Source organism: Phyllobates terribilis, unplaced genomic scaffold, assembly GCF_046119375.1.
Source record: "Phyllobates terribilis strain yellow unplaced genomic scaffold, ASM4611937v1 Scaffold_2__4_contigs__length_985480577, whole genome shotgun sequence".
Classification (NCBI taxonomy): Eukaryota; Metazoa; Chordata; class Amphibia; order Anura; family Dendrobatidae; genus Phyllobates; species Phyllobates terribilis.
The window spans coordinates 638,072,729-638,361,086 of NW_027362762.1; the positions used below are offsets into that span (position 1 = coordinate 638,072,729).

A 288,358-nucleotide genomic window follows, 5' to 3' on the forward strand; every position below is an offset into this window, starting at 1 on the left:
AAGGGGTTAAACTCTGACTAGAGTCAGAAAGTGTTGTGCTTCAGAAGCATCCTGCAACTAGAAGGGTTAACACAGTCACAGGAGACAGGGAGTGTTTTTAGCAGAACCCCAGGGGGATTGTGGGGAACTTGTTTACTGTCTGGCTGGAGCCGTAGAGAAAGGTGATGGGTGTGTGATCTGTATCTCACAAAAGGCAAGTGAACAGAATTCAGGTCAGAAGGGAAGCTAAACACAGGTCAGAAAGACTCCCTGAACTAACAGTGCAGAGTATTATCGGGCAGAAAGATAAGGACTGGAAGGAATCGTGTCACAGGGATCATCTCCCTCATCAAACCCTCCCCTTCTCCTTCTCCATGCAGGATAAAGAATGCTGTGTTCTAGTGAGTCATTGTGACAGAAAAGCCTGCTGTTTATGCATGGAAGTGTGTTGCCAAGAGATCTAATCTGTGCTGAGTTATGCTACTGAAGAGACTGACGTTACTGTGCCTGCTTTATGAGACTGTACTGTAATGAAGATTGTTGCTGTAATATCCCTGAATTGCACTGGCCGAGCTTCAGATTAAATTCCATTGTTATCACTAGAAGTCCCAGAGAGGGGTCATTTAACATTTCTACCTTTGGAACCCAGAGACGGGTCGAATGACCTGAAGGATTTTAGCTAACATCCTATAATCACCGTCTTTTGTTCTGTAATTAAGGCCATTACTGTCGCACCACAGGAGGTTGTTGTTTTCCATTGAGTTTAGCCATTTAGTTTCTAGTTAGTTCTATTCAGTTTATTGTATTTGATAATATAAAGACTATACATATTGTATTTAGTTTAGTTTTATTTGAGCAAAAAAGCACTGAAACAATGAATCATTTTTTAGATATTTTAAATAGAGAATTAGAAATTTTAGAGCAAAGTACAGCTGTGAGTAATGGCCAGAAGCATTTGTGTCTAAAGGCCCCGTCACACTAAGCGATGCAGCAGCGATCCCGACAACGATACGACCTGTCAGGGATCGTTGCTGCATCGCTAATACATCGCTGGTGAGCTGTCAAACAGGCAGGCTCACCAGCGATATCGTGGAAAGAATCGTTCCACGATGTCCTGCTCCCGTTACCAGCCTGCTGCTTAAGCAGGAGCAGGCTGGTAACTATGGTAAATATCGGGTTACTAAGTGCGCGTGTGCCCCTAGTAACCCGCTGTTTACCATGGATACCACTCTGCTACGGTGCGCTGGAGCCTCCGCTCACTGTAGCAGAGTGGTATCCATGGTAAACAGCGGGTTACTAAGTGCGCGCGTGCCCCTAGTAACCCGATATTTACCATGGTTACCAGCCAGATCGTTGGTCCCGCTGGTCACACACAGCGATGTGTGCTGGCCAGCGGGAGGCCAATGACCAAAAAATGGTCCAGGACACTTTGCAACGATCAGCGACCTCACAGCAGGGGCCTGATCGCTGCAAAGTGTCACACATAGCGACATCGCTGGTGAGGTCGCTGGTGAGTCACCAAAACCGTGACACAGCAGCGATCTCGCTAGCGATATCGCTTAGTGTGACGGGGCCTTAAGGCCTCAAGCACACTAGCGAAAAAAAATCACGCAAAATGCAATGTGATTTTTTTTCTGTGATTTGCCAATGTATTTCAATGGCACCAAGTACACCTGCGATTTTTTTCGTGCGAAAAAATCCCAGAGGAGTGATCTATATGACCAATGGGACAGATCGCAAAAAAATCGCAAGTAGCTGCGATTTTTTTGCGATTTTTTTTTCCGCACCCATTGACTTGAATGGGCTGCGATTTTTTTCGTGCGATTTTTTTTCACACGAAATTCACACAAGAGGACTGAAATTTCAGTGTGAAAAATATACAAAAGAACAACTGTTATTTGTTTCCATGCTTTTTATTTTTTTTTTATTTTTATTTTCAATAAAGGGTTATTTCACACCAACATCAAACAATAGTCACATTTTCAAGATGAGCAGTGTATAAGCGGCATGGCCAAACAAATGTGACAAGACAGTGAACAAGAAAACAATATCATCAAATTATACAACAGGGAAGGATGTTGGCAGAGGAGAAGTGGGAAAAGGGGAGGGGGGGGAGGGTAAAGACAAATACATGGGGGTAGGGGAGTAAAGGAGCACGCATCAAAGGATGCTTTTTATTTTTGTTATAAAAATAAAAAAAATACAATAAATAAAACAATTCCACACATATTTACAATAGGCTGCGGTGGGGGGCTGCGTGTGTGTGTGTGAGTGGCATGTCCTTCTTGTGTGACTAGCATTTCAGCACTCACTCAGCAGTCTGTCTGCACTGTCGGAACATACCTGGCACTGCCTGGGTATGTCCCTGGTACATTTGCCACACGTGTATTTGTAGCAGTCAACACATCTCTCAGTTGCAAAATTGATCGTGCATCGATGGTTGACCTGACACTTCGCCCTTTTGCCAGGGCTGGGTGTGGAAGGTTGTTGCCGAAGGAGTTTCTCCTTGCGTGCCTTCTTTTCAGTCACATGAGAGCCACTTAACTTTTTTGCAAGCTCAACCAGGAAGTCCACCCGTCTCTCCTGCACCCCAGTGCATGCCTGATAAAGAACATGAGCATTCAGTGCTGCCATGTCAATCATGTTGTAGAACACGGTGACTGGCCATCTCCGTGTTCCTGCACGCACGCTGTACTCCCGCACCATTTGGTCCATTACATCCACACCGCACTTTGTGTGGTTGTATTGTGTGACCGTGTTTGGCTTTCTTTTGTTAGTATCCTCAGTCTCAACCATGCTGTGCATGCTGCTGAGAATGTAGACGGCCTTCTTTCGTTTGGGTGCATACACTGTCAGTGTGGCACCAGTGGTTGAAACACCTGAGTGGTGAATTCAGTGCGGTCCATCTGTCTAGCGGATTGAGGAATTTCCCGGCGACTCTTGTCGACTGTGCCGAGGATAGTGGTTTTCCGGCTAAGCAGTCGTTGTGCAAGTGACAATGGTGTAAAGAAATTGTCTGTGGTTACAGTTCTGCCCTTGTCCATGAATGGTTCCATCAGCCTCATCACAACAGTTTCGGACAGTCTCTCCCCGCTGGGACGACTGGGGTCCTTGCCAAGATATGGGAGGACATTACAGATGTACTTTGATTTCAAGTCGCAAGCCACCCAAAACTTGATGCCAAACTTGTCTGGTTTTGTTGCAATGTATTGCAGAAAACAGCAGCGAGTCTTTGACGGGAAAAGCTGTTCATCAATAGTGATGTGTCGGCCAGGGTTGTAGGATGCGATGCTGTTGGTGACAAACGATCTCCACACATCAGAGATTGCAGCAAACTTATCGGTCTCCACTCGCTTACTGCGTGTGAACATGTCATCAAAGCGTAGGTGTTGCATGATGTCTTGGAAGCGGTTTCGGGTCATAGTTGCAATGATCCTTGGGTTTGCCAGGTTTGCTGACCAGCTGTCATGTAGTGATGGAACCTTGGTCACCCCCCGCAAGATAATGATTGAAATAAATGCCATTAGTTCCGGGAGACCCATGAACCAATCCACCTGTTCCGTGTGACGTGCATGTTGAGTAGTCCATTCTTGAATGCTACGAAGCATGTCAAGAGTGATAAAACAGAGGAAGCTCTGAAGGCGACTCCGGACACTTCGTCTGGCCTTAGCACTTGGCTCTCCATCTGTAGGGTACGGTTCTATTGGGGTGAAATGGAGACGTTTCCCCACTTCTACTTCATGCCACACTGTGCCATCTTTTGCGGTCTCTGTCGGCTCACTCGCCAACCGAGCTCTCTTTTTTGGTAGAGGAGGAGTCTCCTAATCTGCAAGATAAATAATTTCAAATTAACATTTTGTTTTGGTTCTAAATAAAAAAGATAGTCAGGAAATAAAAATAGGTAATTTGAAAAATCTAACCTGAAGACAGCTCAGAGTCTGAATCAGGTTGAAGGACTATGTCTTCTCCATCTGAGTCAGAAGGGTTGGTGTTGCTCAAGATCAGTTCCAATGCCTGTTGAATGGTGTGCCTTCTCTGCATTTTGTTTCTTGGGAACAAAATAGGTGAAGCAGTCACCTATTTATCCCCCACAGCACAAAAGGCTGCATGCAAATTTGCTAAGGTGTTAGCAACCTTATGCATATCCCCTGCACAACAATGCAGCTGGGGGGTGGGCAGACACACTCAGGAGCAGCCTACATTCTTTTGTTTACACTCTCTTACAAGACCTTTGTTGAGGTGGATTAACACAACACAATTGCCCCCTGCCGATTCCTCAGGCAATGGCAACATTTACAAATGAAAGGATGATAATTGGAGCCATCAGAGTTGTCAGTTTGGACTAAGGGTCATTTGACCCTCTTTCGGGACTTCAGGGGGGAGCTCGAAATTTCTGGGACTTCTAGTGTTAAACTGTTGAAAAAAGACTCTTGTCAGATGTGTCTGGTCAGCAACTGAATCTATCGTGTGCCTGAGAGAAGCTGCAGCCTATGGTCGCCCTGACTAACAGTTCCCTCAGGATTCCAACGAATTCATGAAACCAGTCTCGCCCTATCTGAACCTAGCGGCGTGCATGTAACACGGACCCTGAAACAACACAGCCCCAACCCCGACATCCGATGCATCAACCTCCACAATAAAGGATTGGGAAACATCGGGTTGACTGAGTATAGGTGCAGTGGCAAAATGATTCTTTAAGGAAGAAAAAGCCTGGAGGGAAGCATCCGACCATTTGGAAAAATCAGACCCCTTCTTAGTCACGTCAGTAAGGGGTTTCACAATAACAGAGTAATTTTGGATGAATTTCCAGTAAAAATAAGTAAAGCCCAGAAAATGTTGTAGAGCCTTCAGGTTCTTGGGACGTTCCCAGTCAAGGACTGCACGGATCTTCTCCGGATCCATCCGAAAACTCGAAGATGACAACAAGTACCCCAAAAACTGCACCTCTTGAACAGCAAAAACACATTTTTCCAGTTTGGCATAAAGTTAATGACGTGCCCCCAGGGCCGTGGGGTACTCGGCAGCCGGGCCCCTGAGCATGCCGGTAGGGGAGTATCACGGTGGCTGGCCCGGTCCGTGACCCAGGGCGGTCAGTGCAAAAGAGGGGTACTTTTATATGGGGTTTTTGGGATTGTTCGTGACGCCACTTGTGGATTGCGGCCAAGAGGAGCTGCCGCTGCGGAGCCCTTCTTGCGGCCTACGATCCCTCTGTATTCTGACAGATGCGGGGCGTGCGGGTACCTTCCTGCACTCGCGGTACCCCCTAGGATCCCTTCAACAGAACGGAGCCTACTCCCTGCTCCCCTCCTGGGCCTCTGACACTAGGCCCTAGTTGTGGAGCAGAGCTCCTACTGAGACTCTGCTCCCTGTCTTCCTTCACCACTGATTGAACTGCCACCCTAAGATGGCTTCCCTATTTATACTCCTACCAAAGTGCTCCCCCTAACTACTTCCTCCACCCACACCCACTACTGGTTCCCCCTACCTTTGGGTTCCCCCCCACTCTAACCAGGGACAGGGCTCAGCAGGAAAACACATTGCATCTTGCCCTTCCAGCCGGCCTGGAGCAGTGTAGTGTTGGATGCAGGTGTTGGGGTTCCGGGCAGCACTCCCTCCTTACCTGAGAGAAGGAGACACCACACCTCTGGGTGAGGTGCAGTACCTCTGTGGCGACTGAACCCTCAGGGGTGCCACACCTGGAGAAAGGACAGGTGGTTAAAGACATTGAAGTGGCTGCACTTTTTGAGGAGGCTAATATTTTTTTCCCTGCAACAAGGCACGCACTCTTCATTTTAAGTGCTTTCCTGTCCACCACAGCTACTGTTGAACGATCTTTCAGTACCCTTCGAAGGGTAAAGACCTGGCTCAGAAGTACAATGGGAGAGGACAGACTGACTGGATTGTGTTTGATGAGCGTCCATCGGAAATTCTTCAAGGAAAATCAGTACTGGATTGAAACTAAACTTTTGAACAAGTTTTCTTCAAACCCAAGAAAAATGATATTAGTATAAGACATGTAATTTGAATAAAAATCAATTTTTTTTGCAAGCAAATAATTGTAATAACTAATAAAGCACTTCTATAATTACTAGTGTTGAGCGAGCACTAAAATGCTCGGGTGCTCGAAGCTCGGGCCGAGCTCGCCGTGATACTCGGGTGCTCGACCCGAGCAACGAGCCCAATGTTAGTCTATGGGAGACTCGAGCATTTTTGCGGTGGCACCCCCGGCAGTCTTTTAAAAGCCTAACAAGTGCCCAAAACGATAGTGACAGTGCTCAAATGACATGGGGACAGCATGGGGATCGCCCCAGGAAGCATTTCTGACCCCCAGGTCACTGCTGTCAACAACGTGGTCAGGGGTATTAAGCCACTTTTACAGGCTCACAATAAAACGTTCAAAAACGAAAGTGAAACTTTTTTCCTGTGAAATATGTTAAGGAACATCCTTTCCAGGGTAAAGACTTGTGTATAAGTTAAAATAAATGACCAAAAACAAAAATACTCCTCCACACCTTCGGCTATGTTCACAAGTAGCATTTTTAATGCGTTTTTGCACTTTTGTATTGCTTTCAACTATGACAAATGCATTCACCGTGAAATGTCATTTTAACATTTTACAACCTTATCTGGCCATGTGCTGTGTGACTCATGCATAAAGTGCTGAAAAGACAAGGGAACAGCATGGGGAAGACCCCTGGAAGCATCTCTGACTCCCAGGTCACTGTATAAAAGTGTGCCCATCATAAGTGATCCTTACCGCATCAGAAGATGCAGACTTGCAACTATCCCCATGCAAGTTCTAGTCCCAGGGCAGTGTTCAATTGTACCTCCCCCATTCCTTGCAATACAAGCTCAAGTATGCAGCCTGCCACCCACCCACCCCCAGGCTTCAATACCATACTGCTTGCTTGCTTGAACTTGAAATTGGGCCTGTGTTGGCGGCCTGGAATCCATACTCAGTCCCCAGCTGCCCGGCGGCCGGGTGTCCATACTCGGTCCCCAGCCGCCCCGCTGCCGGGTGTCCACACACGGTCCCCAGCCGCCTGGGGGCAGCCGGGTGTCCATAAACAGTCCCCAGCCGCCCCTATTTCTCCTTGGAACATCCCCCCACACACTTTTCTTAGCCCGGCCTGCTTTAGGCAGCATTGGACGAGCCCATCAGAGAACCAGACTCCTCCGGTGGGCCCTGACTTCTCCATCGGTGGAGTTGAGAGTGCCAAGGTGAGGAGCATGATGATGATGACAGAAGTTAGCATCTGCTATGTTTTCTTTTAATGCAAGTGTAAGTGTGCAGCCTGCCACCCACCCACCCCCAGACTGCAATTCCATACTGCTAGCTTGCACTTGAAATGGGGCTTTTTAGTTTGGAGGAGGCCGAAGCTGGCCACTATCTCATGGCTGCTTCGGCAGCGAGGTATCCATACTCAGTCCCCAGCCGCCCATATTTGTCCTGGTGTGCCTTATACATAAGATTAAGCGCGTATACCAAAACATTACCTGTGCCCTCCCCAGTGCATTTAGTGGGAAGGAGAGCCTATTCCGCTGTAGTGTGTGCATGCCAAACCCCTGTTCATGGTACATGCGAAGATGCCTCCAACCTTGCACCTGTCATTGCAGACTTGCAACTATCCCAATTCAAGTCCTTGTTCCAGGGCAGTGTTCAATTGTACCTCTCCCATTCCTTGCAATGCAAGCGCAAGTATGCAGCCTGCCACCCACCCACCCCCAGGCTGCAATACCATACTGCTTGCTTGCACTTTAAATTGGGCCTTTTAGGCATGTGGAGGCGGAATCTGGCCACCACGCCATGGCTGTGTCGGCGGCCTGGTATCCATACTCAGTCCCCAGCCGCCTGGTGGCCGGGTGTCCCCGCTTGCTCCCCAGCCTCCAGGGGGTGGCCAGGTGTCCATACTCGGTCCCCAGCCACCCCTATTTGTCCCGGTAACCTTTCCCACACTTTTCTTAGCCTGGCCTGCTTTAGGGCAGCATTGGCCGAGCCCACCGGACTATCAGACTCCTCCGGTGGGCCCTGGCTTCTCCATCAGGGGAGTTGAGAGTGCCAATGTGAGGAGCATGATGAGGATGATAGAAGTTAGCATCTGCTTTGTTTTGTTGTAATGCAAGCGCATGTATGTAGTAGCGGCTAGGCCTGAGGTGGTCAGCGTTTTGGCGCATATCCTACCTCCTCCGAGGATTGCTGGATGTTTTCCTGCTACTATCCAAGTTCTATGACTCCCGTTAAAACAAAGCTTCAGGTGATAAATGATGGATGAGGTAGTGGCAAAGGAGAAAGAGCAGGAGGAACAGGGACCATTCACATCAATATCAGGCCAGTCAACCAGATATGTCTTGTAGGATATGTTTCTGTAACAAAAGGAGCGGTTCGGCTACACAGTTGCCCCTTGGAAATGACATGGAGGTCAGAGGGCGTTAACTGAACCTTTTTTTCCATTTATAGCAACTGGGTCTCCCGTGCACTGTTGGCCTAAGCAGTGAATGGAAGGCTTTCCAAAAATTATGAGGAACTGCAATGCCCCTTACAAGAGCCATGTGTGGCACCCCAGGGATCTGGTCACCACAGTAAGAGAGATATTACGTCGGAGAGCAAGTGGGAGGTTTCCTGGTCAGGATCCCTTAAACATGCAACATCCTCCTGCCCCAATCCTGGGAGGGGAGAATTCTGCCCTTATAAACTGGATCTGGGGCGGGGTTGAGTGAGTCAGAGAACAGTCAGAGTCAGAGTGAGAGCAAGGGAAAGTAACAGCAAGGAGCTCTGTAGGAGCTAGGAGCTCAAGACCAGGGGCTGGAAGCTGAGCAGAGCTCGCCCTGGCAGAAGACAATAGGAACCGGACACAGGAGTCCGAAGCTGTGAGGACTTATATATCCAGCAGCAGAAACCAGCTGGCAGGGGATTTCAGGTCCTCTGGCCATAGAAGCCCAGAGGCTCAGTCACAAGCAAGGGACCAGCACCGCCGTCATGGAGCGGAGGCTAACAGAAGGCCCCAAGTCACCAGCCATACGGGTGAGCACTACACGGTACACTCAGGGACGTGGGCTACTTCTACCCGCTTACAGCAAGGTAGCCAGGAAGAGTGCAGACAGACGGGGAGGCCTACAACTCCACCTGGCCAGGGGAACTCCTGCTTGCTCACAGACTGACCAGGCCTCTTATGCTAGCCAGTACTCCCGGGAGGGTCTACCTTATAATCATCAGTAAAGACCCTGAACTGCACTGCAAAGACTCTGAGTCATTCCTGCTGCGCTCGTGCACCATCACCCCCATCATCCACACTCACTGCCCGGAGGCTATACTCCTCCCGAGGGGAGTTATCCCATTCTATGCTGCGCACACAACACCAGCCTCAGCGGTCTGCCTCGCAGCGGTGGTACTCCCTGACCGCAATCCACGGGTGGCGCAGTCGGACAATTAACCTCAAAACCTAAGAAAGACTGCCACTGGTTTGACCAGCCTAAGCCACGGGACCGGGTCACCTCCACGGAGACTACAGACCCCAGAGACCCGGCACCGGGTATCCCACACACGTGTACACACGGCCCAGGGGGCGCGTCACATGCAGTACAGCATATTACAAACATAAGTCCCATTATTGGGGAGTGGGTGTCCCATGGTATTTGCTTATGCTTTCCCAGCAAAACCTGCCAAAAATTAGGACGGAGCAACTTGCAATGCCCCTTACAAGAGCCATGCAGTACAGCATATTACAAACATAAGTCCCATTATTGGGGAGTGGGTGTCCCATAGTATTTGCTTATGCTTTCCAAGAAAAAGCTGCCAAAAATTAGGACGGAGCAACTTGCAATTCCCCTTACAAAAGCCATGCAGTACAGCATATTACAAACATAAGTCCCATTATTGGGGAGTGGGTGTCCCATAGTATTTGCTTATGCTTTCCCAGCAAAAGCTGCCAAAAATTAGGACGGAGCAACTTGCAATGCCCCTTACAAGAGCCATGCAGTACAGCATATTACAAACATAAGTCCCATTATTGGGGAGTGGGTGTCCCATAGTATTTGCTTATGCTTTCCCAGCAAAAGCTGCCAAAAATTAGGACGGAGCAACTTGCAATGCCCCTTACAAGAGCCATGCAGTACAGCATATTACAAACATAAGTCCCATTATTGGCGAGTGGGTGTCCCATAGTATTTGCTTATGCTTTCCCAGCAAAAGCTGCCAAAAATTAGGACTGAGCAACTTGCAATGCCCCTTACAAGAGCCATGCAGTACAGCATATTACAAACATAAGTCCTATTATTGGGGAGTGGGTGTCCCATAGTATTTGCTTATGCTTTCCCAGCAAAAGCTGCCAAAAATTAGGACGGAGCAACTTGCAATGCCCCTTACAAGAGCCATGCAGTACAGCATATTACAAACATAAGTCCCATTATTGGGGAGTGGGTGTCCCATAGTATTTGCTTATGCCTTGCAAGCAAAAGCTGCCAAAAATAAGGACGGAGGAACTTGCAATGCTGGCTCCCTGGTGGTATAGTGGTAGTGGAGGCTGAGGATAAGGAGAAGAAGATTAAACAGCCGAAACGGGGAAGCGTATACCCATGTGTGGGTGTGAAGCGGTGCATGTGAATACACCTCCCGAAATAACACAGTGGATTTGACTTTATGTTACTCTGCTGTCATTTGGTGGTGATGAGAAGTCTGGCCCAATCCAGCCCTTGTTCATTTTGATAAGGGTCAGCTTGTCAGCATTGTCAGTTGACAGGCGAGTGCCCTTATCAGTTATAATTCCCCCAGCGGCACTAAAAACACGCTCCGATAACACGCTAGCGGCAGGGCAGGCCAGGACCTCCAAGGCGTACAGAGCGAGTTCATTCCAAGTGTCCAGCTTGGATACCCAATAATTAAAAGGCACAGAGGAATCAAGGAGGACCCTGGTATGATCGGCAAGGTACTCCCTCACCATCTTTTGAAACTTTCCACTCCTTGTGAGAGCACCCCGCGCCTCAGGGCCTGTAAGCTGGGCGGGTGTCAGAAAACTGTCCCAGAACGTTGACAGTGTTCCCCTGCCTCTGCTGGATTGGAGTTGCATCTCTCTCGCCTGTACGCCTTGGTTGGGCAACGAACTGTGACCTCTGCCGATAGCGTGTTTAGATGGGAATTTTTTTAAGAGTTCTGCAGCAAGGGCCTTCTGGTATTGCCCCATTTTTGTAGACCTCTCCACCTCAGGAATAAGAGAGTGAAAGTTCTCCTTGTAGCGGGGGTCTACAAGTGTCACCAACCAGTAATGACTGTCACCCAACATTTTGACAACGCGATGGTCACGGTTAAGGCAGCGTAACATAAAGTCAGCCATGCGTGCCAGACTGGTAGCGGGCAAGATTTCCGTGTCCTCACCAAGATGACGACTGACCATGCTCTCCTCCTCCTCCTCCTCTTCCTCCTCCCCCCTGTCCTCAGGCCACCCACGCTGAACCGACGGTATGACACTTGTACAGGTACTACCGTCTACAACGCATGATAGCAGCTCCTGTTCTTCCTCCTCCTCCTCCTCCTCTCCCTCATTGTCCCCCAATGCACGTTGGGATGAGATGAGGCTGGGCTGTGTGTAATCGCCCGCTACGGCTTCTTGATCCATCTCATCATACTCTGGCTGCAATGCCTCCTCTTTAATTCTCTGCAGAGAGGGTTGCAAAAGACAGACAAGTGGGATGCTGACACTAATGATGGCGTCATCGCCACTCACCATCTTGGTGGCCTCCTCAAAGTTTGTCAGGATGGTACATATGTCAGACATCCAGGTCCACTCCTGAGGTCTTATGTGTGGAGTCTGACCTGAATATCGACGGCCTTGTTGCAGCTGGTACTCCACAACTGCTCTCTTCTGCTCACAAATCCTTTGCAACATGTGGAGGGTAGAGTTCCAACGTGTGGGGACATCACACACCAGTCGGTGTGCCGGAAGCTGCAAACGCTGCTGCAACACAGCAAGGGCGGCGGAAGCTGTAGCCGACTTGCGAAAATAAGCTGACAGGCGGAGTACTTTCACGAGCAGATCTGGCAACTCGGGATACGATTTAAGAAACCGCTGAACCACGAGGTTAAGCACATGAGCCAGGCATGGTACGTGTGTGATCTCACCTCGCCTCAGAGCCGCCACCAGGTTACGGCCATTGTCACACACGACCATGCCGGGATGTAGGTTCAGCGGTCTCAGCCACAGATCTGCCTGCTCTTTCACAGCTGTCCACAACTCACAAGCAGTGTGAGGTTTATCACCTAAGCTTATGAGTTTCAGCACAGCCTGTTGCCGCTTGGCGGAGGCAGTACTGCAATGCTTCCAGCTTGTAACTGATGTGGTGATATCTGAGATGGAGGCTGAACATGAGGAGGAGGAGGAGGAGGATGCGCAGGAGCTGTACACTGTGGGGGCAACTCTGACTGACATAGGGCCCGCAATCCTCGGTGTGGGGAGGATGTGTTCCGTCCCAAGGTCCGACTGGGTCCCGGCTTCCACTATGTTTACCCAGTGTGCCGTCAGAGAGATGTACCGTCCCTGGCCACAAGCACTTGTCCACGTGTCCGTTGTCAGGTGGACTCTCCCAGTAACTGCGTTGTTGAGGGCACGGCAGATGCTTTGGGACACGCGCTTGTGTAGTGCGGGGATGGCACACCAGGCAAAATAGTGTCGGCTGGGGACCGAGTACCGAGGGACGGCCACCGCCATAAGATTGCGGAAGGATTCCATCTCCACCAGCCTAAAAGGCAGCATTTCCAATGCAAGCAGTCGTGAAATGTGCGAATTTAGGACTGTGGCCTGTGGGGCGTTAGCTGCGAATTTCCGCTTTCGTTCAAAGGTCTGGGATATGGACAATTGAACGCTGCGGTGGGACGTGGACGTGGACTTTGATGCTGTTTCTTGAGAAACTGCTATAACAAGTGAAGACTGAGAGGAGGGGGCATCTTTACATGCAGTATGGACAGGGGATTGCCTTGCACACACAACAGGGGGTTCTATTGCACGCACAACAGTGGAAGAAGCAGTGGTGACACCCGCTGACACTGGTCGTGGACCCTGGGTTTCGCCCCACAAAGTCGGGTGCTTTGCTGCCATGTGCCTGATCATGCTGGTGGTGGTCAGGCTGGTAGTTTTGTCACCCCTGCTGATGCTGGCATGGCAGGTGGAACATATGGCCTTTTTGGGGTTATCAGCAGAGTCTTTAAAAAAATTCCAGACTCTGGAAGACCTACCGCATGTACTGGCAATGTCCCTCGTGTTGGTGTTACGGGGAACGGTTGCCTGCCTTCTGTCTGCGGCCACCACACTGCTTCTTCCTGCCTGTTGGGGTACTCTGCCGCCCTTCCCCTGTGTGCTGCTGGCCTCACTCTGCATGTCCTCCTTCCACGTTGGGTCAGTTACTAGTTCATCCACCACCTCCTCCTCTTCCACTTGCGCACCACGATCCTCCTCCTCACTTCCTGGCAATTATGTCTCGTCATCGTCCACCTCTTGTGACAGATTGCCAACGTCGACTTCCTGTGGCCGTGGCTGTTCAAATATTTGGGCATCGCAACATGGGATCTCCTCTTCCACCACTTCAAGCGTATCAGGCGAGGGGCCCAAATATGGAAATGGACCAGTGAACAGCTCTTCAGAGTGTCCAAGTGTGGGATCACTTGCTGTCTGACGATACTCGACATGGTGGGAGGAAGGAGCATCAGGGTGAGGAGGAGTATACGGTCGAGACTCACGGCTACTAAGAGTTGACCGTGTGGAAGACAGACCGGAGGTGGTGGTGCCCAGGTAACTGGAAGTATTATCTGCTATCCAATTAATAACCTGTTCACACTGATCAGTTCTCAATACTGGTGTTGTTCTGTGTTTCCCTAGTAATTCGGTCAAGAAGTGGGAGCGAGAAGATGTGGCTGTTGGTTGTGGCACATTTTCACCTTGGCCACGGCCCCGTCCTCTGCACGAACCATCACCAGAACGTCCACTTCCACGTCCCTTGCCACGCGCCTTGCCCATTGTAAATGAAGTAAAATAGCTTACACTTGCACTATCAATGGAAAAAGGGTAATAAAGAGTAGATTAGAACCGTGGAAGAGGAAAACCACAGTTATTGTTTACTGGGGTATACCACACTTTTTTAAATAGAGATATTTGCAGCTGAACAGTGAGCGACACACTCAAACTGCTTTTTTTTAGATACCAAAGGCCCAAAACTGGATAGTACAGCGATTTGACCCGTGGAACTGCAAAACCACACTGGGATGTCGGGCCTACACAAGACTATTTTCAACAGATATATTTTTGTGTCACAACAGTCAGGAGACACTACTGTTTTTCTTTACGGAAAAAACTACCAAAAGCTGAATAATAGAGATTTTTTACTGTGGGATGGCAAAACCACAGTTATTGTTTACTGGGGTATACCACACTTTTTTAAATAGAGATATTTGCGGCTGAACAGTGAGCGACACACTCAAACTGCTTTTTTTTTAGATACCAAAGGCCCAAAACTGGATAGTACAGCGATTTGACCCGTGGAACTGCGAAACCACACTGGGATGTTGGGCCTACACAAGACTATTTTCAACAGATATATTTTTGTGTCACAACAGTCAGGAGACACTACTGTTTTTCTTTACGGAAAAAAAACTACCAAAACCTGAATAATAGAGATTTTTTACCGTGGGATGGCAAAACCACAGTTATTGTTTACTGGGGTATGCCACACTTTTTTAAATAGAGATATTTGCGGCTGAACAGTGAGCGACACACTCAAACTGCTTTTTTTTAGATACCAAAGGCCCAAAACTGGATAGTACAGCGGTTTGACCCGTGGAACTGCAAAACCACACTGGAATGTCGGGCCTACACAAGACTATTTTCAACAGATATATTTTTGTGTCACAACAGTCAGGAGACACTACTGTTTTTCTTTACGGAAAAAACTACCAAAAGCTGAATAATAGAGATTTTTTACTGTGGGATGGCAAAACCACAGTTATTGTTTACTGGGGTATACCACACTTTTTTAAATAGAGATATTTGCGGCTGAACAGTGAGCGACACACTCAAACTGCTTTTTTTTTAGATACCAAAGGCCCAAAACTGGATAGTACAGCGATTTGACCCGTGGAACTGCGAAACCACACTGGGATGTTGGGCCTACACAAGACTATTTTCAACAGATATATTTTTGTGTCACAACAGTCAGGAGACACTACTGTTTTTCTTTACGGAAAAAAAACTACCAAAACCTGAATAATAGAGATTTTTTACCGTGGGATGGCAAAACCACAGTTATTGTTTACTGGGGTATGCCACACTTTTTTAAATAGAGATATTTGCGGCTGAACAGTGAGCGACACACTCAAACTGCTTTTTTTTTTAGATACCAAAGGCCCAAAACTGGATAGTACAGCGATTTGACCCGTGGAACTGCGAAACCACACTGGGATGTCGGGCCTACACAAGACTATTTTCAACAGATATATTTTTGTGTCACAACAGTCAGGAGACACTACTGTTTTTCTTTACGGAAAAAACTACCAAAAGCTGAATAATAGAGATTTTTTACCGTGGGATGGCAAAACCACAGTTATTGTTTACTGGGGTATACCACACTTTTTTAAATAGAGATATTTGCGGCTGAACAGTGAGCGACACACTCAAACTGTTTTTTTTTTAGATACAAATGGCCCAAAATGGATAATACAGAGGTTTGAACCGTGGAAGTGCAAAACAACACTTCTGTTTCTCTAGCCTACACCAGACTATTTTCAACAGTTATATTTGTGTCTGAAAAATCAGAGACACGCTTTTTTTTGGGGGGGGGGGACACACCAAAAGGTTAATAAGACGGGTATTTGTACAGTGTGAAGGAGGAAAAAAAAAGGAGGATTTAGATGAAAAAAAAAGGATTTTTCCTGGCCCCCGACACCTGGTGCTAAGTCCAGCAATTTCAGCAACAGGAGCACACAGGACTGTAATGCAGCGTTTGCTGGTATAACCACTGTGTCTCCTATACAGCCTGCCTGCCTGGTAACTGGGATGGATATTAGTCCTGAAAAGGACTGTTTGTTTGTTCTGGCAGCCTTTACAGACCCTACACTAACTATTTTGCAGTTTATATCTCTCCCTAAAAAAGCAGCGCTGTCCCTACACTGTCTAATCCGGAGCGACTGTGTCCAAGATGGCGGCGCCCCGTTTTAAATACTCGAGGTGACGCTGTGCGGCCAGCCAATCAATGTAATGCCCACAAACAACATGGCTGCGGCATTACAGTAACTGGCTGGCCATCCCTGCATGTTCATTGGCTCTGTAAAGAGCGCCAAACATGCAGGGGGAAGACCCGAGCTCCTGCCCGAGTAACCCGGAAATGCTGAACGACCATGGCTTGCCCCCCCCAGTTTTGATCCTGGGTACGCCCATGCTCTCACTGGTGATAAAATGACAGTGTTCAGCGGCCAAAACCACGTCCAGCTGAGCCAAACCTCGCCCACCCACAGATTTCATTGGCTGGTTGCAAGTAGGCTGGGTTTTGGCCGCAGGTGGGCAGGATTTCGGCTGCCTTAATTTCATCTTAAGGCTATGTGCCCATGATGCAGAAATGCTCAGGATTTTTCCTGAGCGTTTCTGCTTCTCCCCTGGCAGAAAAAACGCATGCGGATTGTACATGCGGATAGTACATGCGTTTTTCCTGCCAGGGACATGCGAAAGTGAAGCGTTCTTCACATGTATTTCCGCATACGGGTTGTCAAGCGCTTTCCACGTGATTTTAGTATCACTTGGAAAGTGCTTGACAACTGGTCACACTATATAAATCCATGCAAACAGCATGGATTTATATAGTGTGGCCCAAGAGAATGGTAAAAAATACAAAAATGAATATATACTTACCTTCCGATGGCCCCTGGTTTCCTGCTTCACTCCGTTCTCCCTTGCTGGCAGCGGTAACTGAAGGACCTGCCAACGTCAGCGTCGCGTGACCCGTCACATGACTATGACGTCAGCGCAGGTCCTTCAGTGCATCGCGATCTGCCGGCATGAGAGGAGGAGCGCACCGCGGGCCGTCAGAAGGTAAGTATATATTTATTTTTTATTTTATTCTTTTTTTTACAGGTACTATGGTACCCGGGTCCGGAGGAGAGTTTCCTCTCCTCTAGACCTGGGTACCATCCGCACATTGAACGCATGGAATGCGCATCTATATATGCAGTGATGCGTAATCCATGCGATCTAATGCAAGTCAATGGCGGCGAAAACGCAGTACTTCTGCAAAATAATTGGTAGTGCTGCGTATTTTTCCGCAATGATAATCCGCAGCGGAAATTTCTGCAGCATGTGCACAGCACATGCGGATTATCATTGGGGAGCATGGCAGGCCTTCTACCATGCGTTTTTTAAGCATTTCTGCAGTGTTTTAGCCGCTGCGGAAACGCTTAAAAAACGCATCGTGGGCACACAGCCTAAATGTGTGTTCACCTACGTTGAACACATATTCAATAGAGAACCATTTAGGATCCAAAAGAGCAGACTCTTTTTGGTGAGCGGAGCCAAGTGATCCAGATCACCAAAAAGAGCAGGACTGCCCATTACTAGTTGCAATATTGTTACAATACAGCAGAGCTGTGAGAACTGCAGCTGCTAACATGATTGTTGAGAGACAGTTCAGTTCTACTGTGTTCGGTATATGTCTCACACTGGTGACTTCCCCTTTTATTTATGACAAGCTCTGGAAGCAGAGTCTCATGTAGATCAGTGTCCGGCCCATAGTCCAACAGCTCATTTACATATAAGAAAAACCTGGATTTCTCTGGAATAAGACATCAGGTCACAGATATCAAGGTATAATTTTATTCAGCTCCCTTTGACCTACATGAATAGATGGTTTAGGAGGGTTGATCTTACTGACAGATCCCCTTTAAGGTATTTGAGGTACTGTTATTTATGTAGTTTTTTGAGCCAAAGCCAGAAGATCTACTCTTTTATCTGCTGCAGATCTGGCAACTCTGTGAATACTGAGCTCTGTATAACCCTGCCCACACCACTGATTGATACATTTTTATATACACTGTGCATAGGCAGAAAGCAGCCAATCAGTGATGGTGATGGGATTATACAAAGCTCATGAATATGGAGGACTACATTCTATCAGCTTTACTCAGCATCGGACTGGGGCACCGGGACACCGGAGAATTCTCCAGAGGGCCCGGATCCTCGGCGGGCCCCCAAGCATGACGCACGGGGGTCCACTGGTTAACATGGCCGCTGATGCACCTGCACCGGGGCCCAGAGGTGCAGGGGGGGCCTTGCAGTGCGGCTGATAATGAGGGCAATCTGGCGTGCTTCTCAGACCCCCAGGCTCTGGGGGGCCCATGGTCAGATTAACCTCATCGTGTTCGGCGGAAGTGGGGGAGATATGGCATGGCAATAATGATGGAGGAAGTGGGGGGAGATATGACATGGCAATGATGATGGAGGAGGTGGGGGAGATATGGCAATGATGATGGAGGAGGTGGGGGAGATATGGCAAGGATGATGGAGGAGGTGGGGGGAGATATGGCAATGATGATGGAGGAGGTGGGGGGAGATATGGAAATGTTGGAGGAGGTGGGGGGAGATATGACATGGCAATGATGATGGAGAAGGTGGGGGAGATATGGCAATGATGGAGGAGGTGTGGAAGATATTGCAATGATGGAGAGGGTGGGGGGAGATATGACAATGATGATGGAGGAGGTGGAGGAAATATGGCAAAGATGATGGAGGAGGTGGGGGGAGATATGGTAATGATGATGGAGGAGGTGGGGGGAGATATGGCAATGATGGAGGATTTGGGGGAGATATGACAATGATGGAGGAGGGGGAGAGCGATGATGGAGGAGGTGGGAGAGATATGACAATGATGGGGAAGGTGGGGGACAGCAATGATGGGGATGGAAGAGAGCAATGATGGGGATGGGGGAAAGCAATGATGGAGGAGGTGGGAGAGAGCAATGATGGGGATGAGGGAGAGCAATGATTTAGGTGGGGGAGAGCAATGATGGGGAATTATTTGGACGCTATATTCTGTTAATATCTGGTCTGGTAACGGTGTGGTGGTATTTCTCCCTGGTATGTGGTATTATTCGGTCACAATGTGGTTGTAATATGTGGTCTGGTCATGGTGTGGTGGTATTTCTCCCTTGTATGTGGTATTATTCGGTCACTATGTGGTAGTAGTATGTGGTCTGGTCACGGGTGTCACTGTATTTCTCCCTTGTATGTGGTATTATACGGTCCCTATGTGGTGCTAATATGTGGTCTGGTCACGGTGTAGCATTATTTCTCTCTTGTATGTGGTACTATTGGTGTTGGTATAGTGCATTGTGTTGTGTATGGTGGTCATTTGTTCTCTCTGATATTAATTAGGAGAAGATTCTTTATTTCCATTAGTGATTAAATACTAGGAACAAGATGCACTTACAGGGGTTCTCTGGGGAAGACAAGTAATCATCTCTCCACAAGATAAGTGATAAATTATTGATTAGTGAGGGGTCTGACTGCTGGGTCCTGCACCGATTGGTAGAATGTGGAGTTTTTCTCCCCATTAGACTGGAGCTCATGTGCAACTTGACCACTGATCAATTCATTCCCTCAGTGGTGCTTCTTGTTTTTTTTCTGGAAGCCGATAGAGAATGAATGGAGCTGCGGTCAGACATCCCATCTGTGACTGCATTTTAAAATGGGGATAAGTGTCCTGTCAGGGATAAAACTTCCCCATTCTTCCGCTAGCTGCGTTTTCCAATGTTCAGACCCAAACGATCAATAAGTGATCACCTATCCTGTGGAGCCCATGGATCGGTGATAACTTGCTTTATCCAAAGAACCCCTTTAATGCATACTATCGTAATTGTTCATCCCAGTTATAGCGGTGCACAGTAGATGTGCAGGAGCTGCCTGTGATTTACAGTCGACGTTCCACTATAACAGGGGTAACGGCTATCAGGTATTTGCATATTGTTGTAGGGTGGGCCCCTAGGATCAATTCCTCCTGTGGGCCCTACACACCCCAGTCCGACACTGACTTTACTAGTGCTCTAGAGATTTTCTCCTGCTGATAAAACAGTGATTTTATCAAAACTGCAGCAAGCAGCCCAGTAAGTGACACATTGCTGGAATCAGAATCTCCGTCTCTACAGTATACTGTTCTCAGATTACATATCAAAGACCTGGTAACAGATTCCCTTTAAATCCGATCCTGGTGTTTGCTAGAAACCTTTGCCCCGGTTTTGGTGTGACCTTTAGAACTTGGGCAGTATAGGGGACTGGCTGTGAAACCCCTCATTCTTTATCTAGGGATGTGATGCCGCTGGTCCATATTACCCAGCTGACTCCTAGGACAATAGGACCAGACCGCAGGGTGTGAATGAAGCACAGATCTGGATGAGACCCCTCTACTGCAGGGATCACCATTCAACAATCATTACTTTTTTATCAAACTGGAGAGAAAAAACCCTCAGCCTGAATGATTTTCTGCCGCTGCCATCTGGGTCATTGATGGTCCCAATGGGACCATGAGTTTTGCATATTGGGGGGCCGGGACTGACCAATCCGGACTCGGATGCAGGAGGACGTGGCAGGAATAAGAATTAGGAGAAGAAAAGAGAGGGAGGGGACAGGGAAGGAGCACGCGTGTCTCTGTACTACTGCAGACAGAGTTGCAGATACCCGGGCGAGCACAGGGCAGAGGACCGGCAACTCCAGCAGCAGGTAACCAGCGGCCGGCGGGGGATGTCCGCAGAGCCCGGCTATGGGGGGCCACACTGCAGAGCTGGGTGTGCTGGGGCTATGCGGTCAGCCCTCCCCTCTGACAGCTCCGCTACACTCCGACTTCTGCTGTGCACAGATTCTGCAGCATCAGCGCTCCACCTGCCCTTCCCCCATCTGTCCAATCAACGCCGCTCTACTAGTGCAGCTTGCTACCAGGATGGCACCGTCATAGGGAACTTCATTCCGGGGGATGCCACAGCCCGGCAGGAGAAAAGCCGCAGCGCGACAAACTTATGCGGTATGCGACGTTTGGACGAAGGGGAATAATAGCTGTGTGTTTCCTAGCGTTGGCTGAGGAGGATGCGGCTTCTACTGGCATCAGCTGCGGGCTTGTCTGGGGAGCTGTCCATGGTGCTGGCGGTGTGAACAGCGGGCTGCAGGGCAAAGGAGGGACGCCGGGGCAGGAGGGGTCCCGGGGCAGGAGGGGTCCCGGGTAGGAGGGGTCCCGGGGCAGGAGGGGTCCCGGGGCAGGGGGGTCCCGGGGCAGGAGGGGTCCCGGGTAGGAGGGGTCCCGGGGCAGGAGGGGCCCCATGGCTGCAGCCACCTCACTCACAAGTCTAGGGGTGACTTTGCGGCTCAGCAGTAACTTGCCTGATTGGCTGCGGCGCTCCTGTACAGGGCTGTGGGAGATGCATCGCTCAGCAGTGGTCCTGCATAGGTGGGATACTGCGGGAGAGTCGTGCATCAGCCCCACACATCACACAAGGGACGATCATGCCGAAATGCTGCAGACGATCGTTCCTCGTGTGACAGAGATGATGGACACTGCAGGTATTCCTCAGATCTGTGGAGCAGATATCTCAGATAGCTTCTCTGATGACTGAGGATGGATGAGGGGACCACACTGATTACTGTGTTCTGCTGGATTTCCACACTATAAACCTCGCTGTGAACGATGAATGTATTTATTTAAATGTGTCATCAGATAAATGACCCAGACACCTGCTGTCTGCGCTCCGCACCACAGAATGGACAATAAATACATCATAAAGCCTAAATATGCTGCATCGCTGCCACTGCACGGCCTTGCCCCGCAGTCCATGCCCCACAGTCCTTGCCCCACAGTCCATGCCCCGCAGTCCTTGCCCTGCAGTCCATACCCCGCAGTCCTTGCCCCGCAGTCCATACCCCACAGTCCTTGCCCCGCAGTGCTTGCCCTGCAGTCCATACCCTGCAGTCCTTGGCCCGCAGTCCATACCCTGCAGTCCTTGCCCCGCAGTCCATACCCTGCAGTCCTTGCCCCGCAGTCCATGCCCCTCAGTCCTTGCCCCACAGTCCATACCCTGCAGTCCTTGCCCCGCAGTCCATACCCTGCAGTCCTTGCCCCGCAGTCCATGCCCCGCAGTCCTTGCCCCACAGTCCATGCCCCGCAGTCCATGCCAATCTCTATGCTCTCAAAGCTGGCTCAGCAGTTCTTTTTTACCCCTTCCACACCCCAGGCTTAATGTAGCTTGTCAAAAACATGCAGCCAATAAAATGGTTTTCCGAAAGTTGATCTTAGACTCTGATGAAAGTCAGTGGGTCCGTCAGTCTCTGTTGGGATCTGTCATACCCACTGGCTGCCACAGACAGAAGAGGGCCCCTGTGGAAGAGCAGTATATGGGCACTCTGCAGTCCAGTAGACCATCAGAATACGCAATTCCACCTGGAGGTAGACCTGGGCCCCCTTAACTACTGGGGAAGAGCAGTATATGGACGCTCAGCAGTCCAATCATCATAATGCACAATTCCACCTGGAGGCCCCAATGGTATGTCCACCCCTGTGTCGTATCACAAATCTGTAAATGGAAGCCACGATGCAGATGTGAAAAGATCTTAAAGTAATTATAATTGCTTCTTAAGGCTAAAATATGCACATGTCAGGGGTGGGGGCAGGATTTCCAGAAGGTGGGGGAGGGGTTCTGACAGGGATTGCCTTGTGAGTGCTGGCTGTAGCCTAGCCGCTGCAGTTCACATGTCTGCAGTTATTGCTTATTTCTATTATTACCATTCCTGTCACACATGAAATACTCTGCCAATCCCCCTTCCACCGTGAGGGAACCCTAAAGAATCCTTACATTGATTACTACAGCAAAGCGTCTTGATGCAGCGCTCAGCCAAGCATTGTTGTTCTTACTCGTTTTTCAAAGCAATTCATTCTATTTTAGACTGCTTAGTCAAGCATCTTTAAGCCGATAAAGAAAGTTTAGCATCTATGCTGCAAAATGGTTTTACTGAGCCCCTGACCAGGTTATGAGGAACAGCAGAACCCCTGGATGGAAACCCTGCCCTATGGCTGCATCCACTGTTCATGCTAGATTGTGACACAGCTGCAAAATGTATGGAGGATAGTTGCAGTTCTGGTAGAATTTGGACCGGCACCCTTTATTTCTGTTGCTTATAAAGTGCAAGTATAAGGAAACAGCGTTACCACTAAGCTAGAGGGGTGTGTGTTTGTGTGCGTGCGAGTGTGTGTGCATGTGCTCATGTGGTTGTGTGTGCATGCATGTGTCTATGTTTGTGTGCATATGGGTGTGCGCGGGCATGTGTGTTCATGTGACTGTGTTTTCATGTGTACATATGTGCGTGTGCATACGTGTGTGTATGTGTGTGGGTGTATATGTTTGCTCGTGCCTGTGTGCATGCGTGTGTTCGTGTGAATGTGTGTGCATGAATGTGTGTGTATGTCTGCGCTTATTTGCATGCACATGTATATGTTTGCACGTGTGTGTGCGTGTGCATGCATGTGTGTGTACGCGTGCGTATGTGTGTTCATGTGATTGTGTGTGTGTGGTTAGGTGTAGAGTTACACCTTTCTGTATTGAGATGTCCTCATTAGGGCACGTGTGTCATGTTAGGAAATACTACATCAGAAAAACATCATTAGGCCCTTAGTACAGAATGGTCAAGAAACTTTAAAGGGTATTATCAAGTTGTCTCTTGAGCAGCTCAGAGCTGTATAGTCTACTTACAGTCTCCTTATGTCTGGCAGGAAGGGCTGTCCTTGAGTGACAGTTTTTGGAGAGTAGTAGAACTGTAGTATTAGCAGAACCTTAAGGCTGTGTGCCCACGATGCGTTTTTTAAGCGTTTACCCAGATGCAATTTAGCTGCAGAAACGCTTAAAAAACGCATCCCCAATGATAATCCGCATGTGCTGTGCACATGCTGCGGAAATTTCCGCTGCGGATTATCATTGCTGAAAAATCTGCAGCACTACCAATTATTTTGCGGAAGCGTGGCGTTTTCGCCGCCATTGACTTGCATTGGAACGCATGCAATCCGCACCACTGGATCTGTAAATGCGGATTACATGCGTTTCAATGTTCAGATGGTACCCGGGTCTGGAGAAGAGGAGACTCTCCTCCAGACCGGGGTACCATAGAACCTGTAAAAAAAAGAATAAAATAAAAAATAAACAATATACTTACTTTCTGATGGCCCCCGGTGTCCTTGTCTTGGCTTGCCGGCAGCTCGCGGTGGACTCAAGGACCTGCCATGACGTCATTTAGTCATGTGATGATGGGTCACGCGACCGCTGACGTCAGCAGGTCCTTTAGTGTACCGCGAGCTGCCGGCAAGCCAGGACGGAGCGAATAAAGACTGCGGGGGCCATCAGAAGGTAAGTATATATTTATTTTTTAACATTCTTTCAGTCACATGCCGGTTGCATGGATTTATATAGTGTGACCAAGTTGACAAGCACTTTCCAAGTGATGCTAAAATCGCTTGGAGAAGCGCTTGACAACCCGCATGCGGAAATGCAAGTGAAGAACGCTTCACATCCACTTGTTCCTGGCAGGAAAAACGCATGTACAATCCACATATACAATCCGCATGTACAACCCGCATGTACAATCCGCATGCGTTTTTTCTGCCAGGGAGATGCAGAAATGCTCAGGAAAAAATCCGGAGCATTTCTGCATCGTGGGCACATAGCCTTAACCTCAGCACAAGCTCTGCTGTAGCACATTCAGCTATCGGGTTTCTTCTGGTGTGTACACTGCTATCACTGTACTTACATATAGAGATAACAAGGCAGATAACAAGGCATTTAAACAAGCACACAGCTCTGGACAGTGAGAGCCATGGATCAGGAGTACAGCAGCTGATGGTAGGGACTGGTGATTTTGCAAGATTTTTATCAGCAGCTTGTCAGGATCAGAGAGGCAGGGGGAAGGAGGTGAGCAGCTAGTGACTATACAAATCAATGGGCTGGAGAGAGCTGACTGGGATGTTAGGAATTAACCCCTTACCTGGAATATGGGTGCTGTGTATCTCTTCCACTATCAAACCAGCTTGACACTATGAAAAATAAAAGCTCCCATTTCAGGAGAAAGCAGATAGAAAAAGCAAGTCAATTACAAATTTACTTATTGTCATGCTGTTTAACGAAAGCAATTAAATAACTTGAGAATATCCATTAAAGAATGAAAGAAACAAAAATTGACCAGCACAACCTACGGTAACTAAATGAAGTGTGAAGTTGCAAGCTGCTCTGACTGCATATGCAAAACAAAGAATACAGCAGCATACTTTGTTCTAAGATGTATGCAAATATTGAATATGGAATACTAAACTGCATCACTGCTATATACAATGCACATATAAAATGAAGGTATTTAGTGCATAAATTGGTTTTTGTTCAACAGACTTTATTGCATGTGTATGGTCTTAAAGGGAATCTATCACTTATTATCTTTTGCCATATTACAGGATAGTAAAACATATTCTTTTTGTCTAATCTGTTTTCATTATCTGATTATATATTCTTATACCCACAGAAAAACAACATGAAGTCCTATTGTCCCGTAAAGTGAATAAACTTTATTAGATGTGTTAATTTTGAAAAACTCTAAGGCTGTGTTCATATGTTAAGCTTTTGCAGAGTTTTTTCTTGCACCAAAAAACAGATTGGTGACAGGAAAAACGTTGCATACAATGTAGTGTGTAAATTAGAACTGAATTGTTTTGTACAGAGTTAGGGTCGTCCATCAGACATACACCCTTGACGAATAGCTGTGTTATGTCGTCCATAGGATCCCATTATAAAAAAAGCCATACCGCACAGTATACATTTCTATGGAATAGTATAGTCTACTGCACTATTCTATACCATAAATACCCGTGTGTCCAATAGACAATCTTTTAGCTTCGTCAGGTAGACAGAGACATATGGATACGCTTAGTTTATACAGCAGGAGCTTTTGCCGTCATAAGTGAAGATCCATAACATGATGGTAACAGGACCTTACTTGCTATACAGGCTATTATGAATATGGAAATTCCACATATCGGTGTATTTTTATTGTTTAGTTTTATTTATTTAATTTTTTTTTTATGGAGTTTATGGGATGTTATGTCTGAAGCCAATGCAGTAACAGTAACAGTGGGTAACATCAAGGAAGCTACACTGCAACGGAAGGCGAGTATATATTGTTTCATATTTTTAATGCTTAAAGGGAATCTATCAGTAGAATCAACCCTCCCAAACGTCTATGTTGCCATCTTTTATTTAAGAGAAATCCACATTTTTCTTAATATGTAAATGAGCTGTTAAGATCTATAGGCCGGACAGAGATCTCTCTGACAATCTGCCTCCAAAGCTTAATTTAAATGAAAGGAGGCATTACCAGTGTGAGACATGTAGATCAGGAGAGCAGACTGTCAGTCATTACATGTCTCACACTGGTAGCGCCCCCTTTCATTTATAATAAGCTCTGAAGTCAGATTCTCATGCAGATCATTGTTCGGCCCATAGCCTGGAACAGCTCATTTACTTATTAAGAAAAATGTGAATTTCTCTGGAATAAGACATCAAATCGCTAATACTGAAGTATCATTTTATTCATCTTCCTATGACCTACATGCCCATATAGACGGCTTAGGAGGGCTGATGCTACTGACTGAGTCCCTTTAACTTGGACTCATTTTTAAAAAATACTTATCACTAGGAATCACTGTGTAATCTGTTACTGTCCCCAAATAAATATAAAAATGACTACTACTAATGGTGAGGAGCAAGCGACCCAATTCTTCAGCTCTTCAGCCAAACTTCTGGGTTATTGGAATCGAGTAACCAGTATAGATAAGCACAACACAAAAAAAAGACTAGACTATTCCATCCAGAAGAATGCAATAAAAAGAAAGTAAGCAATAAGTATATCCTTTATTATATATGGAAGGCATTGGGTGATGGACGCCATTGAACAGCATCTGTCATAGACATCTGTTTAAGTATGGCCGTGTAAACCCAGCCTTACAGGTAGGTTTTCATGGTGTTTCCAATAAATAGATATATGGATGACAGATGTGTTAAACAAAAGCCTGACAATGGCATCCATCAACCATACCCTATAATGGCATGGCACCGGTTTAATAGATACGTGATGAAATAGAGCATAGTATTTCTATTAATCAGATCCCAAATTACTCTATGGGTGATGGACGCTGCAGTGAGACATCATTCACAGTCACAGTCTAAGGTATATATATAGGGAGCTTTTCCAGGTGTATATAGTAAGCAAATGGCAAAACCTCAGGGCGAACCCAGCCTTTAAATATGTCATAAAGTAAATTAATAAAACCGCCATGTGGAGAGCTAGCGTTATATAAATATACAATCCTAAAATACCACTGTACCTTTCCCAAATTATAGTCATAAATGATGTACAGTGTATTCATACAGTGTCTTGCGAAAGTATTCACCTCCTTGGTTTTTTAACTAGTTTTTTACATTACAATCCGTGTTTAAATATTTGATGTAATCCGATTTGTGTGTGATATATCAGCACTAGTTTAAGTTGGTGAAGTGAAGTGAGAACAATATAGGCCTAAATTACATGTATGGAATCAAATAACTAAAAATTGGCATTCAAATAACTAAAAATTCACCCCTTTTGCTATGAAGCCCCTAAAAAATTCTGGTGCAAACAGTTCCATTCATAACCAAACAACACCTTGAAGACCAAGGAGATCTCCAAACAAGACAGGGGCAAAGTTGTTGAGAAGCACAAGTCCGGGTTGTGCAATAAAAAAATATCCCAATCTCTGATGATCACCATCAAATCCATTGCATCAAATGGAAAGAACATGGTACCACAACAAACCTGCCAAAAAAGCACCAGCAAAACTCTCAGCCTGGGCAAGGAGGGCATAAATCAGATGGGCAGCACAGAGACCAAAGGTAACCCTGAAGGAGCTGCAGAGTTCCAAGCATAGACTGGAGTGTCTGTCCATATTACCACAATAAGCCGTACACTCTATAGAGGTGGCCTTTATGGAATAGTGGGCAGAAAAATGCCTTTACTTACACACAAAAATTGTAAGGCTCGTTTTGAATTTGCCAAAAGACATGTGGGAGACTCCCCAAATGTATGGAGGAAGGTGCTGTGGTCAGATGAGACTAAAATTGAGCTTTTTGGACACCAAGTCAAATGATATGTCTGGTGGCAAACCAACACAGTTCATCACCCCAAGAACAACATCCCCACAGTGAAACATGGTGGTGGCAACATCATTCTGTCGGGATGTTTTTTGGCAGCAAGGATAGGGAAAATGGTCTGAGTCGAGGGGAAGATGAATGGTGCGAAATGCAGGGAAAGCAAAACCTGTTTCAGTCTGTCAGAGATTTGAAACTGGGACGGAGGTTCACCTTCTAACAAGACAGTGACCCAAAGCATACTGCGAAAGCAACACTCGAGTGGTTTAAGGGGAAATGTGTAAATGTTTTTGAGTGGCCTAGTCACAGCCCTGACCTTAACCCAATTGAGAATCTGTGGTCAGATTTGAAGATTGCTGTTCATCAGAGGAAACTATCTAACTTGAAGGAGCTTGAGCAGTTTTGCTTTGAGGAATGTAAAAAAAAAACAGTGGCCAGATGTGGAAAGCTCATAGAGACTTATCCAAAGCAACTTTCAGCTGTAATTGCTGCAAAAGGAGGCTCTACAAAGTACTGACTTTAGGGGGGTGAAAAGTTATGCACACTGAAGTTTTCAGTTATTTTGTCCAATTTGTTGTTTGTTTCACAAAAAAAGCTAACAAATGTTCACAGTTGTAGGTAAACATATTCTTTACATGAACTGATGCAAAGGCTCAAAAAAACCCCTGTGAAATTCCAGGCTGTGAGGTAGAAAAACAAGAAAAATGCCAAGGGGGTGAATACTTTCGCAAGCCACTGTACGCCAAAGTACACCTGCTATTAGTATTAAATCACTGTGGATTTACAAATACTGCTATAAAGTCGCAATATAACCACTAGTGAATATCTCAGTATACCCTTACCATACTTACGCTGTATGCAGGCAGAAAAAATGACATTATATGCATCCATTAAATATATTCAGATCTTTTCCTGCTGCATATGTTTAATGGAAGCTGTAAAAGGAATTGTTTTTCATAATCATAAATGGATAAAATTGCAAAGTGCTTTTAAAAGAAAACAGCTTTGCAATTTACCTCTTATTAAAAATCATTTTTGTTCTCAAGAACAGATAGATTTTTAATTTTATAGTTTATTGCTCGTTACCTAGTTTACTGGCCACTTTTGCGGTCTATAAGGTTAAGGGTGTCTGCTTTCCTAGGCAAAGCTTGTGCACTTGCAAGCTGTTTGCTGTATAGCTTGTAAACGCTGCTCTGGCAAAACTGTCTCTGCCTGCAGCATGGGAGAGCAGACAGTTCACACAGTTCGGATCAGCCATTTTCAGGACTGAATTGCAATAATGAGACAAACCCTTTAAAGAGAAAGCTTTACTACATTTTACATGTTAAGCTGTCCACATCATGGAATAGTAGTTGCAGAGCTGAATATAATGTAATTCTTCTCTGGGGGTGTTTACTTTTTCTCCTTTGTGACGTTGCTCAATTATAAGCAGGAGGGAAAAAAAGTAAATGCTCCCAGGGAAGGTCAGAGCATGCTTTCTCTGTACCATATGGTCACACACATCTACATGCCAGCGATTGCCGTGAAGGATGAGGAGGGCAGAACTGTTTGTCATTACAAACACCTGCATCTATCCCACGCATCAGGGACGCATCCCCTTTACAGGGGCATAACTAGGGCATAACTAGAGTCCTATAGGTCCGAGGCAACTTTTGGACCTGAACAGGCAACCACCTGCTTGTTGCTTGTATGCATGGGTCACTGTAGCTCTGCTAAGGTCTATAAAGCTATATCTTGCCTCTCCCTCAAGAAAAAAAGTTAATGTAGACAACACGGTCATACAAATAATACTATTATTTCTGCTTGCTGTGAGTAATCTACAGTGCCAGTGCAGAGAGCGGACGATCATGTGACTGCAAGTATGCAATTTGCATATATCTTCTGGCCACATTCCGACTAGACATGTCTGGCCTTGCTCAATACACATGCATCAATGCCTCGAGTGAGGTTGCGCATGTCTAGTCGACATGTGACCACATTTATGCAAGTTGCATACTTGCAGTCACGTGCCTGCTGCTCCCGTTAATACTGTTGATATTGTTTGGACTTTAGCATACCTCAACACTGGACAAGCCCTTTAGAATGCCTCCAGTGTGCTGCATAAAACAAAGAAATAGCATTCTTACATCCTGGATTGTCATCACTCCTCCGCTCACTACTGTGTTCCCTGGTGATCTAGTGATGTTATTTACTTCATATGGGTGCTGCAGTCTATCAGCGACAGAAGAGTTCCATCAAAGATGCAGCTTGATGGGACTGTCTCCTTAAATACAGTAGATATAAAAAAGTCTACACACCACTGTTAAAATGTCAATTTTTTATGTAAAAAAATCATACAAAGAACAATTATTTCAGGACTTTTTCCACCTTTAATGTCCACTTATAATCTGTATAATTCAATTGAAAAACAAATTGAAATATTTTCTGCTGGAAAAGAAAAAGAACTAAAATAACGTAATTGCATAAGTATGCACACCCTTAAACTAATACTTTGTTAAATTGTCCTTTGAATTTATGACAGCATGCAGTTTTTTTGGGTAGGAGTCTCTGCATGGCACATCTAGAACTGGCAATCTTTGCCCACTCTTCCTATCAGTAGCGCTCCAAATCTGTCAAATTTCGAGGGCATCTCCTGTGTAGAGTGCCCCCTTCAGGTCAACCCACAGATCCCTACCCTCACCCACTGTATCTTCACCCATTCCTTGTAGACTGTGAGCCCTTGCGGGCAGGGTCCTCGCTCCTCCTATAGCAGTCGCCATCACATTTTGTTCAAGAATATTGTAATTGTTTTTATTATTGTAATACCCCTTTTCACATGTAAAGCTCCATGGATTACATGGCGCTATAATAATAAATAATAATAATAATTTTCAGTTAAATTTAGGTCTGGGCTTTAGCTTAGCCATTCCAAAACTTTCATCTTCTTCTGGCAAAGCCATTCTTTTGTTGATTTGTAGGTATGCTTAGGGTTGTTGTGCTGAAAGGTGAAATTCCTCTTCATTCTCAGCATTTTAGTAGAGGCCCAAAGGCTTTATTGCAAAACTGACTATGATTTGGAACTGTTCATAATTCCCTCCATCTTGACTAACGCCCCAGTTCTGCAAGCCAATAAACCGCCCCAAAGCACAATGCTGCCTCCAATATGCTTCACTGTTGGTATCATGTTCTTTTGGTGGTCTGCAGTGTTGGCTTTGCGCCAAACATACCTTTTGGAATTAGGGCCAAAAGTTTAGCTTTGGTTCTGAAATGATTCTTCTTGGTATGATTTTTTTTACATGACAAACATTGTCATTTTAACAGGTGTATAGACTTTTTACATATACTGTACATCCTGTTCTATCATATGTTTTAGCTTGTACACTTATTTTTCTCATTGTTGTTGTAGGTCATGGTCATTGCTGCACCGACTTAGATATTGCGATTTTATCAGCTGACATTCTTGCTGCCTGTGACTTATTGTTTAGAGCTTTTACATGTCCTGTATTTATTACAAAGATCCTGGTTTTGTCTTTTTTCCTTTAAGAATAATTGTTCCAGTTCCCCTGTATGAATTTTCTTTTGATACAAAATACCATAGATCTCAGATTAGCCGATATTCTCTAGCTAACCAGTATGCTCCACTTCTTACTTTTACTATTTAGATAATTGAGACACTTTTTCACCTATCTTGGCCATCTGACTAGGGAGAGATCCACCAGGATGCCATTTATCTTCTGTCTGCCCCTTTTGCTTTACACTGCTTTTTGAACTTTTTCTCCAATGTCTCCTGATCAGAGTTGACCTCCATAATAACCTGGATGCTATTTATCATGTGTACAACCTTTTTACCTGGTCCTACATACCTTGACTTCTATGTCCTTTCCCTGATGTACTTTGTTTATAACTTATTTTATGAATTGTAAGATATATTTTTTACTTGTTGGTAAAAGTACATCTTATCCTATATATGAGATATAATTGAGTGTTATTATTTCTCCTGGTTTACAAGGTGTGCCATGTATTTTATGCGTTTTTGAGGTCTGAAGGGATCATGTATGGAACCTCAATTGTTTTGTGTTTCAGTGGTTAGGAGAATTTATCATGGTGGTCTAGGCTAGATGCTGCAGAAAAGAAAGGAGGATGTGTACAATCAGAAAATATGTCACCTGTAAGTCACTGGAGGATCTCTAACCTCTTTTGACTGTTGTTGTAAATCCTTGTATTTTTTTTTAGAGATATCAGTCCTGGAGGGCTTTATTTGGAAGTCTGTGCTTTGATGTTCTTCTATTATTCCTCCTGGGAATGTATAAAGAAATTCATAGTTTTTTGTAATGGAACTTACTGATGTTAAGGCCAAGTATACACGTTCTGTATTTGGTCAGTATTTTACATCAGTATTTGTAAGCCAAAACCAGGAGAGAACAGTCGTAGGAAAAGTATGATAGAAACGAGTGCACCACTCCTGGTTTTGGCTTACAAATGCTGATGTAAAATACTGACCAAATACTGAATGTGTGAATGTGGTCTAAGGGTGCTTTCACACTGCGTTCTGGCACCGTTTGTTGGTCCCGTCGGGGACTGCATCTTGGTGTACACGCCCGAAAACGATGCATGGCAGAGGACACGTTCGATCTGTCCGTATCATTACAGTCTATAGCCCCGTCGGTGCATACGCCCAAATCCCATTTTGTGGACGGCTCCGGATCGTACCCTTTTTCAGTGTATTAGGATCCTAATGAACCAGGGACTGAAAACTGCAGGCATTCGAGTGCTGTTTCACTGAAGAGTAGTTGTGCTGCTGGTTCTTCTTGTGTACATAGGGCACCACTATTTTTCTGTAATAATGGTGCGATGTTGAACATGTGGATGCAGCTTGACTGCATATAAAGATGGGGGACTACAGCATCATAGTATGCAGAAGTCTTCTCTAATCCTTTCTAAAAATGTGATCATATTAAAGGGGTTATGCAGGGCTTTTAATATTTTTGCGTATGGGGTTAAGAAGTTACTAGCAGGAAGGTAGTAGCTAACTACTTTCTTGTTCTGCAAGGGGATGATCTCTGATGGCTCAGCCGGAGATTCTCCTGCTTAATTTCATCCCTTGTCAACAGAGCAGCACCTTCTCTTTTGCTTTGCTCTGTCAACAGTACATCACTGCAGACGTATTGCTGATTGACAGCCAGTTCCCTGCAGTTAGGCAGTGGGGAGCTGTCTATTAGTCAGCATGACATCAACAGTGATTCCCCATCAACAGAGCAGAGCAGAAGAGAAGACGCTGCTCTGTCGACATGACGTCTGTGGAAGTCGCAGAATCGGCAGCAGGAGATATCCATGACTGCTATGAGCCGGCAGAGCTCAGCGCCAAGCTGAATAGGTGTGTAGTTAGCAACTTAGTTCTTAGCCCCATACGCAAAAATATTAAAACTGTCAGAAGACACCATTAACGCCCTCCTTCTTAGTTCTGACTGTAGCTCCTGCCATGCTTGCACAATTATTCACTGGTTTATCTTTAACCTTTTCTTCACATGCTCAACAAACAATCATACTATAATTATTTTGTAAACCTCCTTATTTTTCCTTTTTCCATTTATCCAAATTTAGTGTTTACATCTTTTCTTTCTTCATGGGTATAAATTGCTGATAATGCCAATAAAAATAGTAACTCTGCCCTAGCTTTATTGTCTGCTCACATTATCTAATAGATCTATATTGTAGGAAGGGTGGCAGAGAAATCTAAGATGTAACTGTCATTTCACGTGAAGCAGAATATCAGTCTATTGTCCTCTCCATAGAATTTTATGAGCAGTATCTGTCATCTCATACCTTAAGGCTATGTGCCCACGATGCAGAAATGCTCCCGATTTTTTCCTGAGCATTTCTGCATCTCCCTGGCGGGTTGTCAAGCGCTTTCCAAGCGATTTTAGCATCACTTGGAAAGTGCTTGACAACTTGGTCACACTATATAAATCCATGCAAGCGGCATGGATTTATATAGTGTGACCTTAAAGAATGGTAAAAAATAAAAAAATAAATCTATACTTACCTTCTGATGGCCCCCGGAGTCTTTATTCGCTCCGTCCTAGCTTGCCGGCAGCTCGCGGTACACTACACTGAAGGACCTGCCTTCACATGACTAAATGACGTCAACGCAGGTCCTTCAGTCCACCGCGAGCTGCCGGCAAGCGAAGACAAGCACACCGGGGGCCATCAGAAGGTAAATATAATATTTATTTTTTATTTTATTCTTTTTTTTACAGGTTCTATGGTACCCGCGTCCGGAGGAGAGTCTCCTGTCCTCCACACCCGGGTACCATCCGCACATTGAAACACATGATATCCGCTTGTGCAGATCCAGTGATGCGTAATCCAAGCGTTCCAATGCAAGTCAATGGCGGCGAAAACGCTGCGTTTTTTTCCGCAATGATAATACGCAGCGGAAATTTCCGCAGCATGTGCACAGCACATGCGGATTATCATTGGGGAACATGGCAGGCCTTCTACCATGCGTTTTTTAAGCGTTTCTGCAGCGGAATTGCCGCTGCAAAAACGCTTAAAAAACGCATCGTGGGCACACAGCCTAATGGGGTTTTCTGGACAAAATAAAGATTTGCCCAGGGTATGGTATATGTAAATAATAACAAACTCAACCATACTCACCTTTCCACGAGCTGCAGCCTGTTATCGACCTTGATGGTCAGCTGATGTTAATAGCCCATCATCAAAAGTTTTATCATGAAGAGCTGCAAGCAAGCACTGAAACAGCGAACTATTGGTGAGCTTCTGTCATTCAAGGTGTGAGAAAGACTAAGTGCAACACAAAGGGAAGGGGAAAAGGGATCCCAGACTCTAGGGAAAGGGGGGAGTGGAGACCTCCTAGGCTCATCTGATATCACCCTGTCTCCACTAATGTCCCTATATTGCTTCCTCACAAATCGCTGCACGCGAACCTAAACCCTGTATTTCTCTAGCGCTTGGCCCTGGATAGGGAAGGGGGGATGAGCAATAGTCGATCCCCACTAACAGCTAAAGACAACAAGGGAGACAAACATGGAGGAAAGTAGCTTAGCTTTAGCTGACTTCAGAGAGATAACTCCAAGCGTCTTCCTAGCACCACAGAGGAAGATAGCAGTCTGAGAGCTCCAAGCATTCACAAGGAAACATGTGAGTATCACCGGCACCTTCCCTCTGCAAAGTGAAACTATTTAAACACCCAGTCCAGGGTGTCAATTAGCAGGAAGGAGGTAGCTGCTGGGTCCTAGAGTGAAATAGCTAAGAAGGTGTGTGTAATGCCAAACGAAGAGATCTTCTGCAACCAACTGCTGGGCGACTGTCTGTCACATCTGACACACCCGTGACAGTACCCCCCCTCTACGAGTGGCCTCCAGACACTAAGGACCAGGTTTCTCAGGATAAGTGGTGTGAAATAAGTGAACCAACCTGGGAGCATTCACCTCTGAAGCTGAAACCCACATCCTCTCCTCTGAACCATTACCTTTCCAGTGCACCAAGTATTGTAGAGAACGATGTTGGAGACAAGAATCTACAATCCTTGAAATCTAAAACTCCAGATTACCATCAACCATTACTGGGGGCGGCAGTAGAGGTGAGGGCTCAAGAGGTTCCACATACTTCTTGAGTAAGGACCCGTGGAAAACATTATGGACCTTAAGGGCCTGAGGAGGCTCAAGACGGAACGCTGCTGGGTTAATGACGGCGGTTATTTTATAGGGACCAAAAAACCTAGGTCCCAGCTTCCAAGAAGGAACTTTCAATCTTATATTCCTGGTAGACAACCACACAAAGTCATTCACATTCAGGTCCGGACCTGGCAAGCGTTTTCTGTCAGCCATACATTTATACCTGTCTCCCATGATCTTAAATTACTCAGAACCCCTGCCACACCGAGGAGAGCAACGAAGCAAAACGTTCCTCCTCAGAAACTCCCGAAGCTCCTCTCCCACTAAAGTTACCAAACTGTGGATGGTAACCGTATGCACCAAAGAACGGTGACCTGCCAGTGGATTCTTGACTATGATTATTAATGGTAAATTCTGCCAGAGGTAAGTACGATGCCTAATCCTCCTGATTTTCGGAGACGAAACACCTGACGTAGGTCTCCAAATTCTGATTGATGCGCTCTGTCTTTCCTTTCGACTGAGGGTGGAAGACAGAGAAAAGGACAGCTGCATCCCCAGTTGAGAACAGAATGCCTTCCAGAACTTGGAAACAAACTGAGTCCCCTGATCTGACACCACATCGGAGGGAACCCCGTGAAGCATCATTATCTCACTTATGAACACCTGAGCAGGTGTCTTGGCATTTGGAAGTGCAGGTAATGCGACGAAGTGAACCATTTTACTGAACCGATCTACAACCACCAAAATCACCGTTTTGCCTGCAGAACCCGGTAGGTCAGTAATAAAATCCATGTACAATCCATGTAAAATCCATAGTAAAATCCATGCTAGGAATAGGTAGTGGAAGAAGAGTACCCGACGGGCTGGTATGCAAAACCTTAGAAAGCGCACAAATACAACAAGCAGATACGTCTGATTGTGAAGAAATACTACAAGCAGATACATGTGAGGAATGCCTAAGAAACAGGCATTCCTCACATGTATTAAAGCTGTCAAACAGTCGCAAATTATGCGGACGGCATGACTCAAACATAACAGCCGAGCACGCTGAATATGCTCAGAAAACATCCAAGCATGCTCGTAAATCTCGAGTAACGCGCATGCTTGCTCATCACTAGTAGAGACTGTTGCAAGGGAAATATCTAAACTGTTTTCATGGCAGTAATCTCCCCGGCTTGCCAATCTACCAACGGATTATGTTTCACCAGCCAGGGAAGACCCAAGACAATTGGGGTGGGAAGACTGTCCAGGACATAGCAGGGATTATTTCACAATGAACCGACCCCACCCTCAGTTTTACATTATGTACAATCTGAGTAAATGCTTTCTGTGCAAGTGGCGCCGAGTCGATGGCGAAGATGGAAATAGGCTTAGCTAAAGTAAAGCAAGCAAGACCATGGGTTTTCACAAACTCAGCATCAATCATGCTGACTCTGGCACCACTGTCAACAAACACAGAAATTTTCTCGGTTTTGCTCATTAGCACCACCTCTGCTGTCAGGACAAACCGGGAACTGCAGGTTGGTGACAAATGCACCCCTTGCTTATCCAACTCCAGACTGCCAAGAGTTAATCGAATCTCCTTTTGTTCAGGAATTGAAGGACTGGTCCCAATAAAATGTCCCTTTTTCCCACAAAAAAAATATGCCTTTTTTCTTGCGACTCTCCGGGGAAATGTATGATGTAAAGGCACCCCCTAACTGCATGGGTTCCTCTACCTCCCCCAATATTGGTTCACCGCCAGACCGCTCTCCTGACAGAGGTACATAACCCAGCCAAGAAGGCCCCACAAGAAGGTGGTCTCACTCGTCTATCCTGAAGGTGTCTATCAAGACATATGGCCAACGACATGGCAGCCTCCAAGGATTGAGGGGTTTCATATACTGCCAAGGCATCTTTCAATCTTTCAGGAAGGCCCTCACAAAATTGGCTTCTAAGGGCTGAGTCATTCCATTTAGAATCCGTTGCCCATGTATGGAATTCAGAACTGTACGTCTCCACTGACCGATTCCCCTGCTGAAGGTGATGTAGCCTAGACTCAGTCAAAGCGACTCAGTCAGGGTCATCATAGATGAGGGCCAGAGCCCCGAAAAACCCCTCTACAGACTGGAGACAAACCAAATCCTGCGATAAAGAAAACGCCAAGGATTGAGGATCTCCCTGCAGTAGAGAGATCACAATTCCTACTCGTTGCTCTTCACTTCCGGAAGAGTAAGGGCGAAGTTTAAAATACAGTTTGCAGGCCTCCTTGAATACAAAAAACTTGTCCCTACCTTGTGAAAACCTGTCCGGGAGGGCAATCTTGGGTTCAGACTGGACAGGCCTACCTGCAGAGACCCCCACATTAGCGACCTGTAGCCGCTGATGCTGTTGCTGAACCTCACAGCGGAGGTCATTCATCTCCAGAGATGCGAGCTCTGCAACTGAACCCATACCAAGGCAAAAGGAAAAAAAAAAACACGCCCGAAAAAAAGGATAGGGAAGGGGGGATGGGCAGTAGTCGATCCCCACTAACAACTAAAGACAACAAGGGAGACATAAACAGGGGGAAAGTAGCTTAGTTTTAGCCGACTTCAGAGAGATAACACCAAGCGTCCTCCTAGCACCACAGAGGAAGATAGCAGTCTGAGAGCTCCAAGCATTCACATGGAAACATGTGAGTATCACCAGCACCTTCTTGCTGCAAAGTGAAACTATTTAAACTCCCAGGCCAGGGTGTCAATTAGCAGGAAGGAGGTAGCCGCTGGGTCCTAGAGTGAAACAGCTAAGAAGGTGTCGAATGCCAAACGAAGGGATCTTCTGCAACCAACTGCAGGGCGACTGTCTGTCACATCTGACACACCCGTGACAGCTTCTGGTTTGTTTGTTATCTCTGGTAATGTTTAAATGCTTCATATTCATCTGATCTCTTTAAAGGTAATCTATCAGTAGGATCAACCCTCCTAATGCCACTATATGAGCATGTAGGTCATAGGAAGCTGTATAAAATTACACCTTGATATCTGCGAACCGATGTCCAGAGAAATCCAGGTTTTTCTTCTATGTAAATGAGCTGTTCAGGACTATGGGCTGGACACTGATCTACATAAGACTCCACCTCCAGAGCTTATTTTATATAAAAGGGCAAGTTACCAGTTTGATATGTAATGGTCGCTTTCTGCTCTCCTGATCTCACTGCAGAGCTGTGTGTGATTATACCTGACAAATCTGCAGGCTCCTCTCAGCTTCAGCTTTCAGGCAACCAGCATTGCGATATTGTTGCTGCTAACGTCTTTGTAAGGAGAAAAAGTTCAGTTCTACTGTACTCAGTTACATGTCTCACACTGGTGTCTATTTATCATGTGTGTGTTTTCAGTGTTTTTACTGATATTATACTAGCATATTTATTTTGTGCTTTTGCTCATATGTTTTTTTTTTTTTTGCTGTCCTATGTTCTGTATGAAAAAACCCCAGACATGACTTACTTTGGTCCAATTTGTTTACCAAATTCATCTATTCAAGTGAATGGGTTCACAAAAAACATCTTGCATCAATGTGCTGTCTGTTTTTCATTAGCTTATTGTTAAAAGAAGCTTAGAAACTTTCATCACATTTAGCATGCAAAGGAAAAAAATGATATACGGAGGGTCAATACGAACTTGTATAATCATCCTCAAGCAAATTTTGGCTTTGAAGTGTAGTTAAAAAATATGTAATGTTTTCCATTGAAATCCTATTGCTTGGGTTCTAAAAAGTGGGAAGATATGGTTACATATGCAAAATTTGGGTTTATGAAAATTTTTTCAAATTCAATTACTGATTCTTACGTTTTCGTATGCCCTGATTTAAAAAAAACACTTCTATTTTCAGCCATCACTAATGGATTTTGCAAAACCGCGCGTGAAATTACGTACAAGCGAGATGAACAAGAAAAATCTTTTTTTGTAGCCAAAAATATACACAATATTATATATAAAAATGTATTGAACATTCATTCTGCAACTTTATTGGAAATTAATTATAGCGCCTTTTCTCTTCAAAGTTTCTCCTGATGCCTTTTCTCTTATAGAAGGGCCTACGGATCTTCATGTTCACGTTCCATCTACCTTCGTATGGTCGTTCCATCTCCTTGATATCCTGATGAAATCTTTCTCCTTGCTTTTTCCTGACATCAAGATTTTTAGGAAAGTAGTCCAAATGGGAATGTAAAAAATGTATCTACACATTCATTAGACAACCCAAGACTTTGAAATGTGTCAGCATGTTCTCCATGATGGACTTAAATTTTGGATTTCTGTTGTTACCTAAAAATTTCTTCAGAACTTGTTTAAAAGAATCCCAAGCCCTTTTCTCAACAGCTTTAATTTTTGTTTCAAACACGTCGTTCTTAATGAGTTTCCGAATATCCGGACCCACAAAAATTCCTTCCTTCAGTTTTCTTTCGGACAGTCCCTGAAACTTGATACACAGGTACTTAAAAGTCTCTCCTTTTGGTAGAGCTTTCACAAACTGCTTCATCAGTCCATGCTTAATGTGGAGTGGTGGCAGGAGAACTTCAGTGGGATCAACTAAACTTTCCGCAACTATGGTTTTGAGTCCAGGTTGCAAAGATGATCTCACTGGCCAACTTTTTTGGCTCTACTGATGAGTCCTATCTCGGCTGTCCCATTCACACAAAAAGCATGGGTACTTTGTGTATCCTCCTTGTTGCCCAAGGAGCAAAGAGAGAACTTTCAGATCACCACATATTGACCATCCTTGATCCTCATAGTTAAGTTCTTTGAAAATAAAGTGTAAATTCTCATAGCTTTCCATCAAGTGCACAGAATGCCCTAGAGGCACTAAAGCATACTTGCTGCCATTGTGCAGTAGCACAGCTTTCATACTTTTTTTTGGATAAATCAATAAAAAGTCTTACACATTGTACTGAATGTAAATTTTTTCCCTCAGCCCAAAAACATCACTGCAATACACTAGAGCACCGTCTTGTGAAAAGTATGGAAGGAATTCCTATTCTCTGCTTCTGTACCATAAAAACAGGTACCAGGAGCTAACAGGTTCTTTTCCTTTAGTCTAGAGCCTAAAAGTCCTGTAAAATGTTTAGGAAGGAAGGAAGGTCCAAGACCCTGGCTAAATCATTTAAATTGAGCTCTGAAAAAAGCTGTGGCTCGTTGGGACTAGTGTGAAAGTCTTCATCAGAATCCTGCTCTTCATAGTCTTAATCAGGTGTATCTTCAAGTTTCTCCAGAGGTGAAGGGAAAGGTATTCCTGGACTGTGAGGCACAGGGCAAAATGCTGACGGGAGGTTCAGGTATATAATTTCCTTTTTATTTTTAAGGTTGAATCCCTCCCCATTGCGCATACAAAAGTAGAAGTCATCACTATGATTTTGCGGTTCCCTCCAGATCATAGGCACGCCAAAATTAAAGCTTCTCTTTCTTCCCTTTAGACCAGTGTCGCAGTTCTTCTACACAAACAGAATACAGTACGCATAAAACACTTTTCTAATGAAGTCCTTAATTTCCTTTGTTGTTTCTTCACTACAAAGCAAATGTAGCAAAAGTTGTTGGGTGAATTACGACACCCCCTTGTAGCCATTTCATTCATGTTGTTAAAAGCAGAATATTAATACACCACAAGCACTAAATACTGAAATGAATCGTGGTGAGCATACCACCACACTCTAAAACTGTATGAACTCTATGAACGCTAAAAGAAGATCTGCCTTTGCTCCCCATAGCAACCAATCACAATGCTGCTTTCAACCCTTCCCAAGTACCCCATTTTGGAAATTACACCCCTCAAGAAACTTATTTGGGGGTGTGGTGAGCAACCACAGGTGCTTCACAGAATTTTTTAACGTTGAGCCTTCAGAATGAAAAAAATACGTTTTTCCTCCAAAATTTTCAGTTTCAGAAGGGTAACAGGAGTAAATGAACCAAACAGTTTGTTGTGCAATTTCTCCTGAGTACACCGATACCCCATATGTGATGGAGAACTACAGTTTGGGCACACAGCAGGGCTTGGAAGGAAGGGGCACCATTTGACTTTTTGTGTTCAAAATTGGCTGGAATAGATAGCAAATACCATGTCGTGTTTGCAGAGCCCCTGATGTGCCTAAACAGTGGAAACCCCACAAGTGACCCCATTTTGCAAAATACACCCTTCAAGGAACTTATCTTGAGGCGTGGTGAGCCCCTTGAACCAAAAGATGCTTCACAGAATTTTATAACGTTGAAAATGAAAAACTACATTTTTCTCACAAAAACGACACCAAATTTTTCATTTTTGCAAGGGTAACAGAAGAAAATGGATCATAAAATTTGTTGTAGAATTTCTACTGAGTACACCGATACCCCATATGTGGTGGAAAACTATAACAGGGCTCAGAAGGGAAGGAGCACTATTTGACTTTTGGAGTGCAAAATTGGCTGGAATAGATAGCAAATGCAATGTCGCCTTTGCAGAGTCCCTGTTGTGCCTAAACAGTGGAAAACCCCCATTTTGTAAACTACACCTCTTGAAGAATTCACCTATGAGGGTATTGAGAATTTTTAACCTTCAGGTGATTCACAGAATTGTATAACATTAGGCTGAGTAAATGGAAAAATTTTTCCACTAAAATGTTCATGTAGCCCCAAGTTTTTAATTTTTAAAAAGCATAAAGGAGAAAATAAACTGTACAATTTGTTACGCAATTTCTCGTGAGTGCACCAGTACCCCATATGTGGTGGAAAACTACTGTTTGGGCACAGTGCAAAGCTCAGAAGGGAAGAAGAGTCATATTGGAGTTCAGATTTTGCTGAAATGGTTTGAGGGTGGCATGTCATTGGCAGTGCACCCGAGGTGCCAGAACGCCTCCATAAGTTACCCCATTTTACAAACTACACTAGGGGTGCAATGAGCATGTGAGACCACATATGCCTTACAGAATTTTATAACATTGGGCGGTGAAGTAAGAATAGTTAAATTTTTACCACTAACATGTTGCTTTAGCCCCAAATTTTTAATTTTTATAAGGGCTATAGGAAAAAATTGACCTCACAGTTTGTTGTATAATTTCTGCTGAGTGCGTCAATGCCATACGTGTAATTGGGATATACTTTTCAGGCACAGTGCAAAGATCAGAAGGGAGGGAGCGCCATATTATATTGCAGATTTTACTGTTATGATTTGAGGGTGCTGTGACCCAATAGAAGAGCCCCTGAGTTGCCAGAACAGCAAACCTTTTCATAAGTGACCCCATTTTACAAACTATACCTCTCATTCAATTCATCTAAGGGTGCAGTGATCATATTGAAACCATGAGTGTCTCACAGAATTTTATACCATTGGGCAGTGAAGAAAAAATAATTAAATTTTTACCACAAAAATTTAGTTTTAGCCCCAAATTTTTCATGCGTAAAAATGGCACCAAAATTTGTCCCACAATTTCTGCTGAATGTGGCAATATCCCATATGTGGCTGCACAGTAATGCATAGCCACACAGCGAGGGAAGGAGTGCTATTTGACCCTAGAAGAAATTTTCCTATAATAGATTGCGGACTCCATGCACAAAGCCCTTAAGTGCCAGAAAAAGCATGATCCCCTTTCAAGTGACCACATTTTGGAAATTACACCCCTCTAGGAATTTATCTACAGGTGTAGTGACAACGTTGACTCCGTGGGTGTTTTCCAGAAACAAGCAGCAGTGGATGTTGCAAGTGAAAATTGGAAATCTGGCAGCGTAGTGCCCAGTAAAATTGAAGTGCCCAGTACATTGTTGTGCCCCTACATTCTGCCCAACTCGTGCTTCTCAAGACATGCACCCATAAATTAAGCGGGCTCTCATCGCTACAGAAATGCCGAACATGTGGACGCTAAATGTGGTTTAGGATTGAGGCTCAGAAGGGAGGGAGACATTTGGATTCGGGTGCACAGAATTTGCTGTATTTTTTTGGGGGGGGGGGGGGAGCAATTTTGCTTTTCCAGAGCCTTTGTACTACCAGTAATGTGGAAACCCCCTTATATTTCCTTTAACAGATGACGTACCTAAGTGGAGACTTGTTTTTTTTTTGTGAATCGAGCTAAAGTTTTTATTGGGCCATAAAATTTTGGATCACATTTATCCTCTGCTCAGAAAACTACCTGTGTGGTTTAGGCAAACTGTGGGGCTCAGAAGGGAGAGAGCAATTTGGATTTGGCAGAGCAGAATTCATTGGATTTCTTTTGGGGGCAAGGAGCCATGGCGCTTTTCCAGAGCCTTTGTGCTACCAGTAATGTGGAAGCCCCCTATACTGTATTTCCATAGACAGATGACGGACCTGAGTGGGAAATTGCTTTTGTGGATTGAGTTGAAGCTTTTATTAGGAACATTTTTACATAACATTTTGGATCGCATTCATCCTGTTCTCTACGCTGAGCACTTTCATTGGGGTTTCCATCTAAATCTCTGAATGACGTGATTCAGATGAAACCCCCGAGGGATCCATTCACTATAATGAGGCAGCAGAGTTACTCTGGACTCTGTCTGGCCTCTATTCAGTGGAGTCCTTCTTTTCAGAGGTAATTAATAGAAATATGAGGGCACCACCCAATTATAGCGATCAACCTAGCGCATACTTGTACAATATTACCAAAAAAAAGAAAAAAGTATGCAAAAGCTATTGGATCATCTTGTTAAGATAATAATTTCATTCAATACAAATGACACACAAAACAAATGCGACCGTTCACAAGATGATTAAAAACAATTAAAAAGGCCAGTACTGCCCAAACATATATATACAATGGTGGAAGACCATAATAAGGCTAGCACCTATCCTCATTTGCCCAAAAAAAGATTAATATACAAAGCATTTAGAGTCCAGACTACTCACCATATACCAATGTCTAGATATAGCATATACTGGTGCTTCTCACAAAATTAGAATATCATCAAAAAGTTAATTTATTTTAGTTCTTCAATTCAAAAAGTGAAACTCTATATTATATAGAGTCATTACAAACAGAGTGATCTATTTCAACTGTTTATTTCTGTTAATGTTGATGATTATGGCTTACAGCCAATGGAAACACAATAGTCATTACCTCTGTAAATTAGAATAATTAACAAAAAACACCTGCAAAGGCTTCCGAAACATTTAAAAGGTCCCTTAGTCTGTTTCAGTAGGCTCCACAATCATGGGGAAGACTGCTGACTTGACAAATGTCCAGAAGGAAGTCATTGACACACTCCACAAGGGTTCTTATTTCCATGAGAACACCATTGACACCCCATGATCAAATCATGGATAGACCAATGAGCAACGGAAATGATACTCCATAACTAAACTTTGAAAGAAGCACTCCCATCTGTATATTTTTTTATTAAGTGTGTTTATATATGCATGCAATATAGTGTGAGCGTATTAATATACTCACCCACTGCCACTCTCTAAAGGAACCCAAACCGTTCGTCTCTTCTTCTCAGTGATGGCACTCTTCTGCTCCAGACACTTACACTCCACATACTGTACTTTTGCATAGACCAGCAGCATATGTTCTGTATGTCATATATCTGGAAGGGTTTAAAAACCTACACTTTCAGGCAACAGTTTCAATTTTACCTATGAAGAACTTGTTTGGGTTTGTTTTAGGCCATGTTCACACGTTCAGTATTTGGTTAGTATTTTACATCAGTATTTGTAAGCCAAAACCAGGAGTGGGTGATAAATACAGAAGTGGTGACGTGTTTCTATTATACTTTTCCTCTGATTGTTCCTCAGCTGGTTTTGTTTCACAAATACTGAGATAAAATACTGACCAAATAGAGAAGGTGGCCATACTCTGTTTGGCAACGAGTCCTTCTTTATCCAACTTTGTTGCATTCTTCAGAATTTATCTGTTTTTTACATGGTTTGTTTTTTCCTATAGCTATACAGTGTTATCTTCATTGCTTTTATGTTTTAGTTTGATTACATTCTTTTTAACCCCTTCACGACCTTTGATGTATAGGTAAATCCATAGCTCCCAACCGTCCCGTTTTCGGCGGGACTGTCCCACTTTGAGGGCTCAGTCCCGTGTCCCCTCACGGTTCAGCTGTTCTCCCGGCTTCTATACATTCTGGCTGTGGAGGGTGGTGGGGGATTGCGGCGGTGGAGCAGCGGGCACAGGCAGTAGTCGGCTGCTGGAGCTACCACGTGGGCCCGCTGCTAAAGAAAATGAATATACACTATGCTCCATGCCCATGGGAGTGGAGAGGAGTGAATATTCATTCTCCTTAATAGCGCACACTGTCAATCGTAGCCGCCGGCTTCCTGTAGCGGCTCAGCGATCCTATGTGCCTATTATTAGAGAGTATGTATATTCACTCCTCCCACTCCCATGGGCATGGAGAAGAGTGAATATTCATTCTCTTTAGTAGCGGGCACACATGATCGCTGAGGTGCAGCAGGAGCTGCGGCAGTGCTGACAGTGTGCGCTATTAAGGAGAATGACTATTCAGTCCTCCACGCCTGGATTATGGGCGTGGAGAGAGGAGTGAAATTCACCGCAGCTCACATCAGTGTCTGAGGGCGCATGGCAGTGATGTCTTGCGCTTCTCAGATGCTGAGGTGAGCTGCTGCTGGCAGAACAGGACGCAGCGCTGGAGCAGAGGGAAGGAAGGTGAGTATGAGTGTTTATTTTTTTCATGTGTGCAGTGATGGGGAGGGTCATGTGTACCAGGATAGAAATATTTTATGTTCCGGTGCTTCATATTGCACTATAGTAGGTTACAGTTCAGGAGTTTCATTTGTGGGTGCAATTGCACGGAACATTCTTATATACCTTTGTAGTATGCTGACCTTTCCTTTTGTTTCAATGGTATACCAGGATAGGGGGGCCATGCATATCAGGATTGGGGATGAGGTGGCCATGCATATCAGTTTTGGGGATGAGGTGGCCATGCATATCAGGATTGGTGATGAGGGGGCCATGCATATCAGAACTGGGTATGAAGGGGCCATGCATACCAGGATTGGGGATATGAGGGCCATGCATACCAGGATTGGGATGAGGGGGCCATGCATACCAGGATTGGGGTGATGGGGGCATGCATACCAGGATTGGGATGAGGAGGCAATGCATACCAGGATTGGGGATGAGGGGGCCATGCATACCAGGATTGGGGATGAGGGTGTTACTCCGGTACGGAGGAGAAGGGCTTTCTCACGGCGTCCGATCAGGCCCTTTCCTGCTGGTCAGTATTTGTCAGCATTTAGGTTCCGTTCTAGGGATTCTAAGTGTGGTTTCTGCGTTTCTGCTCATATACCGATAGCCAAGCCCTTTGCGGTCATGTGCCGCTAAACCACGCCCCCTGCTGTCTGGTACAGCGTGGTTTGTTGTCCTGGGGGGCTGAGACTGTCTCTAGTGTATTTAACCTGGGGTGAGGTCTCTGGCAGTAAATGCAGTGTGTGTGAGTCGTTGTCAAGGGTTCCTGCTGTGTGCTCCATAGTCATCCTAGCCATCAATTAGGGCTAAGGGGAAGGCTGTGAGCAGCACGCTCTACCGTGTCGGTTCACCGGTTGGTGTCCACGCCACGGAGGCGTCCTCGCTACCGATCCAGCATTCCAGGTCTCCGCCATTGTACAGTCATGGCCAAAAGTTTTGAGAATGACACCAAAATTATATTTTCACATGATCTGCTGGCCTCTGGTTTTTATTAGTGTTTGTCTGATGTTTATATCACATACAGAAATATAATTGCAATCATATTATGAGTACCAATAGGTTATATTGACAGTTAGAATGAGTTAATGCAGCAAGTCAATATTTGCAGTGTTGCCCCTTCTTCTTCAAGACCTCTGTAATTCTCCCTGGCATGCTCTCAATCAACTTTTAGACCAAATCCTGACTGATAGCAGTCCATTCTTGCATAATCAATGCTTGCATTTTGCCAGAATTTGTTGGTTTTTGTTTGTCCACCCGTCTCTTGATGATTGACCACAAGTTCTCAATGGGATTAAGATCTGGGGAGTTTCCAGGCCATGGCCCCAAAATCTCTATGTTTTGTTCCATGAGCCATTTAGTTATCACCTTTGCTTTATGGCAAGGTGCTCCATCATGCTGGAAAAGGCATTGTTGGGCGCCAAACTGCTCTTGGACGGTTGGGAGAAGTTGCTCTTGGAGGACATTCTGGTACCATTCTTTATTCATGGCTGTGTTTTTAGGCAAGACTGTGAGTGAGCCGATTCCCTTGGCTGAGAAGCAACTCCACACATGAATGGTTTCAGGATGCTTTACAGTTGGCATGAGACAAGACTGGTGGTAGCGCTCACCTCTTCTTCTCCGAATAAGCTGTTTTCCAGATGTCCCAAACAATCAAAAAGGGGATTCATCAGAGAAAATGACTTTGCCCCAGTCCTCAGCAGTCCACTTCCTGTACCTTTTGCAGAATATCTGTCGGTCCCTGATGTTTTTTCTGGAGAGAAGTGGCTTCTTTGCTGCCCTCCTTGAAACCAGCCCTTGCTCAAAGAGTCTCCGCATCACAGTGGGTGCAGAAGCACTCACACCAGCCTGCTGCCATTCCTGAGCAAGCTCGGCACTGCTGGTAGTCCAATCCCGCAGCTGAAACAGTTTAAAGATACGGTCCTGGCGCTTGCTGGTCTTTCTTGGGCGCCCTGGAGCCTTTTTGACAATAATGGAAGCTCTCTCCTTGAAGTTCTTGATGATGCGATAGATTGTTGACTGAGGTGCAATCTTTGTAGCTGCGATACTCTTATCTGTTAGGCCATTTTTGTGCAGTGCAATGATGGCTGCACGTGTTTCTTTAGAGATAACCATGGTTAACTGAAGAGAAACAATGATACGAAGAACCAGCCTCCTTTTAAAGTGTCCAGTGATGTCATTCTTACTTAATCATGACTGATTGATCGCCAGCCCTGTCCTCATCAACACCCACACCTGTGTTAATGGATCAATCACTAAAACGATGTTAGCTGCTCCTTTTAAGGCAGGACTGCAATGATGTTGAAATGTGTTTTGGGGGTTAAAGTTCATTTTCTGGGCAAATATTGACTTTGCAAGTACAGTAATTGCTGTTAAGCTGATCACTCTTTGACATTCAGGAGTATATGCAAATTGCCATTACAAAAAATGAAGCAGTAAACTTTGGAAAAATTACTATTTGTCTCATTCTCAATACTTTTGGCCATGACTGTATATGTGGTCACACTGCCGCTTTTACACCCATGTGTTGGGTGCTGCAGAGATCCTCTTCCTCGTTAGGAACTTAGGTTCCAGACCTTTCCTGGCCTGCAGCTATGTGCAGCTCTATACGCCGCCATCTAGTGCTCGGGCGTTTCATGCTGCCAAATCCTTCCTGCTTTGCACAGCGGTGTCTTGCAGTGCAGAAGTTTTTTAGTTTTGTTTCTGGAGTGTTTCTAACTCCCAGCATTGTACCTTGTTTAGTTACTACTTGTGTGTGCACTTAACACACTAGTTCATTTCTTTCTCTGTGCTTAGCCGAACATTCCTCTGAGACTCAGCTGCTGCAGCTCCTCTGCAGTCCGGTGGACCCCGACGTGTCCTTTAAGTTTTATTTTATTTTATTAAAGGACACGCCAGCATAACAGAGGGGGCCATGTATACCAGGATTGGGGATGAGGGGGCCATGCATACCAGGATTGGGGATGAGGGGGCCATGCATACCAGGATGGGGATGAGGGGGCCATACTTACCAGGATTGTGACATGTGAACATGGCACAGACACAAAAAAGCAAGATGTCGTATAGTAAAGCTACGTAAAGATGTGAAAGTTCTGGCACCTCCGACTGTGAATGAAGGAACAAAAATAATGCACAGGTCCCAACTAGAGATGAGCAGGACGCACAGATGACATTGCGCTGCCCTGGGTGATCAAAAGCCACCGGGGACACCGAAACATTAGAGATGCACAGCCTCCTGTCCAGCCGCCAGGTAACACTGACCTGGACGCTGGACCAGAGACCTGTGAATCCATCTGCTCAACTGTAGTCCCAACTGTCACGGATACAGCAGACAGTCCTGGATTTGGGTCTGCACCCTGCAGTCTCGGCGTCTGCTTAATGCCCCTCATTACCAGCGCCCCTCTGACAACTCCTCCTTCCAGGGGAGAGAGAAATGGTAAATGGGCGTGGATTGGGGTGTGGCCAGCGACGGAGCCAAAATTTGCTGCATAATATATCCCTCTTTCTCTTCTTCAAAAGTTGGGAGGTATGGGTAAATCAAAGGTCGTGTCCCCGCTGAGACCACATCTTTCCTTGCACTTGATGGCTGATTTAATCATGGTAAAATCAATGGTGCCATTCAAAAGTACAACTTGCCCTGTAAACAACAAGCCCTGATACGGCAGCATTGACAGAAAAATAAAAAAGTTATGGCTCTGGGAAGAAGGGGAGGAAAAAACTAAAGCGCAAAAGCAGAAAATCGCAAGATCATGAAGGGGTTATTCATTATCCCTTTACATTATTATTTACTGCCTGTTTCTAATTATTTTTAATAAAGTGTAAATCTGAACAATGAAAATCAAAGATGTTTAGAAAACAAATACGTTAGTAAGGTTAAGGTGCTCTCTTTAAAATTGTTTCCTTCCTGAAGAGTAGTGGCTTTTGTAACTATTCAACAAAAATCCCCTAAGGTTATTATTATGTTAAAATCGCAGGTTTGTAGGCGTCTCTCGTCCAGCATCTTTGTATTTATGCTTGGCCTCGTTATTAAGCCAAAAAGGCCCAACTTATCTTGGGCCCTGCACCACTTGCAAAATGTATCTATTTTTGTTGCAACAATAGGTTCCAGCATGGGATTCACATATTTTGTTTTTTTAATTTATATCTGGGCATTTCTGAAGTGTCCCCTAAATGGCTACCTCATTGTGATTTGATGCCTCATCTGTTTGCCGTTATATTTAGTGTCTTATTGCAAATCCCCATGAGTATTTTAATATTATTTTTCCCTCCATGTATTTTTACTAACATACAGGTGAATCTCACTAAATTAGAATATCATCCAAAAGTTAATTTATTTCAGTTCTTCAATACAAAAAGTGAAACTCATATATTATATAGAGTCATTACAGAGTGATCTATTTCAAGTGTTTATTTCTGTTAATGTTTATGGCTTACAGCCAATGAAAACACAAAAGTCATCATCTCAGTAAATTAGAATACTTTATAACAACAGCTTGAAAATTGTTTTTAAAATCCGAAATGTTGGCCTACTGAAAGTATGTTCAGTAAATGCACTGAATACTTGGTCGGGATCCTTTTGCATCAATTACTGCATCAATGTGGCGTGCCATGGAGGCGATCAGCCTGTGGCCCTGCTGAGGTGTTCTGGAAGCCCAGGTTGCTTTGATAGCAGCCTTCAGCTTGACAGCATTGCTGGGTCTGGGGTCTCTCATCTTCCTCTTGACAATACCCCATAGATTCTCTATGGGGTTAAGGTCAGGCGAGTTTGCTGGCCAATCAAGCACAGTGATACTGTTGGTTTTAAACCAGGTATTGGTACTTTTGGCAGTGTGGGCAGGTGCCAAGTCCTGCTGGAGAATGAAATTTCCATCTCCAAACAACTTGTCGGCAGAGGGAAGCATGAAGTGCTCTAAAATTTCATGGTAGACGGCGCTGACTTTGGTCTTCATAAAACACAGTGGACCTACACCAGCAGATGACATGGCTCCCCAAACCATCACTGATTGTGGAAACGTCACACTAGACCTCAAACAGCTTGGATTGTGGCCTCTCCACTCTTCCTCCAGACTCTGGGAAATGAAAATTGGAACTCTGGGACCTTGTGGAGTGTGTCAATGACAGCTTTCTGGACATCTGTCAGCAGTCTTCCCCATGATTGTGGAGCCTACTGAAACAGACTAAGGGACCTTTTTAAACGCTTAAGAAGCCTTTGCAGCTGTTTTTTGTTAATTATATTAATTTATTGAGATAATGACTTTTGTGTTTTCATTGGCTGTAAGACATAATCATCAACATTAACAGAAATAAACACTTGAAATAGATCAATCTGTTTGTAATGACTCTATATAATATATGAGTTTCACTTTTTGTATTGAAGAACGGAAATAAATTAACTTTTTGATGATATTATAATTTAGTGAGATGCACCTATATTTCTCTCACATACAGTACAGACCAAAAGTTTGGACACACCTTCTCATTTAAAGATTTTTCTGTATTTTCATGACTATGAAAATTGTACATTCACACTGAAGGCATCAAAACTATGAATTAACACATGTGGAATTATATACTTAACAAAAAAGTGTGAAACAACTGAAAATATGTCTTATATTCTAGGTTCTTCAAAGTAGCCACCTTTTGCTTTGATGGCTGCTTTGCACACTCTTGGCATTCTCTTGATGAGCTTCAAGAGGTAGTCACCAGAAATGGTTTTCACTTCACATGTGTGCCCTGTCAGGTTTAATAAGTGGGATTTCTTGCCTTATAAATGGGGTTGGGACCATCAGTTGTGTTGTGCAGAAGTCAGGTGGATACACAGCTGATAGTCCTACTGAATAGACCGTTAGAATTTGTATTATGGCAAGAAAAAAGCAGCTAAGTAAAGAAAAACGAGTGGCCATCATTACTTTGAGAAATGAAGGTCAGTCAGTCCGAAAAATTGGACAAACTTTGAAAGTGTCCCCAAGTGCAGTTGCAAAAACCATCAAGCGAACAAAGAAACTGGCTCACATGAGGACCGCCCCAGGAAAGGAAGACCAAGAGTCACCTCTGCTTCTGAAGATAAGTTTATCCGAGTCACCAGCCTCAGAAATCGCAGGTTAACAGCAGCTCAGATTAGAGACCAGGTCAATGCCGCACAGAGTTCTAGCAGCAGACACATCTCTACAACAACTGTTAAGAGGAGACTGTGCAGCAGGCCTTCATGGTAAAATAGGTGCTAGGAAACCACTGCTAAGGACAGGCAACAAGCAGAAGGGACTTGTTTGGGCTAAAGAACACAAGGAATAGACATTAGACCAGTGGAAATCTGTGCTTTGGTCTGATGAGTCCAAATTTGAGATCTTTGGTTCCAACCACCATGTCTTTGTGTGACACAGAAAAGGTGAACGTATGGACTCTACATGCCTGGTTCCCACCGTGAAGCATGGAGAAGGAGGTGTGATGGTATGGGGGTGCTTTGCTGGTGACACTGTTGGGGATTTATTCAAAATTGAAGGCATACTGAACCAGCATGTGTTAGAACTCTCCTGTTAGTTTTTTTCTATTATGCTGGTCACATGACCGTTTTTGCCTATTTAATCCTGCTCCGCCCTTCTGGCCTTGCTGGACTTCATTGTAATTTCTACTCTTAAGCTAGCCAGGTGCTTTGTTACCTTTCTCAGTCAGTTTAGCTAGGTCTTTTGACCTCTATGTTCTATGTTGTTTGTTTGTCTTTTACTGCTACAATTTCTGCTAGGAGGTGTCATAGTTACATAGTTACATAGTTTATAAGGCCGAAAAAAGACAAGCGTCCATCCAGTTCAGCCTATTTCTTGTGCACTGCAGCTATTCCGCAGCGTTGATCCAGGGGAAGGCAAAAAAAACCCATGTGGTATAGGCCAATTTACATAATTGAGGAAAAATTCACTTCCCGACACCAATCTGGCAGTCAGATTAAATCCCTGGATTAATTAACTATCACTAAGCATAAGATGTAATTTTATTGTTCTCAAGAAAGGCGTCCAGGCCTCTCTTGAACTCATTAAGTGAGTTGGACATCACCACTTCCTCTCCCAGAGAGTTCCAGAGTCTCACGGCTCTGACCGTAAAGAATCCCCTTCTATGCTGGTGCAGGAACCTCCTTTCCTCCAGACGTATAGTGTGCCCCCTCGTCTTTGTCACCATCCTTGATATAAACAGGTCATGGGAGAGATCTCTGTACTGCCCCCTGATGTATTTATACATGTTTATGAGGTCTCCCCTAAGCCTTCTCTTTTCCAACGTAAATAGGCCTAATTTTGACAACCTCTCTGGGTATTCTAGTCCCTCCATTCCCTTTATTACCTTAGTCGCCCTCCTTTGTACCCTCTCTAGCTCCAATATGTCTTTCCTGAGCACCGGAGCCCAGAACTGTGCACAATATTCTATGTGCGGCCTTACCAGCGCTTTATACAGAGGAAGAACAATGTTCTCATCATATGCCCCTATTCCTCTTCTGATGCATGCCATGACTCTATTTGCCTTCGCAGCTGCTGCCTGACACTGGGCACTCCAATTTAATTTGCTATTAACCAAGACGCCCAGGTCCTTCTCCATGTCAGATTTCCCCAACGGTTTCCCATTTAATATGTATGGGTGACTGCTGTTTTTCTTTCCCATGTGCATGACCTTACATTTATCGGCATTGAACCCCATTTGCCATTTTTTGGCCCAACTCCCCAATTTATCTAAATCCTCCTGTAGCAGTGCCCTATCCTCATCTGTATTAACTACTTTACAAAGTTTAGTATCATCTGCAAATATTGCTATTTTACTATGCAACCCTTCCACTAGATCATTAATAAATATATTAAATAATATAGGGCCCAAGACAGACCCTTGAGGCACCCCGCTAGTAACCCTGACACACCCTGAGCTTACACCATTGATAACCACCCTCTGCTTTCTATCACTCAGCCAGCTATTTACCCACTTGCACACATTATCCCCCAGACCAAGCATTCTCATTTTATATACCAACCTTTTGTGTGGCACAGTATCAAACGCTTTGGAGAAGTCAAGGTATACAACATCCACTGACTCTCCCCGGTCCAGCTGTGAGCTCACCTCCTCGTAGAAGGCCATCAGGTTTGTTTGGCAGGAGCGATCCCTCATGAATCCATGTTGATATGGAGTTAGACAGTTATTATCATTAAGATATAAAAAAGACATAGACAAACTGGAGCAAGTTCAGAGAAGAGCGACCAGAATGGTGACTGGTCTGCAAACCATGTCCTATGAGGAACGGTTGCAGGATTTGGGAATGTTTAGCTTGCAAAAAAGAAGACTGAGAGGAGACTTAATAGCTGTCTACAAATATGTCAAGGGCTGTCACATTGTAGAAGGATCATCTTTATTCTCATTTGCACAAGGAAAGACTAGAAGCAATGGGATGAAACTAAATGGGAGGAGACACAGATTAGATATTAGAAAAAACTTTTTGACAGTTAGGGTGATTAATGAGTGGAACAGGCTGCCACGAGAGGTGGTGAGTTCCCCTTCAATGGACGTCTTCAAACAGAGGCTGGACAGACATCTGTCTGAGATGATTTAGTGAATCCTGCTTTGAGCAGGGGGTTGGACCAGATGACCCAGGAGGTCCCTTCCAACTCTACCATTCTATGATTCTATGATTCTATGATTCTATGAAGATATTCTACAATAGCATCTCTAAGAAATCCTTCAAACAATTTACCCACAACAGACGTTAATCTGACTGGTCTATAGTTCCCAGGGTCACTTTTAGACCCCTTTTTGAATATTGGTACCACATTTGCTTGGCGCCAGTCTAGTGGGACCGTCCCTGTCCATAAAGAGAGCTTGAATATAAGATACAGCGGTCTGTCTATCACATTACTTAATTCTTTTAGTACCCGGGGGTGTATGCCATCTGGGCCTGGTGACTTGTCTATTTTGATATTATTTAGGCGTTTCTGAACTTCCTCCTGGGTTAGGTGGGTGATATTTAGCGGAGGGTTTACTTTATCACTCTGCATTTCCTCCGATAAATTGTTTTCTTTTGTGAAAACAGTGGAGAAGAAGCTATTGAGTAGGTTTGCTTTACCCTCATCACCCTCTATGATTTTACCCAAGTTATTTTTCAATGGGCCAACTCCATCAGTTTTAATCCTTTTACTGTTTATATAGTTAAAGAACAGTTTGGGATTCATTTACTTTCCTTGGCAATTAGTCTCTCTGTCTCCTCTTTTGCTATTCTTATTTGTTTCTTACAGATTTTGTTTTTTTCCCTATTAGATATTAGCGCTTCCTCGCTGCCTTCTTGTTTAAGTTTACCGAAAGCCCTTTTTTTGTTTTTTATTGCCCTCTTGACTTCCTTATTTAGCCACATTGGCTTCCTCCTATTCCTAGCCCTTTTATTCCCATAAGGTATGTACCTTCTACAGTGACTATCTAGGACTGTTTTGAAAATTTCCCATTTTCTATCCGTGCTCCTATTACTAAAGATAATATCCCAGTCTATAAGGTGAAGGGCATCTCTTAGCTGATCAAACTTTGCCCTCCTGAAGTTCAGTGTTTTTGTGACTCCCTTGCTGGGCACCCTACTGAAGCACATGTGGAATTGTATAATGTTGTGGTCACTATTTCCCAGGTGCCCCCCGACCTGCACCTCAGTTATTCTGTCTGGCCTGTTAGTTAATATTAAGTCTAAAAGGGCCGTCCCTCTAGTTGGTTCCTGCACAAGTTGTGACAAATAATTGTCTTTGATAATTGACAGAAACCTGTTTCCTTTCTGAGATCTACAGCTTTCGGTTTCCCAGTCTATATCGGGTAGTTGAAGTCCCCCATAATAATCACCTCGTTATTTTTTGCTACTTCGTCTATTTGTCTCATTAATAGACTTTCCGTGGCTTCTGCTATATTTGGTGGTTTATAACAGACTCCTATGATAATTTTATTATTGTTTTTTGCCCCATGTATCTCCACCCATAAGGACTCGACCTCCTCATTTCCCTCCCATACATCCTCCCGTATTGTAGGCTTTAGACACGTCTTTACATATAGACAGACTCCACCCCCTTTCCGATTTCTTCGATCCCTTCTAAACAGACTGTAACCCTGCAAGTTAACTGCCCAGTCATAGCTTTCATCTAACCATGTCTCGGTTATTCCCACTATGTCATAGTTACCTGTAGATATTTCTGCTTCCAGTTCATCCATCTTGTTTGTCAGGCTTCTGGCATTTGCTAGCACGCAGTTTACACGATTTTGTTTTGTTCCAATCTTCTCCCTGTGGATTGTATTAGAAATTTTCTTACCTCCCTTCCAAGTATCTTGTCTTGGACCTTCTTTGTCGCACTTCATATCTTTCATTAGTATGTTCTCTGGTTGCATGTCCATTAGTATGTTCTCTGGTTGCGTGTCCATCTTTCTCCCAGTCCCTAGTTCTTGTAGGGATTCCTCCCTCACATCTATAGGTCTTCGTTCAGACTAGCTGAGGACTTTAGCGGGTCTGATCGCAGGATCAGGTTCCCCGTTACATCGTAGGGATCTAGCTTAGTTCTATTGTAGGGACAGATCTCCTTTCTTTCCTTAGTGCTTGTAGCAGATCATAACAGCATGGCTACCACAGCATCTTGCAGCGGCATGCTATTCCATCCGGTTTGCGTTTAGTTGGACCATCATTTATTTTTCAACAGGACAATGACCCCAAACACACCTCCAGGCTGTGTAAGGGCTATTTGACCAAGAAGGAGAGTGATGGGGTGCTACGCCAGATGACCTGGCCTCCACAGTCACCAGACCTGAACCCAATCGAGATGGTTTGGGGTGAGCTAAACCGCAGAGTGTAGGCAAAAGAGCCAACAAGTGCTAAGCATCTCTGGGAACTCCTTCAAGATCGTTGGAAGACGATTTCCGGTGACTACCTCTTGAAGCTCATCAAGAGAAAGCCAAGAGTGTGCAAAGCAGTCATTAAAGCAAAAGTTGGCTACTTTGAAGAACCTAGAATATAAGACATATTTTCAGTTGTTTCACACTTTTTTGTTAAGTATATAATTCCACATGTGTTAATTCATAGTTTTGATGCCTTCAGTGTGAATGTGTACAATTTTCATAGTCATGAAAATACAGAAAAATCTTTAAATGAGAAGGTGTGTCCAAACTTTTGGTCTGTACTGTATATCTTCTCTTAGTTTGGGCTTTGGACTTCACATAAAGGTTTACATTACAGTTTTTCCCATTCTTTCTATAGAAACTGTAAACCTGTAAGTTAGTTGTCCAGCCATAAAAAATTTTTCAGCCATTCCAATTTCTTGTGTCAAAGATTTTCTCAAGCATTATTAATTTTAGTTATTCAGCTTTATTATTCAGGCATTTAGCATTTGTCACTTCTAGCTGTCAGTTAATCACACTCAGGTCTGCTGTGCTGAAGCACTTGTCATCACTCTGCAGTGAGGAGAGCAAACTGTGTAAGTGCCAAATACTCTGCTAATATCTCCGCAACCGAGAAATGAAATAAATAAAAAAATTGTTTTAGTCTGCTCTGCTTCGCCTTTTACATGTTTCCTTTTCAATATGAAAAATATGGTGAAATGCCCTGTATAATCTCAAAAGGTATAAACATATTGAGTCCAATTACAAGCAGCATTAAGAAAGTTTCAAAAAGGTAATAAGGGATTCAATCAAATAATGAAATAATTAAAGAGTTAAATTTACGAGTTTACCAAATTTTTCATCATTTAAAGAACAGCTCTTTTCCAATGAGGGTGGATATGGTCGTATACTCAAAACAACAATTGTCGTTAAAGGGCGTCTGTCAGTAGAATCTACTCTTATGAGCAGTGCCATAACGAACGTGGCCCATGAGGGTGAGGGACCTGCCGACACTATCTCCTCCTTCAGCTGGATGTGTGGGGCCCAATGGACTCTAGTTGCGCCACTACTCATGAGCCATCTATGTGGGTATGCAGGTCATAGAAAGTTGAAAAAACTGATACCTTGATATGTCTTGTTCCATAGAAATCAAAGTTTTTCTTGTATGCAAATGAGCTGTTACAATTGATGGATTGGACTTCTGCATGAGAATCTGCCTTGAGAACTTGCTTTAAATGAAAGGGGGGCGTTACCAGTGTGATCCAAGTAATTACTGATACTTTGCTCTCATAATCACACAGCTCTGCAGTAAAATCAAAGATAACACAGTACAGCCGAGTTGAACCTTATCTCATTATAAGCACAAAACATTTGCAGTTATCCTCTCACAGTGCTTCAACTTCTATCTCACAGGCAACCAGAGGGATGGAGGTTGGGGTAGGTGGTAAGGGCAATATAGCAGAGGTGACAGCTCTCTGAGAAGACAAGTGCAAATCTATTTATTGTGTTTATAATAAGACATGGTTCAACTTTGCTGTACTGTGTTGGCTTTAATCAGGCAAAGTTCTGCAGCAGAGCTGACAGCACTATGAGAGGACAACTGTAGATGCAAATGTGTTTGTAATGAGACAAAGTTAACTTCTGCTGTACAGTGTTAGCTCTGCTGTACTGTGTTTTGATCTCACTGCAGAGCTGTGTGTGATTATGAGAGGAGACTGGCAGTCATTACATGTCTCACACTGATAACTCCTCCTTTCATTTAAAATAAGCTCTGGAGGCAGATTCTCATGGAGATCTATGTGTTGCACATTGATCTTAGTAGCTTATTTACATATGTAGATACGTATAAGAAAAGCATTATTATTCTGAAATAAGATTGGATCACATATATGGGATCACATTGGATCACATATATTAACCCCTTAATAACATCTGACGTACTAATACGCGTCTGTGCCCTGGGACTTAAGAGCCAGACCCGTATTAGTACGTCATGGCGATCGCGCGCGCACACAGGCTGTGCGGGCGCGATCGCCGCCGGGTGTCAGCTGATTGTCACAGCTGACACCCGGTACTATGTGCAGGGAGCGGTCCTGCACCGCTCCCAGCACATTAACCCCCGCGATGCTGCGATCGAAGTCGATCGCGGCATTGCGGGGGCAAGGGGAGGTGATCGGCGATACTCACCTCCTCTTCCGGCTTCCAGCGCAGTCTGCAAAGGCTTCCCGGGTGTTGCCATGACGACCCGATGTCGTCATGACAACATCCGGGTCACCAGAGAGCAGGAAGATTGCTTGGACATGCGCAGTGCATCTCCAAGCAATCTTCACACTGTGCACTTCTGACAGCCTTCATGGCATAGGGATGGTGCTCCATTCCTGTGCCATGCAGGCGATCAGAAAAAAAAAAGTGAAAGTCCCAGAGTGGGACAAAGTAATAAAGTGTATAAACTGTGTGAAAATGGAAAAAAAAAAAAAAAAAAAAAGTGCAAAAATATTATAAAAAAATAAAAAAAATAATACACCAAAAATAAAAATATAATGTACCCATCAATAAATATTATTATAAAAAAAATTTAAAAAAAACAATAAAAGTACACATATTTGGTATCGCCGTGTCCGGAACAACCTGACCTATAAAACTGTCCCACTAGTTAACCCCTTCAGTGAACACGGTAAAAAAAAAAAAAAAACGAAACAAAAAACAATGCTTTATCACCATACCGCCAAACAAAAAGTGGAATAACACACGATCAAAAAGACGCATATAAATAAAAATGATACCGCTGAAAACGTCATCTCGTCCCGCAAAAAACAAGCCGCCATACAGCTCCATCAGCCGAAAAATAAAAAAGTTATAGCTCTCAGAATAAAGCGATACTAAAAAATATTTTTTTCTATAAAATAGCTTTTATTGTGTATAAGCGCCAAAACATAGAAAAAATTATACAAATGTGGTACCGCTGTAAACGTACTGACCCGAAGAATAAAGCTACCTCATCAATTTTACCACACGCGGAACAGAATAAAAAAAAAAAAAAAAAACAATTCCTGAATTGTTGGTTTTTGTTTATTCTGCCTCCCAAAAATCGGAATAGAAAGCGATCAAAAAATGTCACGTGCCTGAAAATGGCACCAATAACAACGTCAAGTCATCCCGCAAAAAACGAGCCGTCACATGACTGTCTGCCAAAATCTGGAAAAATTATAGCTCTCAAAATATGGCGATGCAAAAACTAGATTTTACAAAAAATGCGTCTTTTAGTGTGTGACAGCTGTCAGTCATAAAAACCCCATATGATTCTGGCATTGCTGTAATCACACCGACCCGAAGAATAAAGTCGTCTAATCACTTATACCGCACAAGGAATGGCGTAAAAAATAAACTCTTGGGTTAGGATTGGGCTAGGGTTAGGGCTGGGTTTGGGGCTAGGGTTGTGCTGGGGCTAGGGTTGTGCTGGGGCTAGGGTTGTGCTGGGGCTAGGGTTGTGCTAGAGTTAGGGCTGGGGTTGGGATTTTTTTCAAAAGTAAGAAAAAAAGATGACGATATGGCGACTAGTGTTGAGAGCAAGTGCTCGCTACTTGAGTTTGCATCGTGTGCTCTGGTATGCATTGAGTATCGTGGGTATTTGAGTGACATGCTCGAGTCTCTGCCCCATATGCTTCGCGGCCAAAAAACTTTACGGGGATTGCCTGCCATGCACGAGCGATCCCCGCATGTTTTTTTTTGGGTGTCTAATAACCGTGAAACATGCGGAGCAGGGACTCGAGCATGTCACTCAAGCACACGCTGTACATGGTGCATACCTGAGTACCCGATGCAAACTCAAGTAGCGAGCACTTGCGCTCAAGAATAATGACAACTTATTCAATATGATGACCTAATGTAAACAAATTCTGTGCCGTACCTCTGGGTTCAAAATGTTCACTATACACCTTAATAAAATCCTTGAGGGGTATAGTTTCCAAAATGGGGACACTTGTGGGGGAGCTCCACTGTTTAGGCACATCACGGGCTCTCCAAACGCGACATGGTGTCCACTAACAAATTGAATGGAAAATCGGCTCAAATTGTTAGCGGGCGCCATGTTGCGTTTGGAGAGCCCCTGTGTGCCCAAACATTGGAGCTCCCCCACAATTGACCCCATTTTGGAAACTAGACCCCCCAAGGCACCTATCTTCACAAATTGATTCGTAAAAATGAAAAAGTGAAAAAAAAAACACTTTTTCATTTTTATGAATCAATTTGTGAAGCACCTGGGGTTCCAAGTGCTCACTATGAATCTAGATAGGTGCCTTGGGGGGTCTAGTTTCCAAAATGGGGTCACTTGTGGGGGAGCTCCAATGTTTGGGCACGCAGGGACTCTCTAAATGCAACATGGTATCCGCTAACAAATTGAATGGAAAATCGGCTCAAATTGTTAGCGGACACCACATTGCGTTTGGAGAGCCCCTCTGTGCCCAAACTTTGGAGCTCCCCCACAAGTGACCCCATTTTGGAAACTAGACCCCCCAAGGCACCTTTCTAGATGCATAGTGAGCACTTGGAACCCCCAGATGCTTCACAAATTGATTCGTAATAATGAAAAAGTGAAAAAAAAAACACTTTTTCATTTTTATGAATCAATTTGTGAAGCACCTGGGGTTCCAAGTGCTCACTATGAATCTAGATAGGTGCCTTTGGGGGTCTAGTTTCCAAAATGGGGTCACTTGTGGGGGAGCTCCAATGTTTGGGCACACAGGGACTCTCCAAATGCAACATGATATCCGCTAACAAATTGTCGGCTCAAATTGTTAGCGGATATCATGTTGCATTTGGAGAGTCCCTGTGTGCCCAAACATTGGAGCTCCCTCACAAGTGACCCCATTTTGGAAACTAGACCCCCCAAGGCACCTATCTAGATGCATAGTGAGCACTTGGAACCCCAGGTGCTTCACAAATTGATTCATAAAAATGAAAAAGTGTTTTTTTTTTCACTTTTTCATTATTACGAATCAATTTGTGAAGCACCTGGGGGTTCCAAGTGCTCACTATGCATCTAGAAAGGTGCCTTGGGGGGTCTAGTTTCCAAAATGGGGTCACTTGTGGGGGAGCTCCAAAGTTTGGGCACAGAGGCACTCTCCAAACGCAATGTGGTGTCCGCTAACAATTTGAGCCGATTTTCCATTCAATTTGTTAGCGGATACCATGTTGCATTTAGAGAGTCCCTGTGTGCCCAAACATTGGAACTCCCCCACAAGTGACCCCATTTTGGAAACTAGACCCCCCAAGGCACCTATCTAGATGCATAGTGAGCACTTGGAACCCCTAGGTGCTTCACAAATTGATTCGTAAAAATGAAAAAGTGTTTTTTTTTTCACTTTTTCATTATTACGAATCAATTTGTGAAGCACCTGGGGGTTCCAAGTGCTCACTATGCATCTAGAAAGGTGCCTTAGGGGGTCTAGTTTCCAAAATGGGGCCACTTGTGGGGGAGCTCAAAAGTTTGGGCACAGAGGGGCTCTCCAAACGCAATGTGGTATCCGCTAACAATTTGAGCCGATTTTCCATTCAATTTGTTAGTGGATACCATGCTGCATTTAGAGAGTCCCTGTGTGCCCAAACATTGGAGCTCCCCCACAAGTGACCCCATTTTGGAAACTAGACCCCCCAAGGCACCTATCTAGATGCATAGTGAGCAGTTGGAACCCCCAGGTGCTTCACAAATTGATTTGAAACAATGAAAAAGTGTTTTTTTTTTCACTTTTTCATTTTTACGAATCAATTTGTGAAGCACCTGGGGGTTGCAACTGCTCACTATGCATCTAGGTAGGTGCCTTGGGGGGTCTAGTTTCCAAAATGGGGTCACTTGTGGGGGAGCTCCAATGTTTTGGCACACAGGGGCTCTCTAAACGCAACATGGTGTCCGCTAATTATTCAAGCAAATTTTACAATCAAAAAGTCAAATGGCGCTCCTTCCCTACCGAGCCCTACAGTGCGCCCAAACAGTGTTTTTTCCCCAAATATTGGGTATCTGCGTGCCCAGGGGAAACTGCACAACAAATTTTGCGGTCCATTTTTTCTTGTTACCCCTGTGAAAATAAAAAAAATTGGGTCTAAAGTAACATTTTTGTGAAAAAAGTTAAATGTTCATTTTTTTCTTCCACATTCAAAAAATTCCTATGAAGCACCTGAAGGGTTAATAAAGTTCTTGAATGTGGTTTTGAGCACCTTGAGGGGTGCAGTTTTTACAATGGTGTCACTTTTGGGTATTTTCTGTCATAAAGACCTCTCAAAGTGACTTCAAATGTGATGTGGTCCCTAAAAAAATGGTTTTGTAAATTTTGTTGGAAAAATGAGAAATCGCTGGTCAACTTTTAACCCTTATAGCTCCCTAACAAAAAAAAAATTTTGGTTCCAAAATAATGCTGATGTAAAGTAGATATGTGGGAAATGTTATTTATTAACTCTTTTGTGTGACATATCGCTCTGATTTCAGGGCTTAAAAATTCAAATTTTGAAAATTGCAAAATTTTCAAAATTTTCGCCAAATTTCCATTTTTTTCACAAATAAACGCAAGTGATATCGAAGAAATTTTTCCACAATCATGAAGTACAATATGTCACGAAAAAAACATCTCAGAATCAGGGGGATCCGTTGAAGCGTTCCAGAGTAATTACCTCATAAAGTGACAGTGGTCAGAATTGTAAAAATTGGCCCGGTCATTAACGTGCAAACCACCCGCGGGGCTTAAGGGGTTAAACATTACCAGTCATTTTAATTTTTTTTTATAAATACATACTACACATTCAAATAAGAAACTTTGTAATATATCTTATCAGAGAAATTTGCTTCTTTCTCATCCTAGATTGATCATTAATTTTCAAAATTCTCAATTCATTGGTAAAATCTGTATTCAGTGAAGACAAACTTTTACGTTACCAAGATAGAAGATGATAGTTGCTACTGATGAAATTCTATGTGAAGTGGAGCAGGAGGAGAGAGGGAGGAGCACTGCCTTTAGTCACTCCCTTCTCCTCCGCCTCTTTCCTAAATAGAATCTTATGAACACTAACTGTCATCTCCTATCTTAGTAATATAACATTCTGTATTCACCGAGTACAGATTTTACCTGTGAATTGATGATTTTAAAAATGAAAGATCAATCCTGGCAGAGAAAGAAAAGGATTTCTCTGATATGACATATTACAAAGATTCTTATTTACATATGTAATATGGATTTAAAACGATGGTTATTCTTTAATATAATATATATCATAATATACACACACATATATATATATTATAATAATTCACTTTTACTAAGTATGAGATAGACCCTCTATATTAGGGTAATATAGAAGGAAACCCTAAACCTGATTTGATCAGAAGGTGTAAAATATTAGCTTTAATTCTAGAACTCTTCCTCTGTTTCCCGAATGGGTGAATGTAGTTCTGATAATTCGTAAATAAGATATTGGGATAAAGATTGAAATATTAGGAAGGAAGTACAGAATTTTAAGGAAAAATTTACATTTTAATGAATTTAATTATTTTCCCCAACCAAGAGATTACAAATGTTTTTAGTTCCGTGAGTTCTTTCTTGATTTGCCTTATTTTCTGAATAATATTCATGTTAAGGATTTGGGAATTTGAGAGGTTCATTTAGTAGGAAAAGATTTCAGTTAAAGGGAACCTGTCACCATTGAAATGCAGTCTGAGGGCATGATTTAAAGGGGCTATCCAGTACTTTAGATTACTCCCCTGCCCCAATGTATCCCCCCGGGGCCCCTAAGGATTTTTGTAATTACCTTACGTTGCAGATAATGCCTGTGAGCAGCGCTATCACTGTCCGCTCACAGGCATCACGTGACCCCCGGCTGCAGCCGGCTCTGACATCCGCTGACATCATGACAAGTGCTGGCAGCAGCTGGGGGTCTCTGTCTTCTGCGTTCCACGGTGGATGCCAGGCTGTGAGCGGAGTTATCCCCGCACGTCACACCCGGCATCCACCGCGCACTCTGCTTCTCCCCATTCATTGGGAAAGCACTGTGGATGCTTGGTGTGATGCGGGGGGTAGCCCCGCCCACAACCCAGCAGCCACCGCAGGGACCCCCAGCGCTGAGTCTCGCCTCACTTGTTGTGACGTCAGTGCAGGGTCACGTGATGCCTGTGAGCGGCCAAGGATAGCGCCGCTCACAGGCAGAAAAAGCAACGTAAGGTATTTACAAAAATCTTTAGGGGCCCCAGGGGGATACATTGGGGGGGTAATACAAAGTAATGGACAACTTCTTTAATAGAGCAGGGGGAGCTGAGCAGATTTATATATAGTTTTGTGAGAAAAGATTCAGTATAACCTGTGATTTCATTACTTAAACCTCTGCTCTTTCTGGGATTTTTGGTCTTGTGGGCGGTCCTATCAGTGACTGACAGCTATCTCTGTGTGCACACTCAAACAAGGAAAGCTGTCAGTCACTTATCGAACAGCCTACTGGACCAAAAATCCCAGAAATTGCAGTGGTTTAAATGATAAAATCACAGGTTAACCTGAATCTTTTCTCACAAAACTATATCAATCTACAACCTGGTGCCTTCAGATTAGACTACACTTTCATGGTGACAGTTTCCATTTAAAGAATATATTAATTCAAAAGCTGCTGGTAATGAGAACGCAGGGTTTTTGAACACTATTAGGAAGTCATTTGCAAATAATACTTTTCAAAACAATACTACTTTTTCAATATTGATTCCTAATAAATGGGAAGTCCCTAGTAGTAGTTGTGCATAGGGTTCCATTACAGGTGTGAGAGTTTTAGGGGACAGAGAACATGAGCCATTAGTGATTTGAAATTTGGATGAGACTAAACCAGAAGTTAATGCAACAGCACTAAAAGCAGAGTACAGGGATAAAATAACTGATAATTAGAGCCACTTAAAGCCAAACGTTTGTAATACTGAGGACAGATTGCCCCTAAAACTCTGTTGAACACTTTCCCTGCTTCCCACAATGTTAGTAGAATAGGAAGTGCGTCCGTCCGAGCATGTACTATTTCTATGATATTCATAAATCTCATTCTATCAATCTGTTACCTATTTTTAACAAAGCCAACTTGCTCGAGGTGAATGAGAGTTGGTAAAATATTAACTAACCTGTAGGCTAGTAATTTAGCAGGCTTTTAAATCAAAGTTTAAAAACGATACAAGCCTAAAGTTGGCTGGGGTGGCTGGACGGATTCCGTCTTGTGGGCAAGATCACAACTGTAGTTTGTAGGTATATCGTTAAACTGAATGATATAGTGGAAACAGCTTAGTAACAAAGTCATGGCCTAGTGATTTACCATTTTTGAGAAACTTTATAGTCTCCTTTATTCCTTTTAGTGTGATATCTTTGTTAAGAGAATTCAGTTGTAGAAAGAGTAGGAAGTTTAATATTTTTCTGAAAACTTTTCATCTCTGCGAAAGATTGGTTGAGGAGTATTGGAGTTAAGTTTATGGTTGGAAAGTAGTATTTAGCAAATTTATTGCAAATAGTTGTGGGTTTGTGATCTTTTTACGAGAATTGTTGAGTAGAAAGGAGATTTTTTATTTAGCAGTTCGGCTTTTCAGTCTTAGACACTAACAATTTAGATGCTTTATTCTCTTGTCAATAGTAAGATCCGTTATTTTAGAAATACAATTTACATTTGTTTTGTATAATGAGGTATAATTGGTGTCTGAAAGAGCTGATTTCAGCAGTGGTTATTGTCGAGGGGCAGGATTTATTTTGATTTTCTACAGACTGTATTTTATTGGATAATTCTGTTTTTGCTAATCTGGTCTTTTTTTCCAATGCATCAATGTGAGGAAGTGTCCTCTCATTACTGCCTTGTTTGCACAACAAAATTCTGGTTTGGAAACCTCATTTTCAATATTGATCTCAAAATATTCTATAAGTAGTTGTTCTGTTTGTCGAGAGTATGATGATTTGTTAAGCAGGAAGACATTTAACCTCCATGGACAAGATGGGTGCAGTTAACTGAAGGGTCAGCCGACCAAGAGATTTTATGAATTTGGGACTAGGCTATTTTATGAAAAAGCCAAGTCCGGATAAGATCAATATGGCAATATGTGTTATGTGGAGTTGAAAATAAAAATCTTTCTCTGAAGCAAGAAGGACTCTCCATGTGTCAAAAGTTTATCTTTATGGAAAAGCGTTTATGCAAAGGATTTATCTTAAGGGTTAGCTGGAGATTTGTCTAAAACGAGACGTTATTGAAATTGCAGCAAATTAGTTAGACATCATTTTTTGAATTATAGGAAACTATGTAAGGATTTCTTAATAAGTTTTATTTTGTGATAATTAGGTGCTTAAATTGATGCTATAATAAACATCTTACTTTTAATAAAATATTTAATGAATAGGTGACGACCTACTTAATCAGTTTGTTGTTACACCGATTGAAAAGATAAAGTGCGTTTGATTGCTGTTAATACTCTGTTCTTTTTAATAGTATGCTAGTACCACATATGAGAAAATGTTGTATTCTTATCTCTCACGTTGTCTGACTTTTCATTGTAGATATGAACAATTAGGCATCTGTTATAGAACTAGTTAAAACGGGCTGATATATATTTGCAATCAATTATATAAAATGTTTCAGTCTATAACTTAGACCTTCCTCAGATTTACGCTGTGCAATAGGTTAGGCGTGTATGACGGAGAAGAGCTAGGGGTGAGCCGGAGTGACCACAGTGATAGAGTGCCTCACTATTACGGTCATGCTGCCTTACCATGTGCACCTTCATTCCAAATAAATAACACCTTAATTTAACTATTGAGTGTCTAGTTCTTCATACCTACTATAAGGAGAAGGACCTTACTAGTGTATCACTGAGTGCCATCGGACTGATAAGTCCTTTAACCCCTTAATGCTACATAATGGATATATACATCATGGAAAAATTAGGGTGTCACAGCAAAGATAGGCAATACTGACAACAATCACTCACAGCAGAATTTAAGCGCTGCAATCTGGCCTGGCTGTTTGTTTGGACGCTCATTGGTGCCCAAGCCGATAGGGTGCCATGACAGTCAGTTCTTGCTAAAGCCCCCTCTTTGCCATGTTAGTTCTTATGTGAAGTCCAGCCAGAGGCCAGACTTCATAAGAGACTGATTTTTCCTATGTACAAAAATACCAAAGAATTGCCGTGTATATAGTAAAAATGATCATAGGATCACATGTTTAAGTCCCATAGAAAGACTGAAAAAAATTTGAAGTAAAAAAATTTGTTTTTAAATTTATAAAAAAATAAAAGAAGCATAAAAATGTAAACAAGCATGCTTTTATACAGTGAAAAAAAGAAATGTAAAGAATAGAAAAATATATACATATTTGGTGTCTCCATGCCTATAGAAGTCGAAACTTTCAAAATATAAAATTGTTTAGCCTGTAAAGTAAATGTCATAAATAAGAAAAAATCTTAATGCCAAAATTTCTGTTTTTTCGTTGCCACACCTCAGACAAAAAATGCAATAAGAAGCAATCAAAAATTAGCATGTACCCCAAATTGTATTAATACTAATGCCAGCTTGCCACACAAAAAAACAAGCCATTACACAGACACTACCACTGGCGGAAAAAATAAAAACGTTAGGGGTTTCTGGAAATAGAGGCATAAAAAAAACATTTTTTGCTAGCAAGTTCAGAATTTTTTTAAACCCTCTAAAAGAGTAAAAAAAAAACAACTATAATCATCCTGGCCTGAGGAATCATTGCCCAAGTAACGCTGTCAACAAAACCCAAAAACCAATGGCAGAATTTCAGGGTTTTGTTCATAATTTCACCATACTTGGAATTTGTTTCCTATTTTCCCTTACATTCTAAGGTAGAGTGAATGGGGTCTTTCAAAACTACAACTCGGCCAGCAAGAACGCAAGCTCTGATACGTCTGTATCAATGGAGAAATAAAATATATAGAAATAGTAAACGGTGCAGCACAGGCAAGCTGACAAAAGCAGTGGGTGCAGAGCCAACGGGCACAACCAAACCTCGATAGTATCCCATGAAGACAAAGGCAGCACTCCAATCTTCAATGGAAAATATGGTGATGTGTTGACACAAAGTCGTAGTGGCAGTGGCAACGTTTCGTTCCTAATGAGGAACTTTTTCAAGAAGTGCATAATCCATCAAGTGAACAATATATAGGTGCAGAAAATAAATTAATAAATTGCAATTATCTCATAATATTAAAAGTGCCTAGGTACAGCGCATAATAAATATAAAAATATATCACAATTCATTTAATAATTCATAGTGATTCATTTCATCATACATTTCATCATATAAAACAATAATAGTGTCATAATTCTTGTAATTGACCCTGCTGCTTTCGGTGTCCCCACAATTCAACTGCGCATGTCAGTAAACCACCAAGCATCAGGGAATATCCCCGGATCCCACTGCACATGCGTGCGGCCATATTGGAGTCAATTCCTCATGAAATGGAGACATTCCACTACTACGCATGCTCTTGAGGAAAGAGACTGAAAGCGCCTGTATACTACCATATTAGAACCAATTCTACATACTACAGAGTTCCACTGTCGCGCACCTCCCCGCAATTGATATACACAACTATGCCAAGGGACATTGTGCTGCTTACTATATCTTATCAATAGAATTATAGGTCAAAACATCATATAGCTCAAGCCCCATATCCCCAAGAGACATATAGCATACAATAGCAATCAGTTGTCACATATATCAATCAATATATAACTTAAAGAGACAGTACATATAAAATTAATTTTCATATACTACAATCATAAATATTAAAGGATGTATATCCTAAGTAGGTGAAATCCATTGAGTGTAACAGTGAATCATATTATCTATGAAGAATGAATTTTGATGAATTTAATTGCTGCACCTATATATTGTTCACTTGATGGATTATGCTCTGCTTGAAAAAGTTCCTCATTAGGAACGAAACGTTGCCACTGCCACTATGACTTTGTGTCAATAAATCACCATATAGAAGAAAAAGTTTTCCAGCGGAGTGGTATCCAATTTCCAAAACTTATTATGCAGAAAATAAAATCTTCAATCCAAACAGGGAGTTACACAGTGCTTAAGCCAACATGTTTCGATACCACTCCGCTGGAAAACTTTTTCTTCTATGTTGATTACTGGTCACAGGACGGTGTCCGTGCGAGTGAGTATCTAACAGGACAGATTTATACCACTGGCTGGGGAGCTGCTTTACCTCCTTTTACAATAAATCACCATATTTTTCATTGAAGTTTGGAGTGCTGCCTTTGTCTTCATGGAGGAATAAAATGCTATGTCTTTGATAAAGGGGACGAAAAAATGAAAACGCAAAAACGAAAATTGGTTGCGTCCTTAAGGGGTTACAGGCTATTATGAGAGTGATGAAGAAAATTCTTTGCAAGGCAGTTTATAATCTTCAGCATAGACAATTATCTGTACTCATGCATAAATAATCAAGGGAAAACAGTGGTATTATTTTCAGAAACAGCTGTTTCTCATATGAGATAACCTATGAACATGAAGATGTTATAAGCTTGTGAACAATATAAGTCCCTAAATACAAAAATTGAAAATGGGCAGCTGTTAGTGGCCCCTATTTTACATGAATATATCTGGCTATCCTAGATAGCCTCTAAACATTAATGGAGGGAGAGATAATTGTAGAGAGCAATGTCTGATAGGGACCTACCGTAATTTTCTTAGTCTGTGAGGACCTTCAGCCTATGCCAGATTCTCCAAATCTCTGCTTGGGGAAAAATTAAATAAAGTCAACATTGGGTTGATTATATTGGAAAAAAAAACATGTCCTAGCTGTGCTGGTTAATCTTGAAGCTAAGAAGGCCATTGGTGCATTCATCGCTAGAGATTCCGCTAAAGGGATGCTATCGGATAATTTCCAGATTACAAATGGAACAAGACAAGGATGCTCCCTCTCCCCCTTAACATTTCAACTATCCAGTGAGCCCTTGGTATATGCTAAGGCTCCACTATTAGAGGGTAACAATTAGAGGGCATACAAATTGTATTTCATTAAAGGCTGACAATGTGATTCTGAACCTTGAAAAACCCTTAGAAATCTTTGGGTGAAGCTTTAAACCTTTTAAGAGAATATGGTATGGTGTCACAAAATAAAATCAATGAGGGAAAATCTCAAGTACTCCCTATTAATGCCCCTCTTGAAATTGTATTCTTAATGCAGTTGAAGTAGCCTTTAGATTGGCAGCAGGGCCATATTACCTACTTAGTTATATCCATTAATCCTTATATTCTTTCCGTATATAAAACAAATTATCTCCCAGTTTTTTCTGTAATAGCACAAGGTTGCTCCACCTATCTAAATTTGAAATCTCATGGGTAGGTCATATAGCAACTTTCCAAATGTATATTCTCCATAAGATATTATATTTTTCGCACATTGCCTATAAGCTTTCCTCAGACTTTTTTCTATAAGGCCCACAATTTTTTAAATATTCTTTTGTAGAAATGTAGTAAATCAAGAATTTGCATCTAATCTCTTAAAATCTGGTGCTTGGGAGACACATGTGACTCGTGGGCCTATGTTGTGTGACTCTCGGTTGTCTGCCAACTTGGTAAATAAGCAAAAAGTCTAGCAAACGACTATGAAGAGAAGATCTCCAGATGGTGACTTTTGTGAGTAGTCCCACACAGAATAGCAGATCTGGATGTGCATATACTGACGATGTGGGGACAAAGATGGCATGTTGGAGATAAGAAGATTCTAGTAGTTAGAGGGGTGTTGAAGTTTGGTGCGATAGTTTGGTAGGAGTGCTTCATGTGAGAATTCTGAATGGGGGCAAAGTGGGAACCCCTCGATGTAAGTATACTGCCAACAAGGGAGGATGGCACAAGGTGCTTATTTTGGGGAAGGTTTGGCTGTCATTATACCGGTAATCAGTTCTGTGGGTGACACTTCGAGTGGATGAGTGTGGGAGGTTGGATGTTACTCACGACCATCTCTCAGAACTAAATGTGGCTCTCAAGGTAAGAAATGTTAGAGACCACTGTCCTACATTAAAAATAAATAAAAAGTGATAATTCCCCCTGAGTGTCCCAATCAAATCTAATAATGACCTCATATAAAACAAATAATGTCCTCTGAGTGCCCTCACAATTCCTTTCATACATTATCATGCCACCCACAGCTTGTTATATATACAGTATGATGATCTCCACAGCTACCTATATACAGTATGAGACCCCACAGCCCCTTATATTCTGTATGATGGCCTCCAACACTCCCCTTAGAGTATGATGGTTCACACAACTCCTGAAATAGTTTATGGGGTGCCCACAGCTCCCGATATATAGTATGATGACCCACAAGTCCCATATACAATATATTCCTACTGCTCCCTATATACTGTATGATGTTCCCCACAGCTCCCGATATATAGTATGAGGCCTCACAGTCCAAATACATTCATATACAGTACAATGGTCTCCTCAGCTCCATTTATACAGTATGGTAGCCTCCACAGCTCCCTATATAAAATATACAGTGGGTACGGAAAGTATTCAGACCCCTTTAAATTTTTCACTCTTTGTTTCATTGCAGCCATTTGGTAAATTCTAAAAAGTTCATTTTTTTTTCATTAAAGTACACTCTGCACCCCATCTTGACTGAAAAAAAACAGAAATGTAGAAATTTTTGCAAATTTATTAAAAATGAAAAACTGAAATATCACATGGTCATAAGTATTCAGACCCTTTGCTCAGACATTCATATTTAAGTCACATGCTGACCATTTCCTTGTGATCCTCCTTGAGATGGCTCTACTCCTTCATTGGAGTCCAGCTGTGTTTAATTAAACTGATAGGACTTGATTTGGAAAGGCACACACCTGTCTGTATAAGACCTCACAGCTCACAGTGCATGTCAGACCAACTGAGAATCATGAGCTCAAAGGAACTGCCCAAGGAGCTCAGAGACAGAATTGTGGCAAGGCACAGGTCTGACCAAGGTTACAAAATAATTTCTGCATTACTCAAGGTTCCTCCACAGTGGCCTCCACAATCCTTAAATGGAAGAAGTTTGGGACCTCCAGATGTCTTCCTAGACCTGGCTGTCCAGCCAAACTGAGCAATCGTGGGAGAAGAGCCTTGGTGAGAGAGGTAAAGAAGAACCCCAAGATCACTGTGGCTGAGCTCCAGAGATGCAGTAGGGATATGGGAGAAAGTTCCACAAAGTCAACTATCACTGCAGCCCTGCACCAGTCGGGCCTTTATGGCAGAGTGGCCCGACGGAAGCCTCTCCTCAGTGCAAGACATATGAAAGCCCGCCTAGAAGTTCGGGGCTGGAGTATTGGATTTTTGATGCTACCGATGCTGGGTAGAAATAGAATCACACTATGCTTTCCTCCTTCCGATCCTACTGGATGCTTTTTCATTTTAAGTGTATAATCAAGCTTTTCTTTATTACCTCTAGCAACTATTGAAACCTTGGAACTCCTACTTTTGAACTTGGACCTGCACCTATAGAAGTAAAAGGGCATTCAGTGTGTAAATACACTCATGGTAGGGTCTCACCTGCATCAGTTTCAGCACCTTCATCAGCAATTCCCGTTGCCCAATTATGAATTCATCATTTAATCCAGAAAGACTGTCCATTTCTTACTAATGTTAATACTGATGTAGCCATCCTTTTTGACCAATCTTTGCCCTCAATAAGGGTCTAAGACATCTATTCTCCATTTTAGGCTTAAAAAGTACATTTCTTAAATCTGCTCCTTTTATATATGGGGGGAAAGACCTGGGCTACACATTTACTGACTTGTTATGGACGCACTCTTGTGTTTAATGGCAATACCTTTTCCTGTACTTCTTACTATGAGTTGATCATGAAAACAATTTTGCATTGGTATTACACATCAGTTAGGCTCAGTCAGATATATCCTGGCTCTTCTCACAACTGTTGTGGAAAGGGGAACCCTTCATTATATACTATCGGTATGTTCTCTACTCACTTATCTATGGGAATCAATTTTTTTGATGACCTCACTAGTCAGTAACTGTGCCATTACTCCATCGCCTCTCTGGCTTTGTTGCTATTGATTATCCACTCTCTCTCTCTCTACATGATAGAGTATTCACAGCATGAATCTTCCTGGCTGCTAAAATTAGCCATTACAAGTCCCTGGAAAACCTCTATTTATCCTCAGAGATAATCTCATCTAGCAATATGACCTGCTCTTACTAAAAAATGATAGCTGATAAGGACAATGTGTTTCCTAATTTCATTAAAGTATGGGATGTCTGGCCTCATCACCCCAAAAATCACAGTTCAGATTTGGCAAAGCACCTTTATAGTACCCTTGTGGGATCACGAGACCCATTTAGTTTTTCTTTATACCCCTCCTCGTTATTGTTTGATTTTGTTTGTCTTGTGTCCACAATTCAGCATTATAGTTTGACGTCTTTTTACCCCAGCATTATCAATCATAAATCGTTATTTGCAGGACTGGAGTTTTATACTTTGCCCTAATAGGCTTTTTATTTTATTTGGAAAACTTAATAAAATGATATTCAAAAATGAATAGTCCAGATTGGATATCACTTTCATATTAGTAAATATATTACCAATATACAACGAAAAACGAACATTAAGCAAACATGACATGTACAAAATTTAAAAACATATAAATCTTTATTAAAACTAATAAAAATGTATAAATTGGTGAGTTACTGAACAGGAAGAATATATATCCCAGGGAAAACAGACTGCATCAACTAATGTATAACAATATGGATCAATTCATACAAAAAATGTATAAAAAAGCATTGAGATACCATGAATGAATAATTATAAATGGTGATAATAGTTAATTATAAATTGTCAAAAAATGCTGCTATAAAGATAACATTAATGACAGTGAAAAATATGCAAGTTTCATTAGTGCTATGGATAAAGACATGATTGAAATAAATGTAAACATGAAGGAAGTGTCAAAAAAGTGTCAAAAAACATATCACAGGCAAAGGAATCAAATCATACATGTCCATGAATTAAGTTATGTGTAATAATGAGAAATGACACAGGGAAAAGGTATCTGTGTGACTGGTGCCCTAATCAAGCCTCATCTGTGTGCATTTTTAATACTAGGTAGCCACCCCCTCCATGAATTGGTAGGTTTGTGAGTGGCTGCTCCATAACTATTTTGCATCTGTGTTGCCCCCTCCATAATCATGGGGGTCTGCTGCATCCTGTTGGTGCATTAGTAATCTGACCTGGAGTTGGTAGGACTAATATTTTTGTGATTTTACTACCTTAATCTTATCAAATTGTAGCATAAACGTTAGTTATACTGCAGACCTGTCTCTTACCTCCCCTTCATCTCTCAACTCTTGATCTACTCTAGTTTAATCTGCTTTATTTTAGATAACTCTTTTCTTCCCCTTTACAATCTTGGTTTTCTTTCTATCTTTCTCGGTCAATTTGGTTTTCAATACTATCTCTACCATATTGGTACTTAATTATACACATCGTCTCCTGACGTCACATCGGCATTACTACTACAAAATACCAGTGATTGTCTTTCTGCTGTCTCTAACATTAGGTTCTCCATGTATCTAAAACTAAACCTTTCCAAAGCTGTTTCCTGCCTTTACTAACTTACCTAAACCTTATATTGCCATTTTATTGGGTGTTTTTACCATAATTCTCAAGCACCAGATTCATTCTTGTGTGGACTATTGCAACCCTCTACTAATCGGCTGTTAGGCCGGTACGCAGGAGAAGGGCTTTCTCGCGGCGTCCGGCCAGGCCCTTTCCTGCTGGTCAGTAATTGTCAGCATTTAGGTTCCATTCTAGGGATTCTAAGTCTGGTTTCTGCTCATGTGCCCCTAAGCCACGCCCTTGCGGTCATGTGCAGCTAAGCCACGCCCTCTTGTGGCCATGTGTCACTAAGCCACACCCCTTGCAGTCATGTGCTGCTAAGCCACGCCCGTTGTGATCATGTGCCACTAAGCCACACCCCCTGCTTTATGGCACAGCATGGTTGGTTGTCCTGGGGGGCTGGGGGTGTTTCGAGTGTATTTAAGGGCTCCGTGGGCTTCGCCCCGGTGCCTAGTCTATCTCTTTCTAACCTGGGGTGAGGTCTCTGGCAGTAAATGCAGTGTGTGAGAGTCATTGTCAAGGGTTCCTGCTGAAAGCTCCCTAGTCATCCTAGCCATCAATTTGGGCTAGGGGAATGCTGTGAGCAGCACTCTCTACTGTGTCGGTTCACCGGTTGGTGTCCACGCCACGGAGGCGTCCTTGCTACCGATCCAGCATTCCAGGGTCCGCCATTGTATGTGTGGTCACACTGCCGCTTTTACACCCATGTGTTGGGTGCTGCAGAGATTCTCCTCCTCTTTAGGAACTTAGGTTCCAGGCCTTTCCTGGCCTGCAGCTATCTGCCGCTCTATACGCCACCATCTAGTGCTCAGGATTTTCATGCTGCCAAATCCTTCCTGCCCTGCACAGCGGTGTCTTGCAGTGCAGAAGTTTATTAGTTTCGTTTCTGGAGTGTTGTTAACTCCCAGCATTGTACCTTGTTTAGTTACTACTAGTGTGTGCACTTAACACACTAGTTTACTTCTTTCTCTGTGGTTAGCTGAACTTTCCTCTGGGACTCAGCTGCTGCAGTTCCTCTGCAGTCCGGTGGACCCTGACATGTCATTTAAGTTTTATTTTATTTTTTTAAAGGACACGCCAGCGTAACATTAGACTAGGCCAGGCTCTGGCTGAGTATGACGGCTACTGCACAGAGTCAGAACGGCTCATCCTCGATGCAACGCCATATCCAGCAGCTGGAGTCTCGGTTGCAACAAGTAGAACAATGTCCGCCGACTCTGGACATTCCGACTCTGACCGCTCAGGCTGTGGGCCAGACGGTAGCCGCCCTAATACCCTTCCCTGTCCCAACTCGCCTTGCGCTTCCAAGTAAATTTTCTGGGAGCTCTCGGACATGTCGGGGGTTTCTCAATCAATGTGCGGTGCACTTCGAGTTACAACCGCAAGTGTATTCCACTGATAGGTCTAGGGTGGGATTTATATTTTCCTTGCTCTCTGAGGGGGCGCTGGAGTGGGCTACTTCACTCTGGGAACGGTCGGATCCAGTTGTGCAGACTGTAGCCGGTTTCACAACAGCCCTCAAACAGGTCTTTATGGGTTCTGAGGTCACTAATGACACTGCCATGCGTCTTGTCGCTATTAGTCAGGCTACGTCTTCCGTAATCGACTATGCGGTGCGTTTCCGCACCCTAGCAGCTGAGTTGGATTCGCCAGACAAAGCTCTGATTCCCATTTTCTGCAGAGGTCTGGCCTCCCATGTAAAAGATGCGTTGGCTACCCGAGTGGTGCCAGTAACGATTGAGGCATTGATTAATCTTGCAACCAGAATTGACCTTCGGTTTGCTGAGAGACGACTGGAGGTGACTGCTGAGAAGCTACGGGAGCGTTCTGCTCCAACCTTCTCAGTGCCTCTGAGTGAGGGTTCGGGCAATTTCGACTCCTCTGTGCCTATGGAGGTGTCACGCACGGAGGGTCTTTGTCCTCCCAAACAGTCAATAAAATCCGGTCTATTGTCCCACATCCCTCGGGGGTCTGGGCAATGCACCAGTCGCTCTCCGCATGTTAAACGGGGAGTTCTAGTGTCTGTTGGAGGCGAGTCACTAGAAAATGAATTTGTTTTTTCCAAAATTCTGTTGCCTTCCTCAGTTATTCTTGATCAGAAGACTGTGGAGTTTGTGTGGACTTGGGAGCTGAGGCAAACTTTATGTCAGCGTCTTTCACTCAGAGCCACTCAGTTCCATTAATTTTACTTCCCTATCCAGTTAAAATCCGAGTAATTAACGGGTTTGTTCTGCCTAAGGAGGTTATCCATCGCACTGAGACTATACAGCTCCAGATAGGAGCTAGCCATTACGAATCTATTTCTTTCCTAGTGATGGAGAAGGGGGTGGATTCGGTACTTTTGGGCCTGCCCTGGCTCCGGAGGCATTCCCCCCCATCTGGACTGGTCAACTGGTCAGGTTATCCAGTGGAGCTCTTCCTGCCAGGGGAATTGTATTCGTCCGGCGCTTCCGGTTTCTCATTCTGAGTTACCTCTGGAGCTGTCAGTGTTACCCGTTCAATACGTGGAGTATGCATATGTTTTCTCCAAAAAAGCTGCAGAGACTCTACCACCTCACCGGGCGTATGATTGCGCCATAAATTTACTACCAGGTTTGGAACCCCCAAGAGGCAGGGTATATCCTTTGTCGGTCCCTGAGACGAAAGTAATGTCAGAATACATTGCAGATAATCTGGCAAGGGGGTTTATCCGTAAATCTAATCCACGGGCAGATGCTCTGTCTCGCTCTTTTGACCCCCTGGGTGAAGAGTCGGAACCGCGGCTTATTGTCCCATCCGAGAGTTTACTCTCTGTAAACCCTGTCACCTTGCAGGGACTTCCGCCTGGGAGGACCTTTGTGCCAGAGTCTCGTAGGCAAGAGGTTCTCCATTGGGGTCACTCCTCCAAGATTGGAGGGCACTTTGGGGATAAACGGACCAAAGAGCTAATTTCTCGGTCCTATTGGTGGCCCAAGATGTCTACTGATATCTCCTATTTTGTCGCCACCTGCGTCTCTTGTTCGTGAAATAAGCCGTCTGGGGAACGGTTGGCGGGGCTTCTTATGCCTCTTCCCGCTGTGGAGGATTGGGCAATGAATGCCAGGGATATCTGGGATCAGACTCAGGAGTCTTTGCGTGCTTCTAAGGAGCATATGAGGGTCACAGCCGATAGGTATCGGCGTCCTACTCCAAGTTATGCTCCTGGGGACTTGGTGTGGCTTTCTGCACGCAATATTCGGCTCCGGGTGGTTTCGACTAAATTTGCTCCCCGGTATTTGGGGCCATTTAGAATCGTGGCCAAAGTGAATGATGCGGCCTATCGGCTGAAATTGCCGGTCGCTTGGCAAATTTCTAACACCTTTCATGTTTCTTTACTCAAACCTGTTACTCTCAATGAATTCTCTGGTTCCTTTCCGGCTGAATCTGAATCTGCACAGGATGACTTTGAGGTAAATGAAATCATTACTTCTAAGGTGGTTAGGGGCAAGAAGTTTTATTTAGTGGACTGGCGGGATTATGGTCCGGAGGATAGGACTTTGGAGCCTTTAGACAATATCAATGCTTCGGATCTTATTGCCGATTTTGAGCGTATCCATAATTCCAGGGGTGGGGAGCCCTAGAGAGGGAGGTAATGTTAGGCCGGTATGCAGGAGAAGGGCTTTCTCGCGGCGTCCGGCCAGGCCCTTTCCTGCTGGTCAGTAATTTCAGCATTTAGATTCCGTTCTAGGGATTCTAAGTGTGGTTTCTGCTCATGTGCCGCTAAGCCATGCCCCCTTGTGGTCATGTGCCGCTAAGCCACGCCCTCTTGTGGTCATGTGCCGCTAAGCCATGCCCCCTTGTGGTCATGTGCTGCTAAGCCACACCCCTTTGTGGTCATGTGCCACTAAGCCACGCCCCTGCTGTCTGGTACAGTGTTTGGTTGTCCTGGGGGGCTGGGGCTGTCTCTAGTGCATTTAAGGGCTCCGTGGGCTCCGCCCCGGTGCTTAGTCTATCTCTTTCTAACCTGTGGTGAGGTCTCTGGCAGTAAATGCAGTGTGTGAGAGTCATTGTCAAGGGTTCCTGCTGTGTGCTCCCTAGTCATCCTAGCCATCAATTAGGCCTAGAGGAATGCTGTGAGCAGCACGCTCTACCGTGTCGGTTCACCGGTTGGTGTCCACGCCACGGAGGCGTCCTTGCTACCGATCCAGCATTCCAGGGTCCACCATTGTATGTGTGGTCAAACTGCCGCTTTTACATCCATGTGTTGGGTGCTGCAGAGATTCTCCTCCTCTTTAGGAACTTAGGTTCCAGTCATTTCCTGGCCTGCAGCAATCTGCAGCTCTATATTCCGCCATCTAGTGCTCAGGATTTTCATGCTGCCAAATCCTTCCTGCTCTGCACAGCGGTGTCTTGCAGTGCAGAAGTTTATTAGTTTCGTTTCTGGAGTGTTGTTAACTCCCAGCATTGTACCTTGTTTAGTTACTACTTGTGTGTGCACTTAACACACTAGTTCATTTTTTTTTCGGTGCTTAGCTGAACATTCTTCTGGGACTCAGCTGCTGCAGCTCCTCTGCAGTCCGGTGGACCCCGACGTGTCCTTTAAGTTTTATTTTATTGTATTAAAGGACACACCAGCGTAACATCGGCCTCCTTCTTACGAAACTCTACCCTCTCCATTTTTTCTTAAATGCTAGAGCCAGGGCCATATTTCCATCCAGCCGCTTCACCAATTCCTCCACTCTGTGCCAGTCATTGCACTGGTTACCCATCCGCTGCAGAATTCAATATCAACTTATCACTCTCACCCACAAAGCTCTCCATACACACTGCGCTACATCTCCTTCCTCATCTCTATTTACAGTCCTAACTGTGCTTACCATTCAGCTAATGAATGATCTAAGATTAACATTCCCCTCTTGTGTTTCGCCATTTCTCTGGAATGCACTACCCCAGAAAATCCAGTTGATTCTCAGTATCCACAGTTTTAAGCATGCTCTAAAACAGGGGTCGGGAACCTATGGCTCGCAAGCCAGATGTGGCTCTTTTGAAGGCTGCATCTGGCTCGCTCTACCTGCCACTGACAGCTTAAAATGGCGCCATCGCTTCTGATCCACACCACAGGAAGCCGTCACTCGGGATATAAGGCGCCTGCCCTCCTGACAGAACGGCGCTTGAGCGAGCGGAGCTCAGTTGCTGCTACGCTGGGGTGAGTCATCATTAAGCGCAGACCGGAGGCGAGCTCACCAGCAGGTAAAGGGAATTCCCGCGCTGTCAGCCATCGTTCTCCTCACCCCAGCGTAGCAGCAACTGAGCTCCGCTCGCTCAAGCGCCCCTCTAGTTGTCAGGAGAGCGGGCGCCATATAGGGGTGACGGCTTCCTGTGGTGCGGATTAGAAGCGGCGGCGCCATTTTAAACTCTACTGGCAAGAATCAGCAGCCGCATCAGTCAGTCAGAGAGAAAATACAGGTAACGCTCTTGCTTCATACCACTAGTAAATTTTGGGGACGCCAGTTACATATATACACAGTACTATGGGGGTACAGTTTGCCCTTCCCCTTAAGAGCAAAGACGCCATCTCTGAACTCCACATGGAATCAGCCAGGGACACCTCCAGCATATGGAAGTAAACTTCCCTCCTTTTAATCAAGTAGTCAGCTAGCTAATTGCAGAAACCCTTTTATTGAAGAAGATGGCTAAAAGAAAAAAAGATGAGGAGTATCGTACTTTTCAGCAGGAATGGACAGAAGAATTCGCCTTTGTGGAGCGAGCAGGTACTTATTGTACTTTAACCCCTTAATAACATCTGACGTACTAATACGCGTCTGTGCCCTGGGACTTAAGAGCCAGACCCGTATTAGTACGTCATCGCGATCGCGCGCGCACACAGGCTGTGCGGGCGCGATCGCCGCCGGGTGTCAGCTGATTGTCACAGCTGACACCCGGTACTATGTGCAGGGAGCGGTCCTGCACCGCTCCCAGCACATTAACCCCTGCGATGCTGCGATCGAAGTCGATCGAAGTCGATCGCGGCATTGCGGGTGCAAGGGGAGGTGATCGCCGATACTCACCTCCTCTTCCGGCTTCCAGCGCAGTCTGCAAAGGCTTCCCGGGTGTTGCCATGACGACCCGATGTCGTCATGACAACATCCGGGTCACCAGACAGCAGGAAGATTGTTTGGACATGCGCAGTGCATCTCCAAACAATCTTCACACTGTGCACTGCTGATAGCCTGCATGGCATAGGGATGGTGCTGCATTCCTGTGCCATGCAGGCGATCAGAGAAAAAAAAGTGAAAGTCCCAGAGTGGGACAAAGTAATAAAGTGTATAAACTGTCTGAAAGTGGAAAAAAAAAAAAAAATTGCAAAAATATAAAAAAAAAATAAAAAAAATAATCCACCAAAAATAAAAATATAATGTACCCATCAATAAATATTATTATAAAAAAAAACAAAAAAAACAATAAAAGTACACATATTTGGTATCGTCGCGCCCGGAACAACCTGACCTATAAAACTGTCCCACTAGTTAACCCCTTCAGTGAACACGGTAAAAAAAAAAAAAAACGAAGCAAAAAACAATGCTTTATCACCATACTGCCAAATAAAAAGTGGAATAACACGCGATCAAAAAGACGCATATAAATAAAAATGGTACCGCTGAAAACGTCATCTCGTCCCGCAAAAAACAAGCCGCCATACAGCTCCATCAGCCGAAAAATAAAAAAGTTATAGCTCTCAGAATAAAGCGATGCTAAAAAATATTTTTTTCTATAAAATAGCTTTTATTGTGTATAAGCGCCAAAACATAGAAAAATGATACAAATGTGGTACCGCTGTAAACGTACTGACCCAAAGAATGAAGCTACCTTATCAATTTTACCACACGCGGAACAGAATAAAAAAAAAAAAACAATTCCTGAATTGTTGGTTTTTGTTTATTCTGCCTCCCAAAAATCGGAATAGAAAGCGATCAAAAATGTCACGTGCCTGAAAATGGCACCAATAACAACGTCAAGTTATCCCGCAAAAAACGAGCCATCACATGACTGTCTGCCAAAATCTGGAAAAATTATAGCTCTCAAAATATGGCGATGCAAAAACTAGATTTTACAAAAAATGCGTCTTTTAGTGTGTGACAGCTGTCAGTCATAAAAACCCCATATGATTCTGGCATTGCTGTAATCACACCGACCTGAAGAATAAAGTCGTCTAATCACTTATACCGCATAAGGAACGGCGTCAAAAATAAACTCTTGGGTTAGGATTGGGCTAGGGTTAGGGCTGGGTTTGGGGCTAGGGTTGTGCTGGAGCTACGGTTGTGCTGGGGCTAGGATTGTGCTGGGGCTAGGGTTGTGCTAGAGCTAGGGTTGTGCTATGGTTAGGGTTGTGCTAGGGTTAGGGCTGGGGTTGGGATTTTTTTCAAAAGTAAGAAAAAAAGATGACGATATGGCGACTAGTGTTGAGCGCAAGTGCTCGCTACTTGAGTTTGCATCGGGTGCTCTGGTATGCATTGAGTATCATGGGTATTTGAGTGACATGCCGGAGTCTCTGCCCCATATGCTTCGCGGCCAAAAAAACTTTACGGGGATTGCCTGCCATGCACGAGCGATCCCCGCATGTTTTTTTTTGGGTGTCTAATAACCGTGAAACATGCGGAGCAGGGACTCGAGCATGTCACTCGAGCACACGCTGTACATGGTGCATACCTGTGTACCTGATGCAAACTCAAGTAGCGAGCACTTGCGCTCAAGAATAATGACAACTTATTCAATATGATGACCTAATGTAAACAAATTCTGTGCCGTACCTCTGGGTTCAAAATGTTCACTATACACCTTAATAAAATCCTTGAGGGGTATGGTTTCCAAAATGGGGACACTTGTGGGGGAGCTCCACTGTTTAGGCACATCACGGGCTCTCCAAACGCGACATGGTGTCCGCTAACGAATTGAATGGAAAATCGGCTCAAATTGTTAGCGGACGCCATGTTGCGTTTGGAGAGCCCCTGTGTGCCCAAACATTGGAGCTCCCCCACAAGTGACCCCATTTTGGAAACTAGACCCCCCAAGGCACCTATCTAGATTCATAGTGAGCACTTGGAACCCCAGGTGCTTCACAAATTGATTCATAAAATTGAAAAAGTGTTTTTTTTTCACTTTTTCATTTTTGCGAATCAATTTGTGAAGCACCTGGGGGTTCCAAGTGCTCACTATGCATCTAGATAGGTGCCTTGGGGGGTCTAGTTTCCAAAATGGGGTCACTTGTGGGGGAGCTCTAAAGTTTGGGCACACAGGGGCTCTCCAAACGCAACATGGTGTTCGCTAACAATTTGAGCCGACATTTTGTTAGCGGATATCATGTTGCATTTGGAGAGTCCTTGTGTGCCCAAACATTGGAGCTCCCCCACAAGTGACCCCATTTTGGAAACTAGACCCCCCAAGGCACCTATCTAGATGCATAGTGAGCACTTGGAACCCCAGGTGCTTCACAAATTGATTCATAAAAATGAAAAAGTGTTTTTTTTTTCACTTTTTCATTTTTACGAATCAATTTGTGAAGCACCTGGGGGTTCCAAGTGCTCACTATGCATCTAGAAAGGTGCCTTGGGGGGTCTAGTTTCCAAAATGGGGTCACTTGTGGGGGAGCTCCAAAGTTTGGGCACACAGGGGCTCTCCAAACACAACATGGCGTCCGCTAATTATTCAAGCAAATTTTACAATCAAAAAGTCAAATGGCGCTCCTTCCCTTTCGAGCCCTGCCGTGCGCCCAAACAGTGTTTTTTCCCCAAATATTGGGTATCTGCGTGCCCAGGGGAAATTGCACAACAAATTTTGGGGTCCATTTTTTCTTGTTACCCCTGTGAAAATAAAAAAAATTGGGTCTAAAGTAACATTTTTGTGAAAAAAGTTAAATGTTCATTTTTTTCTTCCACATTCAAAAAATTCCTGTGAAGCACCTGAAGGGTTAATAAAGTTCTTGAATGTGGTTTTGAGCACCTTGAGGGGTGTAGTTTTTAGAATGGTGTCACTTTTGGGTTTTTTCTGTCATAAAGACCTCTCAAAGTGACTTCAAATGTGATGTGGTCCCTAAAAAAATGGTTTTGTAAATTTTGTTGGAAAAATGAGAAATCGCTGGTCAACTTTTAACCCTTATAGCTCCCTAACAAAAAAAAATTTTGGTTCCAAAATTGTGCTGATGTAAAGTAGACATGTGGGAAATGTTATTTATTAACTCTTTTGTGTGACATATCTCTCTGATTTCAGGGCTTAAAAATTCAAATTTTGAAAATTGCAAAATTTTAAAAATTTTAGCCAAATTTCCATTTTTTTCACAAATAAACGCAAGTGATATCGAAGAAATTTTTCCACAATCATGAAGTACAATATGTCACGAAAAAACAGTCTTAGAATCAGGGGGATCTGTTGAAGCGTTCCAGAGTAATTACCTCATAAAGTGACAGTGGTCAGAATTGTAAAAATTGGCCTGGTCATTAACGTGCAAACCACCCTTGGGGCTTAAGGGGTTAAAAGTTTTGGTCTTGCATAAAATGCACACATTTACTTGTATTTAGTTTTAAAAATATTGTATGGCTCTCACGGAATTACATTTTAAAATATGTAGCGTCCATGGCTCTCTCAGCCAAAAAGGTTCATGACCCCTGCTCTAAAAACACATTTCTTTAGACAAGTCTATTACCTAACCTCACTATTCTAACTCTTCTCTATTCTCCCTTTCTAATTTTTCCTCAGAATCTGTCCCTTCTGTCATCTGTTTCCACATCCTCCATGCACCCAATAGCATCTGTACTTGTATAAATATTGGCTAATGACCTACACATGCAGCTTTATTTGAACCCCTATTTATTATAATCATGGCTGGACCATACAACACAAGCACTTTTTTACCTTTTGTGCCTCTCCTATTTCCTTATAAATTGTAAGCTTGCGAGCAGGGCCCTCTCTCCTCATTGTAATTGCTGAACTCAATAATGTCTTATTTTGTTTGTACATGTTCCCTCTGAAATGTAAAGTGCTGCGGAATAGGTCGGCGCTATAGAAATTATTTATTACATTTGGCATAGCTATAACCGTACTGATCCACAGAATGAAGACAACACCTTTTTTATGCGGCACAGTTAATGGTGTACAATTTGAAATGGAAAAAAAGGTAGAATTGCTGTTTTATTTCTTCCCACAAAAGAGTTAATGTACACTACTGTTCAAAAGTTTATGGTCATTTAGAAATTTCATTATTTTTTAAAGAAAATCACATTTTTTTTCAATGAAGCTAACATTAAATGAATCAGAAATACACTCTATACATTGTTAATGTGGTAAATGACTATTCTAGCTGCAAACGTCTTGTTTTTATTGCAATATAGGTGTATAGAGGCACATTTCCAACAATCACCACTCCAGTGTTTTAATGGTACATTGTGTTTGCTAACTGTGTAAGAAGGCTAATGGATGTTTAGAAAACCCTAGAAAACCCTTGCACAAGTATGTTAGCCCACCTGAAAATGGTTTCCCTGATTTGAGAAGCTATAAAATTAACCTTCCTTTGAGCTAGTTGAGAATCTGGAGCATTACATTTGTTTGTTCTATGAAACTCTCAAAATGGCCAGAAAAAGAGAACTTTCATGTGAAACTCGACAGTCTATTCTTGTTCTTAGAAATGAAGGCTATTCCATTTGAGAAATTGCCAAGAAACTGAAGATTTCCTACTCCCTTCAGAGGAGAGCACAAGCATGCACTAACCAGAGTAGAAAGAGAAGTGTGAGGCCCCGCTGCACAACTGAGCAACAAGACAAGTACATTAGAGTCTCTAGTTTGAGAAATCGACACCTCACAGCTCCTCAACTGGCAGCTTCATTAAATAGTACACGCAAAACGCCAGTGTCAACGTCTACAGTGAAGAGGCGACTCCGGGATGCTGGCCTTCAGGGCAAAGTGGCAAAGGAAAAGCCATATGTGAGACTGGCTAATAAAAGGAAAAGATTAATATGGGCAAAAGAACACAGACATTGGACAGAGGAAGATTGGAAAAAAGTTGTATGGACAGACGAATCAAAGTTTGAGGTGTTTGGATCACACAGAAGAACATTTGTGAGATGCAGAAAAACTGAAAAGATGCTGGAAGAGTGCGTGACGCCATCTGTCAAGCATGGTGGAAGTAACGTGATGGTCTGGGGTTGCTTTGGTGCTGGTAAAATTGGAGATTTGTACAAGGTAAATGGGATTTTGAATAAGGAAAGCTATCACTCCACTTTGCAACTCCATGCCATAACCCTGTGGACAGAGCCAATTTCATCCTACAACAGGACAATGACCCAAAGCACACCTCCAAATTATGCATGAACTATTTAGGGAAGAAGCAGGCAGCTGGTATTCTATCTGTAATGGAGTGGCCAGCGCAATCACTAGATCTCAACCCCATTGAGCTGTTGTGGGAGCAGCTTGACCGTATGGTATTGAAAAAGTGCCCATCAAGCCAATCCAACTTGCAGGAGGGTCTTCATGAAGCATGGGGTGAAATTTCTCAAGATTACCTCAGCAAATTAACACTAGAATGCCAAAGGTCTGCAATGCTGGAATTGCTGCAAAGGGAGCATTCTCTGACGAAAGCAAAGTTTGAAGGAGAAAATTATTCTTTCAAATAAAAATCATTATTTCTAACCTTGTCCATGTCTGGACTATATTTCTATTCATTTTGCAACTCATTTGATAAATAAAAGTATGAGTTTTCATGGAAAACACAAAATTGTCTGGGTGACCTCAAACTTTTGAACGGTAGCGTAAGTTGTTTAATAAGTTATATCTACCCCAAAATGGGAACACTGATAAATACAACTTATCCTGCAAAAAGCAAGCCCTCATTCAGTTAAGCCAAAGGAAAAATAAGAATAAATGCAACAGTGATAAAACAAAAAAAAAAGTTTGTCAGTCCTGAAGGAGTAAACCACATGGGGATAAGTGTTTGAGATAACAGAGAGAATTTTTGCTTTCCATTTTTCTTGGTTCATATATAAGCTGTCCGATTAGTGGAAAGAAGAAACATCCTTGGAAGTGTCAGGATGAGCCTAGAGTACGGTGAAGGCCACAGTGGCTGATGAAACTAGGACCCAGATTTGTAGATGACTTTCACACTGTAAGCGGTATAAAGAATTCACTTGGTTTAGTCCTTTAGTCCTTTTGTCCTTTTTTATTGACTGCATCTATTAAGTTACCCATGTCAGGATTTCAGCTGCTGATAAGATGATATAATGGGCAATACAATTACTTCACATTAGATAAATCTCTAAAGCTTTACAATTATGTTACACGCAATGTGCCACTAGGTATTTGTTATAGGGAAATCAACCTATCAGCTTACAATTTATAGCATTATGTTGAATTGGTCCATTGGGATTATGTTACAATTTACCAGCTTGAAGGTATTAAAAAAAAAGTTGGGTACTGATACAATTCCAAAAAATGACACAAGGTGGCAGTGGAACTCTATTGTAATAGAGCCACTACTGAAAAAAAAGCCAGGCAGTCTATGTGTATATATATATATATATATATATATATATATATATATATATATATATATATATATATATATATATACAGTACAGACCAAAAGTTTGGACACACCTTCTCATTTAAAGATTTTTCTGTATTTTCATGACTATGAAAATTGTACATTCACACTGAAGGCATCAAAACTATGAATTAACACATGTGGAAATATATACTTAACAAAAAAGTGTGAAACAACTGAAAATATGTCTTATATTCTAGGTTCTTCAAAGTAGCCACCTTTTGCTTTGATGACTGCTTTGCACACTCTTGGCATTCTCTTGATGAGCTTCATGATGTAGTCACTGGAAATGTTTTTCACTTCACAGGTGTGCCCTGTCAGGTTTAATAAGTGGGATTTCTTGCCTTATGAATGGGGTTGGGACCATCAGTTGTGTTGTGCAGAAGTCTGGTGGATACACAGCTGATAGTCCTACTGAATAGACTGTTAGACTTTGTATTATGGCAAGAAAAAAGCAGCTAAGTAAAGAAAAATGAGTGGCCATCATTACTTTAAGAAATGAAGGTCAGTCAGTCCGAAAAATTGGGCAAACTTTCAATGTGTCCCCACGTGCAGTTGCAAAAACCATCAAGCACTAGAAAGAAACTGGATCACATGAGGACCGCCCCAGGAAAGGAAGACCAAGAGTCACCTCTGCTTCTGAGGATAAGTTTATCCAAGTCACCAGCCTCAGAAATCGCAGGTTAACAGCAGCTCAGATTAGAGACCTGGTCAATGCCACACAGAGTTCTAGCAGCAGACACATCTCTACAACAACTGTTAAGAGGAGACTTTGTGCAGCAGGCCTTCATGGTAAAATAGCTGCTAGGAAACCGCTGCTAAGGACAGGCAACAAGCAGAAGAGACTTGTTTGGGCTAAAGAACACAAAGAATGGACATTAGACCAGTGGAAATCTGTGCTTTGGTCTGATGAGTCCAAATTTGAGATCTTTGGTTCCAACCACTGTGTCTTTGTGCGACGCAGAAAAGGTGAACGAATGGACTCTACATGCCTGGTTCCCACTGTCAAGCATGGAGGAGGAGGTGTGATGGTGTGGGGGTGCTTTGCTGGTGACACTGTTGGGGATATATTCAAAATTGAAGGCATACTGAACCAGCATGGCTACCACAGCATTTTGCAGCGGCATGCTATTCCATCCGGTTTTCGTTTAGTTGGACCATCATTTATTTTTCAACAGGACAATGACCCCAAACACATCTCCAGGCTGAGTAAGGGCTATTTGACCAAGAGGGAGAGTGATGGGGTGTTACGCCAGATGACCTGGCCTCCACAGTCACCAGACCTGAACCCAATCGAGATGGTTTGGGGTGAGCTGGACCGCAGAGTGAAGGCAAAAGGGCCACAAGTGCTAAGCATCTCTGGGAACTCTTTCAAGATTGTTGGAAGACCATTTCCGGTGACTACCTCTTGAAGCTCATCAAGAGAATGCCAAGAGTGTGCAAAGCAGTCATCAAAGCAAAAGGTGGCTACTTTGAAGAACCTAGAATATAAGGCATGTTTTCAGTTGTTTCACACTTTTTTTGTTAAGTATATAATTCCAAATGTGTTAATTCATAGTTTTAATGCCTTCAGTGTGAATGTACAATTTTCATAGTCATGAAAATACAGAAAAATCTTTAAATGAGAAGGTGTGTCCAAACTTTTGGACTATACTGTATATATATATATATATATATATATATATATATATATATATATATACAGTTAGGTCCATATATATTTGGACCGAGACAACATTTTTCTAATTTTGGTTCTAGACATTACCGCAATGAATTTTAAACAAAACAATTCAGATGCAGTTGAAGTTCAGACTTTCAGCTTTCATTTGAGGGTATCCACATTAAAATTGGATGAAGGGTTTAGGAGTTTCAGCTCCTTAACATGTGCCACCCTGTTTTTAAAGGGACCAAAAGTAATTGGACATTTGACTCCAAGGCTATTTCATGGACAAGTGTGGGCAATCGCTTCGTTATGTCATTCTCAATTAAGCAGATAAAAGGCCTGGAGTTGATTTGAGGTGTGGTGCCTGCATTTGGAAGGTTTTGCTGTGAAGTAAACATGCGGTCAAAGGAGCTCTCCATACAGGTGAAACAAGTCATCCTTAAGCTGCAAAAACAGAAAAAACCCATCCTAGAAATGCTACAATATTAGGAGTGGCAAAATCTACAGTTTGGTACATCCTGAGAAAGAAAGCACTGGTGAACTCATCAATGCAAAAAGACCTGGGCACCCACGGAAGACAGCAGTGGTGGATGATCGCAGAATAATCTCCATGGTGAAGAGGGTTCACTGCACGGTGCAAGCCACTCATAAGCATCAAGAATAAAAAGGCTAGACTGGACTTTGCTAAAAACATCTAAAAAAGCCAGCACAGTTCTGGAAGAACATTCTTTGGACAGATGAAACCAAGATCAACCTCTACCAGAATGATGGAAAGAGAAAAGTATGGCGAAGGTGTGGTAAAGCTCATGATCCAAAGCATACCACATCATCTGTAAAACACGGCAGAGGCAGTGTGATGGCTTGGGCATGCATGGCTGCCAGTGGCACTGGGTCACTAGTGTTTATTGATGATGTGACACAGGACAGAAGCAGCCGAATGAATTCTGATGTATTCAGAGCCATACTGTGTGCTCAGATCCAGCCAAATGCAGCCAAACTGATTGGTCGTCATTTCATTCTACAGACGGACAATGACCCAAAACATAAAGCCAAAGCAACCCAGGAGTTTATTAACGCAATGAAGTGGAATATTCTTGAATGGCCTAGTCAGTCACCTGATCTCAACCCAATTGAGCATGCATTTCACTTGTTAAAGACTAAACTTCAGACAGAAAGGCCCACAAACAAACAGCAACTGAAAACCACCGCAGTGAAGGCCTGGCAGAGCATCAAAAAGGAGGAAACACAGCGTCTGGTGATGTCCATGAGTTCAAGACTTCAGGCAGTCATTGCCAACAAGGAGTTTTCAACCAAGTACTAGAAATGAACATTTTATTTACAATTATTTAATCTGTCCAATTACTTTTGGTTCCTTTAAAAACAGGGTGGCACATGTTAAGGAGCTGAAACTTCTAAACCCTTCATCCAATTTTAATGTGGATACCCTCAAATGAAAGCTGAAAGTCTGAACTTCAACTGCATCTGAATTGTTTTGTTTAAAATTCATTGTGGTAATGTCTAGAACCAAAATTAGAAAAATGTCTCTGTCCAAATATATATGGACCTAACTGTATATCTATCTATCTATCTATCTATCTATCTATCTATATTGTAAGGCAGCACTAGTCATCATAATGTGGAATACTCGCTTCGCTGCGACAATCAATGCACACGTGCAATGTCTTTCCGTTTTTAAACAATGCTCAGCAGTTTATTACTTCATAAACCACAGTTCACACAGTCCATCTTAGTCCGCCACTGGCATGTTTACACACTTAACATCCGGGAGTCTCTCAAGTAGCAGACAGGTCCACGTGGCCCAAGTAACAGCCTTCAGCAAGGTAATAAAATAGCAATGTCCATATTAATGTCCATATAACACAGGGTATTACTTTTGCCGGGTTTAGCTGTCTCAGTCCATTACTCCGCCACCACTGTGGCTTTGCGGCTTCCCAGGTGGGGGTCTCCAGCCGTCGTTCCCTCAAAGGCCACTGACATCCACACAAGATCCAGGCTCTGCCTTTCAGGACTCTTCCTCAAGCCTCTGCCTTCCAAGGCCACTAGCATCCACACAGGATCCAGTCTTTGCCTTTCAGGCTGCCAGGCTTCACTCGGCCTCACTAGGCCTCTCACAAACGGTGTCCCACACACACGGAGCACAGGCCTTACGCCTCACACCGAACGGTGTCCCACACACATGGGGAGCAGGCCTCATGCCTCTCACAGAACACACCTGTCTCCCATCAAGCAGGGTTTATATATGCATCCCGTGCACACACACACACATACTGACAGGACCTTGCTGATGTCACAGTCATGTGATCAGACAGACATTCTGTGCGTGCAGGACCTGTGCTATGTCACAGTCATGTGACCAGTCACCTGAGGGGGAAGGTACATGGTCAGGAAAAACACATCCTGGACCATTACCGTAATGCCAGCAAGTTGCTGCATTACAATATATATATATATATATATATATATATATATATATATATATAATTTACATACAGTTGAAACCAGAAGTTTACATACACTATATAAAAAGACACATCTGCATGGTTTTCTCAATATCTAACATGAAATCAGACTAAACCTTTCCCGTTTTAGGTCAATTAGGATTACTATAATTTTTAATATTTGCCAAATGCCAAAATAATGAGTGAGAGAATGTTTTAAGGCATTTTTATTACTTACTTCAAAGTCAAAAGTTTACATACACTAAGATTACTATGCCTTTAAACAATTCTGGACTGCCCATATGATGATATCATGTGTTTGGAAGCTTCTTTTTTGGCAACATCTAAGTTAATTACAGACACATCTGTGGATGTATTTTAATGCACACCTGAACACACACTGCTTCTTTGCATCATGGGAAAGTCTAAAGAAATCAGCCAAGATATCAGGAAGAGAATTATGGACTTGCACAAGTTTGGCTCATCCTTGGGTATAATTTCAAGATACCTGAAGGTGCCTCGGTCATCTGTACAACCAATTATACACAAGTACAAACAAGATGGGAATGTCCAGCCATCATACCGCTCAGGAAGGTGTTGGGTTCTATGTCCCGGAGATGAATGTGCTTTGGTCCGACATGTGCATATCAACCCAAGGACAAAGCCAAAAGACTTTGTGAAGATGTTGGTGGAAGCTTGTAAGATTGTGTCAATATCTACAGTGAAACGAGTACTGTATCAACATGGGCTTAAAGGAAAGGCCACTCTGCAAGGAAGAAGCCATTACTCCAAAAGAAACATAAAAATGTAAAATTTGCTTGAATAATTAGCGGACGCCATGTTGTGTTTGGAGAGCAACAGATGTGCCTAAACAGTGGAAACCCCCCACAAGTGACACCAATATGGAAACTACACTCCTCAGGGAACTTATCGAGATGTGTGGTGAGCACCCTGAACCCCCAGGTGCTTCACAGAAGTTTATAACATGGAGCCGTGAAAATAAAAAAATCTAACTTTTTCCACAAAAATTATCTTTTAACCCCAATTTTTTTATTTTCACAAGGGTAAGAGGAGTAAATGGACCCCAAAAACTGTTGTGCAATTTCTCTTGAGTACACCTATATCCCATATGTGGGGAAAATACACTGTTTGGGTGCACGGCAGGGTTCAGAAGGGAAGGAACACTGTGTGACTTTTTGAACGCAAAATTGGCTGGTATCGAGAGCGGACGCCATGTGGCATTTGGAGAGCCCCTGATGTGCCTAAACAGTGGAAACCCCCCACAAGTGACGCCATTTTGGAAACTAGACCCCTCAAGGATTTTATCAAGTGGTATAGTGAACATTTTGAACCCAGAGATATGACACGGAATTTGATATGACATTAGGTCATATTGAATAAGTTCTCATTAGTCTTGAGCGCAAATGCTCGCTACCTGAGTTTGCATCGGGTACTGGGGTATGCACCATGTATCACGGGTGCTAGAGTGACATGCTCGAGTCCCTGCCCCGCATGTTTTACGGTTGTTAGACAGCCAAAAAAAAAAAAAAACATTTTTTAAATTTTTTTTTCACTTTCTGACACTTTTTTTACACTTACACTTTGTCCCACTATGGGACTTTCACTTTTTGAAAGCTGATCGCTTTTATAGCATAGAGATGCAGCAGCATCTCTATGCTTTATGGCCTGTCAGCGCTGCACAGGCAGAAGCTACTTTGATCGTGCACTGCGCATGAACAAAGTAACTTCCTAATGCCTGATGACCCGGATGACATCGGGTCACCATGGCAACTACTGGGACCCGGTACAGACAGTGTGGGAAGCCGGAGAGAAGGTAACAGGCTCGTGCTTACCTCCCGTTGGTTCCGGAATGCTGCGATTGACTTAAATCGCAGCATTTTGGGGGTTAATGTACCGGGAGCTGTGTGGCACCGCTCCTGGCACATAGCACCGGGTATCAGCTGTGAGAATCAGCTGATACCCAGAGATGATCGCCCCGCACAGCTTCGCGATGGCCTTGTGCGTAATAGTACGTACCTGGTCCAATAGGCCCAGGGCACACAGACGTAGTATTACTGACAATGTCAGAAAGGGGTTAGTGTTTGCAAATGCACACAGGAACAAAGACCTTAATTTTTGGAGACATGTCCTGTGGTCTGATGAAACGTTTTGGGCATAATAACCATCGTTACGTTTAGAGGAAAAAGGGAGAAGCTTGGGTATGTGCGCACATTCAGGATTTGAAGTAGAAATTTCTGCATCTCCTTGAGAAGGAAAAACGCTGTGGAAAAAACGCGTTTTTTTGCCGCTATTTTGCTGCGTTTTCTCGTGTTTTTTGAAGATTTTTTTAAGCACTTTTAATGTGTTTTTGTACATCAGTGAATGCTTTTTAGAGCTAAATAAAGTTATTTGAAAAGGAACGTGGGACATTGCTTTAACCTTTGTATTAACATCAGAACTGGGGTGAGTATATTGGTTAATTTAAGAATGTGTCTGTTGTATTTTAAATAAAGTGTTTACTCAGTGTCTGTGTGTTTATTTAACTCTTTACTTTACTTTAATTAGGTGTTTGGTGATGAAAGGGTCTGATTGACAACTTGTCATCACCAAGCAAAAGATCTAGGTGTCAGCTAATCCCATAACCCAATCTTCATAAACATTTCCATTCATGTAATTTCTGAGGCAGCTGTGAGCTGCTATTTTTAGCCTAGGACGCTGCCATTAGGCAGACATGGTCCCTGGCTATTATTAATAGCTCACAGCTGTTTCATTACATCCCCACGAACAGCAACAAGCAGCGCTTTGGACATAGCGTATTTTTGCTGCGTCCAAAACGTGGTGTACTAATGCCGCACTTTTGGTTTCGGTACATGTGAATCCGCCGCATATAATGACACTTCAATCGGTCAAAATCTGCAGCGGAGACTGGAATTGACATGCTGCGAGTGAGTTTGGGTACGTGGCAACGATCAGGAGCCACTGCAGGTTTGATGCTGCGTGTTTATACAGCATCAAACCCGCAGCGTCCAGATGTTACAGCATAGTGGATGGTATTTCTAGAAATCCCATGTCCACAATATGTTCATCTGAAGCTGGGGATCTCACGTGGACACTGACATGCAGCTCGTCTTTCAGCACTGCAGCATGTCAAATTCTCTTGCGGAGTCACTAGTCTCTGCAACAGAAATTTGACCACTAGAATGTATTGAATGCGGTAAATTTTCATCGGATATTAAGAAATTTTTACTAATGTCAATCAAATATTTATTGAAGCATAATTTTTTTATGTTTGATCAAAATATTATTTGCATATTTGGGGTGCCCCTATGGGATCAAAGTTTTCACCTTCTTTAGAAATTTTTTATATAGCTTGGTGGGAGGAGTCCTACAATGGATCGCCTGCTCTGGTAGAGCCGCTTCATCGATGACTGCTATTGGTGTGGTCTGGAGATGGGGCAACGGTTCCAGATTTTATGCAATATACAAATGAAAATCAGTGTAATTTGAAATTTACTAATTACACTTTCCAACGCAATCCCCTTTTTTTTATGTGTTTTTGATGAGTTGCAACACAACATGCAGTTCATTTTACCATCTACAGAAAACCATGTTCAGGTAACACCATACTAGGAGCAATAATTCAGCCTAGACACACGATCTGCTTCATCCGAAATGGGCGATAGTTAGGGCTAGGAGAATTTGTTCAGATCCTATGTTTTTTTTTCTGAACAATTCAATTAAGGGTGGATTAAATTAAAGGGGATATAGTAAAAATCTTCTTAAAACTGAAGAAACTAAATAAAAAAAAACAGGAAGGAATTCATTTTCCGAGATAAACATTGAAGTGAAAATAGAAATGCTGTTTCAAATCGTGGTAATTTCACCACATCATATAATAACCAATTTAATTTTAATTCCATCAAACATATAGTTCAATAATATCTACCTATCTTCAATCAAGATTAAATCTTGAGTAAAATCTTGAAACAGGGATATGGGTTTACTGCTAAGAAAGGAACATCACTAAGTGATTTATTATCACCAAGCTTATATAAGAATAAACAAACCAATGCAAAACTCTCGTTATTGCAAGTAGGATAACAAACTAACACTATTAGAAATAGAGATTCACAATTGTATATAATTAAATCTTTTATTAATTGTGATACTTCTTATGTTGTATATGCGGTGGTGTGCACATTGTGATTTGATGTACATAAGTTGCACCACTAGAAAGTTGAAAACCAGGATTGAGGAACACATTGCTGATATCAGGAAGAAAAAGGTGATAATTACTTCTGGTGCGGCGAAACATCTTTCTGAACAGCATGCGGGCAGTCTAAAATCATTTACTTTCTTTTGGATTTGTAAGGGTTAAGAAACCTAAATGTGGAGGTAATTGGAGAAAAGTTCTCCTGAGAAATGAAGCGCTATGGGTAATGAATTTGAATGCAAAATTACCGCAGGGTTTTAATTATTGTAATGATATTATATATTTATTGAGAATGTATTATATTATGTATAGTGCAGTATTGTATCTTTTTGTCCTCTTTTTGTGATTATCACATATGTTGTATATAATTAATTGTATGATGTCAAAAAGGGAAATGCCTACGGGTTTTTAAGCAATCTGATGGCAAAGAAGGATATGTTACAATCAAGACTGGAGAGTCGAAACGCATCAGCATTTATTGCTGTTCTGCTTAGACGATTCTTTAAATGGGAATTGGATAAAGCAATTTATTTTTATCAGAGACATCAGTTCTTCTTTTTTTTCTATTGGACTTATTTGCCTGATCTGGACGATGCAGTGTTGATATGAAACATGTAACCCATGAACATTACTTCCCCTTTACAGAAGAAACCACTGACACATGAAATTCCTTTTGTGAGCAGAGTCCGCCACAGCTTTAACCAAAACTCAAGCTGAAACGGTATGCACCAGCGGACTCCCGGTGGGCAAGTCCATCTTCAGATTGCCCAAAGCTCAAACTATGTAATTCTTTACCGCCAGCTGTGACTTATAACACCATAGAATGACATAAACCACCAAATTTTTTTACTTTTTTTAAATTTTTATAAATGATTTAACAAAAGGGAGGCAAGCTCCTGGACAGCGGGTACCGGAAAAGAGAGGGAAAAAAGACCGGGAAGGGGTTTTATACTGGCATCGGCGTTTACATACAGAGATAGGTGGGGGGGAGCAGGAGAAATGAGGGAAGCACAGTGGGTCTCAAGGCAGCAGCTGCATAGGTGATAGTAATCAGCCTAAGCATATAAAAAACACCCACCCCCTTTACAAGGAGCTGCTGGTATGGCTAGGATTAACTCCAAGTTTGCTGAACTGCCAAACATTGGCTGGGGGATAAAAGGGGAGAAATCACAAACTGCTAATTGTGACCTATATCCCCAGTACAGGACGCCTTCCCTATACCTCTTGTGGTGCACTAGGCTTGCTGGGTCTATGTGTTTATATGCGGTAGTGGAGACATTGAATCGATATGGATATGATGAAAAAGTGGAAACAGCATTTTTAAAGCATCACAATTTATTCAGTTTGGAGTATGAGCGACCCACAGAAATACACGCACGTACACCCCTCGGCAGCTATCTACCTGGCCTCCCCCCACACTGTGGCTCCCACAGGCTACAGAACACTAGTAGCAGCAGTCTGATACAGATATGTACTCACTGAACAGACGGCTGCTGCTGACTTCTGATCTGATTTGTGAATGACCAGTACCGTACTCCCTCCGCCATGGATGCCTGATGCCTTAGTTTCCTCCTTCTTCCTTGCTCACAAGCAGCCACACACATCACATCACTGTGAAGCCGGAGGGAGTGAATAGAGAATGAGGTGAGGCTATAAGGAGGGGTGTAAGGCTTTCCAATGGACCTCTCTTCCTTTGTGGAAAGAACAGGTCATAATCTAATAGTGGGGCCTGTCCCTTTCACAAAATAATCATATGGCACCAATTGTTGTGGCCACATTGATGATGTTGCAGGTGACTGGGTCATTTTTCAACATTTCTATCCAGCCTTTGAGTGTAGTACAGCCCTGTTATCTGCCCTGCATGTGCTTTTATGAGTTTAAAAATCATTTGATAGGACATCATTCACCTTGGCTTTGGCTATGGGACCAGCATAAAGGGATATGATCCATCTTAGCATATGTTTTAAACCTATCGCACAAAAAGTCTCCTCCATAAGGAACCAATTAACCCAATAGAAGGCCTTTTCATGTCTGTGAGTTGAATCATAAAGGGTGTACAGTTTAATTTTGCCATGTAGATAATATTAAAGGGAGTCTGTCGGCCCAAACTGACATTATAAACTAAACACATAGCCTTACAGGGGATATAGCACCCATTAAAAAAAATTACACCTTTATAGTATGTGCACACAACGTTTTTTAGACACCAACATACTTACCGAGTTTTTCAAACAGATTACGCTTCAAGAAAAAACTGGCAGTGTTTATCCTGATGTGTCTTTTTTTGCTACTTTCCCTGTCATCTTTTGCAGTGATCCTGCCTCCGGCATTTTTTTTCTAACTTCTATGAATAAAATACTCAGGTCACTTTTAACAGCTTTGCATCTTTACAAACATCAAAGACTAAACATATGCACAGGAAGTAATTTTTACATTGCAGTGCATATACAGTTAGGTCCATATATAGTTGGACAGAGACAACATTTTTCTAATTTTGGTTCTAGACATTACCACAATGAATTTTAAACAAAACAATTCAGATGCAGTTGAAGTTCAGACTTTCAGCTTTCATTTGAGGGTATCCACATTAAAATTGGATGAAGGGTTTAGGAGTTTCAGCTCCTTAACATGTGCCACCCTGTTTTTAAAGGGACCAAACGTAATTGGACAATTGACTCCAAGGCTATTTCATGGACAGGTGTGGGCAATCCCTTTGTTATGTCATTCTCAATTAAGCAGATAAAAGGCCTAGAGTTGATTTGAGGTGTGGTGCTTGCATTTGGAAGGTTTTGCTGTGAAGTAAACATGCGGTCAAAGGAGCTCTCCATGCAGGTGAAACAAGCCATCCTTAAGCTGCAAAAACAGAAAAAAAACATCCGAGAAATTGCTACAATATTAGGAGTGGCAAAATCTACAATTTGGTACATCCTGAGAAAGAAAGAAAGCACTGGTGAACTCATCAATGCAAAAAGACCTGGGTTCCCACGGAAGACAACAGTGGTGGATGATCGCAGAATAATCTCCATGGTGAAGAGAAACCCCTTCACAACAGCCAACCAAGTGAACAACACTCTCCAGGAGGTAGGCATATCAATATCCAAATCTACCATAAAGAGAAGATTGCATGAAAGTAAATACAGAGGGTTCACCGCACGGTGCAAGCCACTCATAAGCATCAAGAATAAAAAGGCTAGACTGGACTTTGCTAAAAAACATCTAAAAAAGCCAGCACAGTTCTGGAAGAACATTCTTTGGACAGATGAAAGCAAGATCAACCTCTACCAGAATGATGGAAAGAGAAAAGTATGGCGAAGGCGTGGTACAGCTCATGATCCAAAGCATACGACATCATCTGTAAAACACGGCGGAGGCAGTGTGATGGCTTGGGCATGCATGGCTGCCAGTGGCACTGGGTCACTAGTGTGTATTGATGATGTGACACAGGACAGAAGCAGCCGAATGAATTCTGATGTATTCAGAGCCATACTGTGTGCTCAGATCCAGCCAAATGCAGCCAAACTGATTGGTCGTCGTTTCATACTACAGATGGACAATGACCCAAAACATAAAGCCAAAGCAACTCAGGAGTTTATTAAAGCAAAGAAGTGGAATATTCTTGAATGGCCAAGTCAGTCACCTGATCTCAACCCAATTGAGCATGCATTTCACTTATTAAAGACTAAACTTCAGACAGAAAGGCCCACAAACAAACAGCAACTGAAAACCACCGCAGTGAAGGCCTGGCAGAGCATCAAAAAGGAGGAAACACAGCGTCTGGTGATGTCCATGAGTTCAAGACTTCAGGCAGTCATTGCCAACAAAGGGTTTTCAACCAAGTACTACAAATGAACATTTTATTTACAATTATTTAATCTGTCCAATTACTTTTGGTCCCTTTAAAAACAGGGTGGCACATGTTAAGGAGCTGAAATTCCTAAACCCTTCATCCAATTTTAATGTGGATACCCTCAAATGAAAGCTGAAAGTCTGAACTTCAACTGCATCTGAATTGTTTTGTTTAAAATTCATTGTGGTAATGTCTAAAACCAAAATTAGAAAAATGTTGTCTCTGTCCAAATATATATGGACCTAACTGTATTCATTCTTTTCATTGTATATTAAGCCCTTTTTCAGGCTGGTTATGGAGCATACTTACACAGCAATGCTTAGCGTGTTACATTAAGGATATTTTCTTCTGATTATGGAGCATACTTGCCTGAATAAGATGTCGTGTGCAAATGGCTTTAGTGTTCTAATAACTGCTGCAATTCTCTAGAAACTGAAGTTTAGTCAAACATGCTAATTTGTGTGATTGGTGCACCCTTGGCACTGTTTCACCAGCTGGTTTGGCATGTCCCAGCCTCCCTCACTTGTGATTAACAGCACTGGCTGTTTCAGAGCTTTTTTTGTGGACAGTGCTCACTCCAGGCAAATCAGTGCTGTTGTTACCTGTTAGGGGGACGGTTGCAACAACTTTATTAAAATGATATGCAACAGAACCCCGGGGTCCGCGGTGCAGCCACGAAGACTGCGGCCGAACACCCACTGGGTAAGCGTGTAAGACAACCAACTTAAAGTGTAAAACCCTCCAGTGTTAACAACACACTTGGATGGGAAAAGGGATTCGCACTCCGTTAACTGTACGAGAGATGTGCTACAAATAATCGTAGCCGTAGCCCTGTTAACTGCACAGAGGCTGCGCAGCAGGCGCTAGGAAGTGTGTGTGACTCACGCAGGCATGTACGTGCTCCAGCCGGTGTGGGACTGGACTGCGGAGTAACTCTCCACGTGGCTAACAGGTGGTGCCAGGGATACGGGGCCTGTAGTCTGCTCGATGTGTATAGCAACCTCCTTGCCGGAGCCAGACTGCCAAACGGGAACTACCTGCCTCTCCCAGCTAAGTCTGCCTAAGGGCCGCTAAACCTGCCTAAGCGACCTGTGCTAAAAAGCCAAGCGAACTCTGGCATCAGCAGGTCACGGAGAGAGCTGCTAGAGAGCACGTGGAGCCTGCCTAAGCGACCTACTGCCTACTGAATAGACTGTTAGCTGCTTTTTTCTTGCCATAATACAAATTCTAACAGTCTATTCAGTAGGACTATCAGCTGTGTATCCACCTGACTTCTGCACAACACAACTGATGGTCCCAACCCCAATTATAAGGCAAGAAATCCCACTTATTAAACCTGACAGGGCACACCTGTGAAGTGAAAACCATTTCCGGTGACTACCTCTTGAAGCTCATCAAGAGAATACCAAGAGTGTGCAAAGCAGTCATCAAAGCAAAAGGTGGCTACTTTGAAGAACCTAGAATATAAGACATATTTTCAGTTGTTTCACACTTTTTTGTTAAGTATATAATTCCACATGTGTTAATTCATAGTTTTGATGCCTTCAGTGTGAATCTACAATTTTCAAAGTCATGAAAATACAGAAAAATCTTTAAATGAGAAGGTGTGTCCAAACTTTTGGTCTGTACTGTAGATATTTTACAGTCCATAGATGGATCACAATGCACGGCCTGACAGCGGGTCTTCAGACCTGATCTTACAGCCTCATTTATGCTTATAAGGCTGTAAGTTTGGGCAATGAGATTTGCAGTCAGTCTGTGCATTCCAGACTGTATACTAACCATGAAATACATGCATCTGAACCTAGTCTGAGGCCACGTTCACACGTTCTCTTTTCATATCTTTTCCATCTGGCTCAGACTGATGACTTCTCGCAGCTACGATTGATTCATCTGCAGAGTTTACAACAAAAGCACACTTGACTTCTTACATTTCCAGCACCGTCCCCATCTTTTCCTAATATGCACAAACTATTTTAATAACCCAATGCTGAACTTACTGCTGCCTTATTTGTCCCTATTACTGAATCTGTCTTGTGGCACAGAAACAGTGGTCCTCTTACTGCCCTAAATAGTAATAATGCTCACCACTGCTGCTTAAATAGTAAAACACCTTCTTTGTGTCATCTAGATGGTAGAGTTGTTCCCTAGAATATACCAATGCCCTCTGTGAGTGCCCTACAAATTAATAGTGCTCATATTTTGCCCAATATAAGTAATAATGTTCCAGTGTGCCCATTTGATGGTTTCAATACCCTGAATGCCCTATAATATAATAATGCCTTGTCAGGGGCATGCCCCTACCATTCTGTAGGTCGCAGGCCTAATGTGACTATGGTTTGATTTCTTTGCCTGTGTGAATTGTGAATATATATACTGTATAATATAATTGTAGGAATGCACGTTCTACCTTGTCAAAAAATTAATGTTGTTTTTAATGTTTGGTGAAAACAGATCTCAGATATTAAGGTATACCTACTCTCTGATCCCTTAGCCTCAGTCCTTTTATATACTCGGATACTCGGATGAATGCCATCTGGGTCAAGGACATTTTGAATATTTAATTCTCCAATTATGCACTGACTACTGTGCTAATGAAGTAGTAATCATTTTATTAATAACCTTGGGGATGGGATAGAAAATGGCTGAGAATTACTGATTACACAGAAGTATATGGGAAAACTTAAAAATCAGCAATCATACCAATATGACCTTGGCAAGTAGAGAAAAGTAAAAGTGTGCTGGCAAAAGCCAAAGCATGACAACCTCATTGTGTAAAGCATTAAAGATATTTACTGTGATAATTCTTGGAATATGCATCAATGTGTAAGCTCTATAGAAGCCCCATAAAGCCCCATCTCCTCTTCTCTGTACACAGTGTATAGGTGACATCATAGCAGATAGTTTCTGCCCCGGAGTTGAAGAACTACGGACTAATAAAGATTCTGCAGAGGGAAAAAATATCATCTGCAAGCTATATAATGGCCTGAAACAATGCTGCTCCTCACATAGACACGACAGCTTCTTTTAAAACATCACTTACGTCATTTCCCATAAGTAAAACACTTTTACTTTTTCGCCAAAAATGGAGCAAAATAAAACTTGTTTTGTTGCGAAATGAAATCACAAACGAATAAGAAAAAATTGTGTTAATTGTTAAAATACTCTGATGCATGCCATATAGTTCGGAGTCAATTCTTCATGGTTCAGTTGTATAACTAAACTTGAACTATGGGAAATAATATTTCTTGCTGACCTTCAAAATGCAGAAGAACCAAAACTTACAAGGTGCTGGAGAACCAATGGAGACTGCGAAGTGTAGGACATCTTCTTTATTTCCCTATTGCTGCTACTTATTGCATAGTGAGGTTCTCTTTTTTTAGGAGCATTAGTAAATTATTTTGCATAAAACATTTTTTTAAAATGGGTTGTCTGGGCATACAATATTGCTGAACTATCCACAGGATTGGCCATCAATACCTGATCGGTTTGTGTCCTACACCCAGCGCCCCCGATATGAACACTTTGAAGAGAATTGCTGAGCGCTGCTGATCAGTGGTAGCGCCTGGTGTTGTACCTCTACCGATCTCGAATTAATGACCCATCCTGTGGATATCCTGTAGATAGGTCATCACTACCATATGCTCAGACATCCCCTGTAAGTTCTACTCTGTTCTTTTCATGTTTTAGTCTTTCTTCAGATGTAAGCGTCCAGTGTATTACCTAATCTATATCTTTGATGGAAGGTTTTCATGCATATGTTGATCATAACATATTCCCATTGTAGAAAATCCATGTTTTTTAGGATTTCTCTATAAAGAATAGAGTAGTCATGTATGATTTTCTCTAAAGTTAATAAAATGATATAACAGTATATGCCAGCCCGACAGAGGCCAAAAGAAGCTGAGCCACAATTGTACAATACTGTTTATTTAGTTTTCCTCCTAATCATAGCTATTTTATTCTATGCCCATTAACAAAACGTTATATCTAGGTATACTATTATATCTTTTATTTTTTACAGGATCATTGGAGAGGGTCAGCCACAGGTGTGAGAAGATACCTCCATCACACTCCACATTTTATTTGTGATTAATAGTCGTGAAGAAAGGAAGGTAAGAGAATTCAATGGTGAATGGGGTTCTCCTGTAATCTATTATTCTCTTCCCCACCACCTTGTGTACAGGTTTACGTAAGTAATAGGAATTATCCAAAACAAAGTAGTTTTATTTAAAACCTGACATAGCAAAAATAGACAAAAAACGCAGTTGAAAAATATGATAAATGTGCATGTAAGAAGATGCACTGTAAAACGCAATAAAAAACCACGGGTAACCCAACTTAACTAAATGGGGCAGAAATTAAGCAGAAAATGTGCAACATCAACAACGTCCCAAATAGTCATGGTGGGAACTGAGCCTAGAACTTACAAACACCTGTTCACACCCTGACAGTCAAAAGGTCACCTTAAAGATTCATTCAGATGTCCAGATTTTATTCAGACCCGATCACACGGACTGCGATTTATCATTCTTTTGGATCCGATCTGTATCAGTGTTCAGTCAGTGTTAGGCTTTTACCATCAGTGTTCAGTAATTTTTCACTTTATATTACAATGTTAATCACAGACAGCACATGGATCGCACATGGATGGCATTCGTGTGCTAACCGTGATTTTCATGGACCGTAGACTTGTACGGGTAATTTTGATCTGTGAACACCTCCAGTGGCAGTACACATGCGTAGGAGCGGTAGGAGCATGGATTTGAGTTTATGTCAATGGAGCTCAGGGAAAGTACTAGATATGCAAATTAAAGGGCGTAATGGTGCACAGAGACATTGGCCACATCAAGGGTTCACCGAAGTGCCTTCATTTACATTTGGATTAAAATTGAACTTTTCTGCAACTACACCAGTAAAATATATTATGAGAATGATTCTTATAGTGGCTAAGTCCTCTATAACAATGTTTAACCCCTTCACGTCGCAGCCCTTTACGTTTTTGCACTTTTAGTTTTTTTGCTCCTCTTCTTCCAGAGCCATAACTTTTTTATTTTTCTGTCAATATTGCCGTGTAAGGGCTTGTTTCTTGCAGGACGAGTTGTACTTTTGAATAACACCATTGGTTTTACCATGTTGTGTACTGGAAAACGGGAAAAAAATTTGAAGTGTGGTGAAATTGCAAAAAAAGTGCAATTACACAATTGTTTTTTTTTTTTTTTACCATGTTCACTAAATGGTAAAACTGACCTGCCATTATGATTCTCCAGGTCATTATGAGTTTGTAGATACCAAACATGTATAGGTTCTTTTTTATTTAAGTGGTGAAAAAAAATCCTAAATTTGTTAATCCAAAAAGTCACCATTTTCCCAGACCCGTAGGGTCTCTATTATTCGGGATCTGGGGCTGGGTGAGGGATTATTCTTTGTGTGACGAGCAGATGTTTTTATTGATACCATTTTGGGGTAGATACAATGTTTTGATCGCCCATTATTGCATTTTATTGCAATGTTGCGGTGACCAAAAAGAACGTAATTCTGGCGTTTTGATTTCTTTTCTCATTATGCCATTTACCTATCAAATTAATTATTTTTATATATTGACAGATCGGGCGATTCTGAAGGCGGCGATACCAAATATGTGTATATTTGATTTTTTTTTTATTGTTCTAATTTGAATGGTGCGAAAGGGGGGTGATTTGAACTTTTATATATATATATATATATATATATTTTACATTTTTAAAAACATTTTTTTTTACTTTTCACTTGCTTCAATAGTCTACATGGGAGACTAGAATCTGCGATCATCTGATCGCCTGTGTTACACATAGCAGGGCTTCAGCCCTATGGAGGAGGAAATTATACCAGGAAAAGGGGCCCAGAATGGGGGACATTGTTATAGGATTGGGGGTATTATTATTGGAAAGGCCCAGGGCAGAAGACATTATTACTGGAAGTTGCCCAGGATGAATGTCATTATTATAGGAAGGCGCCCAGGATAGGGGACATTATTAAATAAAGGGCCCAAGATGAGGAGGTCATTATTACAAAATGGTAAACGTTATACAGGAACGGGAAGGAGCCCAGTATAGGGGACATTATACCAGGAAAGGGGCCTAGGATGAGGAACATGATATCAGGAAGGGGCCCAAGGTGGGCAACATTGTTATAGCATGGGGTCCAGGAAGGGGGGCATTATTAATGAAAGGGCTCAGGACAGGGGGCATTATTACTGGAAGGCATCATGATGGGTGAGATTATTATAGGACGGACCCAGAACAGGGGCCATTATTACATGAGGGGTGAACATGCATGTCTTTGTAGGATGTAGAACCCTATAAGGTTCCATACATCTGACCAACATTTAGGTTGAGGCCCAGATCCAAGTTTTGCGCTGGAGCACATTATACTCTAGTTACACCACTGAATCCACCAGTTACATAAGGGATAGTTACAGCTCACCTCCTTTGACCTCTGCTCAGGTCACACAGCAGTCTAGAACACTCTTCCATAGAAGTCAGTTAGTCATCTCTAAACTACAGGTTCCTTTGGTACATAAAGCTGCAGTAAAAGCATATCTGAATGTTAACAGTGTAGAAGAACGATGAAAGGTGTCAGTAATTCCGCGCTCCTCCGTTAAATTAGATTATACAGGATCCAGTCCTTTTGTGATAAATTTATTCCTTTGACAAGCGTAAAACAGACGCGTTTCGTTGACGTCCCGTCCACTTCTTCCAGTGTATAGCTTGAAGAAGTAGGTTTGGTGTCTCACAGCCCTCTCTCACGCTTAATACATGAGTTGTGCATGTCACAACCCCGCAAGGTAAGCACATTCTTATTTAATAATTTTGTTTGCCTGGGTAACAGCACGATTGCGCCCCCGTTCTTATTTCTTTGTAGAATGTTGTTAACAGAGCAGAGGAATGGCTTAAGTAAGACACATGTATGGATTGTTTGTTTGTCAGGCAATCCCTACATGTGTCACAGCTGTGTAACATCCGCGGCGGCTGCAATTGAAATGCCGAGCACGCCGAAACTATTCGGCGAGTACCCGAGCGTGCTTGTTTAAAGGGTTAAACGAGCACGCTTGCTCATCACTATAAGCTATCAATCAAGCTAAAGAGGCTGGTGCAGGGAAGGGAAACAATCCGGGGAGGCAGTGGCTCCTTGAGTGCTTTTTCATGCTCAGAGCACTTAATACCTTATTTGTGTATGAATAAAAATACTAATTTCTCTGACATGTAACTATAGATAGAAGATATAAAGGTGTTTATCAATTTAACCTGCATGCCCATATATGCGGTTTGGGAGGGTTGATCTTACAGATAGATTCCCTTTAAAAATGAATGTATGACATTAATTTTTTAACTAATTAAAACCAGATACTAAATCATATTCTTTTTTTATAACATTTTAAGTTTCTGCACATGATTATTCTGGGTCACAACTTCTCCTTCTGTATCGTCATCTTGAGTAGCTACCCCTATAAGCTTTGTCCATAACTGTAAAGGGGGTCGGTACTGCCGCCAAGTCTCAAACATATTGATAGCAGTGGTAACCTTTGTCATGCAAAAATGGCTAGTGTTCATCATTTGAGCTAAGTAAATCCATAGATTCTGTTTGGTTTTCCATGACGCCACATTTTCCATGGTTGGCCTCTCGATTTTCGGTCTGAAGATCGCTTGGGTCATCATTTCCAGATTTTGATCTAAAGGGAAAACACATATTATTCTCTGCACAAAATCCCGGTCAGTTGGGACGTGTTCCCCTTTCTTTTGCCCGGGTTTCATAACTATCAACACATTGTCTGCTCCTTGAACAATTACCTCAGCAGGTTCTGGAGGACCTTTGTCACCCAGTTGTTTCACCCAGATTTTTACACCATCATTGATAGGATGTGAGGATCCAAATCCTTCACCTCCTCTGACCTTCACAACTGCAGGGGTCCTTACTCTGACCACCTTCGTTTTAGAAATAGACAGTACCAGTAACTGAGTTATCTTATCTCTCTTCTGTATTATCATGACCTTTTCTTCATAATTCATTAAAAGTACCTTAATTTCTTCCTGATAATCCGGGTCTATCACTCCTCCCATTACCTGACTACACTTTAAGGCCAAGCCTGACCTTGAGGTTATAAGACTAAGACCAAAACGCTCAGGTTGCATTTGCAAGCCTATAGCAGTCCTGATTTTCTTTACAGCTTCTTTGAAGTGACTTTCATTGTCACTTTGAATCTGTATTGGGATACAGTACAATACCATTGTTTCCAAAGTCTTAATAGTATTGTTAGCATTGGCCATTTTACAGGTACAAATCAACGTAAACCCAGAATGTGCATCCACAGCCATGCATACGCATCCTCCATCATGTAGAGGAGGGCCAATGTAGTCCATTGGCCAAATTTGCCCAGGAAGTTTTCCTCCAGCTTTCTGGCCTCTCACCACATGAGGGATTGGTCTCTGTTTTGAATGTTGACACTTCATGACAGTTTCCTTTATCAAATCTAACCTGATGGGCACCCTCTGGTCTGTGCCCACTGAGTCAGTCCGGGCAGCTCCTCTGTGGTGTCAGTCTTTACTGGATTCAGTGACTGATATTTTGGACTGTTCGTCTGCTACTGAGTTGAAGAGTCTTTCCAGGGTATCTGAAGTACAAATAGCATCAACATGAAACACAGTCACTTTAATCATTTGCACAATTGCCCAGATATCTTGCCACAACTCTTTTCCCCATACTTCTTTGCTATGTATACTTGTAGTCTGATAGCCCACTGCGTTCCACACATGGTTGTTGCCTTGGTAACTAGCTGACCCTTCTGTAAACCACACTTGTTTCCTCTGCTCAGGAATCAATTGTTCAAAGGGTATCTCCTGCTCCTGAAGTCCCACAGAGACTTTGCTTAACTTCTCATGCAATGTGGAGATTCCACTAACTCCTGGTTTTGCTCTGTCCTGAATTGCCTCAATTTGCTTTCCTCCTAATTCTGTAGTTATAATCTTGCACTCACTGAATTGTTTTGGAGTTCCCTTAATCAAACTGGCCTCCACCCCTGTATCTACCAACATATGTGGGGTGTGGCCAGCATGTCAGTCACTTTTATCTGTCTCCCTCCATCGATCCTCCATTTCAGATATCTTATTAGGAGAAAATGATGCCCCCTTCTGTTGGGCTTTGAATTCCTGTATCAAGGATTTAACTTCATCATAAAGATCCTCAAACCCCGGTGCTGTGGGCTTTGCTGGCGACGAGGAGGGAGTGGGCCCTCTCTCTCCCCATGTCCTGCCCGGCCCCTGCTGTGGGGATTCAGAATCTTTTACTGTAACCTTTCTATTATGTGAAACACCTGACTTTCAATTAAGTCCTCTCTTTAGATACAATTTCCACATCTCGTCAGTACCAATCCCGTCTATTTTATCCCTGTGGACACCATCCTTTATCAGGGCCATAAACATATCTTTCCGGGTAATGCGGGATCTAGGATTGTAGTTACTTTTGACATTGTCACGCTGCTCTTCAGAGGGAAAATTACCCTTTTGTTTGGGACCCCAATCTTCCAGATCCCCTAACTGTCTAATTGCCTCCAATGTATTGGCGATGTTATGTTCTGCTATCAGAGCTAAGGAAAGAGAGGAGATCTGTCCCTACGATAGAACTCAGCTTAATCCCTACGATGTAACAGGGAACCTGATCCTGCGATCAGACCTGCTAAAGTCCTAAGCTAGTCTGTACAGAGACCTATAGATGTGGGGGAGGAATCCCTACAAGTACTAAGGACTGGGAGGAATATGGGACACCTCCTAACAGAAATAGTAGCAGACAGACGAACAAACAAAATATATAGAACATAGAGGTCAGTAGACCAAGCAAACTAACAGAGCAAGACACAGAGCACAGGCTAGCTAGAAAGTAGATATACAATGAAGTCCAGCAAAGCCAGAAGGGCGGAGCAGGATTAAATAGGCCAACAAGGTCATGTGACCAGCAAAGGAAAAAAAACTAAGAGCAAGGTTCTAACAGTACCCCCCCTTCTAAGAGGATCCTCCGGATCCCCTAGGACCAGGCTTATCAGGAAATCTCCTGTGAAACGCTCTGATAAGTCTGGACGCGGAAACATCATCCGACCTCACCCAAGAGTTATCCTCGGGACCGAAACCTTTCCAGGCCACAAGATACTGCAAACTACCTCTATACCGTCTAGAGTTAAGGATGCGAGAAATTTCATATTCCCCGTCCTCCACCACCGGAGGAACAGAGGCAGAGGCGTCACAATCCGATACAACAGCTTTTTTCAACAGAGAGACATGAAATACCGGATTAATTCTCCAGGAGGTAGGAACCTCCAACCTAACAGCAGATTGGTTGACAACCTGAAGCACCTTAAAGGGCCCTACAAACTTGGGACCCAATTTCTTTGAAGGAATCCTCAACCGCAGATTCCTAGAGGACAACCAAACCATGTCACCAACAGCGAACAAAACCTCCTGTCGTTTCCTATCAAAGTAGTCTTTAGATTTTCTGTTGGCCTCCTGAAGATTACCACGCACATCCGTCCAAACTCTCTCCAAATCACCGGAAAAATTCTCCTCCTCAGGCACGGCAGATCCCAACTTGGAGAACGACCCAAACGACGGATGTCTCCCAGAACAACAAAAAAAAGGCGAACAACCAGCAGAAGAAGATGTATGATTGTTCAGAGCAAATTCAGCAAGTGGCAGAAACTCAGACCACCCCTCTTGATTGTCTGCCACAAAACAACGCAAGAACTGCTCAACATCCTGGTTTTTCCTTTCTGTCTGGCCATTAGATTCAGGATGATATCCGGACGAGAACGACAAATGAACTCCCAACCTATCACAAAAGGCACGCCAAAAACGAGCCACGAACTGAGGACCCCTATCAGAAACAATGTCAGTAGGAACGCCATGAAGTCTGACAATTTCCTTGACAAAGGCCTTAGCGAGAGTTTTAGCGCAGGGCAGTTTGACGAAAGGAACCAAGTGACACATCTTGCTAAAACGGTCCACGACCACCCAGATGACAGTAAAACCCTCAGAGGGGGGAAGGTCAGTTATAAAGTCCATAGCCAAATGTGTCCAAGGAGCACTGGGAACCTCCAAAGGACAAAGCAACCCCGCAGCAGGAGTATGTGAGGACTTAGATCTAGCACATATAGTACATTGACGCACCCACTTAATGACTTCCTTCTGCCATCCAGGCCACCAAAAACTGCGACCCACCAGTCTCTTGGTCTCAGAGATTCCGGGATGACCTGCCAACCGAGATTCGTGACACTCAACAAACAAATCTCTCCTAAAGGTCCCAGGCACAAACAACCTCCCATGAGGAGTGTTAGAAGGGGCATTCTCCTGTGCTTTAAGAATCTCATTTTCCAAAACGGAGTCCAAAGCAGCTATCACAACACCTTCTTGTAAAATGTTCTCCTCTTTCTCAGCACCGACTATGGGAGAAAAACTGCGAGACAAGGCATCCACCTTAACATTCTTAGTACCAGGGATGTAAGTAACGGAGAAATTAAACCGCGAGAAAAACAGTGCCCACCTAGCCTGACGGGCATTCAGGCGCTTGGCAGCATCAAGATATATCAGATTTTTATGATCCGTAAGAACCTGAACGGGAAATTCCGCACCTTCCAAGAAGTGGCGCCAGTGTTCAAATGCGAGTTTAATAGCCAATAATTCCCGATTACCAATATCGTAATTCAGTTCAGTCTCCGAAAATTTTTTTGAAAAAAAAGCACAGGGATGTAATCCATCCCCGTTATCCTGAGACAATACTGCACCAACCCCCACAGAGGAAGCATCAACCTCAACCAAAAACGGCCTAGTAACATCAGGCTGCATAAGGATGGGAGCAGAGGTGAACCTCTCCTTGAGATACACAAAAGCTTCAATGGCCTCAGAAGACCACTGAACCGCATCAGCACCTTTCCTGGTGAGATCAGTCAGAGGTTTGACAATACTAGAAATTTTTTTTATGAATTTTCTATAGTAATTGGCGAAACCCAAAACCTCTGTATCGATTTCAAACCAATAGGCCTAGGCCATTCCTGCACAGCCTGAACCTTAACCGGATCCATCTCAAAACCTTTGCTGGAGATAATGTAGCCCAAAAAACTAATTCTCTGTACAGCGAACTCACATTTCTCCAGCTTAGCAAAAAGCGAATTGTCCATTAATAACTGTAATACCTCACGCACGCTCCGCCAATGAGACTCCAGATCCGGCGAATAAATCAAAATGTCATCCAAATACACAACCACATTTTTACCGATCAAAGGTCTAAGGATGTCATTAATCAGATTCTGAAAAAATGCAGGAGCATTAGTAAGACCAAAAGGCATAACCAGATTCTCAAAATGACCCACAGGAGTGTTAAAAGCAGTCTTCCATTCGTCACCCTCCTTCATGCGCAACAGATTGTATGCCCCCTTAAGGTCAATTTTAGAGAACCACTTGGCCCCCATTAACTGGTTAAACAGATCAGGAATCAATGGCAGTGGGTAAGGATTGCGTACAGTAATTTTGTTAATCTCAAGAAAATCCAGACAAGGACGTAAACCGCCGTCCTTTTTTTTTACAAAAAAAAAATCCAACTGCCAGAGGAGACTTAGAGGGCCTAATGTGACCGGCGGCCAAACTTGTCTGTATGTATTCCTCCAAAGCCTTCCTCTCAGGAATAGTAAGGTTAAATAAACGACTTTTAGGAAGAGTCGCTCCAGGGACAAATTCAATAGAACAATCATAGTCTCTATGGGGAGGCAAAACCTGCGATTCCTTCTCAGAAAAAACTCTCCAAAAATCCTGAATAGGAACAGGCAATTCTCCCCTATCCAAAGCTGCAATACGCCCATTACAACACTTGTCATAACATTTATGGCTCCAGGATTTAATTTCACTGGTAGACCAATCCAGTACAGGATTGTGAAATTTTAACCAGGGCAATCCCAATATTACTGGAGAAGGCAAGTTATTCAACACTACCAAATCCAATTTCTCATGGTGAACACCATTAATAGTGAGAGGAAATTCACAGACCTTGAGAGTAATATTCTTCAAAGGGGAACCATCCACAGAAACCACAGCAATGGGGGATGATAAAGGTTCAGGTTTTAAATTGAGTCTTTCCACGAATCCCCCATCAATTACATTCAGAGTAGACCCACAATCGACAAACACCCGAAATTCCATTAATTTTTCCTGAGCAATCGTGGAAGCAGCTAAAAATACACCCTTGGAATTTAAACAGGCAATACGGGCATGACTGACCATTTTTTTTTCTTTCTTCATACGAAGCTCACAGCCTTTAATCAAATGACCAGATTTTCCGCAATAGAAACACAAGCCTTCAAAAAATCGACGGTCTTTTTCTTGAGAGCGAGGTGCCACCGATCCAATCTCCATCGGTTCACCACTGTTAGTACACACATTCTTATAACCAGAAACTGACATAGCAGAGGATTTGCTCTCATTAACCCTAGCACGCAGTCTTCTATCCACCCGTATAGCTAATTGCATAGCCTGTTGCAAATCTTCAGGTGTAGGATAAGCAATTAGCAGGTCTTTAACCCTTTCACTGAGCCCAGCAAGAAATAGACTTTTCAGAGCAGAATCGTTCCACCCTGTTTGAGTAGACCAACGACGGAAATGAGTACAATATTTTTCCACATTACCTGATCCTTGTTTTAAACGTCTCAACTCAGTCTCAGCTGATGCGACACGGTCAGGATCATCATATAATAGTCCCAAAGCAGAAAAAAAACTATCCACTGATCTGAAGCATGTATCACTAGGTTGCAAAGAAAAGGCCCACTCCTGAGGCTCTTTGCGCAAAAGTGACATTATGAACCCTACGCGCTGGGATTCATCCCCAGAGGACTTAGGTCTCAAACGAAAATACAATAAGCAAGCATTTTTGAATGAAAAAAATTCTCGGTGTTCACCAAAAAATAAATCCGGCAAACATACCTTAGGCTCCAAGAAATGTGCTCCAGGACAGTTACTCACGTGCTGACGGAGCTCGGCCACCTCCAGAGAGAGTCCCTGCAGGCGATGAGCCAAATCCTGAACCGACACCATGATGGAACAGAAAAATCTTTCCTTAGAGAATTTGCAGGCTGGACTTACTGTTATGTTCTGCTATCAGAGCTAAGGAAAGAGAGGAGATCTGTCCCTACGATAGAACTCAGCTTAATCCCTACGATGTAACAGGGAACCTGATCCTGCGATCAGACCTGCTAAAGTCCTAAGCTAGTCTGTACGGAGACCTATAGATGTGGGGGAGGAATCCCTACAAGTACTAAGGACTGGGAGGAATATGGGACACCTCCTAACAGAAATAGTAGCAGACAGACGAACAAACAAAATATATAGAACATAGAGGTCCGTAGACCAAGCAAACTAACAGAGCAAGACACAGAGCACAGGCTAGCTAGAAAGTAGATATACAATGAAGTCCAGCAAAGCCAGAAGGGCGGAGCAGGATCAAATAGGCCAACAAGGTCATGTGACCAGCAAAGGAAAAAAAACTAAGAGCAAGGTTCTAACAGGCGATAGTTTTCCCAGTCTGATTTATCATTAGTGTCATCATGATATGCTTATGGGCTGGAGGGGCTTTTCTAATGATACGATTTCTAACAGATACACTTACAATAACTTGCATGTAATCGTCATATGTATTTGCTGAAATAGCATTTTTCATGACCTCCTCCTTCAATCTCTGAGCCCAATCTTTCAATGTAAACCATGGTTTTTCATTTGGTGGCCAATCTGCCTCTGATGGGTATTTATGCTGCAATGCCATGGCCACAACATCAAGCATACTACACACCACATGTGGCTGCTGAATTGTCAAGGTACGGAAGGCCTCCTTCACTACAGGTTCATGACTGAGTTGGACAAATTTTGAGCCATCCACTGCATCCACCTGCACTCCATGAGCCCCCATCTCCCATAATCTGACAGCCCAAGCTACCAAAGATTCATTTGGCTTTTGAGAAAAACGATCATGAAGGTCATTAAGCTCCTGCTGACTGTAATCCTCTACTGCATTATTATTCTGTTTACCTGCAGCAGTCTCTACCATCCGTCTCCGATATATAGGATGAACTTTCACTGGGTTAAGAGGAGGATCAATTTCTCTCTTTCCATTGAAATATTCATCCTCAGTCTCTGGATCGGTGATGTTTTCGGAGTCAGTTGAATCCCATACATCCCCATCCCACTGATCAGGGCTCCACTCTATCCCTGCTTTGGCTATGGCCAAAGCTACTTTCTTTTTATTAACCTTCCCTCGCCTCCTTTTGTATTTATACTGCGCTACACATACAGCAGCCTTTTCTGCAACATGCTGATATCCATCACATCTGTCCATTAATAACTTATTCTGACACTGTGCTATAACCAATGCATTCTGGGCCTCACACAACTGTCTTTCCAATTCTTGAACTTTTGTTAATATACGTATTCTTTCCTCATGCTGTTTTCTATATGAATACAGCAGGATCCATCCACGCCTGCCAACAGCGCCCAACTCTTTACCTTTTTCTACTTTCACTTTCTGCAAGCATGAAACCACATCATCAGGTTCAGCATCATTCAAACATTTGTCCCACGCTTCACTCAAACCAGCACTGTGGGACCATTTGGTTGCCAAAATATAATAGGGAGTTTGTTCCCAACCTGGAATCTCAACAGACTCACTTACACCTACCTTTCTCTTAAAGAAAGGCATGTTTTACGCAATATAACAATATCACTCTATCACACCTTATCACACAGAGTCCTTATCAATTCAAAATGATTGTAATTTTTAACAAAAAAGAACTTCTGAGCCTTCTGCGTATCCTGCCGACTACGCCAAATGTTATGCCAAATTTTTAGCAATAAGGTTCGGATACGGCTTTAAAGAAGGCAACCCTTTGCGATATAACGCAATTTAATTTATAATAGTTGATTTAAAAGGTAAAATACATAATTAAAGGAATAGTATGATATGATGATATTGCATACACTTTTGTATATGTTATAATACAAAGGTTAAGTACATATATATATATATATATATATACATATATATATATATTCACTTCGTCACCAAGGAGCTTTTAAACATCATCCGTCTGGAACATCAGAGAAGCAATTTCACCAAGACAGAGGAACCCCTGGAAGTCTTCACAACACTGCATGGGCAGGTACATACAACACTACACATCAGTGCAGGTATAACTTATGGCTTCTTTCTGTATCAAGATTCCAGTGACTTTTATAAGGCTTAGACAATGGAAGCATAAAACTGGTTAATGTTTATAAGTATGAGTCGTCGATAATACAGAATTGGCCAGGTTCTGTAATCTCGAGAAGTTTACCTATAAACATTGTTTTAGACAATAGATCTGTGTATTTCTTATGGAACATAATGGTAAGTGTACACACATTATCTGAATCAGTATTTTGGTTACAATAACACTATTTGTCAAAGCAAATATAACACTGGTCACTTGTGTACAAATCAGGATAATGAATCCTTGAAACACACAACTTCATAGACCATAGAACAATTAACATTGTCTTACTGCATTGACACCTAGCAAACACTTTGTGGATAGCATGCATCAAGGACAGTTCATGTGAAAGAACTACTTTATCAGTATCAGAATATATCAATGATATTACACTGCAGTATATTGCAATATATTCCACACTTGGTCTAATGACCACACTTTATCAAAGCATATAAACAATATGTTACAATATGTAGGCTATAAGATATCCATATTTTTATTAGCACTACAGAGGCGCTATCAGGAGACAGGCCAGTACATCAGGAGACGTGGAGGGGGCCGTAGGAGGGCAACAACCCAGCAGCAGGATCGCTACCTCCACCTTTGTGCAAGGAGGAACAGGAGGAGCACTGCCAGAGCCCTGCAAAATGACCTCCAGCAGGCCACAAATGTGCATGTGTCTGCACAAACGGTTAGAAACCGACTCCATGAGGGTGGTATGAGGGCCCGACGTCCACAGATGGGGGTTGTGCTCACAGCCCAACACCATGCAGGACACTTGGCATTTGCCACAGAACACCAGGATTGGCAAAGTCGCCACTGGAGCCCTGTGCTCTTCACAGATGAAAGCAGGTTCATACTGAGCACATGTGACATAGTCTGGAGATGCTGTGGAAAGCGATCTGCTGCCTGTAACATCCTTCAGCATGACAGGTTTGGCAGTGGGTCAGTAATGGTGTGGGGTGGCATTTCTTTGGAGGGCCGCACAGCACTCCATGTGCTTGCCAGAGGTAGCCTGACTGCCATTAGGTACCGAGATGAGATCCTCAGACCCCTTGTGAGACCATGTGCTGGTGCGGTTGGCCCTTGGTTCCTCCTAATGCAGGACAATGCCAGACCTCATGTGGCTGGAGTGTGTCAGTAGTTCCTGCAAGATGAAGGCATTGAAGCTATGGACTGGCCCGCCCATTCCCCAGACCTAAATCTGATTGAGCACATCTGAGACATCATGTCTCACTCCATCCACTAACGTCACGTTGCACCACAGACTGTCCAGGAGTTGGCGGATGCTTTAGTCCAGGTCTGGGAGGAGATCCCACAGGAGACCATCCGCAACCTCATCAGGAGCATGCCCAGGCGTTGTAGGGAGGCACGTGGAGGCCACACACAATACTGAGCCTCATTTTGACTTGTTTTAAGGACATTACATAAAAGTTGGATCAGCCTGTAGTGTGTTTTTCCACTTTAATTTTGCGGGTGACTCCAAATCCAGGCCTCCATTGGTTAATAAATTTGATTTCCATTGATGATTTTTGTGTGATTTTGTTGTCAGCACATTCAACTTTGTACAGAACAAAGTATTCAATGAGAATATTTCATTCATTCAGATCTAGGATGTGTTATTTGAGTGTTCCCTTTATTTTTTTGAGCAATGTATTAATCAAGCAAAACAGGTTGGTTCTGAGCAAGGAAACAACGTTGGGAGACAGTTTGTTAATGCCCTGTAAAGTTCAGAGCATTTAACATCTAATTTGCATATGAATGAAAACGCTTAATTTCTCGACAATACAGCAAAAGATTGAAGACATAAAGTGGTTTATGGATTTATATTTTAAATACCTGCATACCCATATATGCAATTTGGGGGGATTGATCCAACTGACATATATATTCCCTTGAAGAGTTTAAAGACTACAGTGGCTTGCAAAAGTATTCGTCCCCTTGGCTTTTTTCCTATTTTGTTACATTACAACCTGCGGTTAAATAGTTTTGTAATTATTTTTTGTGTGATGCATCAGCACTAAATAATCTAAGATGGTGAAGTGAAGTGAGAAAAATATAGGCATAAATTAAATTGATGGAATAAAATAACTAAAAATTAGCATGTGCATATGTATTCACCCCTTTTGCTATGAAGCTCCTAAAAATTTCTGGTGCAATGTTATTACCTCCATAAGTCACATGCTTAGTGAAAGGAAGTCCCTCTGTGTGCAATCTAAGTTTCTCATCGTCTGTCAGCACATACACACCTTTTCTGAAAGGCCACAGAGACTGAAACACCATTAAATGAGTTTTCCCGCAAGCAAAGTTCATTTTCATCAATAGATCTTGGAAAAATAATAATTTCCACAATTGGATGTGTTTAAGAAAATGTTCGTGTGCTGAGATAATCTTATAAATGTTCCCCTGTGTGTACTGTGTAATGGTTGTTTGGTTGTTTCTGACTGTGCAGGAACATGGTCTGATCATACCATAGCTCCTGGGCAGGGGAGGAAGCAATAGAGTATACAGACATTACAGCAGAGGTCACAAATAATTCTTTCTTTGAGGTAAAACATTTTTTAAAAACAGGCAGGGAAATGCTTTACCTTACAAAAAGAATAATCCATGGTCCCCTGCTGTAATGTCTATATGCTTTTTTGTGTCCCCCCCTGATCAGGAGGATCTGCTATGATCAGACCATGTTCCTGTTACGGTCAGACACAGCCATTACACAGTACACAGCAGGGGCATATTTATAAGATTATCTCAGTATGAAAATTTTTTTTTTAAACACATGCAATTGTAGAAATTATTATTATTCTAAGATCTATTGATTAAAATCAACTTTAAAATTAACTTTGGGAAAAAGGAAAACCCCTTTAAGCAAGAGGCACCACTAACCAAACATCATGAAGACCAAGGAGATCTCCAAACTAGTCAGGGATAAAGTTATTGAGAAGTACAAGTCAGGGTTGGGTTATAATAAAATATCTCAATCTCTGATGATCCCCCGGAGCACCATCAAATCCATTATCATCAACTGGAAAGAACATGGTACCACAACAAACCTGCCAAGAGAGGGCCACCCACCAAAACTCTCAGTCTGTACAAGGAGGGATAATAATCAGCACAGAGCAGCACAGAGGCCAAAGGTAACCCTGAAAAAGCTGCACAGTTCCCAAGTAGAGACTGGAGCATCTGTTTGTACGACCACAATAAGCAAAACGATTTGGATAAGATGACTGAATAGGCATACACTTGGCAAATGAGGTTTACTGTAGAGTTATGCACCTAGGACTGTGTAATCCTATTGCTGCATATACATTAAATGGGAGTATTCTCAGGGCTACAGAACAGGAGTAGGACTTGGATATTCTGGTTACAAATAAAGTGAGCAGCAGTACTCAATGTCAAGTGTGGCGCCCTGCTGCGCATTGGTGCCACAGATTCCAGAGGGGTGCATGGACGGATTCCTCCACAAGAGGCCCTCATAGCATTCACACACCTCCACCTTCCACCTCAGACCACCAGAGGGAGCCCGTTAGGGATATAAATAGGGAAGGTGGAGTTATGCAGTTCAGTCTGAGTCTAGTCAAGTCTGTAAAGGAGTTCAGTTGCAGTCAGTCTGGAGTCCACAGAGAGTGAAGTCTGTGAGAAAGTCAGTCCAGCCCAGACTCAGGGAGCTCATTCAGTGAGCCTAGGACGTGCCGACGCCGTAAAAGCGGTGAAGAGTAGCGAGGCCTGCTGCCAGTGTGGAGCCTGGTGGGGGCCCCGGGCGTGGCCGAAGGCGAGTGGAGTAAGCGGGCTTCATAGGGGGCAGAGGAGCTTGGCCAGCTCACCCCAGTACCATTTGCCGGACGCCAGGTCCGCGTCTGCAGGGATCCCTAAGGCCCCGCAGAAACTACCGGAACCCCTGGCGAACTACGTGTCCCAGGGACACCAAGAGCTGACTGTCATACCAGGGTCAGGAGTCACTAAGGCCCAGGGGACCGGGAAGTGTGGTCTCCAACGGAGGGCCCTGCCACCGGGTCAGCCGGTGCGGGATGGGGACCAGGTTGGGCCTAGCTCCAGGCAGGTCATAAACTTATCAGGAAAAGGCGGGAAACAGGGGGCCCCATGCCCGCTCACTGGGGAGAGTCCTGGAATGCACCCTTCACCCTACAGTGCCCTGGATCGTGCCTGAAACACCACCAGTAAAGGTACAGAAGTGAACTGTTGTGAGTGTGCCTATTCTTCCTCTGACCCGGCTGGGTCCCCTCTGTCCTGCATCCCTTCCCCTACACTGCCCTGAGGCCCCGCTCCACCTGTGGGGAGCCGCACCAACTAAGCTGCCTGACCACCGGCCTCAGAGGACTGTAGCAGCGCTGGTGAGTCTCACCAGACACCACGGGTGGCGTCACGAACTTTCCCTATCCCATACACCTTTCCCCCATTATTCCTTGCTTTTAAGAGTGACCCCAGGGTACGGCCCCGGGAGACGGCCACCGAGACATCCCCCAAAACCAACAAGACCCGGGCGCCAAGTCGTCCCCATCCCCTGGGCGCGTCACAAGCAGCAGCCACAAAAGCAAACAACATTTTAAGATGTATAAAAAGAGAGATAAAATCCCGCAATTTCAACGTACTGTTAGGCTGCGTGCCCACTATGCGTTTTTCAAGCGTTTTTGCTGCGGAATTTCCTCAGCGAAAACGCTTAACAAACGCTTGTTAATACGTGCCCCATGGTCCCCAATAATAATCCACATGCTGCGGAAATTTCCGCTGCGGATTATCATTGCGGAAAAATCCGCAGCATGTCCATTATTTTTGATGAAACGCGGCGTAATTGCCGCCATTGACTTGCATTGAATCGCATAATATCCGCATGACTACATGTGCACATGCGGATATTAAGGGATTCAATGTGCGGATGGTACCCGGGTCTGGAGAAGAGGAGACTCTCCTCCAGAGCCAGGCACCATAGTATCTGTTAAAAAAAAAGAATTTAAAATGAAAAAAAAAAAGATTATACTCACCTTCTGATGGCCCCCGGTCTCCTGTACGTCCGGTGTATTGGGCGGCTCGCGGTGGTGTAAAAGGACCTTCCATGACATCATTTAGTCATGTGACAGGTCACGCGACCGCTGACGTCGGCGGTCGCGTGACCTATCACATGACTAAAGAACATCATGGACGGTCCTTTTACACCATCTCGAGCCAGCACGCACCGGAGAAAAGACCGGGGGCCATCAGAAGGTGAGTATAATGTTTTTTTTGTTTTTTTTTTACCATTTTTATTCTTTTTTAACTATTAACTTGGTCACACTATATAAATCCATGCCGGTTGCATGGATTTATATAGTGTCACCAAGTTGTCAAGCACTTTTCCAAGTGATGCTAAAATTGCTTGGAAAAGCGCTTGATAACCCGCATGCAGAAATGCATGCAAAAACGCTTGACAAACGCTTCTACCTGGCAGGAAAAACTCATGTAAAATCCGCATGTGTTTTTCCTGCCAGGGAGATGCAGAAAAAATCAACAGCATTTCTGCATCGTGGGCACATAGCCTTACCCCTTTATAAATCACTGGTGAGGCCACATCTGGAATATGGGATCCAGTTTGGGGCTCCACATTTTAAAAAGGATATTTAGAAGTTAAATTCAGTTCAAAGGCGGCAGCTAGATTATTACAAGGGATGGAAGGCCTCTCATATGATGAGAGTTTGGAAAAGTTGGGCTTGTTTAGCTTAGAATAAAGACGCCTCAGAGGAGATCTCATTTATATGTATAAATATATGTGTGGTCAGTACAAAGAACTGGCACATGACTTATACCTTCCAAAGACCATACTAAGGACCAGGGGGCACTCATTATGGGTGGAAGAAAGGCAACTCCGGCAGCTAAATAGGAAAGGGTTCTTTACAGTTAGAGCTGTCGGACTGTGGAATGACCTACCACAAGAGGTAGTAATGGCAGACACTATAACAGCTTGCAAAAAAGGTCTGGATGATTTCCTCAATACACATAACATTGTTATACTTAAATTAGTGACAAAATGTACAATTGGAGGAAGGTTGAACTTGATGGACCTAGGTCTTTTTTCAACCTATGCAACAATGTAAATATGTAAGGTCTTTATGGAAGAGTAGACAGAAAAAAAGCCTTTACTTACTCGCAAAAATTGTAAGCCTCGTTTTGAGTTTTCCAAAAGACAAGTGAGAGATTCCTCAAATGTATGGAGGAAGGTGCTGTGGTCAAATGAGACCAAAATGGAACTTTTTGTCCACCAAGGTAAATGCTAGGTCTGGCACCAAACCAATACAGCTCATCACCCCAAGAACATCTTCCCCACATGGTGATGGCAGCATCATGCTGTGGGGATGTTTTTCGTGACAAGGAAAATGGCTCTAGTTGAGGGGAAGATGGATGGTGTTAAATAAAGGGATATTCTTGAGCAAAACCTGTTTCAGTCTGTCAGTGATTTGAGATTGGGATGCAGGTTCACCTTCCAAGAAGGCAATGACCCAATGCATACTGCTAAAGCAACACTCGAGTGGTTTAAGGGGAAACTTGTAAATGATTTGGAGTGGCCTAGTCACAACCCTCACCTTAACCCAACTGAGAGTCTGAGGTCAGACTTGAAGATTGCTGTTCACCAGAGGAAACCATCTAACTTGAAGGAGCTGGAGCAGTTTTGCTTTGAAAAATGGGCAAAAATCCCAGTGGCAAGATGTAGAAAGCTCAGAGAGACTTATCCAAAGCGACTTGGAGCTGTAATTGCCGCAAAAGGAGGCTCTACAAAGTACTGACTTTAGGGGGGTGAATAGTTATGCATACTGAAGTTTTCAGTTATTTTGTACTATTTGTTGTTTGCTTCACAATAAAAAGAAAACAAATGCTTACAGTTGTAGGCATGTTCTTTACATGACCTGATGCAAACCCTAAAAAAAAAAGAATGCAAATTGCCTCTTCAGAGAAAAAGAGGACTTTAACTCTATAGCGCCACCTATTGGAAGCAGCAATCCTACAAGTCACAATCAACCCTTTAACGAGTCGTGCAATATGACTTAGGATAAAAGCCAAATCAGAATCTCAATTTGCAGACACTGTGTTTCGGGCTGTTGTCCCTCGTCAGTGCAAAGTATGAGAAATGATTTGGCTAGGTGAGAGGCTCTGGACTGAGGTCTAAGGGGTAGTGTTTCTCCTTATGGAGAGTGACATACCAGCTCCGGCATGCAAAGATAAGGAGGCTTATTCACCATGCAATGCTCCTCTGGGAAATTTAATATGCAAATTGCCTCTTCAGAGAAAAAGAGAACTTGAACTCTATAGCGCCACCTATTGAAAGCAGCAATCCTACAAGTCACAATCAACAATCAAAAAAAGTGAAACACAAAAAATGCCAAGAGTGATGAATACTTTCACAAGCCCCTGTATGAACACTTTTGGACAGAATTTTTTTTTTACTGTTCATTTGCTTACGTGAATGTAAAGTAAGGGTCAGTCCACACTGCATCAGTGCAGCCCAACTGTAGGCACAGATGCTGTTTGCAGAGTCATGGACCCACTGTTAAGAGATGTGTACCATCTGGTATACATTGCTTTGCAGTGCCCTTCTCTAACAGATACCACAATCTGCTGCACTTTCCTATACAGTTAAACAAACAGTATGCAGTTGCATACAGGACAGATGAAGGCTGAAAGAGCATACTTTCAGCCTCCTTCTGGTGAATGATCGCCTATGGAAAAGCTCCCAACTTATGCTATAGACGAGGTGCACAGACACATTTGTGCTCCTAGCCTTACGCAACTTTCTTAATAATCTTTATTAAAAATGTTCTACCTTTTTACTTTGGTTGAGTGTTTGTAAGGCTCGGGCGACACTGTGTCTATGCTCACTGTCGGGCACTTATGCACCTAACAGTGTGCATAGTCAGGATGGATGCTGAGGCATCTGTCCAAGAGAGTTATTGTTCACTACCCTACAGACATCCTACTGCTAAATCTATCCACATGGAGAATAGGTTCTCCCTTACAGATAATTTAAAAAACAGTAATAATTGCTCTACTAAGCCAGTTTCGCACATGTTGAGTCAGCCTAGAAATTCACATGTTACTTGAAACTTTCACATATGTAATTTAGCAAATGTGTGGTGCCAATCTGCATCAATTCAGCTGCAGCTACAATATGCATATCTATCATCCAGCATGCATGCTTTATATTTTTAAGTGAATGAAGTGTTAAAGGGAAGTTGTGCTTTTAAGATTTTTGGGCCTGCGAACACAGCTTATTTTACATGAAAGGGGGAGTTACCAGTGTGAGACATGTAGTTCAGGAGAGCGGGCTGTCGGCCATTACTTGTCTCACATTGGTAATGCCCCTTTTCATTTACATAAGCTGTGGAGTCAGATTATCAGGAAGGTCTATGTCTATCCCATAGATCTTAACAGCTCATTTACATATTAACCCCTTCACCCCAGGGCCATTTTCCATTTCTGCGCTTTCGTTTTTTGTTCCCCTTCTTCCCAGAGCATAACTTTTTTTATTTTTGTGTCAATATGGCCGTGTGAGGGCTTGTTTTTTGTGGGATGAGTTGTACTTTTGAATGACACCAATGGTTTTACCATATCGTGTACTGGAAAACAGGAAAAAAATTCCAAGTGTGGTGAATGAACAGTTGTTTTTTGTGTTTTTTTTTTTCACTACATTCACAAAAAGGTAAAACTGACCAACCATTATAATTCTCCAGGTCATTACAAGTTCGTAGATAACAAACATGTATAGGTTCTTTTTTATTTAAGTGGTGAAAAAAAAATCAAAAGTTTGTTAAAAAAAAAGTTGCCATTTTCCAGGTCTCCATTTTTCGGAATCTGGAGCCGGGTAACATAGTAACATAGGTTGAATAAAGACCTAGGTCCATCCAGTTCAACCTTTCTCCCGCAAATGTACTCCCTACACTAACTTACTGGGACTAGACCTCACAAATGTATTATTTCCATTTTTATTATTGCTGCATTATTACAATTAAAAATAAACAAGGTTATAATTTTTTAATCAGTTTTATATTTTGTATTATTCTTGTGATTCCAATGATGGTATTACTAAACTCCCTATGCCTAAATCTGTTGATCCAGAAGAAAGCAAAAACCCCAGGACACATTCAGCCAATTTGCATGCACGGGGAAAAGGGTGAAGACTTTTTTTTTCGCAGTCCGCTCACCATCCTAGTAGCATTCTTGGACCTTTCTACAGTTTTTCGATGTCTTTTATAAAATGTGGTGCCCAGAACTGGACACAGTATTCCAGATGAGGTCTGACCAAGGAGGAGTAGAGGGGGATAATTACTTCACGTGATCTAGACTGTATGCTTCTCCTGTCGTGTTTTAATTGATTCCTTGTCTAAAACCTTAATATTTTGCTATGTTTTGCATCACAACTGACACCCATACAGCATTAATGAATTGTTTCAATTTCTTAAATGTATTTTGCAGCCATCATGCACTTCTCCTTGTTCAAGAAGACTGAGCCTCCACCTGAAGTTCAAACAATGCCAAGCAGTACGGAGCCCCCTATTGTCTCACAAGAGAATAGCACGGCAGTTGCTGGATCAGGGGATAAAAGTGCTGACACATTCAGAAAAATTCAACAGGAACTTATGAATCAAATAAACAAGATTCCATGTAAGTGTAGCATCATTATTATATAGCACGGCAATTTCTGTACTCCATGCTACTACAAATATTGCTTTACACATAATCTAAGCATATGTTATACCATGTAAAATTGTAATGGGAATTTGTCACTAGTGATCAAGGTGAGGCAGAGCTGCTAAACTAGTTCTTTTAGTCCCCTGTTTACTTATATACACACATTTTGGAAATCCCATTATTGCTAGACATGTTATTAATATGCAAATAATGACAAAATGAAAACAAAATGTTAAAATCATCTTCATTTATTTAGTATCAAGTATGAGCACCAAACACAGAAATACATACACTTACATGCCTTGGAATGCTATCATTAAGTTTATTGATGGTTGTTTGAGGAATGTTCTCCCTGCTGAATGCACTTAAGCATGCAAATTATTATTATTATTTATTTTTAGAGCACTATTAATTCCAGAGTGCTGTACATGTGAAAAGTGTTACACACATATTGCATACAGTACATAAAGTATAACATACAGTACAGACCAAAAGTTTGGACACACCTTCTCATTTAAAGATTTTTCTGTATTTTCTTGACTATGAAAATTGTACATTCACACTGAAGGCATCAAAACTATGAATTAACACATGTGGAATTATATACTTAACAAAAAAGTGTGAAACAACTGAACATATGTCTTATATTCTAGGTTCTTCAAAGTAGCCACCTTTTGCTTTGATGACTGCTTTGCACACTCTTGACATTCTCTTGATGAGCTTCAAGAGATAGTCACCAGAAATGGTCTTCCAACAATCTTGAAGGAGTTCCCAGAGATGCTTAGCACTTGTTGGCCCCTTTGCCTTCACTCTGCGGTCCAGCTCACCCCAAACCATCTCGATTGGGTTCAGGTCTGGTGACTGTGGAGGCCAGGTCATCTCGCATAGCACCCCATCACTCACCTTCTTGGTCAAATAGCCCTTACACAGCCTGGAGGTGTGTTTGGTGTCATTGTCCTGTTGAAAAATAAATGATGGTCCAACTAAACGCAAGCTGGATGGAATAGCATGCCGCTGCAAGATGCTGTGGTAGCCATGCTGGTTCAGTATGCCTTCAATTTTGAATAAATCCCCAAACAGTGTCACCAGCAAAGCACCCCCACACCATCACACCTCCTCCTCCATGCTTCACGGTGGGAACCAGGCATGTAGAGTCCATCCGTTCACCTTTTCTGCGTTGCACAAAGACACGGTGGTTGGAACCAAAGATCTCAAATTTGGACTCATCAGACCAAAGCACAGATTTCCACTGGTCTAATGTCCATTCCTTGTGTTCTTTAGCCCAAACAAGTCTCTTCTGCTTGTTGCCTGTCCTTAGCAGTGGTTTCCTAGCAGCTATTTTACCATGAAGGCCTGCTGCACAAAGTCTCCTCTTAACAGTTGTTGAAGAGATGTGTCTGCTGCTAGAACTCTGTGTGGCATTGACCTGGTCTCTAATCTGAGCTGCTGTTAACCTGCGATTTCTGAGGCTGGTTACTCAGATAAACTTAGCCTCAGAAGCAGAGGTGACTCTTGGTCTTCCTTTCCTGTGGTGCTCCTCATGTGAGCCAGTTTCTTTGTAGCGCTTGATGGTTTTTGCAACTGCACTTGGGGACACTTTCAAAGTTTTCCCAATTTTTCGGACTGACTGATCTTAATTTCTTAAAGTAATGATGGCCACTTGTTTTTCTTTACTTAACTGCTTTTTTCTTCCCATAATACAAATTCTAACAGTCTATTCAGTAGGACTATCAGCTGTGTATCCACCAGACTTCTGCACAACACAACTGATGGTCCCAACCCCATTTATAAGGCAAGAAATCCCTCTTATTAAACCTGACAGGGCACACCTGTGAAGTGAAAACCACTTCCGGTGACTACCACTTGAAGCTCATCAAGAGAATGCCAAGAGTGTGCAAAGCAGTGATCAAAGCAAAAGGTGGCTACTTTGAAGAACCTAGAATATAAGACATATTTTCAATTGTTTCACACTTTTTTGTTAAGTATGTAATTCCACATGTGTTAATTCATAGTTTTGATGCCTTCAGTGTGAATGTACAATTTTCCTAGTTATGAAAATAAAGAAAAATCTTTAAATGAGAAGGTGTGTCCAAACTTTTGGTCTGTACTGTATGTAAAATGATCAAACTAGCAAACTGGTACAAGGAGGGAGGGGATTATTCCCTCATGGGCTAATAATCTACATCATCAAGATCCACTGCTGGCAACTTCCTTTGCAATTGCCAACCAGTAAGGTCGATTAGCTTGATGAAAGACAAGTCTAGAGATGTTGCAGGCCATGGAAGCACATTTAGGCTTCTCACAGTTGCGCAAGCAACATGTGGCCAAGCAACATCATTTTGAAAATGTCTCCTGGCACAGCTGAGATGTTAGTGTACTTGGAATGCAAGTAGTATGGCTTTTTCTCGAACGTGTTCCAGGAGACTTTTTTCAACATAACAATGCCAGGCAACTCATATGGATTAAAGGAGTAAAGAAAAAAGTTTGAATAGCTTTCCAACAGTCTTGAATGAGTTTCTAGAGGTGTTACTTTGCCTTCACTGTGAGGTCCACCTCATCCCAAACCATTTAAATCTTAATTGGGTTGAAGTCAGGTGGTTGTGGAGGCAATGTTGTCTGATGCAGCACTCAATCCAGCTCCTTATTGATCACATAACCCTTACGTAGCCTGGAGGTGTTTTGGGTCATTGTCATGTTCTAACATAAATGATCATCTCACAAAGTGCAATCTAGTTTGGATGACATGTTATTGTAGAAGCTATGCTGGGTAAGTATGTGCCTTCAATTTGAAATAAATCACCAACATTGTCTCTAGCAAAGCACCCCTACACCATCACACCTCCTAATGTCTAGTTCTTGTCTTTCTTGGCCCAAACAAGTCTCTTGTTCTTGATTGTGGTCCTCAGTAGTGACTTCTTTGCAGCAATCAACCTTAATGGCCTGCTTTTTGCAGTCTCATTTGGACAGTTGGTATTGAGATCTGTCTTCTAATGATATCTGTGTATCATTTATGAGGGCAGTTATCTAATGTATTGCCAATTTGCATTTTCTTAGGCTGATAACTATGTAGAACTTATTCTCTGAGGTTATTTTTGTCTTCTTATTTTGGGATGGTCCTCCTTTCATCATAGTGATTGATTGTTTTCAGAACTGCCTTTCGTGATACCTTCAAAGTTCCCACAATTTTTCACACTGACTTATGTTCATGTCTCAAAGTAATGATGCACTGCCTTTCTTCTTTACTCATTTGAGTGGCTCTTGACATATTCTGGCTCTTAGTTATAAAATAGGGCTTGGAACTGTTTACCAACACTGTCTCTTCGAAACAAACTCGACTCAAACACTTTCTGAATAACAGGTGATTCCACCAATGAACTCTTGACGAGGCATAGCAGTTTATGGGAACCCATTCAAGGTGACTACCTGGAAGCTGCTTGAAATAATGCCAAAGAGGTGTAAAGCTGTTATCAGAATAAAAAATTGGGTACTCTGCCAAATCTAAGGTTTAACAAATTTTCTGATTTGTTTCACATGTATTTCTTTATTCCTTGTTTTTATTTGTGCTGCTTTGCTGCTTTCAGTATACACATTCTAATAAGGAGAAAACAATTGCATGAACTGATATATCAAAACTTTTACATATATGTATATTTATTTCATTTTTGTGCCTTCAGAGACTTATCCTTCTGATTTTTGTTTTTAATAAATAAAGCATGTGAAGACTGGATGAATAAATGTTAGAAAAAAATGGAAGAAGTAGGAGTCTTTTAGACCACGCTAGAAAGGGCGTCATTCAGAATATTCTCGCACAATGTTATATAGATGCAAGTGCTTCTCACTAAATTAGAATATCGTCAAAAAGTTAATTTATTTCAGTTCTTCAATACAAAAAGTGAAACTCATATATTATATAGAGTCATTACAAACAGAGTGATCTATTTCAAGTGTTTATTTCTGTTAATGCTGATGATTATGGCTTACAGCCAATGAAAACACAAAACTCATTATCTCAGTAAATTAGAATATTTTATAAAAACAGCTTGAAAAATGTTTTTAAAATCCAAAATGTTGGCCTACTGAAATGTATGTTCATTAAATGCACTCAATACTTGGTCGAGGCTCCTTTTGCATCAATTACTGCATCAATGCGGCCTGGCATGGAGGCGATCAGCCTGTGGCCCTGCTGAGGTGTTATGGAAGCCCAGGTTGCTTTGATAACAGCCTTCAGCTCGTCTGCATTGTTGGGTCTGATGTCTCTCATCTTCCTCTTGATAATAACCCATAGATTCTCTATGGGGTTAAGGTCAGGCGAGTTTGCCGGCCAATCAAGCACAGTGATACTGTTGTTTTTAAACCGGGTATTTGTACTTTTGGCAGTGTGGACAGATGCCAAGTCCTGCTGGAGAATGAAATTTCCACCTCCAAAAAGCTTGTCGGCAGAGGGAAGCATGAAGTGCTCTAAAATGTACTTGTAGATAGCTGCGCTGACTTTGGTCTTGATAAAACACAGTGGACCTACATCAGCAGATGACATGGCTCCCCAAACCATCACTGATTGTGGAGACTTCACACTAGACCTCCAGCAGCTTGGATTGTGGCCTCTCCACTCTTCCTCCAGACTCTGGGACCTTGATTTCCAAATGAAATGCAAAATTTACTTTCATCTGAAAACAACACCTTGAACCAATGAGCAAAAGTCCAGCTCTTTTTCTCCTTATCCCAGGTAAGACGCTTCTGGCATTGTCTATTGGTCATGAGCGGCTTGACACAAGGAATGCGACACTTGTAGCCCATGTCCTGGATACATCTCTGTGTGGTGGCTCTTGAAGCAATGACTCCAGCAGCAGTCCACTCCTTGTGAGTCTCCCCCAAATTGGCCTTTTCTTAACAATCCTTTTAAGGCTGTGGTTATCCCGGTTGCTTGTGCACCTTTTTCTACCACACTTTTTCCTTCCACTCAACTTTTCATTAATATGCTTGGATACAGCACTCTGTGAACAGCTAACTTCTTTAGCCATGACCTTTTGTGGCTTACCCTCCTTGTGGAGTGTGTCATTGACTGCCTTCTGGACATCTGTTTAAGTCAGCAGTCTTCCCTATGATTGTGGCGCCTACTGAAACAGACTAAGGGACCTTTTTAAACGCTTATGAAGCTTTTCCAGGTGTTTTTTGTTAATTATTCCAATTTACTGAGATAATGACTTTTGTGTTTTCATTGGCTGTAAGCCATTTATCAACATTAACAGAAATAAACATTTGAAATAGATCACTCTGTTTGTAATGACTCTATATAATATATGAGTTTCACTTTTTATATTGAAGAACTGAAATAAATTAACTTTTTGATGATATTCTAATTTAGTGAGAAACACTTGTACATGTCCAACAAGTTCAGCCAAGGAATGGGAGAAAACTTGAAGGGAGGGGTTTAAGGTAAAAGTATAATAAAATAATCAATCTACCCTAATAGGGAAAATTATTCTTCTGAATTCCAAATGTCAGACTGGATCAACATTCAGAATAAGAATTTTATAATTTATATAGGTACTTATGATACACACATTTGTTTCAGTAGTTATTGTGCAAAACAAGTTCTAATTTGTTTTTTTTTCTCTATACCTTCTTACTTATAGTACCTCCTTGGGCCATCATAGCTATTGCAGTGGTAGCTGGGTTATTGATAATCACCTGCTGTTTCTGCATATGTAAGAAATGCTGCTGTAAAAAGAAGAAAGGGAAGAAAGAGAAAGGAAAAGGGAAAAATGCAATGAATATGAAGGATATGAAAGGATCTGGCGGGCAGGTAACAATAATGTCTACTAACAATAACAATTCCTTTGAACATGTGTTCATGTAAAACTATACTTTAAAAAAAAACTTTAAAATATTCCACTTTGTTTTACATATTTCCTATCAATATGTACTTCAGGCCTTATAATTGTTAAAGATGGGGAACTCTCATTTGGACTCCCCTTTGTTAACTGGAGCTCTTAATCACTTGGTTTACTGAATTTATTGAATTAAAGGGAATATATCAGTAGGATCAACAGTTGTAAACTGCCTACATGGGCATGCAGGCCATAAAAAGTTCAATAAAGTGATACCTTATCTTATATGCTAATGAGCTGTTAAGTTGTATGGGCCAGACACTGATCTGCATGAGAATCTGCCTCCTGAGTTTGTTTTAAATGAAAGGACAACTTACCAGTGTATATCAAGTGAAAAAAAAGAGCTATCGCTCAGGCTCTAAAGTCCTCTGTTATCTTATTAATTGTTCAAGCTTATGACACTACAATTCGAAAAATCGTCTGCAATTTGGCCTGCATTTTTTATGCAAAAGAATGATGAATTTGTCTAAATTGATTTGCACCTTAAAAAAGGCATGACCTATAATAAATTTCTAGTCAATGTGAGCCTTTGTCTCTAAGGCACTGTGCAAATTTGAAGCAATCTGTTTTACCATGATTTGCCTCGATTCCACAGCTATTTTCTGTAAGCAAGTTAACGGTGCCGTTCTCAGTCATGCTGCTAAAAGCATCACACAACTACACCATGTTCAAATATCTTAAGGGAATCCAATCCTTACTTAATAACGTACTCCAAGCAGGTGAGTATTAGTGGTACCAGCAAAGCTACTCTTCTCTAATACTTTTTCGAGCCTAACTGTGTAAAGTAGAAAGGGCTGATGCACTCAATGGAGCCATAATACAAAGCCAATAATAAATTTACGGCTCATACCTCACATGGAGGCATTCAGAGTATATACGTAGTAAATCGATTGTCATGACCTTGTCCATCGTATATGACAGTAATCTGTGGCCTTAGAGCTGCCTCTTACCTGACATTATATTCGGTTCTTGTTTTGATTAGCCATCCTAGTATGACAGATCTGGTCACCTGCTCCTCCACCAGCAGCCATTGTATGGACTGGAGAGCTGTGCAGTCTGTGAGGAAGAGCAGGAGGAGAACCTGCCATACCTATATAATAATAAGTGCCACAATTCATGTCCCCAACATCTGTCAAAATAGTCAAGATGTGGCCAACCCCATTAATCATTCTGCTGCCTGCAATAGACAGTGTAATACAGTGGCTATAGGAAACAAACTGTGCAGAATGTTAAGTGAAACGCAATTGCAAAAATAATTTTTAGCCCAAAAGCGGACAACCCCTTTAATAGACACTGACAGACACAGATGCTAATGTCAATATAAGGGGAAATTTTGCCTTGTGATTGACAGTCTAGATACAGTGAAAAACTGTACAATAAAAAAATGTAATGTCCCTTAAAAATGTAATATAGATTGTTGAGGGGCATATTATATAGCAAATTTCAACAAGAAATAATGCAATTTCTACTACATGAAACAAGGCCTAATTTAGTCACGCCAGTAAAAAATTAAAGTAGTTATGGCTAAAGAAATGTGGATAGACAAAACAAAGAAATGACTATTGACCCTCATATACAAATATGTCTACTTGCTGTCATAAAATGTTAAGTATGCAATATATAAAGTACTGTTCAAGTTGTATGCAGGTGTAGAAAAAAGGCTGTAAAGGAAGATTACTTTCAAACGTAGAAGTGTTAATTTATTTTTATTAATTAGCTAAATATAAAGTGAATGAACAAAAGAGAAATCAAAATCAAATCAATATTTGGCGTGAATGCCCTTTTGCCTTCAAACTATCATCAGTTCTTCTAGGTACACTTGCACAAATCAGGATTTGTAGGATTATAGTCAGGTGTATGAGTAACTAATTATACCAAACAGGTGATAATGATCAGCATTTTCATACTGTGTGTAGGTTGAAACCCAGTCATTAATGGAAACAGAAACAGATATGTAGAAAGCTTAAAACTGGGTGAGGAGCACACAAACTCTACTATAAAGGTGAGGTTTTGGCAGAAAATTTCATTTTACAGGTCACAGAACATGACAAGACTGAGCTCAACAAGACACCCTGTAGTTATACTGAATTAGTAAGGTCTCGTCCAGGCAAAGATTTTAAAGCGGATTAGGGATTCAAGATGTGCTGTGCAAGTTCTGTGCAAAAGTTTAAGGCATGTTTTGTTTGACCAGCCTTTGTTTTCAAAACAGCAACAAAGCATCAATTCTTCTAGGTAGACTTACGTGCAGATTTTGAAAGAACTTGGTAGGGAGTTTGGTTCAGATATCTTGGAAAGCTAACTACAGATTTTTTGTGCCTGTAGGATTGCATAAATCTTTCAGTCTCTTCATGTAATCCCTGACAGACTCGATGTTATTGATATCAGGGCTCTGTGTGGGCCATAGCATCATTTCATGGACGCCTTGTTATTCCTTAAGCTGAAAGTAGTTCTTAATGACATGGGTTGTATGTTTGGGGTTGTTGTCTTGCTGTAAAATTAATTTGGATTCAATCAGATGCCACCTTTAAGGTATTGAATAATAAATATCTGCCTGAATTTCGAACTCAGTTTGCTAAAATGCAGATTCAAACTTGGAAAGGTTCTCCACCATGCTACACTATTGCCTGAAGATAAACTTTATTCTACTCCTTCGGCAAACAAACTACCTTACTTTGCAGTCAAATATTTCACATTTTGACTCAGTCTAGAGCATTTGCTTAAATTTTTCTGCATCCTACTTCATGTGTTTTTCTGCATAGTTGAGTCTTGTTTCCATGTCAAAGGTGTATGGTTTTTGGATGCAATTCTTTTATGAAGACCACTTCTGGCCAGACTTTTCTGAATATTAAATGGGTTTAGCTGGATCCCACTAGCTGCTGCCAGTACCGAGTTGATGGCATTGCTGTATATCTTCAAAGAGAAACATGATGTGTCTTTCACCTACTGTACTAAGTTTCCTTGGCCAATCACTGCCTCTACATTGTTCAACATTCTCCATTTTTTGTTATCCTAAATTCTGAGAAATACAGGCAGATATCTTTCCATCAATGCAATGTCATCTGGGAGGTGTCTGACTGGCACCAAATGTATTCTGAAGCTATGACCTCAAACAAACATCATACAGCCAATGTTATTATTATCATGGGGAGCAGTGAATATTCATGCTCCTTAATAGCAGCACACAGTGTAGCCGTGCTGCGGTTCCTGCTGCTGCCGGAATCGCCTGTGCCCGCTGTTAAAGGGCATGAATATTCAACCTCTCTCCACGCCCATGGGGTGAGTATTCATGCCATTTAATAAGCGGGCACACGAGATAGTCGGCAGCAGCAGGACTACGCTGTGTGCCGGCTATGAAGGAGAGTGAAGTCACTGCTCCCCGCGCACACAGTCCCGGCGTGGGGAGCAGTGACTTCCGGCAGCTGATCTCTCCATGTGAGCCGCGCATGGCAGTGACGCCATGCGCGACTCACATGGAGAGATCAGTGCGGGCAGACAGGACGCAGTGCTGGAGGAGAGAGAAGAAAGGTGAGTAGAAGTGTTTATTTTTTTTATGTGTAGCCTGATGGGGATTAGGGGGAACATGCATACTGGGGTATGGATGAGGGGGCCATACAAACCAGGAAATGGATGAGGGGGCCATACAAACCAGGGCAAGGATGAGGGGGCCATACATGCCAGGATAAGGATGAGGGGGCCATGCATACCAGGATGGGGATTGCTGTGCCATGCATACCAGGATGGGGATTGCTGTGCCATGCATACCAGGATGGGGATTGCTGTGCCATGCATACCAGGATGGGGATTGCTGTGGCATGCATACCAAGATGGGGATTGCTGTACCATGCATACCAGGATAGGGATTAGGGGTGCCATGCATACCAGGATAGGGATTAGGGGTGCCATGCATACCAGGATAGGGATGAGGGCTGCCATGCATACCAGGATAGGGATGAGGGGTGCCATGCATACCAGGACAGGGATGAGGGGTGCCATGCATACCAAGATAGGGATGAGGGGTACCATGCACACCAGGATGGAGGGATGCCAGGCATACCAGGATGGGGATGGGGACCACTTATAAAAGGAAGGGGGGGCATATATACCAGGATAGGGGATATTGTCAGAATTGGGGGATATTACCCCTATACCAGTGTCAGCCGAAGACCCCCTCCCCCTTAAAAGTGCATCATGAAGACATTTTTTGCTCACATTTTTTTTTTCCTCCTCTAAAACCTAGGTGCGTCTTATGGTCCGGTGCGTCTTATAGTCCGAAAAATAAGGTACTTTGTAGTTTGTTAATTCATCAAAATAAACTATTAACACTTCTGCTTTTGAAAGCATTCTTGTTTTGCAGCATTATTTCCACATCTGCCTAAAACTTTTGCACCGTACTGTATATCTATCTATAGAGATATACAGTGCATTGTGAAACTATTTGGCCCCCTTGAACTTTTCTACCTTTTGCCACATTTCTGACTTCAAACATAAAGATATGAAATTTTAATTTTTTGGGGAAGAATCAACAACAAGTGGGACACAATCGTGAAGTGGAACGAAATTTATTGGATATTTTAAACTTTTTTAACAAATTAAAAACTGAAAAGTGGGGCGTGCAATATTATTCAGCCCCTTTACTTTCAGTGCAGCAAACTCACTCCAGAAGTTCAGTGAGGATCTCTGAATGATCCAATGTTGTCCTAAATGACTGGTAATGATAAATAGAATCCACCTGTGTGTAATCAAGTCTCCGTATAAATGCACCTGCTCTGTGATAGTCTCAGGGTTCTGTTTCAAGTGCAGAGAGCATCATGAAGACCAAGGAACACACCAGGCAGGTCCAAGATACTGTTGTGCGAAGTTTAAAGCCGGATTTGGATACAAAAAGATTTCCCAAGTTTTAAACATCTCAAGGAGCACTGTGCAAGCGATCATATTGAAATGGAAGGAGTATCAGACCACTGCAAATCTACCAAGACCCGGCCGTCTCTCTAAACTTTCATCTCGAACAAGGAGAAGACTGATCAGAGATGCAGCCAAAAGGCCCATGATCACTGGATGAACAGCAGAGATCTACAGCTGAGGTGGGAGAGTCTGTCCATAGGACAACAATCAGTCGTACACTGCACAAATCTGGCCTTTATGGAAGAGTGGCAAGAAGAAAGCCATTTCTCAAAGATATCCATAAAAAGTCTCGTTTGAAGTGTCCCACAAGCCACCTGGGAGACACACCAAACATGTGGAATAAGGTGCTCTGGTCAGATGAAACCAAAATCAAACTTTTTGGCCACAATGCAAAACGATATGTTTGGCGTAAAAGCAATACAGCTCATCACCCTCAAAACACCATCCACACTGTCAATCATGGTGGTGGCAGCATCATGGTTTGGGCCTGCTTTTCTTCTGCAGGGACAGGGAAGATGGTTAAAATTGATGGGAAGATGGACAGAGCCAAATACAGGACCATTCTGGAAGAAAACCTGTTAAAGTCTGCAAAAGACCTGAGACTGGGACGGATATTTATCTTCCAACAAGACAATGATTCCAAACATAAAGCAAAATCTACAATGGAGCGGTTCAAAAATAAACGTATCCAGGTGCTAGAATGGCCAAGTCAAAGGCCAGACCTGAATCCAATCGAGAATCTGTGGAAAGAGCTGAAAACTGCTGTTCACAAACGCCCTCCATCCAACCTCAATGAACTCGAGCTGTTTTGCAAGGAAGAATGGGCAAAAATTTCCGCCTCTCGATGTGCAAAACTGATAGAGACATACCCCAAGCGACTTGCAGCTGTAATCGCAGCAAAAGGTGGCCCTACAAAGTATTAACTCAAGGGGGCCGAATAATATTGCACGCCCCACTTATTTTTTGTGCATCAAGCTGGCGTTTTTATTGATACCATTTTGGGGTAGATATAATGTTTTGATCTCTTGTTATTGCATTTTATTGCAATGTTGCGGCGACCAAAAAAAATGTAATTCTAACGTTTCATTTTTTTTCTCGTTACGAGGTTTACAAATTGGATAAATTTAGGTTATATTTTGATAAATCGAACAATTCTGATCATAGCAATACCAAATATGTGTATTTTTTATTATTTTTTTATTGTTTTATTTTGAATGGGGCAAAAGGGGAGTGATTTGAACTTTTATATTTTTTTTAAATATTTTCTAAAACATTTTTGTTTCTACTTTATACTTCCTTTAATAGTCCCCTTAGGAGATTTGAAGTTGCGATTATCCAATCGCTTGTGTTATACATAAGGTTGCATGTAACAGTTTGGGCACCCCTGGTCAAAATGACTGTTACTGTGAAGAGTTAAGCAAGATGAAAATGAAATGATCTCTAAAAGGGCTAAAGTTAGAGATGACACATTTCCTTTTATTTTAGACACAAAAAAAATACAAAAAGGAAAATGGGCCAATGCAAAAGTTTGGGCACCCTTGGGGATTTGTGTGCTCAGATAACTTTGACCAAGGTTTCAGATCCTAATTAACCTGATAGGATTATGGCTTGTTCACTCTCATCGTTAGGAAAGGCCAGGTGATGCAAATTTCCCAGCTTTATAAAAACCCAGCCTGCTCTACAGTTGTGGTACATTGTTCTACTGTTCAGCGACACCAGCATAAATATGGCTTTCATGGAAGAGTCATCAGAAGAAAATCTCATCCTCACTGTAAAATTCAGTGTCAGAAGTATGTAAAAGAACATCTAAACAAGCCTGGTGCATTTTGGAAACAAGTCCTGTAAATCAATGATGTTAAAAAGAACTCTTTGGCCACAATGATTAAAGGTATCTGTGGAGAAAAAAGGGCACAGAATTTCAGGAAAAGAACATCTCTCCAACCATTAAGCATGGGGGTGGATCAATCATGCTTTGGGGTTGTGTTGCAGCCAATGGCACGGGGAACTTTTCTCTGGTTGAGAGAAGAATGGATTCAATGAAATTTCAACAAATTCCTAATTCAAACAGAACACCATCTGTAAAAAAGCTAAAGTTGAAAAGAGGATGGCTTCTACAAATGGATAATGATCCTAAACACACATCAAAATCCACAATAGACTATCTCAAAAGGCGCAAGCTGAAGATTTTACAATGGCCCTCACAGTCCTCTGATCTGAACATCACTGAAAATCTGTGGCTAGACCTCAAAATAGCAGGTCATGCAAGATGACCCAGGAATGTCACAGAATTTCAAGAATTTTCCAAGGAAGAATGGATGAAAATCCCTGAAACAAAAATTGAAAGACTCTTGGCTGGCTACAAAAAGTGTTTAAAAGCTGTGATATATTCAAAAGGGGGTGCCCAAACTTTTGCATCGATCCTAAAATACAGTGGAAATGTGTCATCTTTAACTTTAGCCCTTTTAGAGATCATTTCATCTTTAACTTGCTTCACTGTTCACAATAACAATAATTTTAACCAGGGGTGCCCAAACTTTTATATGCCACAGTAGCAGGGCTTCAGCTCTGCCATGTGTAGCAGAAATCATCATCTCCTATGAACACCGGCCACGGGCGTCAACTGATTCTTTAGTGCCCCAACATAAGCTGCTGCTGTAAGTCTGAATGTAAATTCTGCAACTCTTAGAGAAAGTATAATCCTGTTGGGATGGTCATAGAAGCTCAATTTGGATCTGTCGGTAGTGTTCTTTACAGATTATAGCGCAATGGGTAGGCATTTTGTAAGTGGCCTGTCCGTTTCTGCCATCGCTTTCTAGATCTTCAATTTCAGGGGTAGGAATTGTGATATCCTTAGGAGATCTTGTAGGCTCTACTGGTGTATTTCGCTAGAGAAGTGAGTTCACTTTCACTTTTGAGTTTTCACTTTCTATTACTTTAGCAATAGTGTTGAGTGAGCTTGCTATGCCGTATATAGTCTTCTTCACTGCATATCTGGGGCTAGTTTGCCAATTGAGTTATCATGGGGTACATGGCTCCTGGCAAGAAACCTACTGTATACAAATCCATATTACCCACGTTTACCTGCACACATTGCACAATTGTTGTGGGGAGTGTCAGGAGTGCTGCGGCTTTTATAGCCTTTTCTCCAATCTGATTCCAGCTGGCTTAAGTGGCGATCTCCTTTGCATGTGTAGCACCCTGAGGATTCGGCTGCTACAGGGGTATTGCACCTCAACCCAGAGGTGTGATATTCCACTCCCGGGTAAGGATGGAGTGTGGAACTGAGCTCAGTCAGCTGCATGCACTACACACATCCCATTTCCGAGGAACAGACCAACGGTACTCCCACTTAGAAATGTGCAGGTACGACCGAGTCTGTTCCTGGCTGGAGTAGGAGGGGGGTGGTACATCCCAGTAGTGTAGGGGCAGATAGGGGGAGCAGCCTGGGTAAAGTTAGGAGCTCATTGGGTGCTGGTCACCTGAGCTCACACACAGAGGAGTCTTTGTAGGAGGCTGGTCAGTCAGCCACAGTCAGTCAGTCTTTGCAGAGAAGTCAGAGGAAGAGAGCAGAAGAGCAGAGCAGCCCCAGCCCAAGGGTGAGAGAGGAGAGCAAGAAAGACCCAGAGGGGGAGAAAGAAGGAACTCTGAGACCCCAAATACAATCACAGGGTGAAGAGTTGGCAACAGGGTACCGGATCCCAAACTGGTGGGGGGCTACAACATACCTCAGCCAGAGACCGGAGGCCGTGGGCAGCATCTGCCACGGCCACCCACCATATCCACCCAGAAGGCAGACCACGCGTAGGGTCAGGGAACCCAGAGTCAAGGGTTACCAACAGAAGGCCCGAGGGAGCCGGACATAGGTGGATCCCTGGTGGGGAAGGCCAGAGACGAGGACAGGACAGAACGGGAGCTCAGAACCACGCTCCAGAACTACTTGGGGGTTGGCCGAGTCCAGGACCTGGTGGACGCAGCACGGCTCGGGTGGTCACTCAAGGCCGGAGTGACCGGAACATCTGCAGTAAGTAAAGAACCCTGAACTGCACAACCCGACTCTGACTCTCATTACCATCATCCCTGCACCTCCACAACCACCATCCTCTGCACCTGACCCCCCTGAGGCTATACCCCTCCCGTTGGGGGTTATACTACCAAAGCTGCACAAACACCATCAGCCTCAGCGGACCCTGCTGCAGCGGCGGCCGTAGTGACCGCAATTCAACGGGTGGCGTAGTCGACATAAAGAACTTTAGTAACATCAGTAAGGACTGCCACACACTGAGCTTGACACCCTGGGCACGGACCGGGTCACAGCCACTCGGAGACTACAACCCCCATCTGATCCGGCTCCGGGTATTCCCCTAAAGAATATGGCCCAGGGGGCGCGTCACATGCACTTACAGCTTGATAATGGCAACCTGTTTAGAAAGTTCTTGAGCTTTAAAAAATTGGGCTACTGATTCTGCATTTCTAATTGATTTGCCTAACGAAGTCTCTGGTATGTCATAAAATTGATACCAAAAGCATACCTTAAATCTGTGTACATGTTTGCAGTTTTTACATTGGTCATCTTACACTGCTTAGTTAGTGCCTTCAGTTCTGCCTCCTGCACTGACATCCCTGGTTGGAGTGGTTGTTGTTGTAGTATGTGTTGCAGCACTTCACTCTGCTTAGTGATGACGTATCCTGTTCTCTGTGATTTATCTTTATAGAATCTAGAACCATCTACGAACAACTCAAACTATGCTTTAGCAATGGGGTCTTCTTTAACATTGTCTACCTCTTGAGCCTCTATCTTCATCAGTTCTGAGCAATAATGATATGGTGGCAGCAAGACATCCATCAGAATATTTTTTTCTCACTAAAATGGGTATTACCTATTCAGTGTATCAAGTAGAGCATCTTCCTGTTCTTTGAAATTGTGGGCATGTTGGTACCCATTTTGCTCTTTTGGTGGACCTAGTGAAAATAATGTAGCTTGGTTCAACAAAGAACATTTATCGGTAAGACTAGAGATAGTAAGGAGGAAAACTTTGTAATTGGTGAGTTGTGCAGTTGAGAGATGTTTAGTTCAAGTCTGAAAATTTCACTGGTAGCATTGGGGACTGTAAGTGTGAGATGGTGGTAGGACAGTATTTGTGGTCTTGTCTTTAAGGGTGGAAACAGCCAATGCTGCTTTAATATAGGGGACCTAATGACAAAAGAGTGTGAAGGGTCTGTTGTAATTGTAGAGTTCTAAGGCAGGGTCTTTACCAATGGCATTCTTTAACGCTTGGAAACATTTGAGATCCTCCTTTGTCAGGGAAAAGGGATATTCTGGATTGGGCATTGTAGAGAATCTGAAGAAGGTCAGATGCTGTTTGAATCCATTCTTTACAATACAATATAAGACCAAGGGGACAGATATCATGTTGGAACAACAGAGTAAGATATCACTTTGTTTGTGCAGCAGGATGAATAACATTAAATTTAAAAGCAGTCCTTGAATTGTTGTTTTGTTTATATTTTTTCCCATAAAGCGTTAATAAAAGTTTATTACCAAGATATATGTACCCCAAAATGAATCCACTGACAAATAAAACTCATCCCGAAAAAAAACAATCCCTCATATAACTATGCCACAAAAAAAGATAAAAAAAAGTTATGGCTCCTGGAACATGACATTAGAAAAGTGAAAAAAATTAATCTGGCATAAAGACCCAAACAAATTGTGATGCAAATGGGTTATAATAGCATTCCTCACTATCTACCCATTAGTAATTGCATATGAATACTCATTAAATATACTTCCACATGTCACAGCCAATGTAATATTAAATATATATGTCTCTAACTTGTACAGGTATATACAGTACAGACCAAAAGTTTGGACACACCTTCTCATTTAAAGATTTTTCTGTATTTTCATGACTATGAATTAACACATGTGGAATTATATACTTAACAAAAAAGTGTGAAACAACTGAAAATATGTCTTATATTCTAGGTTCTTCAAAGCAGCCACCTTTTGCTTTGATGACTGCTTTGCACACTATTGGCATTCTCTTGATGAGCTTCAAGTGGTAGTCACCGGAAATGGTCTTCCAACAATCTTGAAGGAGTTCCCAGAGATGCTTAGCACTTGTTGGCCCTTTTGCCTTCACTTTGCGGTCCAGCTCACCCCAAACCATCTCGATTGGGTTCAGGTCTGGTATCTGTGGAGGCCAGGTCATCTGGCGTAGCACCCCATCACTCTCCTTCTTGGTCAAATAGCCCTTACACAGCCTGGAGGTGTGTTTGGGGTCAATGTCCTGTTGAAAAATAAATGATGGTCCAACTAAACGCAAACCGGATGGAATAGCATGCCGCTGCAAGATGCTGTGGTAACCATGCTGGTTCAGTATGCCTTCAATTTTGAATAAATCCCCAACAGTGTCACCAGCAAAGGATCCCCACACCATCACACCTCCTCCTCCATGCTTCACGGTGGGAACCAGGCATGTAGAGTCCATCCGTTCACCTTTTCTGCGTCGCACAAAGACATGGTGATTGGAACCAAAGATCTCAAATTTGGACTCATCAGACCAAAGCACAGATTTCTACTGGTCTAATGTCCATTCCTTGTGTTCTTTAGCTCAAGCAAGTCTCTTCTGCTTGTTGCCTGTCCTTAGCAGTGGTTTCCTAGCAGCTATTTTACCATGATGGCCTGCTGCACAAAGTCTCCTTTTAACAGTTGTTGTAGAGATGTGTCTGCTGCTAGAACTCTGTGTGGCATTGACCTGGTCTCTAATCTGAGCTGCTGTTAACCTGCAATTTCTGAGGCTGGTGACTCGGATAAACTTATCCTCAGAAGCAGAGGTCACTCTTGGTCTTCCTTTCCTGGGGCGGTCCTCATGATAGCCAGTTTCTTTGTAGCACTTGATGGTTTTTGCAACTGCACGTGGGGACACTTTCAAAGTTTGCCCAATTTTTCAGACTGACTGACCTTCATTTCTTAAAGTAATGATGGCCACTCATTTTTCTTTACTTAGCTGCTTTTTTCTTGCCATAATACAAATTCTAACAGTCTATTCAGTAGGACTATCAGCTGTGTATCCACCTGACTTCTGCACAACACAACTGATGGTCCTAACCGCATTTATAACGCAATAAATCCCACTTATTAAACCTGACAGGGCACACCTGTGAAGTGAAAACCATTTCCGGTGACTACCTCTTGAAGCTCATCAAGAGAATGCCAAGAGTGTGCAAAGCAGTCATCAAAGCAAAAGGTGGCTACTTTGAAGAACCTAGAATATAAGACATATTTTCAGTTGTTTCACACTTTTTTGTTAAGTATATAATTCCACATGTGTTAATTCATAGTTTTGATGCCTTCAGTGTGAATGTACAATTTTCAAAGTCATGAAAATACAGAAAAATCTTTAAATGAGGTGTGTCCAAACTTTTGGTCTGTACTGTATGTCTATAACTTGTACAGGGGCACCCTAACTAAACACTATTAATTACTAGAAAACATTGATTAAATGGAATAGATAAAAGTATGAGATTGTCAGCTGAAATGAGTCGTAAGAGAAATTTTAATCAAGGAGTTTATGCTAGTAACGTGATCAGGAGTTTGGTCACATAATCACTGGAAGTCTTCTCAGTCAGCACTGCAAAGTCATATCTCCGCATGACTGGGGTCTTAATCTCATACTGTGAAATGGTAATAAGACACATCCCTATCCTCAAAATCCACTGCCAGCACTGAGCAAAATAACTAAATGCACATGACAGGGGACTTAGTACCAGTCCAATGTGACACAACAAAGAGCACAGTACTGCAGGTCAGCTGTACTTCACCTTTCACTGTTTCTGATTAGCTGCTTTGACATGAAACACTGACATACGTGTACTGACACCCGCATTGAAGGTGTTTTACAAGAATGTAATAAAATGGCTCCCATCATTTTATTACATTCTTGGAACCATTTTATTACTTTCTGGGGAACTCCTATAACACGTAACAGTGCAAAAATAAAAAGACAATTATGGGCTCGTTGTTCCATCATTCACACTTTTCAGTTCTTGTGGACTCACAAAATACAGTAAAACTCCACATCAAAAGAATATGTGTGCTTTTCAAAACAAAACATTATAAAAATTATTATTCCAATTCGAATAATCAGTGTTGAAAACATTACTCTCTAAACCAATTTAAGCAGTGGTCCAATGAGCCCTGGTTCAAAATTTAGACCTGCCCCCCCTACATGTTGGTCAGATATATCGACCCCTGTAGCGTTGTAAATCCTATAAGTACATACATGCTGACCCCCATTATGTATTAATGTTCCCCATCCTGTACTAATGTTCCCCTTCCAGGTATATATGTCCCCCATCCTGTACTAATAGATATATGACCCGATCCTGGGACCCTTCCAGGTATATATCTCCCCCATCCTGGGCTCCTTCCTGGTATATTTGTCCCCCCATCCTGGGTCCCTTCCTGGGATATATGTTCCCCATCCTGGGCTCCTTCCTGGTATATATTTCACGCATCCAGGTATATATGTCCCCTAACCTGGGCTCCTTAATAGTATATATGCCCCCATCCTGGGTTCCTTCCTTTTATATATGTCAGACTAATCACATTCCTGCACATTTACATCACAATCACTCTTTGGCAAGCCTTGAAGTGAATTTTATGCAAACCGTCACACTAAATCCACTTCTTTTCATTTTCTAACACCATCTACCTTTTAACAATCCATATTCTCATCAAAAATCAATAATTTATGCTCAGACAGAAAACTTATTGAAACTTTTCAGTGCCCATTCACCTATATGTTGTTCCACCCCCTCCTTCGTACTGGTCTTTGAGTTCTGTGTCCCCATTTCAACAACAGAAAGTCAATTCTGGGAGACTTCAGAGATACTGTCTTAACCTCGTGTCTTACTCCTTTCTTACTAACACTAAGGTACGCTAGCTGTGCACATATCTAGATCCTCTGTTCCAAAAGAAGAAGCACAGTGTTGGAGATTAAACTAAACTCTTACCAGAGTGCCATCAAAGCTGATGTGTCTTTAAACCCCTTGCCTCTCTCTCACTTTTCCCCTGTATATTTTCCGCACTTTTCCTCTTAAAAACAAGAGAAAAAATGGACACTGCCTCCAATAGTGATTCTCCATGTCATCTTTTTGATCACACACCCCAGAAAAAAGTCACAAGGCAAAACTGAGTTTGTGGTGCAAATTACCTGTTTTTCGCAGGTAGAATAAAAACTCTTTTCGGATTAAAAAGGTCGTATTGAGCATCACTATTGGTTGCTCCTTCTCTCTTGTTTTCAGGAGGAAAAGTGGTGAAAACAAAAAGGGAAAAGTGAGAATGCTGCAAAGGTTTATGGTTATTAATAGTACCTTCAATTTTATTGACAGTGCTTTAATGCTCCTTTCAGTATCTTTTCACTTTATTATTTTATGTTGATTAAAAAAAAAATGTACAAATTTAAAAAATATTAGAGATGTCCACATACACGGCATTATCTTATCTATACATAAAATCTCCTACTATGCCTAGAATTCTACATGGATATACTACGTAGTTCAGTACACAAAATTACTTATGTCATTTAAGAGAATGGTGTACATCAGAACAAAACAAAATATGGAATAATAAAAAATGACAAAAATATTTTTTTTATGTGTATCATAAACTAATCTTTATTATGAGAATTGTACAAAGTTTAAAACGCGACACTTTTGAAAAAATGGGAAACCACCAGGTGGCGCCATAACCCACACCATCAACTTTATTACTCCAGTCTGCACAGAAGTAGTTCACCAGCGTTTAGAGTGGCTACTGCGCTAGAATAGACCACTCCATGTATGATCTCATAAACATTGCTAACAAGTGGCCTAGCTATCATCTAATGGTATGATTAGATATGATTATGATATTTTCATAATAAATATTAGTTTATGATACAGATAAAAAATCTTTGTCATTTTTTATTATTCCATGTTTTATTTTGTTCTGATGTACACCGTTCTCTTATATGCTATTGTAGCACCCCGAGGACTCGGCTGCTACAGGAGTGTTGCACCTCGAACCAGAGGTGTGGTATTCCACTCCCGGGTAAGGATGGAGTGTGGAGCGGGGCTCAGTTAGCTGCATACACTACACTCACCCCATTTCCAGGGGACAGATCAACGGTACTCCCACCAGATAGATGTGCAGGTACGACAGCGTCTGTCCCTGGCTGGAGTGGGAGGGGGGGAGGAATATCCCAGTGGTGTAGGAGCAGACAGGGGAGGGACTCTGGGCATAGGTAGGAGCCCATTGGGTGCTGGTCACCTGGGCTCGGGTGTCAGAAGGGAGTATAAAAGGTGGGCACCATCTTAGATCAGGGTTGTTGTTGTTGTTGTGGAGTCGAGTTCAGTTCAGGCAGGAGGAGAAGAGGAGAGGAGCTCAGCCAGAGAGGGCTGACAGGGAGCTGTGGCTCAGTCCGGGCACAGCTCCAGAACCAGGCCTGAAGTGGAAGCCTGAAGCCGAGAGAGAGAGAGAAGTAAGAGGGAGAAGGAACAGAAACACCAGGAAAGGCCCAGAGACGCAAGAAAGGAGGGAACCCTAAGATCCCACGAGATAACGGGTGAAGGGTTGGCAGAGCAGGGTACCGGAACCCGAATTGGTGGAGGCGACTAATCCTCAGCCAAAACCGGAGGTCGTGGTCAAGTCTTGGCGCGACCCCTCACCATATCCACCAGGAAGGCATACCATATAGGGTCAGGGAAACCGGGAAAGGTTTCGCCACCAGAAGGCCCGAGGGAGCTGGACAAAGGTGGGTCCCTGGTGGGGACGGCCAGAGAAAGGAAAGAGAAGGGAGCTCTGAACCACACTCCGGAATTGCCTGGGAGTTGACCGAGTCCCTCCCCTGGTGAACGCAGCACGGCTCGGGTGGTCACTCTTGGCCGAAGTGACCGGAGCAACAACTGTGAGTAAAGCTTTGGAAACTGCACTTCAAGCCTCTGTGTTTCATCGCCGCACCTGCACCATCAGTACTGGGACACCCACACCATCACTCCCATCATCATCTCCACAATAGCTGCCCTGAGGCAATACTCCTCCCGTGGGGAGTCATCCCACTCTCAGCTGCACAAATAACATCAGCCTCAGCGGTCTGCAGTGCAGCGGCGGTCCCCACTGACCGCAATCCACGGGTGGCGTAGTCGAACTCTATAACATCTTATCCTAAGTTCTGCCACTTGGTTTGACACCCTGGGCACGGACCGGGTCACCGCCACGAGGACTACTACCCCTATCAGATCCGGCTCCGGGTATTCCCCGCATGCGCAACGCTGCCCAACATGGCCCAGGGGGCACGTCACTATAAGTTTAAAAAATAGTGTAACCCATACTTTTTACAACTGCCTTCGAGGATGTTAAGAAATATGTATGTGTGCTGTGCTGCAGCAATTTTTTTTGGCAAAACATGGTCCTTTTTGCAGACATCCCACTTGTTACAGACCTGATATTTGTTCATACCGTAAATTAAAAGTAATGGTAATCAAAATGAAAAGCATATTACCTTTCCTGTTAATGTAGTAGATGTTACTTTGTGTAACATCAGAGATAATACACCCCCCCTTAGTAGAGTACACACTCAATCACTCCGAGTACAGATCTTTTACATTAGATAGCACAACATGGGAAATAAAGGATTCATTGTTCACCTTGTAGATGTAGAATTTCTTCAGCGTTGCATTAGTCACAGTGTTATACATATGCACATGAAGAGCAATATGCAAACATCAATCTTTACATACATGCATTATAAACATGCCTGCAGGGGGCAACAGCATAGATGCACGCTGGCAATGATGGGGTCTATAAGTCCATTACTTTTGTCATGTTTGTCATGCAAGAAAACTAAGATTGTAGTCGGCATATTGTTCTGCATGTCCATTTGTTGATTGCTGTGCCCAATGTAGTAGATGCTACCTGCAATCCTATGTAACCCAACAGCTAACATACTGTGATAATTCAGATAATGCAATACGTGTTGCTTGCAGTCCTATGTACCAACATATATAACACAGTGATAACTTTGCTAAAGCAAATAATTTGGTGGATGTTGCTCGCAGCACAATGTAACATCACAGATAACAGAGGGATAACGCTCTGAGTTCAGAGATAGTGTTGACCCACCGCAATAACTGAGTGAAGATCATTTAGTAGATTTTATCTGCAGTCCTATGTAACTCACAGATAATACACAGTGATAACTCTTTGAGTACAGGTAATGTAATAGCTGTCACCTGCTGTCATATCCAACACCATAAATCACACACAGTGATATTTCTCCTGACTACTGATAATGTATAAATAATACCATCATACTGTGACTAAACAAAACTTACTATACGAAGACAAATATAACCAACTAGATGGTGGCCCGATTCTAACGCATCGGGTATTCTAGAATATGTATGCGGCCGACCGGGCGCAATCAGCAGAGCGGTGTTTAAATTTGGAGGCAAAATCGCTGATTGGTTGCGGCCGGCAACCGCGACCAATCAGCAAAGCGGTGTTTAAATTTGGCGGCAATATCGGTGATTGGTCGCAGGCGGCGGCCGCGACCAATCAGCAAACCGTGTTAGTGAGGACTGGAGAGCGTGTTTAAATTTGGCGCCAAAATCGCTGATTGGTCGCGGCCGGCAACCGCGACCAATCAGCAAAGCTGTTTAAATTTGGCGCCTATATCGCTGATTGGTCACGGCCGGCGGTCGCGACTAATCAGCAGAGCGGGGTTTAAATTTGGTGCCAATAATGCTGATTGGTTGCGGCCGGCGGTCGCGACCAATCTGCAGAGTGGTGTTTAAATTTGGTGCCAATAATGGTGATTGGTCATGGCCGCGACCAATCAGCAGAGCGATGTTAAAATTTGGCGCCAATAATGCTGATTAGTCGCGACCGGCCACCGCGACCAATCAGCAAAGCGGTGTTTAAATTTGGCGCCGATAATGCTGATTAGTCGCGCCCGGCAACCGCGACCAATCAGCAGAGCATTGTTTAAATTTGGCGCCAATACTGCTGATTGGTCGCGGCCGGCGACCGCGACCAATCAGCAGAGCGGTGTTTAAATTTGGCGCCAATAATGCTGATTATTCGCAGCCGGCAACCGCGACCAATCAGCAGAGCGGGGTTTAAATTTGGCGCCAAAATCGCTGATTGGTCACGTCCGGCGGTCGCGACCAATCAGCAGAGCGGCTTTAAATTTGGCGCCAATAATGCTGATTGGTCGTGGCCGGCGACCGCGACCAATCAGCAGAGCGGTGTTTAAATTTGGCACCAAAATCGCTGATTGGTCGCGGCTTTAGCTTTAGGCCTTTAGCTTTAGGCCTTTTAGAGATCATTTCATCTTCAACTTGCTTAACTGTTCACAATAACAGTCATTTTGACCAGGGGTGCCCAAACTTTCACATGGCGCTGTACCTCATTTTTTCCCCCATACCATTTTCTCCCATGCCAGAATGCAATGAGCCACCGTGCAACCCAAATTGCTAACAATTAACAATAAGGCTGTCTATAATCTGTTCCCTCCATACATCTCTGACCTAATTTCTCATTGTCTCCACACATGTATTCTCCATTCCTCACAAGATTTTCTTATTTTCTCTCCTCTTGTCTGCTCCTCACACATCCATCTTCAAGTTTTCTCCAATGCCTCACCTGTATTGTTCAGCAACACTTACAACCTGCAATAACCCTGCAGCCACCATACTACCATATTGGCAGCTTTTACCCTCACCTACTGCATCCATCCTCCATTCCTTGCAGATTACAAGATCTTGCAGTCAGGATCCTCACTCCCATTGTACCTGACACTTAGGTTTGTTTTGTTAAGCTTATTTTGTAACTTTCTATGTATTGCTATATAAATCTATGTACTGTGAACCTTGTTTTCATATGTACAGCACAATTGAAGAGTAAACTGAAAAACAATTACTGTTTCAGAGCCATTGCTGGATCTGATTGGACTGTGTATTGTCAACCCAGTGTTAGGGCACTATTTTAGTAAATGTACAGATAACTATAGTGAGTTGGCTGGTATAGTCAAAAGGTGCAGTGGCAAGGGTAATTGTTCTTTGGAAGGTCAGAATACAACAGTTATTGCTCTTACCATCTAAATCTATGACTGACATTGTGTTGGCCACCTGGTGGCTTGGGATTATACAGTCCACCTGTTAATTAGTGTATTTTGCATCACAGCCTTGGATAATCAAGCATCTGAAAGAGGCAGTGTCAGAGGCAGTGTCAGCCGAGAGGACCATTCTTATTGACTGGTACAGTCCCTTCAGACTGGGGCAGATGGTCAGAGCAGCTGGGAGGACCATTCTTATTGACTGGTACAATCCTTCCCTTCAGACTGGGGCAGATGGTCAGAGCAGCTGGGAGAACCATTCTTATTGACTAGTACAATCCTTCCCTTCAGACTGGGGCAGATGGTCAGAGCAGCTGGGAGGACCATTCTTATTGACTGGTACAATCCCTTCAGACTGGGGCAGAGGGTCAGAGCAGCTGGGAGGACCATTCATATTGACTGGTACAATCCTTCCCTTCAGACTGGGGCAGATGGTCAGAGCAGCTGGGAGGACCATTCTTATTGACTGGTACAATCCCTTCAGACTGGGGCAGAGGGTCAATGCAGCTGAGAGGACCATTCTTATTGACTCGAACAATCCTTCCCTTCAGGCTTTGGTAGAGGGTCAACTCTCACTGACTCACAGAGGAAATAAAAGACAAGTAAAAGCAAGTGGATAAAAGACACCTCTGATATACTGGTTGGTTTTCTTCACAGTCTAAGATGTTCTCATTCTAAAGACCGCTCAGATTTGGTCATGCTACTGTTCAAAAAAATAAACAACTTTCTTCTGCCAGAAATGGTTTGCGTCATTCTTGAGGGGTTGGAAAAGAGTAACTTTGCTGGCACCACTCATTTATCTGTATTGAAACCAAAATAGTTTGTTCTATGACTCAATATCACAAAGCTCTGTGAAAAGAAGATGCTGCACATAGGTGAAATACTTACATACTGTTTACATATTGGAAACTGGTTTAAAGAGTAAGGCTATGTCCCCACGATGCAGAAATGCTCAGCATTTTTCTTTAAGGGTTAAAGAGTAAAGTTAACACCTATTCATTAGATAAGTAGGAGTTCACTGGGGGTCCCCACACTGGGACACCAACAAGTGGGCTTTACACAATGGAGGTCATGCAGTTGCATCACTGATAAGTTTAGTGTCTATGGTACTTCCAGAATTAGTGAAGAAGAGTGCTAGACCTCCAACAATCAGCTGGTTATCACTCATGATATCTTGAAAGTTAGTAGAAACCCTTTAAGAAGATACATTAGTAATCATTTCTAAATATAACAAGTGAATGTTTTTCAGGGTATAATTAGCCCTAAGGACTCAACTACAAGAGAGAAACTGGTACACCTCAGCTAGGACCATGAAAATGCTTTCAGCCAGGACAAAGCAAGTCATTGACTGTGACAATATATCCTTGTTCTTTAACTACAGAATCATTAAGTAACAGCACATTAAAACTTAGATTTACAAAAACATTAAGGCCATATAAGAAAAACAAAACACTTTATTTTAATTTTGGAAAAGAATTACGTAAAGTAATGCTCTTCAATTTCACTGTTTGGTCTGTACTTATTCACATATTTAGTCACAATGTATGCCATTTGAGCACCTACCCTACATGAATTAAGACTTTGAGAAATTGAAATGCACGTTCCCATACTGAATCTAACAAATGATGTATTCACTTCTTCAGCAAGATGCTAGGGAATCCATGGTGGGTAGCTGTAAAGGATGAAACCAAAACTCTGACGGTCCAACTGAATGGATCAGATTCCATTGGTTGGTGTCATATAAAGAAACATGCTATTTTGTTAACAATGGCACAAAGGTGTTGATGTTTTAGGCATTCTGAATAGCCAAACTTGGTTCTATGCAAACATGCTAAACGAGGAAATATAAAAGTCCAAGCATTTCTGAAGAATTAAAAATCTGAAAAATAAATTTAAGGAACAATTTACAGGTTAATTCAGTCTACTCTTAGCCTGATTGGCTGGTTAAATCCTATAGGATTCCAAAAGGGAAAATATATGGAACAGTATTAATTCCTCAATGATTCCTAGAAAAAGGGCAACATCTGTTAAAGGGAATATCTGTCAGCAAGTTGTTGCTATGTAATCTGACAGCAGCATGAGTTAGGGACAGAGATCCTAATTCCACCGAAGTCTCTGTCATGGTAGAACCACAGTTTTCGTTGTTGCAGATATAGCAAAGCTTAGAATGTTGAGCCCTGTGTAACCCCATCTATATTACTGATTAGAAGCTTTCTGTGTACAATGTACGTTGACAGAAATCTGCTAATCAGTGGTGGAGTGTGGTTACACTGAGCAGTTGACTAGGAGGCACCAGACATTTAAGGCCCCGTCACACATAACGAGATCGCTAGCGAGATCGCTGATGAGTCGCGTTTTGGTGACGCAATAGCGATCTCGCTAGCGATCTCGTTATGTCTGACAGGTAGCAACGATCAGGCCCCTGCTGTGAGATCGCTGATCGTTACAAAGCTTCCTGGACCATTCCTGGGTCGTTGCGCTCCCGCTGGGCAGTGTGCATCGCTGTATTTGACACCTTGTCAACGACCTCACTAGCGATTCAGAACTGAGACACGTAGAGGTGCATAAATTGGACTTTTCTGCGTTCATCGTCCCCAATTGGTGGTCGCTACTGCGTCCTTGTTTTTTCAGATCCCACCAGCGTTCTCCGGCTGTGACTCCACTTTGAACAAATTAGACATCTTTAGCGAAGTAGGTATTGTTTGGGGTCTTAAATGAGTTTCCATTTTTAATTCATTTATAGGACATCTACCAATTATCTGCTATCATTGCTCTTCAGGGAGGGAGGGCTTGGCTTCTATCTGTATATATATGCTTTTGCATGGGCAGATATTTTAGGGGTCTCGTGCACACACACCCACACAGCACGTTTTCTGACACGCTGTCGTGGCCAACCGCTTCAGAGTTTTTCATACGCCAATTAACATGAAGCTTAAATCAATAGACTCTGTTCTTTTGGCCTGTTGCACGCTTCAAAACTTTCTTCGTCGACGTGATGCAATTACGTACTGTCCGCCTGGCTTTGTGGACTCTGTGGACCGAGCCAATGGGGAAGTGGAGCTCGGTGAATAGCGTGCAAACGATCCTGCAATTGCAGGCCTTCAACCAGTGGGACATGGCAGAAACACCCATGATGCGAAGACCTGCTGCGACAACTGCTGCCAGTATTTTAACGGTCCTGGTGCCCCGTCACACATAACGAGATCGCTAACGAGATCGCTATTGAAGCCAAGCCCTCACTCCCTGAAGAGCAATGATAGCAGATAATTGGTAGATGTCCTATAAATGAATTAAAAATGGAAACTCATTTGAGACCCCAAACAATACCTACTTCGCTAAAGATGTCTGATTTGTTCAAAGTGGAGTCACAGCCGGAGAACGCTGGTGGGATCTGAAAAAACAAGGACGCAGTAGCGACCACCAATCGGGGACGATGAACGCAGAAAAGTCCAATTTATGCACCTCTACGTGTCTCAGTTCTGAATCGCTAGCGAGGTTGTTGACAAGGTGTCAAATACAGCGATGCACACTGCCCAGCGGGAGCGCAATGACCCAGGAATGGTCCAGGAAGCTTTGTAACGATCAGCGATCTCACAGCAGGGGCCTGATCGTTGCTACCTGTCAGACATAACGAGATCGCTAGCGAGATCGCTATTGCGTCACCAAAACGTGACTCATCAGCGATCTCGCTAGCGATCTCGTTATGTGTGACGGGGCCTTTAGTCTGGTAGTGATAATCTCCAGCTGATAAAACGCTGATTGTATTGAAGCAGCAATACAAAATTCAGTAAGTGGTACATCTCTGAAATCAGACTCTCTTACCCTACATTAGGGTGCTCTCAGATCACAAAGCAAAAACCTGGCGACAGATTCTCTTTAATGGGTTGTGTACATTATTGCAGCTCATCTCCATTGAAATTAATAGAATGAAGCATAAAGACCACATACAACCTGTGAACAAGTCTTCAAAAGAATGCAACCATGTTTTTTAAATCCAATTAAATCTCTAGCTTTCTCCAATAGTAAATATATATTGTAGTGTATAATCCTTGGTATTTTGTAGGAAAGTATTGGCCTTTGTAATTTTTTAACGATGGAATCATCATATAGAGAAAATTAAGTGAAAATACTGTATAACTTGAACAGTTAATTGTTACAAGTCTGAAAGAGTAGCTAAACTTTTTCTTCAAATGTAATTATTAATCAATCTTAGCAATGTTTTGAATCTTTGAAATATATTCTATTACCATATTTTTTTCTCCCATACTCTGTGAAATGGTTGTTTTAACTGCCTCGTTTATGCACTTGGAGCAGCTGATTTGAGCTGCAGGTGTATAGCCCTACACCAGTACACCCTTCTTTGACCCCTTCCCCAATGATCAGATACTACATACAAATACTCTCCCTGTCTGAGTATGGGGAAGGGGAGAAGAGAAGCTCACTCTGGTATATGGATATTTGGTACCGCTGCAATTCAGGAAAAATGTTGCTAAAACAGCTCTTTCAGAATTCAATTTGCAAGAAAAGTAAGCCAGGTAAGGTAATGTAAAATATTACAAAGATTCATAACTTTGCAAAAGCTGATCAGTAATTAAACAAATAAAAGTAATACGTTTTGCTTATCTTTAACCCACCTTGCCTACACTAAAACAATCTCAGAAGGCGTTAGTTAGGTTAAAGAGGGTTTCTAAAGTTCTTATATAGATAAAATTGCAAAGTGCTTGTAAAAACAAGCAATTTTGCAATTTACCTCTAGAGTGAGAATAACCAGTTCCAGATCACACACGTCTATGCTTAGAGTCTGCTCACAGCACTCTGAGACTGTCTGGGTCCGGCCAGCTTCAGTTATCATATCCCTCTGACACATTGAAGAGGCCTCAGTAGCCCGGGAGAGTACAAGTTCGGACCGGCAGTGTGATCCTGCTGTTGATCCGAACTGTCAGTCTCTAGGAGCAAACTGTTCCCGGTAAAGCACAAAGCTCAGAGCGGAGCGCTCCTGAAGATAGAACATTAGAACAACCCTTTAAAGCTCCAATCACAATTTCTGTACTTGCATTGTCAATGTTGGATGTGCAGTAGGCGCTTAATAAAGATTAAAAAACATTATATTATGTGATGTCCTGATAGGATTCTTGGGATACATGACCCAGCATTTTGACACAGGACCTTATAGTAAATGTGTATAATGACTCTTCTTCTAAGTGTATGAGAAGTGTAATGTGCCTGATACAGAGTATGGCATAGCTGTCAAGCTGCTTAGCCCCAGCAAAGTTTCTGTCTAGCTTGGTTGCTTGGAATACATTGCTTAAGTACCTCAGTCTTTGTCAATGTCAATTAGAGCACTGCCAGATATAAATCTTGCATTTTTCTGTCCATTCTTTCTACATTAAAGGGAATCTATCAACAAGATTTCACCCGCAAAGTATTTTTTTTTTCATGTAGCTCTTTCAAAGACCAGTCCAGCAAGACTTTTACATGGCCGGTCCGTTCCTCCATTACCGAAAAAATCAGCTTTTGAATTGATTTGCAAATGAGGCTGAAGAGCTATTTGTGTATCTGAAGCCTCAGTCACTCCAGCTCTATTCACCACCCAGAGCTGCCTCCCTCCACTGGACTGACAGCTTCTGTACTGTGTGACTTTAGGCAAAGGAGCTGTCAGCCAAGCAGGAGGAGGCAGCGCTGGAAAGGGATAGAGCTGGAGTGACAAAGGCTTCAGATCTACAAATATTTCTTCAATCTCATTTGCATATCCTTTCAAACGATTTCTCAGTAATGGAGGAGCTGACTGGTCATGCAATGGCTGGACTTTACTTTTAAAGAGCTATATGCGCATATAAATAGTTTGGGGTAATAGTTTTGCAGTAATACAGCTGCCTTTTAACCTAAGCAAAGAATATCATAGGGATCTATGATTTTATTAGTTTTGTCATTGAACCGTGATGTGCGGCCGTAGTAGAAATTATAAAATGCTTTCACATAACACTCATCTGAATGAAACCTTAGGCTTGCCTCCAGTGATCCATTTAAAAACCTTTTAGGATATCCACTTTCTTGTGTAAATTCTAGTTTCTTATATAAGATTATAACAGTGTGTTCTGTTATGCTCTGTAGCATCATTCACTTGAAGGTGAACATTGCAATACTTTAATATTTAGTGGAGAAATAGGAAATTTGCATAAGGCTAGATTCAGACATCTGCATTTCATGGTTCGTACAAGAACCCCAATGCCTGGAACGGCCCTGGGTCTACAGATCTGAACTAACATCTAAGCGGGATAAAACTCTTATTCACAAAGTTCAGGCAATTGACACTTTTTTTTGCCATTTTCTGTAAATTCCAGAAAAAATGCAATGTAACAACACTGTAGTTCTCTAAAGATAACTTTGGTTATACTGACAATAAACAATAATAACTTTCTAAGTGTGGGATAAGAAGGTGAGCACAAATGGCTGAGTTTGGAAGGGAAAGGCTTCACAAATGTACATTGTAAATAGGGACCTATGAGAAATGGGAAGTTTTCATTTTGCACTGAAGGTTTAAACCATATGTTAGTACAAATACATTTGACTAATATTTTAGTGAGGAACCTCTTTCAATAAACTATAGTACTGTGTAAATGTTTTAGGCAGGTGTGGAAAAAATGATGCAGAGTAAAAATGTTTTCAAAAATAGAAAAGTTAATGGTTTATTTTTACAAGCTAACATAATGCAAAGTGAATGAACAAAAGAGAAATCTAAATCATATGGTATGAACACCCTTTGCCTAGGAAACTTGCAAGCAATTTTTGAAAGAAATCATCAGGGAGATCGTTCCAAACATCTTGGAGAGCTATCCACAGATATTCTGTTGATATAGACTTGAGCAAATCTTCTGTCTCTTTATGTAATCTCAAACAAACTTAATGATAATGAGATGAAAGCTCTATGGGGGCCTTATCATCACTTTCAGGACTCTTTGCTCTTCTTTACCCTGAAGATAGTTCTTAATGACATTGATTGTATGTTTGGGATTGTTGCCCTACTGTAGAATGAATTTGGAGCCAATCAGATGCCTTCCTTATTGTATTGCATGTTGGGTAAGTATCTGCCTGTATTTCACCAATAAATGGGTATTATTGAGGACCATAGATGCAGTGGTCGGCCAAGAAAATTTAGTGCAGCAGATGAAGACACATCTTGCTTGCTGAATTTTGAAAATGTTCAGCAGTGCCATCAGCTCAGAACTGGCAGCAACCAGTGGGACCCAGATACACCCATCTACTTACTGTTCAGAGAAGTCTGGCCAAAAGTGTTCCTCATGGAAGATTTGAGGCCAAAATGCCATACCCTCGACATGGAATTAAGGTCAAGTGATTCAACTATGCAGGGCCGGCGTCAGCACCCGGCGTACCCGGGCAAGTGCCGGGGCCCTGGAAAATCAGAGGGGCCCACCGCCCACTCACTGTCGGGGCCCTGGCCGCTTCCTCTGCACCTGTTCAGTGACGCAGGCGCTGCTTGATTGCCGGCACTCCCCCAGACATGGCCGCGCGCTGTGTGGCTGTGTCTGCTAGTAATGACACGGCAGGGTCGACGGCACTGCGCCTTTAATTGTGCTTGTGTCACCCCTGCCGCGTCATTACTAGCAGACACAGCCACACAGCGTGCGGCCATGTCTGGGGGAGTGCCGGCAATCAAACACCGTCGGAGGTCCTGCACAGATGTGGGGGAGCGGCCCGGACCCGACCGCAAGTGGGCCCCTCTGATGGTCCAGGGCCATGATATCTGTGACACGCCGGGGGCCCTGCACTGCCCCATACCTGAGGAGCTGCTGGACAGGACACTGGACCGGGGACAGGTGAGTGAGGCTTCCCCAATCCCCATATTAAAAATATTTGTAATGGGTCTGTGTGAGTGCATGTATGTGTATGTCAGTGTGTATGACTGTGTATATATATTTGTCTGTTTTATATATGTTTTTAAGAATTTGTGTAAAAATGTGTGTATGTCTACATATCTGTGTTCCATGTGTGCGTGCGTGTGTCTGCGTACCGTGTGTACATATGTCTGCGTACCGTGTGTGCATATGTCTGCGTACCGTGTGTGTGCGTGCGTGTGCCTGCGTACCGTGTGTGCATATGTCTGCGTACCGTGTGTACATATGTCTGCGTACCGTGTGTACATATGTCTGCGTACCGTGTGTGTGCGTGCGCATGTCTGCATACCGTGTTGGTGCGTGTGTCTGCTTACCGTGTGTGCTTATGTCTGCGTACCGTGTGTGCATATGTCTGCGTACCGTGTGTACATATGTCTGCGTACCGTGTGTGCATATGTCTGCGTACTGTGTGTGCATATGTCTGCGTACCGTGTGTGTGCGCGCGCGCATGTCTGCGTACTGTGTGTGCGCGCGCATGTCTGCGTACCGTGTGTGTGTGCACGCGCATGTCTGCATATTTGAAGGATGAGGTGGCAGGCTGGGCCCTGTGTACTATATATATATTTCTCCGCCGTATCTGTGCATCATGAATCGTGTATGTGTTAAAAGGGCCCACTGAGACTCTTTCGCCCGGGGCCCAGAAAAACCTGGAGCCGGCCCTGCAACTATGCATGGGGTGCAGAAAAATTGGCAGCAGTTGCCCAAGACTGATGTATCAAAATGTAAACTTCCTGTCTGTAACAGAAGGCAGTTTGTTTGCCAATAATGAGTGTCTTCAGGCAACAGTGAGGCATCGTAATAGGTTTAGTGAAAAAGCATATTGGCGCTGGACTCCCCATGTTTATTTTGTTGCTCCATTGCTAATATGGATGGGTGCTGCTTCTCTGCTGGCCCGTAGCGAACATCAGACAAAAAGGAAAAACGAAAACGCCACATCCGTAGGAAAATGTAAAATTGAGTCTTCTTTATTAATCACTACGTTAAAAAGTTACTTGGGTTGCTTTGTCATGAATACCTTTTTCTTATCCATCATGCATTGCCATCAGGGAGGCAGAATTTATTCTGCAGCAGGACAATGACTCAAAACATACAGCCAATGTTATTAAGAATCATCATCAGGAGTCTTGGACGTAACAATATAGCCCGTACAGATCCATGATCTCAACATCATCAAGTCTGTCTGGGATTACATAAAGAGGCAGAAGGATTTGCACAAACCTACATCCACAGATCTGTGGTTCTTTAAGGAACAACCTCCCTGCCGAGTTCCTTCAAAAACTGCATACAAGTGCATCTAGAAGAAACGTTGTTTTGAAGGCAAAGGGGGGTTACACCAAAATATTGATTTGATTTAGATTTCTACTTTTGTTCATTCACTTTGTATTTTCTTAATTGCTAAAAAGAAATTAATAGCACTTCTATATGTGAAAGTATTCTTACTTTTCATCATTTTTTCACACCTGCCTATAACTTTTGCACATTGCTGTATATACATTTTACAATGAATTGTATTTTCATATACTAATCATATTTTATTCTTGTGGCGTTTTCAATTTTCTGTTATTCTGGCTTTATTTTCTAATATCTAAATGATTTTTGCCCGTTATAAAAATAACTATGATCCTAATATATATACAAAAAGAATATTCATGCCCCCAAAAAACTAATTGCAGCTCCTTTTCCTCTCTTCTCTTGCCTTCTTGTCTTTCTACTGTCATCAACTGATGTCTATATGTCCCCCTTGCTGCTTCATGATAACTCCCTGTATTGGTAAGTGCATATGCATGATTGGTATTTCAAAAATAGACATATTTATTGATGATATAATTACAAATTGGATTTGTGTGTATGAAGTGCCCTGTTTATCTAGATAAGGGTTTGGTTGAATGATTGCATATGTACTTTAATATAATTGGTTCAATTAGCAAAATACACCAACAATAATAATTTTATATACTTATATACACTGCTAATGGGAGCTTGTCACCTGTATAAACTGTTTCTACCACCCTTGTGCAGTGTTTAATAGCAATACTGCACCCCTTCATAAGATCATACATTCCTTTCTATCTGCTAACCATCGTCTAGCAGTCCAGTGGACGTTTCCAGACTGTGCTTGGTGGCTCCTTTGTCCCGTCAATCGCCAGTTCTCCAGCCTTCAGTGACATGCCTGATGTCAACCACATGGCCTGTTGCAACCAAGTTAGCTCTTGTTCTCTACTATATAGGCATGAGAGTTGAACAGACTCTGTGGATGACATAGGAGACGTCAGCAATCAAGGACTCTGGATCCACCCATTGGACCGCTCAGGGCAGATTAGCGTATGGAGAACAATTCTAAAAGACATTTTCTTATCTGTTCATAGGAGCTGTGATTTTATGAAGGGGTTGTTGAAGTGTTAGTAAAGGTGACTAAAGTTATGGATACAGTTTATATATGGAAAATCTGGTGACAGGTTCCCTTTAACAAATGTCAGTAGTGTATGTACACTCAAGTAGACAAAAAACTTGGCTGGAATACTTTTAGGGCTTGGGAATAACAAGTTACTCCATGAGTGTTTCATGCCTCTGTGGCATGTAATCATGTCTCATAGAATGATAACAGAGGTATGAGTTGTTTGTACTTAATTTTTATGTATCTTTTATTCAAAAGCATTTACATTTATACAAATTTCACATTTTTGTAACTTTTTTTGTGTTTGGACCATGAGTTAACAGAAATAACAGAATCAATGTTATACCTTTGGTCCTCAGTATATTGCAGATATTATTAGTAAAAAAACAAAATGATCCATTGATTGTTAATGTGACTGACGGAGAAAGCCGAGTACAGCACTTGGCTTTATCCAGCAGTCCCTTAGACAATGTATGAAGCAGAGGTTGAGCGTGCACACAACTCTGCCACATTCACACTGGACTCTGCTGAGCCTCATTTTTGGGACAACTAGCGATCAGTATGTTATCTTCTCTCCTATGCACAGGGGATAATCTAGTTATGAATGTTTACAATTAAACACCATATATTTTTGTCCTTATTGTGTGTTATTCTACAGCATTTTATGTTAGTTTCCTGCAGAGAATGAAGGGGTTAATCTCCTGCAGATCTAAATTACATTTTTGTTTGGTAAGCTGGCTGAAGCCTCATCACTTTAAAGGGGAAGCGCTTTCTTATATTTTGTCCTCGGACAGCCACACACAGGACAGTGAGGAGAAGGGGAAGAACATGATTAAAAGGGTTATCTGGAACCTTAGTTATTTTTTTGCTTGGGGCTCAGAACTTGTCTGCAGGTAGTTGCTAACTACCTATAATGAGTACGTATTTCTGTCCAATAAAATCATGAATAGAACACTTACATCCATGACCTGTTTGGGGAGCATAAACTAGTTGCTCTGTGTCAAGGGAATCACAGCCCGGGAGGCTGCGCAGATCCACCCGCTGTTATCTTTTTGTCCCGAATAGCTCTCTGCCACCCCCTTTCGTCCGGACAATTACACGATTGACCGACAATTAATGTAGGAAGACGCAGGCCGTCTCCACTAATAGGCCAGTTATTTGGAAACTAACTGTGAGCGTATGGTATATACTCTGCCAGTTCCAAGGCGTGGAATATATGTATATACCCCAGTACTGTCACTGCTAACTCCACAATAACCCAAGAAAGATTAATAGCTGCCACCACCAATCGATTTCCGGCTGATTGGATGCAATTTCGGGTAGCGTATGGCTCCGGGGCGCGGTTTACAGAGCAAAGGGAACAGAACTAATACATTTTATATTTAATCCAGAATGATAGGCAGTGTTTATAAAAAATATACAAAATATTTTACAAATGGGACAATACAATACAGCATATACAATTATAAAAAATAAACAGGAATAACAAAAGAAACTTACTACGCTGATCACAGAGATGATTCAGCATAGCGAAGGAGAGCACTTTGATTAAAACGTCCAGTGAATGGGTATCATGCATACACCAACATCTACCTCTCTACAGGAACACAGGTCATAATTTCTCTTGACCTTTTATCAGCACCTAAGTTACACCCACACACTCCCCTTGACGACCTCACGTGGGCCGAGTTGTGGGATGTACTCACCCCTTCAGGATTTTATGAAATTCTCAACTTATGAGATATCTTCCCTCCTGACGATCGCAGAAGTTTTCATCAGTGCCCCTGTGACTGGTTGTAGGTATAATATTTCCCTTAAAGTGAACAAATATTTAATTTCAAGTCAGGATGTATTTACTGTGGGCAAAAGAGGCTCTTCCACTTCTCCATCTATGTGTAAACACATGTCCCTTTTGTTATCCGACCCTCTGAAATGGTCTTTCATGCCCAATTACTTGTACTCTGTAAATCTCCTGGGTGAGCTGACTTAGTTTTCTTTTTATCTGTAAATCTTCATCTTCCTCACGAAAGGTATCCTCGTCCAGTCACCTGAGCTTCAAAAGGACTTTTAATTAGATTTGTCACTTCCCAGCTATACGTAATTTCCTCTATGTCAACTGGGCAATTCTATTTCAAGGTAGCTTAGATTGCCAGCTCTTGTCTCATACTGCAAAATAAGGAGGGAGATGAATAGTGGCTTCAGAGATCTTAATATTTTCTATAATACTATGTTTTTTTGTTATCATTGATTATAATTAGGTCCACACCGTTACATTGTGTTGTATCACAGATCTTTAATAACAGCATTATTGTAAGAATATTTTTTTAATATATTAATTTACTTGATGTTACGAGTGGAGTCTGCAAGCCATTGTTCCAACTCAAATTCCTAGTATCCTCATAGTGACAAATTTACCGTAGAAGAGTTCACAGTTTCGCTTGTACAGGTGTCACCTGTTCAGACTGTATTACACTTTCATAAAAGTGTAATATGCATGAGACTTTTGCACACAGGAGGAAATCATCAACTCCTTGTCATAAAAAAGTTTAACAAAGCGCTTAAGTAGAGTGTGAAGTGTGGTGCAACAGGAACATGATCCAAGAAGCTTTTTTCTGCCACTTGGACTGTTGCCAATGAAACCCGTGACTGCTCAGTGACATCACAGCCGTCTGGCAGTGTGATAGAGGCGAGAAGCATGCTCCGAGGACATGCTGGTGAACATGTCCTCCTGGCAACCCTCTGAGATCAGATCTCTGATAATATTGATCTAATAGCCAGTAAACATGATATCTCTATTATCTCTGAAATTCTCTCATTATTTTATTCTAGCTTCCTCCAGACACAGTAAAAAAATGGGAAAAAAAATAAAAACAATAAAAAATAAATATTAATCAAAATTAAATATAATATATGAATGTAAATTAAAAAAAAACATGAAATGGAAAATCTAATACTTTACCCCAACCCACTCGAACATTTTTTTTCTGTCCCTGCCAGCACATGATAAATGTTATTTGGCTTACATATAACATCTATCACCTATTCAGTGTCCTTCATTTGAATAAAGAATTAATGCTCCATTCACACCAGCCGATTCTAAGTCTACTAGATTGATAAAGTTTTTAAATGATTAAAACAAAATTCGTATGTCGGCATTGGGACAAACAAGTACAAACACATCATTTTCAAAACTCATGTATTTTTATTTTAATTGCCAGCTACGCTTCTCTAAGGGACTTTGAGTAGGACTCACAAGAAAGCTAAAGTGGTGTAGAAAACCTGATGCCAGTATTCACACTTTGTTTCTGAACATTTTGAAAGCATTCCAATCACCAAAAAATGCAGCCATTCATTCCAATATAAGGCTTACAGTGTGGTTGAAATGTGTTCTTTCTTCATTTAAAATAGGATTTTAGTTTAAAACAGGGATTGGCCACCAGGTAGATTGGGGGCTTATACTGTCAGCACTGATGACCTTGGCTTATTATTCCCTGATTTACTGACATAGACACCAGTACTGATAGAACAAGCAGTGGTGCCCATAGTCTAAACTTAAGAAGGGGATAGACTCCAGTGATGTGAAGTCTGCTGCATGCAGAGGATCTTGAGAAAGTAGTGATGGCACCTGGCAGAAATTTGGTCATGGCTCATCTCCCGGCTAGTATACTGATTTGAGCCAAGGAAACTGGTCTGGCTTATTGAATGAACTGAACTAAGTGCAATGGAACCGTCAATGGAAGCTGCATCATTCAATAAGCCAGACAAGTCCTTAAAAACCATGTCCATTTTATATTCAGCCAAACTAGTAAACCGGGGATAACAGGTTGTACAGTCTTCTTCTCCATCTTCCACGCAATACACTGGCTCCATTCTCAGAGTTACAGTCTGTGTTTTGTTCCCGGCAACAGGTACCTCAAGGGACATAGGGAGATGTCCTAATTGCCTGCGTTTTCTTAGAGGTAGGGTTATTCGGGTCCACGCGTTACGTACTGATCCCTATACCCCGAGCCTTTAGCTAAGACAGTCCCAGGGGCCGCTCGTTCAGACAATGCTCTCTGTTTTCAGTATTCACAGCAGGGCGCTACCTTCTTCCTAGGTCCCTCTTTTCCACTGGACCGTATTTTTGCCAGGCTTCTAAGCTTTTTCTTGATGCAGGGGTCCCCAAATGCCTGAGCTGTCTTGCCTCCTCTGTAACTAGCTTCTTGCATGCTGAGCCTTGTAATTCCAGACACACTGAACCTGTATTCTGCTATCTCCACCTTCTCTGCACACATCCGGCTCCACACTCTTCCCACTGAACACTAAGTACATCCTGGATCTAGTCTCCTGTTTGTGCCTTGAACACCGGATCCTGCAGCCCTAGGGAAATATAAACCTATCAATGATGAGACAGTGACCTCTGGTGGCCGGTGGTTATTACTGCAGACAACATAGCAGGTATATAACTTTATACACAAATAACATTTAGAACTTGGCTCAATGTCTTCTTAAGGGGGACAGAGCTCCTGTCCACCCTCTCACACTGCAGCAGGGGATTGACAGGTTTCTACTTTGTACACACAAAAGAGAGACCTGTCAATTGCCTGTAATGCCAGAGCCACAGGCAGACAGACCATTGGGGCAACCTGTCCAGCTGCACATGGGCCAAAGAGGCAAGAGGATGGCCCACTTCCACCTCCAAAGCAGCAAGCAGCTTCATTCAGAGACACATTATTAGACTGAAAGACCATATACTGTTCTTGCACAGGGACCCTCTTCTGTCTTTCTGCTCCATGTCAGTGTGTTTCAGAGAACAATTTACCTGGCTGCAATCGCCTAACAGGTTCCCTTGATCTAATATTACATATGATGTGGCCAAAGTCGCCGTGAAGTCTTAGCTTAACACTCCAAGGCCAAAGCTACTGTATGTGGTGTAGAAGTGGAGAGGCAGCAGCAATTATTTTTTATTGTTTAGCCATTTTTTCTCTACCTTTTTTGCAGGAATAGTGGACTTTTTGATTGCAATAGTGGACTTTTTATTAAAAAAAATTGTAAAATTCCTTGTACTATAATTCCCACAATGTGCAGTGTTTGGCTGAGATGGCAGGATTTTTAACATCTGTCAATGACATTAACACATGGTGTGAAGGATCCACACCTCGCATCCCGCCTGACGTCAGACGGATCACGTGATATGGATCCGCACTTTGCACCAACGTGAAGTTCTGCACCCCTCGGGGACACGTGAGGTCAGATTGGTTCGGTTTTACGCAGACACCCTCGTCCTCACAGGCTTAAGAAGGTACAGGGAGTGAGAAGAGGTGGCCCACTGAGTCACTGACGTGCCCCACACTCGCTCACACCCCTTACAGGCTGAAAGGCCCCTTTCAATAGCCCCAGTGAAACAGAACCTTATCCGCCCGGTATAGCTGCCACCAGTTCCTATTTGATATAAGCCTGGTCCATTAATACGAATTATATCGGGCAAGAAACCAGCCCCAGTAGCATGGGAAATTAACCCCAAAAATGGACGTGTGGATTCGTGAATCAAGATAAAAGAGCAGCCCAAGGTTAAATTCTATATTTAATCGACTTAAGGGCGCACTAGACAATACACTATATACACAAGGGTTATACATATATAATGGTCAGAGATGCAAATACAATAGTGGTAGGACAAAAGGTATAAGCTGATTATTCATGTCAATTACCGGTGACGAGTAACCATGTGTGCGCTGGGCCTCATAGGGGCCTGAGCCTCCAGCGGGTTCCTCAGTCCTTCGCAGCACATTACTCAACGTGAGCCCCTCTGTTCCAAGTGGCCGCATGCATCAGAGAGAGAGCCACATGGCCTTACTCTAGCTTGTATCTCCCTTGTGTAACTCCCCTCCTGCCCTCTGGGCTGAACCTGCGTCCCCTCCATGTGCCCCTGGCAGAAAATAACTCCCAAAACTTAAGATGGGTCATAACTCCTTATTGACGATCCTAGGTAGGAGGCTCTGGTGTCATCGGATCCAGCTTGTCCCCTGCTACGCGTGGAGACTAAACACAGCTGTACTATCTGTTTCCCACCAGATATTCTACGTATCTCCCCACCCTGTAAAAACAGAACGGATCGGGGCACTGGACGGTGTGCGGTCCAGTTTGGGGATCTCTGACATGTAAACGTTGTACAGCTAGGACATAGGATAGGTCCATATACTCCTTTTGAACTCATAGCTGACTCAGACCACATGGTATCCACATGGCAAGCAAGCCCTTTGTTCTGAGCTGAGCTGGCTCAAGGTGTGATATCTGTCACTCACAATCTTTTGACTCTTGACCCCCCCTGCTGCTAGCTGTTCTGTTACAACTGCACACTAAAGGGGTGCTTATAATCACATGCCAAATAGGATACAAATGATTGACATGGAATTATTTCTTCAATATTCTTCATATTAAGTTTCTTGCATTAGGTTATTGGTTGGATTTGAAAAGGTTCTGATAAACTTCTTAGACTCTAAGGGGGTGATTCATCAAAGTCTTTATGCCACAATACTGACATAAAACGCTTTGAAAAGTGTTTGTCAATGTGGAACTACGCAAAAATTTTGCAACGTTTGGAGTTTTCACTACAGTGTGAAGCGTAGCTGGGGAGGGAGAGAGGTACACCACCCATTAAATTCAGCAAAAGTGCCAGCATTTTTTATGCCTGAAATGCTACAAAACTCCCTGACTGGAGTAGTCTTTCTGGCGAGGCACAGGGAGACACATGCCACTGAGAAGATGCACTGAATTTGCATCTTAATGAGTTCAGCGCATTGTACTCCAACGAGCCATTCATTGAGACTGACATGCACAACATCAGTATAAATCAATTTCCTCGTTTGTCTATTAATTAACATAATATTTAGGCCACATTAGGCCAGTATAATAGAAACACGTCACCACTTCTGTATTTATCACCCACTCCTGGTTTTGGCTTACAAATACTTAGGTAAAAAACTCATCAAATACTCAGCGTGTGCACGTGACCTTACTGTTTTGTAGACATAGCAACATTTTTACATCTGTCATTGATATTTAAAAAAAAAAAAAGAAAACGATAAAGCTACAAGAATTTATCTTCATGTCTTGAAGGTTGCCGACTCTTAGTGACACAAGGTAACACGTCTATTTTGCTCTGTGTTACATTTATACATCTCTTGTAAAAGAGGGGAGTGTATCAATGTTTTTTTACTATGGTTTTAGATAAAACTCACTGTTAACATAATGTAATATCATTTATTTTAAAGGCATGTTTAGATCCTCCTCTTCTTATGAGTCATTCATTGTCAACCAAGCCTGGCTTCATGCCTAACTATCGGTTATAAGAGCAATACATTTTGGACCAAAATTCTATGCCACCCATATTACTGAGAGCAAAGCAATCTAATTTATATAGCATTATATTTGTGACTTGGCTATCCATTATGGACTATTCTATTCAATAATTTACTGTAATAAGTATATTTAAAAATTAATATAAAGATGTTATCCAGAGCCGTGATGGGGAACAGGGTTAGTTTAGTTAAATAGAACCTGCCATTAGGATTTTATACCACAAATGAATGGCATGAGAAATCCATAGTTTAAATTGGATGCTAGTGAGTTACAAGTGCAATGGGTTGGTTCTCTAGTTCTCCAGTCTCTCTCCTTATTCCCTAACCCCTGCCTGTCTCTGACTGAAAGGATGCTCATGTTTCAGTCACATGTTATGGTGCTTTCACACTGCATTTTCATTGGCCTCATTGTGGTTTACGTCTGAGATTGGGGCTTATGCACCGACGGAGCCATAGACTATAATGGTGCCGACAGAGCGAACCATTTTCAGGTGTGTAAGACTATTGAAGACGGACACCCAGACGCAGTCTACTAAGTCAGAGACAGTAGGCAAGCAGCAGGCAGGAAAAGGCAGAGAAGCAGGAGAGCTGTAAGTGCAGCGCCTGCCCACTGCACCTACAACTCATTAGCAGACAGCAATGCCTTATTAGAATACCACTGACCAAACAGAACTCCATAAACCAAAGCGATTGGTATGTAGCATGTTTTATGTTTCTCTATAGACTTAAATGTGACATCTGGCTGTAGCATTTTTGTAAAGAATGCACATAAAAACACCACGAAAGACATGTTGTTTCCACAAAGATGCTGTGCATGAAGCTAGTCTTAAGCCCCCGTCTCACATAGCGAGATCGCTAGCGAGATCGCTGCTGTGTCACGGTTTTGGTGACGTAACAGTGACCTCACCAGCGATGTCGCTATGTGTGACACTTTGCAGCGATCAGGCCCCTGCTGTGAGGTCGCTGATCGCTGCAAAGTGTCCTGGACCATTTTTTGGTCGTTGCTCTCCCGCTGGTCAGCACTCATCGCTGTGTGTGACCAGCGGGAGCAGCGATCAGGCTGGTAACTATGGTAAACATCGGGTTACTAGGGGCACACGCGCACCTAGTAACCCGTTGTTTATCATGGTTACGAGCCTGCTAAAGTGAGCAGTAACCTCCCGCTCACCGTAGCAGAGTGGTAACCATGATAAACAACGGGTTACTAGGTGCGCGTGTGCCCCTAGTAACACGATGTTTACCATAGTTACCAGCCTGCTCCTGCTTCAGCAGGCTCGTAACCAGGAGCAGGACATCGTGGAAAGATTCTTTCCACGATGTCGCTGCTCCCCTGATCGTTGGTGAGCCTGCCTGTTTGACAGCTCACCAGCGACCACATAGCGACGCAGCAACGATCCCTGACAGGTCGTATCGTTGTCGGGATCGTTGCAGCGTCGCTAAGTGTGACGGGGCCTTTAGGCCGGAATCATGGAATCACACGTGCAATTTTTTGTAGCAGTTTTTAAATTCAGGTTTTTTTAGATAAAGACAGAAGAACTAATTTCAGGCCTTCGCGTATAAACTGTACCAAAAACTGGCACAAATTTTCAGATATGTTTTTATATAAGAAAGAAAAAATTATTTCATATGCAATTAAGCGCGCTTCCATGCACCCTTCATGCCGAACCGGCATGAGAGAAAAAAAAACGCTAATCAGCACTGCCCCATAGTATAACATTGGCCGAAGTTCTATCCGATAAAACATCGGCTAACACTTGTCCAATGTATACGCTCGTTTGAGCGAGCCATTAAAAAGAGACTTGGAAAAATTCCACCCTTTAAGTAAACAGGATTTCTGCATTGTTCTTTACCTGCTTGTTAAATCTACTTTTGCATTTAGCTCCAACAAACAGCACAGTGCCTGCAAACTACTTATGTGATTCCAGCCTGCGATCTTAAATTGTCTACATCTTGCTTGGAAGAAGGCTTATCAAAGTAAATTCCTGAGATCAAGACTTTTGCAGAAATGCAATTATGATATATCCAGGAAAAAAATTTGTGCTGTTACTGTAATTTGACTTGGGTTGCCCAAATTTTGTGCAAGTCTGTATGTACAAGCAGGAACAGCCAATGAACACTTTCCCTTATTTATGTATGGATACCAGAAACTTTCTGATGCTCCATAATTTAAGATGCTAAATTGGTCCATTAGTAGAAAAAAATATGACAAATGGAATTCCCTTCACAAGCAAAAAAGTATTGCATTAACACAAATAGGCAACGATGTACACTTATAAAAGTCTTACTTTGCTGATAGTACAATCGTACCAAGTCTGTAAATGCTCCCAGAGAACTTGGCTAGCCCATAGAGAGTGAATGCCCTGCGCTTGAGATTGGTGGGGGTTCTGTTGGTCTGAATCCCAGCAATCAGTAGTTTATTCCCTGCTACATATATGGGATAAACCTTGTAAACACCATTTAAGTATCACCGGAAATTTCTAGAAAAATGTTAATTCAAATTTTGCTCAAGGGTAATGTTGCGAGATGCATGACATTCAATGGCACCTAGCCAATAAAATAAAGCAAAATAGCTGAGGTCCTTGTACATCCATCAAAATAAGTTACACTTCTTTTTTTCTGTAGTTTTCTTAGGATGACGATGACGATGCAGAAACTGGATTAACAGAAGGTGAAGACAAGGAAGAGGAGGAAAAAGAAGAAGAGAAGCTTGGAAAGCTACAATTCTCCTTAGACTATGACTTTCAAAATAACCAGGTAACAACATCCAGGTAAAATAACACTTTTGATGCCCAAACCAAAGGTAAAATGCGTCGCTCAATCCAAGTGTGCCAATAATGTCAGCATGTATGGTACAGTGATGCTCACCATTATTGGCACCTATTCATTTTTTTGATTGACTGTACAATATCTTTAGAAATAAATAGAAATGTACCAAAGTTATATCCTCAGGATTTTTTAATTAGTGGTCCAAAGTAATACAACAATAAAACATTGTTTTTCAACGTCCATTTTACAATTTCAAACAAGAAACAGAATAAATAGCATGTGCAGCAGTAAAGCCACCCCTAATTAATATTTGGTTGCACACAATTTGGCATTGCTGACAGCCCCCAAACATTTCTTGTAGCCATCTATAAGCTTCTTGCACTTCTCAGATGGAATTTTCTCCCACTCTACCTTTGCAGTTTGTTCAAGCTCTTCAATGTTTGCAGGGTTGTTTTTCCCAATGGCAGATTTCAGCTCACCCCAAAGATTTTCAATGGGATTGAGGTCAGGACTCATAGCTGGCTATTTTAAATGTATGAAGTTGATTTTTTCTTTTTCAACCAATCCTGTGTACTTTTGATTGTGTGCTTTGGGTCATTGTCTTGCTGGAGGATCCATGATCTTCAACTGAAACCAAGTTTTCTTACACTGGGTAGGACATTTTGCTCTAAAATCTCTTGATAATTCTCTGATTTCATGATTCCTATGATACAGTCAAGGCCTCCAGTACCAGATGCAGCGAAGCAACCCCACAGCATTATGAATCCTCCACCATGCTTAACTGTTGATAACGTGTTATTTTCCTTATAAACTTCATTGCGCCGTCTGTAAACAAACTGTTGCTTTGCATTGCCAAAAAGCTTTATTTTTGTTTCATCTGTCCACAGAATATTTTCCCAGAAGGATTGTGGTTTGTCAAGGTACTCTTTGGCAAAGATCAGTCATTCCTTTTTATGTCTTTTCTTCAGCAATGGTTTCTAACTTGGCCTTCGCCTATAAAGCTCTGCTTGGTTTAGTGTGCGGTGTATGGTACTTGTTGAAACCATGACCCCAGACTGTTCCAAGTTGGCCTTCAGGTCTTTGGATGTTTGACATGGTGTTTTTTCCAACATTTGCACCAACCTTCGAAGATATCTCTTGTCAATTTTCCTCTTTCCCCCACGTCCAGGGAGGTTCTTGACGGTTCCATGCTTGGCAAACTTCTTAATAACATTGCGCACTGTTGAATTTGGGATACCAAGGTGTTTGGAGATGGCCTTATACCCTCTGGAAGTCTTGTGTTTGCTAATAATAGCAGTTCTGATGTCCTCAGACAGCTCCTTTGTCTTCATTATTGTGACAAAGGAACACTGAAGTCATCATTCATTGGCTAATTCATGTCACATGGGCACCAACAATTAATCACAGGTGAATCTCTTTTGTGATTTACCACAGGCAAGTCAAAATGTGTTTCCATACTAAATTATTGTAAAGGTGCCAATACCAGTGTCACAGCAAGCGTTAGGTTTTTCGATTTTTCCCTCCCATTGTTTTATGTTTTAAATTACTGTTTATCATTTGCTCTTTTGTATTTAACCTGAGTGCACTACACAAAAAAAATGTTTCACTTGATTCATTTTTTTCAGGAGATATTCCACATTATGTACTTAAGCTTCATGGGTGCCAATAACGATGAACAGGACTGTATGTTAGTGTATGTTATATATTTAGTATGGTTGAAACAGACAATTTGAGAAAAAAAACAGGCAGGAGGCACCTTACATACTAGAATGTGAATACATATATATTACTAAGTGCCACAAAATCACAAAGTCAACACAATTGTTAAAATAATGACAACCCCTATAATACACGGCCGCAAACACTGCAAGTGCTGAAAATAACTCCTAACCAGGGTCATATTTCCCATAAGGCCAACCTACGCCATGGACTAGGGCAAATCAGTCAGGGGGGGACGTATATACTGAAGAAACAACAACCAAATATTTACAGTTTAATTTTTCAGTATTATTTTGAAAAAGCCATAAAAATGCTTTTTAAATTTCCATCCATATACATTAAATAAATTGAGGAGTATATTTGTGTTGCCAATCTCTGTGGCTTGTGCTGTCTCACTCAGACACAGGCAAAAAGCATTTGCTATTTCTCTCTCACACACTCTGCATAAACCATGTGTCAAAGGAAAATTCTAGATTTGGCGTTACAATAGTGATTCCACTATATGGCTTGTCTTCTGCATACAGTATCTACTGATCAGGGGCTGGCTGGCAAATTTTAGCTTGGGACGGCAAACACAAAGCACTGGCCCAGGAGTGGTGACCAATCCTTAGGCTAAGGTCACACATACCATTCACGTGTGTAGTGCACATTCATGATGCAGCTTCTAAGAAGCCATTTCATAAAGCCCAACTTGAATCGTTTGCTTAGTAGCCATAAAATAATGAGTTACACACAACAAATGCTACCTGAGACCCCAACCTTAAATTACTCACATTTATAATCAAATGCACCCTTGCAGTAACACCCCACTTTAGTGGCAAAACTTATTCCAGAAATGTACACTTTTGGCAATGCACCTAATTCATTAAATGCACTGCTTAATGATTTAGACACATGTTAATCCTGCATATCCATCATTAGAGGGTTGGTTTGGTACCTATCTAAATCTCTATTTTTACACCCTAACCACTTTTGTAGTTTTCTCTATTACACAATATCCTACACCTCTCCCTATACTGCTAATCCTTAAATGTGTTTTTTTTTACTTCACTTCTTGTGACGTTTCATTTGAGATGAGCCTCACACAGGACATCACAAGATGCTGGGTCTGCACTTATTCCTGCAGCTGTATTTCTCCTCCTGGAATAGGACATCATCAGAGGGCAGTACTGCAGTCACTTACTACAGTTTCTTGCATCACTGCCCCCTCTAAAGACATCCTGGATCCCGAGCTGACAGGCGCTGTGGGAGATGTGAGTGCAGTGCCGGCTCTCTGCTTCTATCTCCGTTGCCGCCATAGCTGCTAACTGTGACAGACAAAACATAAGATAGAAACAAAATTAATGTATACCCTGCTATGAGTAAGTAAAAAGCAATGGTGCATATAAATAACATAGGGTACTTAGTAAACACTGTTTTTGATTAAAAACATACAAGCCATCCCATCAGCGCCAAGGTGTACTCTGTGAGGACGGTCCTGACCGCTAGTATTAAAACCTTACCATGTGTCAAAAATTACCTCGATATAAATAAGGGCTGATCAGGACTGGGGCCCAACTGTGGACACTCAGCATTGGGAAGCTATATAAAAGTAATGCCCAGCTCAAGGAAAGGAAAGCCACTTCCTTGTATGCACTAACCTAAAAAAACTAAAGCAAAACTGAAACAAATGAACTGGAGTAAAGGTTGGTATACATGCAATGTGTAGAAGTATGGTCACATTGGCCATTGAACAGTCAAGAACTAGGATAGAAACATATACCCTGCTATAAGTAAGTAAAAATGCCATAGTGCATATAAATAACATAGGATGCTTATGTCGTAATGATTCATTTGAGGGCCATACTAGAAGCAGTGGGGCAGTGTTGGTGTTGCTTTCTGCTTATATCTACACTCCCTGCCGACATCTTTCACATTTAGAATCTGCAGCGGCAAACATAGAATCAGAGTGCCGGCGCTGCACTTACCTCTCCCACAGCCTCTATCACCACAATGGATCCAGGACATCTTCAGATGGGGCGGTGATACAAGAAACAGTAGTAAGTAACTGCAGAGCCACCCTCTGGTGACATCCTGGACTAAAGAGCGAAAGAAGAATTTTTAGTAGATATTTAAGATGACTTGGAGAAATTCAATGCAGAGTTTTTTTGTAGGTGTTAATGTTATGCAATTTCATAAGTAGTGTATGAGTGTAAATTTGAATTAAAATTATAATGTGGTCAAAAGATTCTAAAAATTGTATTAAGTGCTTATGTGTTTCAAAAATAAAGTATTTCATATTAAATTGAAAATGATAAATCACCTTTTTTTTTTGAAGGGGGGGTGCAGAATTATGTGCTTTGACCTATGATGTAGAAATGTGTAAATCTGGCCCTGCTCCTAAACTCCTTAGGCAAGGTTCACATCAGGTTTTGCCTTATGTTTGGTGGCTTCATCAGGGCTTAGTTCAGAACCTCCAAAAACAGGATTTGTGCGTATGTGCTCAATTGACTATAATGATATTGACAGAGTCACTGTGTGCTCTGTCATACAGTGGCATGCAAAAGTTTGTGCACCTCTGGTCAAAATTACTGTTATTGTGAACAGTTAAGCAAATTGAAGATGAAATGATCTCTAAAAGGCGTAAAGTTAAAGATGACACATTTCATTTGTATTTTAGGCAAGAAAAAAAAATATTGTCATCTTTTATATTTTAAGAAAAATTGTTGAAAGGTTCCACAAACTATCCGTCGACATTTGAATGAAATGAAACGCTATGGCAGGAGACCCAGGAGGACCCCACTGCTGAGATAGAGACATATAAAAGCTAGACTGCTGTTTGCCAAAATGTATGTGAGTAAGTCAAAATCCCTCTGGGAAAGCGTCTTGGGACAGATGAGACCAAGATAGAGCTTTTTAGTAAAGCACATCATTCTACTGTTTACCGAAAACGGAATGAGGCCGACAAAGAAAGGAACACACTACCTACAGTTAAATATGGTGGAGGTTCAAAGATGTTTTGAGAGTGTTTTGCTTCCTTTGGCACCGTGTGCCTTTGACTGTGTGCAAGGCATCATGAAATCTGAAGATTTCATCAGTGTGGAGTTCAATTAGTGAGATTAATCATTCTGTGAAGAAACAGGTGTGAATCAGTTGGCCCTTATTTAAGAGTGAAGCCAGCACATATTGTACATGCATTTCTCCCTGAAAGCCTGAGAAATATAGGTAGTTCGAGACATTATACAGAAGAACAGCGTACTATGATTAAAAAGTTGATTGGAGAGGGTAAAACTTATGAAGAAGTACAATGATAGGCTGATCAGCTAAAATGATCTCCAATGCTTTAAAATGGAAAGCAAAACCAGAGAGACGTGGAAGAAAACAGAAGACTACCATTCGAACGGATCGAAGAATAGCCAGAATCTCAGATGCTCAGCCAATGATCAGCTCCAGGATGATCAAAGACAGTCTCAAGTTACCTGTGAATACTGTGACAGTTAGAAGACGCCTGTGTGAAGCTAATCTCTTTGCAAGATGTCCCCGCAAAGTTCCACTGTTACAAAAAGACATGTACTGAAGCAGATACAATTTGCCAAAGAACACATCAACTGGCCTAAAAAGAATTGGAGAAACATTTTGTGGACTGATGAAAGTATAATTGTTCTTTTTGGCTCCAAGGGCTGCAGACAGTTTGTTAGACGACCCCCAAACTCTGCATTCAAGCCACAGTACACTCTGAAGTCAGTGAAGCTTGGTGGTGCAAGCATCATGATATGGCAATGTGTGCAATGCTCCCAATGCATTGAAATAAAAACTAGTATAAAGATTTTGTGCTTAACTCATGTTTTTGAACACACTGCTATTATTTTGAACACTACTGTATACACAGGTATAGGGAAAAAAGTTAATGGGAGTGATTCTCTAAGTGGAACAACCTTCTGTGACAGGTTTGTCAAGATGGTGCGTTATTTGTTTGATGCATTTATGTAACGCATCATCTTGATTAACCTGTCACAGAAGAAAAACAAGGTGTATCCCATGCACCACTCTGTGGTCCGTGCAGACTTTGGAGAGCCCCTCAACTAGGTTGTAAAAATTTCACTTCTTGATGTAGTATCTCTATGGTAACGGAGGTTGGACCAACAGGAGAAATCAACGGGAGAAGTCCATGACTGACTTACTATAAACACTTCCTGTCTTGTGTTATTTGACAATGCACTTTTTTTCTTGGCTTGAAAAAGGTCCTGCGTGGCCGAAACATTGCTAATTCCCCTGTGTGTACACTGGTGTCAATAAAAATAATTTTTGTGGAAGGAAGATACCTGGTGCCTTGGATGTTTGGAGAACCTGTCACAGAAGGTTATTTCACTTATGAGAATCAAGATATACAGTAGGTGAAATTAGTATTGATGACGTCACCAATTTTCTAAGTACCGTATGTTTTGGACTAAAAGACACACCGGACCATAAGACGCACCTAGGTTTTAAAGGAGGAAAATAGAAAAAAAATTGAAGCAAAAAATGTGGTCATGATACACTGTTATAGGGCAGGGGTCTGCTGCTGACACTGTTATAGGGGTAAGGTCCCCCAATGCTGTACTAATATGTTCTAATATCCCCCATCCTGGTATATATGGCATTCCTTTCCTGTTATACGTGGCCCCCATCCCCATCCTGGTAGGCTTGGCACCCCTCATCCTCATCCTGGTATGCATTGCACCCCTCATCTCCATCCTGGTATGCATGACACCCCACCCTGGTGTTCATGGCACCCCAATCCTCGAGTTTGGTATGCATTGCACCCCTCATCCCCATCCTGGTATGCATGGCACCCTTCATCCTGGTATGCATGCCACCCCCTTCCTGGTATGCATGGATGAGGGGATGGGAATGAGGGTATCCCCATCACGCTGCACTGAAAAAATAAAGTATTCTACTCACCTCCACTCTGCTCCAGCGCTGCATCCTGTTCTGCTGCCAGCAGCTGATCTCACCTTGTGAGCAATGAATGACATCACTGCCATGCGCCCTCACATGGTGAGATGAGCTGCCGGAATAGTCACTGCTCCCAATGCCCAGACTATGAACATGGGGAGCAGTGACTATGCACTCTCCTTAATAGCGTGCACAGTGTCATCCGGAGCCACTGGGCGATCATGTGTGCTCACTATTATCGATCATGAATATTCACCCTCTCCACTCCCATGGGCGTGAAGAAGAGTGAATATTCATACTCTTTAATAGTGGGCACATGTGCAGGAGCTCCGGCTGACACTTTGCGCGCTATTAAGGAGAATGAATATTCAGTGCTCCACGCGCCCATGTGCATGGGGAGCAGTGAATATTCATTTTCTTTAGAAGTGGGCACAGTGTTGTATGCTGCAGGTGGCTCCTGCCTCCTCTTATCCGCTGCTGCCACTCCCCCCACAACCCACACCATCCACAGCAACAGTATAGTACATTCAGACTATAAGATGCACCCCCCCACTTTCCTCCAACATTTTGGAGGAAAAAAGTGCATCTTACAGCCTGAAAAATATGGTAAGTGTGTTCCTAAATGTGCCATTGACATGAAATTCTCACTTCATGTCGGTAACAACCCATCCAATCCAACTATAGCAAGGAAATGAAACTATAGATGATCATAAATTAAGTTATGTGTAATAATGAGAAATGACACAGGGAAAAAGTATTGAACAAGCTTATTGAAATTTAATTTATACGTCATGCAAAAGCCTTTGTTGGTGATGACAGCTTCAAGATTCCTTCTATATGGAGAAACTAGTCGCAAGCATTCCTCAGGTGTGATTTTGGCCCATACTTCAACACAAACACTCTTCAAATCCTGAAGGTTTTGTGGACTTCTTCTATGAATTCTGAGCTTTAGTTCCTTCCATAAATTTTCTATTGGTTTCTGGTCAGGTGATTGGCTGGGCCATCCTAGCAGCTTTATTTTATTTTTTTCTGAAACCAATTGAGAGATTCCTTGGCTGTGTGTTTGTGACCATTCTCTTGTTGAAATGTCCACCCTCATTTCATCTTCATCATCCTGGTAAAGGGGAGCAGATTTTTATCAAGGATGTCTCAGTACATTTGCCCATTCATCCAACAGCCCCACACCATGATGTGCACACCTCCAAACTTCACTGTTGGTATGATGTTTTAGGGGTAATAAGCAGTGCCTTTTGGCCTCCAAACATGGTGTGTATTGTGGCGTCCAAGAAGTTAAATTTTTATCTCATCTGACCAGACTATATTCTAGTATTTCACAGGCTTGTCTAAATGTTGTTGAGCAAACTTTAAGTGCGCTTGAACATGCTTTTTGATCTGCAATGGAGTGTTGCGTGGCGAGCATCCATACAGGCCATTGAGGTTGAGTGCATTACTCATTGTTTTCTTTGAAAAACCTGCTGTACCTGCTGATTCCATGGCTTTCTGTAGCTCTCAACAGGTGGTCCTTGGCTCTTGGACAATTCTTCTGATAATTCTTTTCACTCGTTTGTCTGAAATCTTGCGGGGAACACCTGATCGTGGCTGGTTTATGGTGAAATGATGTTCTACCAACTTTTGGATAATGACCCCAGCTGTGCTCGCTGGGACCTTCAGTAGTTTAGAAATTCTTCTGTAACCAATAACATCAGTTTGTTTTACAACAAAAAGGTTGCAAATTCTTGAGACAGCTCACTGGTTTTACCCATCATGAGATATTTCTTGTATGGCACCTTGGTAATGAGACACCATTTTATAGGCCATCAGTTGAACTAGCTGATAGTATTTTACACTAAGTGGCAAGATTGCTCTCTAATGACTGATAGATTTCAGCTGATGTCATGACTTTCCATGGCTTTTTTTTGCCTCCCTTTCTTCATGTGTTCAATACTTTTTCCCTGTGTCATTTCTCATTATTACACATAACTTAATTTATGGACATCTATGGTTTGATCTCTTTGCCTGTGTAGATTGGATGGATTCTTACTGACATCTGCTGAGAATTTCATGTCAACAGCACCTTTAGAAATATATTTACTTAGAAAATTGGTGACGTGTTCAATACTTCTTTCACCGCTGTATATGTGTATATATATATATATATATATATATATATATATATATGTATATATACATACAGTGGTGTGAAAAAGTGTTTGCCCCCTTCTTACTTTCTTATTCTTTTGCATGTTCATCACACTTAAATGTTTCAGATCGCAAAACAAATTTAAATGTTAGACAAAGATAAGACAAGTAAACACAAAATGCAGTTTTTAAATGAAGGACTTTATTATTAATTGAAAAAGAAATCCAAACCCAAAGGGCCCTGTGTGAAAAAGTGATTGCCCTCTAAATCTAATAACTGGTTGGGCCAACCTTAGCAGCAACAGCTTCAATCAAGCGTTTGCGATAACAGGCAATGAGTCTTTTACAATGCTCTGAGGAATTTTGGCCCACTTATCTTTGCAAAATTGTTGTAATTCAGTCACATTGGATGGTTTCCGAGCATAAACCACCGTTTTAAGGTCATGCTGCCGCACCTCAATCGGATTAAGGTCAGGACTTTGACTAGGCCACTCCAAAGTCTTAATTTTGTTTTTCTTAAGCCATTCAGAGGTGGACTTGCTGGTGTATTTTTTAGCATTGTCCTGCTGCATAACTCAAGTGCACTTCCGCTTGAGGTCACGAACAGATGGCCGGACATTCTCCTTCAGGATTTTTTTGTAGACAGCAGAATTCATGGTTCTATTTACCACAGCAAGTCTTCCAGGTCGCGAAGCAGCACAACAGCCCCAGACAATCACGCTACCACCACCATATTTTACTGTTGGTATGATGTACCTTTTCTGAAATGCTGTGTTACTTCTACGCCAGTTGTAAAGGGACATACACCTTCCAAAAAGTTCAACTTTTGTTTCGTCAGTCCAAAGAGTATTCCCCCAAAAGTCTTAGCGATCATCAAAAAGTTTTCTGGCAAAACTGAGATGAGGCTTTGTGTTCTTTTAGCTCAGCAGTGGTTTTGTCTTGGAACTCTGTCATGCATGCAATTTTTGCCAAGTCGCTTTGTTATGGTGGAGTCAAGAACACTGACGTTAACTGAGGCAAGTAAGGCCTGCAATTCTTTGGATATTGTTGTGGGGTCTTTTGTGATCTCTTGGATGAGTCATTGCTGCACTCTTGGGGTAATTTCAGAGTTCTTTTTCCCTTAAGGCTGTGTGCCCACGATGCGTTTTTGGTGCGTATTTGCAGCGCATAAACGCTCCAGAAACGCATTGCATACCTTATCCCATGACTTCCTATGACATTCTGCAAGTTCTGTGCACATGGTCAGGATTTCTTCTGCGCAGATTTTACTTGCAGAAAAAATACAGACATGACCAATTCTTGTGCGTTTCTGCATGCATATTTGCCTGTACAATGCATTGGAAAAACGCATGGAAAAACCTCATGCGTTTTTCTGCCAAGGAGATGCAGAAATGCTCAGGAAAATTTCTGCTTCATTTCTGCATCCAGGGCACTAAGCCTAATAGTATAGACCTTCATTTAAAAAAAACCCTGCATTTTGTGTTTACTCGTGATTTCTTTGTCTAATATTTACATTTGTTTTGTGATCTGAAACATTTAAGTGTGACAAACATGCAAAAGAGTAAGAAATCAGGATGGGGCAAACACTTTTTCACACCACTGTATATATATATATATATATATATATATATATATATATATATATATAGTACAGACCAAAAGTTTGGACACACCTTCTCATTTAAAGATTTTTCTGTATTTTCATGACTATGAAAATTGTACATTCACACTGAAGGCATCAAAACTATGAATTAACACATGTGGAATTATATACTTAACAAGAAAGTGTGAAACAACTGAAAATATGTCTTATATTCTAGGTTCTTTAAAGTAGTCACCTTTTGCTTTGATGACTGCTTCGCACACTCTTGGCATTCTCTTGATGAGCTTCAAGAGGTAGTCACCGGAAATGGTCTTCCAACAATCTTGAAGGAGTTCCCAGAGATGCTTAGCACTTGTTGGCCCTTTTGCCTTCACTCTGCGGTCCAGCTCACCCCAAACCATCTCGATTGGGTTCAGGTCTGGTGACTGTGGAGGCCAGGTCATCTGGCGTAGCACCCCATCACTCTCATTCTTGGTCAAATAGCCCTTGCACAGCCTGGAGGTGTGTTTGGGGTCATTGTCCTGTTGAAAAATAAATGATAGTCCAACTAAACGCAAACCGGATGGAATAGCATGCCGCTGCAAGATGCTGTGGTAGCCATGCTGGTTCAGTATGCCTTCAATTTTGAATAAATCCCCAACAGTGTCACCAGCAAAGCACCCCCACACCATGACACCTCCTCCTCCATGCTTCACGGTGGGAACCAGGCATGTAGAGTCCATCCATTCACCTTTTCAGCGTCGCACAAAGACACGGTGGTTGGAACCAAAGATCTCAAATTTGGACTCATCAGACCAAAGCACAGATTTCCACTGGTCTAATGTCCATTCCTTGTGTTCTTTAGCCCAAACAAGTCTCTTCTGCTTGTTGCCTGTCCTTAGCAGTGGTTTTCTAGCAGCTATTTTACCATGAAGGCCTGCTGCACAAAGTCTCCTCTTAACAGTTGTTGTAGAGATGTGTCTGCTGCTAGAACGCTGTGTGGCATTGACCTGGTCTCTAATCTGAGCTGCTGTTAACCTGCGATTTCTGAGGCTGGTGACTCGGATAAACTTATCCTCAGAAGCAGAGGTGACTCTCGGTCTTCCTTTCCTGGGGCGGTCCTCATGTGAGCCAGTTTCTTTGTAGCGCTTGATGGTTTTTGCAACTGCACTTGGGGACACTTTCAAAGTTTGCCCAATTTTTGGGACTGACTGACTTTTATTTCTTAAAGTAATGATGGCCACTCGTTTTTATTTACTTATCTGCTCTTTTCTTGCCATATTACAAATTCTAAGAGTCTATTCAGTAGGACTATCATCTGTGTATCCACCAGACTTCTGCACAACACAACTGATGGTCCCAACCCCATTTATAAGGCAAGAAATCCTACTTATTAAAACTGACAGGGCACACCAGTGAAGTGAAAACCATTTCCGGTGACTAGCTCTTGAAGCTCATCAAAAGAATGCCAAGAGTGTGCAAAGCAGTCATCAAAGCAAAAGGTGGCTACTTTTAAGAACCTAGAATATAAGACATATTTTCAGTTGTTTCACACTTTTTTGTTAAGTATATAATTCCACATGTGTTAATTCATAGTTTTGATACCTTCAGTGTGAATGTACAATTTTCTTAGTCATGAAAATACAGAATAATCTTTAAATGAGAGGGTGTGTCCAAACTTTTGGTCTGTACTGTATGTATATATATATATATATATATATATATATATATATATATATATATATATATACACCATGTGCAGAATTATTAGGCAAATGCGTATTTTGATCACTTTCATACTTTTTATACTTGTTGTCCTACTCCAAGCTGCATAGGCTTGAGAGCCAACTACCAATTAAGTAAATCTGGTGATGTGCATCTCTGTAATGAGGAGGGGTATTGACTAATGACATCAACATCCTATATAAGGTGTGCATAATTATTAGGCAACTTCCTTTCCTTTGGCAAAATGGGTCAGAAGAGAGATTTGATGGGCTCTGAAAAGTCCAAAATTGTGAGATGTCTTGCAGAGGGATGCAGCAGTCTTGAAATTTCCAAACTTTTGAAGCGTGATCACCGAACAATCAAGCGTTTCATGGCAAATAGCCAACAGGGTCGCAAGAAGCGTGTTGGCCAAAAAAGGCGCAAAATAACTGCCCATGAATTGAGGAAAATCAAGCGTGAAGCTGCCAAGATGCCATTCGTCACTAGTTTTGCCATATTTCAGAGCTGCAACGTTACTGGAGTATCAAAAAGCACAAAGTGTGCGATACTCAGGGACATGGCCAAGGTAAGGAAGGCTGAAAAACGACCACCTTTGAACAAGAAACATAAGATAAAACATCAAGAATGGGCCAAGAAATATCTTAAGACTGATTTTTCAAAGGTTTTATGGACTGATGAAATGAGAGTGACTCTTGATGGGCCAGATGGATGGGCCAGAGGCTGGATCAATAAAGGGCAGAGAGCTCCACTCCGACTCAGACGCCAGCAAGTTTGAGGTGGGGTACTGGTATGGGCTGGTATCATAAAAGATGAACTTGTGGAACTTTTTCGGGTTGAGGATGGAGTAAAGCTCAACTCCCAGGCCTACTGCCAGTTTCTGGAAGACAACTTCTTCAAGCAGTGGTACAGGAAGAAGTAGGTATCGTTCAAGAAAAACATGATTTTCATGCAGGACAATGCTCCATCACATGCATCCAACTACTCCACAGCGTGGCTGGCCAGTAAAGGTCTAAAAGAAGAAAAAATAATGACATGGCCCCCTTGTTCACCTGATCTGAACCCCATAGAGAACCTGTGATCCATCATAAAATGTGAGATCTACAGGGAGAGAAAACATTACACCTCTCGGAACAGTGTCTGGGAGGCTGTGGTGGCTGCTGCACGCAATGTTGATCGAAAACAGATCAAGCAACTGACAGAATCTATGGATGGAAGGCTGTTGAGTGTCATCATAAAGAAAGGTGGCTATACTGATCACTATTTTTTTTTGTTTTTTGTTTTTGCTTGTCAGAAATGTTTATTTCTAAATTTTGTGCACTGATATTGGTTTACCTGGTGAAAATAAACAAGTGAGATGGGATTATATTTGGTTTTTATTAAGTTGCCTAATAATTCTGCACAGTAATAGTTACCTGCAGAAACAGATATCCTCCTAAGATAGCCAAATCTAAAAAAAACCCACTCCAACTTCCAGAAATATTAAGCTTTGATATTTATGAGTCTTTTGGGTTGATTGAGAACATAATTGTTGATCAATAATAAAAATAATCCTCTAAAATACAACTTGCCTAATAATTCTGCACACAGTGTATATACTGTATGCCTATGTACACAGTGCTCAGCATGAATGAGTTCACCCCATCAGATTTGTCGCAAAACCTTTAATATCCTTTCAGAATCAACATTTTATATGGGACTACTAGAAAATTACTTTCACAAATGTGGGCCATTGATTGCAAACAACACCTACATAGGAGTGTCTTCTGATGAGAAGGATTGAAGAAAATTGACATTCAAGTTCACTTCAATTAGCTAAAGAAGTAGAAAGCCAAACCGAGATGAATGTTTCCCGCCATACTGCGTATGCTGCAGAGCGATGGCATGCATGGGTGTTGTGCATGAAGAAAGCCTCTCCTAAGGCTTAGTGCCCACGATGCAGAAATGATGCAGAAATTTTCCTCAGCATGTCTGCATCCCCTTGGCAGAAAAACGCAAGTGATTTTGAAGTGTTTTTGATGCGTTTTTGCATGCGAATTTGCCATGCGTTTTTCCAATGCATGCAGAAACGCACAAGAATTGGTCATGTCCGGATTTTTTCTGCGAGTAAAATCCACGCAGAAAAAATCCTGACCATGTGCACAGAACTTACAGAATTTCATAGGATGTCATGGGATAAGGTATGCAATGCGTTTCTGGAGCGTTTCCGCGCTGCAAATCCTCACCAAAAAGCGCACCAAACGCATCGTGGGCACACAGCCTAAATCCTATGCGCAAAAAAAGCCCACCTACAATTTGCCAAGGCCCATGCTGCCTGAAAAATATGAAGACCAAGATAAATGCTTTTGGAATTGATGGCTTCAAAACTGTATGGTGTTGCAAAGGTGAATAGTATAAAGAAAAATGCATGGTTCTTACAATGAAAGGTGGTTGTGGCAGTGTCCTTATGTGGGGCTGCATCAGTGCTGCTGGTGTCGTGGGGCTACATTTCATTGATGGCAACATGAATTCACAGATGTACTGCTCTATATTGAAAGTGAAGATGCTACTATCACTCCATTCCCTTGGTAGATGTGTACTTTTCCAACATGACAATGATTCAAAATACACATCTAAGGCCACTGTTGCATTGCTAAAGAAGAACAGGGTGAAAGTAATTCAATGGCCAAGTATGTCTTCTGATCTGATCCCAATTGAACACCTATGGGAAATTCTGAAGAAATAAGTTGAGCATCACTCTCCATCCAGCATCCAGGCAGTAAAAGAGACCGTTTTTGAAGAATGGAAAAAGATAGATGTTGCAATATGTCACCAACCATAACTTTTTTTTTCACTCTGCGATGTAGACTCACCAATCTCCTACCTTGTTTGTCCTTTCCAGTTTTCTCTACAGTTTCCTTGGAAAAAAATATTTTGGTTGAAACTTTGGAATATTATCTGTTTATTCACCACTGGAACTATTAAACACATTCAAGCATCACACAAGCTTTGTATCTGCATTATTGGGCTGACTTGCCAAGTCTTAGGCGTCAAACAGTGTCTACACAAAACATCAAAAGGCATTTGCACAGCAAATAAGTATTTGATACACTGCCGATTTTCCAAGTTTTCCCACCTACAAAGGATGGAGAGGTCTGTAATTTTTATCGTAGGTACACTTCAACTGTGAGAGACAGAATCTTTGAAAAAATCCAGAAAATCAAATTGTATGATTTTTAAATAATTAAATTGCATTTTATTGCATTAAATAAGTATTTAATCACTTACCAACCAGTAAGAATTCTGGCTTTCACAGACCTGTTAGTTTTTCTTTAAGAAGCTCTGCTACTCTGCACTCATTACCTGTATTAATTGCTCCTGTTTGAACTCATTACCTGTATGAAAGACACCTGTCTACACAATCAATTACAATCTAACCTCTCCACCATGGCTAAGACCAAAGAGCTGTCTAAGGACACCAGAGTCAAAATTGTAGACCTGCACAAGGCTGGGATGGGCTACATGACAATAGGCAAACAGTTTGGTGAGAGGTCAACAACTGTTGGCACAATTATTAGAAAATGAAAGAAACACAAGATGATTGTTAATCTTCTCTGTCTTGGCGCTTCATGCAAGATCTCACCTTGTGGGGTAAGGATGATTCTGAGAAAAGTCAAGAATCAGCACAGAAGTACATGGGAGGACCTGGTCAATGAGCTGAAGAGAGCTGTTACCACAGTCTCAAACAATACCGTTAGTAACACACTATGCCGTCATGGATTAAAATCCTGCAGGGCATGCAAGGTCCACCTGCTCACGTCAGTACATGTCCAGGCCCGTTTGAAGTTTGCCAGTGACCATCTGGATGATCCAGAGGAGATATGGGAGAAGGTCATGTGGTCAGCTGAAATGAAAAATAGAACTTTTTGGTATCAACTCCACTTGCTGTGTTTGGAGGAGATGGGTACACCCCCAAGAACATCATCCCAACCGTGAAGCATGGTGGGGGAAACATCATACTTTGGGGTGCTTTTCTGCAAAGGGGACAGGATGACTTCACCGCATTGAAGGGAGGATGGATGGGATCATGTATTGTGAGATTTTGGCCAACAACCTCCTTCCCTCAGTAACAGCATTGAAGATGGGTCGTGGCTGGATCTTCCAGCATGACAATGACCCGAAACACACAGCCAGTGCAACTAAGGAGTGGCTCCATAAGAAGCATTTCATGGTTTTGAAGTGGCCTAGCCAGTCTCCAGACCTGAACCCACTAGAAAGTCTTTGGAGTGAGCTGAAGCTCAGTGTTGGCCAGCGACAGCCTCAAAACCTGAAAGATCTAGAGAAGATCTGTATGGAGCAGTGGACCAAAATCCCTGCTGCAGTGTTTGCAAACTTGGTCAAGAACAAAAGGAAAGGTCTGACCTCTGCAATTCCAAACAAAGGTTTCTGTACTAAATATTAAGTTCTTCTATTGTATAAAAATACTTATTTCATGCAATAAAATGCAAATTATTTATGTAAAAATCATACAATGTAATTTTGTGGATCTTTATTAAGATTCTGTCTCTCACAGTTGACATGCACCTATGATAAAAATTACAGACCTCTCCATTCTTTGTAGGTGGGAAACTTGCTAAGTCGGCAGTATCTCAAATACTTATTTTCCCCATTGTGTATAAATATATATATATTTTTCAATTTATTTTTTTGTAGCAATACCAGGTAGGCTAGGGTTAAATCCTAGCTCTGCAGGATCTGATTAAGTGCAACTGGTTGGCTCTGCATATAAACAGGCTAGGTTTTCATCAGGCTGCGGGGGAGGCTGAGCTGATTGGATGTGTTGAAGAGAGAGACCAGCCAGATAGTCTCTGAGAAGAGACTGCATAGGCCATGTGCACCAAACTGCAAGTATCAGTGGTTGGTATGGACGATAGCAGTTTTGCTTGATGGAACTGGGGCTAACTGAGCAGTGTCTGAAGAAGTCAGGGTCTATACTGTTTATTTAGCACCTGGACATTTCTAGGGATTTATGTTTATGATTTTGTTTTTGGTGCTGTGCAACCTGTAGAAATAAACATTATTTTGTTTATGACATCAACACTCTGTGCCTGTGTGAACGCTGCCGACTACCAGAGAGAGTGAACCCCTACAGTTGGTGGAGGAAATGCGGATGTGAAGTCTCAGTGAGTACAGGCGATTGCAAAGTGTAAAGATTGAATGTCGTGGGTAAAGGCAGCTACAGCATTTCAATCACAGTCTAAAAGCATGGAGTAATTGGTTAACCAACTAGTCTAGGCCAATCTGCAGTTGCAGGAGCAGCAGACCCAACAGGAGAATAACAAACTCCTGATCCAGCAGTTTCAACAGTAGCAGGAGCTTAAGCAGCAGCCGCAACAGCATCACGACCAGTTACAGCAGGTTCAGCAGCAGATGGCTGTCCTGGTAGAAACTGTCTGGGCCAAGGAGATGGCACCACTCACCAGCCAAAGTGAAGGTGACCGGGTGAGACAAATGGTGTGGGAGGCTTTACAGATGATGATTCTGGAGGACAATGTCAAGGCTTTCCTGGCTGTATATGAGAAGGTGACAGACAGAGTGAAACTGCCTTCAGAGCAATAGGCAAAGGTCCTAGCTCCATATATTACTGGGGAACCACAGAAAGCATACTATGACCTTTCCTTGCAGGATGCTAAGGAGTACGACAAGCTGAAGGCAGGGATTATGGCATGGTTGGGCATCATCATGGCAGTCTGAGCACAAGGGGTGGTGCGCCTCTGGTACTACCTAAGGGACAAGTTTCCCCTGTCTAAAGTGTTCGACCTCTCACATGTTGCAAAAATGGCTGCAGCCGAGATCTGTTGTCCAGCACAGATGGTGGAAAGAGTAGTATTGGATTGATTTATCCACTCATTACCAATATGCGTGCAAAGCTGGGTTGCCCAAGGAGATCCCCAGAATGCACATGACCTTGTGAGCCTTGTGGAAAGATACTTGGCAATGGAGAACTCCTCCACAATTGTACTCACCGCTATCTGAGGATGCAATAGCAGTGAAATCAAGATGTTGGGCAGGGGAAAACAGCTCCATGGTGGGGCCCGTAGGCCAGTGTTTTCAGCCCTTTGACTGTATCAATCCGCGGACTGGTCTGGAACAGCGAGAGGACCAGTCATGGCCCGCAGGCCTCACTTTGCCCAGGTCTGGTTTATCAGGTGGTAGCCACAGGATGTTACTCCTTTTCATTCCTGGCTGATTCTTCTATGGTTTTGCATTTTGCTAGTGACCTTGTCACTACTGGTTACAATAGAATGTACCTGCAGCCCATTCAAGTTGTGTACAGTGGGGAAAAAAGTATTTAGTCAGACACCAATTGTGCAAGTTCTCCCACTTAAAAAGATGAGAGAGGCCTGTAATTCACATCCTAGGTAGACCTCAACTATGAGAGACAAAATGAGAAAACAAATCCTGAAAATCACATTGTCTGATTTGGAAAGAAATGTTTTTCAAATTTTGGTGGAAAATAAGTATTTGGTCAATTAAAAAAGTTCATCTCAATACTTTGTTATATATCCTTTGCTGGCAATGACAGAGGTCAAACATTTTCTGTAAGTCTTCACAAGGTTCGCACACACTGTTGCTGGTATGTTGACCCATTCCTCCATGCTGATCTCCTCTACAGCAGTGATGTTTTGGGGTTGTCGCTGGGCAACACGGACTTTCAACTCCCTCCAAAGGTTTTCTATAGAGTTTAGATCTGGAGACTGGCTAGGCCATTCCAGGACCTTGAAATGCTTCTTACAAAGCCACTCCTTTGTTGCCCTGGCAGTGTGCTTGGGATCATTGTCATGATGAAAGACCCAGCCACGTTTCATCTTCAATGCCATTGATGATGGAAGGAGGTTTGCACTCAAAATCTCACGATACATGGCCCCATTCATTCTTTGTATATGGATCAGTCATCCTGTTCCCTTGGCAGAGAAACAGACCCAAAGCATGATGTTGCCACCCCCATGCTTTACAGTAGGTATGATGTTCTTTTGGATGCAACTCAGCTTTCTTTCTCCTCCAAACTCGTCGAGTTGTGTTTCTACCAAACAGTTCTACTTTCGTTTCATCTGACCATATGACATTCTCCCATTACTCTTCTGGATCATCCAAATGCTCTCTAGAAAACTTCAGATGGGCCTGGACATGTAATGGCTTAAGCAGATTGACACGTCTGGCACTGCAGGATCTGAGTCCCTGGCGGCGTAGTATGTTACTGATGGTAGCCTGTGTAACGTTCGTCCCAGCTCTCTGCAGGTCATTCACTAGGTCCCCCCGTGTGGTTCTGGGATTTTGCTCACCGTTCTTGAGATCATTTTGACCCCACGGGGTGAGATCTTGTGTGGAGCCCCAGATCGAGGGAGATTATCAGTGGTCTTGTATATCTTCCATTTTCTAATTATTGCTCCCACAGTTTATTTCTTCAAATGAAGCTGCTTGCCTATTGCAGATTCAATCTTCCCAGCCTGGTGCAGGGCTACAATTTTGTTTCTAGTGTCCTTCGACAGCTGTTTGGTCTTCACCATAGTGGAGTTTGGAGTGTGACTGTTTGAAGTTGCGGACAGGTGTCTTTTATACTGCTAACAAGTTCAAACAGGTGCCAGTACTACAGGTAATGAGTGGAGGACAGAGGAGCCTCTTAAAGAAGAAGTTACAGGTCTGTGAGAGCCAGAAATCTTGCTTGTTTGTAATTGACCAAATACTTATTTTCCACCAAAATTTGAAAACAATTTCTTTCCAAATCAGACAATGTGATTTTCAGGATTTGTTTTCTCATTTTGTCTCTCATAGTTGAGGTCTACCTAGGATGTCAATTACATGCCTCTCTCATCTTTTTAAGTGGGAGAACTTGCACAATTGAACTTGCACAAATTGTAGTTCAGCTCGTCCAGGACGGCCCATCCATATGTGCTAGTGAGCACAGTCTAATGAGAATAGTGCAGATCCCAGGACATGGGCTGTTACACTAGCCATACAGGGCTGTAGAAGGGTATTAACTCAGCCGCAGGACTGATATCTGTTCCTTTATTCACCATAGAACAACAGAATTGGCATGTCTTCCATTGACACCCTGCACTCTTCACATATGAGAAAAAGTTCACAATGAGAACATGTAACGTGAGAGCTATTGACTGGCCATCACTTTCTCCAGACCCAAATCGAATTGAGAACCTCTGAAAAATGATACATACGTGAAACCGAGATCATCAACTAGCACCACAAACTGTCCAGGACCTTACCAATGCCCTGATCCTGGTCTGCAGGAAATCCCGAAGGACACCATCTGTTATCTCATCAGGAGCATGTCCAGACAGTGTAGGGGAATGCATACAGGCATGGGGGTGCCAAACACACCACTGAGTCACATTATGATGGTCACAGAAACAACTTGAAACTGACAACATTTAATTTTCAATTTAAGTTTACTGAATGTCAATTAAATAAAATCAGACATTGCTTTTGAGTTGTGGTTCAACAGAAAATTAAAAAAATAAACAAACTGATGAGACTGTTCTGGACAAAAATTATGGTGCTCTTAACTTAATATTCCATTGCACAACCTTTTGAGGCAGTCACTGCAAACAAACAATTTCAGTAACTCTCAATGAGACTTTTGCACCTGTCCACAGTTGTTTTGGCCTACTCCTAGTGAGCAAACTGCTCCAGCTGTCTCAAGTTTGAAGGTTGCCTTCTCCAGGCTGCATGTTTCAGCTGATTCCATAGATGTTCAATTGGATTTAGATCAGGGCTCATAGAAGGCCACTTCGGAAGAGTCCAATGCTTTGCTTTTAGCCATTCTTGGATGTTTTTAGTTGTGTTTTGGGAGGAGCCATGATCTGTGACTCAGACGAAGCTTTCTGACACTGGACAGTACATTTCACTCCAGAATGCCTTGATGGTCTTGAGATTTTATTGTACCCTGCACAGATTCAAGTTACCCTATACTAGATGCAGCAAAGCAGCCAGAAACATAACCAAGCCTTCTCCATTTTTCACAGTAGGTACAATGTTCTTAAAATTGAATGCTTCATTTTTATAAACATAGAGCTGATGTAACTTTCCAAAAATCTCCAGTTTTGCCTAATGTTTCCAAAGGACTTTCTCCCAGAAGCTCTGTTGCTTGTCAATATACTGTACATTTTGGCAAATTCCAGTCTTGCATTTTTATCATTTTCTGTCGACAGATGTTTTCTCCTGCGTCATCTTCTGTGAAGTCCACTTTGGCCAAGACAGTGACGGATGGTGCAATCTGACACTGATGTACCTTGACTTTAGAGTTCACCTCTGAAGTCTATAGGAAGTTGTTTTGGGCTCCTTGATTACTATTGATATTATCTGATACTTCAATTTGTCATCAACTTTTCTCTTGCAACCACTTCCAGGGAGGTTGGCTACAGACCCTTAGACCTTAAACTTCTGAATAATATGTGCAACTGTAGTAATAGGAACATCAAGCTGTTTGGATTTACTTTTAACATGTACAATGTGTCTATAATTTTATTTGTTCTCTCCTGAGACAACTCTCTCCTTAGCTCTCTAATCAAATTATTGTGAACAATTATTATCATCTGTTTTGTATGGTGTCTTACAAGCAGAGAAAAAAAATTCAGTTTTGTAAGATGTAAATTTTTCTATATTTTCGTAAAATGTTGTTTTTTCACTAAGCTATTTTCATATAATGTGATACATGACAGACTTGAAAAATGTGTCTGTGTCATTAATCCTTTGGTGACATCCACCATAAAGTTACATACAGCATGTATGAAGTGGGCTTAGGAACTGAGCCTACGCCAAACAGCGCCGGTGCCAGCTTGTATTATACAGCTGGTGCTCAAGAGTAACTTCTGTAATTGTAGCTAGTTCCAATCGCGACAGTTTAACTCTCTGATACCGCTGCTAATAAAGAGGTTGCAAAGGGGGAGGGGCATCCATTTTGTCACCCCACCCATATGATGTACTTGTTGATGGGGAAGGCAATGATGTTGTTGTCACATTTTTTTTTCATATATTGGATAGAGGCACATTGTATGTGAATGGTGCTATGAAGAGAGTACAGGATGTCGTTTTTGAATGTAACACATTTTTAGTAATTAAAGTGCAGAAAATACTTTGGAGACAAATGGGATTGAGACACAAAGATATTTTGTTTGGGGAAGAGACAAGAGGACACCTCTAAGCAATGTAATATTTAATGTAAAGTGTAGTTATATATTTCAGAAATTTCTTTTAAATTATATTTGCCTACTTTTGAGAAACAATATAAAGAAGAAAGATGACATGCAAATATGAAATGTATTAACTGCTGTTTGTTTTTGTTTTTTGTTTTTTTAACAGATGCAAGTTGGTGTCATACAGGCAACTGAACTACCTGCATTAGACATGGGAGGAACTTCGGATCCTTACGTAAAGGTCTTCTTTTTACCAGATAAGAAGAAGAAGTATGAGACTAAAGTCCATCGTAAGACACTTAATCCAATTTTCAATGAGACTTTCAATTTTAAGGTAAATCAACCATTTTCCTTTATGTATTATAGCTGAAAACAAACTGGCAGGTGTGAAATTCATGTGTGAGATTGCTGTTAAGAAAATAGCATTGCTAGTTGTAATAATAAAATGGGTAAGAAAGTATATGAGCAGTTTATAATGTATGCACTGGCCAGAATTGAACTAATCAGTAGCGGTGAGCGGATTGACTCGCAGGACTCCAGTCCGGCCTCAAGGTCAGTGGTTCTTGGTGGCAAGATGAAGGCCCGCAAATCTTTTATATCTCCGCATCCCCAGTGTAGCATTTGATTTGTAAAGGCTGGCTCAATGTCATGTCGCCGCACCACCCTGGCTAATCAAAATTTGCGCCGGTTATACCAGGAGCTTCTTACTGGAAGGTAAGAGATTCAAGGGCCTCCCGTCTAGCCACCTTGTTCCACTGACCTGTACACTGGAACAGAGTCCCGACGATCAATCTGCTCATCTCTACTAATCAGCCATAATATAGAAAATATTGATAATGTGTATAACATTGGCTATCTCATAATAGTGGTACCTGTAGGGAGATTTTTATTTATTTTTTTATGTACAGTATTTTACTCACTTATGTATCATTAATTCCATAGGACTTTACAGACATTATCATGGCATATATTATGCAGCAAGTGGTCAGTTCTTAAAGCTAATGTGTTTGAAGCAGGAAAAATCAGTAGACGTAAGCATGGCAACTTTGAATAGAACTAGATTCTGATAGCTATATTTCAGTATCTCAGTTATGTTTAGTGTTTCCCGTGTTCTCTGAAGATGGACAACTAGTAAACAATGGCCACCCAAGGTTCAAAGATGTGAATGGGAATTAAAGGCTGCGACATCAAGTACAATTCGACAAAAGAGCTACTGTAGCAAATGGCTAGTTAATGATAGCTATGGCAAGACGATACAAGAACACAAAGTGCATTGCAGCTTGTTGCATATCAGATTAGATAGCCGCGGACAGGCCACAGTGTCATAAATGTGATCATAGAATGTAAGAAGGTGGCTTCGTCTGATAGACAATCAAGTTCATGTGCTTTTCTTACCTAGAAAACAGATACGCTATCCTACCTAGAAAAACAATACACTATCAGGAAAAGGCAAGCCAGCAGAGGCAGTGTGCTACTCTGGGGGTGGGTGGGAGTGGGGAAATCTTTTTGTTTGACAATCATGTAGATAGTTGACGACCAATGATACTCATACGTGACAAAGGTGTTTCATAATGGAGTGGTCTTTTTTGCCAGAAAAATGCACCCTGCCACACTGTAAAAATTATTCAGGAATGATTTGATGAATATGACAAGTTAAAGGCAAGAACAATGATAAAGGCATATACAGAATGGGAGGACTAGGAAAGGAGGAGGAAAGACTTGGGTATACTAATAGATCACAGACTAAACATGAGTCAACAGTGTGATGCAGCAGCAAAAAAGGCAAACACAATTCTGGGTTGCATTAACAGAAGCATAGAGTCTAGATCACTTGAAGCAATTATCCCCCTTTACTCCTCTTTGGTCAGACCTCATCTGGAATACTGTGTCTAGTTCTGAGCACCACATTTTAAAAAAGACATAAAAAAACTGGGGCAAGTTCAGAGAAGAGCGACCAGGGTGGTGACCGATCTACAAACAATGTCCTATGAGGAATGGTTAGAGGATTTGGGAATGTTTCGCTTGCAAAAGAGAAGACTGAGAGGAGACTTAATAGCTGTCTACAAATATCTGAAATGCTGTCACACTGTAGAGGGATCAGCTTTATTCTCATTTGCACAAAGAAAGACTAGAAGCAATGGGATGAAACTGAAAGGGAGAAGATACAGATTAGATATTAGAAAAAACTTTTTGACAGTGAGGGTGATCAATGATTGAAACAGGCTGCCATGAAAGGTGGTGAGTTCTCCTTCAATGGAAGTCTTCAAGGAGAGCCTGGACAGACATCTGTCTGAGATGATTTAGTGAATCCTTTATTGAGCAGGAGGTTGGACACGATGACCCTGGAGATCCCCTCCAACTCTAACATTCTAGGATTCTAGATATCGAGTTGGCCTTCAAATTCCCCAGACATCAATCAGACTGAGCATATGCTGGGAATACAATTATGATCCATAAAGGCCCCTCCTCAAAACATTCAAGTGAATGAGAGATAAACTGCACTTGATGGCTAAACAATGAACGAAGCTGCGGTGTTCCACTTCATACAGTACATTGCTCACATCAGCTTCTGCCAGAGCAGATATCAGCTGATTCCTGGTGGTTTCTGGTGTCAGACCTCATCCAATCTCATATTGATGACCAATCGGTGTATTAGTATTAGTCTAAAAGATTATTGGTACCCTTAGAAACAGATTATTTATAATATATTTATATGTAATAATATTTTATTAAAAGTTAGTTCCAGATGTCTTTCTTTAAAGCAATCAGCCACCAGTTTTTTGCTGCCTCATCTGAGAGCAGCATGATGTAGGGGCAGAGACCCTGACTCCAGCGATGTATCACTTACTGGGCTGCGTGCTATATTTTTTTTCTAAAATCACTATTTTCTCTGCTGTAGATCTACCAGTTTTCTGAATGCTGAGCTCTGTATAACTCCGCCTACACCAATGATTGGCAGCCTTCTTTTTACACTGTGTATAGCCTGAAAGCTGCCAATCAGTGGTAGGGTTGTAGTTACACAGAGCTCGTGAATATAAAGGACTACATGGCATCAGTTTTACTAGTCCTCTAGTGATTATCTCTCAAGATTTTAGCACTTGATAAAACAGTGTCTTTATCAAAACTACAGCAAGAAGCCCAGTAAGTGAAACATCACTGGAATCAAGGTCTCTGTTTCTACAATATGCTGCTCTCAATTTAAGTGGCAAAAATAGATTCTCTTTAAGTATATTATTTATATTATGTTACGTATGGAGGAAAGTGTATAATTCTTAAAACAAAAATAACTCCAAGAGCACAAAGTATATATCTAAAGAAAATATTAATCCTATCTTAGAGGGAATTTGTCAGTAGGATCAACCCTCCTTAGCTGTCTTTGAGCACACAGGTCATAGGAAGGTGAATAAAATGATACCTTGATATCTGCGATCCGATATCTTATTCCAGTAAAAACCATGTTTTTCTTATATGTAAATGAGCTGTTAAGATCTATGGGCTGGGCACTGATCTGCATAAGACTCTGACTCTACAGCTTATTTTATATAAAAGGGCGAGTTACCAGTGTGATATATAATGGCTACTCTCTGCTCTCCTGTGTCACCTCAGAGCTGTGTGTGATTATCAAGCCACATTCACATGTTCAGTATTACATCAGTATGTGTAAGCCAAAACCAGGAGTGGGTGAAAAATACAGAAGTGGTGACAAGTTTCTATTCTACTTTTTCTGATTGTTCCACTCATGATATTGGCTTCCAATTACTGATGTAAAATACTGACCAAATACTGGACGTGTGAACGTGGCCTTATTGACATATCTGCAGGTACCTCTCAGTTCTTCAGCTCCCACCTCACAGGCGGCCAGTGTTGCAATATTGTTGCAATACAGCAGAGCTGTGAGAGCTGCAAAAAATGTCTTAGCAAGAAGACAAAGTTCATATGTTTTGTATCACTCTTTGATGCGGGCCCCGACACTGAGCCCGCATCTTTTCCAACACATGACAGCTGATTTGATCAGCTGTCATGTGCCCCTAACAGCCACAGGTGGAATCTCGATTCACCCGCGGTTGTTAACATGTTAAATGCCACTGTCAATCTCTGACGGCAGCATTTAACATGATCACGCCAGAAGCGCGTCCAAGCCATGCCCATCAGCGCCCGTGTCACATGATCGCGGGGTGCTGATGAGTTGGCACGACAACCTGGGGTCTACAGAAGACCCCAGTGCTTGTCTTTGCTGATCTGTTATGAACGCCGGCATGTGGCCGGTGTTCATACCAGATGATGATTTTTGCACAAGCGATGAGACGATCACAGCTTCATGTCTCCTAAGGAGACTATTGAAGCAAGTAAAAAGTAGAAAAAAAAAGTTTTTAAAAGCATTCAAAATAAAACAATTTAAAAAAATACACATATTTGGTATCGCCGCTTTCAGAATCGCCCGATCCATCAAATATAAAAAGAATTAATCTGATCGGTAAACGGCGCAAAGAGAAAAAAAAATCAAAACAGTAGAATTACGTTTTTTTGGTAACCGCAACATTGCAATAAAATGCAATAACAGGCAATCAAAACATCGTATCTACCCTAAAATAGTATCAATAAAAACGTCAGCTCGGCGTGCAAAATATAAGCTCTCACCCGGCCCCAGATCCCAAAAAATGGAAACTCTTCGGGTGTTGGAAAATGGCGCCTTTTTTTTTTTTGTAAAGTTTGGATTTTTTTTTTTACCACACAATTAAAAAAGAACCTATACATGTTTGGTATCTATGAACTTGTAATGACCTGGAGAATCATAATGGCAGGTCAGTTTTAGCATTTAATGAACATGGTAAAAAAAAAAACTCCACAAAAAATGCAATAAGAAGCAACCAAAATGTATCAACCCCAATATTTAATCAGTTAAAACTTCAAAAAAACAAACAAAAATAGCCCTCACACAGCTCTGTTGATGGAAAAATGAAAACGTTACAGGTCTATGAAATTAGCGAAATAAGACTATCTACTTATTTTTTTTTTTTTACAAATTTCCGATTTTTATTTTCATTTTTCAAAATGTAATTTAATAAATTCTTCACAAAGTGTTTATTTTAAAGATTTCTTCTTACTACATCCTGTAAATGGGCAAAGCCTACGTGGCTTGTACTTGTAGTACATAGTATAGGAGGCAGCTTTGTCAAGATACAACAAATATTTGCAATCTCAAAAATTGGCATTAGTCATTTATCACAACCAAATCTTCTCATCCACCTGGACTAGCTCCTACTTAAACATTTAATAATTCTCTTTCTCCCTCTCATTTTAATTTCATTTCCAATGGTTACAGAGCACCAACATATTCCTCAGTGTTGTACACATGTGTTTTGATATGTGGAAAGAAACTGGAGCAAATTGAAGGTTTTTTTAGAAGAACACATGTAAATATGAGAAGAAAGTAGACGCAACATTAAAATGTCACAAACCAATCTTTTTTTTAAAACTAGGACCCCCGTGCTTCAAGGAATCAGAGATTTGTAAGCCACCATGATGCCCATAATGCTGCTGATTTTCCTATTTTTGCATTTTGTTTATATGTTTATGCTGAAAAATAATGAATCTGAACTTTTTGACATTTCACTTGAACTTTATTTTATCTTAGATTCCATATCAAGAACTTGGAGGAAAAACCCTATGTATGTCCATATATGACTTTGATCGATTTTCTAAACATGACATCATTGGAGAGGTGAAGGTCGCAATGAATACTGTAGACCTTGGGCAGCCAATTGAAGAATGGAGAGACTTGCAGAGCGCAGAAAAGGAGGAGGTGTGTTACATTAACCATTAACACAATTGATAGTGAATGTCTACATTAGTGTCGCACAATGTTTGGTAGCACCAAACTTTTTATCCCATGCACCAGTTCCTCCAGTGCCTTTAGAATCAATGCCCCTGCAGGAGTTGAATGTGACACTCAAGAAGGTCAGACATCAAATCAGGAACCTATGCTTCATAGTCAAAGTGATAGTTACATGTTTCAAAGGGCGCAGTCAGATGGCTGTACAACATGGACAACAATCTCATCGCAATGCTCAGACTGGCTGGTGCCTTTCTAGCCCAAGTGTGACTCTTTGTATTTCTATGCAACTGTCACTCTTGGGTAAAGAGAGCCGACAGCCAGTCTGATCATTGCGATGCGATCGTCGCCTGTGTTATACGGCCATCTGACTTCACCCTAAAAGTGACATCAGGAGGTGTAGCCTATACACACCTTTAATTCGCATGCATCTAACCACACAAAAATCTAGCACAACCTAGTTTAGAACTTTCATGGAAGTTTCATTCTATCCCTCCGGAAAAGCATAAAAGACTTCCTATACATTAAAAGTTATATTATATCTTTTTATTGAAAAAAAAACTTGTAGCACAAAAAAAGCCCTAGTAGGGCTGTGTTGACAAGAGAAAAATGAAAAAGCCATATGGCTGCACTTGAAAGGCAAGGACATTGCAAAGGGGTAGTAAACATATTAAAAAGAAGAGGATCCAGTACTGACCCCTGTGGTAAGTTTTATCAGTAATTTTTGTAATGATAAGGCTGCATAGAATGTGATTTTATTTTGCATACCTGAAAAAAGACCATTTATGACTAATGGAATAAGTTACGATTTCAAGCAAATGTAGAAGCCACAACAGGTATTTTTGCAAGAGCTCTATCCCAAAATAATTTGCTTTTACTTGTTTACCCCCAGCCAGAGAAACTTGGAGATATTTGCATTTCCCTTCGATATGTCCCAACTGCTGGAAAACTGACTGTCTGCATTCTAGAAGCCAAAAATCTGAAAAAGATGGATGTCGGGGGATTGTCAGGTGAGACTATTTCTTTGCTCCATTTTTGCTGTTTTTTTTTACATTGGTAAAGATATATCTTTAATCCTCTATATCACTGTAGCTCTCAGTAATAAAAACTAGTACATAAGTAGAAAAGTTATTCATAGTGAGCAATCAGGAAGGAGTACAACTGTCATTTATACTGTACAGAAGGTTAGACAGCTTTGCATGGGCTGATGCTGCCTTTTTTCTTAGCGCAATTTTAAACCAAAGTAAAATGAAAATTGTGCATGTTAAAAATGTGAAGACTTTATATGGTCTGATTGGATCTACCGAAAGTGAAAATTTAATGTGTTAGGCTGCACTCCATAGGTTTTTTAAGAATGTGTGTAATCTAATTTCTGTCAGCAGCAATGGTGTTATAAAACCCGCGTGTGGATTCAACTCACCATCCACATCGATAATCACATAGTTGACTTACATGATAAAAAGGTCAGGTGTAGCAACATCTGACAGAAAATCAGAAGTATTGTACATATGCTGTTATTAATCTCAACAGTGCAACATCTGGCTTTCAAACTCTAAGGTTAAGAGCTCACTCACGCCAGCGTATACGTCGGACGAGTGCTATCTGATGTTTTATCGGACAGCACTCGGACCAATGTTATTCAGTGGGGCAGTGCTAATGCCCGATTTATTTCACTGACAGAATCTGCCAATGAAAAAAATCGCAGCTAATCAAACGAAGAGCCGCAGATGCCTGCAGATAAGAGGTGGTTCTCATAGATCTTGTCGAGCAGCCAGAAGTTACTGATCAGGCCGATAGACCTGTCATGTGAATCAATTTGCAAATTTACTAATCCAATTTTTTATGGACCTTTTCAGCTTTGAAGGGACTTTGAGGAGGGGCCTTTATATAAGTGATTCCATTTTAAAAACTGCACCCCCTTATTCTAAACTGCTGTTAGGAAGTTTGTTAACTCTTCTTGTGCTTCACATGAATTAATGCAAAGTGTGTTGATTAATGAAAAATGTATTTTTTTCCACTAAAATATTAAAATTTTTAATTTTCATAAGGGATAATAGGAGAAAATGGACCCTAAAATGTATTAGGCATACATATATTTACATCAATTTTTCTGGCTAACATGGTACCACAATATAACTTTGTATTGTACATCATTTTATACTGTAAAATGTATACTTACCTCTTGTGGTAAGTATAATGATTCCCCCCTCCCTTGCATGTCACAGTGCCCGGATTTGGTCATTAAACTGCACGTCATAGGGCACTGTGACATGCAGGGGAGGGGGGAAACATTATACTTACCACAGGAGGTGGGGATTTCTTCAGGGCACCGGGCCGCAAGCATCAGAAACTTGGTTGAATAAAAATACATTTCACTGCAACAAGACCTCTAATATGAGGCATACATATAGGTATAGCTTTACATTTCTATCACCTGTATGCCCATATTAGAGGTCAGAGAAGTGCCAGGGGGTGACAGATTCCCTTTAAGGAATTCATCTAGGGGTGCATTGAGCATTTTTAACCTACAGGTGATTCACAAAACTTTATAACATTTAAATATGAAAACCAAAAATTTAATTTTTTCCACTAAAATACTGTTTTAACATCAAATATTTCATTTACATGAGGGGTAATAGCAGAAAATGGACCACAACTAATGTTTGGGACATGGCAAACCCCTGAAAACAAAGCATTATTTAACTTTTGGAACATAAATTTGGACACCGTGTTGGATTTTCAGAGGCCTTGAGGTACAAAAAAGCAGAAACATTCACAAGTAACCCCATAAGAAATTAATCTATTGGAAACAAAAGACAATACAGACATTACGGCAGGGGATCGCAGAGGATTCATTTTGTGAGGTAAAATATTACACTGCCTGTTTTTAAACAATGTTTTATCTCACAATATGAATCCTCTGCGATCCCCTTCTGTAATGTCTGTATACTCTTTTGTTTCCTCCCCTGCCCAGGAGATGTGGTATGTTCTGTGCACAGACAATTTTTAAAATGAACTTTTGTTTGTGGGAAAACCCCTTTAAGGAATTCATCTAGGGGTGTAGTGAGTATTTAAAACCGACAGGTGCCTCACAGAAGTTTATAACACAGGGACGTGAAAATATAACATATGAGTGGTACAAATGTAATTTTTTTATTAGCTGCAAATTTGTCAGTTACACGAGGGTTAATAGGTGAAAATGGACCCCATAATTTGTTGCATAATTTGTCCCGAATGAAGCGATGCTCCACATGTCGTCAGAAACTACTGTTAGGCCACACGTCAGGGCTGAGAAGGGAGGAGCGCTATTTGGGTTTTGGAGCACAGATTTTGCTGAAATAGTTTGCAGGCGACATTTGCAAATAAACAAAATGACCCAGCTCACCCTTTCCAAAATTAATCTGGTTAGAGGAGAAGCACGGAAATCACACCACTGCAAAGTGTTTCTGGTAGATATGGCCAAGAAAAGTAAAGGATCCAGCTTCCAGTATATATTTATATATATATATATATATATATATATATATATATATATATATATATATATATATATACATATATATATATATATATTTATTTATTTATTTATATATTTATATATATATATATATATATATATATATATATATATATATATAAACATGCAATTTTTGTTTAATCCATTAAAAAAGAGAAAAAATCTACATACTTCGCACAAACTTGAAGTGAATACCCTCCATTAAAAACCTATGCTCTTCGAACACTGTAGCATTTTTAGTCCTAGTAATGGAAGCTGGATCCTTTACCTTTCTTGGACATTTGCGGAGCCCTTAAGGTGCCCGAACTGCGGATAATCCCCACAAGGACTGACATTGTAGAAATTGTAATGAATTCATCTATGGCTGTAGTGACTATTTTTTCCTCACAGGCGTTTTCACTTTCTAACATCCAGGCCATACTTTACTCTGGTGAATTGCAAAGTGCCCATACAATGTAGTGCTCCCATATATTGTAGCGCCCCCATACATTGTGCCCAGTCTGTGCTTCTAGAGATATGCACCCCATAAATTGTTTTGTGTGCTCTCCCCACTATAGTAATGACAAACGTGTCTGGCACAGTGGAGCTCAGAGGGAGGGAGCATTTGGATTTGGGAGCGCAGATATCACTGGATTTTATTTGAGGGGGTGGGAACCATGTTGCTTTTCCAGAGTCTTTGTTGTCCCAGTAATGCAGGGGTTGTTTTTGTGCAGGATAAGTTAGCGGTTTTATTGGTAACATTTTGCGGTACATAACTTATTTTTTATCGCTTTCAGTATAAGACTGGGATCACATTCTTGTGTTCTATGCTGCTCACCTACATCAAGGTTTCTGGGTAAATCCCACAAAAATGCGATTCAGATGAGACCCCCGAAAGAACTACTCACTATAATGAGGCAGATGGAGACACTTTGGACTCCGTTTGGAGTATGTACTGGTGGTATCCTTCTTTTTAGATGTGCACAGAACTGTGGTCAACCACACTTGCGTGCTAAAAAGATGGGATACCAGCAGAACAGACATCAGATGGATTCCAGAGCGACTCCATCTGCCTCATTATACTAATTGATTCCACCGGGGGTTTTGTCTGAATCACAGTTTTTGGAATTTACATGAAAACCCCGACGTAAATGCTCAGCAGAGATCACAGGATAAATGTGAGCCGAGCCTTGTTCTGATTTTTGGCAGATAGCATGAACAAATTGACAGCAGTACAAGAATAGTCCTTATTTTTATTTTTTCGTGGTTCACCATGTGGTATAAGTGACAAGACGTCTTTATTCTTTGGATCATAGAAATTACAGCGATACAAATGTACATATATATATATATTTATATATATATATATATTATGTTTTACTACTCTACTATCGCATGCTAAAAATACCTTTTTATAAAAAATAGTTTTTTTCGTTGCCATATTCTGAGAGCTGTAACTTTTTTATTTTTTTGGTGAACAGAGCTGTGTGAGGGCTTATTTTTTACACAACGAGTTGACATTTTTGTTTTGTACCATTTTGGGATATATAACACTTTTTGTTCGCTTTTTTATTCAGATTTTTTAGTTGCAGAATGAACAAAAACAGCAATTCAGTTATTGTTTTTATTTTTGCTCAGTTCAGCGTGTGATAAAAGTGATAAAACCGATTTGTTGTTCTGGTCAATATGATTACAACGATAACAAATTTATATCTTTTTTTCATGCTTTGCTACTTTTAGTCCCTTAAAATAATATTTTCCAAATATTAATTTGTTTTTGCATCGCCATATTCTGAAAGCTATAACTTTTTTATTTTGTCAAATGAGCCACATTATGGATTATTTTTTGCAGGATGATTTCACGTTTTTATTTATACAATTTTTCTTGCAAATTACTTTTTGATCACTTTTTATACATTTTTTTGTGTGTCGTATGATGAAAAAGCAACATTTATGGCGTGCTTTTTGTTAATTTTTTTTTACTATGCTCGTCATATGAAGTAAAAGTGACAGGTTTTTTGTTTATTTTTGTTTTAACGCAAACATTGCGTTTTAGTGAAGAAACCGGTTTTAGTGATTTTTGTGCACTTTTTTGTGTTTTTATATTTTTTTACAAAATTTATTCTAATTTTTTTCATACACGTCATGGCGATCGCCCCCACACAAGGGACTGTGCGAGGGTGATCAGCCCTGGGTGTCAGCTGATTCTGACAACTGACACCCAGGGGCCCTCACCGCTCCCGTTACTTTAACCCGCTAAATGCATTTAGCGAACAGGCTGAGGGAAGAAAGCCCCTTTGCCCTTGGATCAGAGACTGTGACGTCATAGCGGGGCTCCAATTGTTGCAATGGTGATCCAATGTCGCTATGACGACATACGGGTCACCAGAGCTAGCAAAGTTGCTAGATCGTGCTCAGAGCATGATCTAGCAATTTTGTGTGTCATATGGGGTTTTGGCGTACACAGGAAAAATTGCACAACAAATTATGAGGTCCATTTTCTCCTGCTATCCTTGTGAAAATGAAAAAAAAACGGGGCTAAAACAACATTTTCATAGAAAAAATATGTTTTTTTTAATTTTTACAGATCCACGTTGTAAAATTCTCTGAAGCACCTTTGGGTTCAAGGTGCTCACCACACATCTAAATAAATTCCTTAAGGGGGTCTAGTTTTCCAAAATGGGTTCACTTGTGGGTGTTTTCCACTGTTTAGGCACATCAGGGGCTCTCCAAACGTGATATGACACCAGCAGACCATTCCATCAAAGTCTGAGTTCCAAAACTTCATTCCTTCATTTCTGATCTTTGCCGTGTACCCAAACAATAGTTTTTCCCCACTTATGGGGTATCTGCGTGCTCAGGAGAAATTGCACAACACATTTTGGGGTCCATTTTCTCATGTTACCCCTTTAAAAATAAAAAATTGGGTTTAAAATAACTTTTTTTGTGGGCTTTTACATGGCTCTACTTCTGTGAAGCACTTGGAGGCTCAAGGTGCTCACCACACATCTAGATAAGTTCCCTGGGGGATCTAGTTTACAAAATGGTGTAACTTGTGGGGGTTTTGCACTGTTTAGGCACACGAGGGGCTCTCCAAATGCAACATGGCATCCGCTAATTATTCCAGCAAATTTTGCATTCAAAAAGTCAAATGGCACTCATTCACTTTCAAGCCCCTCTGTGCGCTCAAACAGTAGTTTTTCTTCACATAATGGGTATCTGCGTACTCAGGAGAAATTTCACAACAAATTTGATGGTGAAATTTCTTCTGTTACCCTTGTGATAATGCAAAATTTGGGGTTAAAAAACATTTTTGTGGGAAAAATGTGATTTTTATATTTTAATGGCTCTACGTTATAAACTTCTTTGAAGCACCTGGGGGTTCAAGGTGCTCACCATATATCTAGATAAGTTCCCTGAGGGGGTCTAGTTTCCAAAATGGTGTCACTTATGTGGGGGTTTCCACTGTTTAGGCATATCAGGGGCTCTCCAAACGCGACATGGCGTCTGCTAATTATTACAGCAAATTTTGCATTCAAAAAGTTAAATGGTGCTCCTTCCCTTCCAAGCCCTGCTGTGTGTCCAAACAGTAGTTTTCCTTCACATATTGGGTATTGGTGTACTCAGGCAAAATTGCACAATAAATTTTATGGTGCAATTTCTCCAGTTACCCTTGTGAAAATGCAAAATTTGAGGATAAAAAAACATTTTAGTGGGAAAAATGCATTTATTTTTTCTATTTTCACAGCTCTACATTATAAACTTCTGTGAAGCACCTGAGTGTTCAAGGTGCTCACAACACATCTAGATAAGTTCCCTGAGGGGTATAGTTTCCAAATTGGTGGCACTTGTGGGAGGTTTTCACTGTTTAGGCACATCAGGGGCTCTCTAAATGCGACATGGCGTCCGCTTATTATTCCAGCAAATTTTGCATTCAAAAAGTCAAATGGCGCTCCTTCCCTTCCGAGCCCTGCCGTGCGCCTAAACAGTGGTGTTCCCCCAGATATGGGGTATTGGTGTGCTTAGGAGAAATTGCACACAAAGTTTTGGGGTCTGTTTTCTCCTGTCAACTTTCTGAAAATTGAAAAATTTGGGTCTAAAGTTACATTTTTGTGAAAAAAAGTCAAATGTTCATTTTTTCCTTCCAAGTTCCATTAATTCTGGTGAAGCACCTGAAGGGTTAATAAACTTCTTGAATGTGGTTTTGAGCACCTTGAGGGTGAAGTTTTTAGAATGGTGTCACTTTGGGGGTATTTTCTGTCATATAGACCCCTCAAAGTCACTTCAAATGTGATGTGGTCCCTAAAATAAATGGTTTTGTAAATTTTGTTGGAAATTTGAGAAATCGCTGGTCAACTTTTAACCCTTCTAACTTCCTAACAAAAAAATATGTTTCCAAAATTGTGCTGATGTAAAGTATACATGTGGGAAATGTTAATTAATAACTATTTTGTGTGACATAACTGTTATTTAAGGGCAAACATATTGAAAGTTTGAAAATTGCTAAATTTTCCAAATTTTCACCATATTTCTGTTTTTTTTCACAAATAAACCCATGTCATATTAAACATTTTTTACCACTATCATGAAGTGCAATATGTCATGAGAAAACACTCTTAGAATCAGTGGGATCCGTTGATTCATTCCAGAGTTATTAATTCATAAAGTGACAGTGGTCAAAATTGTAAAATTTGACCCAGTCATGAAGGTGAAAACAGGCTCAGAGGTGAAGAGGTTAAATTAGTCCCACTGTGGGATATTAATCTTTTGTGCTTTGATCACTGGTCTCATGTATTGCAATTCTTGCGTGCTGCAATGCATGAGTCCTGTCAGTTTCTCACTGACCCTGCCTGGTAGACCCTGCTTATATCCTGATCTAACAGGACACCATACCCTGAGGTCATGGTTAATGAAATTAGTGAAAAACTAATTAGCAAGCAATATCAAAAATTATTTGCACATTTTCACAACAGAGATACTGCAGATTCAGAATGAAATCAAACACAAAAAACTATTAGCAATGCTACTGTAGAAGGAGAATGGCAAGTAAGAACAACTGCTATACAGTATCTTTAACACCTGACAAAGTGGGAGGAATATTGAACTATAATGTATATTGTATACCCATAGCTCAATAGAAGGGCTAAAATGTAAAAAAATGTCTTTAAAAAAAATACACTTTGTTTTTCAAATTAAATTTTAGATCCATATGTTAAGATTCACCTCATGCAAAATGGGAAACGACTCAAAAAGAAGAAAACTACAGTGAAAAAGAAGACCCTGAATCCATACTTCAATGAGTCCTTTAGTTTTGAGATCCCATTTGAACAAATGAAGGTATGATAACATTTCCTTTTAAATAAGTGTAGTAAAAGTTGACAGAGTTTGTTTTAATATAGGTACACAATATTGGTAACATGGAAATTAAAATAATGCCCTCATCTTTTTCATCCATCTACGAGAGATTTTTTTTTTTAAGTGCAGATTTTTGAGATTATTCCACCAGGTTTTACATTAGCCTAATGCCTAATCCACACAACTCTGTTTTGTATGACATCACAAAAGGGCTCTTATGGTGCTACATTCATACGCAACTCCGAATTGCTTACAACTTTTGCAGCTTTTCAAAGGTTTTTACCCAACCTTTCAGGTGAAAACATTTTGATGAATTACCACCAAAGAGTTTTTTTCTACCAAATATAGAAGGAAAAAAAAATCTGACATTCTCTATTATTTTTCATGTCATAAGAAATAGGCGGAAATACAGAAAGTAGAAATAGAAATGCATTCAGGCAAACATAACTAATGGATTGCCAGATATAGTGGTGCTCAGCTTGAGATAAAGCAGTACAAAATTGTCAGCAAAAACAGAATAAAATACTGTACTTTAATGTGGTCATCACATGAGGAGAGGAGACATCAAGAGGTAAGTTAGCAACAGTTGTTTCCCATAAACTATGCTTCTTCTGGCTGATGGCACTCTCGTTCAGTTTTTCATGCTGTTTTTGCTTACAATTATTTTTCATGTAACAGACGTACCTGGTTGATAGCATACCGAAGTCATACATCTATATAAACCAAACTTTCCAATTTTTTTTCACAGCTGCCCCCACGTATCCCCTCCTCTACTCATTTCCCTGCTCCTTTGCGGGAGCTCAGGCTTCATCTGATTATGGTGGAGTGATGTTAATCCCTCTGCACAGTTTCCTGTTCCTCTGTCTGGATTGACCAAATAAGATTTTGAGTATTCTTAGCATCAATATTTTATTTCATTGAATCTCTGATTCTTTGCCTGAGACAAATGCTTGTGGTTACTCAACACATGGGAGACATGCCAGATGGTGTCTTTTTACGAGTTTTCATGTTAGAATTGTAATCAAGACTAGACATCTATAAATGATAAATTAAATTAGAAAATCCTGAGGGATAAATCCATAATAGAAATTAAGTTACTAATTTACCTTGTTGCACACAAACTTGACCATGCAATGTCAGCAAAATATCTTACAAGCACATCTACAGAGTTAATATGTGAGATTTATTTTAATAAACCCCACCACTTGAGAGCACTTAAAGAACCAAAACCAAAAGGAGACAGAAGGAACTAAATGACCTTAAAGAAGTTGTCCACAACTTTTTAAGATTGCCCCAATGTATTAACCCTGTGACTTTTTGTAATTACCTTGCTGTGTCTTTATTGCCTGTGAGCGGCGCTATCCTTGGCCGCTCAAAGGCATCATGTGACTTCCCCCACTCATTTCCCATCAAGTGAGGCGTGACTCAGCACTGGGGTCCCCACGGTGGCTGCTGTGCTGTGGGCGGGGTTGCTCTCCGCGTCACACCCAGCATCCACCACGCGCTTTCCCAATGACTGAGGAGAGGGAGAGCGTGTGGTGGATGCTGGATGTGACGCGCGGGGTAACCCCACCCACAACCCAGCATCCGCCGTGGAACGCAGCAGAGAGAGACCCCCGGCTGCATCCGGAACATGATGTGACATCAGCGGATGTCAGAGCCGGCTGCAACCGGGGGTCACATGATGCCTGTGAGCGGCCAGTGATAGCGCCACTCACAGGCAATACATACAACTAAAGGTAATTACAAAAAGTCTTATAATCACAGGGTTAATACATTGGGGAAATCTTAAAAAGTACAAGACAACTCCTTTAACAAAAACAGGTGAAAGCATTGGGTGCAGGAGTGAGCATTTCAGATGAATCCATTAAAAAGTTGTTTCATACTTCACCCCTACCATAAAGTAAGAAGAAAATAAGTTAGACAGCTAGACAAAATAAGTTTGATATCTATAGACAGTAGAACTGAAAAAAACACAATGCTGCTGGGACATATTTTTATATTTCTTTCAGCCTTTTCCAAAGTCTGGCATATTTCTAATAAATTCTTTTACAACTAACTAGTCGTTACTGCCAATAATCTTGAATTTTGGTGCTTTTTTTATTTTTTTCCATTTTTTTATGAAAAGTCACAAAACATATTTTTCTGTCATGCCCATGTAAAAGATATGGCTTAAATAAAGTCCTTAATCCCGTACAACAAAATCACATATGTAAATTATAAAATGTCTTAATTTAAAGAAAACCTTTTTTTTCTAATTTTTAACCTGAGCACCTCCTCCAATTGGAACTGTTCCACTGATTCTAGCACAGTTGTTCTTCAGCACCCCTACTTTAAACAGTTATGTTCCCCGGTAATAATAGTAATAATTTTCCCTTCAACAAATTAGGCGTATTCCACAGAACTTCAGAGTTTTGATTTGCCAGTGTGAGAGAGGAAAAAAGCAAACGCCCACAGAGAAGTTCTGTGGTATGTGATTCCATAATTAGTGAAAGGTTCTCTTTAAGGAATTATAATATACATGTACATAATTGTGTTTGGACTGCCGCAGAAGCTTTACCTGTGCCATTACCACAGTGATTGACACCTCGGCTATCAGTTGGGATCAATAAAAGTCCCTTACTTATGAAAAACAAGTAAAACATAGCTTAATGAAACGTTAAAAAGTATTAAAAAAACCGGACAAAATACCCCTTTTATCCATTGCAAAATGCTTTGCGCGTTAACAGCTCAAACTATAAAATGTATTTATTTATTCTGCATTGTAAACCACAATTAATACTACTGGCTGTTATGCAAAAAATAAGCTCTGACACAGCACTAGTGATGGACAGATATTAAAAGGATTCTCCAAGAATGTGTAAAATGGACAACGTTGCTTAGTTTATATGGTAGTCTATCCTAATCACATGTGACGACAGACTGCAGTCTGAAGAAACCCAGCTCACAAGAACTGTGTCTCAACTGATAGAGGAACTGTATTGTAAGCACAGATACCTTTTGGCTGACTGAGCAAAGGTTTCCAGCCTCAGTCAGATGAGGAGAAGATTTATTTCTTCTACTGTCACAGCCCTACTCCGGCAGGTTACCAATATGTCTGCTTTTTTTTTTTGAAAGCCCGAATTCGTGTCTATATCCGAGTGCACTTAAAAAAGTGACAAGTGCCACAAAAAAGTGCACTAGGATGCTGGTCATCTTGAAACCCTCTCCAAAAGGAGAAGGGTCCCCCAAACCATTCCCTGTCCCTCCGAGCCAGAAGGCCACAGCGAGGAACAGGGACAAATAGTCACCTCCCGCCGAAGCCAGAGGCGACCCAATCTTACCCCCAGCACGTGCCCGAGTTCTCACCCGAGCAAGGCACTGGGAGCCAAAGACTGTGCTCACCTCCCGGAAGAGGGGAGCCAACAACGCTCTCCTCCCGAAAGAGGAGAGCCTGGGGGTTTCAGGGGGGAGCGTAACCTGATGGCCACACACTCCCCCCCTAGACCTGCCAAGAGTGGAACCCGTAAGGGAACCGCATCCCGACATGTCTGCTGTTTATTATACAGCTCTACTGTCAGTTGAGATACAGATCTCGGGAGCTGTGTTTCTTCAGATTGCAGTCTAAGGGGTAACGTTTCTCCTTGTGGAGAGTGACATACCTGCTCTGGCATGTCAAGGTAAGGAGGCTTATTCGCCGTGCAATGCTCCTCACGGTGTTTCGGACTGTTGGCCCTCGTCAGTGCAAAGTACGAGAACTGATTTGGCTACAGCCGCTATATCACTCTCCACAAGGAGAAATGTTACCCCTTAGACCTCAGTCCAGAGCCACTCATCTAGCCAAATCAGTTCTCATACTTTTCACTGATGAGAGCCAACAGCCCGAAACACCGTGTCTGCAAATTGAGATTCTGATTTGGTTTTTATTCTAAGTCACATTGCACGACTCGTTAAAGGGTTGATTGTGACTTGTAGGATTGCTGCTTCCAATAGGTGGCACTATAGAGTTCAAGTCCTCTTTTTCTCTGAAGAGGCAATTTGCTTCTTCAGGTTGCAGCATATTTGGATACTTGTCTTGGATGGGCTGCTGTTTGAATTACGTGATGGGGCAATTTTACTACATTATTATAAAACCCCGTTTAAGTTTTGGCTTTTAGAATATAGTGACACAAAAGCTATTCACGCCACAGCCCTTTTCCGTTTTTGTGCTTTCGTTTTTTGCTTCCCTTCTTCCTAGAACCATAACTTTTTTATCTTTCTGTCAATATGGCCATGTGAGGGCTTGTTTTTTGCGGAAAGCATTGTACTTTTGAACAAAACCATTGGTTTTACCATAACATGTACTGGAAAATGGGAAAAAAAATCCAAGTGCAGTGAAATTGCAAAAAAAGTTGAATTCCACAATTGTTTTTTTTTTTTTTTACCATGTTCACTAAATGCTAAAACTGATGTGTCATTATGATTCTCCAGGTCATTAAGAGTTCGTAGATACCAAACATGTATAGGTTCTTTTTTATTTGAGTGGTGAAAATAAAATAAAAGTTTGTTAAAAAAAAAAAATGGCGCCATTTTCCGAGACCTGTAGCGTCTCCATTTTTTGGGATCTGGGGCCGGGTGAGGGCTTATTTTTTGTGCGCTGAGCTGACATTTTTATTGACACCATTTTGGTGTAGATATGATGTTTTGATTGCCCAGTATTGCATTTTATTGCAATGTTGCGGTGACCAAAAAGACGTAATTCTGGCGTTTAGATTTTTTTATTATTACGCTGATCTGATTAATTCTTTTTTTATATTGATAGATTGGGCGATTCTGAATGCGGCGATACCAAACATGTGTATATTTGATTTTTTTTATTGTTTTATTTTGAATGGGGCGAAAGGGGAGTGATTTAAACTTTTATATTTTTTTAATTTTTTAAATATTTTTAAAAACTTTTTTTCCCTACTTCTTACTTTCTTCAATAATCTCCTTAGGAGACTTGAAGCTACGATTGTTTGATCGCCTCTGTTACACATAGCAGGGCTCCAGCCCTGGCACTCATAGCAGATTGGCTATGACAACCACAGGGCTCTCATCCAGACCCCGGGTTGTCATGCCAACCCATCGGTGACCCGTGATCATGTGACGGGGTCACCGATGGGCGGAGCCAACAACACGAGTTAAGTGCCGCTGTCAGAGATTGACAGCGACATTTAACTAGTTAACAGCCGCGGGTGGATCGCGATTCCACCCGTGGCTGTTGCAGGCACATGTCAGCTGTATAGATCAGCTGTCATGTGCCCCGAAAAGTGCAGGCTCAGCACAGGAGCCCGCACCAAAAGGGGAGACACGGCATGTGCAGTACATGTACTGCGCATGTCGTGAAGGGGTTAATTGTTTTTTTGCACAAGTAGTAAAACATTAAAAAGGCGTTATATTAGCTCGGCAATCGACATGGAACATGTCTTTATGCTACACCTCCCTTATGGGTGTGCCAGAAATCCCTCTGCTGAGGATGTGCAGGAAATACTCAAACTTCTCTAATATCTAACCATGGGGTGGTGGCCTTTTTATGACTGTAGCTGGAACTGTTTAGGTGATGTCTGTGCAGTAAAAAGAGATTTAATCAGCCTATCTGTCTAGAAGAACAACAAATGTGTAAAACTGCATGATTTATTTATTTTTATTATGTAACTGATATACACTTATTCCTTTCCTGTGTACTTTTTCTCTTTTTCATATGCTTCACAGAAAGTACAAGTTGTGATTACTGTTTTGGACTATGACAAGCTAGGAAAGAATGAGGCCATTGGCAAGATCTTTGTTGGATGCAGCGCCTCAGGAACTGAGCTTCGTCATTGGTCTGACATGCTGGCCAATCCACGACGTCCCATTGCTCAGTGGCACCCTCTCAAGCCAGAAGAGGAGGTAGACCTTGCACTGGGCTCCAAGAAGTAATGAGCCCTTTCTACACATCTTTTCCCCTTATCCCTCCACACTCTGCTATGCAGACTATAAGCACCTTCTGCTAACTCACCGGCTCTCCCTACAACACAGCAGCCAAGACTTAACGAACACATAAAGAAGTGTCATCGGGAAACAATGCTGTTTCGGTACACGTTTTTGAAGTTTCTTTGGGTCAACTTCAAAAGCATAGTTTGGCTCTATGCCTCACTTTTTTATGTGTTCTCTGCAATTTTGTATTGTTTTCTTAAGTTAGATGAAGGAAACATGTGACATATTAGTCTTCCAAAATGATGCGTTTAAATAATATTGATATATACAATCACTTTGACAGTTACACAGTAAATACACCCATCTTCATTAGGTGAATTGTTAAAGAATATATTTCATATGTTTTATGTTTTGTTTTTTAAAAACTTGATAAGGACTGAGAAACATTCGATATGCTTATAGACTTAAGGGCGATAGACATTTTCTTATGCTGGATGTCAGAAGCGAGATTAGTATTTCATCTTCATGTCTCCTGTTGTACATGTACACATTATACATTGTGATTAAGAGGTCACTACAACAAGATAAACCTCAAAATTGTTATTTGATATTTTGCTGTATTTCCACGAGAGAGCACATTTAGACATGCTCTCTTCATTGAAACGTCTTCCATATTTTTAGAACAAGCCTCTTATCAACGATGTGACTAGGTACAGTACATATTCTCCTACGTAATATCGCTTAATGGAATGAATTAATAACAAGGCCTGGTAGAAATAGTAAACTAGCTATTATAATAATGCTGGTCATAACATTACTGATACTTATTAAGCAACAGATAGGGAAAATATTGTTATTTAAAATGCCGCTCAAAGCAGTTGGTTATTGTATATGGACATGACAAAAGAAGAGAAGACAAAGGAGGAATGGCTTGTCATTCGAGATAGCTGTTTTTCCTAATAAAGGCTGATTAAATTGGAAAACATACGACAAAGAGACGATTCATTAAGAATGGTGTTATACATGCCCCTCTTAATTAAGTGGCGTTTTGGAGAAGGGTGCACCAAATTCATTAAGAGGCACTCGCCACTTAATGAATTCGACACATCTGCTCAGTGGCCTTTGCGCAAAAATTATTCTGAAAATGACAAAAGTATGTTATGCGAGTTTTCTGGCTTAAACACTTTTATGAATCGGGACCTATGTGATGAACTCAAAAGAAGAATAATTAGCGTTAAGCAGGAGAAAGAGACTTTTGAACTTGAAGGATAAAATAAAGGTACAAAATAACTTGCGTATATTGTTTGTTTAGTTACTATGATGTAGTTTAATTTATGTTAATATATATACAGTATATTTTCTATATCATGGGTATCATTATTTAATGAAAAATATAGAATTGAGTCTCATAGAAAGGCAAAGCAAAGTGGTAAAATAGTTATGTAGGTTTACGAATAAATCCTATTTTCATACAAATCTTGGGTTCTAAATGACTACACAATTGCTTGAAATAGTTTCTCCTTTTTATCTTTTATGAATAACACCAAGAACTTCAAAAATTCTTATAGTAGAATGGCTTTATAATTTACTCAGTCAAGTTTTTGTATGCAAAATATTTTATAAATAAACCATTATTAGGTGCAGCCAAAAGGAATATCTTAACTGTGTCTTGGTAAGTGAGTTGTAGAAGAGTTTATAGGATTTAATAAAGTGTAGCTTAAGATTTAGGGTACATTCGCAAGTCAAAAAATCCTTAGCACAATCCACAGCAGCAAGAACCTCTGTGGATGTAATCATATAAATTCTGCAAAAGATGATCATTGTCATCCTGTGAAATTCAAATCCACAGTATCAGTCAATTCATGCATTGTGTGAAGATAAATTATCAACCACTATGCTGTTATTATGCTTTCTGTCTCTATTGAAGCTACAAAATGTGCCCAAATATACAGCTTCTATGGGCTGCTAATTAATATTAACTCAACGACTTCTTAAATGATCCAAATGAGCATGCCCGAGATTAGAGGTCAATGTGCAGACAGTCTATCTATCTATCTATCTAGATAGATAGATAGATAGATAGATAGATGGATAGATGGATAGATAGATAGATAGATAGATAGATAGATAGATAGAGTCAGCTACAGCTTTATAACAAGCTCCTTGTATATTGGAACACTTTTCCAATATGTCAGGTTCAAATTTAAAACACTTGAAAGCAGGATACATAAACTAGAGAAATGTAAGCAATCTAATAGAATTTTATCAATTTTCTATTAGTTATAACAAACAAGTTATAGCAAAATAAATGTCCAGGTAACTAATTTTTCATTACTTGTTTAAGGGGCTTTCCACTATTTCGATATTGATGACCTATCCTTAAGATAAGTAATGAATGAATATCTGATCAATTATGGCCACACCTGGTGCAAAAAAAACATGGCTCCGTCACTCTATTTAGAGGTCGCTCTTGGGTACTGCAGATCAGCTCCATTGTTATTATTGCATACAACAACCTGTCAGATCATTGCATTTTGATGCCCACCCTAATACAGAGTGTTATAGGTTGTTGTGAGTTGCAATAGGACCCATGTAGTAACATTCCTAAGAAAGAATGCCATCTGTTGTGATCAGTAGCAATGATGCACACCATGGCATACTGTGGGATTTCTAAATCTTCTGTAGTATGTACTCTATTTCCCAATATAGTGCATTCATGTTGACCAACAGCAGATATAAAACAGAAAATGATTCAAATTTTTGTAACATAAGTAAAGTATTCCTTGAAACTTTTTAAAATAAAAATGTTACTTGTGTTGCCATAGTATGTTAGAAAAGACCCGCTATTTCTTATTTTGTCAAATAGTTGGTAACAGATAAGTGGAAGATCAGGATCACGTCAAGAACCCCAAAGGCCCCATTACTCAAGGACTTTAATACATAGATTGGACTTTTTAATACTTAAGGTCGTTAGATTTTTGCTTTAAGCACATATCCAGGAAATGAAAGGAAATAAAAAATAAATCTTATTCGGGTAAAAGAAACAAGTAGCAGAGACATGAAAATGATTCCTTTATAACCTTTTTGGCCTCCCTTGCATTCAGAGCCTGCAGATCTGTACTATACACTAATACACCAAGGTCATAAAGAAACAATTTACATGCATCTGCTAACTACTGCATATGTCCATGTCGTGTGGATGTGTGCGAAAAGTGATGAGTTATCGAAGAAGGTTACTGTATTTGGGTGGTTACATGAAATTTTGGAGGTAAATATTAATTTTACAATGATCAGCTAGGCTTTCCTTTACCCAGGACAAAGCTTTAGGTAGTTTCCTTGGTCTGTTATCTAAATCCCACCAAGGGGAATACCCTGCACCTGTCCCCATCTCCCTTTAGTCCTGACTTTAAGATCAGCAACACTTTAAATAAATAAAATTGCTGAGAATTATTATGTTGTACAAAGTAATAATACTGCAGTAAAATTAAAAGGGAGTTGGTTGGCACAAAATGGCTGTACAAATGAAGCCCAGGCGCCCTTTGCACCCTTGGTGTGGCCAAACAGCTCAGAGCACCTTCCCATACTCTCGTTGTACATCTATTTCAATCCCCCTCTTCCATCATTGACAGCTCTGGTTTTAGAGGAGGCAGAAAAGGGCAGAGATAGATGGCACTCACGTAGGTGGGAACGTGCACTGAACTGCTCCGGCATGTCACGGGTGCAGCGATCGCTTGGTTTGATCAGTCATTTTGTGCTGATAAACCATCCTAATGCAATTTTTGTACGATGATGTTTGAAACTCATAATAAGGCCAGGGTTTATTGGAATTATAACCTATTGGAATTTTATTCCGGTGAGCAGGGAGCGTGACTTTTTAATGTCATTAGCACATGAGTTGTACTATACTTCACACTATACTATTGCCCGGTCCTAGTTTCTGGGAGTTAAGAACAATTCATTTCACACAGCACAAAACATTAGTGATTAGGAATAAAACCTAAAACTTGTAGGAATTTACTTCTTTAATGATTCCATATGGTAGCTCTAAGATTGTAAGTGCTGATTATTGCTTTATGTAGGTAAACTTGTAGAATTAAATAATATATTTCATTTGATGTAACATTTAGAGCCACAACAAATGCAGAAAAGTTACGTCAATGTTTGAAACTTGATTGCTTACAAAGAAACTAAGTGCACGTAATCATGACGAAAGCTAGAAAGTGGTTTATTTTTTCAATTTCTGAGTTTAATAAAGGTAAAACATGCCATGTAGATACGGCAGAGGAAAGGTAATGGTACGTGACGTATAAATGGTTTGAGCATTACAGGGTAGACTAGAAAGAAGACAGAAGAAAGCAGCTATATTATGCATGCTGAGCACTATGGCACATACTTCACATCCTGTATGTTCAGAGAAGTGAGTGGGTGGTCAGGAGCTGGATGTATGTTTGATATATTGTATATAGTATGCATGTAACACTTTATACATAACAGCATGGGGCATAGCTATGTGCCGCACATATTGATTGAGACCAAATATTTACTCATCTTTAACCTGTTTACTGACATGATATATTTTTGTGATCTGAAACATCTTAGTAAACCTTAGGCTAAAAAACATTCAGCTAAAAAGTGTAACCCTATAGTGTGTGCTGACATTGATTTTGCCATGGGGTAAACAGGTTAACGATAAGGCTATTTACACATGCTCTTCTACTGTTACTTGTGCCTGTTTTTAATGAAAAAAATTACACAGATTCAGGGGCACCATTTTTTTTACATAAAGTCATAGTAAGACTTCACTCTGGGCAAAAATAAATTTTTTTGCTCTAATTCTAAATACTTTAACCAAGGCAGTGTGACTTCTTGTTCCAAGTCACTGGGCCATGGACTCCAAACTCCCCTGCCAGTTACACCTTTGCATCAAGTCATTGGGCCATCGACCCCAACCTCCTCTGCCAGTTACACCTTTGCATCAAGTCACTGGGCCATGGACCCCAACCTCCTCTGCCAATTACACCTTTGCATCAAGTCACCAGGCCATGGACCCCAACCTCCCCTGTCCGTTACACCTTTGAATCAAGTCACCAGGCCATGGACCCCAACCTCCCCTGTCCGATACACCTTTGCATCAAGTCACCGGCCATGGACCCCAACCTCCCCTGCCAGTTAAACCTCTGCATCAAGCCACCGGGCAATGGACCCCAACCTCCTCTGCCAGTTACACCTTTGCATCAAGCCACCGGGCAATGGACCCCAACCTCCTCTGCCAGTTACACCTTTGCATCAAGTCACCGGGCCATGGACCCCAACCTTCCCTGCCAGTTACACCTTTGCATCAAGCCTCCAGGCAATGGACCCCAATCTCCCCTGCCAGTTACACCTTTGCATCAAGCCTCCGGGCAATGGACCCCAATCTCCCCTGCCAGTTACACCTTTGCATTCAATTTGTCCCACTGCCATCTGTTTTTGTCCTTCTTTCCTGTACTGTGGTGCTAGTTTTTTTCTTCAAAGACAGTCACTGTTAGTGTACACATAGCCTTTGGCTCTTATAAGATGAGTTTGATTATATAGGCAATATAAAGGTTTTAAAATCTAGTTATTTGAATACATCTAAGAGTTAACTTAAGTTTTTACTTATATTTTTGAATGTATGCATGCCAAGAAGAAATTAAAGTACATAGGAATATATATATATATATATATATATATATATATATATATATATATATATATATATATATATATAAAATACATACAAATATATATATATATATATATATATATATATTTAATAGATGATATATAGAAAAATATAGATACATGTTGAAAATGGGCGGGTCAGTGTTTAATCAATTTATCAATTTTTTCAATTTGTGTATGTGTGGGTGATGTCTTGTAAACTGCTAAATGTCAATGGCCATGTATCCATGCAATAGATTATGGCCTTTACCCTGGCCCAAGGATGAATCCCTTCTGTGTCTTGTGCTGTCTGTATAATAATTTCTGCTATGATATAAAAGCCATAATTTCCAAGAGAAGTGTTCCTTTGAGGGTGCACTCAGAATAAATATGCATGTATACTGTCTTTGTCTCAGTGTTTTCTGAAGATGAATGAGGTGAGGTTATTGGAAGGTATCTTTTGGGCTGTGCTTTCCTGCTCACCTCAAAATGTTCAATGTTTGTGTGAAATCATTGTTTTGTCTTTGTTATTTTGTAAGATGTCTACTTAATAAAGAAATATTAAAACAAACGTATTACAATTTTTTTTTATTATTGAAAAGTTATTTACTAAACCATGCTGGGTAGACCTTGGTCTGTTACCACTACAAGTACAGTTATGGTCTGTTCTATATAAATGTAAGTATTGAGTTTTAATTCTGCAGTAGAAATATTTGCAAACATACAATGGCATAGTCTTCTATAGGAATATATACACTGCTCAAAAGAATAAAGGGAACACTCAAATAACACATCCTAGATCTGAATGAATGAAATATTCTCAATGTACAGAACAAAGTATTCAAAGGTGAATGTGCTGACAACAAAACCACACAAAAATCATCAATGGAAATCAAATTTATTAACCAATGGAGGCCTGGATTTGGAGTCACCCCCAAAATTAAAGTGGAAAAACACACTACAGGCTGATCCAACTTTGATGCAATGTATTTAAAACAAGTCAAAATGAGGCTCAGTATTGTGTGTGGCCTCCACATGCCTGTATGACCTCCCTAGAACGCCTGGGCATGCTCCTGATGAGGTTGCGGATGGTCTCCTGTGGGATCTCCTCCCAGACCTGGACTAAAGCATCCGCCAACTCCTGGACAGTCTGTGGTTGGTGGATGGAGCGAGACATGATGTCCCAGATGTGCTCAATCGGATTCAAGTCTGGGGAACGGGCGGGCCAGTCCATAGCTTCAATGCTTTCATCTTGCAGGAACTGCTGACACACTCCAGCCACATGAGGTCTGGCATTGTCCTGCATTAGGAGGAACCCAGGGCCAACCGCACAAGCATATGGTCTCACAAGGGGTCTGAGGATCTCACCTTGGTACCTAATGGCAGTCAGACTACCTCTGGCGAGCACATGGAGGGCTGTGCGGCCCTTCAAAGAAATGCCACCCCACACCGTTACTGACTCACTACCAAACTAGTCATGCTGAAGGATGTTGCAGGCAGCAGATCGCTCTCTACGGCGTCTCCAGACTCTGTCACATCTGTCACATGTGCTCAGTGTGAACCTGCTTTCATCTGTGAAGAGCACAGGGCGCCAGTGGAGACTTTGCCAATCCTGGTGTTCTGTGGCAAATGCCAAACATCCTGCACGATGTTGGGCTGTGAGCACAACCCCCATCTGTGGATGTCGGGCCCTCATACCACCCTTATGGAGTCGGTTTCTAACTGTTTGTGCAGACACATGCACATTTGTGGCCTGCTGGAGGTCATTTTTCAGGGCTCTGGCAGTGCTCCTCCTGTTCCTCCTTGCACAAAGGTGGAGGTAGAGGTCCTGTTGCTGGGTTGTTGCCCTTCTACGGCCCCCTCCACGTCTCCTGGTGTACTGGCCTGTCTCCTGGTAGCGCCTCCAGCCTCTGGACACTACACTTACAGACACAGCAAACCTTCTTGCCACAACTCGCATTGATGTGCCATCCTGGATGAGCTGCACTACCAGAGCAACTTCTGTGGGTTGTAGAGTCCATCTCATGCTACCACGAGTGTGAAAGCACAACCAACATTCAAAAGTGACCAAAACATCATTCAGAAAGCATTGGTACTGAGATGTGGTCTGTGGCCCCCACCTGCAGAACCACTCCTTTATTGAGTGTGTCTTGATAATTGCCAATAATTTCCATCTATTGTCTATTCCATTTGCACAACAGCATGTGAAATTGATTGTCAATCAGTGTTGCTTCCTAAGTGGACAGTTTGATTACACAGAAGTTTGATTTACTTGGAGTTATATTCTGCTGTTTAAGTGTTCCCTTTATTTGTTTGAGCAGTGTATAAGAAATTATATGTTCCCAACCCCTGCTAGGGTGTAACTGCCAATACTATGCTAATATCTCCACATTGAACTTCATCTGTCAAGTTATACTCAAACACTCAGTTTGTCCAAGTCAGCCTGTATTTTATGAACATATTCCATAAACTGCAGTATACTCCTTAGTTTAATGTCAGCTACAATAACTGAAACAACATTATTAATCTCACATTTTAGCTCATTAACCCCTTCACCCTGAAGCCTATTTTCACCTTCCTGACCATGCCAAAGTTTACCATTCTGATCAGTGACATTTTATCAGGTAATAACTCTGGAATGCTTCAACATTCTGAGATTGTTTTTTCGTACATACATATAATTTATGTTGGTGGTAAATTTAGGCAGATATTTTTGCGTTTGTTTTTGAAAATATCAGAATTTTGATGAAAATTTTTCAGTTTTCAAACTTTGAATTTTTATGCCCTTAAACCTGATAGTTATTTCTCACAAAATAGTTAATAAATAACATTTCCCACATGTTTACTTTACATCAACATTATTTTTAAAACTTTACATTTTTTTTGTTAGAAAGTTAGAAGGGTTAAAGGTTTATCAGCAATTTCTCATTTTTCCATCAAAATTTACATAAACAATTTTTTTAGGACCACCTCAATTTTGAAGTGACTTTGAGGGGATAGAAAATAACACCATTTTAAATACTGCACCCCTCAAAGTGCTCAAAACCACATTCAAAAAGTTTATTAATCATTTAAATTCTTCACAGGATTTAAAGCAATGTGGAAGGAAAAAATGAACATTTAAATTTTTCTCACAAAAATGTTCCCTTAGCCCCTTATCCCAAGGATAGCAGGAGAAAATGGACCATACAATTTATTGTGCAATTTCTCCTGAGTATACCCATACCCCATACGTGGTGGTAAACTACTCTGGGGCACATGGTAGGGCTCGGAAGGGAAGGAGCGCCACTGTACTTTTGGAGCGCAAAATTGGCTGGGATATCGGATGCCATGTTGCGTTTGCGGAGCCCCAGGTGTGCCTAAAAAGTTGAAATCCCCATCAAGTGACCCCATTTTGGAAACCACCCCTCAAGGAATTTTTCTAGAGGTGAGGTGAGCACTTTGAATCCACAGGTGCTTCACAGAATTTTAGAATGTTGAGCCATGAAAATGAAAAAATACATTTTTCACACAAAAATGTTACTTTTGCCCCAAATTTTATATTTTCAAAAGGGTAACAGGAAAAAATGGACTATACAATATGTTGTGCAATTTCTCCTCAGTATGTTGATACCCCATATATGGTGGAAAACTACTGTTTGGGCACATGGCATGGCTGGTAAGTGAAGGAGCACCATTTGACTTTTGGAGCTTAAAATCGACTGGGATAGCAGACATCATGTAGCGTTTGCAGAGCCCCTGATGTACCTTAACAATGGAACCCCCCACAATTGACCCCATACACCCCTGAAGGAATGTATCTAAAGGTGTGATGAGCACCTTGAATCCACAATATATATTTTTATCACAAAAATGTTCCTTTAGTCCTAAATTTTTAATTTTCAGAAGGGTAATATGAGAAAATAGACCATAAAATTTGTTCTGCGATTTCTTAAGAGTATGACGATACCCCATATGTGGTGGAAAACTACTGTTTGCGCACACGGCAGGGCCCGGAAGGGAAGGAGTGCCAATTGAATTCTGGAGCGCAATTTTTGCTGGAATAACGGATGCCATGTCACATTTCAAGAGCCCCTGACACGCCAAAACAGCAGAAACCACAAATGACACCATTTTGGAAACTAAAGCTCTTGAGGAATTCAACTAGGTATGTAGTGAGCATTTTAACCCTCAGATGATTCACAGAATTGTATATCAATCGGCTGAGTCAATGTAAAATTATAATTTTTTCCATTAAAATGTTGCTTTGGCCCCAAGTTTTCAAGTTTCAAAAGGGATAATAGAGGAAAATGAATGTTACAATTTATTACGTAATTTCTCCTGAGTACACCAATACTCCATATGTGGTTAAAAATTATTTTTGAGGCACAGTGCAAAGCTCAGAAGAGAAGAAGTGCCATATTGGAGTTCAGACTTTGCTGAAATGGTTTAAGGGTGCCATGTCACATTTATGGAGGACCCCAGAGGTGCCAGAACAGCAGAATCCCCCATAAGTGACCCCATTTTACAAACTACACCTCTCAATCAATTCATCTAAGGGTTTGGTGATCATATTGACACAACAGGTGTGTCACAGAATTTTAAACCATTGGGCAGTGAAGAAAAATAAATTACATTTTTAACACAAAAGTTTTGTTTTAGACCCAGATTTTACATTTTCAGAAGGGGAAATAGGTAAAAAATAGCATCAAAATGTGTCACACAATTTCTGATGAACGTGGCAATACCCCATATGTGGCTGTACTGTACTGGTTAGCCACACGGTGAAACTTGAGAGGGAAGGAGCGCTATTTGACTCTTGGAGAGCAAATTATCCTAGAATAGTTTGCGGATTCCATATACAGAGCCCCTAAGTGCTACAAGAGTAGAATCCCCCTTCAAGTGACCCCATTTTGAAGTTTATCTACAGGTGTAGTGACAATTTTTACTCCATTGGTGTTTTTCAGAAATAAGCAGCAGTGGATGTTTCTGAGTGAAAATTGCAAATCTGCCATTGTAGTGTCCATACATTGTAGTGCCCATACGTTGTGCCCAGCTCGTGCTTTTGGAGACACATAAATTATGCAGGCTCTCATTCCTACATGAATGCCAAACATTTGGACACTAAATGTGGTTTAGGCACATTGTGGGGCTCAGAAGGGAAGGTGGAATTTGGATCTGGGAGTGCAGAATTTGCTGTAAATGCACTTTGGGAGTGCATTTCCAGAGCCTTTGTGCTACCAGTAATGTGGACGCTCCCTATATTTCCATTGACAGATGATCGACCTGAGTTAGGACTTGATTTTTTTTGTAGATTGAGTTGAAGCTTTTATTGGAAACATTTTACATAACATTTTGGATCACATTTATCCTGCGCTCTACGCTAAGCACTTACATCGGGGTTTCCATCTAAATTTCCAAATGACACGATTCAGATGAAACATCTGAGGGATCCAATTACTATAATGAGGCAGCAGAATTACTCTGGACTTCATCTGGCCTCTGTTCAGTGGTATCCTTTTCAGAAGTGCACAAAACTGTGGCCAACCGTGCTTTTATGCTTGCTTAAAAAGACAGACACTGCTGGATCACAAGCCAGACGGCATCCATAGTGTCTCCATCTGCCTCACTATATGGAATCTTCCACCAGGGGTTCCATCTGTGTCATGTATTTCAGAAACTTACATGGAAGCGCAGGATAAATGTGAGCCGAGTCTTACTGCGATTTTTGGGAGACAGAATGAACAAATCAACAGCAGGCCAAGAATTGGTTTTATTTATTTTTTATGTCATTCCTCGTGCAGTACAAGTGATTAGACAACTTTGTTCTTAGGATCGGTGCGATTACAGCGATACCAGATATATATTGGGTTTTTATGTTTGGCTGCTGTCACACACAGGAAAAACTTTTTTTGGCAAAGCAAAGTTTTGCATCACCATATTTGACAACTATAATTTTTCTATATTTCTCCCTCATGTGAGGGCTTGTTTTTTACAGGATGAGTTGACATTTTTATTTTTACCATTTTCTGGCATATAACATTTTTTGATTGCTTTCTATTCCAATATTTGGGAAGCCGAATAAGCAAAAACCATGTATGTTATCCCCGTGGTTTCCTCCGGTTTCCTCCCTCACTCCAAAGACATACTGATAGGGAATATAGATTGTGAGCCCCAATAGCCAGTGCCGATAATGTTTGTAAAGCACTGTGGAATTAATGGCGCTATATGTGAGTAAAATAAAGAAAAAGATGGAAAAATTAAGGAGCGAGTCAGCAGTTAGTAGCAAAGTGAAGAGAGTGAAGTCACGAAGGCCACATATTGGGATGAAGTACTGTACTGGATAAAGCGGCAGTCTGGATCTTAATATGGCCAGACCTTTTTGATGCTGGAAAGTGTAACAGATAAGGAAGGAGAGCTCAGCTGCAGTGGTTACGGCCGGAAGCACAAGGACGAATAGCTATGGGTTTGTTCGAGTCCTGAGACAGCACAGGCAAAGTGTACCTAAAGGGACATAATGTAGGCTGTAGCTGGGACTCTTAGTGAAGAAATACTGGACTTGCTGGGCCAGGGCACGGTACCACTTTGACTTGTGCTGTAGTCAGTGAAGGACAGTTAGTTAAAATCGAATATGCAAGCTACCTATGTCGTCACATGGTGTGCCGTCACAAGAAACTGATATGTCTGTGTCTCTGTGTAAAACAGAATATATATAAAGCAAGCTTTGTACCTGCTACCTACTTGAAACTGGTAATATCGATGTTCCGTTGAGGTAACTGCCTATAAAACCCTTATATCCTTTACCCCTAAAAATCCCCTTACTGTAATTATAAATAAAAACTATGACACTGTATTTTGGATAATTTTGGCCACAGCAGACTTTATTTAAACAAACCTAGGATGATAAATTCAATTTAATATAATGGTAGGGTCCTTGAAGCTCTCAAAATCTGGTGATTACCAAAACAGCAACCATAAACCATAATTAATCCCAGACTTTACCCCACTGGCTTGGGAGCACCATAACCCAAAGGGTTCCATTGTACACTTAAACTTTGAGGAATCCGACATTCCATTGCCATAAGTCCCCCCAAAATTTACCAGATCAGAAACCATAATTTTCCAATTAAGGAATCCATATACTAATGGATCCCCCAGACCAATTTAGAACCAACTTCAAGGACCCCCCAACTGCCACAATGAGGTCACTTGGAATACCTCAAATGCCTGAGACCCCCCTTAAACAAACTGCTGTGGCCCTTTCTAACCCTTCCTGCAAACCCAATGCCAAAATGTCACTGCCTATCGCATTCAAGTGCACACCATCTGCCAAACAAAATTTGTCCCCACCCTATCCAGATCGAAATTACAAACAGCGATACCCCATTCCGATTAACAAAATTTGATACTGCCCTATTAACTTTTCTTTGCTCCTTATTAATCTTTTCGACTGACGAACCATTCCTCAGCACTTTCGCTGAACAATTTCTGACCACACCGTAACAATACCTGAAAATGACATCTACAGGTGCAACAAATCATAGCCCCTCAGAACCAATAGAAAACGCCAGAAGCGTCTTACCTTGGCCAAGGAGAAAAAGACCTGGACTGTTTCTCAGTGGTCAAAGGTGTTGTTTTCAGATGAAAGTAAATTTTGCATTTTATTTGGAAATCAAGGTCCCAGAGTCTGGAGGAAGAGTGGAGAGGCACACAATCCAAGCTGCTTGAGGTCTAGTGTGAAGTTTCCACAATCAGTGATGGTTTGGGTAGCCATGTCATCTGCTGGTGTATGTCCACTGTGTTTTATCAAGACAAAAGTCAGCGCAGCCATCTATCAGGAAATTTTAGAACATTTCATGCTTCCCTCTGCCGTCAAGCTTTTTGGAGATGGAAATTCCATTCTCCAGCAGGGCTTGGCACCTGTCCACACTTCCAAAAGTACCAATACATGGTTTAAAAACACCCTATCACTGTGCTTGATTGGCAAGCAAACTCGCCTGTCCTTAACCCCATAGAGAATCTATGGGTTATTGTCAAGAGGAAGATGAGGACACCAGACCCAACAATGCAGACGAGCTGAAGGCTGCTATTAAAGCAACCTGGGCTTCCATAACACCTCAGCAGTGCCACAGGCTGATCGCCTCCATACCACGCTGCATTGATGCAAAAATTGATGCAAAAGGAGCCCCAAGTATTGAGTGCATTTACTGAACATTCATTTCCGATTTTAAAATCATTTTTCAAGCTGTTGTTATTAAGTATTCTAATTTACTGATATAATGACTTTTGTGTTTTCATTGGCTGTAAGCCATAATCATCAACATTAACAGAAATAAACACTTGAAATAGATCACTCTGTTTGTAATGACTTTATATATGAGTTTCACCTTTTGTATTGAACAAGTGAAATAAATTAACTTTTTGATGATATTCTAATTTTGTGAGAAGCACCAGTATATAAAACTACACTGAACACTAACGTCCAACCACTTTCAATCATAATGAGGTAAACTCTCAACCAAACCCTGAGGACTAATATAAACCTGATACTGCTTAGACTCCAATGCCCGATACATTGCACCGCTCCAGCAGAACGCACACAGCTGCTTCCGTTGCCGTCCCGATCCAAAACGACTGTGACGTGAAACGGGATGCATCTAAACCCAAAGTCGTCAAACACTTATGAAACACTGAATTAAACTGGTATTTTGCCAGCAAGGACCCATCTGCATGACACAATAATGGCAAACCCCTGCTAGGCCTTAAGGCTCTGAAAAGCAACGTAACGGACACATTCCCGATTCAGGAACCGCTCCCAAAACTACCCACTTTCCCTTTCCATTCTGATCCGTTTTCGATTTTCGAATCCAGTACTAAACCCCACGTTGAGGTCACAACATCCATTGCCAAAATTCCCCTAGTCGCCTTTCTGCTGGGGGATACGATCTCCCCACCCTCAATATACCAAAGAAAGCGAGTGAGAAGGCTAACCGAAAAATACAAGTCTCATACTCCGAATTACAAATGGAACTCAATACTCCCCCTAACCGTTCTAAGACCCCAAAAGAAACCGAGCAACTATTATCCTTGTGTCCACTCCCCCTAAGGAGACCCTTCAGTGCTTGTTTTATTAGAAAACAATTAGTCAAATCCCTCTGTCTGCGCAACTTGGGCCCAAAAGCTATGGATGCAATAACCCAGGAAACCTTTGCCGATGACCAACCCTCGAATGCTCCTTGACTTAGCCACATAAACAGCACACCTACCCACCCAATCATCGTCCTGTAACCTACTACTGAAAGGTACTAACCAATCCTCCCACAAACACCATACCGACTGATAAGCCACCCACGTGCAAGCCTCCAAGGAAGAACTGATCAAGGATTCTGCGGCTCGGAGACCACGCTCCAAAGTTCCGACAGGCAATCCAGCCCCTTGTCCTCCGCCTCTGAGGCCAACAGCCAAAAACGCTCCCAATGAAAACGAGAGAGTGAATCATCAATTGAATTCTGTACACCTGGCACATGAGACGCCGTGACATAATCATTTATGGAAAGACAAGTCAACGCTAGCTGACGGAAGTATGCGAATACCCGGAGGGGATGATGCAGTAATGTTATTAATGGCACAGACTACCCCCATGTTATCACAAAACGTACCCTCCTATTTGGCAACTCCCGTTTCCATAAGTGAACTGTCACCAAGATGGGGAAAATTTCCAGCAATGCAATATTTTTGACCAAACCCGATCTAACCCACTCCTCAGACCATTTGTCCGCACACCACTGACCCTTAAAATAAGCCCAAAAACCAAGACCACCTGCAGCATCAGTAAACAAATCCAGCTCGCAATTGTCCACCACCTCTTCCATAAGCAACGATCTGCCGTTATATTGCTCTAAAAAATTCCCCCACACTACTAAATCGGCTTTGTGATTGTAACATCCCTGGCGGCGTGCTTGCATGGTTTACCACCTCCCACCATGCAAGAGCGCAATATTACCTATCAGGCCAGGCTGCACACTTTGCTCCAGTACCTGCTGTTTGTATGTCTCTTGTCTGCTGGCTTAGGGTGGCGGCGCTGTTACTTCCTGATTCTTAAAGCTACAGAGTGCGCAGTCCTAATGCGTCCCCAGCCTATTGCTGTGAGTCACTGGATACTTAAACCCCCTCCACCCAGTAGGAGGGGCCTGAGCAACACTTCCATTCAGTGTGTACTGTGCAACTGAGTTGCCAGGTCCTGTCCTGTATCTTGTCTGTTCCACCACCCTGGGGGCTGTATACCCAGGCCTGTTGCCTGTATCTGTGACTTCTAGTCTGTTTCCGCCACCCTGGGGGCTGAGTTCCCAGGCTCGTTCCTGTATCTTGTTCCTGGTTCAGTTCCTGTCTGAACAGTGTCCTAGCCCGTTACCTGTTTGTCTCTATGTCCGTACCTTCCCTTTTCCTGCAGTGTTCTGAACCTGCACCTAACTCGTTGTCTCTGTACTTCTGTTTGTGAGTTTTGTGTCCACTCGCTACTTCATTGTAAGTACCTTATGTATATCTGGTTCTGCTTGTCCCGTTTCCCTGCCTCCGTATCTACCTCCTGTGTTCTAACTATATTCCAGTATTTTCCAGTCTGTTCTATGTGAACAGAGCCCTGTCCTGTCTGCCTGCACCTTCTGCTCTGTTCTGCTCTGCTTGTTCGCCGCGCCTGCGGTTCCGCTCTGTTCTGCTTGTTCGCCGCACCTGCGGTTCCACTCTGTTCTGCTTGTTCACCGCATCTGCGGTTCCGCTCTGCTCTGCTTGTTCGCCGCGCCTGCGGTTCCGCTCTGCTCTGCTTGTTCGCTGCGCCTGCGGTTCCGCTCTGCTCTGCTTGTTCTCCGCACCTGCGGTTCCGCTCTGCTCTGCTTGTTCGCCGCACCTGCGGTTACGCTCTGCTCTGCTTGTGCGCCGCACCTGCGGTTCCGCTCTGCTCTGCTTGTTCGCCGCACCTGCGTTTCTGCTCTGCTTGTTTGCCGCGCCAGCGGTTCTGCTCCGCTCTGCTTGTTCGCCGCGCCTGCGGTTTTGCTCTGCTCTGCTTGTTCGCCGCGCTTGCGGTTTTACTCCACTCTGCTTGTTCGCCGCACCTGCGATTTTGCTCTGCTCTGTTTGTTCGCCGCACCGGCGGTTCTGCTCTGCTTGTTCGCCGCACCGGCGGTTCTACTCTGCTTGTTCGCGGCACCGGCAGTTCTGCTCTGCTTGTTTGCCGCACCTGCGATTTGCTCTGCTCTGTTTGTTCGCCGCACCGGCGGTTCTGCTCTGCTTGTTCGCCGCACCGGCGGTTCTGCTCTGCTTGTTCGCCGCACCGGCAGTTCTGCTCTGCTTGTTTGCCGCACCGGCGGTTTCGCTCTGCTCTGCTTGTTCGCCGCATTGGCAGTTTCGCTCTGCTCTCCATGTTCGCCACGTCTGTGGTTTTGCTCTGCTCTGCTGTCCGCCGCACCTGCGGCTCCGTTCCTGTGTCCCAGTCTGTACTGGTCACTATCCTGCCTGCGTTCCTACCTGCCAGTACCCGGCAGTCAGCATGCCAGCCGTGCCTGCCAGTGCCCACCTGTCTGCATGCCAGCCGTGCCTGCCAGTGCCCACCTGTCTGCTTACCAGCCGTGCCTGCCAATACCGACCTGTCTTCACACCAGCCAAGTCTGCTAGTACCCACCTGTCTGTATGCCAGCCTAACCTGCCTGTTCCCGCATTCCCCGGTGTGGGTCAACAGCTGTGACCGGGGTCTGACCTGGAGTAGCACCTGGTCCCTCTGCTCGGTTCCTCACTGGTTCACGGAGTCGACTGAGCCGCCATGTGACCTTGGTCGGACCGAGTTGATACTTAGTTACGCCCCTCCAGGCACTTCTCCGTTCATGGTCCAGTGGGATCAATAATCAAGCTCACGCCAGTCTGTCCGGGCGCGAGCGTAACAGTGATCAGCAGATAATCGTATGTAATAATGAGGGGCTCACACTCCAGAGGCAGCACTCGCCAACCTTTGGGAAATAACCCTCCCAATAGGAATGATCCGGCGCACAAAGTTAAGCTTACCAAGAAGCGACTGCACCTCCCTAGACGTCAATTTTTTTTAACTTGTATTGCCCTGGCTACCTCCTGGTTCAAAGCTGCTACCTTCTCTTCCGGAAGCCGAAATTCCTAATTTAAGGACTCACTTACAATTCCTAAAAAAACAGATACTCGTAGTCGGACCATCTGTCCTGCCTGACGCTAAATGGACAACAAATAGCTCCGCCATCCAATGAATAGTCCTAAGAATAGTCTCGCAATGAGGAGAATTACTGGGGCCGATACATAAAAAATCATCCAGGTAATGAATGATTGAATCAAGACCTAAAACATCACGAATGACCCATTCTAAGAAAAAAATTAATGTCTCAAATAGCGCACAGGACAAGGAGCAGCCCGTGGTTAAACATCTATCCACAAAAAATTGTGGTTAAACATCTATCCCCCAGTAACAGCCCAATAACCTAACACTGTCTGGATGAACCGACAGTAAACGAAATTGCGAAATCAACGTCTGTCTTGGAAAGCAGTACCCCCCTCCCACAACACCTAACCCACCACATTGCCTTGTCAAATGAAGTATAAACAATGGAATAAAGCTCCCAATCAATCCCATCATTTACCGACATCCCCTGAGGATAGGATAAATGTTGAATGAGCTGAAACTTATTCTGCTCTTTCTTGGGTACAATTCCCAAAGAAGAAACCACGACATCACTAAAAGGAGGTTCATTAAATGGTCCTGGCATACGACCCAAAGCCACTTCCTTGCTCAACTTCTCTGAAACTAACCACGCATACTGATCAGCCGATTTTAGATTATTATGTTACGTTGGGTATTACTCCCTTCCCAGGCTACAAATATCTGCCCACAGCTGTCCGCTTAACTTCTGCTGGTGTGTAAAATTAAGTGGGATCCCACGCCATTTTATTTTTAAATTCTTTAATTTAGCAATAAATTACATGTACAGTAAGCAACACAGTCACTGCACTAATTATACAGGGTGGGCCATTTATATGGATACACCTAAATTAAATGGGAATGGTTGGTGATATCAACTTCCTGTTTGTGGCACATTAGCATATGGGAGGGGGAAAACTTTTCCAGATCGGTGGTGACCATGGCAGCCATTTTGAAGTTGGCCATTTTGGATCCAACTTTATTTTTTTCAATGGGAAGAGGGTCATGTGACACATCAAACTTATTGAGAATTTCATTAGAAAAACAATGGTGTGCTTGGTTTTAACGTAACTTTATTCTTTCATGAGTTTTTTACAAGTTTATGACCACTTATAAAATGTGTTCAAAGTGCTGCCCCAGTGGATCTGAACAGCAGCGGCGGCCACTATAGTCGCATACCACGGGTGGTGTCGCGAAACTTTATCCCCAAAATCTTTATTCCCCTTTTTGCTATTGACCGCCCGGGGCCATGGACAGGGACTATCCTAAAAGAACCGACCAGACTGACTACCGAATACCCCACGGTCCCAGGGGGTGCATCAATTTGGCATCACGAACAGGATGTACCGAACCTTTACACCCGGTCTCGTGCGCCCAGAGACTGTGTTTGAGACTGAGTAGTGGCGCCCGCCCAGGAAGAACAGGCGCCATGTGTATGTCGAAAGAAGAAGAGAAACTTCCCATCGTGGGTTGGGTTGCCGAATGGCGCGAAAGGCCGTGCCCGTCCCTTGCAACAAAAGCCATATTAATAGACTTGTCCATTAGCCAGAGGGATCCGCCTCCTGGTGTGGCCAACAGCAAAATGGGAAAGATCCGCCCACGAAAGGGGAGAGGAAGGAAGGAGCCCTGGGAGAAGGGCAGATACACGTGCGACTGCGGAGGAGTCACAGCTAACCCGGTATGTGTAATGGAGGGAAACGGCAACCAGACTCCAGGCCGTGGCATGGAGGCAGAAGACTCCCCTAGTAACCTGGAAGGAGTCCTGAAACAACTACCCCCGGTGGATCTAGGGTTCCTGCAGACTGAGATGCAGGAGCTGGGCCAGCAAATGGAGCAGGCCCAGATGGCAGCAGTAGAGAGATGGAAAGACGCGCTGCTAGAAAAGATCATTCGGCAGTGGTCGGCGTCGCGGCCTGTAGCTACCGCCCCAGCCCCGGGGGGCTAAGGAGAAGGAGACGCGCAGCACCGGAGAGGCAGCCGCAGCAGGTAACGCCCCTGCCCTGGTAGCTGAGGAGACCCTAATCAAACCCCTGGGGCCACCAGCAGCCCCTGCACCCGGCTGGGTGTACAAAAGCGCTATGTGGGACTGGTCCGCAGGCATAGAGGATCAGCTAGGGGTCCCATTAATACCTGCGCCATCGCCCTGGGCAGTCTGTACAGGAAGGGTAGAGTACAGGTGGGAGAACCCGGAAGGTGTTCTAATGAGGTTCCCTAGAGAGGCCCAAGTGAAGGAGACACCGGGGAAGGCCCTGCAATGGGAAGAGTTCTGCCGGCAGCAGATCCGAACGTGGGAAGTGGAGGAGAAGGAGCGGCAGATCAGGTGGCAAGCCATGGAGGAGAGGAATATGAGGGTCAAGGCCCTGGCCCGGAAGGCCAAACCTGCCGAACCAGGGTGTGAGAGCGCTGGGCACTGTAGTGAAATTTGATCTACGCAAGGGCTGGGGTTTCATCAGAGAGCCCAATGCTGCCCAGGATTTCTTTGTCACCAGGAGGGACGTGGAGTCCCACCTTCAACAAGGACACCCTGACCGTGACTTGTACCCTGGCGATCGAGTCACCTACACCAGGCATTGGGGAGAGAGGGGGTGGTACGCGCTCAATGTGCGGAAGGCGAGTGCGGAGGACATGCCCCTGACATCCGGTGCCACTGACCCCAGTCGACAGCAAGCAGCAGCTTCAGCCCCGGATACAGCAAATAACCCGGATGCGCCATCTAACGACGGAGGATTACGTGCTACCCTGGAAAAAGGCACCACGGAAGAGGCAATAAGAACTGAACTGCGGAACCGCAGAGGAAGTGAGTGTAAATAGTTACCCTGTTGGGTGTTTATATCAAAACTTATAAGTTAATAACTGTGTGTGATGTTAACATAATTAGTACCCGGTAGAAAAAGAAAAGAAAAAGATGTTATGGTTTTGGACAGTGAACAGCCAGAACTTTTACTGTAAAAGATTGGCACTTCTTAATGTGCTTCTTGTTGGTTTTATAGGCCACTGAACAAAAACCCATTTGGCGTGGTCGAACACGTGTTCCAACGAGTGGATTAGCTATGCCCTGCAGCCACAGGCCCAGGGCCTACGTTGGGGGTTTTAGGATGGGTCCCCCATATTGCACTTGAAACAGGGAGATGGACACCCTGATAGGAATCTCATTGGAGCCTTCTGAACTTGCTGGAAAAAAAAATGTTGTTTAAAGTAATGTAGTGTTTTATATTTGAAAGAATGTTATTTAAAGTGATCTAATATTGTTTTATATATCTGGTAGTCTTATGCAACGTTTTAGAAAAAGTGCCTCCTATAAAGGGAAGAAAAAGTTATTTATTTACCGTTTTTACCTGTGAATGCATTCTAAAAATTTTGCACGTCTTAAATTCTTGTTTTTTATCTTTACTCTGTTCCAGCCCGCGGACGTGCTGTGTTTAACGGGGGTGGGGGGTGGGAATGTGGCGCCCCTGCGGGTCCAGTCGCCACAGAGGTACTGCATCTCAGCCAGAGGTGTGGTACCCCACTCTCGGGTAAGGAGGGAGCTGTTATGTTCTGCTACCAAAGCTAAGGAAAGAGAGGAGATCTGTCCCTACTATGAGACTCAGCTGAATCCCTACGATGTAACAGGGAACCTGATCCTGCGATCAGACCTGCTAAAGTCCTAATCTAGTCTGTACGAAGACCTATGGATGTGGGGAGGGAATCCCTCCAAGTACTAAGGACTGGGAGGAATATGGGACACCTCCTAACAGAAATAGTAGCAGACAGACGAACAAACAAAATAGATAGAACATAGAGGTCCGTAGACCAAGCAAACTAACAGAGTTAGATACAGAGCACAGGCTAGCTAGAAAGTAGATATACAATGAAGTCCAGCAAAGCCAGAAGGGCGGAGCAGGACTAAATAGGCCAACAAGGTCATGTGACCAGCAAAGGAAAAAAAACCTAACAGCAAGGTTCTAACAGTACCCCCCCTTCTAAGAGGATCCTCCGGATCCCCTAGGACCAGGCTTATCAGGAAATCTTCTGTGAAACGCTCTGATAAGTCTGGACGCGGAAACATCATCTGACCTCACCCAAGAGTTATCCTCGGGTCCGAAACCTTTCCAGGCCACAAGATACTGCAAACTACCTCTATACCGTCTAGAGTCAAGGATGCGAGAAATTTCATATTCCCCGTCCTCCACCACCGGAGGAACAGAGGCAGAGGCGTCACCATCCGACACAACAGCTTTTTTTAACAGAGAGACATGAAAGACCGGATTAATTCTCCAGGAGGTAGGAACCTCCAACCTAACAGCAGATTGGTTGACAACCTGAAGCACCTTAAAGGGCCCTACAAACTTGGGACCCAATTTCTTAGAAGGAATCCTCAACCGCAGATTCCTAGAGGACAACCAAACCATGTCACCAACAGCGAACAAAACCTCCTGTCGTTTCCTATCAAAGTAGTCTTTAGATTTTCTGTTGGCCTCCTGAAGATTACCACGCACATCCGTCCAAACTCTTTCCAAATCACCGGAAAAATTCTCCTCCTCAGGTACGGCAGATCCCAACTTGGAGAACGACCCAAACGACGGATGTCTCCCAGAACAACAAAAAAAAGGCGAACAACCAGCAGAAGAAGATGTATGATTGTTCAGAGCAAATTCGGCAAGTGGCAGAAACTCAGACCACCCCTCTTGATTGTCTGCCACAAAACAACGCAAGAACTGCTCAACATCCTGGTTTTTCCTTTCTGTCTGGCCATTAGATTCAGGATGATATCCGGACGAAAACGACAAATGAATTCCCAACCTGTCACAAAAGGCACGCCAAAAACGAGCCACGAACTGAGGACCCCCATCAGAAACAATGTCAGTAGGAACGCCATGAAGTCTGACAATTTCCTTGACAAAGGCCTTAGCGAGAGTTTTAGCGCAGGGCAGTTTGACGAAGGGAACCAAGTGACACATCTTGCTAAAGCGGTCCACGACCACCCAGATGACAGTAAAACCCTCAGAGGGGGGAAGGTCAGTTATAAAGTCCATAGCCAAATGTGTCCAAGGAGCACTGGGGACCTCCAAAGGACAAAGCAACCCCGCAGCAGGAGTATGTGAGGACTTAGATCTAGCACATATAGTACATTGGCGCACCCACTTAATGACTTCCTTCTGCCATCCAGGCCACCAAAAACTGCGACCCACCAGTCTCTTGGTCTCAGAGATTCCGGGATGACCTGCCAACCGAGATTCGTGACACTCAACAAACAAATCTCTCCTAAAGGTCTCAGGCACAAACAACCTCCCATGAGGAGTGTTAGATGGGGCATTCTCCTGAGCTTTAAGAATCTCATTTTCCAAAACGGAGTCTAAAGCAGCTATCACAACACCTTCTTGTAAAATGTTTTCCTCTTTCTCAGCACCGACTATGGGAGAAAAACTGCGAGACAAGGCATCCGCCTTAACATTCTTAGTACCAGGGATGTAAGTAACGGAGAAATTAAACCGCGAGAAAAACAGTGCCCACCTAGCCTGACGGGCATTCAGGCGCTTGGCAGCATCAAGATATATCAGATTTTTATGATCCGTAAGAACCTGAACGGGAAATTCCGCACCTTCCAAGAAGTGGCGCCAGTGTTCAAATGCGAGTTTAATAGCCAATAATTCCCGATTACCAATATCGTAATTCAATTCAGTCTCCGAAAATTTTTTTGAAAAAAAGGCACAGGGATGTAATCCATCCCCGTTATCCTGAGACAATACTGCGCCAACCCCCACAGAGGAAGCATCAACCTCAACCAAAAACAGCCTAGTAACATCAGGCTGCATAAGGATGGGAGCAGAGGTGAACCTCTCCTTGAGATACACAAAAGCTTCAATGGCCTCAGAAGACCACTGAACCGCATCAGCACCTTTCCTGGTGAGATCAGTCAGAGGTTTGACAATACTAGAAAAATTTTTTATGAACTTTCTATAGTAATTGGCGAAACCCAAAAACCTCTGTATCGATTTCAAACCAATAGGCCTAGGCCATTCCTGCACAGCCTGAACCTTAACCGGATCCATCTCAAAACCTTTGCTGGAGATAATGTAGCCCAAAAAACTAATTCTCTGTACAGCGAACTCACATTTCTCCAGCTTAGCAAAAAGCGAATTGTCCATTAATAACTGTAATACCTCACGCACGCTCCGCCAATGAGACTCCAGATCCGGCGAATAAATCAAAATGTCATCCAAATACACAACCACATTTTTACCGATCAAAGGTCTAAGGATGTCATTAATCAGATTCTGAAAAAATGCAGGAGCATTAGTGAGACCAAAAGGCATAACCAGATTCTCAAAATGACCCACAGGAGTGTTAAAAGCAGTCTTCCATTCATCACCCTCCTTCATGCGCAACAGATTGTATGCCCCCTTAAGGTAAATTTTAGAGAACCACTTGGCCCCCAATAACTGGTTAAACAGATCAGGAATCAATGGCAGTGGGTAAGGATTGCGTACCGTAATTTTGTTAATCTCACGAAAATCCAGACAAGGACGTAAACCGCCGTCCTTTTTTTTTACAAAAAAAAATCCAACCGCCACAGGAGACTTAGAGGGCCTAATGTGACCGGCGGCCAAGCTTGTCTGTATGTATTCCTCCAAAGCCTTCCTCTCAGGAATAGTAAGGTTAAATAAACGACTCTTAGGAAGAGTCGCTCCAGGGACAAATTCAATAGAACAATCATAGTCTCTATGGGGAGGCAAAACCTGCGATTCCTTCTCAGAAAAAACTCTCCAAAAATCCTGAATAGGAACAGGCAATTCTCTCCTATCCAAAGCTGAAATACGCCCGTTACAACACTTGTCATAACATTTATGGCTCCAGGATTTAATTTCACTGGTAGACCAATCCAGTACAGGATTGTGAAATTTTAACCAGGGCAAACCCAATATTACTGGAGAAGGCAAGTTATTCAACACTACCAAATCCAATTTCTCATGGTGAACACCATTAATAGTGAGAGGAAATTCACTGACCTTGAGAGTAATATTCTTCAAAGGGGAGCCATCCACAGAAACCACAGCAATGGGGGATGACAAAGGTTCAGGTTTTAAATTGAGTTTTTCCACGAATCCCCCATCAATTACATTCAGTGTAGACCCGCAATCAACAAACACCCGAAATTCCATTAATTTTTCCTGAGCAATCGTGGAAGCAGCTAAAAATATACCCTTGGAATTTAAACAGGCAATACGGGCGTGACTGACCATTTTTTTTTCTTTCTTCATACGAAGCTCACAGCCTTTAATCAAATGACCAGATTTTCCGCAGTAGAAACACAAGCCTTGCGAAAAACGACGGTCTTTTTCTTGAGAGCGAGGTGCCACCGATCCAATCTCCATCGGTTCACCACTGTTAGTACACACATTATCATAACCAGAAACTGACATAGCAGAGGATTTGCTCTCATTAACCCTAGCACGCAGTCTTCTATCCACCCGTATAGCTAATTGCATAGCCTGTTGCAAATCTTCAGGTGTAGGATAAGCAATTAGCAGGTCTTTAACCCTTTCACTGAGCCCAGCAAGAAATAGACTTTTCAGAGCAGAATCGTTCCACCCTGTTTGAGTGGACCAACGACGAAAATGTGTACAATATTTTTCCACATTACCCGATCCTTGTTTTAGACGTCTCAACTCAGTCTCAGCTGATGCGACACGGTCAGGATCATCATATAATAGTCCCAAAGCAGAAAAAAAACTATCCACTGATCTGAAGCATGAATCACTAGGTTGCAAAGAAAAGGCCCACTCCTGAGGCTCTTTGCGCAAAAGTGACATTATGAACCCTACGCGCTGGGATTCATCCCCAGAGGACTTAGGTCTCAAACGAAAATACAATAAGCAAGCATTTTTAAATGAAAAAAATTCTCGGTGTTCACCAAAAAACAAATCCGGCAAACATACCTTAGGCTCCAAGAAATGTGCTCCAGGACAGTTACTCACGTGCTGACGGAGCTCGGCCACCTCCAGAGAGAGTCCCTGCAGGCGATGAGCCAAATCCTGAACCGACACCATGATGGAACAGAAAAATCTTTCCTTAGAGAATTTGCTGGCTGGACTTACTGTTATGTTCTGCTACCAAAGCTAAGGAAAGAGAGGAGATCTGTCCCTACTATGAGACTCAGCTGAATCCCTACGATGTAACAGGGAACCTGATCCTGCGATCAGACCTGCTAAAGTCCTAATCTAGTCTGTACGAAGACCTATAGATGTGGGGAGGGAATCCCTACAAGTACTAAGGACTGGGAGGAATATGGGACACCTCCTAACAGAAATAGTAGCAGACAGACGAACAAACAAAATAGATAGAACATAGAGGTCCGTAGACCAAGCAAACTAACAGAGTTAGATACAGAGCACAGGCTAGCTAGAAAGTAGATATACAATGAAGTCCAGCAAAGCCAGAAGGGCGGAGCAGGACTAAATAGGCCAACAAGGTCATGTGACCAGCAAAGGAAAAAAAACCTAACAGCAAGGTTCTAACAGGAGCACTACCCGGGACCACACACCCACATCCCACACCACATCACTCCAGTAGGGAAGGGCGAGATTGCTCCCGAGGAAGAGCACAGTCCCTGTCCCTGTTTGGAGGAGGGAACTAGGTAGAGGAGGTGGGTGGAGGAAGTAGTTTAGGGGAGCACATAATGAAGGACTGAAGGTTGAGGGGACCACGTAGAGTGACAATTAGTGACGTGGGTCACATGACAGACAGTATAAAAAGACAGGTAGAAACATCTAAAATTATCTCTTTAACTGTCCTGGGGCCTAGCTCTACCCGTGGAGAGCTGAACCATCTCTGCTGCGTCACCAACGGCCCCAGTGGATCTGAACAGCAGCGGCAGGCCACTTATAGCCGCATACCACGGGTGGCGTCACAAAACTTTATCCCCAAAAACTTTATTCCCCTCTTTGTTATTGACCGCCCAGGGCCACGGACCGGGTCATGCCGCCGTGACTATCCTAAAAGAACCGACCCACCCGGGGGCGCGTCAATTGCATGTATACAATCTGCATACTTGCGGTCACGTGCCAACTAGACTTCATTTGGCTTCTCTCAATAAAAGTGAATTGAGGAAAGTCAAATGAAATTAGTCAGCATGCAACAACAAGTATGATAATTGCATACATGAAATCGCACACTCAAGCAAGCAATACCGGGGAATCATGACAGAGTGCACACCACACACTGTCACAAGTTGATATCTGCAGTCATACAGAGTGATGACAGACTTTTGTCAAAAGCCTGACAGTCCTGTTAACACTTTCTCACTTCTTTATGCATTTTCACAGTGTCTCCTTTTAAAACACTTTCTTTCTTTACATTTTTAATGCTCTTTAATACTTTAATCTTTGCACCACTTCCCTCAGTAAACAGCAATGGCTAAAAGTTATGTGATTCACAAAAATTGACAAATACATGAAGTTTATGTTAAGGCTCAATATTTACAGTGTTGACCCTTATTTGTTCAATTTGTCCTGAATTCCTGGATATCAGCTTCTCTGCCATATTATGTGTTGCTGTTGGTCCACCTACTTTTTGGGCTTGAGATCTCTGTAGTTTCCTGGCCATGGACCCAAAATTTCTATGTTATGTTCACCGAGCCAGTTACTTTTTACTTTTACATTGTGACAAATTTCTCCATCATACTGAAAAAAGCATTGTTTATTGCCAAAATGCTCCTGGATCATTGGGAGAAGTTGCCTTTAAAGGATGTTTAGATATCATTCTTTATTCATAGAGGTATTCTTAGGAAAAATTGTGAATGAGCTCATACTGTTAGATGAAAAATGACCCCACACAAGACTGGTCTCAGTATGCTTTACTGTCAGCATGACACAGGACTAGAGATGAGATCTTTTGAGATTTAAATTTGCCAGCTTTGGGAAATTAGATTTGCAGCAAATAAGTTTGCATATATCACATAATTAACAACCCTCTACTCATCTGGAAAATATGTGTAGAACACTTTAGTTACTCTTCAAGTCAATTGAACACATTCTGAGCTATGTAATGCAAAAACAACCTTTTTAATGTACAAATGACTAACTTATCTGGCTAGGGAAAAACAGTGGGTAACCAGAGGTGATCACAGCATATTTCACAACACACTGCAGTATCAGAATTTTTAGGCTACTTATATTTTATAAAAGGTATAAAAAATTATCCCCTTTTGGGGGGTAGATGAATGCATTGCTGTTGTTTATGGACAGACTGTGCAAACGGAACAAGCCATGGCATTCTCACATGGTTTGGTGCCACAATTACCAGTTTGGGAAGTATAAAGTGCTTTGTACTGATTGAATAAATTAGAAGATTTAGAGCCATCCAAAAATTATCCATTTAATTAGGGAGACAAAATAGGTGAACTGTACTGTTTTGAATGTAAAATAAGTAATGGCCTCTCAACTAGAAGAGAATTTTTTTTTCTAATTTTTAGCGTCCGCAATTGGTTTGCTAATCACAATATGAACAGGTAATTTTATAAAGCAATCCAAAAATTATCCCTTTTTCTTCTGGAGACAAAACAGTGGAACTGTTTTGAATGTCAAGAAATTATGGCTTCTCAAACAGGAGTGGGACATTTTCCCTTTTTTGGAGTTTGCAATTGGTTTGCTACTCACAAAATTGTTAGGCAATTATATAGGCTTTTTATAAAGCCTTCCAAAAAGTATCCCCCCTTTTCAGAGACAAAACAGGGGAGCTGTTTTAAACGTGAAGAAATTAAGTCTTGTTGTCACCAAACTTTTTAAACGATTAGCCCTATTTCGAGAGTTGTTACTTGAAAGTACAAAAACATGAGAGAACATCTCCCAGCATCAGTAGTACTGTCTAGCATTATAAAACACAGATGCTTGGCAGTTTAGGGCCAACAACAACAGCCCCTGCAGAAGCAGTATGGTCTAGCCCTATAAAACACTGTGGACAGCCTGGGGCTATGTGGCTGCATCACTGTGCAGTGGCTGCAGCAGGAGCAGAACAGTAGAGAATTAAAATTGGCTAGGCAAGAAGATGCTTGGCAGTTCTATAGTACAAATTACATACTAAACAAGGAGTAGATGCCTGGCAGAGTGTGGTCCATTGGCACTGACAGCAGCTGAACGGTGTGAACAACAGTCAATGGACAGCAGGGAGGCAGACAGATGGTATAGCTGGTTCAATCATTGGCATCAGCTGTTTGTTTTTCCACACTTATGGCAGATTACCTGGTCTGGTTTGGTGTGACAAATCTACCGGCCATACTGCACACCTTCTCTGACATGACACTGGAGGCTGACATGACAATACTCACATTGCAAACTGGGCTTGTTCTTGCCACTGGTCCAAATTGCTTATTCAGAATAGGATCGTAGCTTGCGGTATCTGCCTGATAAAGAACGCAGTCTAGGTATGACTGAACATGGTTGTTCAGATGGTGCGTCTGTGTTTGCTGAAGTGTACTAGGTTGTCACAATGGCAGTAAAAATATCTAACTCGGCTACTTGTTGTATCCCTAATGCTGCCACAGATGGGGGAATCTTGTGTCTGTGTGGATCGCAGAGGGGTCTGCTGTCTCTTCCTATGAGCGGCATGTGTTTGTTTGGCAAAAACTTTGTAGAGCTGGTAGGGTAACAGAGCTTATATTGTAAACTGATTTGGACTTTTGGAAGCTGGAAAAAATCCCCAATTTTGCTTTTATACAAAGGGTCTAAAAGTGGGCTATACAAGTCATCCCTTCATGTGTCATGTTAACAATTTGCCTGTCCTCCCGCAAGCATACAGCTTGCCATGCCCACTAGCATGACTGAACGCCCCATTGTTTCATTGTTGCAACCCATTGCGACATTTGGTTGTCATGGCCAGCCTTGTAGTCATCATTATTTTTGCTCAGTCTGACTCATCCCTTGCATGTGCCAGTCTAGGTCCTCCTCCACCTACTGCTCCTTCTATTCTTCCACCTCATTCTCCTCCAAATCCGGAAAAACATAACATGGACCTTGAGGGTCCTCAACAGAAACATGGCTCCTGCTCAACAGGTGCAAATTGATGGTCTTCCATCCCCTCATCTCTTACATACTGGTGTTTTTTCCAGGATAAAATCTGGATTACATTGCTGATTCCACATGTATTCCTACTGACAAATATTGTCACCTCCTCAAAGGACTTCAGTAGTCGACAAGCATGCCTCATTAGCTGCCAATGTCGGATCTCAAAGTAACCAACCCTCCAGTTTGACTACTGTATAATGTAGTCTGTCTTAGCTTTAGGCCTTCATCACACGTCTTGGTGATTCCTGTACAGGAAAAAACAGTACTGGTGACATCCGTGTCCGTGCCATCCGTATGTACGCATGTGACATCCGTGTGACATTTGTGTGTCAGTGTGTCCATGTGTGCATGTAACACATCCGTGTGCTGTTCATGTGTCCGTGTGACAAGTACCGGCGCTTGGGAGAAGCAGTACAGTCCACACTGATCCCAGGTGCTGGCTGCTGAAGGCTGCTCTCATCATTGTCCCCGGTTGCACTGTGATCAGACTCTGCAGAATCCCGGATCGCCATTCAAGGCTGTGTCTCCGTTTTGTGTGGGTATGTTTCAATGTGCAATGCTCTGCAAAATCCCGAATCGCCATTCAAGGCTGTGTCTTTGTTTTGTGTGGGTATGTTTCAATGTGCAATACTCTGCAGAATCCCGGATCGCCATTCAAGGCTGTGCCTCCGTTTTGTGTGGGTATGTTTCAATGTGCAATGCTTTACAGAATCCCAGATCGCCATTCGATGCTGTGTTTCCGTTTTATGTGGGAATGTTTCAATGTGGAAGGGGTGTCCCTATTATACTATTTCTACTCTGGTGAGATTGATGCCACTTTAGTGGTGTATGACAATAATTTTTTGAAATGTGGAGGCTCCAAATTGGATCTCCTTCATGTGTGTTGCCTGTAGCAGTAGGGCTTGCAGACCGGCAGGCCTGCATTAACTTTCAGACAACTAACTGTGTTACCATCCTTAAATTTTTCTAGCAATAGTAGTCTACAGCATTTTTATTTGTGCCACCTGAGTGTGGATGAGCAGAAAAGCAGCTTGAGCTGTTGCACGTGGTATCAGGGCTCCGAGCACATCAGACCTACACCAATCCCTCATCCACCTCATCTTAATTTGAACTTACATTCAAAGCTGTAAATGCCGCCCCTGATACCTAATGTATGGTCTATGGCTGACTGCTGCTGTTCCATTATAAAACTTGTACTGTGGGTCAATTGATGCCACTTTTCCTGGTGTCTGTGCCTAATTTGAGCTGTTTTGTCTATGCGTTTGGTTTTGCCTCCCATTGAATGCAATGGGATTCGGATACATTCAACAAACTATTCAGAGAACATTGTGAAATTCGTAGATCGGAACCGAATCGAACTTTGAAAGGTTTGCTCATCTCTAATCAGGACTACTATTTATAGGTTAAGAACAGGACTTATCTTTATGGAGCTCTTCTAGCTTATTGAATTATGGGACTGGTATTTTAATCTGAGTGTAAAACAGGTAGTTTTGCAGAGTCTAGGTGGTCAGGATACATCCATTTAGTCCAATTAATTACATTCATTAGTGCGCTTTATGTTAACCACACAGAAATATCAAACATCAATGTGATTCCTCTGTTCTCTCCAACTTTCAGACATTTTATAGTACAATTTGTCCACTGCCAAAAGGTGCTCAATACAAGTTTTACAGACTACGTGTGGAGCCCATGTCTTATCTTGGTCCCAGGCTTTATATTTAAATAGCTTAGGCATGACCTTTTCACAAACTCAGAAATGGATTTTTCTTGTTCACTCAATGTATACTCTCAACAAATGTAGCAAAAGTGATCGGGATGATTCAAACACTGTCTTCGTCAGGAGGCCATGTTATCACCTGCAAGGGTGGAAAATATAAAGATTAGACAAAATAAAAAATAAATTTAAGAATGATTCTTCTGCTGAATCAGTAAGCACCACAACTTTGAATTCTTAATTATGTTAGGAAGTAACATACATCTTGTTAATACCAACCTTTCACTCTTAAAGCCAGGAGCACACTGACTCAGCTTGAAGTGAAAAGACATCAGCGAGGTTGTCAAATGCTTTACTGCATTGCTACACATTTGTAAGGTGCTTCATCGAAGTAGTCGTGGGCGAGCTGGAGCCCATACTCACTCTGACACCCTACAGACAAAGTATGTTCTCCCTCTCATGTGCTGCAGTATATGTGGTGTTTTCCATTTACTTCTGACCATCCGGTCGCAGCTGTCTCCAGGCATTTCTATTCTGGAACCAGGGCAGCAATTAATTCAGAGGACACTAGGTTCATAACAATAACTGGGACTTTACATAAGAAATAGGAATATTTATAATATTTACAGGCAGATATAAAGGACAAGGCCCAACGGGTTGTCATCTTTCCCACAGGTACTTGATACAACTTCAGACCTGGTTCCCTCTTTAAGTGAAGCATCTCTGTTGCTTTGTTCTCCAGCCCAAGAGAATGTTCTTCACCAGTGACAGTATATCCGGATCCTAGTTCTCCCCACGTCCTAGCCTTGAGTCCTAATTTCTTCTGTCGCCTGCAGACAGAATGTGCCCCCGGATCCTCAATGACTCTCTTGAGTTTCCCAGGTCGGCTAAGATGACTCTTGAGGAGGGATTCTTCTCTCTGGTGATCCGCTGTCTGAGATATGGGCCCCACGTATACCCTAGTAGCCAGTTATATGAAGCCTGTCTGTCCTGTCCCAGGTGCTACACACTACTACTCCCTTCCTGCTCCTGGAAACTAACCAGAGATTTCCTACAGTGCCCACCCTCTATGGGCTGTCCTCACACACAGTTAACTCCCTCACTGCCCTAAATGCCTACAATGCTACTGACCAACTTCACCTGTCATCTGCATTCTAGACAGTGACATCTTGTAGCTGGTTGCTAATACTACAGCCCAAAAGGAAACATATCAGGAACAGAGCATTTATTCACATCCTGTGCTCAACCATAGCACTGGGTTCCCTCTCCCTCTACTGGGCTGGATTATCACAGCTAACTCCTTAAAGCTGAGTTCACGCGATATGGTTTTAATGCGTTTCCACTGCGGTTTTTCCACCACGGAAATGCATTAAAACCACTTGGTAATAGTTCTGCCATGTAGACCAATAATAATCCACATGTGCTGTGCACATGATGCGGAAATTTCCGCTGCGGATTATGATAGCGGCACAAACTGCAGCACAACCAATTCAGGCGCGATTTTGCGGCAAAATAGCGCTCATTGACTTGCATTGAATCGCAGCAAACCCGCATGTATAATATATATACATGCGGATTTGCTGCGTTTCAATATAAAACAATAGGCGCAGAATTGCGCACCGGCTGGTACCCGGGTCGGAAGAGGAGACTGCTACTCCTCTCATCCGACCGCTCCTCTGGCTGATAACAGCGAGAGCAGCGTAGATGGGAGAAGCAGCAGCCTGCTCCTCCCAGCCTGCGTGCCAGCGCCAGTATAAAAAAAGAATAAAAAAGTGAAAATGAAAAAAAAACCTTCATATTCACCTTTCCGATGGCCCCTGGTGTCAAGTGACCATCAACTAATTGCTGAAGCCGGTAATCAGCTGATCGGTAATAGCTCACCGGGGCTCATCAGCTGATCTTCAGCTGATGAACCCTAGTGACCCCCTGCAGCACTGTATACTGACAGGGGTGATTTTACAACCCTGTCAGTATACAGTGCTGTATTCTACATCTGTGACATCAGTGATTTCTGATGTCACAGCTATAGAAATTATATGGATTGTCGTGGGACAGTCGTGATCGCGGACTACGTCGTTGACAGCGGACAGGTGAGGAATACTGTTGTTTGCTTTTTTACGTTTTTTTTTCAGGAGATCGAGGGCTTCGCAGAGGCGAAAAATAAAAAAAATTGTAGAACCGTGTGTGTTTTTTATTTCATTAAAATACTTTAGTTAGTAATGGGAGCGTCTTATAGATGCCCTGCATTAATAACCTGGGCTTCACGTCAGCCGCCAATACAAGGCTGACGTGAACCCCAGCCCCATTACCCCCTGCCACCGCTACAGGGCAGTGTGGAAGAGCGAGGCTAAGCCCCAGATTTGGTGCATCTTATGGATGCACCATTTCTGAGACTGCTGAGGGGTGATATTAATAGCCGCGGAGGGGGCTAGTATCCATGACCCCTTCCCTGGCTATTATTATCAGCCCGCAGCTGTCTACTTTAGCCTTTGCTGGCTACATTTTATAGAGGGGCCCCATATAAATTTTTTCTGGGGTCCCCCTGTAATCTAGCCAGTAAAGGCTAAACAAGCAGCTGTGGGCTGATATTAATAGCCAGGGAACATTTTTGGCTAATGGCCCCTTCCGCGGCTACTAATATCAGCCCCCAGCGGTCAGCTTTCCCTCTGCTGGTTATAAAAATGACGCGGGAGCAACGCCATTTTTTAAAAAATTTTAGGCTTTGTGCCCATATTTCAGACGTAGCAGCAGCGCTTTGGACGGAAATTTTTGCTGCGTCCAAAATGTTGCATTCTATTGAACGCAGGTAAATCCACATGTGTTCACTCAACCATGCGGATTTACCACATTCAATACATTCTAGTGGTCAAATTTCTGTTGTGGAGACTAGCGACTCCGCAAGAGAATTTGACATGCTGCGGTACTGAAAGACCGGGTGATTCGCAGCCTCTGATGCATGCATAGTGGACGTGAGATTTCTAAAGATCCCATCCACAATACTGTAACATCTGGACGCTGCAGGTTTAACGCTGTATGTACACGCAGCGTCAAACCTGCAGTGGCTCCTGATAGTGGCCACGTACCCAAACACCCACAGCATGACAATTTCTGTAGCGGACAAGCTAGTCTCCACTGCAGATTTTGACCGATTGAAGTGTCATTATATGCAGTGGATTCTCATGTACCAACAACAAAAGTGCGGCATTAGAACATCACGTTTTGGACGCAACATAAATACGTTGTGTCCAAAGCGCTGGTGAGTGCTGATCGAGGGGACGTAGCAGCAAACAAACCAGCTGTGAGATGTTATTTAATGGCCTGGGAAAGGTTTGCCTAGTGGCACCTTCCCAGGCTAGAAAAAAACAGCTCACAGCAGTCGCATAAATTACATGAATAACAATGCTACTGAAGATTGGGTGAATGGAACAAGCTGACACCCAGCTCTTTTGTTTGGTTATGTCAAGGTGTCAATCAGACCTTTTCATGACCAAACAAAGTAAAGAAACACACAGACACAGTGTAAACACTTTATTTGAAATACAACAGACACATTATTTAATCATTTAAATGAACCAATATACTCACCCCAGTTCTTATGGTAATCCAAGGGCTTAAGCAATGTCCCACCAACTTTATTTAGCTCCAAAAATCATTCATTGATGCTCAAAAACGCATGTAAAAACGCGTAAAAGATGCATGCAAATCCGTGTTTTTTTCTGCCAGGGAGAGGCAAAAACGCTTAGGAAATTTCAGCTTCAATTCCTGAACTTGTGCACATACCTTTACTGGACCTAACTGCAACCTAGAGATATCTAACTGTCGGGAACATACTCTTTAACACTTTTAGTGCCAGAGGGAAGTTACTTCCTTCCCCAGTACTACACATTTCTGTGGAACACGCCACCACCAGAGTTGGTGTAGAATCACAGATTTTCAGGTATGTGTTTGACTAATACCTTAATACTTAATAAAGGCAATGCACATTTAAATAAGTATTCAAGTATTTTTTACATACCTTACAGACCATGAGTTGAGAGTGGGGGTGGGAGAGAAGAAATTATAATGAATTGAGAGATTATGGGCAGAACACTTCTTTGAATTCTAATGTGTTAAAAGGGTTGTCACCTACTAGGACAACCCCTTCTCACTTTGAATGTTTGCCCTGTCCCCTGTTAAAATAAAAAAACTTATACTCACCTCCTGTTCCAGTGCCGTTCCAACAGTGTCAGAGATTGACAGCGGCATTTAACTTTAACAGCTGCGGGTAGATCGCGATTCCACCCGCAGCTGTTGCGGGCACATGTCAGCTGTAATAATCAGCTGACATGCGCTCGGTTTAGTGTGGGCTCAGCGCCGGAGCCCCCGCTGAACCGGCCTTTCCGACGTGGTGCGTACTGTTACTGATCACGTTGGAAAGGGGTTAAATCACCCCCCTTTTGCCCCATTCAAAATAAAATAATAAAAAATAAACCCCACATACACATATTTGGTATCGCCGTGTTCAGAATCGCCCGATCTATCAATATAAAAAAAAAATTAATCCAATCGGTAAACGGCGTAATGAGAAAAAAATTCCAAACGACAGAATTACGTTTTTTTGTTCGCCACAACATTGCAATAAAATGCAATAACGGGTGATCAAAACATCGGATCTACCCCAAAATGGTATCAATAAAAACATCAGCCCAGTGAGCAAAAAATAAGCCCTCATTCGGCCCCAGATCCCGAAAAATGGAGACGCTACGGGTCTCAGAAAATGGCGACATTTTTTTTTTAAGCAAACTTTGGATTTTTTTTCACCACTTAAATATAAAAGAACCTATACATGTTTAGTGTCTACGAACTCATAATGACCTGGAGAATAATGGTGGCAGGTCAGTTTTAGCATCCAGTGAACGTGGAAAGAAAAAAAAAAAAACACAATTGTGGAATTGCATTTTTTTTGCAATTTTTCCACACTTGGAATTTTTTTCCCATTTTCCAGTACATGATATGGTAAAACTAGTAATGGCGTTTAAAAGTACAACTCGTCCTGCAAAAAATAAGCCCTCACATGGCCGTATTGATGACGCGCCCCCTGGGCCGTGGGGTACTCGATAGCCGGGGCGGTCGTTGCTAGGGGAAATGTTACAGTGGCGGTGACCCGGTCCTTGACCCAGGGCGATCAATAAAAGGGGAATTATAGTTTTATATTTTAATGTTCGTGACGCCACCTGTGGTATGCGGCTATATGAAGCCGTCGCTGCGGAGCAGGTCCTCTGGAGCTGTTGGTAATGCAGCAGAGTTGGTTCAGCTCTCCACAGGTAGAGCTAAGCTCCAGGGTGTTGCTGTGGTGATTATAGATGAGGTAGATGTTGTTGTGCAGTGTGGTGCAGCAATAATTCACAGAGACAGTGGGGTGCAGTCTTCAGGGTTTACTCACGATTATCACGTTGCTCCTGGTTACAACTGCAGATTATAACCACCCACGTCGTCCTGCGTTCACCACGGGAGGGGTTCAGCAATCCCTCAGGTAATTCGAGAGCACTTAACAGAACCCCATTCTGTGTGCCTTTCTCAGTCGTCTTCCTGCGCTGGCTCTCACCCTCCTGCCCTGCACTTCGCAAACAGTGTCCCAAGCCGGTAACCTCAGATCTTGGCTGGCAACCTGGAATTCCCTGGATCCAGTATGGCTACCTTTTTGGCGATTAATTGCGGCTGTGGTAACTACACCCTGAAAGTGCAGGAGCCTCCAGTTTCCTAGCTGAGCCTTATAGTTCTCCACTAGTTTAGGGGCCGGTCCCCTTTGCGGCAGGGGCGTACACAGGAATCATGGGGCCCCATAGCAGAAGTTCTAACTGGGTCGTCCCCCCCCCAAAAAAAAAGTAAAAATGTAAATAATTGTCGGGGTCACAGAAGAGCAGATCTCACAACCTTCCAGCCTTTACATAGTAATTTTCCTCCTGCTGAAGTCCTAGATCCCTTTTTCATTGCCCATAAAGTGTGGTGCCAACAAAAGTGCCCCCCAAACACGGTATGATACCCCCATGGTGAATTCCTCCACATGCGCAGTATAATGACCCTACTGTACCCCACCTCAACTCCCAGGGTAAAGTATGATGACACCAACACAGTATGATCCCCCAACTGCCCCACACCTATCCACACTCCATAGAGTATAATGCACTCGCCATGGTCCTCCACACAGTATAAGACTCTCGCCATGGTCCTCCACACAGTATAAGGCACTCGCCATGGTCCTCCACGCAGTATAATACACTCCCCATGGTCCTCCATGCAGTATAATGCACTCCCTCGTGGTCCTCCATGCAGTATAATGCACTCCCTTGTGGTCCTCCACGCAGTATAATGCACTCCCTCGTGGTCCTCCATGCAGTATAATGCACTCCCTCGTGGTCCTCCACGCAGTACAATGCACTCCCACATGGTCCTCCACACAGTACAATGCACTCCCCGTGGTCCTCCACACAGTATAATGCACTTCCACATGGTCCTCCACACAGTACAATGCACTCCTCCATGGTCCTCCACACAGTACAATACACTTCCCTATGGTCCTCCACACAGTACAATGCACTCCCCCATGATCCTCCACACAGTACATTGCACTCCCCCATGGTCCTCCACCCAGTACATTGCACTCCCCCCCCATGGTCCTGCACACAGTATAAGACACTCGCCATGGTACTCCACTCAGTATAATGCATTCCCCCATAGTCCTGTACGCAGTATAATGCAGCCCCCCATAGGGTAAAATACGCCCCCCCCCCTACCCGTAGACTGCTTCAGTCTCTGCAGCTCATCACCTCAGCAGCTGCCAGCTCTACTGTCTGACACAGCATGGCGCGTCATCATGCTGCTGCGTCAGACGCAGAGGAGGAATGATGGGAGAGGGAGTGTCACATGATGCTCCCTCCTCCAGGTTTTCGTGGGCCCTGGGCGAAAGAGTCTCAGTGGCCCCTTTAACACATCCAACCATTCATGATGCACAGATACAGCAGAAAAATTATAGATATATATATATCCGGGGCATGGGTACTAGCTGGTAGTAGAGGTCCAGGTGGCCTGGAAGCAAGTTGGGAATCCACCTCGCCAGGTGAAGTTGGAGGCCTTCCCTTTGCGCTAATCTCTTTGGCCCTGCTGCTTATAGCTGTGCTGTGGCCCTCATCCCTGAGTAAAACGTCTTTGTGCTCACCCGTATGGCAGGCAGCTTGGGCCTTCCTGGAGTGTCGCTCCCACGTGGCGGTGCTGGGCCCTATGTGCTGCTGAGCCTCCGGGCGTCTGATGGGGCCAGGAGACCTGCAGTCTTCTGCCCTCCGGTTTCTGCTGCCGGGCCTTCAGTGCCCCACAACCTCGGACTCCGGTGTCCGGTTCTTCTATGCTCCTCTCTGGGGTGAGCTGCCGTTCTGCTCCACTCCCCAGGTCTTTCTTCGTCGCTGTCCTGTATTCAACTCCTCACTAACTCTAACTAACCCTGCCTCCAGATTCCAGTTGCAACGGGGAGGAGCTCCCCTTGCTGGTCTGGAGCCAGGAAAGTGTTGCATGCTAGCATACCATACTAGGGGACCCCTGCTTGCTTCCAGGCATGGCATCACCCCTTGTGAGGGAGGCAATGCCACTGTGGCAACCGGACTCCTGGGGTGCCACACATCCTCCTGACAACTGAAAATGCTAACAGGCTGACTCTTATAAAAATGAACAAGGGCTGGATTGGGCCAGACTTCTCAACACCACAGAATGATAGCAGCATAACAAACTCAAATACAGTGTCTTTTTTTTTTGCGAGGTCTAACTCTATTCCCATGCACCTCTGTCTTCACACCCAGACATGGGTATCCGCGTCCTGATTTTGTCAATTTGCTCTTCTCATCCTCATCCTCCACCACCATATCTATGTCTATTGCAAGGGGCATTGGAGTCCTCCAATTTTTTGGCATTCACTGCATAGGCAATAACAGTATGGGAGACCCACTTCCTAATAATGGGAACATTTTTTCATGAGGCCTTCCTGTACGTCTCTTGCAAGGGGCATTGGAGTGCCTTCAAATTTTTGGCAGCCGTTGCATTCACTGCATAGGCAATAACAGTATGAGAGATCCACTTCATAATAATGGGAACATTTTTTTCATGAGACCCTCCTCTACGTCTCTTGGAAGGGGCATTGTCTCTTCTAAGGGACACAGACAAGAATGTGGATAGTCCAGGTAGGGGAAGCAAAGCATGTATCTAAACTGGATATACATGTAGTTCCCCAATACAGGTATTTTTCCCTTATGCGTATATGTATGACCATACTGCATGTATGCACTTAGTTATGTAATGTGGACGACTGTATCTCCTTCAATGCCCCTGTTACTTATTGTATATTGGAGAAACAACATGGGATTTTAAAACCAGGATTAACCATCACTGATACACCATAAGGAAAAAAAGACTAGCTCTCCCAGTCCTAAAACACTTTGTGGAGATGGGACACAGAAAAACCATTGAGATTCAAAATACTAGATATTATCTCTTCACAGAGAAGGGGCGGTGACAGAATTCACCACTTAAAGCGCAGGGAACTTGAATGGATCCATAAACTGAACACTCTCAAACCAAATAGTCTTCATGTGGAATTCAAAATCAATCCAATCGTATAGGGATGTTGCTTGCCTTCTTATCTTTGGATCCTTTTCTCCTCTAGTGATGTAATTGACAGTTTTTTTCTGATTTTTTGGTAATTTTTATTTTTATATTTTTCAGATCACTGATTTAACACTAATATTTTGAACACTGTAGAAGAATTTGACTCATCCATTCACTTTCTGATATTATTTTGGTCTAAAATTGGTTTTGCTTAATTTTTGTCATGGTTCGCTAGCCAATGGTATATACCGTATTTTGCAAATTATAAGACGCAGCTCAAATTTTGGGAAGGAAAATAAGCAACCTTTTTTTTTTCATAAAATAGTGATACGTCTTATAATCTGCTTTTATGGTAGCTTACCTGGGTGGGCAGCAGTGGAACGGGGTCCCAGATGGCAGGAAGCCGGCGGTGGCAGGAGTGAGGCGATGCTGGTAGGAGGTGGTGTTCGGTGGAGATAACAGTGGGGCGATGCTGTGGGCCCCAAGCTGGTAGGAGGTGGGGTTTGTCACTGCGGGGGCTCTGACAACATTTTGTGAAAGCTCGGTGTAACAGGCCAGATTAACCCCCCGCCCAGAATATACTCGGGGTTAAAGTGGCCTAGGCCAAACTATACCCTGGGGTATAAATTGGCCTAGGCCAGATTATACCCCTCTGGCCCAGAATATACCCCAGCTGCTGTAGATCAGATTTTTCAGGTTTTTGAGAACCATTGAGTGATATACTCAATAACGGGGCCCCAGACAGCACACAGGTGGGCAGAGACAGCGCGCAATGGGGGGGGGGACAGCGCTCAAGGGAAGGAAGAGACCGCGCAGGGCCCCTGTGCGCTGTCTCTGCCCCCCTGTGCTCTGTCTGAGACCCCCTTGGCACTGTTTGGGACTCCCTGTGCGATGTCTGGGGCCCCTGTGCGATGTGTGATGTCTGGGGCCCCTGTGTGATGTCTGGGGCCCATGTGTGATGTCTGGGGCCCCTGTGCGCTGTTTGGGTTACCCTGTGCGATGTCTGGGGCTGCGTTCTTGAGTATATCACTCCATCCTGTGCGATATCTCAGGCCTCTGTGCGACGTCTGGGGCCCCTGTGTGATGTCTGGGGCCCCTGTGTGATGTCTGGGGCCCCTGTGTGATGTCTGGGCCCCTGTGCGCTGTTTGGGTTCCCCTTTGTGATGTCTGGGGCCCCGTTCTTGAGTATATCACTCAATCCTGCGTGATGTCTGGGGCCCCTGTGTGATGTCTGGGGCCCCTGTGCGATGTCTGGGGCCCCGTTCTTGAGTATATTAAAGATTAAAGTATATTAAAGATCAGATTTTTCAAGTTTATGAGCACCATTGAGTGATATACTCAAGAATTACATAATTTTTCAACATTTTATTGCTTCAAACTCTAAACACACAGACTTTTGCTACTTCAACCAGAAAACCTTGACGGTTCATAAAAAACTTGACTGTTCAGGATATAATAAAAGTCATAACATTCTGAAACTTATAAAGGTACCTTTACATGGGGTGATTATTAGTTCCAGAGAGGCTTTCGGCTGATAACCGTACACATGACTGGTGACAGGACACTACAATATAAATGTTCAAAGGTAAACACTGATAACATTAAAATGATCATGCTTGTTTTCAAGATAAAGTGCATGTTCTGTTGTTGACTGCAGATTGAAGCTTGCCGGATAGGTCAACCAATCCATGGTGTCACTGACTTTTGTGTGGACTTTTGTGTGGATGACGATGTCACAACTCAACAGATTTGCTGTGGCCATTATTTCTGCATCAGTTGCCCAGACTCCATCATGAGAGATGCCAAAGGTGTTCACATATTCATTCACATCTTGATTAAAGTAGCCCTGTAGTTTTTTGGACAAGTCAGTTTTCATGTGGCAGGTGACTTTAGCTCTGAGAAGGGAGTAGTTGTCCTTTGTTCCTGTCAGGATACAGCTGATGGCCCGAAAGTAGCAGTTCTCATCACTTTTGGTTTATGTACGCTGTGATTGTCCAAGATCTCTTGTGCATCCAAAGTACACAACCCTACTAAATGTAAGGTCAAGAGTGGTGGTAAGATACTTCCTTCCTGAACTTGGTAGTGGGTTGAAAGTCTTGCTTTGCTTGTGTTTCTGTGTGTGTGAGTCGACTGGGACAGTCATCAGGGGACAGGGGTGGTAGAGAAGTCTCTTCATCCTGGTAAATCTTAAGGTTGCTGGCATGGTAGGTGTTGCTTAGTATCTTGCCAGTCTTATTGTTCTTAAGTTTTACTCGTCCCTTGGTTAAGGATTCCACAACTAAGTAGGGTCCAACCCAGTGTGGTTCCATCTTTGAACCCATGCGATGAATACGACATTGATTCTTGATATAAACAATGGTGCCAGCAGTGGTTTCTTTGTTGCTGTTGTGTCGGCGATCAAAGGGACACTTTTGGTGTTCCTGAGCAGAATGGATGTTGGTACTTAAAGCTGAGTGGATCCTGTTATGAATGGTTGTGAGTGTATTTAGCACATCAGGGTTGGCATCATCTGAAAGAGACATGACATCCACCCAGTTATTTCCTTGGTCATTGACAAGAGATTCTTTGAGTGTTCGATTGTCACGTTCCCGCTGGCCATTTGTTTGTGGGTGGTAGGCAGATGAAATGCGGTGATCTGTTTGAAAATGATCCATCAGGTTGTCGATGATCGAGTTCACAAAATCTCTTCCCTGGTCGCTAATCAAAGTGTCCATACAGTCTAAGCGGCAAATAATGGTGTACAAAAATTTTGCTACTGACATGGCACTCTTGTCTGGAACAGCTGTTGCTTCAGTCCACTTGGAGAAATGATCAGTGACAGCAACAATATATTTGTTGTCGTTTGATGTTTCCTGAAGAGGACTGATCATATCAATCCCAACTAAGCTCCATACTTTTCCAGGTAATGGTATACTGTTGAGTGGTGGAGCTTCTTTGCTCATTTTGGGACTTGTGACAAAATATTTTTGACAGGCTTTGACATGTTGGTGAACATCGTTCTTCATTCCCTTCCAGTAATAACGGTCAGAAATTTTGGCAAATGTTTTATCTCTGCCAAAATGGCCACCAGAAGTTGGGTTGTCGTGACAGGCCTTCAGGATATTTGGCAGTCGGCTTTTAGTGAGAACCTCCTTTTTTCCATAGTAAATAATCCCTTTCTCTGCTCGATATGGCCTAGATGTTTGTCTAAACTGGGACTTGGCATTTGAACATTTCTCTGGAGGTAGATCGTAGATCCACTGGGAGTACTTTTGTTCTGTTGCAGTGTAGAATCTCAAAAGCTGATCATACAGTTGGTCTTCCATTGTTGTCAAAATTGGAAAACTTATTTTTTTGTTGGAGGTGTTCCAAGTTTACTTTATATACCTTATCAGGATAGAATAGGAACTTACACTGGAGAACTTAAAGTGCATATCATAGAGAGCAGGGAGAAACATACATAACAAGTTACAACACATAACATTAACTATGCACTGATGGAACTGCACCATCAACTGTCAGTTCAATGTAATGCCTCCAACACATGCTGTAAGTCTAGTCCACCCGTTCCCATGCACTAGATTTGCTGCTGATTTTCCACAGGGAAAAAATCAGCATCCAATCTGCATCAAAATCTGCATCCCAATGATGTGGATTTTTTGTGCAGAATCACAGCAGATTTCTCCGTGTCACATGGAAGAGGGAAATCTGCTGCAGACCGCATCAAAGTCTGTCAAAAGCCGCATGAAATGGTATATTGTTTGTGTATGTGCATCTATATATACTGTAGAACTGCAGCTGCAAAAACACACTAATATTCTGCCCTAGAGGAGTATAGACCATGGGTATATTATAGCCTAGGCCAAACTATACCCCGGGGCATAAATTGGCCTAGGCCAGATTATACTCCTCCGGGCCAGAATATACCCCTGCTGCTGTAGATCAGATTTTTCACGCTTATAAGAACCATTGAGTAATATACTCAAGAACAGGGCCCCAGACGTTGCACAGGGGCCCCAGACGTCACACAGGGGCCCCAGACATCGCACAGGGGGTCCCAGATAGCACACAGGGGGGCAGAGACAGTGCACAGGGGGGCAGAGAAAGCTCACAGGGGCCCTGCGCTCTGTCTCTTCCCCCCCTTGCGCACTGTCTCTGCCCCCCTGTTCACAGCCTGGGGCCCCTGTGCAATGTCTGGGGCCTCTGTGCACTGACTGGGGCCCCGTTATTAAGTATATCACTCAATGGTTCTCAAAAGCGTGAAAAATCTGATCTACAGCAGCTGCAGTATATTCTGACCCAGAGGGGTATAATCTGGCCTAGGCCAATTTATACCCCGGGGTATAGTTTGGCCTAGGCCAGAATATACCCGGGTATAATCTGGCCTAGGCCACTTTAACCCCGGGTATATTCTGGACGGGGGGGTTAATCTGGCCTGTTACACTGGAGCCCCCACACTTTCCATGCATTTTAATGCAGTGGACTTCGGGAACATGGCTGCCGGAGGAGCAATTGAGATCTTGGGAGAAGGAATCTTGATGCCAGGATCTGAATCCTCGCATGTGCCATGTCCGATGGCCATATTCCAGAAGTCTACTGCACTGAAAAGCATGGAAAGTGGGGGGCTCCGGGCTTTCACAAAATGTTGGCAGAGCCCCTGCACCATTGAACACCCCCTCCTACCAGCCTGAGACCCACAGCATCGCCACACTCCTGCTGCCGCTGCCACCAGAAGCTTCCTGCAGATGCGACCCTGGGACCCCGATCCAACACAGTCGGTAAGCTACATTCAGAAAATAAGGATTTGGGTGAAAAAAGTGCATTTTATAATCTGAAAAATATGGTAAATGATGGTGCATTTTTTTCATTGTAATAATAATAATAATAATAATTTTTATTTCTATAGCACCAACATATTCTGCAGCACTCTACATTTTAGAGGGGACTTGAACAGACAATGAAAGACATTACAGAACAACAATAATCACATAAATCAACAGATACCAAAAGGACAGACGGCCCTGCTTGCAAGCTTACAATCTATGTAGAAATGGGTGAGACACGAAAGGTGGATGGTAACAATTGCTTGTATTGTACGGTCAAGCATCAATGTAATAAGAAGAGTAATCACATAATGCTAAATTTACCAGTCACCAACCAGTATTTGAACAAGTACAGACACAGTAGTCTAAGTGATGGGAAGTGTGAACAGAAGATACAAGGGACCTGATTTGAAATACTGAGGCCCTATACATCAATACATATGCATTTTCCTTTTGAGATAGAAATACTATAGGTCACAGTGTGAATGAAATCGTAATTAAAAAAAAAAAACCTGAAAGGGTTATAGTGGAGAACACTTGATTCAGGAGGCTCTGACTATTGTTTTGTTCGGTATATGGACTCTTTCTACAGGTGGGGGTAATTTCAGCAACTTGGTATGTATTATTTTGATGAAACATGCTTGAGTGACCTTTCCTTTATCTCCTTGGTGCTTATATAATGCACTGGATATGGTGGATGATCAAATTAAATTGGCATAATAGGATAATCTTTATATCTTCCTTCAGCATGGCGTCTTTAAATATATAATCTATTACTAAAATGCTTATACCATCATAATAACTACTGCATAGGGTTTAGTTCCAATCCTGAAACAGTTTCTATGTATTTTTTTCTCAAATATTTGCCCTTTTCCAAGATAGTGCCAGCGATCCTTGGGTGCTCAGTGTGCTTGTCTAATGCAGGTGTCTGGATTAGTGTTGAGCGAACGTGCTCGGATAACGTGTCCCAAAAACGGAATGAAGCCTACAAAAAAATGAACACCGTACCTACAGTCAAATATGGTGGAGGTTCAAAGATGTTTTCGGGTTGTTTTGCTACCTCTAGCACTGGATGCTTTGACTGTGTGCAAAGCATCATGAAATGTTAAGATTGCCAAAGGATTTTGAGTCACAATGTAGTGCCCAGTGTCAGAAAGCTGGGTTTGTGTCCTTAGGTCATGGGTCTCCCAGCAGGATAATGACCCCAAACATACTTCAAGAAGCACCAAAAAATGAATGGAAACAAGGGGCTGGAAATTTCTGAAGTGGCCAGAAATGAGTCCGGACCTAAATGGTATGCTTAGATTAAACTCTTTCCGAAATATGACGTACCAGTACATCATATTTTGCAGTGACTTACGACGTACCGTTATGTCATGCCGATTATGCGGGTACAGAAGCTGTGCCTGTGCGTTCGCACACAGGAGCCCGGCTTAAGGGATAGCCAAGCTCCAGCTGTCACAGCCAGGGTTGGTGCTAGTTTTGTGCACCTCTGAAATGAAAAACACCACTGAACAGAGGTCAGACGGAGTCCATAGTAAGTCGGCTGCTTCAATATAGTGAATGGATCCCTTGGGGGTTTCATCTGAATCATGTCATTAGGACATTTAGGTCTAAACCTTGATGTAAAGTGCTCAGTGTAGAGCCCAGGATAAATGTAATTTAAAAGTTTATGCCCCTTTCAGCTCGATTCACAAAACGGAAAAAAAACTAGTCCCCACTCAGGTCAGTCATCTGTTAAAGGAAATATAAGGAGGGCTTCCACGTTACTGGTAGTACAAAGGCTCTGGAAAAGCAAAATGGCTCCTTGTCCCCCAAAAGAAATACAGCGAATTCTGTGCTCCCTAATCCAATTGCCCCCCTCCGTTCTGAGCCCCAGCGTGCCTAAACTACATTTAGCGTTCATATGTTTGTCAGTACTGTAGCGATGGGAGCCTGCCTGATTTATGGGGTGCGTGTCTCCAGAAGTACGATCTGGGCACAATGTATGGGTACTACAACATACTGACCACAACAACGTAGGGGCACTACAATGCATATTTGCAATTTTCACTCAGCAACATCCACTGCTTCTTGTTTCTGGAAAACACACATGGAGTCAAAATCATCACTACACCTGTAGATAAATTCCCAGAGGGGAAACATTTCCAAAAAAGGGGTCATTTGTGGGGGGGTTTATGCTGTTCTAGCACGTTGTGAACTCCATATACAGAGACCCTAACTATTCTAGGATAATTTGTTCTCCAGGAGGCAAATAGAGCTCCTTCCCTCCAGAGTCTCACCTTGTGGCTAAGCAGTACTGTACAACCACGTTCAGCAGAAATTGTGTGACAAATTTTGGTGACATTTTTACCCATTTCACAGTGTGAAAATGTAAAATCTGGGGCAAAAACACATTTTCTGTGGTAAAAATGTAATTATGTTTTCTCCACCGCCCAATGGTATAAAATTCTGTGACACCTATTGAGCCAATATAATCACTGTACTTTTAGATGAATTCATTAAGATGTGTAGTTTGAAAAATGGGGTCACTTATGAGGGGTTCTGATATTCTTGCACTTCAGAGGCTCTGCCAATGTGACATTGCACCCTCAAACCATACCAGTTAAATCTGAATTCCAATATGGCGCTTCTTCTCTTTTGAGCCTTCCACTGTGCCTGAAAAGTTATTCCTAATTAAATGTAGAGTATTGGCACACTCAGGAGAAATTGCACAATAAACTGTGAGGTCTATTTTTTTCCTATTAGCCCTAAGAAAAATTAAAAACTTGGGGCTGAAACAATATATTAGTGATTGTGAAGATACAGGGTCTTCCGTGGGTGTAATGCTACTCAGACAACACAGAGTGAGGGTAAAACTGCATGGCATTACTTTATTGAACCACTAAGGGGACAATAAACACATAGAAAAGTCCCAGCAAATACCCAAGATGGTACAACATTACACAGTCTCACCCTTCTGCTGGCCCGTCTAGGATAGAATAGCTGCGACTTTGAGACTCCTAGGGCCAACTACCTCTACCAGTGGCCCCCCACCTTTGATGGGCCCCCACAGAGAGAAGGTAGCGGCAAGCTTAGGAAGCAGACAGTCCATCGAGGTACAAGGCCAGGAGACCCGAGGGTCCCACCCTGGCCTCTCCAAGAGTTTTTCATGGGGCCAGATGACCGGCTGGTCTCAATCTGGCTTCTCTGAATTTCTCCATGGGTTCCAGGTGCCGGAGGGTCCAACCTGGCAAACCCAAACAACATATCCATGGGGCAAGGTGACTTCATCGTCCCAACTTGGTCTCCCCAAATGTATCCATGGGCTCTCTGATGATCAATGGAGCAGATCCGTATCTTTCCAGTCAGGGCCATATACTCTTAGGCTGGAATCATGTAGAATACAAATTTGTGTCTCTTTGGATAAAGCCATGCTACCAAACTGATGGTCTGCAGAGAGTCTGGTCTTTGATTCTCCTTGTAAAGTCTCTTTCAATTCTGTTTCAAATCTCTCTACTATAGATGCACATGTTCCTTAAAAAGTTCACATTTGTTCTTTCAAGTACACATCCACAGGGCAAGGGTTAGGGAGGGTATTATTCTACAGGGCTCAGGTCTCATTGTTTGATCATTTAATCAATTTACATAGCTGGTATAGCAGGGGGCTTTTGTAATCAAACATCGAACTGGCTTTAGTACAATATGCAATTAGCATAGTAGCAAACATGATTGTTCACAGACCAATAGAAGACAACATTCAGGGTTATACAAATACTGGTCAGTCCTTCTTGACCCACCAAAGAAACACAAGTTCTAAAGTCAACACAAACACAATAATGTATTTCTCTTGACTTAACAAATCTAGACCTCTGATTAAGATAAGAAGTGGTTTCTTCACAGTGATAACGTAATTGTTCTTTTCTTCACCGCCAATGGCATAAAATTCTGTGACACATCTGAGGTGGTAATATGCTCACTGCACCCCTAGATGGATCCATTAAGGGGTGTAGTTTGTAAAATGGGGTCACTTATGGGGGGGGTCTGCTTTCTGGCGTTTTTGGGGCTCTGGCAAGGTAACATAGCACTTGTAAACCATTAAAGCAAAATATGAACTCCAATATGGAGCTACTGCCCTTCTGAGTTTTGCACTGTGCCTTAAAAGTACTTTTCGACAACATGTGATATTGGTGTACTTAGGAGAAATTGCATTACAAATTGTACCATTCATTTTCTCCATTCATTTTCTCCTATTAGCCCCTTTGAAAATAAAAACTCTGCGCCAAAGTAACATTTTAGTGGAAAAAAATGAAAAATTACCATTTACTCAGCCCAAGCTTATACAATTCTCTGAATCAATGATATAGAAAAATAAAAAGTCACTCATCATCCCATAAAATAGATCCTTTATTACAAACGCATTAAAAATTTGTTGAACAGCGACTTATTCAAGCATTAGTGTTATGCGAAATGGCTGTCATCCTCCACAGTGCTACCCGTATTCCTCTGCAACCAGTTTTTAATGCGTTTGTAATAAATTATCTATTTTATGGGATGGTGAGTGCCACTTTTTTCCATCTTATTGAAAACACTTAAATTGTGTTCTTTTTTGAAGTTGAGCACCATGATATCCCAGTGGTCTTATGGCGTGTCCTAGTTATCTGACAGTGAGGTTTTTGGATGGTGCCAAATCGTTCATGTGTTACAATTCTGTGAATTACCTGAGGGTTAAAAATGCTCACTACACCACTAGATGAATTTATTGAGGGTATAGTTTCCAAAATCGGTCACTTGTGTGGGTTTTTTGCTGTTTTGGCATGTCAGGGGCTCTTCAAATGCAACATGGCATCCACAATCTATTCCAGCCAAAAGTGTGCTGCAGAATTCAAATAATGGTCCTTCCCTTCCAAGCCTGCCGTGTGCCCAAGCAGTAATTTCCAACCACATATGGGGTATTTTCGTACTCAGAAGAAATTATACAACAAACTGTGGATTACATTTTCTCCAGTCATTCTTGTGAAAATTAAAAGTTTGGGGCTACAGTAACATTTTTGTGGGAAAAATTTTTTTTTAGTTTTCATATCTCAATGCTGTAAAATTTTGTGAACCACCTGTGGGTTTAATATGCTTACCACACCCCTTCTTGAATTCCTTGAGGGGTGTATTTTCCAAAATGAGGTCACTTGTGGGGGTTTCTAGTGTTTTGGCACATCTCGAGCTCTGCAAATCCGACATGGCGTCACTCTAGTCCAGACAAAATTGTGCTCCAAAATCCAAATAGCGCTCTTTCTCTTCTGAGCCCTGCTGTGCGACCTTAACGATAGTTTCTAAACACATCTGGAATATCATGGTGTTCAGGAGAAATTGCACAACAAATCGTATGGCTCATTTTCTCCCGCTACCCTTATAAAATTTGATTTTCCGCAGCCCACAATAGCACCATGAGAGATGGTCCACCTCCAAGGACAGCAATCCTGTGGATACAAAAGGCGGAACCTATGTTAAATATTAATTACGGATATTCATTTTATTCTTAATTCTGAATTCTGTACCATACATTACATAAGATTGCATCAGCCATCGTGCTAGGGTTTCTAGATGCCATACGCTATTTGTGTATTTTTAGTTCAGTGCCATATGCAGAAGAACAGGTGCTATGGGGGTGGGGCTATATAACCCCATGTTAGAGACTGGGGCACATAGGACACTGCACGAGAATCTATGTGTGAAGGAAACAGCTGCTGATGTAGGCCCAAGGAGACACGTCCTTTACCCGGTCACATGGTGTGATCCTGACACACGTGCTGAACACAGACAGACGCAATCTACCATCCAGGATCCCAGGGAACAATTAAGCTAATTATGGACAAATGGACAATCACTTTGTAGCTAACTATTTTATGTAACTATTGCAATCATTCTTTTTAATGGACAATCCAAGAATAAATCGATACATCTTTTTATAAGGATATCGTGATATAGTCTGTGATCGATCGCATCTGTTAAGAAGTCCTTGATAGAAAAAAATATACAGAAATAAGTATTTTTTACAACCTACCACCACCATTCCTCAGTGGTTCACAAGAAAGAGGTTGCCTTAATGTGTTTAGTTTTTGCTTTTTTTTTTATTTCTTTGCTGCACCCTTCATTAAAAAAATACAGAAGAAAAGGAAGGGAATGTACGAGTGCTGTCATGGGCTCCAGAAAAACTAAATTATCGGTTAGTGTAATTACACTGGTATACAATGATTCTGGTGGCTACAAGGTCTGAACGGTTTTATATTAAGTTTATGGTGCTGATTAAGAATATGATTTCGGTTTTGCTAGATGGGCTCTAGTTTCTGAAATATTTAATAATTAATTACAGTAGAATTCTGCCTTCAAAAAGTCACTCTGATAGCATTGTTAGTCTACAAATTGAAATACAAAATAATTATATGGGATATTTCATTACCTAACACACTATTAATGAGTCAAAAGACAGACCCAAAGCTATTGCATTTGTTATCACCCACAAGTCACATTGGGGGAATGCTTTATTTTAATGTATTAACTAACTGAAAAACTAGAACCAATTCAACAAAAGTAATGGGATTTTTTAATTCAGCGCCTACCCTAAATACACACAAAAAACATTGGCACCTGAAAATTTTTTTTTGCAGAACTGTGTTACTATTTTTCCTTTCACCCACGACAGCACCATGAGATATTAGCAAGGAATTGTCTCTTAGGGTGGGACCACCGCCTGCAACACTTTACGCACAAAAGACAGCTAAAAAAAAGACAAGAAATCAAGTCTGTAGTGTCTGGAAAAAGTAGATGAAGAGCAAGTGGCTGCTTTACATATAGAATCTATGGAAGCCTTGACCTTCTCTGCTCAAGACGTGGAAGTGGCTCTAGTGGAGTGAGCTGTAAAATCTCCTGAGGCCGGAGTAGATAGACTCGTAGGCACCCACAATAGTCTGTTTAAACCACATAGCTATGGTCCTCTTACTAGCTGCTTTCCCTTTATTTCATCCTTCAAACTGAACAGAAAAGCAATTACTCAAAAGAAGATGTAACCTGGAGATATCTAATAACACATCTCATATTTAGGCATTTAAACTCTCCTTCATTTTTCTGATTTAGGATTTCCACAAAAGGACGGAAGTACTATCTGCTGAGACCTATGAAATGTAGTTGAGACTTTAGGATATAAGGACTGGTCTGGTTTCATCACAATCCGGTTTTCTAGAATAATCACGTACGGATGAGAAAGTTCCCCACTATGCCTAGCGAATGCAATTGCGATAAATAAAACAGCATTTTAGTGTCAGGGTTTTAAGGAAAGTTTATGAATTGGCTCAAAAGGTGGTTTAGTGAGCACATTCAATACCAGATTTAAATCCCAGGGGTAAATTCTAGGTGTAGAGACTGGTTGGGACCTGGAGACATCTTTAAAAAACCCATGGATGGTCAGCAACTTTGTGTTGAAAAAAAACCCGCTATGGGCAGAGACCTGTACTTTTATGGAGTAACCCACAATTCTCCCCAGGTTCTGAATCCCTTTTGACTTTTCGCATGTAGATTGCAGCGGAAAAATCGTAGTTACTTGCCGGTAACGGGATTTTATAGAACCCATGACAGCACCACTTGAGAGAGGGTATCCGCCAACCAAGGACAGGAAATCTACTGACAAAAAAGGCGGTACCTCTCCTCCGCATCAGTTTTGTTTCAGAGCATGAGAGGACCTCCGGGAAATACGTTATTACACAACTTCCACCAATAAACATTTCTTGCTAAACACCCATCTATAGTGCACACCATAAGTGATAAAAGGGAGGGAATATAAGGGTGCTGTCATGGGTTCTGTATAATCCCGTTACCGGTAAGTAACTAAGATCCTTCCCCCACATGACAGCACCACCTGAGAGATTTATATAGAACAGACACCTGAGGGAGGGATCACCGCTTGTAACACCTTTCTCCCAAAGGACAGATCAGCAGATGAAGATAGATCAAGCCGGTTATGGTTATAGGAAGTAGAAGGAGATGACCATGTTGCTGCCTTGCATATGTTGTCAATGGACACCTCTGCCTTTTCGGCCCAGTAAGTGGCTACAGCCCTGGTGGAGTGGGCTTTCAAGTTCTCTGGAACTGGCACATCACTGGAGGAATATGCTAAGCTAATGGCGTCCCCGATCCATCTAGCTATAGTTCCCTTTGTAACTTTAAGCCCCTTCCTAGCTCTTTGGAAAGAAACAAATAAGGCACCACTCTTCCTCCAAGGCCTTGTTACCTCCAAATACTGAACCAAAACCCGCTTAACATCTAGAGTATGAAGCCTCCATTCCTCTAAATTTTGGGGGTTAGGATAGAATGAGGGGAGAATTATCTTCTGTGTACTGTGGAATCTGGAAGCCACCTTTGGAAGATAGGGATACTTTAAGACCAGACCCGGCCTATCTATAGTGACCTGTGTAAAAGGATGGTTTACTGACAGTGCGTGTAAGTCACTAACCCTATGGGTTGATGTTAGCGCTATCAGAATGACCGTTTCAAAGTGAGAATATTTTCAGTTACACTCTCCAAGGGCTCAAAGGGAGACTTAGCTAGAGCCTCCAGGACCAGGTTTAGATCCCAGGGAGGCATTCTTGGGATAGCAATAGGTCTGGATCTATCGCATGCCTTTATGAACCTAATGATCCATCTATCTGTTGCCAAATCATAGTTATATAGTGCTCCCAGAGCTGATACTTGCACCTTAAGGGTACTGGTAGCCAACACCATCTCTAAGCGCCTTTGAAGAAATTCCAGGATAGCAGAAATAGGAATTTTACCCTTAGCTGACTGCCCTGAGGTAGATAGGAATTTTGCCCAATTCCTACCATATATCTTAGTAGTCACTGGCTTCCTGCTTCTGAGCAAAGTAGTGACTAGACCTGGGGAAAATCCTTCCTGGATTAGTAACAACCTTTCAAACTCCAGGCCATCAAATGCAGGCCCGACCTCTGAGGATGGAAGACTGGGCCCTGCTTGAGGAGATCCGGAATGACTGGAAGGACCCATGGATCTGATTCGGACATCCTCCTTATCCAGGTGAACCATGGCCTCTTGGGCCAAAATGGGGCGATTAGTATGACTCTTGCCTGTTCTTGGATCTTCCTCAAAATCATCAGAATCAACATTAGTGGGGGAAACGCATAAGCTAGGCCAAAGTTCCAGGGAATTTGTAGTGCGTCCACTGCATAGGGTTTTTCCCTTGGATTTAAAGAGCAGAAGACCCTTGTCTTTCAGTTACATTTGCGAAAAAAGGTCTATTTGTGGTCGACGCCATCGATCCACAATTTGCTGGAACACTGTTGGATTCAGCTCCCACTTGTCCTGTTTTGGTACATTCCGACTTGGGAAATCGTCTCTTTCGTTTTCTTCGCTTTTTATATGCAGAACCGAGAGCATAAATTGATGCTTTTCCGCGAACTGTAGAATCTATTCTGTTAGTAACATAAGAGGTCGGGATCTTGTGCCCCCCTGATGATTGACATAGGCGACTGTCGTCCAGTTGTCCGACATATATATATATGTGGTCCTCGTAGTTGGGAACTGAACTTTAGCACTGCGTTCTTTACCACAAACAGTTCCTTCATGTTGGAGGAGAGACGCTTATCGCTGTCCGACCAGACTCCTTGTATTGCACGATCTGTCAGATGTGCTCCCCTACCATCCGCGCTTACATCCATCGTGATTATGTCCCTGACCTGGTACGACCAAGGCACTCCTTGTGACAGGTTCTCCGGATTCAGCCACCATCTGATTGAGTTGATGACTGAATTGGAGAGTGTCATCTTCCCATCCAAGTGTCCCTTGAGCTGTTTCTCTGCTGCTAGGATCTCTTGCTGTAGATGCCTGGAGTGTATCTGAGCCCACTGCACTGCTGGAATACATGATGTCATTGTACCTAAAAGAGACATTGCCTTCCTTAGGGTCATTGATTGATTCTTGACCACTTCTGAGACTAGGGTGGTAATTTTTACTTTCTTGTCCTCCGGCAGTAGACAAGTCTGTCCCTCTGAGTTCAAGATAAGTACTAAAAAAGACTGAACCTTCTGAGGCTCCAACTTTGACTTCTTTAGATTTAGCATCCATCCAAGACTGACTAAACTGGCTCTGACTTTTGTCAATGCAAGCTCGCAATGTTCTCTTGAACTGCCTACTACCCAGGTAAGGGACAATAAGAGTATCCTGCTCTCTCAAATGTGCCGTGACCTCCAGAATGATTTTCGTAAAAACCCTCGGAGCCATGGAGATGCCGAAGGGCAGAGCTGTGAACTGAAAATGCCTTACATGCCTGTTGATATACACAGCTACTCTCAGATACTGCTGGTATTCTATATGGATTGGGACATGGTAGCAGGTGTCCTTCAGGTCGAGGACGCTCATATAACACCCCGGGAACAATACCTTTATATATGATCTTATAGATTCCATCTTGAAGGGTCTGTATATTAGAAAGTTGTTTAGGCCCTTCAAGTTGATTATGGTTCTGAAGGAGCAGTCCGGCTTCTTTATCAGAATCCTTTCACCTGTTCGATTAATGGTGTCTCTATCAGAACCCTCATTTCCACTAGGCTGAGTACCTCTTGCTCCAAGGTTATTTGCTCTCTGGGACTCCTTGGGGCCGATATCCTGAAGGTCTGTGGGGGAATGGCTTAGAATTCCAGTTTTAGTCCATTGTTTATTATCCCTAATATCCAGGTGCTGGATGTAATGTAATTTTTTCCTAGGCAGTCAGGAAGTGGGACAGTCTTCCTCCTACCTGGGAAGGCCCGTCACTATTCTCGGAGGAAGGACCCCCGAACATGAAGCCTCCACTTCTTCGCTTCTTGTCTTTCCATCTGCTCTGGTCTCTGGAAAATTTACCCCTACCATACTTCCTTTTACGAAAGGACGTCTTGTACTGAGGGACAGACACCCTGGGAAACCCATGTTTTTTATTTGTGGCTTTGTCCTGTATGTCGTCCAGAGCCTTGCCGAAAAGAAACTCCCCTTCATACGGGACCGAACAGAGTTTCATCTTGGACTGCACATCCCCTGGCCACCTCTTGAGCCACAGAGCCCTGTGGGCTGCGTTGGATAAATTTGGAAGTGCATTGAGGTGAAGGGTACATTGCTGGAAAAAAAAAAAAAAAAAAACTCTTTAAATCTCTTAGTTTGCGAGTGTGAACGAGCTGCGTGTGTCCGGAGCGTAAGTGCGAACGAAAGTAAGTGTGTGACTTGTTTTTCAGTGAAGAGGTATTGGGAATCCTGCAGAAAATACCTGTGTGAATTGCGGTGAGTGCTGCATTGTGACCTGCTGAGTGCTTTTCTACCTGTTTAGATTTATTGGGCTTTTTAAAAACTATTTTCTCACTACAGTTTTAGTTTCTTAGTTTACTACCTGTGTATTTAAGGGTTAACTACATTGCCCTAAAATCCTGAGGTGTAGATTTACTCACAAGGGGTTAATTAAGGGGAAGGGGTCATGATTAAGGGTTTATAAGGGGCAGCTGGTTGGGCATCAAGTCCTTTGGAAGTGCATTGAGGTGAAGGGTACATTGCTGGAAAAGGAAAAAAAAAAAAAAAAACCTCTTTAAATCTCTTAGTTTGCGAGTGTGAACGAGCTGCGTGTGTCCGGAGCGTAAGTGCGAACGAAAGTAAGTGTGTGACTTGTTTTTCAGTGAAGAGGTATTGGGAATCCTGCAGAAAATACCTGTGTGAATTGCGGTGAGTGCTGCATTGTGACCTGCTGAGTGCTTTTCTACCTGTTTAGATTTATTGGGCTTTTTAAAAACTATTTTCTCACTACAGTTTTAGTTTCTTAGTTTACTACCTGTGTATTTAAGGGTTAACTACATTGCCCTAAAATCCTGAGGTGTAGATTTACTCACAAGGGGTTAATTAAGGGGAAGGGGTCATGATTAAGGGTTTATAAGGGGCAGCTGGTTGGGCATCAAGTCCTTTGGAAGTGCATTGAGGTGAAGGGTACATTGCTGAAAAAGGAAAAAAAAAAAAAAAGAAAGAAAAAAACTCTTTAAATCTCTTAGTTTGCGAGTGTGAACGAGCTGCGTGTGTCCGGAGCGTAAGTGCGAACGAAAGTAAGTGTGTGACTTGTTTTTCAGTGACTTTGGATTCAGGGAGTTTGGAAGGGAGGACTTAGGACTGAATTGCTGACTGTATTTCATTCTTTCTTTACTTTACTTTTTACTTAATTAATCCACCTGACCTACTTATCTGATTCCCCCGTCCATACTTGATACTTAATTGATCCCCCGTCCATACTTAACTGATCCCCGCCGATATCTAATTGATACACTTGCACATCCCTAATTGATCCCCGTCCATACACCTATATATAAATAATTGTGTTTTGTACTTGTATATATATACTGACTGTATCCCCATATTTAGAATGACGTCCATGTTGGCCGGAGCCGTGCAGTGTACATCTTGCGCAATGTATGCATTCCGTGAGCAACCGCTCGAGGATCCATACTGCTGCGAGAGATGTGAGCATATCGTGCACTTGGAAGCCCAAATTCTGGATCTAAGTGCTTAGATAGCGATACTGAGGAGCATCGACAACATGGAACGGAGTTTGCTGCTCACCGAGCAGACACTCAATGGGTCAATACTGGGGGTGGAGCATAGTGGGGAAGTGCAGGCTGAACAGGCAGGGAGCTGGATCACAGTTAGGAGGGATAGAGGGAAGAAGTATAGGAAGACTGGTTCAAAACCGGCATTATTGGAGCACGACAGATCCTCTGGCCGCCGGGGGAGTGTATGCTACAGTAATGAGGGGGAGGGGGGAAGTGTAGGGCAGGCAAGACGGGTTCTGGTAGTGGGTGACTCTATTATTAGGGGGACAGACAGGGCAATCTGTCACAAAGACCGGGATCGCCAAACGGTGTGCTGCCTCCCTGGCGCTCGAGTCCGGCACATCGCGGATCGGGTTGACAGGTTACTGGGTGGGGCTGGCGAAGACCCAGCGGTCATGGTCCACATCGGCACCAATGACAAAGTGAGTGGTAGATGGAGGGTCCTTAAAAATGATTTCAGGGACCTAGGTAGGAAGCTTAGGGCAAGGACCTCCAAGGTAGTTTTCTCAGAAATACTACCAATCCCGCGAGCCACACAGGAGCGCCAACGGGAAGTTAGGGAGGTGAATAAGTGGCTAAAGAGTTGGTGCAAGGCAGAAGGGTTTGGGTTCATGGAGAACTGGGCCGACTTCGCGGTCGGCTACAGGCTCTACCGTAGGGACGGGCTGCACCTCAATGGGGAGGGTGCAGCGGTGCTGGGGAAGAAGATGGCTAATAGGTTGGAGGAGTTTTTAAACTAGAGACGGGGGGGGGGGGGAAACCAAGGAAATAGGTGGGATGTGAGGCAAGCAAGGGGGAAGGGGAGAAGTGAATATAATGAGGGTGGAGAGGGGGGTGGGGATAGTACAGTTAGATCGTTAGAGAAGAATAGGATGCTAAATAACCCCAAAGTTTTATCTTGCATGCTGACCAACGCAAGAAGCCTGACCAATAAGGCGGATGAGCTGCGGGCGCTTATATCGGAGGAGAGGTATGACATCATAGGTATAACAGAGACTTGGCTAGACGATAGCTACGACTGGGCGGTAAATTTATTAGATTATAGTTTATTTAGAAGGGACCGGAAACAGGGGAAAGGCGGAGGAGTCTGCTTATATGTAAAGTCATGTCTAAAACCCAGACTAAGGGAAGATATAGGAGAGGGAGAAGAGGGGGTCGAGTCCATGTGGGTAGAGAAGATAGAGGGGGCAAAAAATAATAATAAAATATTACTGGGGGTCTGCTATAAGCCACCAAATATAACAGAGGAGAATGAGATTCTGCTATTAGGACAAATAGACAAAGTAGCAAAACACAATGAAGTGATTGTAATGGGGGATTTCAACTACCCGGATATTGACTGGGAAACAGAAACCTGTAGATCTCAGAAAGGAATAAAGGTTCTTGACAAATATTAAGGATAATTATCTCTCCCAACTAGTGCAGGAACCAACGAGAGGGAAGGCCGTGTTGGACTTAATATTGACTAATAGGCCTGATAGAATAACTGAGGTACAGATAGGGGGGCACCTAGGTAATAGCGATCATAATATTATTGACTTCAAAATGCCCTTCAGTAGGGTTATCAATAAGGGAACAACAAAAACATTAAACTTTAGGAGGGCGAAGTTTGATCAGCTGATAGAAAACCTTCAACTTATTGACTGGGACAAAGTACTTAATCAAAGGAATACGAATAGTAAATGGGAAACCTTCAAAAGAATTCTGAATACTCAGTGCGAGAGATATATACCGTATGGGAGTAAAAGGGCCAGAAATAAGAGGAAACCAATATGGTTGAACAAGAACGTAAAAGGGGCGTTAAATAGCAAAAAAGAGGCATTCAAGAGATTAAAACAGGAAAACAGTAAGGAGGCACTAATGTGTTACAAGGAAAAAACGAGAACCTGTAAAAAACAAATAAAAATAGCGAAGGAGGAAACAGAGAAACGTATTGCTAGGGAAAGTAGATCAAATCCCAAACTGTTCTTTACGTATATAAATAGTAAAAGGATTAAATCGGATAATATTGGACCGATAAAAAGTGAGGAAGGCAAAATCATAGAGAAAGATGAGGATAAAGCTAATCTATTAAATAATTTTTTTTCGACAACTTTCACAAAGGAAATAGAACTAACAAGCGAAATGAGAAGTGACAAGCTTAATCCTCCACTAAGTATGACTAATCTAACCCAAGCTGGGGTACAGAAACGCCTCAGTAACATTAAAATAAACAAATCACCAGGACCTGATGGCATACACCCACGGGTACTAAGGGAACTAAGTAATGTGATAGACAGACCGTTATATCTTATATTTAAGGACTCTGTTGAGACTGGGTCTGTACCACTTGATTGGCGACAGGCAAATGTAGTGCCAACATTCAAAAAGGGAGCAAAAAGTGACGCCGGAAACTATCGGCCGGTGAGTCTGACGTCTGTTGTGGGCAAAATTTTTGAAAGCTTCATTAAAGAGGCAATTACGGAGCATCTTGATGCTAATAATCTTTTAATCCCGAACCAACATGGATTCATGAGGAATCGCTCCTGCCAAACAAACCTGATTGACTTTTACGAGGAGGTTAGCTCTCGAGTAGATCAGGGGGAACCAGTGGATGTCGTGTATCTCGACTTCTCAAAAGCGTTCGATAGCGTGCCACATAATAGGTTGGTATACAAAATGAGAATGATGGGGCTGGGGGAAAATGTCTGCAAGTGGGTAGCTAACTGGCTAAGGGATAGAAGGCAGAGGGTGGTTATAAATGGAATATACTCAGATTGGGTAAGCGTCACTAGTGGGGTACCACAGGGGTCTGTACTAGGCCCAATGTTATTTAATATCTTTATTAACGACATAGTCAACGGGATAAATAGTAAAATATCAATATTTGCAGATGACACAAAGTTATGTAAAACAATTAATACAAAAGAGGACAGTACAGACCTACAGAGGGATTTGGATAAGCTGGGTAGGTGGAGCATTAAATGGCAAATGAGGTTTAACGAGGAGAAATGTAAGGTCATACATATGGGAAGGAAAAATGGAAGTCACCAGTACTAACTGAATGGGAAATCATTGGGGAATTCAGAGATGGAGAAGGACTTGGGCATCTTAATTGATAGCAAACTAAATTGGAGTGCCCAAAGTCAGGCCGCTGCCGTAAGGGCAAACAGGGTAATGGGATGTATCAGAAGAGGTATAGCTGCAAAGGATGAGAACATTGTTCTTCCACTGTACAAAGCACTTGTCAGACCACACTTGGAATACTGTGCTCAGTTATGGGCCCCAATATATAGAAAGGATATAAATGAGCTTGAAAAGGTACAAAGGAGGGCAACAAAATTAATAAAGGGAATGGAGGGACTGCAATACCCAGAGAGGTTGGCAAAACTAGGACTATTCAGCCTGGAAAAGAGAAGGTTGAGGGGGGACATAATAAATGTGTACAAATATGTTAGGGGACAGTATAGAGATCTTGCCAGGGATTTGTTCAAAAGGAGGAATATTACGGTAACAAGAGGGCATTCACTAAGACTGGAAGAGAAAAGGTTTCAGCACCAGCATAGGAAGGGGTTCTTTACGGTAAGAACAGTGAGAATATGGAATTCACTGAGTGAGGAGACGGTAATGTCGGATTCACTACACCAGTTCAAGCGGGGACTGGATGCATTTCTAGATACCAGGCAGATTTCAGCATATACTTAAAAACAAAATAAAATAGTAGGTTGATACAGGGATTTATTCTGACTGCTGGTTTCAGAGTCGGGAGGGAATTTTTCCTCAGGTGAATATTGGCTAAATCATTTGGGGTTTTTGCCCTCCTCTGGATCAACTTTAGCAATTACAGAACTAACAGGTCGAACTTGATGGACGCAAGTCTTTATTCGGCTTTACAAACTATGTTACTATGTTACTATGCTGATCTGGCAGCCAGCCTTACTGAATCTGCCAATGGATCCGCGAGGAAAGCAGCCGCTACCTGCATTAGCGGAAGACCTGCCAGGATCTTTTTCTCTTGGAACGTCCCCTTTAATCTGGTCTTCTAGCTGCTGCAACCAGACCATCATTGACCTGGCAGTGCAAGAGGCTGCGACTGCCAGTTTCAATGCTCCAGCTGATGAATCCCAGGTCTGCTTTAGGAAGGTCTCTGCTTTCTTATCAAGAGGATCTTTGAGAGCTCCTAAATCCTCAAATGGTAGGGTGGATTTTTTAGAGGATTCTGATACTGCCAATTCGATTTTTGGGGTTTTATCCCAGCTGGCATCATCCTCCTCTTCAAATGGATATCTTCTTTTTGAAGATGATGGCAACTGCCATTTCCTATCAAGCTTTATCCACTCCCTGTCATTAAGAGTTTTGATCCTCTCATTGACCAGAAATGTGCACCTCTTCTTCTGATCCAGGCCTCCAAACATGATGTTCTGAACAATCGTAGGAGTCTTGGTATCTGCTATGCCCATCGTTGTTTTGATGGCTTTGATCAGTTTATCCGTGTTTTCTGCTGGAAAACATGGTTTACCCCCTACATTGCTATCTGAGGAAGATGAAGAAGATGATGAGGAGGTAGGAGAGGAAATAGACTCCCACATGTTGTGGAACACTACCAATTCTTCAGAGTCTGATGTATGACGTTTCGGCTTCCTAATTCTTTTACCCAACGTCTTCAGGGAGTCCCTAACCTCCGTCTGGATTATGGATATTAAATCCATGGCAAAACTAGGTGTTCCTCTGCTATAGTTTTATGGATACAACCCGGGCAAAGCTTCTTATTGTGCGTGCTGGGAAGGTTAACCCCGCACAGTGCACACTCCTTATTGTTATTCTTGGAACCCGACTTTTTGCACTTTTCCTAACAGAAAAGATATATAGAAAAAAGGGACCCATTTACTATGATGACTTTCACGGAGATCACTCACCACTCTGCCGTTCAGTCTAGGGTACCGGAGATGGCGGCTGTATCTGTTCACATAATCGCTCCATCTGGAGGTGGTGGACTCTCGACTTGCTCTGCTCCTCTGGCTGGTCTTGCTGGCGCTTGTCCGACTGCCACTACTGCGGCCCTGGTGGCGGCGCCATTGTTGCTGCTCAGGTGGCAGCTGCTGCTCTTGGTCCTTGGTGGAGAAGATTGCAGACACCGCCATCTTTCAGCCCTCTCCCTCTTAAATACCTGAGGGATGCCATCCACCTCACATCCGGCACCTCCCGCGGAATTCCGGGCAGATACGGCTGTTTATTAAATGATGATTTTTTTTTTCTTTTTTACAACGCCTACTGACGTGCTCAGGCCCCAGGCTGTGCCACTTCCTGACCTGCGCCCTGTGCGTGCGCAGTCCCAGTGGCCCGGTATTCTGGCGCGCTATGTCATTAGGGCGCATCTGAAACTTCTCTACCTGCACGTGCGCAGCCCAGAAGTCTTGCTCACCGCCGTGCTCAGCCACGGGACACACTGAGCAACCTGTGCATGCGCAGCCCCGGCAGCAGGTCCTGGTGCACTCCATTGGAGGACACCTGCCCGGAGCAGCGCAGGCCCAGCTGAAACACTGGCTCACTACCCAGACCTCCCCAATGCGCGCAGCCCAGGATAAGTGCAGGTTGGGGACGTGCCTGAGTGGACCTTCACTTGCACAAATACTAACCGCCGACCTCCAGTCCACAGTAGAACCCCAACCAAGGATATCCCGGTTCCCGGACACCCTCAGCCAGGTAAGCACAAGGTACCACCCTAAGAGGTTCCCATCAAGGGCAGGAAACCAAAACTGATCTGGAGGAGAGGTACCACCTTTTTATTCAGTAGGTTTCCTGTCCTTGGTGGGCAGATATCCTCTCTCAGGTGGTGCTGTCTTGGGCTAAGTGGGAAATTACTAGATTCTACCACTTATTTAATGTAAACTGCATTATTCCATTCCCAGTACTTCAAGAGAAATCTAACCTTCCCCCTAGAGAAATATACCAATATTTCCAGCTCAAACATTTTATTTCCACACTACTAAGGAACTCCACCCCAACTTATACATTCACACCATTCGAACAAAGATGCTGTCATAACTCACATAAATTATATCACGCATACATGCAGTTTAACTTACACCTCACGCTGGGAATCGAATATTGGAACCACCCTAACAGACTCCAAATTGACCCAAATTTGGTCCACCTCTACTGGTGGAATATTAAATACCTTGATGCTGGAAAACTAATCACAAGGTATTTACAGGATGGTATCTGACCCTCACTAGGGTGGCCAAAGCAGTCCCCAACTGTTGACAATTGTTTTAGAGGCTGTAAATCCATTGGTGACATGTGTCACATACCGTGGTTATGCCCGATAGTTAGCAGGCTTTGGATCATTATATACTTCCTCATTCTTTCAGTCACTGACATTAATCTTAAAAAAGACCCCATGGGAAGCCCTGTTTAAGAAACATATCCCTCACATCCCCAACCACTCCCAAGCCCTTATCTCGTTTATATTTCTGGTGACTAAGCAAACCATAGCCCCTGACCCTTATATATGTGGAATCCCAGTACTTCCTGAAGAAAGGGCACATACTATTACAGGGCAACATTTTACTGATGCCCAACAAAAAGGAGAAAAACAAAACAAAAACAATGCAGTCTGTTTTAAGAGACAGATAAGAAAATATACAACATATCAGTGTGACACGTGCCCGAACAAACCAGAACTTTGTATGAAAGAATGTTTCAAAGTTCAGCACACGTCTTCAATATTACCTGAACCTCTTTATGGCATCTGAAAACCCATTTCCGCAAGATCTGTGCTTGAAAAAGCAGTCTCTCTGTTCTGAACTCTGCAGTGTGCCATGCCCGGGAAAACTTGACTAAAAATGCATAAGACTGATTTCTTTGGTAGCACACACTGCGCAGCATATATTTGGCACTAAAATTATTGAAACTTTGCCTTTTTTTTTTTTCTCTGTACCATTCCACTTTGCATCAAATTATGCAAAGCACCCACGGGGTCAAAACTCACTATACCCCTAGATAGGTACATTGAGAGGTGTAGTTTACAGAATGAGGTCAACTTCTAGGTTTTTTTTTTACTCAACTGGTAGCACAAGATTTCAACAAAAGACGTGGAGCGTGAAATCCATTTGTGCACAATCTATGATCCAAACAAAAACTGGTCCTTCCTAATTCCTGCTGTATGCCAAAGCAGCAGATCACAACATGTGAGGTAGCGCCATGCTCTGAAGAAACTGCTTACCAATTTGGGGTGATTTTATATTACTTGTGAGAATTATAAAATATAACAAAATATTGTTAATGTAAAAAAATTCATTTTAAAAAGGTCCAAATGTTCCTGAGGGAACATGAGTTATGAATAGTCTGTAAACCATCATTATATTGCAACAAGTGGTCTGGAATCAGAATAACAATCTTTAAGGGGTTGTCTTAGAAATGACATTTATATTCAAAATTCCATGAAAGTGACGGCAGAGAGCAGCATAGGCATGAGTGCCCCTCCTCCTATCACTGCGAGGAGAGGGAAATTCTGCCAGAGATGCGGGTTACATGGTGGGACCCACATTCTAAACAACCAGATTTCATTTAAGGGGTTATGCCACAAGCAATATTCAAAAAGGAAGCAATAATGATATTCTAAGTTATTTCTACTGTTGAACGTTGCAGCCATGTTTATATTTACCAGCTACAATACCATCAGTCTGTTCTGGGAGAAATGCAGAATAATCATTTTATAGTGGAACAAAGTATTATTCGATACTTTTTCGCCTGGACAATAAGCCTGGGGCTCAGACTCCTAGGGATCAGGGTTGCAAGCGAGTTATGTGACCGTAGTTAAGCGTGATAAAATAGGAAAATATAGCGATTTAAAGTGTTTTTTTCCCCTACATAACATTCGACAGGTCTAGTTAGTGAATGCCAGAATTTTTTTCTTTTTTAAGAAGGTTCCTGGGATAATTGCTTTGATTAAGTATGAAATCTGAGTGTTTATACATATATTAGTTTATAAGGCTACCATAATGTTAATGCCATGTTACCCATAAGCAATGAAGTTTAGACAACAGGTTGGGTCTTACTTATTTTTAAGATGGTCATGCTCAATACATTTGTTGGGAAATGTATGCTTGGAAGTGTTATTAAAGAGATGTATGGGATCTTGTTTTAAATTGGGCTCATGTTAAAATATTAAAATACTAAGAGAAACATTACTTGTTTATTCCCCCCCCCCAATGCTGTTGCTCCAGTATTCATCGGCCAGTTCAGCATAAATGACGTCCATCATCCACTACGACCATTACAGCCAATCACTCGATTCAGCAGGGTCATACATGTGCCAAACATTACTGCTTAAGCCATGACTGGCTGCAGTGGTCAGATGAGTGATGTACGGAACATCTCTGCAGGACTAAGGAGGACCAACTAGACTAGTGGTGATTGAATATGAGAATAATGGTTACTTTATTTTGTTTTTTTTTTAAATATATTTTCTTTTATTAGCCTTCATTTAAAAAATGCCAGACAACCCCTTTAAGTTCTCCCTCAGTGCAGCTTTCTCATTAACAGAATATATAAACTATAGCATTGCTGGTAACAGCACAAATAAATGTCTGAGAACGGCTATGATTCATTTATGTATGCATTTAATAGAAAGGCAAATTCCATCCTATATTGAGTTATGATTGTTTTTTTCCAGGGTTTAGGATGGGATAGAACATTTTCTCTGATTCATGCCATTACCAAATTATCAGCCACATGTTGTCACTATAAGCCCCACTGGCCAATCCTTGTTCTGATGAAACTGCAGGGAAAAGTGAGCGTCTCTGGCAGTAGTTGGGGAAACACAGCCTTTCACTATGATCCTATGTGACTCGCCCCTCGGGATAATAAAGTACCTGCAGACCTGTGTAAAACCACAGATCCTTGTGCCACATTAGGAGCCCTCTGCTCTGCTACAAGTATACATGCCGGATTAGAAAGATTACGTTTTTCCCTCCCATCCTACTTTATTTTTTGGATGGAGTTACACTTTATAAACAAAGGTTTCATATCTTTCTCATTTAAAAACACTGGATATTAAAATATTTCTAATGAAAATAGTCAAAGTTTGTCAATTTTATCACGCCTGAATACTTTCTGAATTGTTATATGGCTACGCAACATCATTTCAAGCATAAAAAAAATAAATCTGAATTTGGTGAGTTCCAGGTTGTATTTCTAAAATGTTGAAAATCTATTTTGGATTTGTAAACTCTTCTCCTCATGGAACATGCATTTCTGAACTTAAACCTTTAGGACACTTAGTGGTGATTAGAATGTGTAGCATGTGTCTTTATTCTGAAGACTTCAATGTGAAGATGAGAGGCTATTTGATTGCAGATGCTTACACTGTAACGGATCAAATCAACCATCGAAAGAACCTGAAAGAGATAAATACGAATGCATTACTACTATGTTTCATCTAGGACCAGTATTACCACTGTTTAATACCTAAAATGTTCCTTTCCATAACAGAGTGGGGGCAACACATACCAGGATAGAAGACCATATACCAATAAAAATGCTCGCCACCCTGGTATAGAACGGGTTCAATAGCTAATATATATATATATTGACAAGCACAGTCTGTGGAGTAGACATACTACAAAATCCCACAGTGCTACAAATAAAAAGAATTCAGGCAGCCCTATGGGGTAATTTGAGAAGAACTACCTGGGGGAATAAAGTTTTTTTTTTAAAGTTTTCTGTCCTGGACTTTGCAACGCCACCTCAATTATTTTAACATACAAATATAACATATTTAGGCCTTGTATTCCTCAATACTTTCTAATCCTTCTCCTTGTGTCCGCTGAACTGAATGTCCACTGAACTGAGCACAATTGTATGTACATGTTCAATTCTTCACTATCTCACCATCTGCCACTGGTCTAGAGGCGTCCTCACTAAAGCCACGTCACACATGTGCCACTGTTCCATCAGGGAAAGCCACATTGGAAGTGACAAAGCATCTCCATACAGTGTATAGGTGTCATGTACATTGCACAGACTGGAAAAGACAGATGCCATGTATGAACACCATGTAGTGATGGACACAGACAGGAGAGGCCCCTGTGCAGGAACAGTATATGAGTCCTTTGCAGTGCAATAGCTCATCATAATGCACAACCCCAACCTGCTTTGGAGGTGGAAATGGGCATCAGACCTCCAGGCCCCTGTGTGGCTGCACCAATGATGCCATGCATACAACTGCATTCACTGTCCATACAACTGCACTTTAAAAAAAAACAAAAAAAAACGATATTGCAAGAATATTTGCTTATGTATGTGTGTACATGAATACAGGTATATAGTTTTTGTTCCACTTTTAACCCATGGCACTGCAAGCCTAATTGGTGTTTTTTATGTAAAAAGGTAGCAGCCCTAAAGAACATCATACACATTAGATCGACATCAGCTGAACTTGAACTTGCCAAAATCAGAAGCTCAGCTGACCGTCTATTGTGTATGGGGGCTTCCCAACTCTCCCCCAACCTATGATGTAGGGGAGATAATCATCTGGCATGTCCGATTTCATACTCCTTTTGTTGTCTAGAGATAAGCCAGCACCAAAGATGTCTGGTAGTGACTCTTTCTTATAAGGGACAGAGAGCAGCAGAGCGAGCGCTCTAGTGTATGGGAGAGATGGCGGTCAGTGGAACGATTGGCCAGACCATCAGTCAGCCAACAGCGATCTAAAGCGTATGGAGGTTCAATGTTCACAAAAAAAAGTCTTGCCTTAATTTATTACTTTTGCCCTCAGATGTTTGCCTGACCCCATTGAGAGAGGCTATCAAAGGGAACCTGTCAAGCGATTAATGCTTCCCAACCCACTGGCAGCATGAATCGCATCCTGACTGCACAATTGCAGCCAGGTATATTTTCCTCTGAACCATTTCAGAGAATAATATACTTTTAAAGATCCCCTCCGCAAGATACCTGTCAATCACCTGATGCAGTGCTAGGAGACACCAGCCGGGGGTGAGCCCAATATTCTAATTATATTTTCTCTGAAACACTGCAGTGTTACAGAGAATTATATACATAGCAACAATCATGCAGACAGGATACCAATCATGCTCCTGTGGGTTGGGCAGTATGAACCAATCAACAAGTTCCCTTTAACTGCTAGACATCAACAATACAAATAGGAGCAAATGAAAGCCAACAAAAATCATTCTATGAAACAGTAGCTTACTACTAATGGTGGCAGACCTTGGGGTTGTCATGTAAAGATTGCTATGAGTGCCACCTAGTGGTCGGTGCTCATAGCACATGAGCATTTCTGCTACATAGAGGCAATCTGCTCGTGGTGAAAAAAAAAAACAACTGTGGAATTGCATTTTTTTTGCAATTTCACCGCACTTGGAATTTTTTTTCCTGCTTTCCAGTACACGATATGGTAAAACCAGTTATGGCATTTAAAAGTACAACTCGTTCCGCAAAAAATAAGCTCTCACATGGCGTTATTGAACAAAAAATAAAAAAGTTCTGGCTCTGGAAAGAAGGGGAGCAAAAACGAAAATGCAAAAACGGAAAATGCTCCGGTCATGAAGGGGTTAAGGAGCTTCAATAGGGGAAAAATTACTTTTTTAAGTGCCACGGTGCATGGGAAGTATGCCCTTCTAGGTCGATATTTTTTTTGCTGGTGAGATTTTCCCATTAGGACTTTTGCTATGGGGCCCCATAATTTCTATGTACGCCCCTGTTTGGGGGTAAAGGAATCAATAAGAGTTAGAGAAGAAGCAAAGAGGAATTTGATGGATAAATTACCTTTTAATGGGACTGGTACACAAAACATCTAATTTATACAAAGGGCTAAAATTAGTGAGTGAGTGCAGTGATAATTCACAACTATTTAAAACCTGGACGAATCAGATAGAGGGTGAAGAAATTGGAGAAAAAATATTGACAGGTTGTTGGGAGACAGACAACATCATCCGTTCCTTGAAAAAATATATGTCTGCCAGGGTGCATTTCACCACAGACACCGGGCCGAGCAATCATGGCCAGGGACATTACACCTCACTGACTGGGCACTGGGTGACTCTGGTGGCTGTGGGGGCCAGCGGGGAAGGGTCTGCTCCACAAGTCTTTGCGGGACAAACCTCTGTATGTAACACTTTCTCCACTGCTTCTGCCTTCTCCCCTTCCTCTAGGGCCTCCGCCTGCGCCCTCAACCTGTGCCTTAATGAGATATGTGTTCCACGTGAGAATCCCCCCACCTCCATACTGTGCAGCTAGGGCTAACTGCAATTAGGCAGTGTTAAAATTAATATGCCTTGGAGATCGCAGTCATAAAGCTCAAGAGTTGTGGACATCTATCCAGGCTGAGTTTGAGCAATGGCTGTCTCCACTGAACCTAGAACCAGGGAAGGCCATGTGCGATAACATTGCGAACCCGGTGGCGTGCCTACGCCGAGGCATGCTCGCACATGTGTCTTGCATGGATCACGTCCTCAACCTGATGGTACAGCAATTTCTCCGCCATTATCCCAGCCTGTATGCGCTGCTGCAGAAAACATGATCAATCTGTGCTCACTTCCACCGTTTGCAACCCGTAGGTCATCGACTTGCACCGCTACAGAGGTCTTTGGCCATATCGGTTAACCAGTTGATATGCTGTAGGGGGTTGGCGGGTGAAAAAGACACTGAGGCAACATGGCGGTTGTTAAGTTCTATATTTGTTATGTGTTCATGTTATTTATATGAGATGTTTGCTGTGTGAAATCCTATGACCGTTGTTGTATGCAGGTTCTCCTATAGGCTCTGCCTAAGGCATTACCTGGGATGCGGGAGGTCTGCCCAGAGGGGGAACCATACAATAGATAGGGATTTTGTTACACTACACTGCTTAGACACTAGTTAGTGTTAGAACCCTCCTGTTTGTTGTTGTTTCTATCTTGTGTTTTGCGGTCACGTGACCATCTTCCTATAAATTCCAGCTCCGCCCTTCTGGCTTTGCTGGACTTCAGTGCTGTTTTGACTGTCTCTCTAGCCAGGTGCTTTTGTGCCTTCTATCTCTAGTTTGCTTGGTCCGCTGGGACCTCTAGTACTTTTTGTCAGTTTATCTTTTGCTCTGCCACAACTTCTGTTAGGAGGTGTCCCATTTTTGTCCCAGTCCTTAGTTCCTTCAGGGACCCCTCCCTTTCTCTATAGGTCTCCGTTCAGACTAGCCGAGGACGAAGGCGTGTCTGTTCACAAGGAATAGGTAGCCCGCTACAACATAGGGGCTCAGCTTAGTCTTACTGTAGGGACAGCTCTCCCCTTCTTTCCTTAGCCTATGTTGCAGATCATAACAGTAAGTCCAGCCCAAACAAAAACTTTAAGGAAAGAAATCCAGGGATCAGTATGGTTTCTGTTCAAGATTTGGCTCAATGCCTGCAGGGATTGTCTCTGGAGGTGTCCGAGCTCCGGCAACACGTGAGTAGCTGTTCTGGAGCACATTTTGTCGAACCCAAGGTAGGACTGCCTGATATTTTTTATGGTAAACAACAAGATTTTTTTTCTTTTAAAAATTCTTGTTTATTATATTTTCGTTTGAGACCAAGGTCCTCTGGGAATGAATCACAGCACATTGGGTTTATCATGTCACTTTTGCGCAAGGAACCATAGGGGTGGGCCTTTTCTCTCCAACCTAATGATCCATGTTTTAGGTCAGTGGAGGATTTTTTTTCTGCTATGGGGCTATTGTATGATGATCCTGATCAAGTCTCATCTGCTGAGACAGAACTGAGACGTTTGAATCAGGGGTCAGGTGATGTTGAAAATTATTGTACACACTTCAGAAGATGGTCCTCAGAAGTGAAATGGAATGATTCGGCGTTAAAATGTTTTTTTCTTGCTGGTCTAAGTGAAAGGGTTAAGGATCTGCTTATTGCATTCCCTGCACCTGAGACCATGCAAGAAGCCATGCAATTAGCTATACGTGTGGACAGGAGACTGCGTGCCAGGGTTAATGATGAAAAGATTCCTGCAATGGCAGCTCCTAGTCTCCAGAGGGTTGCTCGGACGGCGGAGAACCGATGGAGGTTGAGGCGATGTCACTCCGCTCTCAGGAAAGAGACCACAGGTTTTCCAAGGGATTGTGTTTCTATTGTGGTAAACCTGACCATTTGATTAAGAACTGTGAGCTTCGTTTAAGTAAAGAAAAAAAAAAGGTCAGTTACGCCCGTATTACTTTTTTGAGCTCTAAGGGAGTATTTCTTTCAGGGAGTACCTCATTGCAGGAAGATTTGATTGAATTTCGGGTATTTGTGGATTGTGGTTCTACACTTAATGTGATCGATAAGGGTTTTTTGGAAAAACTTAAATTGGAATCCAAACCTTTGTCATCACCTATTTCTGTGATTGCAATTGATAACACTCCTTTGAAATGTATTACTCACAAGGTTGTGGCATTTCCCTTCACTATCAATGGTATTCACCAAGAAATTTTGGATTTGGTGGTATTAAATAATTTACCCTCTTCAGTTGTTTTAGGTTTGCCTTGGTTAAAACTGCACAATCCTTTACTGGACTGGTCTACTAATGAGATTAAGTCTTGGAGTCCTAAGTGCTATGATAAATGTTGTAATGGTCGCATTGCGCCTGTGGAAAAAGGGGAATTACCTGTACCTATTCAGGATTTTTGGAAGGTTTTTTCAGAGGAGGAGTCGCAAGTTTTACCTCCTCATAGAGACTATGATTGCACCATTGAGTTTGTTCCTGGAGCTACTCTTCCCAAGAGTCGCGTATTTAATCTGACTATATCTGAGAGAAAGGCCTTCGAGGAATACATACAGATGAGCTTGGCCGCTGGTCACATTAGACCTTCTAAGGACGGGGGTTTACGTCCATGTCTGGACTTTCGTGAAATTAATAAGATTTCTGTACGCAATTCGTACCCATTGCCGTTAATTCCTGACTTGTTTAACCAGTTAGTGGGGGCCAAGTGGTTCTCTAAAATTGATCTCCGAGGGGCATACAATTTGTTACGAATGAAGGAGGGTGATGAATGGCAAACTGCTTTTAACACTCCGGCAGGTCATTTTGAGAATCTGGTGATGCCTTTTGGTCTTACCAATGCACCCGCGTTTTTTCAGAACCTTTTTAATGACATCCTGAGACCTTTGATTGGTAAGAATGTGGTTGTGTATTTGGATGACATTCTGATTTATTCACCAGATCTGGAGTCCCATTGGCAGAGTGTACGTGAGGTGTTGCAGTTATTGAGTGATAATTCACTTTTTGCTAAGCTGGAGAAATGTGAGTTCGCTGTGCAGAGAATTAGTTTTTTGGGCTAAATTATCTCCAGCGAGGGCTTTGAGATGGACCGGGTGAAGGTTCAGGCTGTGCAGGAATGGCCTAGGCCTTTTGGTTTGAAATCGATACAGAGATTTTGGGGTTTTGCCAATTATTACAGGAAATTCATTAAGAATTTTTCTATAATTGTTAAGCCGCTGACCGATCTCACCAGGAAAGGTGCGAATACGGTCCAGTGGACTACTGAGGCCATTGAAGCTTTTGTGTATCTCAAGGAGAGGTTCAGTTCTGCCCCTATCCTTATGCAGCCTGATGAGACCAAGCCTTTTTTGGTCGAGGTTGATGCTTCTTCGGTGGGGGTCGGTGCAGTTTTGTCTCAGGAGAACAAGGATGGAGTACATCCCTGTGCCTTTTTTTCGAAAAAAAATTTCAGAAACCGAACTTAATTACGATGTTGGTAATCGGGAATTGCTGGCTATTAAACTCGCGTTTGAACATTGGCGTCATTTCTTGAAAGGTGCTAAATTTCCTATTCAGGTTTTCACAGATCATAAGAATTTGATCTATCTGGATGCTGCCAAACGC

The 288,358-nt window shown here is 42.4% G+C and overlaps 1 protein-coding gene across 2 annotated transcripts; it reads left to right on the forward strand.

The window, feature by feature from the left end:
• Positions 1–20,558: 20,558 nt before the first annotated feature.
• Positions 20,559–220,621, forward strand: LOC141222043 (synaptotagmin-2-like). 2 transcript variants are annotated; one of them, XM_073666615.1, is made up of 10 exons: positions 20,559–20,714; positions 104,704–104,794; positions 126,439–126,627; positions 132,288–132,457; positions 171,886–172,008; positions 194,453–194,620; positions 199,922–200,089; positions 201,012–201,129; positions 208,819–208,952; positions 214,683–220,621. In XM_073666615.1, the coding sequence occupies exons 3-10, from the start codon at positions 126,444–126,446 to the stop codon at positions 214,887–214,889; spliced, it is 1,272 nt and encodes a 423-aa protein (XP_073522716.1). In that variant the 5' UTR covers positions 20,559–20,714; positions 104,704–104,794; positions 126,439–126,443; the 3' UTR covers positions 214,890–220,621. The 2 variants fall into 2 exon arrangements, with proteins under 2 accessions (XP_073522716.1, XP_073522717.1); XM_073666616.1 differs by lacking the exon at positions 20,559–20,714 and adding an exon at positions 20,837–21,012.
• The last annotated feature ends 67,737 nt before the right edge of the window (positions 220,622–288,358 follow it).

Bases quoted from the DNA above. Each gene is read 5' to 3' on its own strand.
- LOC141222043 (XM_073666615.1), top strand. From the start codon at position 126,444: ATGCACTTCTCCTTGTTCAAGAAGACTGAGCCTCCACCTGAAGTTCAA. The intron at 126,628-132,287 runs GTAAGTGTAGCA...TCTTACTTATAG, and splicing joins TCAAATAAACAAGATTCCAT to TACCTCCTTGGGCCATCATA. The intron at 201,130-208,818 runs GTGAGACTATTT...ATTAAATTTTAG, and splicing joins GGATGTCGGGGGATTGTCAG to ATCCATATGTTAAGATTCAC.